Source organism: Myotis daubentonii, chromosome 4 (assembly GCF_963259705.1).
Source record: "Myotis daubentonii chromosome 4, mMyoDau2.1, whole genome shotgun sequence".
In the NCBI taxonomy this organism is placed as follows: Eukaryota; Metazoa; Chordata; class Mammalia; order Chiroptera; family Vespertilionidae; genus Myotis; species Myotis daubentonii.
The window spans coordinates 50,848,312-51,135,214 of NC_081843.1; the positions used below are offsets into that span (position 1 = coordinate 50,848,312).

At 40.7% G+C, this 286,903-nt stretch overlaps 4 protein-coding genes and 1 pseudogene across 5 annotated transcripts; 4 read left to right on the forward strand and 1 right to left on the reverse strand.

Moving 5' to 3' along the window:
- Positions 1-28,970: 28,970 nt before the first annotated feature.
- Positions 28,971-34,700, forward strand: LOC132233833 (uncharacterized). The gene is given in 1 exon segment (XM_059695083.1): positions 28,971-34,700. A coding segment is annotated over 1 exon segment (5,151 nt). The 5' UTR covers positions 28,971-29,549.
- Positions 34,701-47,517: 12,817 nt separating this feature from the next.
- On the forward strand, positions 47,518-66,917 carry STARD4 (StAR related lipid transfer domain containing 4). The gene is made up of 6 exons (XM_059693923.1): positions 47,518-47,648; positions 56,058-56,176; positions 57,104-57,153; positions 62,461-62,587; positions 63,629-63,743; positions 64,938-66,917. Exons 2-6 carry the CDS (start codon positions 56,072-56,074, stop codon positions 65,156-65,158), a joined length of 618 nt encoding a protein of 205 aa, XP_059549906.1. The 5' UTR covers positions 47,518-47,648; positions 56,058-56,071; the 3' UTR covers positions 65,159-66,917.
- A 13,853-nt stretch (positions 66,918-80,770) lies between these two features.
- On the reverse strand, positions 80,771-241,676 carry CAMK4 (calcium/calmodulin dependent protein kinase IV). Of its 2 annotated transcripts, XM_059693925.1 has the most exons (12): positions 241,159-241,676; positions 240,295-240,520; positions 163,703-163,781; positions 150,475-150,537; positions 147,978-148,060; positions 130,729-130,801; positions 108,303-108,393; positions 106,188-106,262; positions 94,855-94,930; positions 90,418-90,544; positions 84,503-84,655; positions 80,771-83,447 (listed from the first exon to the last, which is right to left on the reverse strand). In XM_059693925.1, exons 2-12 carry the CDS (start codon positions 240,438-240,440, stop codon positions 82,998-83,000), a joined length of 1,416 nt encoding a protein of 471 aa, XP_059549908.1. In that variant the 5' UTR covers positions 240,441-240,520; positions 241,159-241,676; the 3' UTR covers positions 80,771-82,997. The 2 variants fall into 2 exon arrangements, with proteins under 2 accessions (XP_059549908.1, XP_059549907.1); XM_059693924.1 differs by lacking the exon at positions 241,159-241,676 and having other exon boundaries at positions 240,295-240,783.
- On the forward strand, positions 92,609-92,751 carry LOC132233994 (small nucleolar RNA SNORA48; annotated as a pseudogene).
- On the forward strand, positions 119,714-120,368 carry LOC132232403 (replication protein A 14 kDa subunit-like). Its single transcript, XM_059691852.1, has one exon. It carries the CDS (start codon positions 119,719-119,721, stop codon positions 120,082-120,084), a length of 366 nt encoding a protein of 121 aa, XP_059547835.1. The 5' UTR covers positions 119,714-119,718; the 3' UTR covers positions 120,085-120,368.
- Positions 241,677-286,903: the final 45,227 nt, after the last annotated feature.

The following is a 286,903-nucleotide window of genomic DNA, read 5'->3' on the forward strand; positions in this document are numbered from 1 at the left end:
CTGCTCCACTGCATACACTCACTGCTCTTACAGTATAGTTCCAAAACCTTCGCATAAATCCTCCTCTGTTTTTGGAAACAGTCCCAAGGGGCCTGTTGAAGCTATAGTTTCTTTATTTACATACTTCCTTTTTCTTTCCCCATAGCCATGCCTGAGTGTTAGTCCTCTAGTGGATTCACCTAAAAATTGTGTGAAATAAAGGCTTAATCATAACTGGGAGCCACCAGGTACAGCTCAGAACATGTCTTTAGAGTATGCTTTCCTAATGCAAAGGTTTTAGGTGTACTCCCTGCAGGGTATTAATTTCTTTGTGACTGACTAGATTGTCTTCTAGAGTTCATATTAAGCACACCGCATGAATCATTGTTTGGTTATGAATGTTCACATGGTTCCTATCATGGCTATCTTTTCTGGTACCTGTCTTCAATATGGAGGTGGCATTGACCCCTTGGCAGGTGCCTCAGGGAATCAACCGGACAAACTTGTCTGTGACTTCAGTATCTCCTGAGGCTGCTGGTATACCTCCTTTGGATGTCAATTATTGATTGTTTATTGTCTCTTAGTTTGAAACCGAACAATTAGTAAAGGGACACCAAGGCTTTCTGAAGTCCAAGATACGTAAATATTTATGTGTTGGTTCGTATCTAATTTGACCATTCATTAGGTAGGAGAGGAAAATGTAATATGAAAGTGGTATATCACAGATTGGGCAAATCTAGCGGTGGAAATGTATCTAATTACAAATATACAATATCTAGAACAATAACAAAAATTTGTTGGTTGAAAGGAAATAGTGCGATATTGAGGGAACATATAGTGTTTTGGTCAAAGTTTATGAGAATCAGAAGTTCTCATAAACCTTAGACCCAACGACAGAGGTAAATAGGTAATTGTAGATTATCTGAATTTGTATTAAACAGAAATCAAATTCCTTATCTCTTACCTTATAAATAGGTAATACAAGATGATGAGACACCACGATGAATAAATCAAATCTGAACTGTTGCCATATGCTTTACTTAGCTTATTCCTAGCTAAATAAATTCAGTTAATTTTTTGTGCATAAAAGTTTTTTATTATTCATCCACTGATCAGTTTCTACCCACCCTACAAAGCTGACCATAACATTTCTACTCTCAAGCATCCATTGCTCCCCTTTTTAAGGTTCCATTTCCAGGAAACTTGTCTGCCACTCACAATGTAGGCCTTCAGGACACACTTCCTTGTGCTACTCAGTGTTCCTTTATACAAACCATTTTTATCTTCTCATCTCAGAGATAAGGTTCTTGAGATCAGAAGTTTTCGCCAAAGCAGTTAACTTAGCACAGTTGTATTGCAGGTACTCAAAAAATACTTGTTAATTGGTGGGTTTTTAAACATTGGAAGAGTGAGGAAAAGTGAACACCATGATACAATGAACATGAATGGTGTGAAAACCAATTTTATGGTGGCTGAGGTTTTTCAAAGAGCTTCAGTGCTTTCACCTCAAGAAGTTTCCAGGATGCCAGGCCTGCAGCCAGAGTTCCCAGGGAAAGAGTTCCCTGGCTGTTCCCTCCCCTGAGTTCTGAACTTCAGGATAAAGTCATACTCAAATGCCCACATTCGCTGTCCGGAAAGAAAAACCCAAGTCTGTACTGTTTGACAAGTTAGAAGAATGGCCCCAGCCTTCAACAGATGTGTTCAGTGACCGAGCATGGGTAGGACATTCTGTAGCTGTTCTTGGATCCCAGCACAAGGTCATGTAGGGTGAGTCACGTGGGGCCTGAGAAAAACCAGATGCTTGGGAAAAAAGTCACAGGCGATACTGGAAATACTGTATGGTCTAGACTGAATGCTTCAGTGGTCTTAAGATAAACAAAGTAGGCCAAGGGTGAAATGTGTGAGCTCAGTCAGCTTTCCCCAGGAGAGTTCCAGCTCCTATCTTCAGGAAACAGCGAAGGCCCGTTTATGTGACCACAGTCAAACTTGGCATGCACTTTCCTTGCTTTCTGATGGGTGTACTTGATTTTAGAGGACGTCACATTGCCATCATAAGCATTTCCCCAGATTCCAGGGCCTGATCTTAGGATGTATGGAGAGGAACTCTCCACAGGTGTTTCCTTCCTACAGAAGGTGGTAACTGAGGTAACAGCTGCGAGCTCTCCTCAAACATTACCGGGGCAGGTCGGTGCTGATGGTCAGCACATTCACCGTGGATAGATTTGCAAAGGTTGAGGGAGGACTGGCTGGGTGTAGGAGAGGCCTGACTTAGTGCTTTCGGTGTCTTGTCCAGATGGTGTCCGAGAGTGTTACCCTTCACACAGACATGAGCCGTCATCAGCACAAATCATTTGGCAGAGTAGGAAAAAACGCTCCAAAACTAGTGCTTGCAAAAGTGTCTCTCAATACTGTTCCCTTCCATCAAAGTATGAGGACCTGTCCATTCTTTGATATTGTCAGAACAAGGGCGCTGTCCAGCTGGGCTCACTGACCTGTGCGTAAGACATTGCCAGAGCATTGCCTCAGCATTCCCAGGGCAAGTTCCTGAGTTGGCTTTGTCTCCAATCATCCTGTTTCTGACCCTCACTTTGATCCTTTGGCTCCTGTTCAACTCAGCTCCTCCAGCCTGATGAACTTTTTGATTTATGATTCTTTTGGGTTGACTTAACTGGACTTTTAATTAACTTTCTTCCTCTGATAGTTCCATACAAGCCCTGTTGGCTTCCTTCCAGGATCCCCTCCCACACTTGCAGACTCTTCTCCAGGGCAGCCCTGATTGGAGATGAACTGACTCCACCATCCCACCCTCCACATGACTTTGCCTAGGAGGCTGCAGAAAGCAGTCTTAATACTTAAAAGACCCCAATTTTCTATCAATAGTTAGAGTATCATAATTTTAGTATATTAATTAAAATAATGTTGAAACCACCAAGCTCTTTAAGGTCCATAGGTGGCAAGTATCAATTAAGGCACCTACAATTGACCTCAATGAGAAAGTACACTTTTTTAAAAAAAATATTTTTATTGATTTCAGAGAGGAAGAGAGAGGGAGAGAGAGATAAAAACATCAATGATGAGAGAGAATTATTGATTGGCTGCTTCCTGCACAATCCCTACTGGGGGATTGAGCCCACAACCCCTGCCCAGGAATTGAACGGTTACCTGGTAGATTCTCAACCAATGAGCCACACCGACTGGGCAGGCAAGTACACTTTTAAATCCTTGGGGGAGGGGGGGGCGGGAATCTATGCTTGAGATCCCAGGCTTACAAGTGGAATTCAAAATTAAGCTGGTGATCTATTAACACAGAGGCAGCATGTAGAACTAATTTTTTAAAATGAAGAAATGCAAGTCTTCTGAAGAAAATCAGGGAAAAGTGTATCTGCATGAACATAATGTAAGTCAATGTTCTGAGCACTAAGCAATGCCTTTCAGATTGTCTGCTTCTTGGGCAGCCTTATTAAAATACCTGAATCTACTTTCCCAAGATAAATTGAATTTTTCATGCCTCTCAGGCCTCATATGGAAAATTAAGAACTGTAAGTAAGTAGTAATGTTTTTGTTTTGTTTTGTGTGTGTGTGTATTTATTTGTTTATTTGTCCAGCATTGCCTCTGTGAGGTTCCAGTTTGCTCAGTGAAGAATCAAGCATCTTACAATTTCTTCCCCTTGGACTTGTGGTTCCACTGTGCCTTCTGCCCAGAAAAATTCCCCCTTTCATCTGTTTTTCCAAATCCAACCAGGTTCTACCCTTTCCTTGAAGTTTTTTGTGACTGTACCAGCCATCTATATTTTGTTTTATCTTTTGAAGTCTTACATTGCTCATTGTTCTTCTAGCATTGCTTATTTGAATCAAATACAGTTTCATGAAAATTTACCTAGGGGTACTGATTAACATATAAACTCACCTAGTATTGCTTTCTACTAAAGTATAGGTCTTAAGTTAGTAATTTGGATTTGTTATTTGTATAATTTCTTAGTTCTAGGATTAAAAAATGGCCTCTTTTAGCCCTGGCCAGTGTTGCTCAGTTGTTAGAGTGACAGGTTCGATTCCTGGTCAAGGGCAAATACCTGGGTTGCAGGATCAATCCCCGCCCACCCCGTCAGAGCATGTGTGGGAGGCAACCAATTAAAATGTCTCTCTCACATCGATGTTTCTCTCTCTTTCCCTGCCATCCCTCCCTTCCACTCTCTCTAAAAAAAAGAAAAAAGAAAAAAAAAATCAATGGAAAAAATATCCTCAAGTGAGGATTAACACCAAACAAACAAAAATACTTCCTTTCAAAATGAGTTGTGAACTGCCAGTTTCTGGACCGTATTCAATGCAAGAAGTGGCTCCCCCCCCCCCCGCCCCCCCCCCCCGAGTTTTGGATTGCCCAATGTTTTAAAGTTAAACTATTATATATTCAATATTTTTAAATTGGGAGATTTCACCAACAATATATATATATATATATATATATATATATATATATATATATATATATATATATATATATATATATCTGTACCTTTTCTTCAACTATCCGAATATTTGGCAGCACTGGGGCCTCCCGATCACTTGTAGGAGCGTGCACTCAATCTAGACAGGCTCTGGTCCTTATGTCGCTCATGTTTCCATAGCACTCTGTGCCCGTTGCCTTCCATCATCTTCCAATCATTTCACTTCACTCATTTGCCTTGTCGGCCTCGCCTCCGTAGGATCTGAGCTAACAAAGTCCCTCCTCACCAAATTGTTTTCGACCAGTTTGGCTCTATTCAAATTTTAGTAGCAATTTTTAAACTTCCTCTTATCTTCACTTTAGGCATCAAAATTCTTCTACTTAGCTCCCTGGCTGCTGAGAGTCTTCAGAACTTCAAAGAAACTTAATTTCAAAAGCTCTTAAGTACGTACTTTGAAATAATCTGTCTTTTTAACTCTCTTAATTACTAAAACACTTCTAACACACTGTTCTCTATCTCTGTTTTGTGTGTGTGTGTGCGTGCGTGTGTGTGTGTGTGTGTATGTGTGTGTGTTTAAAATAGAAACTGACTTCTTATCCATATTGCCTGCTCTGTTTGGTTTGCCTACTCTGTTTGGTTTGGCCTAAGTTAGAAAGAGCAAGATGGTAGCATCGCCCCTACCCATGTCCCCAAACTGTAGAGTGCTGACTTTTCAATTAAAATTGAGACATTTTCCACAAATTTGACAGTCCCACTGGCATTCCACATTATAGGAAGTCAGCTCTAAAAACAAGACTAATACCTACATAGACCACACAGTTGTCATGATCTTCGCTCAGAATTGGGCCCAAGGAACCAATCTGGCACTCGTGGAACAGCCTGGAGACGGGCTGTGCAGCTCAGCACATTCTCTCCCCGATCCGGTCTGTAGATATGCAGTCAAATCTCCTGACACTCAGAGCTAATGGAGTTCCGCTACTAGAAGGTCTTTGGAGGGCAATCAGGTGCTATTAAAAATATGCTAATAGCAGCTTGTGATCTAGCAGCAGGACCCCAGGATTTGGGGTTGGCATGGCAACTGCCAGCAACTAGTTCTGGCAGAACAGGAACAACGGGAAGAATGAGAATGAGCTGCTTAAATGCAAGTGTTAAGGAAAAATGTGGAGCACAATTGAGGATCACAGAGAATGTTTGGTGCCCTCAGCAGTGAAAACAAACACACACACACACAACACAAAACCTGAAAGGGAAATTAATGCCTTTCATTTTGCTGTGGCAATAGAAGGAAAGCCAGGCACTAGGGAAAACGTAGTATTTAGCATGATGGTTTCATAGAGCAACCTATGACTCTGTTGAAATCTGTGTGTTTCAGATGTGGATGACAGAAGTGTCATATGTGTATGCCTCTCCTCGCCAAGGCTGAAAGGAGAGGTCTGACAGGGAACAGCTTTTAGCAATCTACTATATCAAAGGCGGTGCAGATGGCTGGTTTTGCTTTTAGCTTAACTGAATGTCAAAGGAAAAAATGGGCTCCCTCACGAGCACATATCCAACATGCAGAAAAAGAGTGAAACTGGGGCTTGTGCCCAGGTGCATATCAATTACCGAGCAAACCTACTGTATGTTTAAATGTGTACGCACACATATACATTCCTGTATTTTAGGTGTGCCCTACACTCTCTCCCCTCTTTGGCTGGAGCTGGAAGTTTCATAATAAGTCAGCCTCTGCCACCGTGGGCTTGAGACCACACAGAACAAGATTCTGTCCTGCTTTTTTCCATTGCAAAGAGTAAACACCGTTGGAAATGATTTCTTGTGGTGGGGATGGACCAAAAGCATGCTAAGTTCACTGTCTCCATGAGTCTTGCTAGCTGATGTGGCTGAGGGGGATGACAGAAAAAAATAATGTGAAAGGGAACCATCTGAGACAGGCTGTGATGGGAACGACTCCAGGAAAACAGAGGTAATATATCTGCAGCCAGCACAGCGACTCTCCCGTGCCGAAGATGAAAATAAAGTCAGCAATGCAGAAAGTTGGCACGCACATCTCTGGGGGTTGAGAAAAAAAGGAAACAGAGAGTCAGATGGACCATGAATTGAGTTTGGGAATGTCAAGAGGACCCTGGGAAAATCCGTGAAGGCGCAGAGAACAATCTGCATGCCTGCATGCCGAAGAGTAGGAGCAGACCAAAGAAGGAATTCAACCGCTCGAAGATGTATGTCTCAATCCGCAGTCCTTGGCCTCACCTGAAGCCCCTAATTTGGGAAAAAGTGTTTTGTCCTTTGAAAAATACACTTCTTAAATGCCTTAGGCATAACTTCCTTTTCTTAGTCACTTCCTTCCTTCTCTTTGGTACAATAGTCCCTTAAAGAAAAACCAGGGGGCGGGGAGAGCTGGTGGAAATGCGCACCATTGGAAACAATTGCTATTGTCCTGGACATGTCCAATCTAGCAGGGACTCACAGGTGTCCTGCTGCTGAGAGCGTGGGCCTATCTATGGCTTCATATAAATAACACCTGTGGAATCAAGGTATTGTGGGGACAGGCTGAAGTTTGTATAATTTGGGGAGTCCCATTAAAAAAAATACAAATAATTATAATACAAAATTGTTATGCCCCTCCAAGAGCCTCGGAAAGGGCATGGACAAGTGAGGGACTATATCGGGTAATACTCATTACCTGCTACATATTACTATGTCAACATCTGTGGGAGCAGGGGAGTGCCTTTCCAGCAGGGGTCCTTAGGCAAAGAAAAATCGGTTTATTTATTCTTTTTTATTTAAGCAGTCATAGCCTGGGCTTAAAACACCCGAATTGTTGTCTGCTCATTAGACTAAATTCTTTGCATCCTGTACTGCTGTTAGCACTTCCTAAGGAAATGGGCTGAAATTCCAAGATAATATCACTAAGAAGCCAGCTGTGACAGGCATATTCCTAGGGACAAATGACTGTAGTATTTCACGTAAAATTAGACACAGTCTCTTGGTCTTCCAACAGATCTGATGGTGATGCATGTCATTAAAAAATGATAGAAGTCAAAAAGTTCATCTTGAATCCTCCTAGGGTGCCGAAAGTAGGCAGCTCATTGCTTATATGGTAAGTACAAATTAAATTAGGACTAATCAGGAGCGTGGGGCTCCTAAAGAGTGATGACTGAGAAAGCAGAGCACTAAGGTTATAATAGGAGTGTTTTGTTTTGGAGTCACAGAAACAACTGTGATTAAGCTCCACAGGAATGTAAGTGGGCCAGTGTCCTTACTGTCATCATCAGGGATGTTTTCCTTCTGGGGCCCCTCTAGGGCCTTCCTTTCCTCTGCAGTTGCTGGTGTCCCGCATAAAGGATGTAAATGAATGACAAGGACTTTCTTCTGCAAGGGCACCCTCTTGTGGGAATCTCATTCATTATCTTGCAAGGGAAGGAGCCATATATAGTACAGTTCCTTTTTTTGGGGGGGGGTGGGGGGGTTGGGGGTTGAGGGGGAGAGAGGAGGTAACATTCCAAACCCCAGTGGGTGCCTGAAACTGTGGATAGTACCAAACCCTGAATGTACTATGATTTTTCCTATACATATGTACCTGTGACAAGTTTAATTTGTATGTTAGGAACAGTAAGAGAATAATAATCTATATTAATAAAAGGATAATATGCTAATTAGACCGGATAGACCGGATGTCATTCCGGATGTCCGTCCTGACAAAGCCGGGGGAGTGGCCTACCTGCAAACTGCCCGCGGCTCCTCACCCAGCTGGCCCTGACCCCAGCGGGGACCCCCCCACCTCAATCCAGGGCCCCCTTCAGGGCAGGCCAGCTGGCCCCCAACCGTGCACCAGGCTGGCAAGCGGGCAGGAACAGCCGATCTCTTGGTCCCTTCTCCCGGCTGTCAGGCACCAATCAGCTGATGGCGAACAGGGAACCAGGGGTGGGTGGTGGCGGGAGGGGGAGGGCGGGGGGGGGGGGGGGGAGTCCGGGCCACCTCAGGCAGCTGGAGAAGATGGCCCTGGTCGCAGGCCAGGCCTAGGGACTGTACCCATGCACGAATTTCATGCGCTGGGCCTCTAGTAACTAATAATAAAATAGAATAATAATAACAATATACTGTAATAAAAGTTGTAAATGTGGTCTCTCTCCCAAAATACCTTATTGTACTGTATTCACCCTTCTTCTTGTGATGATATGAGATAATACAGTGGCTACTAAATGACTAATGTGTGGGTAGCATGTACAGTGTGAATATGTTGGAGATTTCATCACAGTCCTCAGAATATTGTGCAATTTAAAACTTATAAATTGTTTATTTCTGGAACTTCACATTAAATATTTTTGGAACATGGTTATGCCTGGATAACTGAAATGACAGAAAGCGAAACCATGGAAAGGGGGGACTACTGTACCACCCTGTTGCCTTACACAGGAACAACTGTGAAAATTTATGTTTCCTATAAAGCCTTAAGCATCAGGTCTCATCCAGAAATGATCACCCCTCTCTCTTCTCACTGTGGTTAAACTGATGTACTTCTTGATTCTATTAGATCCGTTTCTCATCAAGCAAAGTGAGTGTCCTGAACACAAACTGCTTGCACCCAGCTTGGACATTCTGAACTCTCCCAAATGCACAAAATCAGTTTGTTGCTTACTTGCCTCTGTCCTTGCCTTCACCCTTCATTCCCTCAAAGTCTCTCAACTCAACTTTTGCCTCCAGGTACTCTCACAGGCTATTTTCTCCATCTGCACTGTGCTTCCTCTTAACCCTCTCCACATCTTCCTCAGGTCGCAGCCTCAAAGCCTGGGGAGGGCTGCTCTCTTCCAGCATGGAGATGGTGTGGCTCTCATACGTTCCTATTACAGCTCTTTTTGAACTCTGTTTTGATCCCCGAAGGCAGAAATTCTGTCTGTTTCTACCTATTTTGTTCCTGGTTGTGACGCCAGTGCCCAGCCTGTTGTCTGTCACTTAACAGATGGTAAGTAGGTATTGGTTGATGAATAAATGAGTGAGTGACACATAACCAGACACCATTCTGACACTACACACATACTTGTTAGCCACTAATGCATACACATTCAGCTCAATTTGTAAGCAGTATATGATTACCACTAATATATTTATAGAGTAAAAGTTACCCAGTATCAGCTATGTGTCAAACACAGAACTCAGCAGTGTAGAAGGAATTAGTGGAGAAAGAAAGGAGAAGCAGGATGAAAAGCAGGGAAGAATGGTGTCTTCAATGCCAAAGGAGAAGAGAGTTTCACCCAGGAGAGGACTGATCGGATAATGCTTAACCTGCTGACAGCAAAATGCTTAAAAGCTTGACTGGTTAGGTAGTCAAGGTTAGAAACATTCTTAGGAGCAATTCCAGTTAAGTGGTGAAAATGACTGGCTTGCAATGCTATTTTAATCACATTTCAAGGTTTCCATGAAGAGTAAGGAAGGAGTAGGCACTGTTATGTCTGTTGCAAGAAAGCTCCCCAAGCAGTTGTTAGTTTTTATTAAATCTTGGCCTTCATGTGGCCCTAGCGAAAGGTTCTGATTTGCCTGGTCCCCTGTTCAGGACCCTGGTGGAGCTTCATATCCCCCAAATGTCCCTGCCTCCTTTGAACACATCTCATCAAGCTTCTTTGGTTTCTCTTTGGGCTCAAGGAACAATCTAAAATTGTAAGAGTGCACTTTGGAGAAAGTAATTGCTGTGAATGACTAAAGAAGGTCTCCTAGCCTTAAAGTGCTGTGATCATGAGCTTTAAAACCTGCAAATCATATGATAATTATTCCTGAAGTGCCTTGGCAGCCCTTAAATATAATTATCATGTAATCTGCAAGGCATGTAATGTTTTCAAAACAAACAGGAATGAAAAAGAAAGCTAATAAGCCCCTCCCTTTTTTATTAGCACAGCCCTACTCTGAGGTCAAAGGGACCAACAGGGGCAGCAACAGGTCATGTCCAAGAGCGCCTCCTTCAGGTGGGAGGTCCGTCATTTAGTAATCCATCCTGACAGCCTTGTTTACCTGTTGGCTCAGAACCCTGATTCTATGCCTTTGTGCTTTGTTTCCTCTTTCAGACATTGCAGGTGACTCCTGCATTTCTTACACGAAATATTCAAGCCAGTCCTAAGGATTTAAAGATGAACTCAGCGCGAATTAACGTCGTCAGGCGTGGTGGACAGAGGCTCTTCAGTTTGCTCAGATTGCCGTCTGGAAAGGGGGAAATCAGGATTTGGAGGTTCCATGGCGCCTGCAGGTTCTGCTCCTCACTCAGGAGGAGGGTTTACCTGTCCTCCTGGCGAAGGCTATGGTGGTGACCCATCTCCTCTGGAACCATCAGTGCCCTGGTATGAACTGGGGCAACTATGTTTAAGAAACAAAGCACAACACAATTTTACAGCTCAGGGCAGGAGGCCAAGAAAGGCCAATCATGTGGCTATTTGGGGAGACATTCAGTGAAAGGTAATTTTGAAAACAGCAGCATGTTTCCATCCCGGAAGAGTTCATTTAGCTGCAGTCGTGGTTTGCCTGTGTCGATAGCAGATGAAATCATTAGATTGTGAGGGCCTCCAGGATAGAGGCTGTGCATTAGTCCGCTCCGTGTTACAGGGCACAGGTTCTGACACAGAGTGATCAAAAGTTTTAATTCAACTATCATGTATATTCACAAATATTTGTCTCGTTTTTCCATATTTTCTCTAGCTTTTCTTATTGTCTCAAAGTCACTGACAACCTCAGGGCAATAACACAGCTAGTAAATAAAGCAATCACAATTCTAAATTGACTGAGAAATAAATTTGTAAATATATTACCAACTTTTGGTATATTGCAATAATGGATCACATACATCGAAAAAATTGAAAAGGTAATAAGAAGACGATTACATATTTGTTAGTTTATAAACCGGCCCCTGTACACAGAGGGCAAGGAGAGACTGAAGGCAGAGGGGGACCACTCCAGACTGGCAGGCAGCAGGTTCAATAAGCAAGGAGCTTACGAGGCTTGGCTTGGGCAGCCTCAAGATAAATAGATCTATGCACCTGTTTGCCAGAATCCTAAAGTTTACATAGAGGCCTTAACGGGGTTCAGTCATGTATGCCATCCAGATGGTCTCAACAACACATTGCTCTCTCAAGGCTGCGTCCTTGACAACAGCCCCGGCTGTGGGAATGGTGGGCAAAGTGTACATTCCAAGGACAGGGAGAAGGGAAGGAGCCTCAGATAGCCGGGTCCAGCCCGAGGCTCCAGCAGCTGTCACATCCTCTCGAGGACCTCCTCCAACAATACCCAGTTTGAATTTGGGTCCGAAATCTCTTCTTTGACACTAGCAACCTAAAAAAGTTTAAAATAAGCTTTGTCATACTGTGGAATATTAAAAGTGCATTTTAGTTTTTCCAAAGGTATTTGATTTTATTCAAATAAGAGTTGAAATTATAGATTTTCAAAGCTGCAAGGAACTTTAAAGGTCCCTTATTACAGATGTAGAAATTGAGGGAGAAAGAGCCCACAGCTGCCTTGTGCAGAACTGGTGTCTGCTAGAAGTCAGTGACTCCCTTCTCTTTCCTCTGCTCTTGTGTGCTTCTCCTCCCCACCCCTCTAAAAGCATAGAAGTTTTCCTGACTGGTTGCAGGAACTTGGGATCCATCAAGATAGTCTTTTGATAACATACCTGAAAACAAATAGAACATATGCTTGCTAAATTTTCAGATTACTGTGTTTGGGGAAGCAAGTAAAATTATCCCATATGTGTCCATTTTACTCTTTATTGTGCATATTTAGAGCTAGAGAAAATCTCTAAGAGAATAGACAGGAATTGTTTTGTTGCCTGCTACCCTCTGGATATGCCTATATTATTACTTCAATATTTGGTTTGGGGAAGTATTAGGAAAATGTGTTAATTACCCAACTGCAAAAATTAACTCAGGGAAGCATTTCAGAGAGACAATTAGATTTATTGTAGGGAAAGAGGTTTTTCTGTGAGGTTGGGGTTTAGTGTTGAAAGACAACAATGATGATTGAGTTGTGCATATTGCAAACTTGACTGCAGTGGCTCATGAGTGGAATCTGCTTGTGTGCATGCCAACTGGCAACTGGCAATACATGTTCAATGAAAGAATAAATGATACTCTTACCCCATAAAATGTTGTCCATGTCTACAAAAATTTAAAGAAGTATTAAGATGATGTTTTAACTCAATATGGTGAGGAATTTTCTCAAATTAATTTTGTTTATTAGTAAAATGGAAGATAATTATTTTTTTAAAAGGGTTATCTGTCTTGTAGAATATTTATTCTCCTATTCTTTGTGCCAGAGAGGCCATAAAAATCATACTAAGGAATCTAGTAGAGGGCATAAATACAGGATGGGCAAAAGTAAGTTTATAGTTTTTTATGTCTGGAAAATAATGCAATAATTAATAAATAATAATACAGGAATAAACTCTGTGTTTTGCTTACTCACATCTGTAAACCAACTTTTGCCCTATCTTGTATACGTGCACGATTCCTTCTTACTCTAACATTCAATGATTCTGTGGTAAATATACACAAATTATTCAGTGTTATTCTCTTATTACATCTTTCTTCAATTTCTCTTTTTCTTAAATCAAAAAATTTTATCAAGCCCTAGCTGGTTTGGCTCAGTGGATAGAATGTTAGCCTTTGTATGGAAGGGTCCCAGGTTAGATTCCAGTCACAGACAGGCACATGCCCAGCTGCAGGCTCAATCCCCAGTAGGGGGCAGGCAGGAGGCAGCCAATCAATGTGTCTCTCTCATCATTGATGTTTCTATCTCTCTCTCCCTCTCCCTTCCTCTCTGAAATCAATAAAATATATTTTAAAATATTTTTTATTAAAAGATTGATGTAATTATGCTACATGAATACAATATGTATATATATATATTCAAGCTAGGACATGTATTCATATAGCTAGAATATATATTCATATATTTCTGCATATGAAATAATTTTTAAAATTCCAAGACTTTGTTTATGTAATTGATTTATTTGGGTATCAATTAATTTCTTTTATCTATCATGAAATTAATAAGCAATTGCCAAGGAGTGACATTTGGTAATTAAGATCAGCAAAATGCCCTAATCGACTATTTTTATTCCATTATTAGTGAAAGGGATTTGTTACTTAGTGACTCCATCTACAGCTTGGCAATACTTCTATACACCATTGACACTGATAAAAATATATAGTTATGAGCCTCAAGTGGAAGTTCATATATGAATTTTTTCCTCACATTTTATTTCTCAAGGAAATAATAACAGGATAAATATTCTTACAGAACTTATAGTTTTCAAAGAAATTTCAAATATTTATTAGAAATAGTGCTTTTTACACTTTATTGTAACCTCACAACAATCCTGCTGTTATTAGCAATTTATTGGTAAGAACACAGGTTAAGAGCAGTTGAGTGACTTGCCCAAAGTTGCCCAAATAGTAAGTGATTGAGTTGAGATTGAAAGCCCAGTTTTCCAAGTCCTTATTCTACATTCCTTTTCCACTGCACTAATAATTGATAAATGTTCTCAGCAGCTTCTTCAAAGAGGTAATCAAGTTAATAATGGGGTTCTTTGATTTCTATTTGAACGTTCCTCAGTGTAAGATGTAGAAATGTAATAAATATAAGTACTAGAAAATAGGCCCTACAGAAACAGATTGATTTATAGTTTTTCAAAGACCTTTAAAAATTAGGACAATGAATTTAACTTTATAATAAACATAATTAGGAAGCATTTAAATGCTCACAAGTTCTGCTACTATATAATGAAATTACAAATTAAACTGTGTTATAATCCCAAGTAGGTACATATCATGACTAGAACCATAGGAATTCAAAAATAACTGGTTTTATTTTTAAATTTTATTTTGTAGAGTCTAATTATTTAATTAATCTTTCCATTATTTGGTCATGTTTTTGACATAGCAGAGGTAAGGCCTCTGTCTAAGGAAGCATAAATACGCAAAGTAAAATTGAAGAATTCAGTCCAATGTATTTGAGTTTTTGCCGGGGTCCAGCCCCAGCAGGTCCAGGGGTCCCCAAAGGCGTGGACGGAGTCGGCGAAGAAGGAATGACATGGAGACAGGGTTCAGTTGATCAGCAGCCTAGCCAGGATCTCTAGCCCGGATCTCCAGAGAGGTTCTGCTTCGGATCTCCAGCGAGGTTCTGTAGCCATGTTCCCTCGCTAGGTTCTCCAGCCAGGTTCTGTCCAGGCTCTCCAGTCAGGTTCAGTGTCCAGGTTCCAGTCAGGTTCTCCTGCCAATCTCTGTAGTCAGGTTCAGTCCAGGATCCCTTGCCATGTTCTCCCGCTAGGCTCTGTCTCTAGGCTCCGAGGCCAGTTCCTCTCCAGGATCCTCCGGCATGCTCTCGCCAGCGAAGTTCTTCTGTCTCTAGAGAACGTTCTGTGTAGGTTCTGTGCCTAGGCTCTGTCTCTCTTGGTCCTGTCTTCCAAGCCCTGTGTTCTCAGTTCTGTGTTCTGAGTTCTGTCTGTTTCTGTCTTGTTACAACTGTATTTATACCAGTTGATTCAATCCTATCAATCTCTATTACAAAGGTTAGGGCGTTTCTTATCTCCATTCCAGGGAGAAAAGATTATGTAGTTTAAGCATGATTGTTCGTAGTTAAAGGGATTAATTACCCGCCTGGCACTTAGTTGAGGGGTTTTATTCCCTCCCTAACTTCAGGGGAAAATCCCTACCTGGGGATTCAACCTTTCTCGGAGAGGTGACCTTGGTTAAAACACAGCGCCAAGAAGGTGAGCAAACATATTAAGAACCATATGCCATATATGCCAGGTCCCTTGAAACAGCAAGGATGGACCGGCTCCCGGCAAGTTTTCTTAGATGAATCTTGCTAGCCCTTTTTTATATTTGACTTCAGGGTCTGCTCTTTGATCTTAAGCTGCTTGAGCACTGAAACTATATATAGATCATATTTTTCTCCAACATGCTGTAAGAACAAATGAGTGGTTTAATAAATGTGTATTGAATGGAATAAAACATCAAACAGATGAGCTTCCACAATATCCTACTCTTTGACCTCTGGTGATTTTCTATAGCTATTACAGTTTCTCAACAAAATTCGAGCCATTCCTTTCAACACGGATAACCACTGCTTCTTTCCTAAAATCATCTTATCCCATGGCTTGGGAGCACTTCCTCCTGGTTTCCAACTCTCTCTCTTGCTTGTCTTTCCCTTTAATGTGGTGCTTCCCAGGACCCTCTTCCCGACGTCCTCCTTTCCCTTTCTACATTATCCCGGGTATCTTCATATGCTAGTAATTCTCACATTTATATCTGCAGCTCATAACTTTTTTAAAAATATATTTTTATTCATTTCAGAGAAGAAGGGAAAGAGATAGAGAGATAGAAACATCAACGATGAGAGAGAATCATTGATCAACTGCCTCTTGCATGGCCCCTACTAGGGATCAAATCATGTGCCTCTTGCATGTGCCCTGACTGGGAGTTGAACCCTAACCTCCTGATTCATAGGTTGATGCTCAACCACTGAGCCACACTAGTGGGCTGCAGCTCATAACTTTTCATTGAGTTCTAGACCCATATCTAGCTGCCCATTGGATAGCTTCACATATTCACTTGAATATTACGCGAACATCTCAAACTGAATTTATTCTCATTCTCTACAACTGGTTCCTCTTATTATATCCACCGTTCACTTAGTCTTCCAAGCCAGAAACCCTAGAGTCCTGGACTTCTTCTGCTGCTATTTCCCACCTCCTAGGAGCCACCATGTCATGGTGAATCTGCCTCCTTAATATTTTCTTATATTGGTCTCTTTTCTCCATCCCATTGCACAGCTTCTATAGAAGTTCCTATTAATTTCTCTTAAATGATCTGGCCTCCCAATGCTATTGTCCTGAGTTCTTGTTATAAAATGAAACTATGATCAGGTTTCTCCTGGCTTAAATTGTAACTTATTGGCTCTCTCTTGACCTCCAGATAAAATCCAACTTCTCAGCAGGACCTTATAGGCCTTCCATGATTTGACCCTTTCTCCCTCCTTTAGCTTCCTCCCTTGCCCCTATGCTTCAATGCAAGCCATATTAATGTACACCCCCCCCAAAAAATATATGCTATTCCTTATGTTTACACGCCATTGCAGATGCCTCATACTGAAGGCCAGAAATGAAGAAAGGAGGTAAGGAGTTCATACCCTCACTCTAGCAAATGGAAGGAACGAGACATCCAGGGACAATATGGGTACTGACAGTTACCTAAAGGAGAGAAAAGCAGGCCAGGGCCTAGGGATCATAGAAAATGAGAGTGGGGTTTAGAAGTTGGAATACCCTCTGAGCTTCTGCAGGAAGAGGAAAGTCAAGGGAAGTGCCTGGGGAAGAAAGAGAAAATGCCATTACTCACAGCCAACTTGAGAACTAAGGAAACCATGAGTCCTACTTGATTTTCTGATTCCCACAGTTCTTCGGTAGGCATTGGATAATAACATCTCACTGATCTTTTCCTGCCCCTTTCTTCCCTAATTTATAACAAAATTAATATTAGCTAGTATTTACAATGAATTTAATAGGCACCAAACATTTATCTTGTTTTATATAATGTCTTATTTAATTCTCACATCCACCTTAAGAGACAGATGGTCTTATTCCCATTTTATAGATGAAGGCAGTGATGAACGTGGGCCAAATGACCTGAGATAACTTTCCAAGCTTGCACAGCTAGAAGGAGGAAGAATTTGATCATTTATCTGTCTAGAATCAGATTTAAAGAAAATTGACATCTCCTGGACAACCTAGCTCTGTTATCTGTGGGTAAAAACTTTGTTTTCATGGAACATGTTTTTATTATAAGACAATTATTTTAAGATTTATACTAAATTTATTCAATTTTGTTAGATTATATTAGTTAGATTATCAACTTTTCCTTTGCAGAAGAAACACAAGTTGAGAAATGGTTAATAGTGGCAGTTTGAACTATCTAAACTGCATTGAATTTAATGCAAAGCTAATTCAATCAATCAATTCAATGGCCTTGGAGAGACATAACCTTTTCCATGAGAGAACTAGATATAAAATTTATTAATGACTTTATTCCAAACCTCTATGTGTATAAGCAAAAGTCTTAACCATGAAGGACATCCAAAGATATGAGCCACTATGAACCAGACTTAGTAGAATGTATTAGTGGCCATGCCTTCCTGGCATCCGAGTTCAGTGTCACACCAAATTAATAATATGTCAGCTGCATAAGAGCAGAGGGTTTTTTTTTTTAGTATCTAAATGTGTACCCTTTTTTCTTTTCCCTATACCAAAGATGTTAAAACCAGTTTCAATAGCAAGCTTCTCACAAGCATGACATCAGAGCCTCAGACTTAAAAAGTACTGAAAAACCATCTTAGACACCACAAAAGACTGTCCATCTTCTCATATATATTTCTCATACAACTGATTTTCAACCTAGCATATGTACTACATCAATCTCCATGTGAACAAATCAGGTAATTATATTAAAAATAGACTGTAATTGAGAGAAATGAGGCAGTGGAGTAATAAAGGGACATGAGGGAGAGATATTTGCAAAACAGGGGCCCATATTTTAATAAATATGGTGTATTTCAAAAGACCCCACCCTCTTTGTATTTAGAAATAATTCTTATGTTTTAGCCAGAGCACAATAAATTTAGATACACATTATCATTAGGCTTGCACATAATGTTATTTCATTGTCATCTGGTGGTCTGGACATAATCAACTTTCTGAGTATTAGCAACTAAGAATTTTTAGAAACACATTAACTCTTTCATGTGAATGAGATCCATTTGGTAACCTACTGGTGCTGTGTACAAGATGCTACGTTATTGGTGAACAGAAACTGGTGGTTCACAGATCGCTTAAACTAAGTTCCAGGAGTAGAATAAAGCCTTTGGTTGATGTAACAACAACCATTTAATATTCCATTCTTTGTGTGTGTGAGCCAGTTGAAATCCAAGGTAAAGTAGCTGTGTCTGGCCCTAACCGGTTTGGCTCAGTGAATGGAGCCTCAGCCTGCAGACTCAAGGGTCTCAGGTTCGATTCCAGTCAAGGGCATGTACCTTGATTGCGGGCACATCCCCAGTGGGGAGTGTGCAGGAGGCAGCTGATCGATGTTTCTCTCTCATCGATGTTTCTAATTCTCTATCCCTCTCCCTTCTTCTCTGTAAAAAAACCAATAAAATACATTTAAAAAAATAAATAATAGCTGTGTCTGATAAATAACCCTGTAAAAAAAGAGCATTTTCAATCATTTGGATGGCTAAGAGCTGCCTAGAAATTGTCTGGTGGTTTTAATCAAACCAGACACTAGTTCTGGATAATTCAGATCAAAAGAATGATGTTTCTTCTTAGAAAGAGTCATTCGAAGAGGGAATTTAACACCAATGTAAACCAAGTCTTTATAGCTTCCCTTTACAGTGTAAGTCTCAGCTTACACAGAAACACTGATACAATGGGGCACATTTTTGGCTGATGGAAAGTTGGGAACCATTTTGTTACTCAAATTCCTTTTCCAGGAGTCACCATTAAAGCGCCCATGAAGCCCAGCCAGTGTAGCTCAGTGGTTGAGTATCTACCTATGAACCAGGAGGTCAGGGTTTGATTCCCAGTCAGGGCACATGCCAGGGTTTTGGGCTTGATCCCCAGTGTGGGGCATGCAGAAGGCAGCCTATCAATGATTCTCTCTCATCATTGATGTTTTTAATCTCTCTTCTCCCCTCACTTCCTCTCTGAAATCAGTAAAAATATATTAAAAAAATAAAAGCACCCATGAAGGTTCTTCCTTGGTTTTACCATGCATGAGTGTCGCCAATAGAGAAAGTGGAAAACTTACTGCTAAAATTTACAAGTTGGCTAAAAATTATCCAGTCTTTGAACTGGACTCAAACTGACTGGTAGTGTGTCACATTAGAATTCTAGTCACTTAACCCAAGGAGCCATGAAAAATATTCAAGTTAACAAAAAATAAAACACATGAACAAATAAAGCAAGTTGTATGTGGTGAATGGATGGGGCAAAAATAAGTGCACTGATTGATAGGCAGTTTAATAGAAAGGTCAAGTCAATGAAAATAGTCAGAATACCTGTGTGAGTTGGTAAGATTTAGTTCAGTTTAACAAATGTTTATCCTGCAGTCCAAACCGTGTAATCATCATTGTACTAATTGATAGAATGAGACACCAGGGATACCTTGGAGACATGGAGGGCTCAGTTCCACTGCAATAAAGTGAATATCACAACAAAGTGAGTCACATGAATTTTTTGGCTTCCTAAAGCATATAAAAGTTATGTTAATACTGTACTGTAATATAGAGATAGACTACACAGACCACTTAATATGCCCTTGTCTCCTAGTCTCTGTAGGTGGCTAGAATCTTATTTCCATGGTGCCAGTTAGAAAACACAGGTGGCCCAATCATAGAGAAAAGCATTTACAAACTCAGGAATCACTCAACATGCTGATACATCCCACAGATTAACCTCCTCCTGATGTCCTCCAGTACTTTATCACTAGCTCACCTCCGTCTTAAAAACCCTCCTACTCTTTGTTTTAGTGGATTTGAGTTGAGACTCAGTTCTGGTTTCTCTCCCCTATTGCAATAGCCTTGAATAAAGTTTTCCATGACTGTTTAACTTTGTCTGATATAATTTTGCTCTGACAATAGAAAGTTAACAAGTAAACAGAAGGGAAGACCTTTCCAGGCAGACAACACAGCACCGGCAAAGACCTGGAAACACCATATTCTACTATGTATTGAGGGATATGTAGCTATATTTGCTACGTATGTGAGGCTACAGTCCTCTCTGTCTACACTCCTTCTTGAATGCCCTGTGTCAGAGAATTTTCTACCTCCACCCCACCACCAGTGCCAACTAGCAATTAGGTACACTTCTGAGAATCCCAACCATTGTCTTCCACTCTCTCCCTCCCAGCCTGGAGGAATCTTATAGAGGACCTACATCCTCAAACCTCTCTCACTACCATTTCCTTCTGTTTCCTCCATACAATAGCCTATGTGACTAGGTTTGAATACAAACAACCCTGCCATAGTCATCACCAAGAGTAAGGAGGTACAGTTGGCTATGTGAATAGAGCATACGGAAAATAGAAAATATAAGTTAATAACTCAAGAAAATTTAGTGGACCAAGTCTAACCTCCTCTGTGAAGCAGTCCTTTAGTCCCAAACCAGATTTCCAAACCTCACTTCTGCAATCCCAAAGCCCCGCCCACCTCTGTTCTGGGGCACGGGCACAATGAGTCCAAAAGAGCGGAATTCTCTTCAGTCTCTTTCTCCTTCAGATCTGTGACTCGAATTCTCCAGTGTCCACTAAAGTCTGTTTTATCTTCCTGATGAAAAATCCTAAGAGGTCTTCTAGTGTATGTCTGCCATTTTTACGGAAGGAAACTAGGTCCTAGCAATCTGTAAGCACGAACCTAAATGCATGAAGCTGGTCAGTTACACACATGGCCAGTGGCAGTCATCTTGGGGAGCCTGTATTCCAGAACTTTCAATATAGTGGATAACCCTGTATTTTAGTTCTGAATATTTAGGACCCACAGATATAGAGACTAAGAATATTTTATATCTGCAAATTAGAGCACTGACCCCTAGGTACTTAAGCCTTCCCTTGAACTTGCACAGGCTGCTCAGATGAGTATCTGGTGTAAGTGTAAAAAAATACTCAAACCTGTAAAGAAGTTTTGTGAGTTTATTTGAGCCAAACTGTCCACACTTGCCAGGAAGCAGAATCTCAACGTATTGGGATAATGCTCTGGAGAATGGCAGTTTTTCACCTTGTTTTATACATTACAATCAAAGTTGGAGATGTAAGTGGGTTACATGAACTCCACTGGTGATAGATTAGGGAGGCAGGAGAAAGCAAAGTGGAGGGGGGAGAGGGAGATCTCTGGGATTGGATAAAAAGTAAAACGAAGATACAAATTTCTCTGATTTAGGTGGGTACAAGATGGTTAACAGTCAACAATTAACATGATAACAATAACAATGAAGTAATTTATGATCTCTGTCCTGGCACCCTGGTGCATTTTGTTGTGCCCTGAGGAGTCTGGAAAAAGGGAAGTTACAAGTTACCCTGACATTTCACAGTTATCTTATCTTTTTAGATGCAAAAAGACAATAGGCTCAGGAAAGATTGAAGTTGATCTTTGTCAAGGAAGATACTGGCCTAGGACAAGGCTACCCATTATAAATTGTTTTTTAATTAAAGGTTTTTAATTTCAGACTGTCCTTTGTGGTTACTTTAGGTCCCTTGAGTTTGCAAGGCTGCCAAGCAGGCCTTCCCTGAGTTAGTTAGGTTAACACGTAGCCCTTTTTTCATCTATGCTGGGAACTTCTCCAGCAGTGCACAGGTTAGACATGCAGTGCCCCTTACAAAACACGACCTTTGCCAGCTTCTTGTCTGGGTGTGCAGCCAAGCTAAGGGGGGCCCCAAACTCTCCTCTGACCATGGACCAATGAACTCTAAGAGGAAGAGTTCGGACTCTTGATTCCCTTTCTCCCCTTCTTCCCCATTGGAGGATGGAGAAATTAGAAATTACTCAAGTAAATGTGAAATATGAAACATTGCTTAAAATTAAGAGTTTCTTCAAGATGATAAAATCATAACTAGTGTTTTATGGCCACCTAGTGGTTTAAATTGGGCTTTGCAATTGGAAATTTAATTTTCTCTTAAATATTAGCTCTAACTTTGCTGTCTAAATACTCTTAGAGTCAGATAATATATGAGAAATCTTAGATTTACTTAAGAGATTAAATATGAAAAAGTCAAATATTGGGGTCACTTTAATTTCCAGTTGTTTGTTGCTAGTATATTGATCTTACATCTTTCAATCTTGTTAAACTTATTTATTAAGTCTAATAACTACATAGATATATAGATTCCATAGTTTTCTATACAGATAATCATGTCACCTGTGAATAAAGACAATTTTACTTGTTCATTTCTAATCTTGGTATCTTTTATTTCTTTTTCTGGTCTGGTTGGACTAGCTAAAACCTCTAGTATGTTAACATAAAAAATATCATTGAAACCTGTAAAGAATTTTTGTGAGTTTATTTGAGCCAAACTGTTGAGATAATGCTCCCGAAAATGGCGGGTTACATTTGTATTTATACATTTGCAATCAAAGATGGCCATAGGTGGATTACATGAAATTCATTGGTGATAGATTATGGAGGTGGGATAAAGCAAAGCAGGGGAAACCCCTGGGATTGGATAAAAAGTAAAATGGTGGACACATACTTAGGTGGGTGCAGGAACAATTAACATGATAATGAAGGAATCTGTGGTATCTGTCCTGGCGCCCAGCACATTTGGTTGTGCCCCAGGGGCTCCAGAAAAAGGGAAGTTACAAGTTACCCAGACATTTCAAGAGTATGTTATCGTAGATGCAACAAGACAGATAGTCTCAGTTAAGGTAAAGGTTGGCCTTGTCAGTGAAGATACTGCCCTAGGGCGTAACTGCCCACTATACCTGCTTTAGTTAAAGTTTAATTTCAGACCATCCTTTGTGGTTACTTTAGATCTCTGAGTTTGCAAGACTGCCATGCAGGTCTCCCCTGAGCTGGTCAGGTCAGCCTGTGGCCCCTTCCGTCCACAAGCACAATGTTGACTAGAAGTGGTGGGAGTAGACATCCTCGCCTGTTTCCTCATAGTAGGGGAAATAATTTTGTTTTTCATCATTAACTGTAATGTTAGTGGTACCGTTTTTATACTGGCCCTTTTTCTATTCCTAGTTTGCTGAGTGTTGTGTTGTTTTTTAATCAGGATCAGATACTGAGTATTTGTCAAATGTTTTTTCTTTCTTTATTAAGATAATCATATTGTTTTTCATTTTTAGTCTGTTAACATGGTGAGTTACATTTCAAATCTTAAACTAACTTTACATTCCTGAGATAAACCCCACTTGGTCATGATGTATTGTCATTTTAATATAGTGTTAGATTTGATTTGTTAAAATGTGGTAATTGTTTCTATATTCATGAGGGATGCCATTATGTACTTTCCTTATAGTATCTTTTTCTGATTTTAATATCATAGTAATGCTGGCTCATAGAATAAGCTGGAAAGTTTTTCATTTTCTGAAAAAGTTTGCTGAAATGATATTATTTTTTCTTAAATGTGTTATGCCCAGAATTCAAGATCCCCAAGATACCACGCCAGGGAGCCAGTCCGATGCAAAAGCAGAAGGTCCTTTATTGAGTTAGCTAACCCGACCCGGGCCTCCAGTCGACGCAGCGACCGGAAAACCGAGTGATATCCATGAGAAAATCAGGGCTTTAATAGTGAGGGGAGGGGGCTAGCTGTGGGCCCTTCGGATTGGCCAGGCACCAAGTCGGGTCTTGTTGCACAGGATGTGGTCATCTCTATGGCGCGAACATCCCTTGCTTGTCATTAGAAATCCCGGGCGTGGCCAGCAGGGGCCTGGGCTTCCGGGAAGAAGGCACTCTTCTGAGCACATGGCCTCTGCCCCAACATGGAGGATCCAGGGTAGGATGGAGGGCATAGCCCTCGCCCTTTCATTCCCCCCTTGTCTTGGAACTTCCGTCTCAATCATGAGACGGACTGCACTTTTATTTCACCGTTGCTAGGGGCCCATAGTGAGCACACAGAACTATCAACTGAACTATTTTATACACTTAACAAATGGTCCGGTGGAAGGGAAAGAAACCATTTTAGCTTTAACGACTTCTATTGAAATAGGATTTTTCTTCTTAAAATTCCTCCATGGCTATTAAAAAGCCAAATCAAGATAAATTTATTTACTGTCCTGATGTTTGCATAAACACAACAAGAATGGTAACTGACTATCTTTGCTGGAATTTCATGGTTGAACCTTAATGTGCCCCGTAGGGCCAGGAAGCCAAGCCATCCAGCTGCCATCAGGCCTGCCTGCAGTATCTGCTGAGTTAGGTGAATCCCTCACCTGTAGCAACTCCACCTGAGCCCACGCTCCAGGCTTTAAGGCCCATCTCAGTAGCCCTCCTACTCGTTGCGGCCCAGAGTGTGTGGGGGTTCTGCAGGGATGCAGAGGCATCTTTACTGCTCCCCTTCTACTCTTACCAACCGCCAGTGATGGTAGGGCATGGGCCTGACGCTCCAGCGCCAGCCATCTTCAGGGCTCCCAGGCAGGACACCAGGCTTTCTTCGTGGCATTCTTAGTGGCTTCAAGTCTTTAGAGCTCAGATAGGGCTCTTCAAAACATGATACTCCAGTCAAAGTTTTCCGTTAATAAAACCACTATTAGGAACCAGTCTTACTGAATCTATGCAAAGAAACGTACTTACTTAGCATTGCCAGATTTCGGAGGAATTACATAAGGAGAAAAACATATTGATCTACTCTAAGATTTTCTGACTTTTCTTGCTAATTCCTTTTCATGGATTTAAAACAAAACAGTAATTGTTGGTATAAAACCTTCTTTCTATGCATAACCATGCCTCAGACTTTCTAGTCTAAACAGGCTTTTTCCAGCTTTACTACCCCTGACATGGGCATGGTCACGCAGGTCTGCAAGACAGTATTACAGGCTGTCAACTGTTAGCTGTCTCTCAATAGAGACCAAAATCTGATGGGCACCCTTCCCTGCCCAGTTGGGCACCTGCCCCCTTGGCAGCTAGGCACCCTTTACTTTTGGGGGTCACCCCACACAGCTCCCTTCCAGGACAGCCAACATACATTCAAACCTGCAAAGGAATCAAAGGTTAATATAACATATCAATACAATGAAACATAATATTGGCATCATGGCCGCTTCAGGTAGCCAAATATTCTACTAAACATGTGATTCTATAAATGGTCCTTGTCTTTTTGGAGCCATGTCCATGAAGATGCAGGCATTATCTAAGTGTATTACACAGTATTGTGGGGGCTCCTGGTGACAGGAGCGATCGCAAGTCATGTTACCGGAATCAGGCAGGTCAAGCACTCCGTAGCTTGAGCTTGAGCAGGTTGGGTTGATCTCTATCGATCGATGCTCCATTTGGTGATGAAGTCTTTCCGGATGGACCCAGGTTGTGATGCCGTCTACCTTGAGAGCGGTGGGGGTCGTCAGCCCCATAATGTAGGGATCCTTCCAACGTGCCTCTAGGGTCTCCCGGCGGTGCCTTCTGATGTAGACCCAATCTCCTGGTCTGTGCTGATGAGGAGTTGGGGTTGGGCTGGTCTCATAGATGGCGCGGAGGCGTGGCCAAATGTCCTCGTGCGCCCTCTGGAGCCCTCTCAAGGAAAGAGATAGTTAAAGAAAAGCGACCCAGTCCTCGCCAGTCTCTGAGTCAGATTCCTCCTCTCTTGGAGAACTTCAAAGTCCTGATGGCTTCTAGGTAACCCTGTTTATCAGTTACAGCGCTCTGCTTTCTTGCCTTTCTACCAGTTCCCTTTGTGGCAGAGCAGCAACCAGGCCTCTTTGAAGGGAGTGCGCTAGAAGGGGTACCAGCCCCTCCTTTGCTAGCAGCAACAGGTACCAAACCCTTTCAGTACATTTGACCAGCTTCATTCCTGCCCACCTTTACAGATTCTAAGGCCCATTGTTTTCCTTTAACCAGCAAGCTAAATGACACTGCCCTGTATTATTTAATTCAGCACAGGCAGGGGGAAGGGCCCATGGAATCTCTGCCCTGAGGAACTGTGAGCCTCACCTTTAAATGTCCCAATCAGACTAGAAAAGCCGTAAATACCTTTTAAATCTACCCTAGAATTCCAAAATTCCAACCTAGCGCAGAATATACTTCCACACTTACATGAACAAATAATTATACCCAAGTAGACATATAAACACCAAATAAACATCCATACTTACATCCTTTCAGTGAACAAATACTTTTACAGTCTTGGGATCTTGAGCAGACAGGAACAGATGTGGAGGCCTCCCTTTCTCACATCCTAGGACAGGACTTTTGACCTATGTCTCATCCAGATAGAAACGGTCCACATTTATATCACAAAATACCAACAAATCTGTTTCAGTTGTGTAGCCAGTCTGAGTTTTGACTTCTCTCTGGAAGTCTCAGCGATGGTGAATACCATCTAGAAGCTATTAATCCATTCACACAGTCCCCCAAAAGTTAAAGAGGAAGGAAAGAATCATTCAATGTCACTCAAGAGGATTTCGGCGAAACAACAAAATTGACAGATTAAACACATTAGAAAACCAAGGCCAGAAGTACCCTCTGACGTTTCAGGGGTACCAAGGAAGGAGAAGTTAGGCCACAACCAGCCCTTCTTACAATCCATCATTAGTGACCAGTCCCAGCTCACTGGTCTACCATCCATTTAATATTTCTTTTTTCCTTCTATCACACCAAGGCCATGCTTTCCAGGTAGCTAGAACTTTTAGCCTTAATTTTTAGATGATTAGCACTAGTTAAACAATTTTAAACAACAAAGATACATATTTAAGTAAACATATTATCTAGAACCTAGGTTAAACTTAGGCATATCCTGGGTCTCCCAAATACTGAGTTGGCAAGGTAACTGGAGCCCTTTAAGATCAGTATGAAACCACAGTTTCTACCTGAAAGACTTTGACATAACCTTTAATTGTCCTTAGTTTAAGGAAAGCAGTGTTTTCTAGTTTTATTTCTCAATACTTAACCAACAGATTTAATTCTGTCTTCTAGATTTTTCATGAGGCAAATTACTTTTTACTTTCAAGCGGCTCTGGAGAACCACATTCGAGCCTTGCAAGACAGGTTTTTGGCCTCCCTGGTCTTTTCAGATGTAAATTGACCACATTCTTTAAGATTTTGCTGCAGGCAGGAGGCAACTATCTCCTCCCTCCATTAAGAAAAGCTTTCTTAATTAACAAAGGACCAGTTTTTTGTTTTTTTTCCCCTTTGGAAAAACTGTTCTTTATTATGGATTAGTCTTGGGATTTATCCTGCACTTTTGAAAGGAGACGCTAGCTTAAAACCCTATCCAAAATCGGACGGTGTGCACATTAGTTTTAAACCAGCTTTTCTCCCTACACGTGCACAGAAATCCCAGACGCATTTACCTGGGGAGGGGGTGACCTGTTTCCACAGACCCTCACTCAGGCAGCCTCCGACTGCCACACAAAGGAGGGGTGAGAGCAGTCCCCCCTCCCTCCACATTTATACACTTTCATCAGACATTCATTCAGAGTTTAAACAATCCATTCAACTCCTAACAACTTCCCCATTCCTGAGGGAGCTCTAAAGCCTCCCCCAATCTCCTTGAAATTATTAATCCAGCAAGTCCACAAAATAAAACGGAAACACAAACAACTAAAGGGCCCAAAGAAATACAGCCTTCCAACTCCATGGAAGCAAAAAACAAAGACAAAAAACAAAACAAACCCAAAGCCAGACTTTGGCTGCGCGCCAACCAGCAGGAGCGACCCGCCTTTTCTCAGATTGAGGGGTTCCTACAGAACTTCCAACTCCGCGGAAGCAAAATTTCCCCTCTTCAGATGGAGGATCGGGGCGCCCCCCGACTCCTCCTGCCTGTCTCAGATTAAGGGGCTTCCTACAGACCTTCCGACTCCGCGGAAGCAAAGCTATACCCCTTCAGACGGAGGATCGAGGCGTCCCTCGGCTCCTCCCACCTGTTGATCCCGTGCATCCGCGGGATCATTATTACAGGCATTTACAGGCATTTACAGATTTCAGAAGTGAGCTCACACCAAAACACACGACACACACAAAACACGACCTACCTACCGCGGTCAGTCAGGCCCTCCGGACTGGGAGTCCCATCGATGGTGTTGGGGATCCCGGCGAGCCCCCAAAATGTTATGCCCAGAATTCAAGATCCCCAAGATACCACGCCAGGGAGCCAGTCCGATGCAAAAGCAGAAGGTCCTTTATTGAGTTAGCTAACCCGACCCGGGCCTCCAGTCGACGCAGCGACCGGAAAACCGAGTGATATCCATGAGAAAATCAGGGCTTTAATAGTGAGGGGAGGGGGCTAGCTGTGGGCCCTTCGGATTGGCCAGGCACCAAGTCGGGTCTTGTTGCACAGGATGTGGTCATCTCTATGGCGCGAACATCCCTTGCTTGTCATTAGAAATCCCGGGCGTGGCCAGCAGGTGAAAGGACCAAGGCCGCTGAAACCTCCACTCCAAGGCCGCTGAGACCTCCACTCCCCCTCCTTAACTAAATCTCTCAGCAAATACAAGGTTGAGAGGAAAGCCTCCCCCTCCTCCTGTGTTCCAGCTGACCTTCTCCGTAGACCCTGGTGCTTAGGTTTAGTCACAGCAAAGTTATGTTATCTCCTCCCGGGACCGGTTAATGTAAGACAGACCACCGGAGCCCCCAGGGAAGGGAGTCAGCTACGAAAACAAGCCTGTCCGTGTAAGAGATAAGTTATGGGTTAACTGATAACCTGGATTCCTGCTGTCCTTGGGAAATGAGTCGACTACAGACACAGGCTGTCCTTGTGAGAAATGAATTATGAGTTGGTTGTTAGACCAAATTCCTGCTTTCCAGGCCACCTGCGTGTGGTTTTTGCCTTTATAAGCTCATGCTTTGCCCTTGCTCGGGGCTCCAGTCGGCCAGCACTTCCCGCACTTCCCTCGGGTTGCTGCCTGTCTGACTGCGAGTCCCTGCGCCGCGCTTGTAATAAACGAAACCTCTTGCTTTTGCATCAAGTTCTGGTCTCCGCGCTTGACTTGGGGCTGTCGCCTCTTCCGTCGGATACACCGGGGGTCCTGGGACCCTACATTTGGGGGCTCGTCCGGGATTTGGCGACCCCCCTCAAGCGCTAGGATCGGTCTTGGAGGTAAGCAGACTCCGGAGTCGTTTGGTGTTTGTTTTGTCTTTTGTTCGTCCTTAGTTTCGGTTTTCATTTTGAAGAGGCAGGTTGCCGGCTCCGTAAGGAGTCGGCTCCTCTGGTTGAAGGGTCTTCGACCAGAAAAACTGCCACCCTGGGGGACGCCCCAGGAACGGGTGGTGACCAAGAGGTCTTGGTCACTTCTGGCGGTCCGGCGACGGGCACTCGTGTGTCCGGCCGGACCAGCATCAGGGAGGGGTATCACCCCTCAGCGGCCGTTTTGTGTCTGTTCAGATTCGTGTGGTTTCGGTGTCTCGTCGTGTCACTTTTTGTTCTTTGTGCTTGTCTTCTGCTTTTTCTCTCTGATCTAGGAAACATGGGCCAAGGAAGCAGCACCCCTCTGTCTCTTACAGTGGCGCATTGGAAAGATGTCCAGAATCGGGGATTCAACCTCTCCGTCAGCGTCAAGAAGGGTCCTTGGCAGACTTTCTGCTCATCTGACTGGCCAGCCCTAGGTGTAGGGTGGCCGGCGGATGGGACATTTGACCTATCTCTTATTTTTGCAGTAAAGAATAAAGTGTTTCAGTCGGGATCGGCGGGCCACCCGGACCAGCAGCCGTATATCGTTGTATGGCAGGACCTAGTCCAAAACCCTCCCCTTTGGTTAAAACCCTGGCTGGCGCCCGGTACCTCCCGGGTTCTCGTGGCCCGGACCCCTCCCACGAGCCAGGCAAAACCCCCTCTGGTTGACTCTCAAGCTGATCTTCTCCTCTTGGACTCCCCACCCCCTTACCCTTCTCCTCTCCAGCCGGAATCGCCGGAGAGACCAGAGCCCTTAGCACTCCCTGCTCCCCGTGCAGAGGGACCGGCCCAGGGAACTCGGAGCCAAAGGAGACGTCCCACATCCCCAGATTCAACTGATTCAATTGTGGCCTGTCCGCTTCGGCCGTACGGGCCCCCGCCCCCTCGCGGGGACGATGATGAGACGGCCCTGCTCCAGCCGCTCCAATACTGGCCCTTCTCCTCAGCGGACCTCTATAACTGGAAAACTAACCATCCTCCCTTTTCAGAAGACCCACAACGCTTAACAGGATTAGTCGAGTCCCTTATGTTCTCTCACCAGCCCACCTGGGATGACTGTCAGCAGCTACTTCAGACTCTCTTCACTACAGAAGAGAGGGAGCGGATTCTTCTGGAGGCTCGAAAGAACGCTCCCGGCCCCGACGGCCGGCCAACCCAGCTCCCCCATCTGATGGATGCAGCCTTTCCCTTGACCAGACCGGACTGGGATTTTAACACGGCAGAAGGTAGGGAGCACCTGAAGGTCTACCGCCAGACCCTAGTGGCCGGCCTCAGAGGGGCAGCACGGCGCCCCACAAATCTGGCTAAGGTAAGAGAGGTCGTCCAGGGGCCCACTGAACCGCCCTCCGTTTTTCTTGAGCGGCTGATGGAGGCGTTCAGGCGGTACACCCCCTTTGACCCCACCTCGGAGGAACAAAAAGCCTCGGTAGCCATGGCTTTCATAGGGCAGTCAGCTTTAGACATCAAAAAGAAGCTGCAGAGGCTTGAGGGGCTGCAAGACTTTACCCTCCGGGACCTAGTTAAGGAGGCAGAGAAAGTGTATCATAAGAGAGAGACTGAGGAAGAAAAGGAGCAGCGAAAAGAGAAGGAGAGGGAGGAAAGGGAAGAGAAGAGGGAGAAAAGGGAAGAGAAAAGACTAACTCGTATCTTGGCCGCAGCGATAGGAGAAAATAAGCCGCAGGAGAAAGAGAAGGGAAGGCGGGCAGGTAACCTGGGCAACAGGCCGCCGTTAGGCAAAAACCAATGTGCCTACTGCAAGGAGGAAGGGCATTGGAAGCGGGAGTGCCCGAAGAGACTAGCGAAAAAGGCGCTGGCACTTCAGGGAGATAGTGACTGAAGAGGTCGGGGCTCGGATCCCCTCCCCGAGCCTAGGGTAACTCTTAAGGTGGAGGGGAAGCCTGTTAACTTCCTGGTGGACACGGGAGCCCAGTATTCAGTTCTCAAGAAACCGCTAGGGCCGGTCTCCCAGAAGACCTCCTGGGTAATAGGGGCAACAGGAAATAAACAATACCCCTGGACCACCACCCGGACGGTGGATTTAGGCGCGGGAAGGGTGACTCATTCCTTCCTCGTAATACCAGAGTGCCCAGCCCCCCTTCTGGGGAGAGACATGTTAACTAAAATGGGGGCCCAGATCACCTTCACTCCACGAGGGCCGACCCTGACCCAACATGGGGAACCAATTACCCTCTTAACACTTCAACTCGAAGATGAACACCGGTTGTTTGAGGGCAAAGTCCAAGAGGATGGGAGGATAGCGGAATGGTTACAGCAATACCCTGAAGCTTGGGCTGAAACTGCGGGGATGGGCTTAGCTGCCGAACGGCCCCCTGTAGTAGTAGAACTTAAGTCTACCGCAACCCCGATTGCGGTGCGACAGTACCCCATGGCAAAAGAAGCCTGGAGGGGAATCAAGGTCCACATCCAACGTCTCCTACATCTAGGGGTCCTGGTCAAATGCCAATCTCCGTGGAACACTCCACTCCTCCCCGTAAAGAAACCGGGAACTGACGACTACCGGCCGGTGCAGGATCTGAGGGAGGTTAATAAGAGGGTACAGGACATACACCCCACGGTTCCCAACCCTTACAATCTCTTGAGTGCCATCCCTCCGTCTCACGTGTGGTATTCAGTTTTAGACTTAAAGGATGCCTTTTTCTGCCTACGGCTGCACCCTGCCAGTCAGAATATCTTCGCCTTCGAGTGGAGAGACCCTGACTCGGGGATGACAGGACAGCTGACCTGGACTCGGCTTCCCCAAGGATTCAAGAACTCCCCCACTATCTTCGACGAGGCCCTTCACCAAGACTTGGCTGCCTTCCGCACGGACCACCCACGCGTCACTCTTCTCCAATACGTGGACGACCTCCTCCTCGCCGGAGCCACGAAAGAGGACTGTGAGGCAGGTACCAGAGCTTTGCTCTTAGAGCTTTCTCGTTTGGGGTACAGGGCCTCAGCCAAGAAGGCGCAGATATGTCGGCGGAAGGTAACCTATTTAGGATACGCCCTAGAAGGAGGGAAGAGATGGCTCACTGAGGCCCGGAAGAGTACAGTCACCCAGATTCCTAGGCCACAGACCCCCCGACAGGTACGCGAGTTCCTGGGGACGGCCGGATTCTGCCGCCTCTGGATTCCGGGTTTTGCAACCCTGGCGGAGCCCCTCTACCCGCTGACAAAGCAAGGGAGTCCCTTCGAATGGGGGGAGGCCCATCAAAAGGCTTTTGACAATATTAAGGAGGCCCTCCTCTCTGCTCCGGCATTGGCGTTACCAGATGTAGCCAAGCCTTTCACCCTGTTTATAGACGAAAGAAAGGGGGTAGCCAGAGGGGTCCTAACTCAGACCTTAGGCCCCTGGAAGAGGCCGGTGGCCTACTTATCCAAGAGACTAGATCCTGTGGCTAGGGGGTGGCCGGGCTGTTTAAGAGCAATTGCAGCCACTGCCCTGCTTGTAAAAGATGCAGACAAGCTCACCTTAGGGCAGAAACTGACTGTAGTGGCTCCGCATGCCCTCGAGAGCATTATCCGGCAACCACCGGACCGGTGGATGTCCAATGCCCGGATGACTCACTACCAGAGCCTCCTGCTAAACGAAGATCGAGTCCACTTCGGGGCTCCGGTGGTCCTCAACCCGGCTACATTATTGCCGGAGGTGAATCCCGAGGGTAAGGAAGTTCTACACTCATGTCACGACATCCTGGCAGAAGAGACGGGACCAAGGAGAGACCTTAAGGATTCTCCCCTGGCAGGGCCTCAGCTTACCTGGTTCACAGATGGCAGTAGCTACCTCCATGAAGGTAAGAGGGTAGCGGGTGCAGCTGTAGTCGATCGAGACCGAACTATCTGGGCTAGCAGCTTGCCCGAAGGAACTTCAGCTCAGAAAGCTGAGTTGATTGCCTTAACTCAGGCCCTCAGGCTTGCAGAGGGCCGCCGAGCCAATATTTTCACTGACAGCCGTTATGCCTTTGCTACTGCTCATGTGCACGGGGCCATATACCATCAGAGAGGCCTTCTCACATCGGCGGGGAAAGAGATTAAGAATAAACAAGAGATCCTTGACCTCCTAGAGGCCGTCCATGCCCCACGGGAAGTAGCCATTATTCACTGTCCCGGCCATCAGAAAGGGACCTCAGAGACAGCCGTGGGAAACAGGAAGGCGGATGCTGAGGCAAGGCAGGCCGCCCTCGGGCCCCGGATATTCGCCCTTGCTGCTGGCCCCACGGCATTACAGTCAGGAGCCCCCCACTACACCCCAGAAGAAGAAGAAGATCTGCTTAAAAGACCAGAGAAATACCATAGGGACAAATTCGGGGTTTGGAGGACCACGGGGGAAAAAATGGTGGTACCAAGGGAAGCGGCCACCGCCTACCTCCGCCAACTACATCGCCTCACCCACCTGGGGGTCAAACACCTCTGTTCCACCAGCCGGGCAACTGGACATTATGTCAGGGGACTCAATCGCCTCGCAGAGGAAGTAGCCAAGCAATGCAAGGCGTGCCAACTGGTGAATATACACCCGTCCCAAGTCGGGGCGGGACAGAGACTGAGGGGAGACCGACCAGGAAGTTACTGGGAGGTAGATTTCACCGAGGTGAAACCTGCCCGATACGGTTACAAATATCTCCTAGTATTTGTAGATACTTTCTCAGGTTGGGTAGAAGCCTTTCCTACCAAGAGGGAGACTGCAACCGTGGTCGCCAAGAAGATCTTAGAAGACATCTTCCCCCGGTTTGGAATTCCAAAGGTAATTGGATCAGACAACGGTCCGGCCTTCGTTGCCCAGGTAAGTAAGGGAATGGCCAAGATACTAGGGGCGGATTGGAAGTTACATTGTGCTTACAGGCCCCAGAGTTCAGGCCAGGTAGAAAGGATGAACAGAACATTAAAAGAGGCTATGACTAAATTATCCTTAGAGACTGGCGTGGCAGACTGGACGGTGCTCCTTCCCTTTGCCCTTTTCCGCGCGCGAAATACTCCCGGCCCCCTAGGAGTGACCCCCTTCGAGGTCCTGTTTGGGGCCCCTCCGCCCCTGGCCACTGACCCATGGTCAATGCCCACAGATACTCACACCCCTCAATCCCTGCTCGCCAGGCTGAAGGCCCTCGAGACCGTCCAGAAGGAGGTGTGGACTCCCCTGGCTGCCCTCTACCAACCAGGAGAGCTGCAGGTCCCCCACCAGTTCCAGGTCGGAGACTTCGTCTACGTAAGACAACATCGAGCTGCTAATCTCGAGCCAAGGTGGAAAGGACCCCATTTGGTGCTACTGACAACCCCGACGGCAGTCAAGGTAGACGGCGTAGCCGCTTGGATCCACGCCTCCCACGTTAAGCGAGCACCTCCTCCAGAGGATGATGGCCACGGATGGACTGTGGAGAACACCGACAACCCTCTCAAGCTGCGGATTCGCCGCCGCCCTCATCCTCTTGCTGAGCCTGCCACTGATAAGTAGCAACCCTCATGCCCCAAAGAGACTAACCTGGAAAGTACTGTCCCCCCATACCGGGCAGACAGTTTGGTCAACCTCCAGCGTAGCCCCGCCAGGGACCTGGTGGCCAGATCTAACACCAGATCTCTGTGCTATGGCTGCCGGGAATCCTGACTGGGATATTCCCCGTGAAACTGTAGTCACTTCCCAGCGGGGACCTGAGACTCATTTCTATGATGACCCACCCTCCTGGGCTCCGGGCTGCAGCGGTACTAGAAACCGCCAAAGCCTCTCCAGAACCTCGTTCTACGTGTGCCCCAAGGATAGACAAGGGCATGATGGTAACTGTGGGTCAGAGCGAGAGTTTTTCTGTGCAACTTGGGGATGTGAGACAACTGGAACTGTACACTGGGTCCAACCGCCCCCTGAGTGGGAGCTCATCCAGGTCCAGAGGAATAAGAGCCAATCTTCTGGACATAGGGGGTGGATTAATGCGTTAAGTATCTCCTTCACCCCGATGGGGCGATCCTATGAGCTGAACAAATGGCGCTGGGGATTAACGTGGGGGCTCCGGCTATATAAAGAGCACTATGATGATGGTCTCCTTTTTAAAGTAGTCCTAGATGTACAGGAGTACAGGCCACCAGTTGCAGTAGGGCCAAATCCCGTCCTGTCTAGCCGGCAGATCCCTGAGAAAGGGGAGCCCCACGTCACAACCCCAGCACCCACAGGGACCAGCCCAGTCTCCAGAGAAAAATTGGCAGACCCCATGGACCCGGAGGCTGGCACTGGCCAGAGACTGTTAGGTCTAGTAGAGGGGGCCTATAGTTTTCTGAACATGTCCAAATCTGACCTAACTGAGTCCTGCTGGCTTTGTCTGAATACAGGGCCACCCTACTATGAGGGAATAGCCTTCCGGGGAAACTATACCAACATCACCAGTCACGATCATTGTTCATGGGGGCAGCAGGGGAAGCTGACCCTCACTGAGGTCTCAGGACAAGGCACATGTATAGGGCAAGTGCCGAGACACCGCCAGCATCTCTGCAGCGAGAGCCTAGCCCCCCCTTCCCTCCTAAACTATTACTTAGTACCCCCAACGGGGGGATGGTGGGCCTGCAGTACGGGGCTCACCCCCTGTCTGGCAGCTCAGGTCTTCAACCGCTCCCGAGATTATTGTATTCTTGTCCAGTTAGTTCCTAAGATTATGTACTACCAAGCTAATGCCTTTGAGGAAGAGTTCGACCCCTACCCTCTTTCCCATCGAGGTAAACGGGAACTCGTCTCCCTGACCTTAGCCGCTATCGTAGGCCTGGGGGTCGCGGCAGGAGTAGGGACGGGAGCAACAGCCCTCATTAAAGGCCCTACCTACACCGAGGAACTTAGGATTGCCATAGATGAGGACCTCAAACATATAGAACACTCTATTACTAAGCTTGAGGAGTCTCTAACGTCCCTGTCTGAAGTAGTCCTACAAAATAGGAGAGGACTTGATCTTCTGTTCTTAAAAGAGGGAGGGCTGTGTGCAGCTCTCAAGGAGCAATGCTGTTTCTATGCTGATCATTCAGGAGTAATAAAGGATTCCATGTCGAAACTCAGGGAAAGGTTAGAAGCTCGCAGAAGAGAGCGAGAAACCAAACAGGGCTGGTTTGAAGGATGGTTTAACAGCTCACCTTGGTTCACAACCTTAATCTCTTCCCTGATGGGGCCTATAATTATTCTTCTCCTCCTTCTAACGTTTGGGCCATGCATATTGAACCGTCTAGTCACCTTCATTCGGGACCGGATCAGTGCGGTTCAGGTAATGGTCCTCCAACAACAGTACCAGCCTGTGTCCTTAGAGGAGAATCTGTAGTTCCATGATTGAAACTCCCCACAAGAAAAGGGGGGAATGAAAGGACCAAGGCCGCTGAAACCTCCACTCCAAGGCCGCTGAGACCTCCACTCCCCCTCCTTAACTAAATCTCTCAGCAAATACAAGGTTGAGAGGAAAGCCTCCCCCTCCTCCTGTGTTCCAGCTGACCTTCTCCGTAGACCCTGGTGCTTAGGTTTAGTCACAGCAAAGTTATGTTATCTCCTCCCGGGACCGGTTAATGTAAGACAGACCACCGGAGCCCCCAGGGAAGGGAGTCAGCTACGAAAACAAGCCTGTCCGTGTAAGAGATAAGTTATGGGTTAACTGATAACCTGGATTCCTGCTGTCCTTGGGAAATGAGTCGACTACAGACACAGGCTGTCCTTGTGAGAAATGAATTATGAGTTGGTTGTTAGACCAAATTCCTGCTTTCCAGGCCACCTGCGTGTGGTTTTTGCCTTTATAAGCTCATGCTTTGCCCTTGCTCGGGGCTCCAGTCGGCCAGCACTTCCCGCACTTCCCTCGGGTTGCTGCCTGTCTGACTGCGAGTCCCTGCGCCGCGCTTGTAATAAACGAAACCTCTTGCTTTTGCATCAAGTTCTGGTCTCCGCGCTTGACTTGGGGCTGTCGCCTCTTCCGTCGGATACACCGGGGGTCCTGGGACCCTACACAGGGGCCTGGGCTTCCGGGAAGAAGGCACTCTTCTGAGCACATGGCCTCTGCCCCAACATGGAGGATCCAGGGTAGGATGGAGGGCATAGCCCTCGCCCTTTCAAAATGTTTGATAGGATTTGCCAGTGAAGGAATCTGCAGGTAGAATTTTCTTTGTGGGAAGGTTTAAAACTCCAAATTAAATGTCTTTAATAGATACAGGGCTCTTCAGGTTATCTATTTTTTCTTGAGCAAGCCTGGTAGGTTTGACTCTTTTAAGGAACATGAAAGTTTTCTTCTTTTTTAAGGTAGAAGCTGATTTCATTGACTTGAGATCTTTTTTTGTGTGTGTATGTGTTTTTTAATAGATTTCATAGCAAAAATACTCCCTGTAATTACTGCTTTAGCAGTAATTCTATCAATTTTCATAGTCTATATTTTCATTGTTATTCAGTTAAAAATTTTCCTAATTTCCCTTTGACTTCTTTTTTGACCCATGGGTTACATAAACATATGTAATTTAATTTCCAAATATTTGGGGTTTGTCCAGATAACTTCCTGTTATTGATTCCTAATTTAATTCCATTGTGGTTAGAGAACATACTGTGTAGGTCTTTTGTTACTTTATCTTGATTGTGAACAGAAATTCAAGCCCATATTTTTGGACTTGTAGCTTGTTTTTAATTTTTGTGCTATGAAAAACAATTCTTGGGTGAAGATGAATTTGGAATCTTTGCACCAATTCTTTGGTATTTTCTTAAATAAATTCCCAGAAGCAAAATTTTGAGTCAAAGAATATTTACTTCCTTTTATAGAATTTGTACATACTTCTAATCTAGGTGGCTTATTTTATGCTTTCTTTATGTTCAACAATGTGCAAATATTCCCTTCAGATCAATAATTTTTTTTCTATCACATGTTCTTAATGACTGCATATTATTTTATTAAAACACCAAATTATATTTAACAATCCTCTATTGTTGGACATTTCCACTCTTTCTAATTTGGGATGAATTTCCATAGTGCTTTAAGAAGTGATATTGTGGACCATTAATATGTGGAAGCGGATTGGCCTCATAAAAGCAGTGATTTAGGAAAATTAATCAGGAAGTGGTGCAGAGGGTAGATTTGGGTTGAGAAGGACTGAAAGTAAGAAATCTGTTCCATACTAGGATTTTAATCTAATACCACAAACATGAGGCTGTGGTGGAGACAGAGGAATGGAGATGAGTCAGGATGAGTGGAAGAAATATTAAAGCAAAGGAATCAATCACACTTAATGACTGACTCAGTGGCAATTAAAATCAGTTTCTATCTTTATTTTTTTTCAATTTCTATCTTTAAAGTGGTAGCATTTTTAGACAAAAGTGTTTCTCCATATTTATCTTTAAAATATCTATTGTCTTAACATTTGTTCTCACTTGTTAAGCAGTAATGTTTCTAATTACTCAAGAAGCATTTCTTCATAGACTATGGAAAAAAATGGGAAGATGCTTTTAAAGCAATTATATCTAAGCTATATATATAATTATGTCAATTATATATATAACACCTAAGTTATATATATAATAACTTATAAATAAACTTATAGTTTCAAACTTATAGTTTCAAAATGTTTTACCCCTTTGAATTATATCCTTACCATATAAAGAAATAGTAAATTTGAGACCTATTTCTAATTTTATTACACATTTATTGTTATCTTGCAATGTTTAAAAGCAAAACCTATTTGATCATTGACCTAGAGAAATGGGAAGTACACTATTTCATTATTGCTCACTTAATGTAAAAAAGCAATACTGTGGTAACCAAAATGTGCCTGAAGAAAGTCCAGTTTCCATTCACTTTGTGGTCTTCAGGAATTGTCTAGGTCTGTTGTATAGCTACCTTAACCACAAACTCACACAGGAGCCAGGAAGCACCAACTTTACATTTATCAATTTATGAATAATTTCTCTTACACGTTAAGTCCCATCTGCAACTTTGATGGTCTTAAGCTGTTTAAACCCTTTTATGTCTATGTGTATAGTATTGGTCATGACTACCTATTCAAATTCAAACTAAAGATATAAAAATACTATCAATTTCTCCACTACTTTCTCAATGCTCATTAACTAAGTTTCTGAAGTGAAGACATTGATGGCATTTATACTACATGTTGTAAATTTCTGTTTAGTGTTGTGTTGGCAGTCAAAAACTCTCTGATAAAATATAATGGTCTTTCAGGCAAAATAAAAATCATTCTATTTTCAATTTTTTATTAAATACTTACTATCTTGGTACCTTGGGAAAGTTACTTTCTCTAAGCAGTGAACGGTATGCTGAAGTAGAAGCCAGCTTGTGAAAGCCAGTCATAAAATGTACAGGTTTGCCTACAAGTTGCAAAACCTTTGGAGACTAATTCAGACGTGGTGGGAGTAGTTACCACAATAATGATAAATGTTACAAATAGGGCACTTTTTTTTTTTCCTCAGAGAGAACTGGTTTACCGGCTCACTGCTATCTCTAAGGCTTAGTTTCTTCATCTATAAAATAAGAAAAATAATTCCAACTTGTACTGGACACCTTTAGTTTCAGTAAACAGAACCTCTCTGCTAGTTTAACTAGAAAAGGAATTTGCTAGACCGTCTTAAATGCCCTACAGAATTGTAGGGGAGATTGATAAAAATAGGTTATAGTTTGAGCTCTCAACAAATTTGAGAGTCACATCACAAAACCGGGCCACTGAAGGCACTACTGTCTCTTCTGTGTTCAGGAAGCTATCTTTTCACTTGGGAAGCTGCAATGGTTGCCTGTCCATGCCTCTACCGTGATCAGGAAAGCTACTGCAGGCAAACCAGAGACCTCCACACTACCTCTACCCCCCTCTTGCTTTCTGGATATTTCAAAAAAGTACGATATCTAATTGGCAGAAACTAATTCATAACCAGAACTATAGATGCATAAGCGGCTCAGACATGTAATGTTTATTTGGAGTGGTCTTTTGTCCAGATAAAAAATCAGGGATTCCATTGCCATAGATATTTTTGTAAGGGGTGAGAACAGCTATTGGAAAACTAGCAGTCTGCTATAGACCATCCATTTCCATTCCTGAGATCTGTGATTTCCCAAGCAGAGAACAATTCACACCCTACCTAAGAGGTATGATCTCAAAGTTCCATCCAGATATTAACCCAACTAAAAGACCAAATATCTGAGTGACTACCTGTGTTCAGGTACTTCAGGAAGTGACAGGTAAGTTATTCCTCCCTGCCCAGCACACACACACACACACACACACACACACACACACACACACACATCACTAATGGAGTAGAAACAGGCTGTACTCTGTGCAGCCTCTTTTCAACCTAACAGTGGTGTTTATTAGTTGTATTATATCCACTCATAAAAAACATGTTTGATTCTTAACCCCTGGTACCTCAGAATGTGATCTTTGCAGACAGGATCTTTACAGAGGTAATTAAGTTAAAATGAGGTCATTAGAATGAACCCTAATCCAATGGGACTAGTACCCTTATGAGGACAGGAGATTAGAACATAGTTATGCACACAGGGAGATTGTCATGTGCAGATGAAGGCAGAGATCAAAGTGATGCATCCACAAGCCAAGTAATGTAAAGGCTGCCAATGAACCACCAGATTCTCCCTCTCAAAAGAAACCAAACCTGCCAACACCTTAATCTCAGACTTTTAGCCTCTACAACTGTAAGACAATAAAGTTCTGTTGTTTAAACCACCCGGTTTGTGGTACTTTGTTACAGCAGCTATACCGTCCCTTAAAATAAGGGTCTTGAATGGTAGGGCAACACCCTTAATCTGACCTATGCAGTTGGCTTGATTCTTGTTGTCTAGTCCAGAATGCTTGGAGATAGTTAGGGCCACCAAGGTCCTTCAGAGCAAATTCTTAGCATTACTTCAGTGTGGAGGTACAGACCCATTGAATTTTTCAACACTGTAAGGCACAAAATTATTAGGCTCACAAATATTTTAGATTCTCTGCAACAGTTGAAATTCTCTGCTACCATTTTAGATTTTCTGTTATTTCCTTGGCAGAGATAATATTCCTTTCATTTCTCTTTGTAGACAGACTAGATCTAGATTTAGTTTATCTTTTTCTTGTAAAGCTTTACTGAACGTTGCAGAAGCAGCCAACCTACCCCATTATGAACTTTTTCAATGATTTAACAGGCTTGATCAAAATGTAATCTCTCTTCTAAAGGCAATCATTTCTCAACTGATTTGCCACTGAATATAAGGGTTTCCAGTTTTCCACACTACTATATCTATCCTTATTATCTGCAGTTTGAACTGTTAAGTCAAGGAAACATACATGAATATCCTTTACACAGTGACCCACTTTTAAATGTTTTTATTGGTCAGAGTTCACTTGCAGAGAACAGAATCCATTTTAGCTAGTTTAATCAGAAAGGGATTTAGTACAGGTTTTGTTATGGTTTAGAGAGCCATTTGGAGTACTGGGAAATAATCAAGGAATCCTTTGAGAATAGTTCAACAGAGTGGGGCCACCAATGCTGACACTCCTATAGCTACTGGGAAACCACCAAGGCCATAGCAATCTTGAGCTAGGGTCAGGGACTGGGAAACAAACCTGTGGTAGAATTACAGAAGCAGCAAAAGCATGACTTATACCTTGCAAATCTCTTACAAGTACATCTGATTAAGAGGATCCAAGTCAATTCAGAGCTCTAGCTATCAGTGTGTGGGAAATGTCTGTTTTTCTGAACTATGACGTGCCCAGCTAAAAATTAGGGGTTCTATTTCTGTGAGAGAAAAAGGGGGAAGGAGATAAAGAACAGCAAGTAGTTACATTGTGAAGGTAAATGTATTAGGATTATTTCTGACATAGAGCAGGCCCTTAAAAATTGACACATTTATAGAAACATAATACAAGTTCCCTCTTTAAGAGAGAAAATGTGAAATCAGAAATATAGGATCGGTTTCATACAAGGCAAACTATACCACAATCACTTTGCGCTTTTGCTTATTCAAGTGCAATACACTGTTCTCTGAGCTGGAATAATTATAAGTGTAACCTTCTGGTTAACAAAGTTCATTCTCTGGAGGAGTAATTGACCTTAAAAATGAAAGGTCCTGATCTAATTGAATCCTCTTGTATTTTATTCTTATTCAAGTGATTTTACGTCCCCATGTCCTCTGATACCCATGCTCCAAGGAAGTAAGGGCTCTCAGATGTGCATCAAGTCTGATTTTATCTCGTTAAACATTTCAGTCTTAAATCTAGATTTGTAAAATATGCTTTAGAGGAGAGGTCAGCATTGTGGGTCACACAGTGTTTGTGCAGTTTCTCAATCATGACGTTGTAGTGTGACAGTCCGTAGAGTAATCAGTGCTCTTCTGTTGCAACAAAACTTTATTTACAGAAAAGGTTAGGGGCCTAATTTGGAGTGTGAGTTGTCATTTGCTGATGCTTGTTTTAAATAATTGCATGAAATGAAAAATAAAACAAATCCTTCATCAGAAGTACCTTGCTGACCTCTGAAGATATGAACTCTAGTTGGCCCATTCTCTTTCCCTTGCACATGTAGAGTCCTTTCTTTCGCACATACACTCAACCTAACTTCCAGGGTTTGAGACACTTTACGGTCATATAATGTTGTTCTTCTGAACACTTATGGCTCTAAACACATTACATTTCTTTAACTTCAATAACTGTCTTCAGAAGGAGACAGCGAGTTACTACCAACTGTGCTCCGCCACACGTGAAGTAACCTATATGTTCTTCTGGGGGCTGGATTCACCTACAAATTCCTGATATCTTTCACATACCATGGGTACCATGACTAGCATGACTTCCCACACAGGACAGAAAGTCTGTTGCCCCTGACAGGACATTAGCTTTATGAAAGGTAGAATAGCATAGTGACCAAGAGCACAGGGTTCATATCTGACCATTGCCATTCATTAGGCATGTGACCTTAGGATAACTACCTAACCTTTCTATACTTTAGTTTCCTAATATGCAGGATAGGGGATCATGGTAATACCTACTTAGAGCAGTGCCTGGACTATTCCATAGGTGCTATCTACAACAGAGCATTTGGCCTCCATTTTCATCTGAATATTTTGATATATGAACAATAGGTAAAAGTTGAGTTTTGTAGCAGGCACTGGGGGAAGGGGGTCCCTCAGCCCAGCCTGTGCCCTCTCGCAGTCCGGGAGCCCTAAGGGATGTCCGACTGAAGGCTTAGGCCAGCCATGGGCAAACTACGGCCCGCGGGCCGGATCCGGCCTGTTTGAAATGAATAAAACTAAAAATGCAGTTTGGCCTTAAGGAAACTCATTTAAACACAGCCTTGGGTGTTTGTGATATTTGTAACAACAAAAGACCGTACCCTTTTATGTAATGATGTTTACTTTGAATTTATATTAGTTCACACAAACACTCCGTCCATGCTTTTGTTCCGGCCCTCCGGTCCAGTTTAAGAATCCATTGTGGCCCTTGAGTCAAAAAGTTTGCCCACCCCTGTCTTAGGCAGTCGGACATCCTTAGCACTGCCGCGGTGGCAGAAGAGGCTCCTGCCACTGCCACTGTGCTCACCAGGGCTTCTGGCTGAGCGGTGCTCCCCCTGTGGGAGCGCACTGACCACCAGGAGACAGCTCCTGTTTTTAGCATCTGCCCCCTGGTGGTCAGTGCGCATCATAGCGGCAGCTCATTCTGCCTTTCAGTTGATTTTGCATATTAGCCTTTTATAATATAGGATTCTGACATATGTATAAATGGCCTCACCCAGAAAGTTGCTCAGGCTAGGTGCAGAAGCTGCCCAGGAATGCAGGAATTCCCGTTGTCTCCACATTGCCAAAGCTGAAAATTTTCAGGTCCTCCTTCCTTAGAACTGAGTCTAGGACATCCTGTCCCAACACCCCCACCCTTTCCCTGGCTGCAGGCCCATTGCTGGATAAAACAAAGGGAGAAAGTGTGGCAAGGGAAAAGGAGCCCTCTATTTCCCAAAGGCTCTTTCATCCTAAACGAGAGAAAAATCAACTCAAATTGACTTGAAAAACAACAACAACATTTATTTGGTTATATAAATAAAAGGTTCAGAATTAAATTCAGCTTTGGAATTGGCTGGGGCCACTTTATAAACTGCCCCAGTTTCAGCAGGTTTCCTACAGCAGGTATTTCATCCGTATTTGCTGAATTGAATTAAAGCTATGAATTTTTCTGAGTCAAATGCTCTGTGTTAAATTTGTCATAGTCCCTGGTTTTGATTATAGAGATTTTATTTTAAATTTATTTTTATTAATGGTAATATTTATTGATATTTTAAATATTTTATTAATATTTTCAGTATGCAATAATTAGTTTTCTTTTTGATCAGAATTTGGGGACAAATTTTTTTATTTTTATTTTTTTTAGTTTTTAAGTATTTGGGGATATTTGTGCATGTGTGTTTTTGTTTCTAGATTTATTATCTCTTGGTCAGAAATTATGGATATATTATTTCTGTGTTTTGAATTTTTTTCCTGCTTTTCTTCTTGGAAACTCTTTAGATTTGTTAATATATTTAGTCTGATTAGAGTCAGAACTTGTCAGAGAAGCTAAATGAGTTTTGTCTCTTTAGGGTGATTTTTCCATACAGTTGGTCAAATACATTACAAATCTCTTTTGTAGTTAAACTCTGGATGAAAAGTTTATTTCTCCATATTAACATTATTTGGAGGGGGGACCTGTCTGTTGTCCTCTATGCTATAGTTACACTGTGATTATAATAATAATAACGCATCCTTATGGAGTTGTTATCAGGATTAAATGAATCAATATGTGTAAAATGCTTAGCACAGTGCTTGGTCCATAGTAAGTCCTCATCAAAAGCTCTAGAGGACATATATTTTTTTCTGAACCTGCACTTTTGCTTTTAGTAGCATTCCAGTTTGATGGACATAGGGTAGTTTTTAATTACCCTAACTTGTAACCACCAAAAACAAGACAACTGATGAAGAACAAAAGGCAAAGAAATAGAAACCACCCTACTGGCCATAAGTGTGTTGTAATGACCTTATGCAGCAACCCCTTACACAAAAAGAAAAGCCATTAATTTTGTCTTAAATATGTTCTACTGGGTTCTGTGAGAGAATATGCAAAACTGCTGAGCAACGTACCCACATCTGAATGCTAATAATAAGAGATACTAATTTTCTACTTTTCTGAAAAGGGTATGAGAACCTGTTCTTCTCCTCCATTAAATGGTGTAAACCTCTGGGTAGGTATTAGGCCTTCTATTTCTGTTCCCCACTGCTGTGCACATATACTTGACAGAGAGCTATGAAACCCATTGGTTTTTGTGGGAGTTAAGAGTTTCCAGCAGACTTGGACCAAATTCCAGTCCAGCTACTCAGAAACTAATCTGTCTTAAGGTAATTTGCTAATTATTTCTTGGCCAATTATTGTCCTTGTTTGCATATAAATGGGTAATACTTTGAGATAGTTGTAGGAAAGTGTTTTGTATAAAGTTTTACACACTTTATATTTCATTGAATCCACTTAGCCCCAAGGTAGGTGTGTTTTATTTGTGAGATGATAATGGAAAAGGAATCACCATACAAATTATCATTCCTTTTATTTATTTTTTAAAATATATTTTTATTGATTTTTAGAGAGGAAGAGAGAGGGATAGAGAGATAGAAACATCAATGATGAGAGAATCATTGATTGGCTGCCTCCTGCACGCCCCCTACTGGGCTTTGAGCCCAAAACCCAGACATGTGACCTTGGCCAGAATCGAACCTGGGACCCTTCAGTCCACAGGCCAACGCTCTATCCATTGAGCCAAACCAGCTAGAGCTATCCTTCCTTTTATAGATAAACATTGAGGTAAGATTTTTAAAAAAGCTAATAATAGCAATTGGTGTGTGGTGATTCTTTCGGTGATGCTAATTTTAAAATTTATAAAGTATTATTTATTCTCATTGCAAGTCTATCAATAGTGACTAATGGAGTAGCAGTGCATTCTTTCTTATTCCTGGTTTTTAAACTATATATATTAGTAAATATAATTTGCCAACACCTGATTTTTAGAAGGCAGATTTGCCAAGTATCCTATCAGATGGGTGACTTCACAGCCACTGGATAAAAAGTTACCTTCACTCCTGATTGGAGTGAACCTTTCAGGACCAGAAAGACTGCAGAAGCCCCTGTGTCTCTGTCAGGTGACCCAGGCAGAAGGAACCCCCTTGAAAAGATGTTTCTCCATGTGTGTCTTGCTGCTTTCATCTGATCTGCTGCCCACCTCCACAACTTTTAAGTGGAAATCAAGTCCCTACTTCATACCTCGTGGCACATCTTGCAGTTTTATTGGTCCTATCCACCCAGCAACCAGCTGCAGCACAGGGATCCTTCTTTGGGAGTTTCTAACCAGAACTGCTTTGGTTCTGCAAGAGAAATCCAGAATTCTTGGGGTCATAACTCAGCTCTGCCATCAAATCTGCAACTCAGGGAATATGTCCTTTCTTGGGGCTTTACATTATCTGTCTGTAATTGATACACACACACACACACACACACACACACACACATATGACCATTTGGGCCACTATGATCATTTAAAATTTCTTTCTGGATCAGATTCTACATATTAAAAGTAAACTTGCTTAAAAATAAATAAATAAAATGACTTGAAATTAAAAAAAAAAATGTTACCTCCAAAGCGATGAAAACCAGAACACTGCATGAGGCTGCTAAAGCCACCTGCCACACCTCTTCTCTAAGGTCCAGGTTGTTTGCCCTCTAAATGCCCTTATCTGAGAACACAGATCCGCCCTGTGGCAATGACTTTGTTTATGTGCGTCCTCAACTCTAAGTCAGGAGAAGAGGGGGCAGAGGGGCGCGTCACCCTCAGCCCAGGCGCCTTCTCTGCTTTGACTTCGGTCCTGGGGGGTAGTGCAGCTGCGTGGTACGACATCTGAATAGTCGAGGAGATTAAGCCAGCCTAACCCCTTACTGTCACCATGCACTCCCTCTGTGTGTGTGCTTCTCCCAGCGGGAATCGGCCCTGGGACACCCAGCCCGAGACAAACCCAGAGGAAACTTCGTAACCAAGGAACCCTGGCCGGTTCCCGCCACCTCCCACCCACGCGGAATCATTCCATCTCCTGGGGACCAATCAGCACTCCGCACGCCGCCACGCCAGCCAATCCAAGCAAACACACGTTGCTCGGGCCAACTTCAGCGACTAGCCCTCGGGGCACCGGGTTCGAGCCGCGGGCGTGGCTAGAGGTTCGGCCCGCCTTCCCCTGTGCAGCTTGGTGCCTTCTCATTGGCTGAGACCTGCAGTGGCTTGACGCCCATTGGCTTCCCTCGCCCGCTGCCCCGATGGGCGGGGAAGCTTGGGGAGCTGAACGCGTCGGTGTTCCGGAGAGCGGTGAGTCTGTTCCTGGCCTGGCGCTTCCCAGCGGCGTGTCCCTCGCTCCTCGCTTCTGCTCAGGTAGCCTTGGTGGATGCGCGGGGGCGCGGGGCCCTGAGGCGGCTCCGAGGGAGGCAGGGACGGCGACCGGCGGGCGTCCTGGGCGCCCAGCCCGGTGCCTTTTCCCGGAGCTTTTGCGTGGAGTGGGGTGGGGGAGGCGGCCGTGGAGGGCGGAGATGGCGCATCCCGGCCTCCCGGAGGGTGTAGATCTCACAGGTGAGAAAGAACTCTGAGTCCCAGGGAGGGGCGAGGCCGATCCAGAAGTAGCCCAGGGCTTGCCCCCTGTCTCTCCACACTACTCGCCGGCTTCAGGGTTTGGGCACCGATGCGGCCTCCGTTTCTTCATTTGTTCAGTGGGGAAGGGGCGGTAGTAACCTCGCTTCTCGGGCCGCGGTGAAGATTCCCGAGGTCACGTTCTGTGCGGGGCACCGTGCTGCCTAGTTTTTGGTAGAAGCACAGACAACCCAGGATCCATCCTCTCACAATAAGCATTGACTAAGATGATGAGGATAAAAGACCGCCTTTTCCAGTGCTTCCTGGAGGTGCCTTCCAAGTTCGGTGCTAAGCGGATACGCTCATGTAGCTCCTCAATAAATTCGCCTTATTACTGTTACCCTTAATTCGCCATTAGGAAGGATCACCTGAGCCCTAGCTGGTTTGGCCCAGTGGCTAGCTAGACAGTGTCGGCCTGCTGACTGAAGGGTCTCTGGTTCTACTCTGGTCAAGGGTACATGCCCGGGTTGGTGGCTCCATTCCCAGTGGGGGGCGTGCAGGAGGCAGCCGATCCAGGAATCTCTCTCATTGAGGTTTCTGTCTCTCTCTTCCTCTCTGAAATCAATAAAAAGATATTTAAAGAAAAAGGATTACCTGAGCTATTTTGGGTTCAGAAACTAGAACAAAATATGACAAATTCAATATGATGTCATATATATATAAAGAGTCATTCTTAAATATATATATATATACATATATATATATATATATTTAAGAATGATCCTTTATTGTTGAAAGTATGACACATGTCCTCCTTTTCCCCCCATTGACCACCCTCCAACCCGCCCCCCCAGGCCCTCACCACCCCAGTGTCTGTGGCTATGGGCCATGCATATATGCATACAGGGTTCTTGGTTGATTACTTCCCACCCTCCCCCGCCTTCCCTCAGATTCTGCACTCTGTTCCATGCTTCCATGTCTCTGGATCCACTAAGTTCATCAGTTTGTTACTTAGGTTCCACATATGAGTGAGATCATGTGATACTTGTCTCTCGCTGACTGACTTATTTCCCTTAGCTTGATACTCTCCAGGTCCCTCCATGCTGTCTCAATGGATAAGAGATTCTTTTTTACTACTGCATAGTCATATTTCTAATGTAAAGTCTCTTCTCATCAGTGATCAGCTTTCAGCGTTTTACAGAATAGATCTTTAGCCTCTGAAGGCAGAAGCCCTGGGTTGGAATTCTGGCTCCATCGCTTACTAGCTCTCTGGTCTTGGCCAAGTGACCTGATTTCCCTATTGCTCTCTGTTCCCTTTCTGTAAATTAGGAATAATTATAGGGTTGGCTCTTAAGGTTCTTTATGAAGAGTAAATGAAAAAATACGATTTAAAGTGGCCCAAAAGTTGATCACACAATAAATGATTTTAAAATGTTAGCTTTATTATTTTAAATAAAGGATTAGAGCATTAGGAGCTTGAACATTATTAACTTGGACATAAACTTAAAGTTGTGATATTAGAATTATTGCCTTAAGCGTTGTAAAAAGTCTCAACATTGTTGTAAAGCTTGTGATAAAATCAGTCAAAGTGAGCACTAAAACAGGAACATTAGTCACATTGCAGAATAGGCTTCCTGTTGCAAATGCTACAGCCAACTCTCAAAAATGAGAAACTCCATAGTTGACTGAATTAGAAAAGCTAAATTGCCAATTCAGGATTGATTGGAAATCATGCATGTGCTGAAATTTTTATGTTAGGTAAATACAATTTAATTTACAAGGTGTTGGTTTGCACGGCATCTTAGGGGAAAAATCTATGGTATGTTAAATTGAAGCTATTCACATAAAAGAAACTCATATCTATTGGTTAATGGAAGGTCGATTTCTATATGAGCTTCTTTAAAAAATGAATTGTGACTTAATTTTACTATATAAATAGAAACAGATTTTTATGGCATTCACTTTTTATTAGGGTTTTATTATGTTCTATAAAATACAACCTGTGGCCCTAGCTGGTTTGGCTCACTGGATAGGGCGTTGGCCTGGGGACTTGGGGGGGGGGTCCCGGGTTCGATTCCGGTCGGGGGCGTGTGCCTTGGTTGCGGGCACATCCCCAGTGGGGAGTGTGCAGGAGGCGGCTGATAGATGCTTCTCTCTCATCGATGTTTCTAGCTCTCTGTCCCTCTCCCTTCCTCTCTGTAGAAAATCAGTGAAGTATGTTTAAAAAAAAAAAATACAACCTGTGGCCATTTCTCTGGACATACATTTGACAAAAATTGGGGTTGTATTTTATCAATGACTATGGTGCTTATAGAAAAATTTTAACTGGGGAAAGCTGCCCACTCTATGATGACACCCACTATCTACACCAGTGATCACTTCAAAAATATGGACATAGGAAACATGAGCAAAAAGGTTAAAGTAAATAAAACATGAAAATAGACATTACCCAGCACTGTGTAATAAAACTGTCAAGAGCATATAATCTTATATATGGAGTTCTTAGATTCTGATAAAGTTAACTGGTACCTGTTCTCTCTGAAATGTAAGTGGTAGAGTTGGAGAGTTTCTTGATAAAAGGTCAAGAAAGGGAATAAAAGAATTAATAAGAGGTAGTTCAAAATAGTATTTAAAACATTTCCTGACATTCTCCACAGGTGGAGATTGCAGGAGGGCATATGGTATGCTTTCCATTAAATTAGCATGAATACCCTGTTATATCAGGACCTTGGTCGGCAAACTGTGGCTTGCGAGCCACATGCGGCTCTTTGGCCCCTTGAGTGTGGCTTCCTAAGCCTTAGGAGTACCCCAGTTAAGTTAATAACAATGTTAAATTAAGTTAAACTTATTTAGTTTAAGTTTAAAAAATTTGGCTCTCAAAAGAAATTTCAATCGTTGTACTGTTGATATTTGGCTCTGATGACTAATGAGTTTGCTGACCACTGTATTAGGAGAATGCCAAGACTTTGGTAACCCCAATACTGCCCCTTTTTGGTCTTGGAATATATTTCTAGAGATCCTCTGTCATGCCTGCCCACCCATGGATGGTTCCAGCAGTTCTCAACCTATGGGCCCCTTTGGTGGTCGAATGACCCTTTCACAGAGGTCGCCTAAGACCATCCTGCATATCAGATATTTACATTACGATTCATAACAGTAGCAACATTACAGTTATGAAGTAGCAATGACAATAATTTTATGGTTGGGTCACAACATGAGGAACTGTATTTAAAGGGTCAGAAGGTTGAGAACCACTGGTTTAGACAGTAACTGTTATTCCCTTTAGGACTTAATCTTGATGAACAAAAATTCATGCAAGAGTTAACTGCCGGGTTAAATAGTTCATTGGCTAAAAGAGAGCTTTCCAACTTTATGTAGTTTGTTCTCTTCCCTTCCTATCTCCTACTCCACTACCCTTAAAGTAACTCATTAATGATCTTTAATGTTTTAGTTTTTGTTATCATTGCAGTTTAAAAAAAAAAGTTTACTTGAAGGGTGGAATAAATCAATTTTGAAAGCAAAAACTAGATTATATCCATCTCTGTCATTCTAAGACCTGGTATACACTAGATGCTTGGTAAATAAAATAGTAGGCCTCTTTGAGAAATTGTTGTTTCATTACATTAATGGATGTTTTAGTCCCTCAGAAGCTCAAGGATGATTAGTGTAAATGGACCTGCCTTAGATATCTTGAGGTTTTCCATAAGTCAGGCTAGTAGGTCACCATTTTTTTTTTTCTGTTTTATTCACTGTGTCCCTACAGCATGCTAGACTTCACATTTCCTGCCCCGAGATGGGAGAAGATGATAAGCGAATAATTACATTACAGAGTTGCTATGAGAAAACTTGGGAGGGGGAACTACCTTAATTTTCAGGAGAATCCAGGAAAGAAGAGTAGAAATTATGTAGTCAAGGTTGGCCAGTGCATGAAGGAGCCCATAAGCCAATATTAAGGAGTTTGGACTTCATACAGATCAGCAGTAGGAGTGAATGATTTCTAAAGATTCTCATCTTTATAGGTAGTTTTTATTGCTTACATTTTGTGTGCTGGATTTGCACAGAGATAACGTTGTTTACAATAATAGCTTTTCATTTCATCTTTGATTTCTATCAAATATTTTTTAAAAATTATCTGCCAACCACAGGAACCTGCCAGGTGACTTTGGGTTTAAATAACATTGTTTTAATTATAATGATCCTTGTAATAGATAAATGAAATTTCTTTTGCAAGTCTTCTCTAAGAACTTATGCTTGTTTATAACATAAATGATCTTGAATAAGATCATTGTACTAGCTAACAAGTTGGCAGTCTCTTGAGTGGAAATGGGATATATTCCTGACTGGCAGACTTTTTGAATGAGCTCATTCACTTTTAGTCTGCGGGTAGGACCTGCACTTGTTATATATTTGGCATCACTTACATAGATCCTAAATTTTCTATTTTTGAATTTTCTCTATATACTTTCCCATGTTTCTGTGATATGCCACCCCAAAATATACCACTTGGGATAAGGATTATTTTGAGCTGAAGGCAATTAATCAGCAGCAAATGAAAAAAGAGCTCTTTTTCCTCCCACTAGCTGCCTAAAAGTAGGACATACATTTCCCTTTGTGAGGGTTTTCTCTGTCCCCTCTCCCTCATCACTGGAGACAGAAAGTTGGCTTCGAGATGGTCTGCACAAACTTTCCTAAAATAACCCTATCTTCTATTGTTTTCTTCCATATAATTACTTCCCATAATTTATCACCCCTAGAAGCCCAATCCCTTTTCCTCATCTTGTCACTTCTCCAAAATTTAACACCCTTTATTAAAATGCTGTATAAGCCCTGGTCTTACTGCTACTTTGGGTCTTCACTTTTTTTCTTCTTGCTGTATTGATTAAACTTTGGGGTAAATAAAATATTTTAGTGATTGCCTCATGTGATTGGTTTTTCTAAAGTGTTAGGATACTTTTAAAAAACTCATTATTAAATTTTTATTTTTAGTTAGAAATTATTTCAAACTTACAGAAAAGTTGCCGGAATAGTGCAAAGAAGTCTTGCTTATCTTTCTACCAGATTTACTGTTAACCTTTTGCAGTATTGCTTTCTCTAATCTATACTTTTTTATTTCAAATCTTGCTACTTGTCCCAATAATGTCCTTCATAACAATTTCATTCTGGTCAAAGATCCCAAACAAGATCATGCATTGCATTGTTTCATGTCTTTCTCTTTTTTTTTTTATTGTTCACAGTATTACAAATGTTCCTTCCTTACCCCCCTCCACCTAGCCCTTGCCCCCCTCCCCAGTCTTCACTACACTTCTTTTTTATGAAGGCCTCTGAGCCTAAAATTAAAAGTTAACATCAAATAAGATTTGTGTACCTTTTCTCCTGTTAACCTGTCTTTTGTCAGTTTAATTCTCACATTCCGAGACAGAACCTTAAGAGGGTAGAGAAAAAGTTTTTCCCTCCTCTACTGCTCTATATCATTTTAGTGTTTATCGTTTTTAATGGCTTGTATGCTCTGTGTTGCACTCTTTAAATATTGACTGCAACGTTGATTTAACTCTCACCTTTAGTTTTTCCATCAGTGGTTTTCAGTCCTGGCTGGATAACAGAATGATCAGTGAGGCTTTTTAAAGGACCTGGATTTCTGGAGCCTATCCCCGAACAGACCCACTGAATCACACTGCCTAGCAGTGGGCCCTGAAAGCTAACCTTTAAAACCAGTGTCAAAACTCGAGGGAGGCAGAAGCTAAAGTGGTAAAAGCAAATCTTATTTAAGAACTATTGCAATGGGAAAAAAGAAACCCCAGTAAAGAACTGCACTTCCTTCTGAATGCAACAAGGATAAGTGGGAGTTTATAGCCAAGGAACAGGGAAGATACCGCCAGAGGGAAAATTACTAAGGGGAAACGTTAGGGGTGAGAGGGATTCTGGCTAAATCAACTTGATAGGCCTCTTGCTGAAGGCAGGCCGGAGTGGTTGAATGAGGGTGGAATGAGGAATTTTTGAGGGTGGGGAATTTTCACTAAACTGATTTAGCAGGATATTTGCTAAAACAATCAAGGGGGCTAAGGACAAGCTCAAGAGCTATGCCTCGTCAGACATCGGACTCAGAGAACTAAGGAGAGAGTCTTCGTCAATAGCAGCAACTACTACAAAATACAACAAAGGCGATTCTAATGCAGTGATGGCGAACCTTTTGAGCTCGGCGTGTCAGCATTTTGAAAAACCCTAACTTAACTCTGGTGCCGTGTCACATATAGAAATTTTTTGATATTTGCAACCACAGTAAAACAAAGTCTTATATTTTTGATATTTATTTTATATATTTAAATGCCATTTAACAAAGAAAAATCAACCAAAAAAATGAGTTCATGTGTCACCTCTGACATGCGTGTCATAGGTTCGCCATCACTGTTCTAATGCATGCATCTGTAGTTGAGAATTGAAGCCTTATTTCCATAGAGGCTTGATATTTCGTTTAAATCTTCTCTTGGCTTGATGGGTCTGTAAATGGGCAGCTTTTCCCCCAAAACCTTTTCTCCGTTAGGCTTTTCCTGGAGAGTTCCACGGAACCAGAAGGAGACAAAACTAAGACCAAATAATTCTTGTTTTGAAGCGAACACACTTAGGTGCCTGATGTGTTCCAGGCAGTGTTCTCATTAGTGGGGATATGGTGGTGAATAAGGCAGAAAAGGGCCCCTGCTCTTAGTTGGGGATGTCATGGCCAAAGAGTAGAAAACAGTATGCCAATAAGTGAACAATTTAGTTTCAGATCATGATAAACACTATGAAGAAAATAAAAGAAGACTATAGTAGTGACTTAATAGAAGACTGTATTAAGGACAGAGGTTCACATTGAAAAATTGTCATTATAGGTTGTTTTTGGTCATGCTCAAATTTGGGATCTAGCAATCCAGGCAGAGAAATAGCAAGTCCAAAGCCCAAAGTCCGTGACAAGCTTGGCCTATTTGAGAAACAGACAGCTGGTAGGGCAAGAACCTTGTAGGTAAATGGGATGAAGGGTGTGGATAGGACTCTCATGTGGTTTCAAGGTTTTGGACTTTGCACAGCTGGCTCAATTATCCTTTTATAGCAAATGCTAAGATGGGAAGGCTAAGGCAGTTTGAGGGAAGCAAGAGATGCCCATTAGGCATTAAGCTTCTGGATCTGGGAATGGTGGGTGTCTCTCTCCCTCTTCCTCTGGCTTTCCACATGTCAGCTGCAGGATAGCCAGATTTTTTGCATGCTTGCTTGTTGCTCAAAGGCTCCCAAAGCTATCATCCTAAAAGAAACCTGCAGAACCTGCATGGACTTTCCTAAGAGAGCCTGGGAGTCCTAGACTCCATCTTTTCATGGGAGGTGTGTCAAAGAATTTGCAGTAGTGTTTTAAAACCATCACATTACGGAATTCCTTATATTAAGTTTGTTATCTTTTAATATTAGTAATAATTTCCTTTTTAAAATAATGGTGAATAGTACCTTGTCTTTGGGATTATTAATGATATAGTACTTTTTCTATTTTATATAGTTAAAATTGTTTCCTTAAAATTATGAACCATTTGTTGATGCTGTACTTACTAGTGGTTCTAAGTCTTCATAGGACCTTCTCCTTACACTGTCAACTAATTGAATCCTGTAACACTTCAACAAATGCAATACAGTATTAAAAACAGTGGAGCATTTAAAAAAGGTGAAATTGTTTGGAGTTCTGTAGCCCTGTCTTTAGAAGAGGTTTCCAGTTCTGGTTCTCATTTGTTTGCTAGAATGAGTCCTAAATCTGTTGGATAGTAAAATTAAAAAATGTTCAGTGGCTAAAATCTAACAAAGTTTTTAAAGAGCTATGACTTGTGTATTATTTTTGTATTTTGGAAATAGCAATTTTTTTCTTTGTCATCTGGAATTTTAGAATTTTATTCCTTTTCATTGGATTCTATTAGGAAAGAAAAATAGGATTGTATTTTATTTTTTATATGAGTTTTTAATAACTTAAAATTATTCTCATCCCTAACTATGTGTTACTCACTTTAGAAATGTTTAGGAAAAAAACCTATATGCCCAGGTCCTACTCTCAGAGATTCTGAGTAGTTGATTTGGGGTAGGGTCCAGGTATAGGTCTTTTTTATAGCTCCCCAGGAGATATTCTATTATGGCGCCACACTTGAAACCCCCTGCCCTGCTGCATCAAATTGCGGTGTTTGCTGATGCTGATTTTGGTCTTTGTAACAGGGAAAAAATAAAAAATGGAAGTCCTGCCCGATGCTGCTGCTTTTGCAACTAAACTTAAAAACACTCTCATCCAGTACCATAGCACTGAAGATGATAAGTGGCGTGTTGCAAAGAAAACGGTAAATTTGTTTAGTTGGGGCGTATCTTCTGTCGAACGAATTGGTTAATATCTTTCAGAATAGTATGGGAAAATGTGGACCATACTGCAAATGGATGTGCAAGATAGATAATTTTCCGAATAAAGTGGGTGGTTTAGCAGGTCATAAAGGGACAAACATAGTAATCCTGTACCGCTTTCAGTAATTCTTTAGATATTGGACATGAGAATAGACTTGGGGAACAAGAGCCTAAAGAATGGCCTCTTAACTCAACAAAAAATGTATCATTGTCAATTTAAGGAAGTATAGTAATTGGTAGTTTGGAATAGTTTCAGATATTTCAACAAGCCTGTGGGAGTAGCCAGTTAGTATTTTTAGTAACATGACTTGCCCAAATTATCATATGGCTGAGTGTTCACAGAGCCAATCCTAGAATCCAGGACTCTTCCAGTTAAGTGCTTTAGCTATTCTGATATTCAGAATTTCTTGGGTAATTACCAGTAAAAAATTGTAGGGATTAATTCAAGGTAGCACTGTCAGAACAGATGTGAATTGTTTAATATTTTAAAAGATATGAGTGAGTTCAGAATGAAATACTTAGCATTCTTAATGTCTTAGTCTAAATGTGTCAGTAGACAAGATTGGAATAGGAAAATAAATGGCCAGTGAGATAGTGCCATCGCTGAATCTTTACAGTATTTGGGTCACATTAAGCTACTGAAAAATCTTTCTTGGAGGTCTATAATTTAAATAAAATGTGAAGGATTTTAGGATAGAGAAAAAATTCAAATGTGGATCATTTGATGGTATAAATTACTTTTATGCATCTCTGAATATTTGCTTAAGTTTTAATGCAAAGACTAATGCTTTAGACATATAAAATTGTCAGTTTTATATCCAAGGTTCCACTTATATAATTATCACCATTTACTATTTTTATATTTCTAGAGAGATGTCACGATTTGGAGAAAACCTTCAGAAGAATTTAATGGATATCTGTACGTAAATTCGAGTAGTTTTATGTAGCTCTTAAGACATTGCTGAATGTTTTATACATACACACACAGAAACATTAATGATCACTAAATGACCATTGCCAATAAAATTAGGCCTCTGCTTCTAAGATTTAAACTTTCTGAGAAGCAAGTTACCTTATGAAGTCAAAGCCTATTTCCATAACCCTTCTGTACTGAGTTGATGGTGAGGGGATCATAAATAATGTTGTGAAATGACTGATAAGATCTTAATTTCTTAGCATCCTATATAATAAAAGGCTAACATAAATTGAACGAACGGCGGAACAACTGATCGCTATGACATGCCCTGACCACTGGGGGCAGATGCTCAATGCAGGAGATGTCCCCTGTTGGTCAGTGCACTCCCACAGGGGGAGCACTGCTCAGCCAGAAGCCCAGAAACATCTCCCGCCTCCACAGGAGCACTGAGGGGAGCGGGCCTAAGCTGTCAGTCGGACATCCCCTGAGGGCGCCTGGACTGTGAGAGGGCGCAGGCTGGGCTTAGGGACCCCCGGAGTGCACAAAATTTTGTGCACTGGGCCTCTAGTGTCTCTCTCTCTCTCTCTCTCTCTCTCTCTCTCTCTCTCTCTCTCTATATATATATATATATATATATAATACATATTCTATCTAATAATAGACAAACATGGTAATTAACTGTACCTTCGCTACGCCTCCCATGGGCTAATCAGCGAGATATGCAAATTAACCCAACCAAGATGGCGGCCAGCAGCCACACAGCTGAAGCGAGCAGGAGGTTTGCTTGTCCCAGTGATGGAGGAAGCCAAGGTTCCCCGCCTGCCGTGGCCTGGCTCTAAGCTCCGAAAGCAACAAAGTTTCAATTATAGAAGCTAAACAAACCCCAGATACCTGCTTTCAGCAGGCCGTGGCCTCAGAGCTGGAGCGAGTAGGAGCCAGCTCTCAGCTCCAGTGATGGCAACAAAGTTTCAATTATAGAAGGTAAATAAATCCCAGAATTAAAAAAAAAAAAAGAAAAAAAGGAGAGGCTGGGAGTTTCAGTTGCCGGCCAGCCTGAAAACAGCCATCAGCCCCTCACCCAGGCTGGCCAGGCACCCCAGCGGGACCCCCACCCTGATCTGGGACACCCTTCAGGGCAAACCAGCCGGCCCCCACCCATGCACCAGGCCTCTATCCTATCTAGTAAAAGGGTAATATGCAAACTGACCCTTACAGCAGAAAGACTGGAAATGACTGGTTACTATGACACACACTGACCACCAAGGGGAAGATGCTCAATGCAGGAGCTGCCCCCTGGTGGTCAGTGCGTTCCCACATGGGGGAGCTCTGCTCAGCCACAAGCCAGGCTGATGGCTGCCAGTACAGCAGTGGTGGTGGGAGCCTCTCCTGCCTCCTCAGCAGTGCTAAGGATGTCAGACTGTAGCTTAGGTCTGCTCCTCACTGGCAAGTGGACATCCCCCGAGGGCTGCCGGGCTGCCAGAGGGATGTCTGATTGCCAGCTTAGGCCCAATCCCCCGGGGAGTAGGCCTAAGCCAGCAGGTGGTCATCCCCCGAGGGGTCCCAGACTGTGAGAGGGCACAGGCCGGGCTTAGAGGGACCCCCCCCCCCCCCAGTGACAAATTTTTGTGCACTGGGCCTCTAGTATGTATATATATACGTACACACTGAGTGGCCAGATTATTATGACTACCTGACGTTTGTAGGCAAATTAGCCATAATTTTGCACTGAAGTTGCTAGAGAGCCAGACCATTATAAATAGGGAAGCAGGTTGTTTACCACGACAGTAGAAGTGATTTTTTTTCTGAAGATTGGGTAAACAACGTGATTTAACGTTAGCCTTTGAACGTGGGATATATTTGAATGTGAGTGGCCAGATTATTATGACCACCTTACGTTTGTAGGCAAATTAGCCGTACACTACATCGAATGGGATATGGAAGCCAAAGGCCTGTTTGAACACCTTTGCTGTCTGCAGTTACCAAGATAAAACGTCTCCAATTCGCACAGGAACACAACGATTAGACAGTCGAGCATTGGAAAAAAGTCATGTGGTCCGATGAATCACGTTTCCAGTTGCATCATGCCGATGACAGAGTGAAAATTTGGCGGAAACAGCATGAAAGCATGCACCCCACATGCTTGAGTACAACCCTTTAAGCTGCTGGGGGCAGTGTTATGGTTTGGGGCATGTTTTCCTGGCATGATTTGGGCCCTTTAATTCGTGTGGAACAACGTCTGAATAGCACAACATACCTAAGTATCGTTGCTGATCAAGTTCATCCTATCATGTTGATGGTGTATCCCAACAGAGATGGCTTCTTCCAACAAGACAGTGCGCCATGCCATGGTGCTCGTATTGTGTAGGACTGGTTTCAAGAACGTGAGGGAGACTTGACCTTGCTTAGGTGGCCTCCACAATCACCAGATCTCAATCCAATTGAGCACTGTGGGACGAAGTTAAAAGAACCATCGGGCAGCTGGTTCCACAACCATGGATTCTCACAGAACTGGACAGTTGCTATTCATCAGGCATGTTGTCAGATTCCTCGCATCACCTTTCAGCATCTCGTGGAGTCAATGCCAAGAAGAATCACTGCAGTATTGAAGGCAAAAGGTGGCCCAACGAAGTACTGATGGGGTGGTCATAATAATCTGGCTACTCACGTTCAAATATATGCCATGTTCAAAGTCTGTTAAATTGCTTTGTTTACCCATATCTTCAGAAAAAAATCACTTCTACTATAGTGGTAAAAAACCCACTTCCCTGTTTATAATGGTCTGGCCCTCTAGCAACTTCAGTGCAAAATTATAGCTAATTTGCCTACAAACATCAGGGGGTCGTCATAATCTGGCCACTCAGTGTATATATACCACAATGTGTTTATCTGTTTTCAGATTTCCTACTTAAAATTTTACTAGAGGCCTGGTTCACGGATTCATGCACCGGTGGGGTCTCTCAGCCTGGCCTGTGCCCTCTCACAATCCAGGACCCCTCGGGGGATGACGGACTGCTGGTTTAAGCCTGATCCCTGCAGGCCAGGCCGGGGATTGGGCTGAAACTGGTAGTCCAGCATCCCCTGAGGGATATAGCAGTGCATGAAGCAGCAGGCAGCCAGGGAGGAGTGCTCCTGCTCATCCTGGTCCCGCTGCGCCTGCCGCCAATGGGGCAGGAGAGGCTCATGCTGCTGCAGCTGCGCTAGCCAGTCACGAGCCTGGCTTATGGCTGAGTTCTTGCATTGAGCGTCTGCCCCCGGTGGTCAGTGTGCATCATTGAGACCGGTTGACCAGTTATTCGGTCACTATAGGCTTTTATATATATAGACTAGAGGCCTGGTGCGTGGATTCGTGCACCAGTAGGGTCCCTCAGCCTGGCCTGAGGGGATCAGTGGACCTCCATGCCATCGCAGCCCAGCCTTACCCGCCAGCTCATCGGGCTCCAGCCCGTCCTTTGCCATTGCTTACTGCCTCAACCACTGTCAGTCTCACACAGTATGAAGTAGTGTGCGAAGTGGCAGGTGGCTGGGGAGGAGCCTGCGCAGTTCCCTTTCATCCCAGCCCCGCTGCACCTGCTGCTGCCGCTGCGGCTAGGTAGGCTTGCGGCCGCTCTGCTGTGGTCTCCACATGCCTGCCCTAGGGCGATACTGGCACACCCATGACCACACAGCTGCCACTCATCATCACATCCTCACTCCTCGTGTGGCGCCGGAGAAGTGGCGCGGGCTCACATCTGGTCAGTCTCAATCCCGATCCCAGTCTGGATGGGGAAGGAGCATGCAGGGGGAGTATCTGCGGGAGAGACTCGCTCCACCACAGCTGCACTTGCCAGCCATTAGCCCTGTGTCTGGCGCCTGTTGATCAGCTGAGCGTACTGACCAGCTGGAGGCAGCTCCTGCGTTGAGCGTCTGCCCCTTCTGGTCAGTGTGTGTCATAGCTACCAGCTGGTCATCTGGTCGTCTGTTCACGTAAGCTTTTATATATGGGTAGGTTGTTGTCAATTCTTCCCTGTAAGTACAGTGCTACAGTAAACTTCTTAGTATGTCTCCTACACATGTGTGATTTTCTTAGGGGTATGTACCTGGGTCTTAGGGATGTGCATCATTCAACTTCACTAACCATTGTCAAATTGCTCTCTAAAGTGGTGATAACAGTTTGAGAGTTCTCATTCCCTTCCACTCAATTCTTAATACTTGTTATTAAGTTTATAATTTCTGCCAATCTGAGGCACTTGAGATGGTATCTTACTAGTATTTAGTTGACTATGAGTGAAGTTGAACATCTTTTCTAAATTTATTGACATTTCAGGTCAATTTTATCATGTCCTTTGCCCATCTTTTCTTTGGACTGTCTGTCTTTTTTTTTTATTGACTTATAGGAACTAATTATATATCCTGTATAATAATTACACCTCTGTTCATATGTGTTGCATATATATTCTTCCAGTGTATAAAAATATGTTTATACTGCCGAAACCGGTTTGGCTCAGTGGATAGAACGTCGGCCTGTGGACTGAAGGGTCCCAGGTTCGATTCCGGTCAAGGGCATGTGCCTGGGTTGCGGGCACATCCCCAGTGGGAGATGTGCAGGAGGCAGCTGATCGATGTTTCTCTCTCATCGATGTTTCTGACTATCTATCTCTCTCCCTTTCTCTCTGTAAAAAATCAATAAAATATATAAAAAAAAATAAGTTTATACTAATAACATGTCAGAGTATAACTGAGAAAAGAATAGTATGCAAAATAAATGGGAACATTACAGTGTTCTGCAGACTTTTTGGCAACGGCATAACATGACGGTACTTTACCAGTACTGTGTTCGTGATAACATATAATATAGCCTTCAGATTTCTTATTAGATTTGAGGACAAAGAGTACATTCTGATAAAATAATTGATAGAACTTAATTTATCAGAAAAGTTGTTGGGATTTACTCCCTTTAATAAATATTCATTGCCCTAGCTGGTTTGCTCAGTGGATAGAGCATTGGCCTGCGGACCAAAGGGTCTCGGGTTCAGTTCCAGTCAAGGGCACGTATCTTGGTGGCAGGCTCTTCCTTGGCCCAGGCCCTGGTCAGGGCGCATCCAGGAGGCAACCAATCGATGTATTTCTATCACATCGATGTTTCTCTCTGTCTTTCCCTCTCTTTCTCTCCAAAAGATCAATGTAAAAATACCCTCGGGTGAGGATTAACAAAAAAAAAATGAATCAATCAATTAATCTTCATTGATGTTTGCTCTAGTTAGTTCCGAACTACGTAGGAGGGCATGCTGAAATTTTCATTCCAGTAGTATTTGCCTTTTTTTTTCTTTCCAGTTTCAAAGCCCAAGGTATTATAGATGGTGTTGTTAATGATATAATGGACCATATACGCCCAGGTCCCTGTCGCTTGGATTGGGACAGCTTAATGACTTCATTGGACATTTTGGAGAACTTTGAAGAGGTATTTGTTTAGAAACATTACTTCAGATTGTGTGTGTGTGTAAGAGGGAGAGAAGAGAGTGTGTGTGTGTGTGTGGGGGGGGGGCGAGTACCCATGTGGGTGTGAGCATGTGTACACACTTACATTCATTGCTTTGAGAATAAGTAGTCATGGCAGAGGTCTCACAGGGGAATCCTTGCTGCTTTTTAAAAAGCTTGAGTTTTCTCATATTACCTAAGGAGTCTTATTTTCTGAAATCTAAGATTTCAGAAGTTTATTTATCTAACATTTCAGAAGTTCAGAAGAACTGAGTGTATTTTCTGAAATCTAAGATTCTGAAAACACCACTATTATATTCAGGTTTCCAGGTAAATTGTATGTAAGTTTTCTGTTGAAGTCAAAATCAAAGACCAAAGATGTCACTCTAAACAAAGTGGCTTCCTGTCTTTTTCTATTTTTATTAATTTAGTTCTTACCATGTTTGAATTTATTCTAAAATACATTTTTATTGATTTTAGAAAGGAAGAGAGAGGGAGAAAGAAATAGAAACATCAGTGATGAGAGAGAATCACTGATCAGTTACCTCCTTGCATGCCCCATACTGGGGATCGAGCCTGCAACCAGGGCATGTGCCTTGACCAGGAATTGAACCATGACCTCCTGATTCATAGGTTGATGCTCAACCACTGAGCCATGCCAGTTGGGCTGAACGTCTTTATTGAATTATGTGGTGTTTTAGTGAATGTATTTGTGTATTTTATCTTAAACACCTAAGGGTTACACCACCTACTTCCATGTTGAATATTATACAGGATACAAAGTGACTATTGAATTGGAGATTTGGATATATTTTTATTATATATCTTCTTCATGTGTATATAGCAGCAGTGAGATTTAGAATAGAAATCTAAACCTGTCAGAATCACTGTAAGAATTATTGCTACTAATTATAAGACATTTTAGATGAGTATTAGTTTTTTACTAAGGATGAACTTATGATATATGATTCTATGTATGTGTCCTTAGAGTAGGAAGTAACACCTGTTACCTTTTGTCCTTCAGAATTGCTGTGTGATGCGTTACACTACTGCTGGTCAGCTTTGGAATATCATTTCCCCAAGAGAGTTTGTTGATTTCTCCTACACTGTGGACTATAATGGAGGGCTTTTATCTTGTGGTAATGATCTCAGAACTGTATACTGTCTTTCAATTTATTTTAAATATTTGAGTTTTCTAGGCTGGATTTTTTTTCTATGCAAGATATGTTTTCATAATTATTTTATAATCCTAAGCTTTATAAATACTGAACCCTAGAGATTAAAATAACAATATCAAGAAGGGTTCTGAAATTCAAGTTTTTGTTTCCAGTTACATGCTATCCTCCAGATCAGTGGTCGCCAACCGGTGGTCCACAGACCACTGGTGGTCTGTGAGTTCCGAAAGGTTGGCAGCCGCTGCTCCAGATCACAGCTAACAAACATGGATAACGTGACTGCCTCTAAGAAAGAGATCCAGTAAATGAAACATAGCTTCTTAGTCACACACACACACACACACACACACACACACACACACACACACACACAAATAGACTTGGTATGTGTTAGGGTGTTCTCCTTTTCTGAGTTGTGTACAATTTTACTTTTGAAACTAAAAATAGTGCTATTAGAAGATTCCTGCTTCCTAAGATATACCTATAGGTAAGTTAATATGTTTTCTGTATATACTTGAGTTGCCAGTTGTAGTTAAACATCTATTTATTTATTTTTGACCAGCTACTACCAAAGTTGGATACGGAGTGCCTGTGGAGACTGGTGGTACCATAGGTTTTTTTAAAAAATATATATTTTTATTGATTTTAGAGAGGAAGGGAGAGGAAGAGAGAGATAGAAACATCAATTATGAGAGAGGATCATTGATAGGCTGCTTCCTGCATACCCACTACTGGAGATCAAGCCTGCAACCCCAGGCATGTGCCTTGACTGGGAATCGAACCGTGACCTTCTGGTTGATAGGTCGACGCTCTACCACTGAGCCATACTGTCTGGGTCCATAAGTTTGTTATTGGCACCTTGAGGCCTGGATGCTACATCCAAGATTCTTAGTTTCCAAGGAGTTCCCAAGATGACATGATACCATCCATTCTGAAGGGATTAGAGTTTTCTGCATTACCTGTCTTAGCTCCCTGTCAGAAATCTACTTGGTAATTATTCTTTTTCATTCTTCCATGGTCCCTCTTGGGGCTGAATTTTCATCTACAGGGATAACAAGACAAATACTGAAACAAGAAATCTAATATTTTAAATATCCAGAGTTTTAGACTTATGTCAGTCACTCCTATTAATAGTGTTATTTTCAAATTGCCTTGTAGGGATCAGCATTGACTGGAGTGAGAAGAGAGCAGAATTTGTTCGTGGATATAACCATCCCTGCGGTTGGTTTTGTGTTCCACTTAAAGACAATACAAACCAGAGTCTTTTGACAGGCTATATTCAGACGGATCTGCGTGGGATGATTCCTCAGTCTGCAGTAGATACAGCCATGGCAAGCACTTTAATCAACTTCTATGGTGATTTACAAAAAGCCTTATGAAAGGCATAAGACGTTTAAACTTGTAGTACTATGACCCTCTGAATCAACTCCTTCTTTCAGTTCCATGGCCTGTAAAAATCATCACCCTTTTCTCTCCTCTGTATAGCTTGTAGAAAAATTTGAGATATTTTTGTGTTATTTTATTCCTAAAGTAAATAACTGTCTAAGAGAGGGCATTGTAGTTTTTTTAAATAGTTATTTGCACCTTGTTTGGTATGGCAGTCTGTGTGTCTATGAATGGAGAGCATGACAGAAATCCACCTTCAAGTAGATAACAATTCTTTGACTCAAACTCTTAAAAAAATGAATAGTGCCTCAGTATGAATTTTTTGGCTGCTTTGAATTTAGAGAGAGCACAAGCTTCATGCCGTTAGGTTAAAATAATCTGTTTTAAAGCTTTATGAACATTTTGTAAAAGTTCTAATTTTTTTTAAAGTTAAATATTAGTGCTTTAGTTTTGGTATGCTCTATGAGTTTGCCAATATCTTGGACTAAAGAAAATGCTCTTTATATTTTATAAATATGAACTTCATTATCAACTGACTTGCACTGCTTTAAGTATTGAAAAGATCAGAAATAAATGGGTAGATATTATAGTAACTATAGAATCAAATCAAAAGCATTTCAATTTTGATACCTAGATAGCATTATTTTGTGATTATCTTTAAAAATATGATTGTTTTTTATGTGCATTTATTTTGGGAGTCTTAAAACATTTATGCATGAAACAGTACAAAAACTGCCATCTATGTGATGGGATACACCATTGATTAAACAGTAGTCTGAGTTTTGTGAAGTGGCTGGTGGTATCCTGTATTTAGCAACAGGGAATCATCTAGGTCAAATTCAGTGAATGTTCTGTACATGTTCCACTCAACTCATAAAATATTACTACTTCATAAACATTCATAATTGTGATGAAACTTTTGTCTGGAACTATAACAAATGCATTCAGAGAGTCATTTTGTAACTAGAATGGACAATAATAATTGGTCCCTTGATTCTATGGCTGCCTTAAAATCTACATGATTTTAATATCCCAAATGGCTCTGGCTTTTGAACTGTCCACCTAGTTTACTTCTAAAATAAGAACTTCAGGCATCTCAATGTGTCCAGGCAATTCTTTTTGTGTGTGTGTGGTTAATACAGGCAAATTTTTGCGTGTATCTGTTTGTGTACATGCGCACATCTTGAAATCCATTTCAGTGTTCAGTGTGAGTTCTTTCTGCATTATTATCATTTTATTTCCTTTTTGTGTGTGTGGTTAATATGGGGTAAAGTGAACTCTGGAAATTCATGCCAGATAGACTACAAAAAGCACAAGAGCATATGGTGGTTCCGGTGCATGAAGGTTTGATCTGTGTTTTACTTTACTGTGTTTACCTGAGTGTAAAGAAAGCCTAGATCCTCAGACCCATTTTGATAAAGTGAAAAAAGTTGAGCTGGTTTTTGTCTTTATTTTTTTGCTATTAGCAATGATGTTAAAAAAATAAATAGATAAAAGGTTGTAGTACTACATTATCCATGGTGAATATCTCACAAGTTTTAGATTGAAAATAATTTGTTTCAAGAACTGACAGAAATGATGTGTAAATGATCCTATTTTCTTAACTTGAAATTTATTAATATTTTTTTTCTAAATTGGAACTTTGAGTTGCTGGATTTTTCTCCCACTTTTTTTTTTTCTTCTTGTAAAGGGAAAAAAACATCAGTAGTTTAATTTTTAGCTCCCCACGGAAATTTATTAAATGTTAGTTTTGACTTTTTGTATTTTTTTATTTGGTTTTATTAGTGTAGAGTAGGAAGTTTCTTATATTTAAGTATTCTGTCTAAGATGGAGAAATACCAACAGATAATCAGTTATAAGGTGCCCAGACTGGGTAAAGGATTTGCAACAATATTGTATATAAGGGCTGTGATTGCCTGATCTGGGAACCCCTAAACACAAATGAACTGTCCATTCCCAGTTACTCTAATGTTCCCTTTGTCCTATTCCACTTATACCTCTGGTGAGTGATTACATAATCCACTGTTTACTGTGGACCAACTGCAAGTAACAGGATACTCATAGAAAAATTCTCATTGCAATATTGAGTCATAGGGATTGAAAATTTATATTCGAATTACCTAAAATTTATATGCAGTTTCTAAATGGCACTTCAGATCTACTGGGCTCTAGCTGTATACTTAAAAACAAACAGCTTTATTGAATTTACATGCTATACAATTTGCCAGTTGTAGGTATACAGTCCAGTGATTGTTTAGTACATTTACAGTTGTGCAGCCATCATCACAATCATTTTAGAACATTTTCATCTCCCACAAAGACTACTTTGCCTGTTTGCAGACTCATAACTAACCAAAGTTTAGCACAGTTGCCTACAGAAGATGAAAAAGATTATAAAATAGGATTTGTTTTGTTTTTAAGAGTAGAGTTGTATTTGAATCTAAGCTCAGGAACCTTGTGTTAATATATTGAAATATGTTATCTCAAGTACCATAATGATAAGAATTTAAGGATGTGGGTTGGGATTAAAGAGTCTGCTGTTTCTATAGCATTGCTGTAGAATAGAAAAATAATGTGAAGCCATATGTCAGGGGTCCTCAAACTACGGCCTGCGGGCCACATGAATATACAAATATTGTATTTGTTCCTGTTTTGTTTTTTTACTTCAAAATAAGGTATGTGCAGTGTGCATAGGAATTTGTTCATAGTTTTTTTTTTAAACTATAGTCCGGCCCTCCAACGGTCTGAGGGACAGTGAACTGGCCCCCTGTTTAAAAAGTTTGAGGACCCCTGCCATATGTCATTTTAAATTTTCTAGCAGCAATATTAAAAAAATAAACAGCTGGGGTTAATTTTAATAATATAGTTCATTTAATTCAATAGATCCCAAATATTATCATTTCAACATGCAATCAACATTAAAAATCATTTAGCTATTTTATATTCTTTTATATGAATGCCTGGTGTGTATTTTCTAATGTGGACTTGCCACATTTAAGTGCTCATTATCCACATGAGGCCAGTGGCCTGTACTGAATAGCACAGTTCTATAGTGCATGTATTAATTTGTAATTCTATAATATGAAGTAGAGAATTTCATGGAATTACTCTTAAATACAAAATCTTTTCTGATTACCAGAGCTTTCAGTGTTTACTAAATTGGGACTGCTAAACATTAGAAATAAATCACTTAGTAGTTGTCAATAAAATAAAAATGATAGCCCTCCCAAATTTCCTTTAAAGATAACTTTTCATAGGACAGTTAATGAAAGCATATAATCTGCCTTGTTATTATGTGGTAGATTATTTTCTCTTGCTTATAGCTAGTTTGTATTAGAAACATGTATACAGGAATACTACTTGGCATAGCACTGTTTTTAGTACATGGTACTTATTTTCTTTAAGGAAATTAATTTCGTACTAGAAAAGGTAATTTATCTAAGTGATACTTTTGCATGAAATCTAGTTTTATTGATAACTCTTGATTGGTTAACTCTTGATGTTTGACATAATAATCAGCAAAAATAATTATGAGAATTTAGTGTTCCGCAGTTATGTATAATAGAAACTTCTACAGTATTACAGGGGTTGTAAATGTTACAAAAATCTCTTCATTTTACTGTTCATTGAGATTGGGTATATTTGAAATTGTAGATTTCTATGTCTGAAATCGTCTCCCAGTAAAAAAAGCTTTTATGTCTGAGTAATTCCCTTTGTTATAGATAAAAGTTTTACCTGTTTCCTTAAGAACACACTAGCATCCTTAAAATACGTTGTTAAAATCCAGTGTCTTTTTTATTCAGTAGGTGCTGTAGCTATCCCAACCCAATGGGTAAATGAACAGAGCCCAGGGAAGGTTGGGGAATGGGCCAGACTTCCATTAGAACCTGTATTGTGTAACTAATTACCTATCTGATGTATCTGCCTTGCCTTTTATTTACTTATTTTTTACTTTTATCCCTTGCCTTATTCAGCTTCTTGAGGTAGGGGATGGTGGGATCTGAGTATGAAAGAAACATTAAATTAATCCCAGAACACAGGAAATTGGACTTATGATGTCTTCATTATTTTGTTGTTTCCAAAGATTTTTACATGTATAATTAAATAAAAATTCATCTCTTGCAATTCAATAAAAGCTATATTATATATAGATTTTATTTTTAAGATATTTTATAATTCTTTTATGAGCCAGTCTGTAAAACTAGAGCCTTTATTATATTAAAAGTATGTGTTAATATAAATAAAATGTATATTTTAAAAATCAGAATAAAATTTCTAGACTCATATATAATTTATCACTGATATTATCTGTACAAGTTGCTTTAATCTTAAATATTAACAAATAGTTTCATATATCTAAACTTAAAGTGTATAATTTAACTTTCTGAATTCTTCCAAAAGGATACATATAAACTGGAAAATAAAGATTAGTAACACCGATGGTAACTCCCTCCAGTATCTCATGTAATATTAGATATAATACTTCTGAATCTTGATGTGCCGTTATATAGCCAGGATGTTGATGAATTATTGTGTGCCTTTATTACAGTAACATATGGATACATGTACTGTAATATTTATTGTACATATGTTTAAATAATTGTGTTAATTTGATTAGGAATTATGGTGATTATTTTATTTGGAGTTTAAAAAAGCTGGAAGAGATTATAAAGAAGTGCTTGATCTGTGCTATGAATACCGTGGATAGTGTGCATTAGAAAATATGACTATTAAATGGTTGAAACAAATAGTTATTTTTCTCATTAAAAAAGCTGGATATAGGTAATTGTTAGTATTTATTTATCAGCCAAGAATTCAGGGCTTTTTGACTCAGTTCCTCCTCATTTTTAACTCACGGTGTTGAGGTGACTGACCAGCCGTGGACATTACATGTGTACTCCAGTCAGGAAGTAGGGGAAGGCATGACACCAGTCATCTGTGTCTTTTATCCAGAAAGCAAAAGCTTTCCCAGAAGCCTCCAGTAGTTTTTCTTTCCAGTAGTCTGGGTAGCATGACTACTAGCTGTAACTGTGGCTGGAAAGGCAAGCATAAAGATTTCCAGCCTTTTGGAGAGATGGCATGATTCTGGATAGCCAGCCATAGCATCAGTGGATCAGCTCTGGGAAGAGTGTATAAGTTTCCTTCAGTTGTCAATAGGAGAGTGACAGACTCCCAAAATAGAAGTGACAATAGCAGAGTAGTCATTCACTTCTTCATGAAACATTTACACCTTAATTGAGGTAGTGAGGTGATGGAGCATCCTCTGTAGGTTAATGGCTAGTGTCACATGACATCCAACATGAATGATTTATGTTTGTATTACATCATGTTCCTATTCCTCAGGAGCTAAGGGCCCACTATAGATGAAGGCTCCTATAGCCGGAGGTAACAGCAAATGGATGGAAAATGTGAACTGCACATGTATCCCAGGAGAGAGGGTACATCCACACTGTGTTATCAATTGCACAGGTGGTTTAGTGGAGTGTAGTATTCTTTTTTCTTTTTTTTAATTATAAGAGAACATTTTAGGACGTTGTGGAGGTAGTAGAAGTGATCCAGTTGGGCTGTGTAGCCTCAGGAAACAAATTACAGAGGCAGAAGGGCTCTTGGAGCTTAGAGAGAAAGACAAAGGTGATGCACCTCGGTGGGAAGGGGAAGGGAGAGGTGCTTTCCGAGGGAACCACGGGTTTTGTATTCTCACAAAATAATGGAGCAAGTGTAGTGTGCAAGCACCAAAATAGGCTTTTCACTCATTTGCATGGTATTTTTCAGGAGCTTTACTTTCCTACTTAGGCTTTGCTTTAGTGACATCCCTGAAGTGACAGCTGATTTTTTTTGTTAAATAGTCCAGGGATTGTGGAAAACGAGGTTGAAATAACATGTTTCATATAGTCAAAATGGACTTGCGGTTGGAAGAAGTTTTTGTTTTTCTCAAGCACTTGCCTCAATTAAAATGTCATTTATTAGGCTACATGTGTCTTTGCAACAAAGTGAGGATTTGGTATTCAATGGTAGTAGCAAGCTGCGATTCTGAGGGTAAGTCTGCTGTCATATGTGACTCTCAAATCTTTCACACAAATGATTGCTAATTGAGTGGCTGAGCTTAAGAAGGACTTTCAGATCTTTACAACTCATGTGGCTAACCACCGGCTTCGTAAGAGTGCGGTTTTGTCCCTCTAGTTCTCAGGTCCTGTAAATTCTAAAGCGTCATCATGAAGTGACCACTGAATAGCACTTGGTCTAAATAATACTAATTGCACATTAGGAGTATGTCCTTAGAATAGGTTTCCCCAAACACAAAAGGGGATTTGTGTAGTGTTACTGAGAAAAAACCCACAATGGAGACTGCATTATTATGCAGCTATCATAAATGGGGAGATTCTGCCAAAAAGGTGCTATAGTGCTAGGTTGATACCAAAAAATCCTATATAATAAAAGCCTAGGTGGCATCGTGCGATGTCACAAGATGGCCACTGCAATGTCATCACAAGATGGCCGGCAGGGGAGGGCAGTAGTAAGCCATTAGGCCAGAGGGGAGGGCAGTTGGGGACGATCAGGCTGGCAGGGGAGCAGTTAGGTGGCGATCAGCCTGGCAGGCAGAAGTGGTTAGGGACAATCAGGTAGGCAGGTGAGAGCTTAGGAGCCAGCAGTCCCGGATTGTGAGAGGGTGTAGGCCAGATTTGAGAGGCTGTAGGCCGGCTGAGGAATCCCCCCCCACTTCCCACCCCCCCCCACCCCCCACCCCCCGTGCACGAATTTTATGCATTGGGCCTCTAGTTACAGTATAATTACAAGTCTGGAAGAAAAAATAAACAGGAAAAGAATGATTCCCTTTGGAAGACGTTATGATGTTAATTTTCTGTATTTTCAAATCTTTACAATGAAAAATCAGTTTTTATATGAATTGTTGCATTTACCTTGTGCCCTGTGAACTGACTTTCCAGTAGTGAGAGCACTAGGTTGGCTAGGACTGGTCAGCAAACTGCGGCTTGTGAGCCACATGCAGCTCTTTGGCCCCTTGAGTGTGACCCTTCCATAAAATACCAACTTCTGCACAGGAGCCACGAAGTTCCAATCACACTGTACGTGCGCGCCCGCACGTGGTATTTTGTGGAAGAGCCACACTCAAGGGGCCAAAGAGCCGCATGTGGCTCGCGAGCCGCAGTTTGCCGACCACAGGGCTAGGAGATGGGCAGCCCAGGTCTCTTCTTAGCCACTAACTGTGACCTCAGATAAGGCATGTCCTTTCTGGGTGTCATATCTCTTTAACAAAATGACTGTTGGGTTAAATGATTACCGAGTTCCCCCTTTAACATTAATGGTGTTATGATTTTAATGACATCACTGTATAGTGTTTATAAATGCTATGAAATGAAATGTATAATTTCATCCAAGAGAATGGGAAAACACTCAAGGAATAATTCAACTCCAGATGTAAGGAAAACGTCCATTGTGTTACTCTTGTGGTAACATTTCAAAGCACAGAATGCACAGTTTTGGTGGGCTCCTAGATGATTTATTATCATCCTGTACATGCAGATTGCTTTACAGATTTCCCAGCAGTAAGATAATATGCTTCTTTTGGCATGTTTTTTGACACATCTAGGTGACTTACGCAAAGTAACACTGGCCCTGGATAAGTTTAGTTTCAACAGTTTGCCAATGTCCGTTTTGCCTCATGTTGCATATTATTCCTTTATGTTTCTGGGAAACACCCAAAAATGAGCCTATTTAGTCATTTACCCAGGTTATTCAACTTAAGTCCAAGAAGAAGCTACAGTTGTGTGTGGCTCTCATGTTGCCTGCCCCAGCTCTGGGCAGCTGAGAGAGCCAATGAGTGTGCTGTGTCCTCTCTGAGAACCCAGGACCCCCTGCAAGTCCCACCATTGAAGAATATGGTATCTCTCTCAAAAGCTAATGGACATGATTTTGATGAACTCTACACAAATGTTTTCTGTTTTTACATTTATGGCCAGGTTAGACTTACATGTTAACCTAGAAAAAAAAAGAAAGAAATTCAATATATCTTTGTATTTAAGGAGTCGATAGCACCATTTTGACAAGCTTTAAAAATGAAATGTTCACAGCTCCTTTTTCAGTACTTTTCTATCAGAAGTTGGGAATATAGCATATAATCGTGATAGCATATATCTGATATAGATATTTGTTTACACAGCCAAGATTATACATATATTCCTCCAAATTCTACATGCACTTGTTTTTGGCTAATCACTTGCAATCTAAACTACTGGAAATGTAGGTTTCCTCTATATAATGGTATCCAGTCATTTAAACCTTCATACTTATGTCCCTCTAGTTCAGTAAACTTTTCACAACCCAGGAATACAAATTTCTCTACGAAAAACTAGAAAGACGTACCAGATAATGCCACATAAGCCTGAAGAAACCTTGTAGGTACTCCTTTCTTAATGCCTGCTAAGCTTTCTGATCCCTCCCTATATCTATGTCTTAGTTTCCCTTTCATCACTCATATGATAGTCAATCTTTATACTTTCATTTCATTTGCCCTGAAGAATAATGCAGCCATTCACAATCGCAGACATGATCTGAAACAAGCTAAGTGGCAATACAACTAATGTATATATGCCGTAATCTGATCCTATTTGGTGTGTATTAAAAATGTTTTGAAGATGGGTATCAAACACTGCCTGCAAAGAATGATATAAAAAGGGATTTATAGAAAGGATTTATACAGGGGCAAAAGAGGGATGAAGGAGAAAGGACTTGACAGGACCAGCTTGATGTTTGAGGAAAGCAGTTGAGAACATTTTTAAATTTCATTGAGACTTAGCTTTTTTTGTACAGGTTATCTTTTGAAGTGTAAATGTGCAGATATAATTCTATCTGAACTGCAGGGATTGCGTCTTCAGAGTAGATCATTATTAAAGGGTTAAAATAACTGTAGCAGAAGTAACATTGATGCAGGCCTCCAATGGCAAAGCTTTAGCAAGTCATTAGGTGATTCCTAGAGTCACAGAGAGTTATTCAGATATTGGAGTTCTGCAAAACGTACTCAGACAACCACTATCATTATTTCCTCTGCTTTGTCAGTGGAGACCTAGCCAATGCAGCCTTTGCATCAACTGATGAAGTGCAAAAATGTCTTTGATGTCTTGGGTGATTTTTATTCTGCTTAGGGATGCCCCAAATTAGTAAAGTACATAGGAGATCACAGAGGGCTATGTCCTCTGAGGAAATGCTGCACATGTTTCTTCCAAGAATAAGAAAGGAGCAAGGAGGTCTCTGACTCAACTTTGCACAAGATCCAAGACTTTTGTGCAGTCTTAGCAACACTTCCCTTAGGTTTCAGCCTTTCAACCCCAAGTTGTTCCTTCACCACCTTGCCTTGCATTTCTTCACTCTAAATTTTCCTGCCAGATGCATCCCCTTCCTCCCCGCTTCCTGCAAAGACTCTCCCATCCTTCAAATCCAGCCAGTGTTCCCAGGAAGCATTCCTTGATCATTCCAGGCAGAAAGGAGCTATTCTTCTTTCCATCCCTGGGGGCTTACTGTGGGCCTAGATGTAGCATGGGCAACACAAGGAAACTTGTTTCTCTAACTACAAAGCTCACTCCTAGAGTAGCTGAATTCACCTCTGATCCCTTCATTGTGTATAATTGTTTCTCAGTGAAAGTTTACAGAGACAATGGGTTCCTGGAATGGGCTACTCCTGGAAGCCTCAAAATATAGCAAATCATTTCCTTAAAGTGTGCTTGTGATGTAGGTCTAATTTCCCCTAAACTCCACTGTTTATAATGGTTCTAAGAGGAAAATTAGTTCTTGACTTTGGTCTATTCATTTCCAAGGGAAGCAGGCAGCCCAGATGTTGAGGGAAATGCAGAAATGCTTTTAAGTCCACTCACAACTGCCTTCAAACTGAGCAATTAGGGAAAATAGGCAGGTAGGACTGTGGAATCCTAATGTAGAGTTTATCTTTTCCCTCTTCCATTCTAATTGTCTCCCTCCTGCATACATCAACCAGAGGACCTGGCAGACAATTCATCTCCTTTTCCCTGAACTCTACACTGTGTCTCAGTGGTTACATCATATTATTAATTGCTGTAACAGTTTCAAGAAAACAATACCTTATTTAACTACAGTCATAATTTTAGGTATTCCTAATAATAAGCTGATAATGGGTTTTCTACTTAATACCTCATTTGTAATCTTTGGCCACAGGTGTTGAAAGTCAAACACAAAGGCCATGCATGCCTACATTTCTCAATTATCTGGATGTCCTGCTTCCCCTAAGGCAGCTACTATGGAATGAGTAATTTCTCTGTGACAGAAATAGTCTAAAAAAGGGCCCTTCTTGGATTTCTAAGTATATAAGAACAGTAAAGGCAAGCATTTACTCAAGGCCCCCTCTTTTCAAATTAATTATATAACACTCAGAAAAACATGGAGATTGAAAAGAAGCTTTCTTGCATGAAAGAATTGGCCATCTGCCTGCTCCCTGAGCTATTGATGAGCAAGTCATTGTCATGGAATGTCATAATAAAGCACATTTCCTAAAAATGACTAAATGAAGATTCAATTGATATGAACTACTTCAGAATATTTGGAATTACTCAGAACCAAAGGACTCTCTTATTTCTTAGCTTACTAAGTAACAGCTCTGAATTGACTTAACTGTGAAATAGCACTGTAAGATATCATTACATGATTTTTAATATAAGGGTCCAATTTCTAAAACCTGCTCAGAGTGGTAGAAAGCTTTTTAATTCCCCTCTCACCCAAGTCAGTTCATACTCTAAATTTCTTTTTTCAGGAATGTTGCAATTTTGAATTTTGAATTCTGTAGTGAAATTTTACTGTTAAGTTGTGCTTTCAGAACAGTTATTGTGGTAAGATCATTTGCAACAGAAATAAAGCTCTCCCAACTTCCTAAGAAGCAAATGAAAACAAGAACCTTAAGCTGAGGAGAAGAAATCTAGAGTATAGGAATCTGTATTCTTTGATGTCACCAAAAGATATCGGATGCCATGAAAAACCAGGGTTTGTGGTGGTCTTTGTTCATTAATTTTTATTTTCTGTAAAGGGCCAGTTAAACATTTTAGGCTTTTCTGGGCCATATGGTCTCTGTTGAAACTACTCTGTACTGGTAGCATGACAGCAACCACAGACAATATATAAATAAATGAGAATGATCATGTTCTAATAAAACTTTATTTTTATTAAGAAAGCAGGCCTCTGGTAGATTTGGTCTGTGAACCATAGTTTGCCTAACTCCTAAAAACTGTTCTTGGGAGATTTAAATTTATTTCCTTAGGGAATTATGTGAAAATTACTTTTAAAAAAATGCCCATGTTTTATATGTATATCACAAAGACCATAGATAAAAGAATGATTGGCATTCAAATAAGAAAGAGTATAAACATCAGCCCCTAACTCTTTTAGTAATGATCACTTTTCACTGGGCATAATGAATCTCACTTAAAACCTTGTCTGCTGTTCCTACTCAGTGAACTCATAGGAAATGTTAAAATTTCAAGGGAAACACAGCAACATCTGTCAGACATGGAATGCTATCATATTGTTTGGACCTAACTACTTAATAAAGTGGACATATTAGGTAATTCTTTTGGCTTTAGGGAAGCCATGAAAATACTGCTGAGACAGGGTATGTGAACAGAAATACCTTTAGAACTTATGGCATGAATAATAACCTTGACGATAACAGTGTAAACAAAATTGTCACTCATGAATATGCTATCTGTATCCTGTGTTGCTGCATATTAGCTACATGATAGCTATAAAACAGGTCAGGTTAGAGGAGGCAGTCGTGAGATAAGTTTTCAATTTATAGTCATATTTGTATCCTTTACAAACCAGATTAGCTACCATACATGTACCAAGGAAAAGACAAAGGACAAACCTAGTACATTTTTATCACCCACAACTGACTCAGAGTGAGAGTGCTTAGGGAAAACAACAATTCTCAAAAATTTAATGTGAATCCTATTGCATTGAGTAGCTTGAAATGATCTTTTAAATGGATAAGAAAGATTATTTAATCTGACTGAAATGAAGTATTTGTCATTTTGAATACAATGAATCACAGCAAAGATCTCATGGGTATAAATATCCCATATCCATGGATTTCCAGGTCAAGATGTCCACATCAAAATTTCTTCAAAATGTGCTGAAAAGGACTCTTAAGAACTCAGTGTAATTTTGCAGTCTTAGCACTGCCATTTAGTTTTAGAGTAAATTCTGGGCTACCAAAGGCCCCACATTTCTGCAGCCAGTGTGGGATCTTACACTCCTAACAGGCAGCCTGATGGCCAGAGACATGGAACAAGTGGTAGCAAACCAAGACACTGGAAAGAGCAAGTGACTGGTGGAATCCCATTTTCCATCACTGAGGAACAGCAGGCAATACACCAAATACTCAAACCGCATCACTTTCAATCAGAGCTTGGGAAGAGGTTTTCTTCCATTTGGCTCATGTGAGCTCAACCAGGTCAGATGCCTGGAGTCTTCTCTAGAGCAATGCCTGATTCCTGTGAAGGAGTCGATGGTCCCGTCATGGAAAGAGTTGCATCCTGCCCTAGGTAGACCTCTGGGCCAGGCGACAGAGGAAAAGCTGTGTTGAAAATCAAGCACATCCTCAAGTACATCACAAGCATTTATGAAAACCAGAATTTTAAACAAGGAAGCATACATTAGTCAAGTTTGTTATTGCTCTCCAAGATTGAGTATATAAATGGTTGGACGTTATAAGCTGAGGTGATCTGATCTCAGGTGATATCTGAAAGGCGTAATAATGACAAAAACTGGTACTTAATAAATCAAAATATAGAAAGAGGAAATGCTGAACTTGGTTACTACGGGTGGATAGCTGTTTTCTCGCCAGTGGTCTTTTATTTTCTCTATTTGCCGAGGGACCAGAAAATTCCCCTGAGTTGTGCCAGGGGAAGAAAAGGATGTTGAAAAAATTATAGAAAATGACTGGGTACATTTCTGCTTATCATATGGTTATGAATATCATAATACCAACATTGAGATTACATGTGCATAAATGTTAAAAAAAAAAACACTGAAGACACATACATACATAGTGTAACCATTACTTAGTACTTAACCAGGAAGTGTGCAGATGTTAGCCATGACCCTGATCAGGAACACATCAGTGATGAGCATTAAAGAAATTGGAATATGACCTAATACACAGCAATTACAAGGATATTACAAATGCTATTATGTAGGTAAATGTCTGGAAACGTTGCACCATCTAAAATAGTATACTGAATACTCTGCAATGACAAGTAAATTACATAATGGCATTGTAATTATGTTAATTATACTAGTATATGAAATTAACCCTCATCAAGAAAAACCTAGTGCTGATTCACTTTGTTGACTTTTTCTTTTTGCATTTGCTTTGCAAGAATAATCCTAAAACAGAATAAATGGTTTACTAATTTCACTCTTTGCCTTTTCTGGCATTTACTTTTTTTTACCCTAATTTGGAATGCAACCAGATGCTTCTGTAAAAAATAACAACAACAACAACAACAACAACAACAACAACACACACACACACACACACACACACACACACACACAGAATTATGAAACAAAATGGCTCTCTCTAAATCTTCAGTTTGTGGGCAACCCAGGCAGTTACCTTGCATGTGAAACTGGAAATAGGGATTGCTAGACATTCTAAATTACAAAATATGTTTAAAATGCTATGTCATTGAGGTCACAGTATAAGGCAAACTGTTCTTTCTTTTTAAGTCTGCCACTAAAAATGGCTATAGAACATTGAGGATTATTCTAAAATAGCAGTATGTAAGAAGTATCTAAAAGTCTTTTGAATCCATGTGTAATGGCAGTGTTGATTAAACCCTTCTAAGAAAATGTAAAAAAAAAAAAAAAAAAAAGGCCAGCTGATGGTCATATCCACACTTGGGGGCTTATTGTCTCAGATTTGGTATGTGTTAGTAGATTTCTAGAAATAACTCTTGCCTGCAACACATGGATGGTGCCAGCCTAGTCCAGGCCGGCAAAATCCTATTAAGATTCTCTGTGCAGTCCTTCCTGGGGGACACATGGTTCACCCACAGTAAATATGGGTCCACAAGAATACTACGAGGTTCATGGCAGTACTCAGGAGAGACTAGCCTATAGTCAAGATTCCCGGGCCCAGAGGGATCAGAGGGACTGTGGCCAGCTGAACAATGCCCAGCAAAGTATTGTTCTCTACGAGTCATGCTGGGAAACACTCCTCTGAAGCACGTGACTAAGCAGAAGTTTTTACTTATTTCAGGGTATGACATGTCTGAAATATTTTCCTTTTGGCTTCCTACCAGCTCATCAGTGTGGAAAATGGAAGCAGCTCAAATCTAATATCTAGCATAGAAATTCAGGTGTCATTTTGTTTAGAAAATACTCTAGAACAGTGCTGTTCCAATACCGTAGCCATTAGTCGCATGTGGCTATTGAGCGCTTGATTTACTAAAGGTGTAACATATACTCCTGGTTTTGAATACAGTATAAAAACAAACATTTAAAATATTAATTATTCATATTGATATGCTAGAATAATAGTTTGGCTATGTTGGATTAAAATATACAGTTAATTTTGCCTAATACTTTGTTTTGTTTTTTAAGTGGCTAAGAGAAAATATTTAATTACGTATGTGGCTTGCATCATATTTATATTAGAGAGCACTTGTTCTAGATGATTACTTCTTCAACCATATTATCCTAACTTCTACCTTATTCATGTATTCATGGAATGAATGAGCTTTACAGTTTGAGAAAAATCACTGGAATTCCAATTAGGTTTTTTAAATAGTGGCGATCAAGATTGTCCTTTCTGGGAAAATAACCTAGGTTATGCTATGCATCTGGACTTATCTGATAACAAAAATCAATAATGTAATATAACTGTCAGCTCTAAAATGCAAAACATAATTTATTGCTCTTTGCTGAAATTCCCTTAATTCTTTTGCTTTAAATATAATTTGACTAGGGGTAACATTATGAAGTAGTTTATCAAAATAAAGCTCTATCTGCTATTATTTAGCTAAGTAATCTTTGAGAGAGATGATCTATCCCATTTCATCAGGTAATATCAATGTTTGTAGTACTTTCAAAATGTTAACCCAATAATTTGAACCTATGTTGTATTTCTTCTGACTAAATTAGCCGCTATTTAGGCATTATTAAAACTTAATCTTTAACATACAAGTCAAGATTCAAAACTTCCAGTGATTTTTAAAGAGTGCAATTTATAGATTAAAAATAAATTACCCTTACACCCTCTAGAACTCATCAAGGAATAGGCATGTTACTCATTTAAATGGGTAAAACGCTCACATACACACTGGCCCTGGCATTCACAGTGCTGTTTCTAAAGTCCACAGGGCCAACCACTGAAGTCAGACCTGGATGCTGGAGGAGAGAACTGCCCTGGGAACAAAATAGGGCTGGGAGGGACCCTATGATCTGATCTTCCAACTAATTGCCATTCTATAATAATATCCTTTTTCCCTCTCTTCTTTCCATTTGAAATATATGGAACTTTTACTGTACATACCTGTTAGATCTCACTGGGAAAAGTACACCAGGCAATTTATCATTTTTAATGGAAATCTTAATGCTTAGTAAAAAAAGGCATTCTTAGAGGTTAAAAATAGTGAGCCCTTTATAATAGCTGTAATGGAAATTTTGATAGAGAATAAAGATGGAAAGAAACAGAGCAGAAGAGGATAAGTACTCTCTACTAGTTAATAAAAATAAAATAAAACAAAAATCGTCTTTTTCTGAGCCCAGGTGATGTGCCTCACTTAAGGGCTATTTCCTCCAAGTCAGCGACCTGTCAGGCCCCTCAACTACGGAAGATGAGAAGTCCTACCTTGTTTTCTTCTCAGGAGAATGGCAGTAAAGGAAGATATGTGCTTGGAAAGCAGAATGTCTGCCAAGGTCCAATCACTCCAGAAACCAGAGATTTTATTTCATTGTCCAATATAATAGCTTTGAGAAAGTACCCAAATAATTTTTTAAGATCTCTTTTTTGGAATAGTATTTTTATGTGATAGTCATTTTTTATTATAATTTTGTACATTGTAATTCTTTTTTGAAATTATGAAAATGTACTAAAATGTGATACATAATTTCATAAAAATGTTCATCTTATTTCAAATGAAATAAATCTGAGGTACTTGTAATTTAAATGTGATCTGTATTAGGGAAAAGCGTTTATATGAAAATCAAAGAAATATCTTTTGGAAAAAAATCATAGTAAAGTATAAAATCTAATGTTACAGCTTCTCAAGTCTGACTTAAAATCTGTTTTTTCATCCTTTCTTTTGTTTTTGTTGTTTAAGGTAAATAAAAAGATGCACTGTCCTAAATTGACATGAACACTTATGAACACTTTCAAAGCTACATTGCAAAATGTGGGCACTTCATTCCAAGTATGAGAAAAAGATATACTAGCTTTTCAAAAATATCTCTAGTTTATAAGCAGTATATCTAAATAACCATCAATTGAAAGGGAAAAAAGACTTTATAAACAAAAATGTTTCCTTATGCTAGTAAATCAATAATGAATGATCTTTTAATGAAATACTATTCCCAGTCTATTCAGACATTTTGGCATTAGCCTGTGGGATAGATTTTCCTAAATATTTGAAACTTGGTAATTGTAAAGTTTAATCCATAACAATGCTCCTATCTTTAAAGGTGTACACGCTCATTAATAAATCCAATTTTACCTGGAAAATGATGAGTCAATATATGTTATTCTAAGTCCTAGTCTTATCCTGTCCTTATCTTTTTATCTTAGCTAAAATTATTTTTTTAAAATAATTTTTATTGATTTCAGAGAGAAGGGAGAGAGAGATAGAAACATCAATGATGAGAGAGAATCATTGATTGGCTGCCTCCTGCACACCCCCTATCCAGGACCCAGCCTGCAACCCAGGCATGCGCCTTTGACCGGAATCAAACCTGGGACCAATTGAACCTGGGACCCTTCAGTCCGTAGGCTGATGCTCCATCTACCGAGCCAAACTGGCTAGGGCTTCCCTAAAATTTTTTACTCCTCCCTAAGTGTTGTCCATCAGAAGGACATCTCATTAGATAGCAATGAAGGATGAATTGGTAAAATACTTTCTCTAGGATTGTAAAATGGAACAACTGTAAGATAGAATATTTTTGGTTATTAGTAATATAGAATATACAGCTAAGGATAAAATAAAAGAAGCATTCTCTACACAAGCTTTGGAGCATATGGTTTCATGGCCCTTAAAGTATGCTTCAGTTTCTTACCGTTGTGGATTTTTTTGCACATGCCATACAACTATAAAGCATAACCATCTCCTTGTAAACACTTGAAACACACTGATGATAAGTAAAATGTGAATGTCATAGAAATACATCTTAGAGCACTACCTACTACTGGCTGAGGAACAGTCCAAAGGGAGGATTGCCTTGTGAAGAAATCCAAAGGGTACCAATGGTTAGGTTTTTCAAAGCAAAAACCATTGGTTAATATTTACTTCAAATGTGTGCTCCTGGTCCCTGAAAATGCAGGTTTTTAAATGTCTTTACTTATAGTTTCAAATTTAACTCTCATCGGTATTAAGCATCCACTGCATACCATAGAAGACATTATTTTTCATAAAGCAGTCACATGCATTGAAGTTAGGATTACCAACTGATATATATGTATTTTTTTGCACCTCAAAAACAGAATCACTATGGCGCCTGCCGTGCTTCCACACCTTCCTTGCCGAAGGACGCAATGTATAAAGTACCGGGAGCTGGCTTCCAGATCGGAAGGAAGCCGGCTTAGTGCTCCGGCAGGACCACATCGTTCTGCTCAGCTCCAAATCCCAGGGCAGGCTCTTCAGGCTCCTCTTGCTCTGCTTCAGGGCTTGCTTCTTCCTTCACAATGTTCAGCTGCTCCTCTGCTGGGCCCTCCTCTACTTCTGGGCCAGCCACCTCCAGCCCATCCTCTAGGGCCCCGGGCACCATCAAGTTGGCCTCGGCATCATTTGTATCAGCATTTTGACTTTCTCCTTCAGCCCAGCTCTTCCTCAGCTCAGCCTCTGCCATCTCAGCTGCCACTTGGGCCCCATCTTTTTTAACCTTCTCTTTCGGAACAGCTTCAGCAACAGCTTCACTGCCGTCGCGGGTTGGAGATGGCTCCCGGCTGGCCTTCTGGTTCTCCTGGATGCTGCCGTGGCTACTGCTGGCGCTGCCCAGCCGGGAGGAGGCCACCACGGCCTTCACTGCTGCCTGATTGGAAACAGAGGGTCGGGTGTCACCTCCACTGAAAATCCCAAACTAGAGCCCAATCTCAACTTTGCATTTAGGAAGTTTGCTTTTTATGTTAGTGTTCAATCTTTCAAAATATTATTATACCAAGATTGTTATATGAAAACTCGTTTGGAGAAATAACAGAAAAATCTCTTTAATCCTAAACCGGTCTGTGTATTCAATTATCTGGACAATTGAAAGTCCGAGTAAATGTGTTTGTCCATGGATTACCAGTTTTCAAAAATTTTAGAGTGTGTTTCCCAAAGTATTCGTTTCATGAAACATTGGTTCCATAGATGTATTATAATAGAGGTTATAAGGATAAAAGAGTTCCATGGTCAGATTTATTTGAGAAAGCCCAAGTTGAGTTAAGGTTATTTAATCCAGAGTATTTTAAATTAGTTTAACCATGAAACCCTTCAGGTTTATTTAGTATCGGCCTATAAGTGATGTCTGAGTAGAGTACCATTTTTTGCTCCCAGCTATTCTCTAAAATCCTTGTGTATATATAGCTGGTCCTAAACACCAATATATAAGAGAAAAGCTATTTTCTCTATTCCACATATGTCTTATAAAAATAGATACATTTCTCTGGATAATTTTCTGTCATTTGAATTTAAATTTTTACCAAGTATGCTAATTATTTATCTATATTATAAAACATAGTTTTTAAAGATTGTTTCCCAATATTCATATATTCATGAAGAAGACAACTTTCTGAATAAATATCAGTTTCCTAAACAATGCCATTGAAGCAGGTCAGCTTTAAGTAAATGAGAAGCAGTGATAATATATTTGGTGAGTAAATCTCGATATACAACGTATTTCCCTTTGTTAACAATCAATTACTATCACGGATAATTTAAGACTGTAAGCGGTTTTATGCCAGCATGGTTGGGATCTCAAAGCAGGATTTTCCTGTTACCACAGGAGATGAATAATAGTATTAGATGAAGAATGGTGGAATTGTCTTTGGTAGTTCAAGATAAGGGAGACATCTTCAAAACAAACAAACAAGTCAAATACCATCTTACCTTAAGCTTGCGTCGGGCATTGAATTCTTGGAGCTTCTTTTGAGCAGTATCCATGTGTACAAAATTGGCTGCTTTGCCTGTGACCCATGGGTGCTGGAGAGCTTGGAAGGTAGTCAGCCGTTTCTTAGGATCCAAAACAATTAATTTCCTGACCTGAAGTGACAAAGAGCCAAAGGAGATTTTTATGGTGACTTGGGCTTGTCCCTCAGCTTGTAAAGTTCTAGGTCTGATTCTGTTTCCCTAGCATTACCACTGAATATACTTAAAAAACATTTTTTTAAAGCTATCAGAGACCACCATAGGTAAGAATGGCTTCAGGCAGTCGTAGCTGAGGGAGTGAAAAGACAGTGGTGTATGCCACCTGAGAGCCCAAACTGTGAGAAGACTTTCCAACAGAGGTCAAAGAAACAGGTCCTGGCTGGCCTGTGGAGTGTAAGCTCTTTCAAGGAGAACCAGCATCTGAATAATACTAGGCTGCACTTCACATCACTTAGAATTCAGAGCTTTAAACACGTCTCAGTGAAGATGGAATCATTTGCTCATCATCATTCATTCTGTGGGGATTAAGTGACAAAAATGGGATAGTATCATAGCCTTTATGGTTATGCCACAATGCATACATTTATGGTTCTCTCTAATCCTTTGGGGATACTTGAAGAAATAAACAGAGTGTAGGGGTAAAAACCTATTTAGAATCAAAGTAAGGTGGTAGTGGCTTGGGGACATGATTTGTTTTAAGAACTGAATCCAGCCATGGCAGCCCATTCTGGGAGGTTTACCCTTACTTCTGAGAAAGAGCAGACAATAAATTGCCAGGAAGATCAACAACCCAAATAAGGCTAACAAGGGAGGTATCTGGAGTGAGTCAGAGACTATTTGAAGTCAGAAGGCATGTTTCAGGCCCTACTTATGTCTCTAACTGTTGTGACCCTAGACAAAGACCTACTGTGAATTGAGTGCTGATGGACACTCTCCTAGGCCCTTTTGTTATATGATCTCATTTCCTTTGTAAATCCATTCATCCTATATAATAAAAAAAAATGCCAGGCTCATGGCTGGTGAGCACAGCAGCAGTAGTGGGAGCCTCTCCTGCCTCCACAGCAGCACTAAGGATGTTCGACTGATGGCTTAGGCCCACTCTCCCATAGGGAGTGGACCTAAGCCGACAGTCAGACATCCCCTAAGGGCTCCCAGACTGCAAGAGGGCACAGGATGGGCTGAGGGACTGCCCCCCCCGCCCCCCTGAGTGCATGAATTTTCATGCACCGGGCCTCTAGTGTGTGTGTGTGTGAAAATCACAGCTATCATCTGTTGAATTCAGATATATATATATATAAATTTTAAAAAACACATATAATCCTTTGCATAACCTTATTAATTCATAAAGGAGGGATGGAAGGAAGCTCAGAAAGATTTAGTGACTTGTCTAAGGTCAACCTGTAATTAATGGAAAATGTATTCAAACTCAGGTCTGTGCTACCTCAGAGTTCATCTTGTGGTCACTACACAGTAGTGCCTCCCAGGCAGTCAACTTCTCCGACCTTTGGTCTACTAGGGTGTAAAATGAGGAACTTTGAATGATTTAAGGTCTGAGGTCTTTTCTAACTCTAATAATCTAAGAACTGAACACAGGCTAACAAAATCATACAGCATGTCAAATGAAGTATAAATATCCACTTCACCTTTTGCTTTTCTGTAAAATATGCAAAGAAATATGTATTTGGGGTAAAAACCCTGAATTTGTAAAGGGCAAAGACATGAGATTGCTTAGGCTTAAAATCTGGGAGGAGGTGGAGGGAGCTACAGATGATTAAGAAAATGAATGCACAGCAATAAATAAAAATCTGATAGTAGTCATAGCTATCATCTGTTGAACAGGTGAACTAATACTTTTTATGTAAATGATGCCTAGTCTTTAACAATCCTTGACAATTAGATATTTTCCTCCCATTTTCCAATCATCCTTTTCTTCTTCCTCATGATTACCATTCTCCTCCTCATGAAAATACAAAGAATTTATTGAAAGACAATAGGTACCAAAAATTTACATATACCAGCATTAATCTTTACATTTGAAGATACTGAAGCACTGAATTATTAAGAAACTTGCAGAAGGTCAGAGAGATCCAGGTTTCAAACCCAAACCTTACAAATATCCGACAGTCCCCTAACAACCTGACTCCCCCCTCATTGGCACTGTTGCCTCTGTTGAATACAGAACAGATGTGGGTTCTGCTAGTAAGTACAGATTCAGGATTCCTGTAGTTCTGAAGCTTTATAAATTTATTGACTAACAGAATTTAGTTAACTGAAGAAACATCGCTACTAACTAATGCTCTTATCCATTTAATTTTGGAAGGGATAAAAAAATATGAAAGAAGGGCTAAATAAAGGAACTATTATTGAGTTGGTGGTTGTTACTTAGCATGTATTATATCCTTTAAGTCTCCCAACAATCTAGAGATAGGTATCAGTGTCATCCCAGATAAGAAAACTAAATCATAAACAGGTTATATAACAAGCCCAAGGCTATACCTTTAGGTTGCGAGGAAGGGGGCACTTGAATCTAGCTGTGTCCAATTTTTAAAAATCCATGGTCTCTGCCCTGATTCATTGTTTCATTCAGTAAACATTTATAGTCTGTATTACATGTCCACATGGCACTAAGATCTGGGCACATATGTTTGATCCTCTTCCAAAGCTTAAGGAAGGCTTTTGCACAAGTAACTATAAGTGGGGGCTAGCATGAAAGAGGAAGTCTAGGGGCAAAAGAATAATTTAAATGGAGGAGGAGGGACTGCCAAAGCGGGGCAGACTAAGCCTCCCCGAGGATGTCAAATGACAGCTAAGGCTTGAAGATAAGAGTTACCCCTGCAAGAGGTGTGTGTGTGTGTGTGTGTGTGTGTGTGTGAGAGAGAGAGAGAGAGAGAGAGAGAGAGAGAGAGGCACGGTGAGGAGGAAGAGGGGGGAAGAATGGAGGAAAGAACATTACAAGGCAGAAGAGAGAACAATGACCTGAATCCAGAGCTGCAAGGACTGGAACCCTGGCGCACTGGAGTGCAGAGACCAAAGGAAAGTGACAGGAAATGAGTGGCATGAGAGGGTGACAGGCTCCAGACCAGGCGATGTGAGTAGATCTTGTTATGGAGCTTGGATTTAGCCTAAGAGACTTGACATGATGCGATTTACTTACAAGATTATACCTGTGGATCCTGTGTAGCGAAGGTCATGAGAAGAGGCAGGAAGATCAGACAGGAGGTTGTGACAGTGGTCCAGTGGGAGAGATTGGAGCATGGGTTGGACAGTGGTGGTGGCAGTAAAGAGAAGTGGATGGATTCAAGAGATGTTTAGGAGTGTGGGGCCTGACTTGAGGGCAAAGTTGGGATGACACATCCACACGTCACACATACTCCCTCGCCGCCTAGGCACACTGGAAAAGTCACGGCCTATAGGGGATCTGCCTCATGAAAGAATGTGGATGGTAAAGAGAAAATGTTTGGAGGGAAAAAAAAGCTTTGGATGAGGGGTCTGGAAACCTGTTTCTTTAGTTCCTGACAATGACTTTTTGCTAGAAAGCTATATGACCTTGGACAGTCATTTCATTTCTCTGGGCTTTAACACATTCATCTTAAAAATGAGGGAAGCACCTGGCCCATGTGGCTCAGTGGTCTATGAACCAGGAGGTATGGTTCGATTCCCATTCAGGGCATATGCCCAAGTTGTGGGGCTTGATCCCCAGTGTGGGGCATGCAGGAGGCAGCCAATCAATGATTCTCTCTCATCATTGATGTTTTTATCTCTCCCTCCCTCTTCCTTCCTCTTTGAAATCAATAAAAAAAATATATATTTTTTTAAATGAAGGGAAGTCATCTTAGATCCCTTGGAGATCTAATTTCTGTGATTTAAAAGTCAGCTTTTAGTAATTTCTGAATAATTTTTTTCTAGAGGATTGATGGTAAATGTTTAATTATATGCTAGTATCCTCTTTATTTTAGAACTGGTGGGCCAGTTTGTTGAATACAAACAAACTTCAATATAAGCCTAAGTGACAAGCAAAGTAAATAAATCAAGCCAACAACAACAAAAAGCAAACAAAATGCACTGTTAGTACAGTGTAACTTATTTACAATGCCAATAATGCATGTTGGGACTTGTGTTAGTATCAGGATATTTTAATAAGTTTAAACATTTTAAGAAAAGAATATTGTTTTAGTTTAAATACAACCAAATCTAGGTAATAGCCAGCCATGTTAAAACAGAATTCTTCTGTGTAAATTATGTTTAGATTCACCTAGCACATCTGTCTTCATAAGCAAGGCTCTGCACTGACTAAGTGGAAAAAATTATTAATACTGTAGTAATTTGTAATCTGTGATAACTCAGCTAATGATGAGTCAAACATACCTATTTTTCATTATGTATAACAAAAATTTATTAGCTTGCATTGTTTTATTAAAAATACAATTATAAAGAAACTAGGGGCCCGGTGCACGAAATTCGTGCACTGGGTGTGTGGGGGGGGGGCGGGAGTGTCCCTCAGCCCAGCCTGCCCCCTCTCACATACTGGGAAGCCCTCAGGCGTTGACCCCCATCACCCTCCAATCGCAGGATTGGCCCCTTGCCCAGGCCTGACGCCTCTGACAGAGGCGTCAGGCCTGGGCAGGGGACCCTCATTTCCCCCCATCACTGGTTCTGCCCCCAGCCCAGGCCTGATGCCTCTGCCAGAGGTGTCAGGCTTGGACAGGGGACCCCCATCTCCCCCCGATCACTGGCTCTGGCCCCCGCCCAGGCCTGAGGCCTCTGGCCCAGGAATCATGCCTGGGCAGGGGACCCCCATCTCCCTCTGATTGCTTGCTCCACCCCCCGCCCAAGCCTGACGCCTCTGACCCAGGCTTCAGGCCTGGGCAAGGGGACCATCATATCCCCCCAATCCCCGGCTCAGCCCCCGCCCAGGCCTGAGGCCTCTGGCCCAGGAACATGCCTGGGCAGGGGACCCCCATCTCCCTCTGATCGCTTGCTCCACCCCCCGCCCAAGCCTGATGCCTCTGACCCAGGCTTCAGGCCTGGGCAAGGGGACCATCATATCCCCCCAATCCCCGGCTCAGCCCCCCGCCCAGGCCTGAAGCCTCGGCCAGAGGAGTTGACCCTCATCACCCTCCGATCACCAATCACCGGATGGGCCCCTTGACCAGGCCTGAGGCCTCCGGCAGAGGTGTCAGGCCTGGGCAGGGGACCCCCAGCTCCCCGCAGTTGCAGGCTCCGCCCCTGCCCAGGCCTAACGCCTCTGGCTGAGGCGTCTGGCTCGGGCAGCGGGGACCCGCAGCTGCAGCGGCCCCGCGATCGTGGGCTCCGCTTTAGTCCCAGGCAAGGGACCCCTAGCTCCTGGGACTGCCAGCTTCGACCGTGCCCAGCTCCCATCGCTGGCTCCACCCCTACTTCCTGCTATCACTGGCCAGGGCGGCAAAGGCGCCTGATTCTCTGATCATGGCTGGGGGGCAGGGCAAAGGCGGCCCCAGGGCCGCCTTTGCCCTGCCCCCCAGCTCTTAGCTCCTCCCTGGGTTTCCGATCACTGTCAGTGGCAGGGGGCTTCTTCCTGCTTTCCCTTTCGCCTCCCTGCATTGTGCCTACATATGCAAATTAACTGCCATCTTGTTGGCAGTTAACTGCCAATCTTAGTTGGCAATTAACTGCCAATCTTAGTTGGCAGTTAACTGCCAATCATAGTTGGCAGTTAATTTGCATATAGCCCTGATTAGCCAATGAAAAGGGTATCGTCGTACTCCAATTACCATTTTTCTCTTTTATTAGTGTAGATAAGATATTAAGAGGAGCAAATTGTACAAATGACACTGCCCACTAGTAAGCTAAAAATGAATGTGAGGGATTTTATTTTGTTTTGTTTTGATCACACTTACCAAGTCCTTGGCATTTAGAGATACTTCATCCCACCAGGGGGAGATAAAGTAATATTCACAATTCAGAATTCTCCTGAACATGAACTGGTCACCTCTTTCATCATAGAATGGTTCAAATCCACAAAGTCTAGAGGGACAAAAGATAGAGAATACAATGTCTTTCAAAACTTAAGTATCTTTCACCAATATTTTTGCAGAAATGTCAAGAAAGTTCTTTCTCACAGCTTCCTGTTATGAATGCAAGTCTTCTCAGCACAGGTATGAAATAGCCTCGTTACAATTTGTCTTTGAGTGTGTAAACACACAATCATGTTATCAGGAAGTAGGAATAGATACAAAACCAACTTTAGATTTCTAAGAACAGTTACACCAATATTAATAATTATGACACAAAACACCCATGACAATAGCTAACATTATTATAAGCACCATGCTCATGACTCTCCATGAATTTTTTCTCCAGGAATCGAGAAGATAGTGATTGATTAGAGTTCCAGTTTATTACGAGGTGGAAGAATTAGGATTTAGAGAATAGAGATTTAAAGGTGGGAAGAAAAGATTTTTCAGTCATTTTTATTCAGACCTATCCACTGAATTCCTACATATACATAAGCATTATATTTCCATTGCATTCCAGTTTGGATATCAGAGTGAACAAAGACAGGAGTTAAAACTACTGTTGGAGAATGGCCTTTTGAAACTTCATACAGTGAACAGATAGATGCAACCAACAGAGATGAGCAGCCTAGAGTCTCTTCCACCTTGTATGAGAACCTCGCTGTTGTACATTTTACAGACATTTCACTATGTTCCCACTCATTTTCCACAGCAGGGCCAGGAAAAAAAAAGAATGGAGGAAGTGGGAGAAAAGAAATGGAGAACCATCTGTGGCATCCCAAAGAGAGAGAGGAAAAGTGAGCTCCAGGTCCAGGATCGCGAAGCCTCCACTGTTTCTAGATGGTGAAGGTTCTGAAATCACTAGGCACCAAAAGGAAACTATAAAAAAAAAAAATCCCTGCCAGGGCATGTGTTGCATTTGACAGAGAATGGGGCAAGGAAGAGGGGAAGAATGAATAAGTTAAAAAACATTTCACCAAATTCTTCCTGGCTAGATTGGTGCAGAGCATGAAATGTTTTGCATCCCAACATAATGGGTTTCTAAGAAGAAACAATTCCGCACGACCCTTTGCTCTGGGAACATCCCTTTGGGAGAGTCTTTGTCTTTTTCAAACATTCAGGAGCAGCCAGGCAAAGGCAAGGCCAGAGGTGCTGTGGCCCAGGCCATGCACCCCCCTCTCCCACTGCAGTGCCCCCACAGAGGATCCGACTCCAGCTTAAGGAGAGAGGGGAGCGCATGTCCACACCTTGACAAGGAGGCAGCCCAGCCTTACCTGGCCCTCCATAACCCTAGAAAAATAGCCTGTTGGTTAGTCATGGAGAAATTAGCCAACTTTCCAGGTTTAGTTTAGCTTGTGTTTCCTGGAAATCTAGAGAGAAAAATGACAGTTCAGAAGGTACAGTACTCAAATGCCTTTCTTTCATTTCAGTCATGTCAGCAATTTTGTGCATTGGTGACAGAGGTAAAAAGTTTATGTCATGTCAGCCTGAAGGGCCAAAAGTGAAAGAAATGTGACACACAGCAGAGTGCGCGCGCGCGCACGCGCGCGCGCGTGTGCGCGCACACACACACACACACACACACACACACACACACACGTCAAAAACGCTTTAGAAATGGGAAAATGAGACTGCTGACAAGGACCACTTAGGAGGGTGCTACGATTACACTGGCCTGATGTGTGAATGTATAGTACAATGGCTCCAAGACATTGGGCAGAAGTGCCTTGTTGAAAGCTGAAGGAGAGTTTGAATCTCTCTCGTTAACCTGATTCTGACTCTGACCTCAGCATTGCAGTAGTTGTTTTTGTCTGTGGGGACAAGAGTTTAGTTGTAAAGGTAGAGGGACCAGAATTCCTGTGAGAAACAACAACATGGCCTTCATTTCTAGCCTACTGTCATCCTTGGAAATAGCGAGGTCATAACACAAAATGGTCTGGCAGAACTTTCAATGATAATAAAGGAGATGCATAGGTCCAAGGGCACAGTTCCCTGGAGAAAAATGTTCCAGTGAACCTCCCCAGGTAGACTTCACCAATTATTAATGAGCTACAGATGCATGAAAAGTCCCCAGACCCCCTGGCAATGGGCAAGGAGACACCTGATGGGTGGTGCTGCTCTTATATCAGTCAGGGGCCAAGCAGATGTACAGTCCTGGGTTCATCCTAGCTGATGCCTGTGTGGGTGGCCAGAGCGGTTCATGCCTGGGGCACATAAAAAATAAAGGCCCCCAGGCTAACAGGAGTTAGACCAAAATTAAGGGATGTTTGTTGTAAGCAGCAATCTTATTTTCATTCTGGGGGTTCCTGCTGCTACTTTCAACCAACACCTATTAATTAATGACCTTAAGTAACTAGGGGAAAGGACAATTAAAATTATTTTCAAGGCTATAATAAGATGTGTCTCAAATGATCACAGATTTTTCTCTTCATTTCTCCTTGTCAGTGACCATACCATGGAGTTAGAGTCATTCCATATTTCATTTTTTCAGGGTGACTGTGACTTAATTTCCTACTTCCATCTCTCTGAGTTCTTATACATCCTTAATGCTTTAACCCCTCCCATAACATTTCAACATGAAATTGTAACTGGGTGGGCATAGTTACATTTTAGGGGCAAATATGAATCATTATTTGTGTAGTTCAGTTTTTCTCTTAATGTCACTAAATATGATATGTCACCTCCATAATTCAGGAGACAATATTCTTTCAGTATAAAAGTGATCCCAAATATAAGCTGAAGGAATTTAGGAGTTCTATCATGTGGTCAGGAATTCATGTTAATGAATTAAGAACGTAGTGTGGCAAACAGAAATTTCCTAACATTTTTCACTTTCATAAGAAAAAACATGGTCTCTACCTCTCCAAATCTTCTGAAGCTTCAATACATTCAGAAAATATCTTTGGACATCACATAGTCGCCTCTGGCTACTTATATCTGCTTGTTGACCCTTTAGTCTTGGCTACTGACCAATGTCTATGCTCAGAGTTTACTAACTTGGTTGGGGGTCTGACCACAGTCACCCCATGCCTAGACATATTACCTAGACACTGCAATTTCTAAGATCACTATCAAATTCAAAACAAAACAAAACAAAGCCCTCTTTCTTCCATGAACTGAATTGTGTCCCCTTTCCAATTCATGTATTAAAGCCTTAACCAATGTGATGGGATTTGGAGATGAGGCTTTTGGTAGGAAATCAGGGTTAGAGGAGATCATGAGGGTGGGACCTCATGATGGAATAAGTACCATGTTAAGAAGAGGCACCAGAGAGCTAGCTTCCTCTCTCTGCTATGAGAGGACACAGTGAGAAGGTGTTTGTCTACATGTCAGGAAGAAAACTCACACCAGAACTCGACCTACTGGCACCTTAACCTTGGACTTCCAGCCTCTAGAACTGTGAGAATAAATGTCTGTGTTTAAGCCACCCAGTCTGTGGTATTTTATTATGGCAGGCTGACCTGACAATATACTTTCTTCTACATTCTCTAAAATCCCTTTACAGAATTGAATATTATAGGTTCCAACAATTAACCTTGCAGTATCCTTTAAATGGCAACCAAATCTGCTTGTTTTGAATTAAATTCTGGAACTCATTGATATCTTGCTTTTTTGCTGTTGTAGGCATATTCTTCACTCTTTTATCATTCTTTCTTATTTCCCCTGTATTCATCTGCAATTCCATCATCTCTTTGGCAAGTTTCCCCAAACCCATTGTTTATTGATAGAAGGAGCTCAAGAATGAAATTGGGGATACCAGAGAGTGAGAGATTTAGTCCATTTTTTGCCCTACCTAATGTTTCTCGAAGTTTACGGTATTAAACTCAGGGGCCTTGAGAACCTAACAGAGAAAGGAAATAAAACTGATAGCTAAAATGCATTTAAGACATTTCTGATGGGAAATGTCCCAGTTTGGGGTTGCTTAAGAGATTAAATATCTATTTTCCCTTTAAAAAGGACTAATACCCTAATTATTTTGACAAGATGCAAATAGGTAAAATAACAGCATTTAAAATAAATGAACATGAGTTTCACATATATTATTATCACCAAATAATGAATTGTTCTCCAAATCTGCTCTGCATTGCATAGCAGAATGAGACACAGAAAGCCCTGGACAGGAGTACTGGCCCCAAGAAAATTACAAAATAAATAGCAATGCTCAATTTCAGAGAATTATATCACTAAGTATTTTTAGTATGTTGTAGAAAATCACAAAAAGTCAAAAAGTAATCTTGCTTTTTATGAGGCCCGTGAGTACCTAGCGAATATTACAGTAAAGGCAGACAGTTTGCATGAAGATTGCTTTTCTTCACTTACAGGATGTAGGTGATTATCCCCACAGACCACATGTCCACCTCAGGTCCGTAGGCGCAGCCTCTAAGAATTTCAGGTGCTGCAGGAAGAGCAAAAATTGTGTTAAATTGAAGTTTAAATTCAACACTTACATTTTAATAACAATCAATGGGGAAGAAATGAATTCATCAACATAAACTTCAGAAGAGTTTTATAACCAATCTTCTTTCCCCAAACCAAAGTAGAAGGCTACAATTCTTACGTCTATATTCATGGGAGAACTTATTGTCTCTCTGTGTTTAGAGTGCATAAAGAGAAAGCTGTTAGCTTTAATATTCCACATTATGCAGAGCTCTGTCTCTGCTACAACAGATCCCTTACTTCAAAGGGAGCTTTGTACACAGTAAGGAAAGAAAAAAAAGTTTGGCATAGTAAGGGAACAGGCACAATTATGCTACCTTGAGAACTCGGTCTGTTTGGAGCACGGGTGTTCATGAGTGTTTGTGTTTGACAGAGGCCGGGTAAACAGTGGGAAGGACTGAAAAGTCCCTAGTGCCGAAAGGCTGGAACAGGAGCTGGGAGGGCCTGGCATATGCCCCCGGGTGATGTTGAGAACTACAGAGAGCAGCTGTCCCCAGTGAGTTCGGGGCTATGAACTGAGAAAGGAGGACTTCTCTGTGTAGAATGGGGCTACTCCTGTTAGCCCGGCCCACACTGTGAAAGAGGAAGGCGTTCTCAACCACAAAACAGCCCTTAGTACAGAACTGTGAAGAGTTCTTTTATGTTTTATTACCTTGGAGCCATGAAAATGGAGAGTTAACTGAATCCAAGCCTTATGGATTGCAGGTGGTGTTGGTTTGCCTTACTAACAAAGGAAGAAAAGATGCCAGAAGTCTACTGTCTATGCAGAAATAAGGCTCAGAACTACAGCCCAGAGTGGGCTTTTTTTATTTTAAACAAAAATGCTGTAGGTGTCAGTGGGGTCCCCAAAGAAGGAGCTGACTGATGGATGCTGAGGGCTCCCTGAGGGAGGCCATGGGGATGGGGGGGCACCACATTCCTCCTCGTGGCTGGGGACAGAAGAGCAAGTGAACGGGACCCCCGTCCCTGCAGGCTGGAAATACCATACTGCCACAGTGAGCTGTCCACATGGGCCTCTGGATTTAACTTTCAGGAAGAAACACAGCGGCTATTCCACTGACATATTCCCACACTACCCCCCTCTCCCCATCCTTCCCCAATCAGGATCTTCTCATGCCTGTAGAACTTGTGTTCCAGGCGACATAGAAGATGAAGAGTCTGTGCGGTGAAATGGTGTGCATTACAGCACGCTTAGCAGCAAGTCAGCAAGATGCACCCTTTAAGGAATCATATCTGGGGCCAAGTAGTTCTCATGCATAGGCAAATTATTCCTAGAAAACTTCCCTTTTAAGATTCAATTAACATAATTAAGGAAAATGCATGCTGCATGCCAACACCATTCACTCTGTCAGGTTAGCTTTCATTTCCCAGAGCAATCTGTACCCCACAGACGGTTCCTTTGGGCCCCAGCAGCCCCAACACTGAATTCCCACTCACAAATGCTTTGCTCATCATAATGCATAGGAAACTCAAGTTAGGCTGTCACTCTCACGAGGGCTCCTACGTCTGTCTGTGCATCTGAGAGCTGTTCAGTCTGGGAACTGAAATGCATGCACAGGTCTTCACAGCCGTGAAGGGCTACCAAGCCCCACACTGCATTTAAACAGAAATACAGAAATAGGGTGGGCAGAGTCTTTTACAGTTTCTGGGTCTTGGATTCAACCTCTAAAATCTGAGTGAACTGGACTGGCTATTTCCAAGTTTAAGTTTTAGCCTGCAAGCCACTGCGATGCTGGTAAAGGGAGAGTCACTGACAGTTCAAGCAAGACGAGAGGACAGTACTCTACCCACGGAACCTGCTACACTCCCTCCCTCCTGCCAGAGCGCCTTCTGTGTGTGCTGCTCCATGGGCACTTCTCTTATTGGCTCCAGTGAAATCAGCCCTCCCATCCTGTGCTGTTTAGAGGGCAGGACGCTGTCGCAAAGGTGAGATGCTTTTGCTGGCCATTATTCACAGCTCCCAGGCCAACAGCCTCCAATAAAGTGAATACCGTGGAACAAAATTCTCTTCGAATCCACTTTATAGGGCATCTAGCATTCTTAACTGCCATGGCAATATCTCCCTTCATAGCACTGGGTACAACCTCACTTTCCAGAGGCAATTCATCTCCTTGTAAGGCATTATGTTGCAATGCACGTGAACTTGTGGTATGACAAGCTGAACTTTCCATCAGGAGGCTCATAGACAAAAGAAATATAGAATGTGTTTGTCCTCCATAATACATTTCTCTTAATATTTTTTAAAAAAGAAATTAATAATATGTATTAATCATAATATAAAATTTGGGTAAAACACACTCTAAACACCTAGACACAGTTAGATACCATTCATACTATCCTTTAAATGTTTGCAATTACTAATTAATGTGACCTTGACTTCAGAGCCACCAGAACATACTCTTGTAATCAATCTATCCGAAGCCTTTCCATGAGCCAAAAGTTTTTCTAGAATGAAGTTCAGGTTCTGGCACACCAGGGCTTCAAGTCTCCCAGGGATCAAATGTCCTTTCAGGGAATTCTACTTACCTGTGATTTTCTTAGAGTGAGAAATAGCTGACAACCTCCAACTGAGTTCAAGAAAAGGCATCAGATAGCCCACCTTTAATACTATAAGCACACCTGGATGTCCTTCCTATATTTTCTCAACTCATTGCCAAAACAAACAAACCAACAAAGTGGAGGGGGAAGAAAATTTCAGGTGTGATACAGTTTTTAGAATTAATTTAAAATAATTACAGAGGCAGAGCTGCCTCAAACAGATTGTCAAACTGCAGCGGGAAGGCCGGGGAGGGTTGGGGGGCAGGAGGTAGGGGGGGTAAGAGATCAACTAAAGGACTTGTATGCATGCATATAAGCATAACCAATGGACATAAGACACTGGGGGATAGGGGAGGCTAGGGGACTGTCTAGGGCGGGGGGATAAAATGGATACATATGTAATACCCTTTGTAATACTTTAAGCAATAAAAAAAAATAATAAATAAATAAATAAATAAAAAATAATAAAATAATTTAGAGTCATCTTTTCTGAAATAGTCAGTAATCATTTATTGATTTTCCTGGCTATCTTTTAAGTTTCCTTTTCTGCCTGACCCAAGTTCCCTGCCACTTCCTAAAATTACCTTATCGGTCATGCTATTGTCCATTGAACACTAACTACGACAGAGGTCCTAGGAGAAAACATACCCCAATCTCCAATGAAGAATAATTTTGGTAGATGGTTTTGAAATTGCCAAGATATCAGACATACCTTTTAAAGAAGCAATTTTAGCTGAATATAAAAATTATATCAAAAATTCCAACTCGAATTATAATACTTATTCCCCAGTATACCACTTAGACCTCACAGTGCTGATTTTTTTTATAAGACCATGGTACCATTAAAATATCTAGAGATTGAGGATCTCTCTAGAGATAGGAGTGATTGTCAATTCATTAAATAAACTCACTCTACCAAATTCTGGAAATGGTCTTAAATAAAAAGCATCAGGTGTGGAGTATGACACCCAGGGACCATTCGTGCAAGGTTTTCCCTCTTTTCCTAAAGCCCGACTCTAGGGCCTAGAGAAAAATTAAGGTTGACTTTGGTCCTTGATTGTACCTTCATTGTGCCAATGCCCTAGGGCAGTGGTCGGCAAACTGCGGCTCACAAGCCACATGCGGCTCTTTGGCCCCTTGAGTGTGGCTCTTCCACAAAATACCGACTTCTGCGCATGGGCCACGAAGTTTCAATCGCACTGTACGTGCGCGCCCGCACGTGGTATTCTGTGGAAGAGCCACACTCAAGGGGCCAAAGAGCTGCATGTGGCTCGCCAGTCGCAGTTTGCCGACCACGGTGCTAGGGGAAGAGGAGTGAGGTGTTAGAGTTCAAGCCTGCCATCATGGAGCTTATAGTTTGGAGGGGGAAGGTGAGGTTGATCAAGAAAACCATGTGAAGAAACGCAAAGTGGTGATTGGACATGCTTGTAGGGAGTGCGTCTCTGATAGAGGGTTGACTTGGTCAGAATGAGAAAGCAGTTTTACCTGAGATGTAAAGGATCCAGAGCAGTTAACTAGGCAAAGTGGGAGAGGGCAGTGGTTGGGGAAAGAGAGAAGAGGGTGCGGGCGGAGAAAGCGCATATGAAGAGACCTTGTGGCACAAAGGAGCAAGGGGCACCCAAGGAACTGGGGGAAGTCAGTGTGGCTGGAGCACTTAGCAGGCAGGTCAAAGCCAGGCTACAGATTCTAGTAGGTCAGGGTTGCTGTTTGTTTATGAATTCTCTCCTATGCTTTCATTTTAGTGATGCAAAACATACGTGTGTGTGTGTGTGTGTGTGTGTGTGTGTGTGTGTGTGTCTTTTTTTCATCTTAAAGCCTGAATCTATCTTTACTTCTATGCTACAGCATAGGAAATTTTCACTGTAGAGGCTTTTCTTAAATTCAGAGTTTCTTGGGGCCACAAAAATCTATGTTTTAGGCTTTAACTCAGCCTTTCCATTTTCCTGGACTCTCTTGGTCTTTTAATACTATAAATATTGGTCAATCCACCTCTCACTTAATATTTTTTCATTTAAGCTGTTAAAAAGTCTTCTTTGCCACATGAACTGTGTGATATTTCTCGATATCTTTTTTTAAGATAATAGCACAGAGGCCACACCTCTTTTTTAAAATTTATCTTTACTGTTGAACATATTACAGATGTCCCTCTTTTTCCCCTATTAACCCCCCCCCCAACTATTGTTGTATGAAGAAAGTTAGCCTGTTTCTTTTTCTTACCTTTCCATTTTTGTGGGATGAGGTGGGGTATAAAAAAATAAACCGAATTAATAAATAAACCCAACTCATCCTAATATGAACACTATTTAAGAATCTCTTTTGTATATGGAGATGCAAATATAAAGTCATGGACTTAGGATTCAAACTCTGACCAGTGTTTAGTATGGCAAGTATTGCGCTTTTTTTTCCTAAAGGTGCTATAAATCTTACTGATAACTATCACTGATTCTTTTGAAACTTTTTATTTCATGCATGTCTTTTCTGCAGCAACATTCTAAAATGGAACATTTTGCAGGTGTTTAGGGCCCAAATAACATATTTTAAGTTAAGTCTTCTACCCACTTGCCATCAATCACCTCTTCCTTCTGATCTCTTTCCCACACATCATTCCACCCTCACGTATGATAACAGAGCTGAGTCTCACAGCCCTGTGCATTCGTGCGAACGGCTGGTTCTGTTCCTAAGTAGTCACAGTTACAAAGAAGTAGGTGCAGAAAATGACATAGATGGAGAGACAGAAGTTAAGGAATACCAGGACCTTAAAAGATGGTCTCTAAACCAAAGAGAACAGGAGAAATGAGGATATGATGTTGGTGAGAACCTCTTTTTTTTTTTTTAAATATATTTTATTGATTTTTTACAGAGAGGAAGGGAGAGAGATAGAGAGTTAGAAACATCGATGATCGACCAGCCACCTCCTGCACATCTCCTACTGGGGATATGCCCGCAACCCAGGTACATGCCCTCGACCGGAATCGAACCTGGGACCTTTCAGTCCGCAGGCCGACGCTCTATCCACTGAGCCAAACCGGTTTTGGCGGTGAGAACCTCTTTAGACTCCATTTGATCAGCCATCTCAGGCCAAATTATATGTGGTTAACTTTGACTTAACTAGGTGGTTGCCATACTCCTCAAGTTGACTACGCAGTTACATGCAGCTGTAGTGGTAATATTTAAAAACCATATATCTTCTGGGTAATACCAAAATCAGCGGGATTCTTCCTCCCTCCCCTTGTTGATAACCCCGAATCCTGAGAAATAAGTCAATCAGCTTTTGTGACCATTTCCCAACCCAGGGAGGCAGCCTCTTCTACTGCTGACAGCTTTAGATGTTAAAAGAGTGTTTTATATATCGAAGCCCAAATCTGTGCCTTTCAGCATTCATTCACAATTCCTAATTCTGTCCTGTGGCGCTTCCTCTACTATTTGATATCTATGAATGATAAATGTGGTTCTTTCTCCTCTTGCTCAGGGATCAATCTGGGTCATTTCCTTTTCTGCCTGGAGAGTCTCATGACTTTAAATAGCACCTATAAGCTGATAATGCCACATCTGTATCAACCACCATGTCCTTGCTCCTGAACTTCAAACATATACACCCTTCTGCCCACATGTCATCTCTCCAGGATGTCTAACAGGCATCTCAAAATCAACAAGGCCTAACCTGTTGTTCCAAAAGTCTCCCTCATGTAAGTAAATGTTAACTCTATCCTTCCAGTTGGAGCTTTCGGATCCCTTTCTCCTACCATTTCCCGCCTTGTCCCTGCACTACAACCAACCAGCCTCCTTCCTGGACCTTAAAGACACCCAGGCGTGTTCCTGCCACAGAACTGGTGTCTCTGTCCCCTCTACCTGGGATGTTATTCCCTAGACATCACATGTTTGCTCTCTCCCTCACCTCATTCAAGTCTTTGCTCGTATGTTCCCTGTAAGTGAAGCCTTCCCTGATCACCCTGTTTAAATTGCAGCCCAGGCCCCTAGCACTTCCTATTCTCTTTCCTAATCCCATATCCTTCCATGGAAATTGTCATTTCTTTTCATCTAACGTACACACTCATTTTGTTTATTACTTGTCTTCTTCCACTAAAATGTACCATCCTTAAAGAGAAGAGTGTTTTGTTTTTCACTTTTATACCTCTAACACCTGGACACTGCCTGGTGTGTAATAGGAGTTCAGTAAATATTTATTAAGCAAAAAAGGAGCAAACGTCTACAAAATTGAAGTTCCACAGGATACACATTGTTTAGGTCAGTACCAGACCAATGCAGAGACCTCAAGAGATTCATTTCCTGTAGATGTAAAACTCCCAAGACAGCTTACAATAAGCCCACATTCAACCTGCAGAGTTCTGTCCTCTGCAAGGTCAAGAACAAAGGAGCTATGGCCTTTCCTCACCACTTTTCTTTACCTGGCACTTGTTCATTTGGATCAGGCAACACAAGCATGCCTCTGGGACAGTCATATGACGCTTGGGGACACAGTCTATCTCAGGGACAAAGAAGGGCTGTGGTCAGGAACAGAAGCTGGATCTGGGCACCCTCTACCCACCTGCTTAACATTTTCTTTCTTCCCCTCACCTTCCCTGCTCCCTTCCTATTGTCAACAAGCCCCACGGGAACCCTCGGGTACACACACCATCTATCAAGCAGAATGTTACAGAAAGTGCAGTTGACATTTCACTGTGTATTTAATTCTTCTAGTTTTTAAAAAGTTCATAGTAAGAAGAAAGTCATCACTGGGGGTATTTAATTAATTCTCAGGTGAGATCATTTCTTACATGTTTCGGTTACCTCTAAAGTACTCTTCTTATTTCACTTTAGCTATTTAGTCGTCTAGAAAAGAACAAAACCACATCCTTTATGAAAGTATTTTGAAAGCTTGTATTTTACGTTTACTTCTTTTCATTTATATTTTTCTACATTTTTCTTATTAGTGTGTGTTCTTGTGGCAGAAACCTCTCTGACTGTAGGTTGTTGAAAAATTGTTTTTAATTTTGGTATAGTGAACATAATAGCTTATTTCTAACGAGACCCTGGGAAATGCCAAGAGATAATAAATTCTTAACAGCTATGGACCCTGGAAATAGAATTTGAATAAATAGACAAGTAGAAATATGAAATATAAAATACACAGTTTAATTAAACTTACAAATGAATTAGATAATTGGTATTAGGGATATTTTTATCTCACCCATCACCATATTAGTTTCTTTCCTACTCTACCAGCTTATAGAGTCGGCCCTTGAACAGCATGAGCATAAACTGCACAAGTCTACTTACACACAGATCTTTTTCAATCAATACATACAGTAAATGTATTTCCTTTTCCTTGTGGTTTTCTTAATAACATTTATTTTCTCTAGCTTACTTTACTGTAAGAATACAGTACATAATAAATACATAACATACTGGTATGTGCTAATCGACTGTTCATGTGATCGGTAAGGTCTCACATCAACAGTAGATTATTGATAGTTAAGTGTTGGGGGAGTCTAAAGACATACATGGATTTTTGACTGCAAGGGGTTGGCACCCCTAACCCTTGAGTTATTCAAGGGTCAACTATCCTTCTTTTCTGTGATTGCTATGGGTAGGTTTTAGCTAGTTAAGTCTTAAATAGCTAAAGCAGTTAAGACATTTTGGTAGTAATATTGCATAGTGACATTGTAGCACGTTTATCAGAAGTCATGGACCAATGGATTTTTTTTTGAAACCTATTTCTTTTCCCAAGAACAAGATGCCAAGAATTTATTTAATGTTGAACTATTCATGGATTAATTCAGAGAACTAGTCATTGATTTCATCTAGCTGGGTCACAAATTTTAATTTTCTGGTCTGGAGTTTTGTTTCAACGGGGCATATTTCCCAGGAAATAATATTTGCTTAAACACAAGTATCTGACTTTATTTTGAAATTTACTTACAAGAGAACCCTCTGGGGTAAAGGATTTCTGAATGGCTTTTCCTTTTTGTATTTCTTGACAAATGACAAATGGTATAACATAAACACCCACTTTCCAGTATACATAGAAATAATTGATCTAGAATGCAAGGAAACAAGCTCACATCTTCCCTCTCCATCAATTATATGGCCCTCAGACACTTTGAGTTAAATGTAAAGTCCCTGTATAAAGGAGCACACTAGTCTTGTACTTGGGTCTCATTTTCAACTCATTCTATAAATGAACAGTTTCCTTTCCACCTAAGTATCTCAGAAGGACACACACCAAACTGATGTCAGTGCTTATATGTGGTAAGGAGAGAAGGGGCTAGAACTGAGGGTGAACCTCACAGGGAACTTTAGCCTGGTTCATAAATGGTGTAATTGTTTGTAAGACAGATAAACAGTAATTATTATATTAAATTTTTAAAAATTCAGAACTCTGCATCTTTCCTCGGCTCCGGGCCATCTACTTCCTTTGCCCTGATGTTACTGTGACTTCTGTTTTCTCCTAACTCAGCTTTTCCAGTTTTTCTGTGTTACTATGCACAGGTGTATTTTTAAAATCCTGCCCCCTCAACTACTCCCACTTTGAAGCAGTATTTTATAACATACTGAAGTAATATTTTCGTGAACTTCCTTAGGTCAAGAGAATGTATAAATAACTGTTTATTTATACATAATTTAGACCGTGCTCTTGTAATTAAATATATGGAACTTACTTGTTTTTGACTTCCAAGCCTGCCTCAGCCTAGAAAAGTAATTCCATGTGTATGTTTAGTACATGAGTCCACAAAAGCATTTTAATTTTCATCTCAATTCTCTCTCTCCCCCCACCCCAGTTTTCTTGCTTCTTTCTCCTCCTTTTCTTATAATTTAGCATATGACTGCTTCCTGGTGAGCGTCTACCTATATAGCAGAGTGGAAGGATTATCTCGATCATATTCAACCACTCAATTCCCTCTTTCCCAATTCACAGCCCTAGGGTGATCTGGATGTCTACAGAGGAAAAAATAGTAAATGGAAAATAGGCCTTCATCATAAGGTGGCATTACCTGTAAGACAGGCTTGTTTATGGCAAGGACAAGCATCTGATATAGTAGTTTTACCATCGCTTTATATCTAATAAATAAATGATTGAACTTAGGAGTAGGTCAGACACATTATCTGCTGAGAAGCTGTTTATGAAGCGACAATAAACTATGTGTAGATTTCTGACTTGAGAAGGCCAAGAAGGAGCATTTACAATAGCTTTCTCATTTGCCTTCTTCTGACCGCTTTTCTCCTAAAATTCATCTGTCATAACGTCATTGTCAGGATATTTATAAAATACTGATTTGAGTTTAAAATATGATGGTTCTGATTAAGAACCTTCGATAAATTACTATTATCTACCAAAGCAAGTCTGAATTGTTTAGATGATGTACAAATTCTTTAAAAATATGGTCCATATGACCTTTCCAAGTCCATCTGTATCCTCTGTTCCAAGGAGTCTATGTTCCAGTCATGCAAAGCGATGAAGTAACAAACAGTCCCAGAACTTGCCAGATGCTAGTGCTCCTCTGTGACTTTCCCTGCTGGCGAAGAATGCTTGGTGGCCACCTCTTCACTTGTTAAACTCCTACACATCCGTCAGTGTCCAGCTCAAATGTTCCTCCCTGTACTCTTGAGCCTTTGGCTCAGATAAATGTAAAATGGATCATAATAGACTTTGATTTATTGTGTACAGTTCTTTCTTTTATAGCCCATGAAATCCTTGGAGGGCAAGGCCATACTGTTCTTGCTCTTGTAATCTCAGTGTCTAAAATGGAGCCCATTCGATAGCTAATGTTCATTTTATCAATGAATGAATCATTCATTCACAGAATGACCATTCTGGTATGCTGCAAAAAAGAACTGCTCTTATCACTATTATTAAAGCCCTTGGAAGGTTGCTGTTCTCTCTTAGTCACAGAAGGGACTCTGAGAGATCATTAATGTAATTGCATACTGGTCTTCCCAAGCTTTAGGCTGTTGGCAGATGAATTTAGCCACCGAGGGGAAAAAAAGGGTGAGTTTCTTGCTGGCATAGGTTAACAGCTATTGTTCTGTCTCTGGATTGTGCAGTGTGTGGGGGGTGCCTTCAGGCCATCCTGGGAGATTGTGCAAGAGGATGTGAGGGCTGTTGCACTGTCCATCTCCAGAGACTGGGGAGCTCTGGCGGGAAAGGCCTGAAGCCCTTCTGTTAATGAGGCTAGGCCAGTGCCATCAGTGAGAGCTAGGTACTGCCCCATTCTGTCTGTTGTCCTATATACCATCTGAATTAATGACACACCCTTCCTCGCACACCCTCCCAAATAAAAGCAAATAAGGAAAGTGACAAAGAGCTCATGGCTTTAATTCCAAAAACAAACAAAGCTGTTTTCCTGTCTTCTTCACCAGTGATGGTCTTTCTGCTACTGAGTGGGTCCAGGAGTAGCTACGGCCCAAAAGGCAGATGCAGAGCCCCCCAGTCCTCCCCACGGGGGCCCCCTCCATCCCTGCTGTTCTAACAGGGGTGCCCTAAAACTGACATTATAGAGCCCCTTATAAGGAAGAAGAGGTGGTCGGAGTATCATTGACATATGCCTTCCTTGTGGAGACTCGCATTAAATTGTAAGCATTTTAAATAGAGATATTAGGAGTTTAGAAAATCAGAACATTAAATAAAATATATTTCAAATAACAGTGAAACTATAAAATGTCAGTACTAAAGAGCGTACCGCAATACCCTGGGGTTCCACACACCGTCTTCATGAGCACTTGATGGTCCACAATTTTGGAGAGTCCAAAATCAGCTAACAACACAAGAAAAAAAAAAGCAAGTTTTTTTCTCAGCTTATATAAGATGACAGAATACCTTTGTTATTCAAAATAAAACATTTGTTTTTGTATTTGATGAGTGGATGTAGATGGAGACCAGTCACCAGGGAGAGAAAAATTAAAAAGCGTAGCAATAATATTTTAAATCTTGCTTTAAATTGGAGGAAAATATGATTCCTAAATACATTTTATACTTTTTTTTCTATAATTCCCAGCTTTGAGCATTTAAGCTATTTCTTCTTGAAGTAATAGTTACAAGAGACATATTTTGTTAAATATTAATTCTAAGATTTATGAGACTAACTCTGAAGGACCATATAGAATTAGTGATGTAATTCAAGGCTTTTAATCCACTGGAATGAATTAAAATGAAAAATGAGACATTCATAAATATTGAAAAAATGAACAGAAACATCAAAAGGTTTATTCTACTTCAAAACAATGTCATTCCCTAGTGTATTTGACGGAGAAGAATTTACTCTCAGATGAGAATAATGACCTTTTTTTGGGCAAAAATCCTTTTTATTTATTCCATAGACTATTACCTAGATAAAACATTATCAAAGGCTGCTATCATTATGGTCTACTTGCTGGGCTACATCTGCCTCACTCAGGAAACACCAGGAGCACTTTGAGGCCATTCTTCATGAGAGGCAGGTGCAGAATGGATGCCATTTTAGACTTCAGAGATAAACCCACTTTTCCACGGAGAAGCCAGATCCTTATCAGAGGAAGCAGCAGGAAGTCCTTCAGAAAGAAAGGCGCTCCTGCCTAAATTAGAATCTATCCATCCATTTAAAGACATTTCTCTAAGGATAAAATCTTTGAAAGTGATGTCAAAGGAAATGGGAGCCTGCCTGCCGTCCGTCCGCTGCCGTCAGGAGTGATTATGAGAACACGCTGCTGCCCCGCAGGGCGTCAGCCTCTTTTCTTTAGGGTCTTGCATTCATAAAGCACATTCTGTGGTCCGAGCGCTTCCATGATATGTATGACTTAATCTTCAAAGGTGTTAGCACTTGCAAATGCAGTGAATTCATCAGATTAGCATGATAAAGGAGAGCACCAAGAGAGAAATGTCCTTCAGAGGATTTAATTTAAAAAATGTGAAACCCTACACAGGCAGGACAAAACAGATTCTGCTAGGGAGAATTCATCTAAAATAAATTCTACTTTTTTGCAAATGAAGATTTACTTTGGAAGGCACATGGAAAGTAATATTTAATATGGTTGTTTTTTCTAAAATGCTGATTGAAAGATCTCTTTGGGTAGATCCCAAAGTTCATCTTTGTAGTTCCTTAAAAAATCTTATTGAAAAAACAAACAAACAAACAAGGTTTCCAGAGTCAGACTAGCTGTCAGTGTACACATTAGCATGTTAAAAGTTTGGGGATAAGTCCTGAAGAAATAAAAATCTTGTTGAAGTTGGCATTTTCTAACTTATTCTAACTCAGGACCGCCACAAACCACTTCCCCTCCTACAAAGGGACTGATGGGCCTTGTACCTGGGCCAAGGAAACAGCATTCTATGAGGTGCACTTTGGGAAGCAGAGCTCAGTTTATCTCTGTTCATATAAACAAGTGACTCAGAGCCTAAATTCACTGATAGGTACCAAACATTTGGTGTCAGAGTTCTTGATTATTTAAAATTAAGCTCCATCTAATTTGTGGAATGAAAGTTAATAACCAAGAAAGAAGTATTACGTTTTCTGTGATTTTTTTCCTATATAAACATATTTACAAAATACAATTTCACCTCCTGAAGTTCCTGTTATTTCTAAGAGTTGTGATTCCTTTGTGTGCCCCGCATTGCAACACTAACTTTAGGCACTAATTCAGGTTAACATTCCAGGAAAGCGCACAGGCTTCCAACACTGTGCCTTATTCCTTTACAGACAACAAATATCCTAGAAAATTAAGTGGAGGTGACATTGAGTGGAGCCATATTTAAAAATTCCACAGAATACATTTCTTCTGTTCTGGAAAAGGGGTCAGCAGAGGTCAGGCTATGTCCTCACCAATTTTGAGTGGTGCATCTGGGGCTGGAGTTGCATAGAGGAGATTCTCTGGCTTGAGATCACGATGGACAATCCCATTTTCATGGAGGTACTAATAGGGAATATAATGAGGTAACATTCATGTAATTATATTTATGGTCCCAACATTTTTATTTACTATTTTCAGAACTTTAATAATCTTTACTAAATTATGTGATTCAACAACACACACATATAATTTCAAAATAAACACCATAAAGAAAAACTATACATTGTTCTAGAAGAGCTTATATATAGTTACCTAAAAGTGAAATGCAATTTAAATAATATAAAACCCAATAAATAAATACATACAGAAATAAATAAAATAGAACCAATTGCCAGGAATAAAATATTTACCCCTCAGAGAATATTAGTTGCAGTTCTCTTTATGCATATCAGCTCAAATTGGCTAATTATTATTATAATAAAGTCAAGGTGCTGTGCCTTGAAATTTGGTTTATTATCGAGAAAGCATAATTGTATGTGTCATCTTATAAATTCCAAACCAGGGCGAAGACTTCAAATTATCATTTGAACAGACATTTGGATGAAAGTAATTATTATAGAGAACTCATGCAATCCTGGACCCTGTGCAGGTCTCTCTCCTCACTGCCTCAGGTGTCCGCCCCTGCCCCACTCCCATCCCTACTACTGCTCTTGCCTTCAGCAGGCCACATGGCCAGCTCCTCTCCAGACCATGCTCCATACTGTCACAGGGTCATATGAGGAAGGGAGGGGGAAAGAGAGGAAGGGAGAGGGAGAGAAACATCAATAATGAGAGAGAATCATTGACTGGCTGCCTCCTGCATGTCCCCCACTGGGGATCAAGCCCACAACCCGGGCATGTGCCCTTGGCCGGAATCGAACCCGGAACCCTTCAGTCTACAGGCCGATGCTCTATCCACTGAGCCAAACTGGTTAGGGCCCACAGGGTCATTTTTGTGAAGTGCAGATCTAGTCAGGTCACTCCCTGCTTTCGCTGGCTTTTGGTGTTGAGTGGCCACAGCAATGCAGCCTTTGCTTTTGTATCTCCAGCAGGGGTTGAAAACTCTCCAGGGGCATGCAGTCGTGTAAAAGAATGAAGCGAGTTGGACGCATGTGAAATAAGAGGGAGACACTGGGAAGTCCTAGGGTCTGCAGCTGTCCCTGGAGGGAGTATGACCCTGAGGAGGACAAGGTGACTCAGAGTCAGCAAGATGCTGTCAGGCGGGAATGCAGGCCCCAGGTTGCTAGCTCTTCTGACTTTTCAAGGTAAGATGAAAATTCATTATTTTTAATGTAAAATATTCCAAATTTTAAATGTTGGCAATGAATTTTAAACCCTGTACAGGTCAGACAAAACACTCTGCAATCTTTGATTATTGCTTTGGAATTTAAAACAATCCTTGGCACTCAATAGAAAATTGTTAAGTACATGAATACAATATCTTTCCCGACTGCTTCTTAAATTAAATCCTTATTGAGGCAGTGCTGCTAGGCTTCTCTTTTGCTGTAAACTCACCTTGAGTGTTTGTGTACTCCTTCCCTTCAGCTCCTTGTTATAGCCCCCAAAAGTACATGTGTGTAAAACAAATGTGTGGTGGAATCTGATTGATTTTAATTTTTTATTATGTAAAATTTAACTATAGCCGAAACCGGTTTGGCTCGGTGGATAGAGCGTCGGCCTGCGGACCGAAAGGTCCCAGGTTCGATTCCGATCAAGGGCATGTACCTGGGTTGCAGGCACATCCCCAGTGGGAGATGTGCAGGAGGCAGCTGATGGATGTTTCTCTCTCATCGATGTTTCTGACTATCTATCTCTCTCCCTTCCTCTCTGTAAAAAAATCAATAAAATATATTTAAAAAAAAAACAAAAAAAACCCCAAAAAACTTTATTAAAAAAAATTTAACTATAAAATTATATATTGGGTGATATGTTTTTTAAAATCTTTATTGTTAAGATTATTACAGATGTCTCCCCCCCCCATTGCTCCCTCCACCGGAATCCCACCCTCCTCCATGCCTTCAGCACCCTACTGTCTGTGTCCATGGGTAATGCATGTATGTATGTAAGTTCTTTGCATATAATCTCTCTCCACCCCCTCACCACCTTCCCTCTGAGATTTGTCAGTCTGTTCCATGTTTCTATGCCTCTGGTTCTATATTACCAGTTTATTTTGTTCATTAGATTGTTTATTTTGATTATTACAGTCAATTGTTGATAAATATGTATTTATTATTCATAAGACCCTTTAACATTTCATGTAATACTGGTTTGGTGGTGATGAACTCCTTTAGCTTTTTCCTATCTGGGTGATATATATATTGAGTGGTCAGATTATTATGGCCACCCCATCAGTACAATGAAGTGAATTAGTTATGCAAATAATAATAATAAAAAAACCTTGAGAGTATTTGCTTAAGCAGTTTTCAATATTCAGTATTTTTGGAAGTGTCAATGAAGTACTAATGGGGTGGTCATAATAATCTGGCCAATCATAATAATCTGGCCACTCAGTGTATATTTAAATACTTTTATTGACTTCAGAGAGGAAGGGAGAGGGAGAGATAGAAACATCAATGATGAGAGAGAATCACCTGCACACCCCCTATTGGGGATCAAGCCCGCAACCCTGGCATGTGCCCTTGACCGGAATCAAACCCGGGACCTTCAGTCTGCAGGCCTACACTCTATCCACTGAGCAAAACCACTAGGGCTGGGTGATACATTTTTAAAAATAAATTTTATATAACTGGCAGGCCTTTCATGTTTGCTTATCCTGAACACCATCCATCTGCTACAAATGATGTGCTCTGAATATGAATAAATACATTCAGTTGGTAACTATGTCTGGTCTGAAATTAACTGAACAAACTATGTAATTACATTGCTAGCAGTTTACAAATGTTCTAGTTCAAACCTGTTCCTTAAGCTCCAGCACGATTTTTCCACCTGCCTCTGTCTCATTCCCAGCTGGCTGCTTCCCAGGTACCTTCGGCTCTACATGTCCAAGATGGAACTCTTGACCTTCCCCAGCCCCGTTCTTCCAGCTGCTCCCACCGCAGAATGTGGTCTCTCGGTCAACTCAAGTGTTCAAGCCAGAAACGGATTCTCTTCCCCACCCTGCTGCCTCCATCCAATTCTCAACCGAGTGCTGTCGATTCTAATTCCAAAATGTCTCCCGAACCGCCCACCTCCCTGCATGTCATTGACATGATCTTGGCTGGACCATCACAGCAGTCCTTTAACTACTCCTTTGCTTCCCAGGGTTCCCCCTTCAATCAAGTCTCCACTCAGCAGCACAGAGAGCTGGGCATTACTCCTCCTTGGGAAACTACCCAGAGGTTTCCCAATACTTTATCCCGGCTTTCCAGGCCTTGGTCATCTGGCTCCTGCCTCCCTCTCCAGTCTCATATTCTGCCACTTCCCCCTCTATTGCTCTGTTCTGCCCATACTGACTTCCTTTCAGTTCCTCCAACGCCCTCATCTCCTTCCTACCAGCTGCCCTCTCTTATCAGGATGCTTTTTTTACCCCTTTCACCTGGCCAGCCCTCCTCATCCTCAGGACACAACCATAGTGTCAGTTTCTCAGGGAGGCTGCACCTGTCCTTCCAAAGTAACATATGTATGTGCCCACTCTCCTGTGTTCTCACTGATTCCTTTTTTTTTTTTTTTACAGCATGTCTGATTCCTTGCAAGCTTTACGTTCAGGATGTCTCCTTCACTAGACTGAAAACTCTGTGAAGACATGGAAATTTGCATCTGTTTTCTCAGGTTCTCAATGCCTGGCATTGAGTATGCACTCAATAAACACTTTGAATGATTAATAAATACTTCAGTTTTCCTATTGAGAAACTGGAATGCCTATGGGCATAATCTGCATTTTGTATCCATTTGCCATTATTAATTTGCAATAGAAGTTAACGTTTTTGTGCTTCCTTTGCAACAGTAAGTTCCAAAGCAACGTTTTGATATGTTTAGTTGTAATAAGGCTCAACATCTGTGAGCTTATGAAACATACGAGGCTTATTGTTTACTGATACTCAGTCTCCTCAGAGATGCTCACTGAGTATCAGTTAGATGAATTAGATTTACAGCATCATTTTGAGAAAAGCCAAAACCCAATAAGAACATTTTAACTGAAGGCAAAAAGATTTCACCTTTGAAATGACATTTTGAATAATTACATAATCCATGTTTGTTCTTCTATATTAGCATTAAGTTGATAGTTATGGCTGAACTAATTTCTTCACATCCTTTGAAGTTGATCTGAACATCATATGCCTCAGGGGAGTTTGGGCAATGACAGTTGAAAATTCATCTGTTAGTTTTCTCTCCCGTTTCCTTTATGATTGAAACATCCGTAAATTGCACTTGCCAGCGTAATAAAATGGAACTGGGAAGTGATTCGCCAATGATAACATGTCAGGGAGCAGTGGGCAAGCCGAAAGACCTCTGTTAGTGAAGGAAGGAGGCCTGCTGAGCCCCAGTGGGGAGCTTAAAGGTGACCAGGCCTGCTGGGGTCCCTGCAGTGAGGGCCACAGGTGTGCACTATGCTTTGGGGTTTGGGTGTGGCCTACAAGTGTCTGGATAAAGCAAAGCTTTGCTGAAAAATGCTCGTTGGTGTAGCTGTATCATGGGGGAAGTGAGCAGGATGCTAACAGAGAGAATAACTGTGATGCCACTAGGTGGGGAAACCTGGGGTTTCACGTTGGCGAAGTTGGTGGGGGAGAGGTCCCGGAGATTAGAGACTCAGTTCTTGTTTCTGATTTTGCATCACTTGGTGCAACAAGTTAGAATGGGAAAACATGGAGAGTCTCAACAGGTTGAAAATTCATTTTCCTGTCTATTTATATATGTACATGTTAGAAAACTATATAAAGTACATGTTTCCAAGGATGGTCTCTATAGTGCTGGTGGAAAATATCATTTACCTGTACTATTTTCCTTAGGTTAAACTCAAAACCTAAAACATTCACTCAACTAAGACTTCGGTGCAACACTTATTGCTTTCAATAGCAATTATTAAGTGAGTGATTATTATTTTAAATTAGGCATTATGCAAAAAATTAATGGAGAAAAGCAATGTGCCTTGATTTAAACATGTACATCTCATGCTGGGACAATACAAAAATATAAAGAAAACTTAAGAAATGTGCATTGCCGGGAGCCGGTCCATCCTTGCTGTTTCAAGGGACCTGGGATATATGGCATATGGTTCTTAATATGTTTGCTCACCTTCTTGGCGCTGTGTTTTAACCAAGGTCACCTCTCCGAGAAAGGTTGAATCCCCAGGTAGGGATTTTCCCCTGAAGTTAGGGAGGGAATAAAACCCCTCAACTAAGTGCCAGGCGGGTAATTAATCCCTTTAACTATGAACAATCATGCTTAAACTACATAATCTTTTCTCCCTGGAATGGAGATAAGAAATGCCCTAACCTTTGTAATAGAGATTGATAGGATTGAATCAACTGGTATAAATACAGTTGTAACAAGACAGAAACACTCAGAACTTAGAACACAGAATTCAGAAGACAGAACACAGAACTCAGAACTTAGAACAGAATCAAGAAGACAGAACCTACACGGAGCCTAGAGACAGAAGAACTTTGCTGGAGAGAGCATGCCGGAGGATCCTGGAGAGGGACTGGCCTCGGAGCCTAGAGACAGAGCCTAGCGGGAGAACATGGCAAGGGATCCTGGACTGAACCTGACTACAGAGATTGGCAGGAGAACCTGACTGGAACCTGGACACTGAACCTGACTGGAGAGCCTGGACAGAACCTGGCTGGAGAACCTAGCGAGGGAACATGGCTGCAGAGCCTCGCTGGAGATCCGAAGCAGAACCTCTCTGGAGATCCAGACCAGAACTTGGCTGGAGATCCTGGCTAGAGATCCTGGCTAGGCTGCTGATCAACTGAACGCTATCTCCGTGCCCTTCCTTCTTCGCCGACTCCGTCCACACCTTTGGGGACCCCTGGACCCGCTGGGGCTGGACCCCGGCAGTGCATGTAATCTACAAATGAATTAATATGTAAGATGTATTTGTATATAAGATCAGAGCAAGTGTATGTTGTGAGGCAACTGTCCAAGGGGCTGTTGAGAATGTTTAGAGAGGATAAGCACGTGATAAATCCATTCTCTTATGTCCAATGCATGTGTCCAGATTTGAGAAAAGATGAGATTTTAGGACTGGAGACTATGAAAAGTTTCTGCCAATTAAATGGAGGCAGTAACCAGGAGATAATGCATAGCTTGAAATAAGGTCCAAAAATAATCTGCTGTAACAGAGAAAGACGCAGAAAACACATTTTTATAATGAGACTGAAGAAATCAGGCTGCAGAACAAGAAAATTAAAGTGAGATCCTGAATCTGCATGCTGGGGTCAGGCAGTCGGTAGTCAACAGAGAGGCTTGCCTCTGTTCTGCTGGAGAAGCTGATTGGGCAGGACACAGGATGAAGGTAGAAAGCACCTTATCCTCAGGCAAAAAGACGAGCTTCTCCATAATGAAGAAGCTGGAAGAAACATTATGAAAGATTAATGTGCTTCAGACCGCTCCATGCTTTATACATTAATAAGTTAAGAATGGATATTTGGGGTGGATTAGAGAAAGTTTTGGGATACAAGTGAAAATTATATCAAATAGGAAAGAGTGAAAATCTGTACATTTTTCTTTAAATCCACAGATGTGTAAATGGTTCTTAAGTATTAAAATAGAATGTAGGATTTAAACAAATGACCCAAACATATCTTACCATTTGGTCTTTCAAAAATATGCAATCACTCAAAGCTTAAACTCTCTTTTAAGCAGATGAAGATAATACTGATTCTCTGAATTCAGGAATCTAGACGTGTAATTAAACTCTCTCTATGGTCCTAACAAAAACTGTGTCATTGTGTAATGAAAGCTGCTGCATAGCAATTTAGTTTAATTACAGCTATGCTGTGGTCGATGGGCTGTGTGTGGTTAATTGATAATGTCTCAGGAGTTAGTAAGGGGAAGTTGGAATCTCTTTAAAAATCTAACAGGACAAAGAACCAGTCATTAAAAAAAAAAAAAGTAAACAGTGTTCTGACTATAGTTCTATTGGGATGGAAAAATTAAACTGCATGCATTAGCTCTTCTCTATTCAGAAAATTTAGAACCAATATAGATCAATTTAAGTAAGAACTTCATAGTGGAACATTCCACTTTTGGTTGTGTCTTCTTTGAAGATCTGCCTCTACCTTTGTCTTTACCCTTGAACTCTATATTTTTGACCTCACAAAACAGGCATAAAAAGGCAACTGCTTGTGAAGAAATACAATAATTGAACAGAAGTTGAATTTGGCTACAAAGAACTGAATAAATCTTCTGTCCAATGTCTTGCTATTGTACCACATCAGGCATGTTGAACTTTTAAAAGAATTGATATTATTTCTTTTTTATCTTTATTGTTGAGAGTATTACAGGTGCTCCCCTCTTTCCCGCTCTTGTCCCCCAACACCCAGTTCCTGCTCTACCCCAGGCCCCTACCACCCTATTGTCTGTGTTCATGGGCAACGCATATAACACATCAGGCATGTTGGACTTGGGGTCCCACCATTAGTCTGGTTACTAACAAAGTTACAGAGCTGCTTGCACCTGGAAAAGTCACACCCATGGAGCTATAATTATTCCCACCTACTCTTGTTCTAAAAAGGGTGGAATATGCATTTGCACATATTCTTAAATTTATTTGAGACAGATTTTTAAGTCTAGCATGTAATGAGGCTCTCTTTCATTATGTCAAAATAAGTAGTTTTCAAGAACTGAAGCCAAGAGTAAAAAAAGCAGAGGGAAATATAAACAGGCACACCTACTGCAATACATCTGTGTCTTTAAAAAATATATCACTCTTTTCCTGCTATGTGACTTTAAAATGGATGTATCTCACTTGTCTTGTTTCAGTGTTAGCCCTCGAATTCCTGTGGTTGGTGCCTAGGTCTGCTCACCTGTGTCTCTGGCTTTGGGCCCGACATAGTCCATAGCAGGGTATAGTAGCGGGAGGCAGACAGCCGTGGGATTAAGAGCATAAACTCTGCAGTCATTTTGTATTTTGCATTCTAATCCTGATTTGCCCTGGACCAGCTGCATGACCTTGAAAAAGTTGCCTCATCTTTCTGAGTCTCAGTTTCCTCATTTGTGAAATGAAGATAAGGAGACCCATCGTCTTACAGGTGTGAAGAGCAAGTGACATAATGTACATGAAGGTGTTAGCCAAAGCCTTGTCCACATTAAGTGCTTAACGACATACATGGTAGTGATGGCTGGCACTATTGTAATTACTGAGAGAGTTATTATTAGGTCGTAGCCACATTCAGTCCAATTGTATATTCCTTTTAAGGCTGTATCTTCTTTCAGTTTTCTAGCAAAATAGAGCATAGGCATTTAGCTGCTTTGCTAAATGGCCCCTTATATGGATAAACAGAAGGGATGGCCATTGTGAATCAGTGTGGAACAAGGCTCTTCCTCAGTGATATGAACTTAGAATAAGGTGGCATTTCTAGGATTCTGAGGGTCCAAAGCCAATAAAGCCTTCAGTGTGGCTAAGTTCTGTAACAGTAATTTCACAGGTAAAAGTCAAGAAGATAATTTAAAAGTTAGATACTGTGGTTTTGGATCAGTTGCAACATTCAAGGGAACATTTCAAAGGATAAATTACACATTATTCATAAGTGTAAGTGATTCAAGGTTAAATTTTGAGAAGTAGAAACCATGATTGCAATGTAAAATATATGTGTGAGAAATTACATTTTTCAATGTGGATTTTCCCCTGTATCTATCATTATGTCAAGGTCTATGAAATTAGACATCTTTCCCCAAACATAGAGAAATATGCCCTGCATATTTACTTAGATATTTTAACCATATGTTCCTTGAAAAATGTTTTCCTGCAGAGCTGGGTTACCATTACCATTAAAGTAATGTGATTTTTTAAAGTTATGTGATTTAACAATTTTTTGAATTATTAAATGTATTTGAAGTCCTATTGTCTTGCAGACACCATGAATATAAAGCCAGTTCCAAAATATTCCTAGGAAGGCAGGGTTGGGTAGGTAGGTAGGAAGAAATGAACCAAAGAACTTGTATGCATATATGCAAAACCATGGACACAGACAATAGTGTGGTGAAGGCCTGGGGCTGGGAAGTGGGGAGAGGAGGAATGGGTGTGGGCTAGGAGGAGTCAATGGGGGGGGGGGGAGGGAGGGGACATGTTGCTGTTTGAAAGTTTTATGTTGTAATACTTTCAACAATAAAGATTTAAAAAATAATGAAATGCTGGGATCCTAAACAAAATTTGTAAATAACTGGATCAAGTCAATAAGTATATATTGCACCTGCTATGTGCTATAAATACAAAATGTATATGGAGTGTGTGTGGGGGGGGCGGGGGGGGGGGCGGGGAAGGGTAGATGGCAGATGAGAATAATGACAGGAATAAATTATTATTCCTAGTCTAGAGATAATCTGCCTACTTCAGGAGACAGGCTCTTGTACAACTAACCATACACACCAGTGGTAGAAATTCTGAACTTATATCTCTCAGGAATAGAAAAATATAAAAATGCAGTTAGCTTCAGAATTTATTACAGATGAATGAAAAAGCAGGTAGAACCTTAGATTAAGGTTCAGAAGTTCTCTAAGAAATGGGACAGGGAGTCATTGAAACTAAAATAGACCAAAATTTTCATCTGCTTTGATTTAAAGAGAGAGTGAGGAAAATTATCAAAATCCTACAAGCCTGCTTAAATTAATGGATTTTGTACAAACTGACACAGAATCCCAAAGGCTAATAAGGAAGACTTTTACAGATGCCTGGCAATGTTGTCAAGTCTAGACTGGGAGTTTTAACAGCTTTGGTTCTGCTATTAGTACAATCCCCGAGACTGTGAAAATGCTATTTAATAAGGCAAAGGGCTTTGCAGATGTAGTTAGGGTTCCTAATCACTTTGGCCTTAAATTACAGAGATTACCCTGGTTATCCAGATGGGTCCAATGTAAATGTATAAGCCTTTCAAAGCAGAAGAGGAAGGCAGAAGAGTCAGTGAAAGAAATTCAAAGCATACAAAGGATTGGGTGAGCCATTGAAGGTTTGAAGGTGGAAGAGCCAAGTGTCAAGGCAACAGAAAGGGACTGGATTCCGCCAAGAAAAGGCATGAGCTTGAAAGCAGATTCTTCCCAAAAGCTGACACCTTGATTTTGAAATTGCCAGACTCTAGTCGATTATGCCATGACTCACTTCTCACTCTGACCTACAGAACTGGGAGGGGATAAATGGGTGAGGTTTAAGCTTGTGGTAATTTGTTATGCAACAATAAAAACTAAACACATAAATGGAAGGACTACCAAGGCATATTGTTAAGGGAAAAAATGTCAGAGAGCAACATGAAAAAACAAATGTATGTAAGTATATTGCATTCATATATATATATATATATATATATATATATATATATATATATATATATATATATATATATATTGTGCCAAGAGGCCACAGCCGTCATTCCTGCTTTGTGATCATGGACTTGTGTGTGACCTTCCTATCTAACATATGGCAAATAGGTTTGAAAACATTTAAAAATACTCTGGTTAATGCTGTAAATTAACAGAATTGATTTCCTAACATGTAAAAAAGGAGGGAAAACAAGGGGGTGGGGAACAATAGGAAAAAGGCATGAGCACACAAAATAACTGCTACACATTAAAAAACACAAGCAAACAAACTAAAACACTTGTGAGTGAATCAATCTCTGAAAGGTCTGAAAACAGATGACATTCAAGTTTATCCTGTGTCTAGGTGTTTGGGGTTGATTAGATTAAATACATTATGTTGGGAAACTAATGCATCAAACCCTTATTATAGAGAGTAGGTTGGTCTGCGTGTAACAGGCAGAGCTCTGAGAATGACCCCTCCATGAAATTTGCCTTCATATTAAATGCTTTGCCCCTTTGGGAGTGGATAGTATCTATGAAGACAATGAAGTAACATTCCAATGACTACATTAAATGACAAAAAGGAGATTATTCAGGTAGGCTTAATCCAGTAACATGTGCCCTTGAAAAGCAGAGAGTTTTCTTGGGCTGGCAGCAGAAAAAGAAGTCAGGAATTGGAAGCACTTTAGCTGACTTCGACATGGAGGAAGGCACGTGCCAAGGAATGCAGACAGCCTTCTGGAGCTGAGAGCAGCCCCTGCTGACAAGCAGTGAGGAAACAGGGGCCGCGGTCATGCAACCGCATGGAAATGAATTTGTCCGACAACCTGAATGCATAATGAATTGGATTCTCCAGAGCCCCCATTAGGAGTCCAGCGGAACACCTGGGTTTCCACCTTGCAAGACTCTAAGGGATTAGTGTCCTTATAAGAAGAGGAAGAGGCTCCGTCCGAAATGAGGGTGGAGGTGATGGAGTTGCCCAAGTCTCGTATCAACGCCAGCATGCTAGCCCAGTCCATCGACCGGCCCGTCTGCTTCGTAGGGAGGCTGGAAAAGATTCATCCCACTGAAAAAATGTTTATTCTTTCAGATGGAGAAGGGAAAAGTGCAACCATTGAGTTGATGGAGCCTCTTGAAGAAATCTCTGGAATCGTGGAAGTAGTTGGAAGAGTAACATCCAAGGCAACCATTATGTGCTCATCTTATGTCCAGTTTAAAGAAGATAACCATCCTTTTGATCTTGGACTTTACAATGAAGCTGTGAAAATTATCCATGAGTTCCCTCAGTTTTTTCCTTTGGAGGTTATGCAATATGATTGATCTTAATTGCAAATGAGCTGCATTGAAGACTGTTAAAGGAGATCCCTGATATTTGAGGGATAGATTCTTGCTACTTTTAATATTTAATTTGTTCTCTTTGTAATTTCATTTACCTAACTTTATTAGATATTCCAGTATGCCATTTTTAATGGAACTGGTATATTGACAGTTCTTTCCTACCTCCTCATAAAGAATCACTTATCTGGCATATGGTCAGATCAAAGAGTAACAAAGCAGTTGTCTGACGTTTGTTTTCTGTTTTATTAATAAAAATTTAAATGGTACTTAAAAAAAAAAGAAGAAGAGGAAGAGATCAGAGGTGATGTCTCTCTTATGTGAGGACATAGCAAGAAGGCAGCAGTCTGTAAACCAGAAACAGAGCCCTCACCATACTGATCTGGGACTTTCAGCTTCTAGAACTGTGATGAAGAAATGTTTATTGTTTAAACCACCCAGTCTGTGGTATTCTGTTATAGCAGCCTGAAGAGGTTAGATAGCCATGGATGCTATGTAGCTACAAAGAACTGCCCTGCCCAAATGAAACTAGCATTTCCATTGTCCGCACATAAAACTCTTTGTCTTAGTAAAGTGAGTACACTAGACTTTTGTGAACATTCTTTATTCAGGAGCTACACACTCGAGGTGGGACTGAAAACAGTGACTAGAGCAAGCAAAATGAGTTAACCTTCTGTTTCTAAGAAGGGCACAATGTACACAGGCCACGGCCCAGGCTCATGGCTATTTATTAATTTGACACCTCCATTAAAATATATACTTTTATTAGGCAGGCAAAATATTTTTTAAATGTTTGCAGAATTTTTTACCAAATTATCTAATAATAAAATCAAAATTCCATGTTTGAAGAGTGAAGATAACAGAATATTATTAGAATACTTCCTGAAAGCTCTTTTTCTGACCCAGAAAAAAAAATTCTACCTGACTACTGAGAAAATTGGGCATTTTTTTAAACACTATTTTTGAGTTAGCCATTCCCAAAATAAAAATTCATTTTTTAATGGGTCAAAGACATCATAAGTACTAGGTTCATGTTGCTCCAAATAATAAAATATAGGATTTTATTCCCTCAAGATAGGAAATATGTCAGCTTTGGGGCAGACAACTATTACCAGAAAGCAAGGAAATACATTTCCTGGTCCTACCCCCATCCTCCAATAGATAATTAATGAAAGAACAACATGGAAGTAGTTAACGAGAGTCTAACCTTAGTCACTCCATCATCTTTGGAGAGAGGCAGACATACAAAGGAAGGATCACTGTTCACCTTCTAACCATAATACTTTCATAATTTCCACACAATAGTTCTTTTTTATATAACTGATCTCAGAGAGAGGAAGGGAGAGGGAGAGAGAGGCAGAAACATCAATGAGAGAGAATTATCAATCAGCTGCCTTCTACACACCCTTCACTGGGGATTGATCCCACAACCTGAGCATATACTCTGACCGGGTATCGGACTGTGACCTCCTGGTTCATGGGTTAATGCTCAACCACTGAGCCACACTGGCTGGGCCAATTGTTCTTTCTTAAAAGAGGATCATCGTCAAAGGAATCCTTCCAGCGGAGAGCCCTTCCCTTGTGCTGGATAGGTAGAGGCTGTCACACAAAAACCACATCAGTATAAAACTAGAGCCCATTGTGGGTGGTAAAATTCTTTGCTCAGCTTTTTCTGAATTTTAGCTTTTCAGAACATTGGATGTCAGAGGAACAGAATATACATATCCAATATAATAAAAACCTAATATGCAATTGTCCCTTCAACCGGGAGTTTGACCAGGAGTTTGACCAGGGGGCGGGGCTGGCTGGCCAACCGTTCGTGGTCCCTCCCCCCACTGACCCCACCCACCCACAAGCAGCGGGGGGAAGGGAGGCCCTGCCAGCACCTAGCAGCCGCTAGGGACCCTACTGTGCATGAATTTCATGCACTGGGCCTCTAATATATATATATATATACATATATATATATGCATTTCCTTTCAGAAAGATAATTTAGATGTTAGTTTTCTAGCCTCTTTTTCTTGTTAAATCCTAGCTGGTAGGGCCTCTTCCCAGGCGCTACAGTGTGTGTACATAGTGAACACACTCATCCTGGTCTGGTTGGTCTCTTAAGATGTTTGTCATTTTGGTTGTTGTCATTTTATTCACCATTAGTTCTCAGATAGAGGAGAGGGAAAGGAGAGCATAGAAAGAAAAATGTAGGCGAAAGAAGCAGGAAATGGAGAAAAAGAGGTAATTAGAGGAACTGTGAGACTGGCTGAAGGAGAAGGGACTAAAACTTCAGAGAGCAAGTGGGCAGAGAGGTGAGGAGAAGAGAATATCTTGTTGAGTGTTAATAAAGGTGAGAAAGTTGGATGAGAAGTTCTTATCAATTGTCTAAATCCTCTATCTGCATGTTCCCTGCTCTAGATAATTTTTCATAATCTCTAAGTCTTTGCACATGTACATTCATAAGTACTGGCAGGGAAGTTCCACGTGGGAAGTATGGGTTTAATTAATTAGCGTTTTTCATTTCTAGAATCACAAACCGTGTCTCTTCAGATGCTTTTCATCTTTTGATTGGACATTTTCATATCCTCTTTTATTTTTTCCAAGTAAAATTATTTTTCTTTCACACTAAACATGTTCAGGGGCTGGTGGACATCAGGGGCTGGTGTCGGCTCCACAGCTGTGGAAGCTGGGTCCCTCCAGCTCTCTGTTAGTCCCTAGGGTTGACCAGTATCCTCATGGCCCCACAATGGCTGCTTGAGCTCAGCTATCGCCTCCATGTTCCAGAGCATAAAAGGCATCCCTGGAAGTCCCACAGCACACTTCTACTTACGTTTTGTGATCCAGAACTTAGACACATGACTGCATCTAGCTGCAAGGGAGGCTGGGTAATGGAGGCAGCTGGGACCTCCATCCTAGAGAATAGGTGGGGTTGCTCTTTGGCCTGTCTAAAAAGGGAGACCTGGCTAGAGGTTGCCGATTCACAGCCCAGCACGGGCCTCTACCTCCACCTTACCCCTCCAACTGGGGCTCCCTGAATACAGGACCCTGTTGCCTCACAGACTTCACCGTTAGAATAGTCCTCTCACTTTGAATGAGGTCTGGGTGTCTGCCCTACCTCCCCCTTGTAAGCCCCTATTCAGGGCAGGGGCTGCAGGGGGCCCTGTCTGGGGTGCTGGCCTTAGGATGACCACCCGCTACTCAGATGGGTAGCAGTTCCCAAGGTCAGGGTCCACAGGGGAGCCCTGGGGTCAGTGTGTGTGTCCTGGGAAGTGAATGGGGAATGAGGGTTCCCAGGTCCCTTCCCTTTCTTCCTGGACCCTCTGCCCCAGTCTGGCCTTGGGGTCATCGCCAGGACACCGGGCAGCCTCTGCTCTCTGGCTGGGTCGCTGGTCGCCTGCCCATTTTCTTTGTTAACACGTGTGCCCATCCTCATCTTCCAGGATAACACCAGGGTGTTGCTCAAGTGGCTCTTCACACTCTCCCGACATATGGCAGTGTCGGACGTATTGACTTCACGAGCCTGGGGGTGTAAACGGTGCCCAAATGAGGCCGACTGTAAAGGACCTGAGCGCGTGTCTGTCTGCCAGTCCTGCGGGCCGCCTCACTGGCCTCGCTGCTTTGGGACTTCATGCAGCCATCAGGGTAAAGGTCCTACAGCAAACGTCGCTCTGGGTCTCCTCTTCAGAATCACGTGAACCTCTCTCACTAGGCATGTAGCCCTCAGGACAGGTCCCTGCCTCTCTCAAGCCCCCGTTCTCGCCAGGTGTGCTTCACTATCCGTATCTGTGCCTTTGTACCTTTAGTCTATTATGTTTCCTAAAAATGTGTGGGAGAAAGGGAGTCTTCCTAGGATTCCTTTTCTTTCATATTGGCTGCCTATCAAACAATTTTTATTTCAAAACACAACTCAGATATAACTTCCTTTGGCAAGGTTTTTCTGACATACTAAATATCGTTCACCCTCTCTAATACCTTTGAATCTGCAAAATGTATTAATTGGTTCACATATGTGATCTCAAAGCCATGTGCTCATATATGTCTATCTGCCCTAAAATCTGGTGAACTACTTCATCTCTGTATCCAAGATTCTGGTGCATACCAGAGAATCAGTTAATGGTTGAACTGAGGGTTACAAAACCCTAAAGCAACGAAAGCCATTTAGAATGTAATAATTGACATATTTTTTGTATAGCAATTGGAAACTTCTGACATATGCTCAAGAATTTATTGTGGTTCTTCTGGGAATCAAAAAAAGAGAATGCAACTTAGACAAAATTTCACTTGATTGTAGCCAAAAGGCCGAGAAGTGATAGAATTTGATAAACTTTTGATATCATTACTCTTGCCAATAATGATGTACAGAAACACTTAATGAGAAAGATACCCTTTCCTAAGAATTTAGACCTCCAATTTTTTAAAATTAAGTTATAATTTTCAGCATGTATATCTTCTTTGTTCCAGATTCTTTTTTTTTTCTGATAAAATATCTGTTTGGAATGAGCCACTTGTCTACTTTATTTTGTTTGAATATGAAAATATTACAACATTAACAGAACTGTTTGTTATTGCTTCTCTGATAACTGTGATCTCTCAACTCTTAATGAGAATAAATAAGCAATACTTTCTGTTGGTTAAAGTATCCTTATAATGTTCGAATGCTTTGAGCTTTGCATTACTCTCCGTCTTCCAGAGATCCATGTTCAGATGTGAGTAACAAGAGACAGAATCCTCCCAGAAAGAAATGCAAATACCATAGTAACTGAAAAAGTTAAAACAAAGAACAAAACCCCCACATTTTATATTCTAGTCTCTTATTACTTAATTGAACTCTCAGATTCTTTTTATTGACAATAAGTGGAGCCAAGCAGGAACAATATTCACAATAACAAAGCACAGGTGTCAGAAGCAAGCTTATTGCTAATAACCTTCGACCTCATTGTGCCTTCAAATCACACTTAATCCTGACTTTCCAGTGTGTGGGTGTGCATTTGCTAGTCGGTAAAATTCAGTTTTTAGAAATTTGTGGTACCAGAATCTTTTTATCTATGAGTGTGACCATGTTATGGCTCGATGGAAAGAAAATTACACACATGCTCTGACCACAGAATCATTACTAGTATACACTCAAAAGTTCATTCAAGAACAAGTTCAGTATCTTATTGCTTTAAGTAACAGGATTTACAATTTAAAGTGGCAGAAATATTAAGAAATTTATCATCTTCTGTGAGATATAAAGTAGGAGGAGAATTCCAATCGTGTCTATTTTTTCTCTGCCTTATTTAACACAGTTATGCTTCTCTTCATAATTAGAATACAACCAAAGCAGTTTCTGGCATCAAATGCAGATGCAACAATGCCCGTGAAAAAGGGAAATGGTCTTTCCTCGCCTGGGTCTCCTTTTATTAAGGGGGCAAACTTTTCCCACAACTCATAAGCAGACTGCCCATTAGAACTCATCTGTGAGGACCAGGTCATGTGCCCCTGCCCAGCTGCAAGGAAGGCTGGGGAAAGTCCTGGTATTTTCCATTTTTATAAAGGTAGATTGGTTCTGCCAGCAAGAAATGAGAGGTCAAATGGAAGATGACTTAAATGTATCAAGTAATGTAAAGTTCAATAATGTGTGTGTGTGTGTATTAAACCCATAAATGTTATCAAGCTTAGTGCTCAGTACTAAATATAGATAGTAACTTATTTTAATGTTGCCATACTTGTTTTGATTTCATTTCAGCATGTATATCTTCTTTGTTCCAGAACCATTTCATGCACATTAGTTAAGATTGTGAACATGTTAGAAAACTCTTTAAGTAGAAACAGAAACTTTGAGATTTTTGTTTTCAAATAACTTCCTGTGCCATTTATTAAAGTACTGTCTCTACACTTTAAACTCACCATTCTATAATGTACTTTGTGAAACTGGCACTGGAATTACAAGCCACACTTCCTGTTGGCCCCCTGTTTGGCGCTGCCATGGGAGGGGACCAGGGAGAGAGCAGGAGGCTGGGAGAGCATGGAGAGGCTTGCTCCATCCCATTTGCTTCCTGAATCTGTCTTTCTGCTTGTTCTCCCCGTGCACCCTAGAAACCATTTTTCATGCTGCAGTAGCACATCATTCTGTAGCAGATGTTGATGCCAGTTTTTAGTTATTCCAATGCTCATAGAACCAATCCCAGTGTCCCTCCTCAGCAACATTCGCATGGCTGGCTAGGACACCATTTTCAAAGGTTTGAGCGGCAGCTCCGTGGGCAAATTCCTCTGAGCTCAGAATGAGATACTAGCACCAGACAAGCAGCGAGTCTATAGAGCACTTCCCTTAGTCTGACAGGTTTTAATCATCTCAGCGTCTTCCCCATTTCCCCAGCCCAAGGGGAGACTGCCTCCTGAAGCCCCACAATACCTTATTTCAGTGTCCCCCTTCTCCTTTCCAGGTCTTTAATACCTAGTCATTGATTCTTTATCAATGATCCTCTAATAGGTTAAGTCTGTTCTTTTTTTTCTGAGGGGGTGGTTACAGGTTTTTAAATTTTTCACCAAAAGCAGCCTGTACTATTTCATCCGTTTTCTGCATCCCCGTAATCTTGTTCATTTACCATGTTTCTTCATTGTTCAGATACCATATGGGTTTCCCTAACTTTAAAGGACTAGATGGTTTTGTTTGCAATTCTTCACCCACATCATTACAATTTTTAAAAACAATTCTAACCAAAAATATCTGTGCTGGCATAGCAGACATATTTAATCATTTTCAACCATTTCCTTGTATTTTATTAAATTCAGGGTATACTCTCTGTGTACAAATTCCTCTAGGCTCTTAAGTCCTGGCTTTGAAGTTAAAACACACCCAAGACAAACATAGCTAGGAAAAGAGGGAAGGTGGCAGTGGGGGTGGGAAAAAGAGGGACAGTGATTTTTTTTGGAAATAGAGAAACAGTAGGCTACCAGTGGTGATAAGGAAAGGACTGGCTGTGTGGTAACAGTAGGAGACGTCAGAGGAGATGGAATATTCCCTGGTTATCTTTATAAGTACATGGAAAAGGAGGGCGTAAAGGTGTGCATTGCCCTTTATGACCCACGAGGACACAATGACCCTTCCAGAATGCTTGCATTGGCCTAGACTCGTGGTCGGCAAACTGCAGCTCGCAAGCCACATGCAGCTCTTTGGCCCCTTGAATGTGGCTCTTCCTAAACCTTAGGAGTACCCTAATTAAGTTAATAACAATGTACCTACCTATATAATTTAAGGTTAAAAAATTTGGCTCTCAAAAGAAATTTCAATCGTTGTATTGTTGATATTTAGCTCTGTTGACTAATGAGTTTGCCGACCATTGGCCTAGACACTTTAACTTGGGACCACCTGGAATTCATTTCAGGAAGATAGAACACTCAAGAAGGATTAAGGACCTTTACCTCAAAGACTAACTGAATGAATTAGTTAGGGGGAAATATCTTCCAAATTTACTTCAAAAAGTTTCAAAAATGCTATTTAAAGCTAAAAAGCCAAAGAAGCAAGAACACAGTCAATTAATACTGTGAAATATTTGGGGTAAGAATTGGGATGAAGTAGGAAGGAAGAAAAGGACTGCAAGACTTGTTACCTAAGGGATATAATTATGCCTGCAACATATTTCCCAGGGATATTTCAATCTTTAAGTTTTCAGCTTCTGTGCTTTCAAAAACCGGCCTTAAAAGTGTGTAATCCAGAGGCAATGTGAGACATATCACTGATTACTTTGAGTTCCCAGCTGTCCTATTTTTTATAGCTATCTATAGCTATGTAGTTGACAATAAACTATTTTATAAATGTCAGCCACTTCTCACAAGTTTAAATTGCTTGCTTTCTACCTGTGAAACACTTAGAGAAATGACTTTAAATTTTTCTCTAACTTAACCCTTAGTTGCAGCAATCAGAGAAAATTTGATTTTGTATAAGACTTCTTTCAATGAATGCTCTACTTGAATGTGGTAACTACTTCTTAAACTGGAGCTTGGTGCAGTTTTGTGAGTAGGAAAAATTACAATTTTTGTTTTAAATTTATAAATAACAGTCTATCTTTGCAGACCTGGAATAGATTTCTAGGAACTCTAGTCCCTCTGTTCTATGTAGGACACCCCTCTGGGGCATCCCAGTTGGGGGACCTTTTATTTATTAATTGGTAACTCCAATAGGTGGAAAATGTTGATGCTCAAAGCATCCATTTCTCATTCATTGAATGAGAAGAATGTTCTCCCAGTCAGCTACTCAAGGTATAACTAGATTGAAGCATGCCCATTCGGATAAGCAAGAAGAATCCAGAGCTGATCTGAATGGGTGGAGGAAGCCAGAAAGAACATATTGAAAAAGGTGAGTTTAGAATGGCAGGAAGATAATTAATTGATGGTAAGGGAGCAGAAAATAATCTGATGAATGGAAGCAAATTATTTAACTTTGTTTCATATGAGATGAGTAGAAAAATGATAGTAAGGATGTTTCAGTAAATGTGCCATCCTCTAGAGAGATAAAATATAGGATCATGCCTATTTCTATTTTGAACTGTTTTCATTTATTTGTTCAGTAAATATTTACTGAGCACATTGTTTTTTTGTGTGTGTGTGTTTTAGTACTTAGCTGGAAAGTAGGTATGTATATACAGAATAACAACATTTAATACATCTTTAGATGAATGTACTGACTCTGAAGTGGCCTATTTTCTTTTCCCTCTCTTTTGAACATTGCTATGGCTTCCATACCTACCTCATCAGTCTTTTCCACAACCCTGGTAGGTGGAATGCTATGCCTATTTTACATGACGGAACTGAGCACAGAGGTGTTTAGTGAGGGGCCCAAGCTCGCATCTAGAAACTGAACCATCTCTATTTGACTCCCAAACTACTCTTAACTGACACCCCAGCTGCCGGCCAGAGTTTGGCAAAGTGACAGTGTACCGCTGCCAGCAAGTTTACTTGAACAGATAATCTATAGTATATAGCAATGAAAAATGAAGTTTTAAAATTAGTATTTAATGAAAGCATAAGACTGTCATTATCGAATTCAGAAGTGACAAAGTAACAACAATGCAAAAGAGGATTCTAGACTTCTTTAATTAAAGAACTGGAAGGAAGTAGAAGTGATTTTTTTGTTTGTTTGTTTTTGAAAAGGCATGCCAGTAATAGTCATAGCATGATATGAGGCAAGATTAGGTTTATGGACAATTTGAAGGAAAATTCATCCGAAGCTGGGAAGGTGAAGGTGAGGTGCTAAGGTAATGGAAGAGTTAAAAATCATTCTTTAGTTGGCAAGCTTAGGAAACCAGGGGTGGTAAGTATACTATGACTGATAAAAAAATGGAATGAAGTGATTCTTTTGGGTATGGTGAAAAGGTGAATCTGATATTCAATATTCACATAATCAGGAGCTGCATTGTATATTTAGAGAGTACAATTCTATGGCATCCTCTCCAGCTTTTATCCACCCCCAATTCAAACTTTTTATCTCCCACCAGAGCAAAAGACCAAAACACTTTTATAGGAAGCGATAATTTGGAAAGACTGGGCTATAAAGCCGGTTGAACTTGGTGTTGATAACTCAGTAATGGATTTGGTTAGACCAGAGATCCCCTCTTTCTAGGAGCCCTATGCAAAGACAGTGAAGGCTGTTTTTGCCTTTTGTCATTGGTATAGAAGTTACTTAGGTTCCAGGGTCTTTCTGTCCTTCCTCTCTGCCTTTCCTGCCCCCTCCTTCCCATTTTGGTTGTAGGTGAAATTCACAAGATGTGTGCTTGAGTCACTGCAGCTGATTTCTCAAGATACTGAATAATGATTTTAATTGGAGAACTGACTGAAAAACAGAAAAGATCTTAATTTGGGGTATATTTCATATAGATCTGTCTCTAACTGATCTTGATCAATATCTCCCCTTGAGCCCCATCCTGTTTGTTCAGAGAAGAATTTGTTCTTACTTTATATTCAATAAATGAGTCACCAAAGTGTCTTAGTTAGCATGTATTAGATACCATTTAACATATGGGAAATTTTCCTTACCAGTGGAGTTAGTTTTATCTCAAATATTTCCTTATTAATTCAATCCAAACAAGCTTTTCAAAAATCTATATTTTGTAAATGTGTGTGCATGTTTCCATCATTAACTTATAAAACTTTATTCCACTTTAAAATATTAACTTCTATTTCTCACTTCAACAAAATTGTCAGTATTTTTCCTTCTAATTCACTCATTCTTTGTCTTGAAAGAAAAATCAATAATCTCTATGCTCCAAGGTCTATATTTATCACATTCAACCTTCTTCCCCTTTCCTAACAAACAACAAAAACAATAAAGGAACAAACTCAAGAAACAAAAAATAAATTGAAAAGAGAGAGAGAAAGAAAATAACAACTATAGGCACCAAAGTCTGATGTGATTTCATAATAATAGAATAGAAAATATTTCAACAAACATATGGCATTACATGGATGGGCTGCATCTTTAAGAGTCTGAGTAATCAATAGAAAATATAAATTTATTGAACATATTTTCTCACAAATACTTCACATGGTTTTGCTGTAAATTTTATGGCTTGTCACAGATACATACCTCTTCAGTAAGATTCTAGAAAAGGAAGGAAGATATTACCAGGAGTTGCACTACAGCTGTCACTTCATACTTACAGCAACGGCCTCCAGGATTTGTTTAACAGCATCTGCAGCATCTCGTTCACTGTAATATCCCTTTTCCACAATCCTAAAAAACACACATGCGCTCAGTTGAGTGGATGCTAAAAGAAGTTAGTTATATTACTGTTAAAGAGGATGCATCCAAATAATTACAACAGGCTACCCTAACACCAGGAAAAAAACTTCCATAAATTGGCACTTTAGAAACCTTTGGGTTTATTTAAGAAAATAAAAGATATTCATTTTCTATTAACATTATAAAAATAAAGAGGACAAATTTTTATTTTTATTTTTAAACTTTGTATTGTGAATCATTATAAGCATATACCAAGTTGACAATATGACATCAAACATTTCTGTACTTTCAGGAATGTTTTAAATTTATTTTCTTCCATTACTTTGGTTTTCTTCATTGGGTTGTGCATTTATACACATATAAATGTTTTTCAACTTTTGATTTACATGATTCTTCTATAATTTTCTTAATTTTAGTTTATTTTGCAATATTGAGCTAGAGTTTTAGCCATACCATGGGCACATCCTCCTGGCATGCTTTCACTGCCTAAAGGAAACTTTTTCTGCTTATTTTCTGTGCTCTTATAATCATTTTATATTAGAATTTTAAGTGAGACACCTCTCTCTTGCTGTTTATGTTTAAGCCAAATTGATTTGCTTTTTAAAAATTGTAGTTAACAAACAATATTTTATTAGTTTCAGGTGTACAACATAGTGATTTGACGTTTATATTCCTTACAATGTGATCACCACAAGTCTGGGACCATCTGTCACTGTGCAAAGTTAATACGATGGTATCGACGATTGTCCCCACACTGTACACTACATCCCCATGACTTGTTTTATTTTTTACAACTGGAGGTTTGTGTCTCCTTTCCCCCTTCACCCTTCTGACAGAGAGGTGGGCCAGGCTATTTTTTCTAGCTTCATGGCTTTTGACCTTCTGTGTTTTGTGTTTTGTTTTTGTTTTTTCATGAAGCATTAAAAGTATGATCTCATACTTTCTGAGATCTCCTCTATCTGGAACTTCATTCCCTTGCCTCTACCATCTCTACTCTGATTATTGGAGTTTCTCCCTAGCAGTTTCTCCTAAATATTGGGCTTTTTCTTAAGTGGTGTCAGTTATTAATTTCAGGAGTTCACAGGACCTTTGAATGCATTAGTCACTTCAGACCTTATGTGGATCCAGTCTTTACACTTCTCAGAAATTCGAATGGCAAAATGGATTTCAGCTGCTTTCCTTGTATTGGCCCATCCTGCTTCCCAATAATTTGGAGATTTTAGAAATTTGAGGGTTCTGCCACTCTTAGGTCACATGACCTCTTGTTAACCTTGGCTTCCTCTGACGTAGATGCTAAAACCAAGGGGCTCTTGGGCTTGTCATTTTTTCCTCACTCACTTGTACGTTAGGCTTCATGGGGATACCTCGTCACCAGGTTTGGTTATGTTGTCTGTGAGTTTTTGTTTTTTCTGTCCTAGTGTCTCTGTCTATTCTTAAATTACTTTTTATCTTACCAAAATTTCAAGAGAAAACACATTTTGGAGATGGCATTGTAGATTAGCAACTTGCATAAGATGTTATTAGCTAATAAAAAGTTAGTAGTAAAGACATGAAAAAGATCAACTCAAAACATAAAGAGACAAAACAACCAATTTTCATAATTTTGGACTGAAATTTGTTTTAGATCATTGATTCCTCAAATAGTATAGTTATTTTTCAGAAACTATCTTCCTTTTTGAAAAAGAAATTAGCAAGAAGTTGTGGAGAAACTAAGATGGCGTCATAAACACCGGGAAATCGCTGCCTCCCACAACAACTTCAAAAAAAACAACATAAAGACAAAATGAAGAACCAAGATGGCGGCCATATAGGCAGACGTGTCCCAGGTCGTGTCCCGGAGCAAATGGAGCGAGCAGCTGTAGCTAGTAACACTCACACCGAATTGGCGAAATTGCTCAGCTGGTGAGAGGGTTTACAGCCGGGAAGAGCAGAACTCCCCTGGTAAGGTAAAAAAAACCAGGGATTTGGGCAGGAAAGTTTGCCAGACCTCTGAGCCCAGAGAGTCGGAGGGAGACCGCGTGGCAGACAGCCGAGTCCCCTGGGACAGGCACAGCCCCTGACGGGGGGAAAGGAGAACCGCGGGATTCCTGGCACCGCCAGGGAAATTGAGAGCTGGGTTCTGTGATCACGGAGGACTGAGCCTAAAGGGGGCAGCCTGAAGAGCTGACCTGACCATACAGTCCCGGTAAGAGAAGAAGCTTACAGAAACCAAGCCTTCCCCGTTTCCGCGGCCGGCCGGTGTTTGTTTGTTTGTTTGTTTTCACTGAATCCTGTTCATGGGACATCTCGGATACAGACACTCACCTGTGCTGAAGAGAGGGAGAGTGTGCTGAGGAGTGGAATCTGGGGAGAGACTGGGGAAAGAGGGGGAGCCGGGAGAGGTGGTAGTGAATTGAGTGCTGAGACACCCCAGAGCCAGGGGCTGGGGCAGCCACCCGCTCGTGAGAGGGAGTCTCCTCCCCCCAGCCCCCAGGCAAGGAGCACAGCCACACCCAGATTCCACCCGGTACGAGATCAAGGATTAAGATAACCTGATCAGTCCCTGGGAGTTAACAGGGTCTGGCCTATAGGGGGATTTTCAATCCCAGCAACAACATAGCGCCGGTAACTAACTACTACGCAGTCAGCTCTGGGCAGTGAACTTCCACTGGACAGAGAGGCCCTATAGCCTCAGAGGCCAACCCCAGAACACTGCCACCCAGATGCTGAACCAATAACTGACTCTTTGCTAAAAACAAAATAAGGCAGTCTGGGAAATAAATGCGGCATGCTTTAAAATAAGGACTGTGGTTTACAACACAGAGGAACATTATATCGCAGGGAAACTCAACACTCTCCTGAATACCTGGAAGGTCTAAGGCGAGCCACACTGAAGAATAGAAGAAACGAAGGACCTTCACTACTGCAATTTTTTTTTCTTTTTTCACTTTTAAACTAAGAAACCAATTTTTTTTTTCATTCATTTTTTTTCTGTTCTTTTTTTTTTCTTTTTTTCTTTCTTTTCTTCTTTTTCCATCACCTGATTTTACCCTTTTAATTACTACCTTCTTATTTTTAACCAATATTATTACTGCTACCATTTTACCATTTTTTAAAGTGCCATTTTATTTTTTTCTTTATTTTATTTTGGGATTAGTGTTCACCATTCTATTTTCATCGTTATATTATTGGTTGTTTCTAGTTTGCATTCATATCCAGGGATCTGTTGCTGGAATTTGTTGGGATTAATGGCTGTTCTATAGGAGTATTCTCCTCATATAAAAAGTCTCTTCCCTCTTCCACTTCATTCTCTCTTTTCGCTCTTTTTTTTTTTTTTTCTTTTTTTCGTTTCTCGCTTTTATTTTCCCCCTTCCTTTTTCCCAATTTCATTTTTGCACTCCCTTTTTTTTTGGTCCCTACTTTTCTTTTCCTTTTTCTCTTTTATCTTTTTCTCTTCCTTCTTCCTTATCCCCTAATTCTCTTAATTCAGGTGGTCACCTTTAATTGGGGTTATTAATATCATGAATATATTTGTGTATAGTGCCTGGTACGTGGTGCCTTGTTGTGTTGTATTTTGTGCCTTTAAATCAACGCAGCAGATCCAAGCAACAGCAACCTCCTGAGCACCTCATCCTCTGCTGAGGAACAGCAGCTATACGTGAAACCTCGCCCCACCAGCCGGAAGAGCCACCACAGCTGTGAACAGCACCCACCAGAGGAGCTGCTGACAACTGAAGAGCAGCTGCTACCGCAACCGCCCGAAGAGCAACCACAGACCAAGGAGTCACTGCCACCAAGGGAGCAACCACTGAACAACTCAACGTCTAGATATGTCAGTGAGATCAAACATGGGTAGACAAAGAAACCCCCAAAGGAAAGAGAAGGAGGACTCTCCAGAAAAGCAGCTAAGTAATACAGAGGCATGCAACATGACAGATAAAGAATTCAGAATAAGGATCCTAGAGTGCATAAACCGGATGGAGGAAAAAATCGACAACCTCTGCAAGAAGCAAGAAGAAACAGATGAAAAAATCGATAACATATGGAAGAAGCTAGAAGAAACAGATGAAAAAATCGATAACATATGGAAGAAGCTAGAAGAAACAGATGAAAAAATCAACAACCTAAGTAAGACCCAAGAAGAAATGAAGAGTGATATAGCTGCAATGAAAAACTCCATTGAAAGTATCAACAGTAGACTAGGAGAAGCGGAGGACCGAATAAGTGAATTAGAAGACAAGGAAGCAAAACACACCCAAAATGTACTGCAATTGGAGAAAAAAATTAAAAGACAGGAGGAGAGCCTAAGGGAGCTTTGGGACAACATGAAACGAAACAACATACGAATAATAGGAGTACCAGAACAACAGAAGGATGAACAAGGATTAGAAAACCTACTCGAAGAAATAATATCAGAAAACTTTCCTGAGGTGGGGAAGAAAAAAGTCACACAAGCCCAGAGAGTCCCAAACAAGGTGAACCCGAAAAGACCCACACCAAGACACATCATAATCACCATGGCAAATGTTCAGGACAAAGAGAGAATCTTACAGGCTGCAAGAGAGAGACGGAAAGTTACATACAAGGGATCTCCCATTAGATTGTCAAATGACTTCTCAACAGAAACACATCAGGCCAGAAAAGAATGGACTGAAATTTACAAAGTGATGCAAAGCAAAGGACTGAATCCAAGAATACTCTATCCAGCAAGGCTATCATTCAAACTTGAAGGGGAAATAAGAAGCTTCACAGACAAAAAAAGACTAAGGGAGTTTGTCACCACCAAGCCAGCAATGCAAGGAATGCTAAAGGGACTGGTATAAAAAGAAGAAATAAAAAGCTCAGAAAGAAAACAGCCACACAAAAAAAGAAATGGCTACAAACAAGTACCTTTCAATAATAACTTTAAACGTAAACGGACTAAATGCTCCAACCAAAAGACATCGAGTGGCTGAATGGATAAAAAAACATGACCCATACATCTGCTGTCTACAAGAAACCCACCTCATTAGAAGGGACTCACACAGACTGAAAGTGAAAGGATGGAAAAATATCTTTCAGGCAAATGGAAAGGAAAAGAAAGCTGGGGTAGCAATACTTATATCGGACAAAATAGACCTCAAAGTGAAGGCCTTAACAAGAGATAAGGAAGGCCACTTCATAATACTAAAGGGATCAATACAACAAGAAGATATAACCCTGGTAAACATATACGCACCCAATGTAGGAGCACCCAAATTCATAAAAAAACTCCTGGAAAATATCAAAGGAGAGATCGACAACAATACAATCATAGTAGGGGACTTTAATACACCATTGACAGCACTGGATAAGTCCTATAGACAAACAATCAGCAAAGATACAGCAATCCTAAATGACTCACTAGATCAGATGGACTTAATAGACATCTTCAGAACACTTCACCCCAAAGCCAGAGAATATACGTTCTTCTCAGGTGCTCATGGGACATATTCAAAAATAGACCACATATTGGGTCACAAGCAAAATATCCCCAAATTCAAGAAGATTGAAATCATAAAAAGCATCTTCGCAGACCACGATGGCATAATATTAGAAATAAACTACAATAAAAACAACCCAAAATACTCAAACACCTGGAAGCTGAATAGCATGCTATTAAATATTGATTGGGTTACCAATGAGATCAAAGAAGAAATTAAAAACATCCTGGAAACTAATGACAATGAAAACACAACAATCCAAAACCTATGGGACACATTGAAAGCAGTCCTGAGAGGGAAGTTTATAGCTCTACAGGCCTATCTCAAAAAACAAGAAAAAATGGTAGTAAATCATCTAACTCTACAACTCAAAGAATTAGAAAGAGAGCAACAAGAAAACCCCAGAGTGAGCAGAAGGAAGGAGATAATAAAGATTAGAGCAGAAATAAATGACATAGAGACCAAAAAAACAATACAGAAAATCAATGAAACCAAGAGCTGGTTCTTTGAAAGGATAAACAAGATTGATAAACCTCTAGCCAGACTCACCAAGAAGCAGAGAGAGAGGACCCAAATAAATAAAATCAGAAACGATAGAGGCGAAATAACAACAGACCCCACAGAAATACAAATGATTGTTAAAAAATACTATGGACAGCTTTACTCCAACAAACTAGACAACCTGGAGGAAATGGACAAATTCCTAGAAAAATACAGCATTCCAAAACTCAATCAGGAAGAATCTAAAAATCTCAACAGGCCAATAACTATGGAAGAAATTGAAGCAGTCATCAAAAAGCTTCCATCAAACAAAAGCCCAGGACCAGACGGCTTCACAGGGGAGTTTTACCAAACATTCAAGGAAGAACTAAAACCTATCCTCCTCAGACTACTACAAGAAATTCAAGAGGAAGGAACACTTCCAAGCTCATTCTACGAAGCCAGCATCACCCTAATACCAAAACCAGGTAAAGACAACACAATGAAAGAGAATTACAGGCCAATATCCCTCATGAACATAGATGCCAAAATCCTCAACAAAATCTTAGCAAATCGGATCCAGCAGTACATCAGAAAGATCATACACCATGACCAAGTAGGATTTATCCCAGGGATGCAAGGATGGTACAATATCCGCAAATCAATAAACGTGATACATCACATAAACAAATTGAAAGAAAAAAACCACATGGTCATATCAATTGATGCAGAAAAAGCATTTGACAAAATTCAACACCCATTTTTGATAAAAACTCTCAGCAAGGTGGGAGTAGAAGGATCATGCCTCAACATAATAAAAGCCATATATGATAGGCCCACAGCCAACATCATACTCAACGGACAAAAACTAACACCATTTCCCCTAAGAACAGGAACAAGACAGGGATGCCCCCTCTCACCACTCCTGTTCAACATAGTACTGGAAGTGTTAGCCATTGCAATTCGGCAAGAAGAAGAAATAAAAGGCATCCAAATTGGAAAAGAGGAAGTAAAACTGTCCTTATTTGCAGACGACATGATATTATACATACAAAACCCTAGAGATTCCATCAAAAAGCTACTAGACTTAATACATGAATTTGGCAATGTAGCAGGATACAAAATTAACCCCAAGAAATCTGAGGCATTTCTATACACCAATAGTGAACTTTCAGAAAGAGAGATTATAAAAACAATCCCGTTTACCATTGCACCGAAAAAACTAAGCTACCTAGGAATAAACTTAACTAAAGAGGTAAAAGACCTCTACTCAGAAAACTACAGGACGTTGAAAAAAGACATAGAGGAAGACATAAACAGATGGAAGAACATACCGTGTTCATGGATTGGTAGAATCAACATCATTAAAATGTCCATACTACCCAAAGCAATCTATAAATTCAACGCACTTCCCATTAAAGTACCAACAGCATACTTCAGAGATCTAGAACGAACTTTCCAAAAATTCATCTGGAATAAAAAAAGACCCCGAATAGCTGCAGCAATCCTGAAAAAGAACAAAGTAGGTGGGATCTCAATACCAGATATCAAGTTGTATTACAAAGCCACTGTTCTCAAAACTGCCTGGTACTGGCACAAGAATAGGCATATAGATCAATGGAATAGAATAGAGAGCCCAGAAATCGGCCCGAACCAATATGCTCAATTAATATTCGACAAAGGAGGCAAGAACATACAATGGAGCCAAGATAGTCTCTTCAATAAATGGTGTTGGGAAAATTGGACAGATATATGCAAGAAAATGAAACTAGACCACCAACTTACACCATACACAAAAATAAACTCAAAATGGATAAAGGACTTAAATGTACGACAGGAAACCATAAAAATTCTAGAAGAATCCAAAGGCAAGAAAATCTCAGACATATGCCGAAGCAATTTCTTCACTGATACAGCTCCTAGGGCACTTGAAACTAAAGAAAAAATGAACAAATGGGACTACATCAAAATAAAAAGCTTCTGCACAGCAAAAGAAACCATCAACAAAACAACGAGAAAACCCACTGTGTGGGAAAACATATTTGCCAATGACATATCTGATAAGGGCCTAATCTCCAAAATTTATAGGGAACTCATACAACTTAACAAAAGGAAGATAAACAATCCAATCAAAAAATGGGCAAAGGACCTAAATAGACACCTTTCAAAAGAGGACATTCAGAAAGCCAAGAGACATATGAAAACATGCTCAAAGTCACTAATCATCCGAGAGATGCAAATCAAAACAGCAATGAGGTACCATCTCACACCTGTCAGACTGGCTATCATCAACAAATCAACAAACGACAAGTGCTGGAGAGGATGTGGAGAAAAAGGAACACTTGTGCACTGCTGGTGGGAATGCAGACTGGTGCAGCCACTATGGAAGACAGTATGGAGTTTCCTTAAAAAACTGAAAATGGAACTCCCATTTGACCCTGTGATCCCACTTCTAGGAATATATCCCAAGAAACCAGAAACACCAATCAGAAAGGATATATGCACCCCTATGTTCATAGCAGCACAATTCACCATAGCTAAGATCTGGAAACAGCCTAAGTGCCCATCAGTAGATGAATGGATTAGAAAACTGTGGTACATCTACACGATGGAATACTATGCTGCTGTAAAAAGGAAGGAACTCTTACCATTTGCAACGTCATGGATGGAACTGGAGAGCATTATGCTAAGTGAAATAAGCCAGTCAATAAAGGAAAAATACCACATGATCTCACTCATTCATGGACAATAGAGACCATTATAAACTTTTGAACAATAATAGATACAGAGGCAGAGCTGCCTCAAACAGATTGTCAAACTGCAGTGGGAAGGCCAGGGAGGGTTGGGGGGCAGGAGGTAGGGGGGTAAGAGATCAACTAAAGGACTTTTATGCATGCATATAAGCATAACCAATGGACATAAGACACAGGGTGATAGGGGAGGCTAGGGGACTGTCTAGGGCGGGGGGATAAAATGGATACATATGTAATACCCTTTGTAATACTTTAAGCAATAAAAAAAAAAAAAAAAAAGACAAAATGAAGAGCATCCAGAACTACAGGAAAGCTGGCTGAGTGGAAATTCCACAACTAGAAGGAAAGAAAACCACACTGAGAGCCAGAGGAGCTGCAGAAGTAAAGTGCAGAGATACGGAGGCTCGCACGCACGGAAAGGGGCTGGTACCTGAGGACGCAGCTGTCTTTTTAAATCGAGAGGGAGTCACAAGCTCCTGACTGCTCTGAACTCCAGTTCCGGGAACCCAGGACTCATACGGGGAGAAACTGGACTGTCTGGCAGCGGGCAGAACTCGGAATTTGAGGTCGGCTTTCCCTCAGAGGTGCTTGCAGCAATTACCGGGACACTGAGATGCGCGGCCCCTTAGGGCAGGGCTAAGGATCCGCCATAGCTGCTTGCTCCGTCCTTTGATTCCCTGAGACCCCGCCCCACCCAGGCTGCGTCCTTTGATTCCCTGAGACACCGCCCCACCCAGGCTGCGGCAGAGGCTTTTGCATATGAATGCCCCGGCCCTTTGCAACCTGAAAATTACCTAACAAACTGCAGCGGGGCCACAGACCCAGAACTTCCAAGAGAAGGCCCAAGGCCCCACAGCAGGTTGCATTGCTTCACAGCTGGGCCTCATCAGGGTACCTCCAAACTCCAAAAAAGGAAGGGGAATCTGCAGTTCTCTTCGTAGCTCCTGCTGTGTAACCTCAGGCAGAGGCTAAATTAGCACCTCCTTAGATCCAAGAGCCAGTGTACCCAGTGGTCAGAGGGGGACCATCCAGATTACAACTCCTCAGATCCATAAGGGACACACTCAGGGTGCAGACTCAGTGAGCACCAAATCTCCACTGAAGCAAGTCTTGCCCCAGAAGGGTGTCTTCAGCACAGAAGTTCTCCCACTGCAGACACAGCTGATTCTCACTGCCAATTGGCCTGGAGGTCAATTCCTCCCAGTGATCCTACAACAATCAAGGCATAACTACAATAAGACTGTGAACACAGCCCACAAGGGGGTGCACCAAGAGTGTCCACCTCAGGTAACTGGGGAGGCTGAGCCACTGAGCCCTACAGGACACCTAGCACACAAAACCACTCTACCAACACAGGGAAGCATAAAAAATGCGGACGCAAAGAAACAGGTCACAAATGACAGAAATGGAGGAAAGCAAACGACTGGATATAGAGTTCAAGGCCACGTTTATAAGGTTTTTCAAGAATTTTATGGAAACCGCCGATAAATTTAGTGAGGCCCTCGATAAATCTAGTGAGATTCTCGAGGATATGAAAAAGGACCAACTAGAAATTAAGCATACACTGACTGAAATAAGAATAATATACAGAGATCCAACAGCAAACAAGAGGATCCCAAGAATCAAGTCAAAGATTTGAAATACGAAGAAATAAAAAAGACCCAACCGAAAAAGAAAAAAGAAAAAAGATTCCAAAAATATGAAGATAGTGTAAGGAGCCTCTGGGACAACTTCAAACGTACCAACATCAGAATTATAGGGGTACCAGAAGAAGAGAGAGGGCAAGATATTGAAAACCTATTTGAAGAAATAATGACAGAAAACTTCCCCTACCTGGTGAAAGAAATAGACTTATAAGTCCAGGAAGCACAGAGAACCCCAAACAAAAGGAACCCAAAGAGGACCACACCAAGACACATCATAAGAAGTTGTAAGTTCTCGAAATAGCTGGTGTTAAAAGTTGAATTTAAAATCTATAAAATGTTTTCACAATAGGGGATTAAGGGTGAGAAATGCAGAACCCAACATGATGACAAAAATTAAAGATTTCCCAATGATCATAATTGTCAAGATTCAGAAAAACTATATTGATACAGAAAATCCAATTATTTTATTTTCTCCATTCAATTATTTAGAATATTGTCAAGAAACACAAACTCATCTTTTCAAAGGAGAGAAGATAGAATATTTTTCTCCCTTTTTTGTTTCTTAGATAACTGCTATGCAACAGGATCAAATAAAATGTGAAAATACATTATAATATTTGGGGGACTATTATTAATTGGTTCTTGAGAATCAATTTTCATCTGATATTTCCTTCCAAGAATACACGTTTTTCTTGAATTCATGTTTGAGTTCATAGTCTACCTACTAAAAATGTAATTGAAATAATTTCTTGAACTATACTTTCTGAACATTTTAAAATTAAGTACAAGAGAAGGAGAAAAGGACTGTTGCATCAGAGGAAGTTGAAAACTTTGGCTACCATTATATTAACCACTGCATTTTGCTCTAAATATGGATTTTGTGGGACAACCACCACCCAACACAAATGTAATTAGTGTCCCTTCTGTGTACTGCACCTGCAAGCCTCAGATGAGACCTCACATAGTGGAGAACTTATTAACAAAAACATTATTATAGATGCAATTCATGCTATATTACGGTTTGTATGGATGAAGGGTTTATTAATTCTGTTGTCAAAAATGTCTCTAGAGTAACATGTGGGGCAGGAGCACAAAATGCAGGCACCTTCCCTGCCTCATCTCAGTGTGAATTCTGCACACCATAGCTTGGCCCTACCATCAGAATGCGACTGTTTCTCTTCCAGGCTCCTTCTCCTAAAAGGAACTTTGTTCCCAAGTTGATTTTTCTTCAGAGTGTCACAGAGTTAGGTTCCTGGAACTCAGATATTCAATTTTAAATATTTTATAAGTTGCGCTACCACCAAGGCCTTCCATGACTGACTAGGAAAATCAATAGCATGAACTTTTCAAGTTGCAAATGCAGGTTTATCACTCAGAACGAAGATGATAAGTGAAGATACTAGTGACCAAGCAAAGGAAAATGGAGTTCTGCAATCTTTATCTTTCCATTTAGGTAGCATGACTACAGTAGATGTTTTGAGCCAGTGCCTTCTACAGGTATGGTGGCAAACTTCTTAGTTTCTCACTAGATTGTTGCTTTGATCACCCAGAGAGCCTAGCTCCAAGACTTACTCATAGAAGGTAATCAATAAATGTTCATGGAGTCAATATTAATTACCAAGTAAATGATGCCAGAAAAATTTCAGACTGTGGACATTTGGACAACTTCTTTGCCTATGTTCCTTATCATAGGGAACAAAAGCACTGAACTGGGAAGTACACGGGCCATGGATTCAGGGGAGAACAATCATATAGATGCTTCCCAAACCCATAGGTGGAAGGGTTATACTGGCCTTAGGAGGAAAGTCAGAGTCACATAGTTTCTAGATATCACTGTAATACATAAACCTTTTTAGAATCGTATTTTGAGCAAAATCAAAATGATTCAAATTCATTAAAATAGAGTAATTTTGTTCCATGAAGTAACACAAATTCCTACCTAAAATTTAGCTGGAAAAATTTTTTTTTAGTTTCCCATGAATTGAACATGCATATACAGTAAAGAGTTTGTAGCTTTACATAGAAAATACCAGGCCTTCAATTTTTAGAAGCAATAAAATGTTCAATCATGATAGCGTTTTTAGAGCTGTAAATATAGGAGGATAATTATGGTTATTTTTGTTTTTATATTTAAACATACTTATTGCTGTATTTCTCTTCATATTTAATAAACTAAGTTCCTTTTCATGCTTTGTAAAATAATAAGAAGGCAGTTACAATGCCACCAGCATCTTAAGATCATTTTTAAAGACCCAGGGCTATGTAGTTCATTGCTACGCCACACAATTTCCCATAGTTCCATGTGGTCTTGGTTAGAAGACTCAGTGCTAAAAGCAAAATCTTTCCTATGATTTTAATAACAAACCTGACCCAAAAGGCTGCTTTGGGATCCTAGTTCTTTCAGGTCCCTGAGTCGCTAACTCGTCTAGCCGACATCTGGAGATCTGGGAAGGCAGCACATCAAGGTGTGTTTCCCTGGGCTCCAGGCTGTGACTCTGTGGCTCCAACAGGCCTTCTACTCCAGGCTGTGCCTTTTCTTGCCACAGTTTGCTGTGTTAGCTCATACGCTACTCTTCCCCACAACGGGGTTGTTTTCCTTCTCATCATTTTAAAATTGTAGGAGAAAACACAGGCAATGCCTCGTTCTCTCCATGGATCTGCTTTAAAATACGACTTCTGTGCATTTGTTCTGTCACCTTAATTGCTGCAAATTGAATTGAGCACATCTCCAGCTGGGCAGTTAGCACAGGCAGTGCAGCTGAAGAGCTCTAATCTGATCATATCCAGAGGCCTCAGGCTTCCTGGCACGTACATTGGGAGCCTACTGCCTTCTCCACCAATGGCAGCTTTTTTTCAAATGGCGATATTATGATTAGATGACTGTAGGTTAATGTGAGAAAGACATCGCTCTTATGAAAATGTGTACTAAAAGACTGAATGACAAAGGGTAAAATCCCCAAATAATATGAGTTTTAGGAACCAAGTCTTAAAGACTGCTAGTACATCATTATGCTGTTACATACAAAAAAAAATTACACTAAAATGAATTCTACTGTTTCCAATAAAACCTACCACTCCTTTATAAGCTTCATTCACTGCTTTTCCTCATTTCATCGATGGCCCATTGGTCTGTATTGATGCTTTTTCTAAGAACTTTCCCAAAGAGTATTAAATTCATATATTTAAAAAATAATTTCAAAGGTATTATTACCACCTGTTAAATTTGAAAGGTAGGGAGAGAGTGAGGAGACTGTGGGTCAATGTGGGTGCTGGCCGGGAGCTGACAGTGCAGGAGAAAGGGAAGGCCAGATCAAATTGTAGATCTGGGAACAGAGACCAGGGATTTCTAGTTCAATTCTCTCCTACTATACAATAAAAGTCTGACCCAAAGACGTTATATAAAGTGCCCAAGAGTCCACTGTTTATTGAATCACTCATTTGACAAATATCCAGCAACTTCTTGCTTCCTGTCTCAAACAGCTTCTAAAATGGAGACGAAGGTTCCCTACCTATCCCCCACTAGTGCAACCTGCTTTGGGACATCACTTTGTCCTTCCCTCTTCCCTTTGCCTGCTGATTTATGATTTCTCACTTAAGATTCAGCTCAAAGACTCTATTCCTCCCTGAAGCCATTTCTGATTTAGAAGACTCCCATATTTTATATCCCATGTACTGTTTATTTCTCAATCACAGCATTTATCATGTGAATCCTTATAGCCAAACCTGTGGCCAACCTCTAGCAAATACAAAGCATCATATTACATGTCTTTTCTGTGCCAGTTCTTATCTGTATATACTGTTAGCCCCTTCTCATTTATTTATTATTTTATTTTATTAATTGATTAATTAATTTATTTATAATGTTCAATAAATTTCTAAGAGTAGTGACTAGCCCAAGCAGGATGGAAGACCAAAACCTCTGAAACTTTCTTTTTCACATTATATCATAATTTTGTAGAAGTCTTTTTGGGGGCCAGATTTTCTTGGACGTACACACGAAATCACTGATTTTATTCCAAAAATGTTAATCAATATTCCTATGCAATTTACTGCTTATAGTCTACATGAAATGGAAAATTTCACTTGGACTTTTACTAAGTTTAGTTTTTTAGAAGCACCATAAAATAAATCTTTTATTGCTAATAAAATACAACCATTTTGCCCATAATGTACTAACATGATTATCTTTTCATCAATTGCTCCATTAGTGCATTCATTAGATACAATTAAGGCCATTATTAGACCAGGGATGAATTTTTATCATCACAATTAAATAAATTTGGTTTTTGACCTAAGGAAAAAGAAAGTATATTATGATTTTAACTCTCAGAAAGAAAACAATGCATAGATAATAATAAATGATATATTTTCAGCTTGATACAATTTTAAAGATAACTGCAGAATTAAGTAATATAATGGAGAAACCAAGTTCATCTCAGATATGGCAACAGACATGTAGACAACAATATTAACGGGGAAAGACAGTCTACTGTCTAAGACCACTGAGAGTTTATAGAGTAGTTGAGTGCTTTACTGGCTGTCTGCCATTCTTTAGATGTATTCTGTTAATTCTGAATATTTCATCAATTTTCTCTGTAAATGAAATTTATCACCAGCATTCAGTTTTTTTCGTTTTTGTTTAAAGCTGAATTAACTCTATCCCATCAAAATCAACTAGACTACAAGATGAGAGAACCAGAATTCTTTCATGAAAAAAAGGTTGGGACATAAGGAAGGAAAGAAACTCATGATTCCAAAATAACTTGTACAAAGAGAGGTAGGTAGGTAAATAATATGCACTGTTGGTAGACAATAGCTTCAGTGTGACATCCCTGTCCTGCAATTATTTACAATTAAAGAACATGAGACTTCTCTCTGAGTTCTCCTTCAAGAGACCTCATGGCCACAAAGCCAGCAGGATTTAACTATACATAGACTCTAAATGTACCTAAAGAAGGAATATGTTCATGAAAGAGTCAGCTAAAGAGGTATTAAAAAAGGAGCTGCTATTGGCAAATTTTGGCAACATTCAAATAAGCTAGTCCAGATGAGTCTTGACTAAGCGTGGGAACATGGTGGTTTTAGAACAGGACTTTCCTGATATAATCAGAGTGATCAGACTGTGTCAGATCCGAGAACTGAGTGGAACAGAGTGTCTCAGTTTCCTTAGCATCAGAGAACTGCATCAAATTTGTTCTGAGGTTCGGAGAAGTTAAGCAAATCAGGTTAGTTAGTTATTTGTCCCTTAAGTATAGCTACTAGCCAACTGCCACAAGACGTATATATTTAAAAACTGATGCCCACTTCCCTCAGTTGATTCATTTATTGGTAATGAATGAATATACTGAAAATGTTACAACTCCCAAAGTCTGCTCATTCATAGCACTTATTTTAAGGAAACTTCAACATATGTAATGAACAAGTTATGCACCTGTTAAAGATACACAGGTAGCTCCAATCAAGCTGCGCCATTTTGCTCCTTCCTACTTGATGACCCAACCTTCACTGGATAACATTTACAACAGAACCTTTGAAAACCAATATAATTACTTTTAGAAGCTCGAGAGAAGTGCTTCCTCGCCCAACACAATCTAAACTTATCCCCTTTATTTTTTAAAAATATTTTTTTATTGATTTCAGAGAGGAAGGAGAGGGAGAGAGAGCGAGAGAAACATCAATGATGAAAATCATTGATCTGCTTCTCTTGCATGCCCCCTACTGGGGACCAAGACCAAAACCCGGGCATGTGCCCTGGCTAGAATCGAACCTGGAACTTCCAGTCCGCAGGCTGATGCTCTATCCACTGAGCCAAACCATCTAACGCCAAACCTATCCCCTTTAAGTACCTTCCTTCTCAGAGTCCACTCATCTTAATGGTTGTTCATTCGTTCATTCATTCATTTAGCAAATATTTATTGAGAATTTGCTGTGCTTTAGGCACCTGGATACATCAGCAGATATATCAATCTCTTTTCTGTCTTCTGTCTATAGCCCACATCTTCTTAAACCAATTTTATAAATCAACAGGACCTTTACATCTGTGCATAACTTCTTACCATTTCTAATATATACCTACTCAGTCCTTTGACTTCTTCCAATTTCATTATTTTTTTATTATGCCAATGAACACAGCAAAGGGGTCCCAAGAGATAATCAGGGTAAACAGGGAATTCTCCTGAGAAGACGAGGAAGGTGGGAAAGCCATGGAGACTTGAAGCTTGTGTCTCTTAGACAAACAGTTTGTCTATATTATTATGCTCTACCAGTTTTCTAGGCACACTCCCAGCCATCCTCAAACCTCTGTCTTGAGTGATGAACATATGAACAGACCACTAAAATTGGTTATTATTGAAGAACATGTTGTACTCTGCAACTTGGAACTCTTTACAGAGCCTAATAGAGAAAGTAAGCCTCAAAATAGTCATTTGAAGAGTATTGATTTTTAAGAGCTTTTGGATCATAATAAAGAATACAATTATAACACATCTAACTTTCTATACTTTTTATCTAATGTTTTCTTACAAAATATTGTCATAAATCTTACTGTTTAGTATAGATTTATTATGACTTTAGAAATTCTGTGTTTATTGGGGAAGTAAATTTTTGCAAAAGTAAATAGATATGCTTCCCTTTTTATTCACTAAACATCCCAACTTTTCATCCACTTACATCTTATCAGGTTTGACTCTCCTTTTGTTCTACACGCCTCTTAATATTTATTTTAGTAGAATTTATTAACTGGTATGATGTGTCCTTATAAAAAATTACAAGAGAAATTTCCCTTTAATTCTTTTTTGGTGACTAGAAGCAAAGCCTTTCTGTGGTTGGGTTTCCAGAACCAACTCACCTGTCAAATAGCTCTCCTCCTGTGACAAGTTCCAGGACCAGACTGATTTCTGTAGGGGTTTCAAATATCTCTTTGAGTTTTATCTGGAGAAAGATATAAAAATGATCACACATTCCTTATTTTCACCTTTCTAAGAAATAGCTAAAGCTATGGCTAAAACAAAACTCTAATAGTAATGTGTTGGATCATTGTCAGTGAAAGATCCATATGCCAGTATCAGGGAGCCTTTTTTCACTCTCTGGTTGTTATTATCAGTGACCTCATTTCTTCAAGGGTTCTTTTGAGTTTTGATATTATTCCTTTTGACAGATGAAAGATACCTGCCTTAGAAACACTTTCTAATTTTTATCAAAATATCTCGGTTTCTGGATTGCTGCAGAATCTATACACATAAAAGCCTAAGCGACCAAACAACCAAATGACCAGTTGACTGGTCGCTATGGTGTGCACTGACCACCAAGGGGCAGATGCTCAATGCAGGACTTACCCCCTGGTGGCTAGTGCGCTCCCACAGCCAACCTCCCGTGGTCCCTCCCCATGGCTGGCCAACCTCCTGCAGCCCCTCCCTCCAGTGGGCCAACCTCCCATGGCCCCGATTGGACCCAATCACCGGCCAGGAGAAGGGACCCCACCCATGTACAAATTAGTGCACTGGGCCTCTAGTTTAAAAATAAAAGCAAACAAACAAAACTTCTTAAGCCATTGGAAAGCATCATGGTTGCTGGAAATGCAAATTCATCTTCTTCCAAGAAGGAACTTGGTTGGAATCTGGGTCTGAGAACAGAGTAGGACCAGGGGAAAGTATGTCTTTGTGGAAAGTAGGAACCTCAACTGCTAAAAAGTCACTGATAGATGAAGGAATCCTCAGAAATGTAGAGGAGCAATGATTTGATTGACCATAACAGGGATTCCAACACATTCAGATAATCCATCTAATTTTGGATATTTTCCTGAATACATTTGAGAATCTAGTGACAGGACTGATCTACATTTGAGGACAATTCTACATTGACTTCTCTTTGAAAGAAAAAAGATGGACAGTGAAAAGTTGATGATTGTATGTGGCACATTTCATTGATTTCCTACGCAAAGCCCTTCTCCCCCTACATTATTGCAAACAGAACTTTGAATGAATTTGTTTAGGGAAGAACAGTGCCTGGCCTCCAAATATGGATGGTAATTGGTCTGAGCCACTTATGATAACCCTGCTCCCCATTTTCCCAGGCTCTATGAAGTTAATGCTGCTCCTGTGACCAGCTCTGACCAATAAAATCTGAAGAGAATTTTATTGTAACTGGAAATTCTGGAAAAACTTTTACTCTTCTCATAGGACTCTGCTTTGGGGACTTACCACTTCATTCTGTCTTGAATACAGACCTGAAGGCGTGAGAAGTATATGGAACAGACATTTGAAGACCATGAGGGAAAAGCATGAAAGCAAAGGCACTGAGGGTGGCAGAACCAATGGGTAGTAGGCATCTGGGTTTTGTATGACATCACTGAGGGGCTGAACCAATGCTAGGAATGGCCTGCCTTCTGATCTCTTATAACTTAAGGAAAACATCTCCGGCAGTTCTCAACCTGTGGGTCACGACCCCTTTGGCGGTCGAACGACCCTTTCACAGGGGACGCCTAAGACCATCCTGTATATCAGATATTTACATTACGATTCATAACAATAGCAACATTACAGTTATGAAGTAGCAACAAAAATAATTTTATGGTTGGGTTACAACAAGAGGAACTGTATTTAAAGGGCTACTGGTTTAGACCAATATATTCAAGTTTTCTGTTATTTATAGCTTGAATGCTATAAATAACACTGCTAACTCATTGCAAGCCACCCTCCTGGATGCAACTTTCCCAGAGAAATGAGTAAAATACTTTCTTTAAGTAGTTGGCTCAACTCATAAAAACAAGTGATGGCCTGGAAACTGACTTTGTTCTTTTCACGTCACTGGCTGGAGAAAGCTTTTCTCCAGACCTTGCCCTCAGTGCCTTTGGACACAGCCTAAAGCACAGCTTCGAAACCCTTTTGTTTTCCCCATTCAAGCACAGCATTTATCTGAGCCTTCACATTGTTTCTGAAGCAGACACTCCCTCTGAGGAGGCTGAAATGACTTTTGAAAGCAATGCATTTTTTTACAGGCTTTTTCAGTAATGGTGTATTAATAAGATGGACACACAGAAGGAAAAAGACATGGCTTTACTAGCACGAGACAAAGCTATCCAAATTTTAGCTATCCTTTAATGCAGAAAAATAAAGAGGGTATATATTGCTGACCTGTCCATTTTTAAACTCTTTTGAAAAGGCACTATATTTAGGATTCATTCGGCTAAAGAATTGAAAGTTGTGGTCAGATGAGGACAAGAATCTGTGGCTGTTTATGGGTGGTGGGTGAATCTCTTTTCCATGATCAGCGTGGACAGTAAAAAACAAAAATCCCATTCTATTACTTTAGAGACAATTTGAAATAGTAGTTAAAAAATCACTTACAATGTTTGGATGTGAGAGGCGAAGAAGAACTCCTATCTCAGTTCTTACGATTTTTTTGTCCACCTAAAAGGCAAAATGAAAGAGAGAAACTGAAAGAAACTCCCACTTTAGAAATGTCTTAATTATAGCAGAAATCAGAAACAGCAATCACTCACTACCTTGGTGAATCAGGTAATTGGCAGAGGCGCATTCCCAAGCTTTTTTCTTGTGTCTCCTTCACTCCCACCCTCCTTGTCTTTCCCCATGTCTTTCCTCTCTGCTCTATACATAAAGTAGAACTAGTTACAAATACGGGACACAATTTACCAGACCCCTTGCCCGCCCCGTTTCCTATCAAAAGTCATTGCTATCACCATTAAGGCAAAAGTTCATGTCAACCTATTCCTTCTCTTTCTCTCCCTTTCTTTTATGAATCCCTGTCCCAAACCCACTGGAGCTGCCAATCACTTCACCTGCCTTTTTCACTCAGCAGTGGCCACATAAAGCAGCCTGACCAATCAGAGTACTGTTTCCTGGCCATAGTGATTGGGTCATGGATATCCACCAGACCCAAGTCATCCCAATCAGGGTCTTCCCTAGAAATTTTGCTCAAATAATAAAAAAAATAGGTATTTTCTTTTTCTCTGAAATTGTGAGATCAGAAAAAAAATAGAATATGCCACTACCAGTGTCCAATTTTGATACCATCTGGGAACTACTTAACTGAAAATAGAGCCAAAATAGAAAAACAAATTTTTTTTCTGAGGGGTGAAGAATGAGTACTGGTGACACAATGTAATCCACTGGATTCAGTTATGCATAAACTAGTTTGGCCTTTGAGATTTCTTACTATATGAGCCACTAAATTTCCTTTTCTATTAAGTTATCCAGAGTTAGTTTTCTGTTGCTTGCCATTAAGGAATCCTAGCTGGGCACCACTTGATCTCTATATTTAAAAGAGTAGCCATTTACTTTAGGATATTAAAAAATTAGGAGTATTCCCCTTTCTAGGTCAATGATTGACACTTTTAACCACAGTGAACTGAAGTTTTAGAAGTCATATACTAGAAAGAAAGGTCTTAGTGTCTGCCTCTCCCAAATAGCTACACACACTACCATACTGGAGATTAAAACAGATTTTTAAGAAGTATTTTAATAACTTAGCCTGGCCGGTGTGGTTCAGTGGTTGAGCATTGACCCATGAACCAAGAGGTCATGGTTTGATTCCCAGTCAGGGCACATGCCTAGGTTTCAGGCTCAATCTCCAGTGGGGGCGTGCAGGAGGCAGCCAATCGATGATTCTCTCTCATCACTGATGTTTCTATATCTCTCTCCCTCTCCCTTCCTCTCTGAAATCAACAAAAATATGTTAAAGAGAAAAAATGTATTTTAATAACTTAAAATAGAACAATAAGAAACTTGTTATATTTTAGCATAAGTAATATTATCTTTAAAAATAACTACATTTTCCAAAATTAAAAAATACATATACTCCTGTGCTGAGAGCTGAGAAGGTTGGGGGAGAGAAGGGAGAAAAGAGTGAAAAATATGTGAAGAAGAAAGTAATGAAGACTAAATTGGAGGTTTGAGTGAGAAAGTGTAAAATGTTCTCTTGTAGAGTGAGAGAGCCTTATAAATTAAAATGGGGCCAATGAATATGATTGTGTGTTTTCTTTCAACCACTGGGATAAGAGCTGTACTACTTTGGTTAAGCTTCAGGGAGGTTAAAAGACCACTTCTTATGTTTGTTAATTACTGTTGACCACCATGGTCACACCTGAGTTACAGACCTGGGCATCAGCCATGCCCTGCGGACATTCAGGTTCTAATAGAAACGTGAAAACAGGCACCATTTCTTTGTAGTGCCATTAGTAATTTTTACATGGTTAAGACAGTACTTTTCCCAAAATGCTTTTTAAATTACCAAGAAGGCATGAAAATAAGAAAATTTACTCTTTTATAAAAAATATATATTTTATTGATTTTTTACAGAGAGGAAGGGAGAAGGATAGAGAGTTAGAAACATCGATCAGCTGCCTCCTGCACATTCCCTACTGGGGATGTGCCCGCAACCAAGGTACATGCCCTTGACCGGAATCGAACCTGGGACCCTTGAGTCCACAGGCCGACGCTCTATCCACTGAGCCAAACCAGTTAGGGCTACTCTTAATTTTACATTTCTTTCAGTTGGGCAGCAAGTACTCAGTTGCATAATTCCCAACCATCTGAAATGAGAGGCAGAACAATGTATACTCTCAGAGGCCCTGAGATACCCCTTCGATCTTAAAATGAAGTGATTATTTCTTAGTTATAAAACTGAGTAATTAGGGATCCAAGAAGCTTATGACTTTGTAATTTGTAAATTAACAAATACAAAAATTACTCCTGGAAGAATTGCATCTTAAGGCCCATCAGTTGCATCTTGGGTTGAATCTTATACTGATGGTAGCTTTGACTAGGGGAAAGCCCAGACATGCTTAGAACCTTGCCTATTGTTTTCCTGAGATAATTAAGACCTTCAAATACCCTAGTTAACATTACTTAAGGATGCTAAAAACTTCCTAAAAAAAACCAGCTATAGGGGGAAAATGTTTTTAAATGACTTCAAAAGTAGAATAATCATGCTGTGGGGCTGGAATCGGAAAGAAAGAGATCTTAAAGATTTAAGGTTTGAAACAATGCCATTACTGATTTTGCTGCCCAGCAGTATTCTTCCCTCCACGTGGACGCGTGGATTTGACTCCCTTCCTGAGGAAGCATCCTAACATGAGTGAACCCCAGAGCTCTACTTTGCTCCAAGGTCTTTCCAGAATTAGCAACTAAAGTTTCAGCTCAGTCCTTTTCAACATCTTTTTCTTTATAGGAATGTGCACATCCTCAATGCACTCCCATCAGCATGGCCTTAAGCCTCTTTTCGGTGAAAGGACTCATAGTTTAAAAGCTCCCCCTATGCATAATTGGGTAGATAAGTGCACATTCCTGCTCATGTCCCAGCATTGCTCCCTCTCCAATACTTGCCAGGACTATTTTAAATGAAAAGAGACTCATACTGGAAAAATAAACCCTAAAATATCTTTGACTAAAATGTTAAGTGTTTTTACTCCCAGATATCCAGTGGTGCTTGTCTTATGAGAAATTTCAATTGTGATAAGAAACAGAGAATTGTGATAAGAAACTTTAAAATAAATTTTCAAATGTAACTATGGTAGGTAAATCTTGACACCCACATTCCCCTTCATAAAAATACATTGGAATTTAAAAGGTGAAGATGATAATCTTGGATCTGCTTTGATTTATCAATAAAAGAAATCATTTGCAGCTTATAGTGCTCTAGTATGTATGTCACACCTTGAAACTCATCACAGCACCTACATGTGTCTTGATGCCTTGCTGGAGAAACAGTTCTAGACTATTCTGATCTCAAATCTCAAAGAAAAATCCTCCCAGTGACAGCTGGATATGTTGTAGGAGGAAAAAAAACCATTGTAGATATAATCATCCCTTCGATATAGCTTTCAAACTTCTGGGGTAGAGATAAATATGAGCAGCTTGAACTGAATTTACCCTGTGATACTGACACTTGCAGCAGAAAGGAAATTGGAGCTCGACATACACAACTGCACCTGGACCATCACTGCATCGCCTCTACCATTAAGACAAAGAGCAGGAAGAGCCACGCAAGCGGTGCCTCTATTTTGTATATTGTACACCTCCAGTTGTTCTGTCATTTGTTAGTGGCTGTTGTATGTAGATGTCCTTAAGCAAAGGTTTTAACAGCACTGGAAAAGAGATATGCTGCTTGTATTCCCTGCACATAGGGAATATTATGTAACCTTGTTTCCCAGTGTGACTTAGAACTGCACTCAGCTTCTCTGTGTCTGTGTGTAAATGAGGGCTTTGTCATCTTTTATACGCTTAGCAACCCCCATCATCTAGTTTTGGTCCTAAATATGGGCCATGAACACTCCTGACCTCTTATTTGTCTTTTTCAGAACCTAGTTGGTATAAGTGGGAAGGGCCTGGATTGGGGACTGAAAAACCCTGGGTTCAAATTCTACAGGCTATTATGTACTTTGGACATGTCACTTCTCTAAAACTCCTATAAGTAATGCACCCCCCTGGGGCACTCGGGTGAACATGTGACAGGGGCTACCACATAGTGTTTAAGGATGAAATACAGGCCCCATTCTCATTAGCATTATGCTCCTTTCCTGTTAAAAACTACTGAAGTGGCAAATGCTGATTCGAGTGCTTACTTTAAAAAAAGGGGGGGGGAGATAGCTGAAAGCTAATTCAATCCTGAAAATTATTTGGACCTCTTCTAATTAATATCCTCTGCACATAGTCATTGCTTCCTCTCTCTTAACAAAGGAAAGGTTTTGGAGTTCCATGATTTGGCCTTTTGTAAGCCTTGTTTCTCTCCTCTCTTCTTCCCGCTTTGGATGGATGGATGCAGCTTTGATCACCATTCAACTTTGTGCCATGAAGAAATACAAAAATAAAAACGGATTAAAAATGATTTCCCTGTTAACACGAAGATTCTAGATTTTCTCCTTCTCACAAGGTATGAGTCCTACGTTTGCTTTGAGGCTGACAGGCTCTGTTTCTCAGGCTCTCTCAGCTCTCCTGGTTGTGGTCCTCTGGGTACCAGTGCCCCAGCCCCAGGCTCCTGACCTTGGGCCCCTGTCAACTTTCTGCTGCCCAGTACCTCTCCTTTGGTTACAAGACCTTTCTCATACAGCTCTCTGAGAAATGTCTAGTCTTTCTCTTCTACTTGGGTACAGTAACGTAAGTTCTCCCTCTAAGATTTCCTCTATTTTGGCTAGTTATACATCTCCTTTTTCTGCTCCATAGACTCCATATGAAGGGTAAAGAACACTTTAACTCCAACAACCTACTACTTAGAAAAAGTACTAGCAGGTTACATGTGATAACTTGAGTGGATGGTGTAACTGTAAAGTTTGTTTTGTTTTAGGCAACAGAAAACAGGCATATGCCTATATTCTCATATTCATTCTCATTCTTTCTCTCTCTCTCTCTCTCTCTCTCTCTCTCTCTCTCTCTCTCTCTCTCTCTCCCCTTGTCCTGTCCATTCTTTCAGCTTGCCTCTGAATTATGGTGTTTAATTTAAACAAAATATCTATAAGAGTTTAATATAATGGCATGATGGATAAGCAAGCTGAACTTTGTCACATTCTAGCAATATTTCTATCAAAAAAGAAAACAAATCAAACTCTAACAACGAATTCTCTAGAAGAATGTTCAGACTTCCAAGTGGCTCTTTGACTGGTGAGGCATACCAATCAGGCCAAGCTTTTAACATTCCACCCCGCTACCTTTCTTCTCTTGTAGACATATAATTGTCACAAACTGAACAGAAATATCCCCGTTCCTATTCCAGGAAACCTGGTTTAATAGTCCCTATGAAAATCAATAGGTTCCAACTGACAGAATGCTTGAGACGTTTCGCTTCACTTGATGCGGCTTGTTATCTGCAAACTACTTTCCTTAATATGTTCTGAGACCTCAGTTGGGCCAAAAAAGTCCATTTCAGTCAGTGATTTCTTATTCTCCTCCCCATCACTGACCAAAGGTGACCTTTCCTGCACATCTCGAGCATACCCATGAACCGTCAAAAGTGGCTAGAGTGGTGTAAAAATGCATATCTTTAACCCAAATTGACCCAGCCCTCTCTCTTATGTACATCATAGCAACTGAAAAATGAATGACCCATGGTTAGTTTTCTATGTTCTCACAGGTTAGATAAAAAGAGAAAAGATCAGGTTTTCCTCAGTTTACCCAGTGGTATAAATGGTACTATTTCTGCTTTGGAACTAAGGAACCTGAAAACCTCCTCTAATGGAGATGTCCCAGAGATCCACCTATAAAAGTTGCAAGGAGGCCTGTGTACATTCTATGGTTTAATCTAGAGCAACCTTTCAAATTCTCCTGCAGCATCATAGTTATATATACTCAAATGATAACTCATAAGAATATAAGGAAAAGTGACTAGAAGTTAAAAACTAACTCAGAGGATGATCAGCAAGTCACAATGCATGGTTCTTCATCTAACTGAGAAGAGCATAAAAGGCCAAACTAGCACTTATGAAAAATTTTATATAAGTTATGGGCATTTACTAGGTGAATGTCAATTAAATTATTCAGGAAAAACATTTCCAGAAATTTATAGGTAACTTTATATTATGATAACTAAAAAATGACAAAAATCAGACTTGGAGCAGCTTCTACACTGTGGTCTAGTCACACTGTTCCAGTGGTAAGAATCATAAGTGGTAAGAGCTACAGAGTTCAAAGTGTTCCAAATGTAGGAATTCCAGGCACTCAAGATTTGTTTAAGTGTGAGGCAATATGATCAGAAATCTTTATTAAGTGCCACATTAAATTTATGGATATACTATATATCCCCATTTTTAGCAGAAATTTTAAAGGTATTCCAAAAACAATGTAATTAATTTTGTTCATACAGAAATGTACAGTATGTCTGGTGCTGCTAACTGTGCAGTTTGAAAATGATTTCAGATAGAGGAAGGGAGAGGGAGAGAGGGATAGAAACATCAATGATGAGAGAGAATAATTGATAGGCTGCCTCCTGCATACCCACTACCAGGGATCAAGTATGAAACCTGGGCATGTGCCCTGACTGGGAATCAAACCATGACTTCCTAGTTCATTAGTGTACACTCAATCACTAAGCCACACCAGCCAGGATAACTGTACAGTTTTAAATCAAGCTAATGAGAGCATTAGAATTGCATAGACTAAACTGGTACTATTATAAAATATCTGTCTGATCCCATTATAATTAATAATAAGAATAATGTTCACCTTTATTATATGCTTTCAGGGTGATGAGAAATAAGTTACATACATTATCTCATTATTATCTTTGATAGAACACCATGAGCTAGATATTCTTAAACCCATTTTACAGATGAAGGAAGTGAGACTGAGAGATTTACATAATTCGTTGTACAGTCACACAGGGGGTAGTGGCAGAAGTGATCCAGAACCCAATGTGTCTGGATCCAGAGCCCACAACTGCATAGCCATTTATCAGGAGAGTCAGAATACCTATACATTATGAATTTACACACTGAGATTAATTCTTAGATTCAATACTGGGTATTTCAAGAAAGGGCAAAGGTTCTGCAGTAAACTGAATGCAACCTTTTCCAAGAATTAAGCCACATAGTTCGAAATTTCATCTGAATTCCAGAATTCAAATATTTGTCTCCAAAATTCCAGGGACACTATAAGTTATTGGTGAGCATAATTTTCTTACATCTCAATCAGTTCTTTAAAATGAGCGTTACTGATAGCACCAAAGTGTGTGATTATTTAAATATTCCCTGAGGTGTGTATTCCTAAAGATGGTAAAGCAAATAAATCATCCCTGAAATAGTGGCTCCTTATCACCATGTCAATCTCCAAAAATTGAGATTCCATTTTACTCAGCAAAATTTGATCCAGGCTGAAGGTTCCAGGTGCTTAATGTCTTCAATTTCAGCACACACACTCCCTTTTGTGCAGTTTTTAAGATCAGCATATTCAGTCTTGCAGCATCAGTTAAAAGGTTCCATCTTGTAAATCACTGGTTGTCCTACTAGCTGTGTCTGTCAGATTCCTTTAATACCCCGAAGTCATTAACCTGAAGAAGTAGCTTAGTAAATCTTTCAACTCTAACTCAATTTCTTCTAAATATCACATCAAATGGGATGACAAAGGGCTCATGCATAAAGGGAAAAAATCACCTTCTTTCCTTCATACTTGATTCTTGTTTTACAAAGTCATAGTAAGTTCCACCCCGCCTGCAAACCAATTCGTTCTTATGTGCAAACTAGAGGTCTGGTGCACAAAATTTGTGCACTGGGGTTGGGGGGGTGTCCCTCAGGCCAGCCTGCACCCTTTCCAATCTGGGACCCCTCGGGGATGTCTGGATACCCGTTTAGACCGATTCCTGTGGACATCCCTCTCACAATCCGGGACTGCTGGCTCCCAACCGCTTGCCTGCCTGCCTGCCTGATCAACGCCTAACTGCTCCCCTGCTGGTCTGATTGCCCCTAACTGCCCTCCCCTGCAGGCCTGGCCCCGCCCCCCCAACTGCTCTCCCTCCCCTACTGGCCTGATCGCCCACAACTGCCCTCCCCTGCCAGCCATCTTGTGGTGGCCACCTTTGACCACATGGGGGCGGCCATCTTGTGTGAGGGTGTGATGTTCAATTTGCATATCACCTCTTTATTATATAGGATGAGGTATTCAGGAGTAAATGGCACTGCCTGTGAGCCTGTAACTATTTCAAAATAAAAGGTACAAAATAGGCCATTTTTGCCAAAGAGGAGAGAGTATCGATGCCACTCCTAGTGATTTGACTTCTTCAGTACAAGAATCACTAATCCAAAGTGGAAAAAAGTTATAAATACCCACCTAAAACAGCCACTCAATTAGTTTTTCTCTCTCTAACCCTTATCCTCATTAAAGATGCAATGAGACAAGATAACATTTTTTCTGAACACATCCAGGTTTTTTCAGTACAGAAAAAGCTGGGTCAACTATCGTTTTCTATTTTCTGGCACTAAAATACACCTATAATAGAGAATCACCAATATTTACCATAACATTCAGAAGCTGCAAGATTTGGAAATGCTTTCCGAATGTTGAAAGTAATGTTAAAAATTATATAGAACAGGATCTCAATGTTGAAGCTATGTCTTTCTCAAACTTTCTGTTATGAGAATTTTCATATATGCTGCAATATTGAAATACCATCATGGATACTAACATACTGTCCTAAATTCAATAATGGTTTTTGTTACATTTTCTGTCTTTCTCTATCTCTACCCCCCTCCCATATTGTCTCTGTCTGTCTGTCTGTCTGTCTCTCTTTTGGTTGTTATGTTTTTCAATATAGTCAAATTCTCTGAATTATAGTTTTCCTAATATATGGTATTATATCCATTTATAAAATATATGGTAATAAAAATATCTGTATTATAATTACATGTTAATTTCCCACAGGGATACTTTATTAGCTAAAATGCCCAATGGTCTGAACATGATAAGTCATGCTCATTATCAGTATTAACTATGTCCTGTACCTGACCAACAATGGGATATAAATTTCTCCATAAAAGCTGGTGCTTTAGTCTGTCTTCCTAGGGATAAATTAGAGTATTTGTCTACCGCACAAATATATAAGTGCCTAATGTATTCTCAATGATGATCAGGGTGTTTATAGGGAAATAAGTCTCTTATTGCCAATGTAAACTGAATTCTTTATAAAATATTAAGCTATGAGAAAGGTTCCTAATGCTACCACAAAATAAAATGTGGGTAAACTGTCCTGAAAAAGTACTTAAATAAATCCTGGGAAAGAGGATTATTGTTGTTATCAAATAATTAACTGTAAAAGAGATAGGAAACTTTCATTGCACTTCTTAGATAGTATTATGGGAGGAATTGTGCCCAAAATGATTTGTTGAAGTCCTAACCCCCTAGTACTTCAGAATGTGACCTTATTTTGAAATTGGGTTGTTGTAGATATAAGTAGTCAATTTAAGATGAGGTCATACTAGAGTAGGGTGGGCCCTTAATCCAGTAGGACTGGTGTCCTTATAAAGAAGGATATTTGGACACAGACTTGCACAGGGGAAAGATGATGTGCAGACGTGCAGGGAGAAGATGGCCATGTGACAAGGAGGCAGCAAGTAGAGTGATGCATCTACAACAAGGAACGCCAAGCAATAGCTGGCTGTCACTAGGAGCAAGGAGAGAGGCATGGGACAGATTCTCCCTCAGAGCTCTAGCAGAAACCAGCCATGCTGACACTTTGATTTTAGACTTCTAGCCTTTGGAGCTGTAGGAGAATAAATTTCTGTTGTTTTAAGTCAGTTGTGGTAACTTAGTACGGCAGCCTTAAGAAACCCTCACAGATAGGTGATAGATAGATAGACAGATAGATAGATAGATAGACAGACAGACAGACAATCTTTCAGGTTTCTTAAGTTTAGTTCTAGTCATAAAATGACAACCTAACAAACTATCCAGTGAAATAGTTTAGTGGTCCCAAAGTTGTTGAATTAAACAATATGTATCTACTAGATTGAGCCGCATAAAATTGCCATTTTGTAGGAAAAAAATAATTTAATAGAGGTAATTTTATGTGGCTCCTATAATAGATTGCATAAATAATTCAAGTGTTTTGAAACCCCCTTTTCTCCTCAAGAGCAGATCCTTGGCTGGATTTGCTAGGAAAATACTGTTTTCCCTGCATCACTTTCCCTCTATAGATTCTTCAGCTTCATTCACTTCACTCAGATAAGGGAGTTACCATCTCCATGACCTATGTGGAATAAAACACTGGGGGCAATTGCCCTTTGAGATTTTTTTCCCTCCCCCCCGTCCCCTCCCGTGCTCCTCTCCTCCTCTTTGAAGTTTTGCCTGCTATTTCTCTGTCCTCTTCATGCATGTTTTATTCTAGAAATCAATGCCGGGGATTCTATCTAATTCACGTTCAAAGCTGGGTTTCTCCAGGGGATTTTCTCTCCTTCCATTTGGCATAGCAGTGACTGTGTTTGACAACGTCTGCCTTGCAGCATCGCTCTGCAGCTCCATCTGACTCTTGGTTCCCGTCCACGTTCTCTTCCTGCCTGCCTTCTGAGGAAGATGTTTCCACAACAGAGGTGGAGAAGAGAATACAGTGAGGGCAAACAAGAGCTTTACTTTCCAATGAGAATGAGTCAGGAGCTTACCAAATGTCTCATCCAAAGTTTTTGACTTAAACCAGCACTCACTTGAGCATTCACAAGTCATTTCTGAATGTTTATTTTTCTATATTTTCATATATCTAGTCCCTTTAAAGGTTTCCTCAAATATGAGACAAAAAATAACCACTCACAAATTTTAATGACAATGCTTTTAACCTGCATGCCGGGGTCCAACCCCAGCAGGTCCAGGGGTCCCCAAAGGCATGGACGGAATCGGCGAAGAAGGAATGACACAGAGGCAGCGTTCAGGTGATCATCATAGCCAGGATCTCCAGCCAGGATCTCCAGCCAAGTTCTGGTCTGGATCTCCAGAGAGGTTCTGCTTAGGATCTCCAGCGAAGTTCTGGTTCGGATCTCCAGCCAGGTTCTGTGTCCATGTTCTCTTGCTAGGTTCTCCAGGTTCTCCAGCCAGGTTCTGTAGCCATGTTCCCTCGCTAGGTTCTCCAGCCAGGTTCTGTCCAGGTTCTCCAGCAAGGTTCAGTCACCAAGTTCTAGTCAGGTTCTCTTGCCAATTTCTGTAGTCAGGTTCAGTCCAGGATCTTTTGCCATATTCTCTCCAGCGAAGTTCTTCTGTCTCTAGAGAACGTTCTGTGTAGGTTCTGTGCCTAGGTTCTGTCTCTCTAAGTTCTGTCTTCTAAGCTCTGTATCTTGCTGTCTTGTTACATCTGTATTTATACCAGTTGATTCAATCCTATCAATCTCTATTACAAAGGTTAGGGCGTTTCTTATCTCCATTCCAGGGAGTAAAGATTATGTAGCTTAAGCATGATTGTTCGTAGTTAAAGTGATTAATTACCCGCCTGGCACTTAGTTGAGGGGTTTTATTCCCTCCCTAACTTCAGAGGAAAATCCCTACCTGGGGAAACAACCTTTCTCAGAGACCTTGGTTAAAACACATAGTGCCAAGAAGGTGAGCAAACATATTAAGAACAGTATGCCATATATGCCAGGTCCCTTGAAACAGCAAGCATGGACCGGCTCCCGGCACCTGCAGGAAAGGATACAACCAAGTCCAAAAACGTCTCATGTGTGATTCTGGATAAAGCATGCCAAACTTAGTGAGATAAGAAGTAGATATTTAACAGAAAATTCTATTTCATAAAAAATTTAATATTCCTTAGTTCAAATAAATTTTATGATTATAAGAAATTGATTTAAGAGAAGATTCCAAACCTTGCTAATCAAAAGATTCCTCCACATTCTGGAATAACTTAAATCACTGCCTACACCAAACAGGAAATCCAGAATAGAGAGTTGATTAGTAGCAATTGCCATTAAATTACCAACTTCAGCCCTGACCAGTTTGGCTCAGTGGATAGAGTGTATGCCTGCGGACTAAAGGGTCCCGGGTTTGATTCTGATCGGAGGCACATACCTGGGTTGCGAGCTTGGTCCAACATGCAGGAGGCAGCCAATCAATGATTCCCCCTCATCACTGATGTTTCTATCTCTCTCTTCCTCTCCCTTCCTCTCTGAAATCTATAAAAATATTTTTAAAAATATTACCAACTTCAATTAAGCTGTCATTGTTAGTTTGCTATGGCTTTAAATTCTCAGAGATTGTTTCCCAATATCATGCTACTTTTACACGACTGAAAACCCTGTGCTATTATTCTCATCTTCATTATATGAGATTCTAAAATTTCCCTGTGCCAGACGATGCATAAACAGCTGGTGATACTAAGCTGTCTTTAGAGAGAAAAAAAAGTCCATTGCTCTAAAGCTGGCATTATTTGACTTCAAATTTATGATACATCTCAGTATACTTTATAACTGGGTTTCCAAAGTATATATATTTCACATATTTGTTGACATAAAATTTGAGAAAAGAAGAATGTGCTATAAAAGGAAATGTTGTCTTTTTGTGGTTTTATAAGGAGAAACAACCTAAGGACAGAAAATGTATGTGGGGCATTAGAATGACAAATGCCCTCTGGGGCACACGGTGTAGTAGTTACATCCTACTGGCATTTGTATTTTGAACTTTCACCTGCATTTCTCACTCACTGGAGATGAGCCTAAGTAACTTTTGCCTCCTCAGCTCTCCTACAGGTATAGAGCAAAAAGAAGAAACCCCCAAACAAACGTTCTTAGATGAACCAGTTCAGTCCCAGAGACATTAGCCTTTGTCCAGGTGTAACTCACTGAAGCAAACCCAACATTTGAAATCTTGGCCTATATGTATATCTAAAATCATGACTGATACACAGAGCAAGGTTCCCCTGCCAGCTCCACATGCTTTTCCTTTCCACCCTTCTCCTCCCCACATCCAATCTGAGATCCAGCTGCTTTCAGAGTCACAAGCAGCATCAGACAACAACATTCATCTGGTTGCACCCTCATAATTGAAATTCAAATGAGTTAACTGCAACAAAGTGGCTCTTTGCCCTTGGAATCAGGGCATTTGGCTTCTTCAGGTAACAGATCCCTTAGTGATGCTAGTATATACAACGAAATAAACTTACTGTTTTCTTTAACACTTTGAGAGCATAAGGCTTCTGAGTCCCCTTCTGTTTGCATCTGTACACAATGGATGTAGCACCCCTTGAGGGGGAAAGAGACAAAAAGAAAACGTTATGCTCTGGACATGCAATAAAGGGGAAACCTTGAAAATACAAATCTCTTGCAGTTACCCTCATAGTTGACAACTGTTTATAAGTTCTACTATAGAACCCGCCCAACTGTTGAGCATATTTTTTTTCTCTTGCAACTGAATATAGTTGGCTCCAAAAAAGTCCGAGGTTTTTCCGGTCTGCTCTTTTCCTTTGCCCCATCCCTACACAAGTAACAACATGTTTACAGCTGTTGCAGTCAGTGGCTCTGGAATAAACTAGGCCTTCAGGTGAGAATGGCTTGTTGGGTGCATATCCACTCAACTTGAGAACCCCTGAGCTTTCCCAAAAGTATGAGTCTGGAGTAAAGGAAGGCATGGTGGCTTCAGAGAGAGGATTTAAGTTCAGCCCTTGGCTCTCAGGGTCACTACTTGGCAAGGGAGCTGGGGATCTCTGAGAATTTACACCACTTGGTGCCCTGGCATTCTCCTAGAGCCAGTGTTAGTCCTACAGAGATCCTGGCTCCTTTGTGTTGGTAAATACTGCTACTACTCATTTCACATGCCCTAACAAAAAGAGTTCTGTGAAATGTTCAAGAGAAAATACTATTTAAAACGGTGAAAGATATATGGGGGGGGGGGGGGGGGGAAGCTTGAAGGAGCCCAGCTGGTGTGGCTCAGTGGTTGAGCGTCAACCTAAGAACCAAGAGGTCACTGTTTGATACCCAGTCAGGGCACATGCCCGGGTTGCTGGCTCAGTCCCCAGTGGGGGTGTCCAGGAAACAGCTGATCAATTATTCTCTCTCATCATTGATGTTTCTATCTCTCTCTCCCTCTCCCTTCCTCTCTGAAATCAATAAAAAATATATTTTTTTAAAAAGGTTTAAGGAGTACAGAATGTTTTTTTTGGGTTTTTTTGTTGTTGTTGTTTTACCTATAAAAGAAAATGGTAAGAAGGGGCTCAATACCTAACTTCATGTATGGGCCAGGTTATTGACAGAACACTGAAAAGCAGGACAGTGTGACCCCGATGCTCCCTCTCCACACAGGAGAGCAAGAGAACAAGACAGATACAAAGGGACTCACTGACAAGCAGGTTTAAATCTCAACTTAGGAAGGAGAACTTCAGATAAATCTTAAAATAAGGTCAGTTGAAGTAAATCTGTCAGACTTTGAAGATTAAGCTGAAGGACCTCTTATGATATACACAGTCCTACGGTTTTGAAATTTTAAGCAGAACAGAAGTATACAAGTCAAACAGATGCCTACACACTACACATTTTAAATAGAGTCAGGAGGAGTCAGGAATTGGTATTGTAAATGCTAACAGATTTAAAAATTTCAACATTTAAGATATAACATATACATAAAGAAATAAAATTTTCTAGAAATGGAATAAATGAGGGTAAATATATAATTCATTGTATTTTTAATTGCTCTAGAAGACAACTATCTAAAGCCAAAATATTGACAATGCAGTGTGTTTACAGCATATGTAATAGTAAAATGCATGACAACAATAGCATAACGAATGGGGGAAAGATAAAAAAAATAAAATAAAATAAAAAATAAAGAATGGGGGAAAGAAATAGGAGAGCAAGAGAACAAGACAGATACAAGTATTGTCCTTATACTATATTTTAAGTAGTATAATATTATTTCAGTAGCATGATATTATTTAGTTTTAATTAAGAGATTAAAAATAAGCTAATAATGTGGTGGATTTTAATTAACTCATACTAATAATTACATTAAGTTTAAATCTTATGAACACATCAATTAAAAAATTGTACCCCCTGCTTTTTTTTTCATTTCTATTTGAAAAGAAAAAAAAAATGGCTAGATTAGATTGAAAAATCAGACCAAACTATAGGCTGTGTATAGGAAACCATGTGGAATCTAATGAACAAAATAAACTGATGAACAAAATAGAACCAGAGTCCTGGATACATGGAACAGACTGACAGCTGTCAGAGGGGAGGAATGGGGGAGACTGGATGAAAGAAGGTGAAGGGATTAGCCAAAGAACATATATGCATAACCCATGGACACAGAAAACAGTGAGGTGATGGCCAGAGGGAAGTGGGGAACAGGAGAGATGGGGACATCTGTAATAGTGTCAACAATAAAAATAAAGTTTAAATAAAGAAATAAATAGAAAGGCACAAACAGGTTAAAAATAAAATGATGGGAAAGAGATACCATGCAAACACTATGAAAATAAGTCAGGAATAGCCATACTAATATTAGGTTAACTAGACTTCAGAACAGAGATAGAGGTATTACTTAATTATCCAAGATGGCATAACAACTATAATTGTATATACACCCAACAATAGCACTTCAAACTTCATGAAGCAAACACTGATAGAACCAAAAGGAGAAATAAAATAATCCACTAATATAGTTGGAGACTTCAAAGCACACTGTTAACAATCAATACAAAGAAAAAAGTAGACAAATTGTCACTAACGATGCAGAAGACACGAATAGCACTTTCAACTAAATTAATCTAATTGGCAATTTGAGAGAATTCCACATAAAAACAGCAGAATACACATTCTGTTCAAAGTTAGAGGATTCACATACTGGATTCCCAGATTTACCATAAAGCTACAGTAATCAAAGGAGTGGTATTGAAGGAATAATAAACATGGAGACAAATGGAACAGAAAGGAAGAATACAGAAATCATCTTACACATATATATGACCCATTTGTTTCTGACAAAGGTGGAAAGGTAATTTAGTGAAGAAAGGACAGTCCTTCCAACTATTAATAATGCTGGAACAACTAGACATATACCCATATGCAAAAAAAAAATCTTTACATTCACCTCATACTATACAAAAAGTACTTAAAACGGATCACAAATCTAAATGTAAAACCTAGAACTCTGAGACTTTTTTTAAAAACAAAGAAGAAAATTGTGCAGCCTTAAATATGTAATGCTGTCTTATAAAGAACAAAAGTACAGTGCATGAAAGAATAAATAGGACTTTATTTAAAATAAGAATACTTTTATTTGAAAGTCACAGGCAGGGAGAAAAATATGTACAAATCACATGCCTAACAAAGGACTTGTATTTAGAATTATAAAAATCCTTGAAGCCCGAGGAGAACCAAGATGGCGGCATAGGTTAACGCCGGAGTTTGCTGCTTTGAACAACTACTTCAAAAGTGAAACCAAAAAACGGAAGGGACATCACCCAGAACCACAGGAACGCTGGCTGAGTGGAAGTCCTACAACTAGGAGGAAAGAGAAATGCATACGGACACTCAGAGGAGGCGCAGTGCTGAAGTCAAATTCTGAGGTGCGGAGTGCGCGGAGCGGGCTGGCGGCGGAGGGCGCGGTTGTTGTTTTCAATCGGGAGGGAGTCGCAGACTCTGAGCACCAGATCCGGGCGAGTCTTTAGGGACCCAGACTCAAACGGGAGAAGCGGGACTGTCTGGCTTCGGTCAGAGCGAGTGCAGCTTTCTCTCCGAGCTTTGCAGCGGGTGCTGGGACTCAGAGAGGCAGAGCCCCTTGGGACAGGACTAAGAGCCGCCATAACTGCTCTCTCCGGCCCACCCTGTTGATCCTGTGCGACCCGCCCCGCCCAAGCCCAGCGCAGAACCATTTGCCGGATAGCCTCAGGCAAAGGCTAGATTAGCACCTCCCTAGAGGACAGAAGTTCTCTCACTGCTGACACAGCTGATTCTCATAGCCACTTGGCCTGGAGGTCAAACCCTCCCTGGAATTAGCTACAACAATCAAGATTTATCTATAAGACTGTGAACAAAGACCACTAGGGGGTGCACCAAGGAAGCATAACAAAATGCGGAGACAAAGAAACAGGACAAAATTGTTAATGGAAGAAATAGAGTTCAGAACCACACTTTTAAGGTCTCTCAAGAACTGTTTAGAAGCTGCCGATAAACTTAATGAGATCTACACGAAAACTAATAAGACCCTCGATCTTATATTGGGGAACCAACTAGAAATTAAGCACACACAGACTGAAATAACGAATATTATACAGACGCCCGACAGCAGACCAGAGGAGCGCAAGAATCAAGTCAATGATTTGAAATGCGAGGAAGCAAAAAACATCCAACCGGAAAAGCAAAATGAAAAAAGAATCCAAAAATGCGAGGATAGTGTAAGGAGCCTCTGGGACAGCTTCAAGCGTACCAACATCAGAATTATAGGGGTGCCAGAAGATGAGAGAGAGCAAGATATTGAAAACCTATTTGAAGAAATAATGACAGAAAACTTCCCCCACCTGGTGAAAGAAATGGACTTACAGGTCCAAGAAGCGCGGAGAACACCAAACAAAAGGAATCCAAAGAGGACCACACCAAGACACATCATAATTAAAATGCCAAGAGCAAAAGATAAAGAGAGAATCTTAAAAACAGCAAGAGAAAGAAACCGAGTTACCTACAAGGGAATACCCATACGACTGTCAGCTGATTTCTCAACAGAAACTTTGCAGGCCAGAAGGGAATGGCAAGAAATATTCAAAGTGATGAATACCAAGAACCTACAACCAAGATTACTTTATCCAGCAAAGCTATCATTCAGAATTGAAGGTCAGATAAAGAGCTTCACAGATAAGGAAAAGCTAAAGGAGTTCATCACCACCAAACCAGGATTATATGAAATGCTGAAAGATATCCTTTAAGAAGAGGAAGAGGAAGAAAAAGGTAAAGATACAAATTATGAACAACAAATATGCATCTATCAACAAGTGAATCTAAGAATCAAGTGAATAAATAATCTGATGATCAGAATGAACTGTTGATTATAATAGAATCAGGGACATAGAAAGGGAATGGACTGACTATTCCTGGGGGGGAAAGGGGTGTGGGAGATGTGGGAAGAGACTGGACAAAAATCGTGCACCTATGGATGAGGACAGTGGGTGGGGAGTGAGGGCGGAGGGTGGGGCGGGAACTGGGAGGAGGGGAGTTATGGGGGGGGAAAAAAAAGGAACAAATGTAATAATCTGAACAATAAAGATTTAATTAAAAAAAAATCCTTGAAGCCCAATAATAAGAAAACAAACAATGCATTTAAAATATGGGCAAACTACTTAAACATACACTTCACCAAAGAAAATATCTGGATGAAAAATAAGCACAAGGAAAGATGCTCAGGATCATTAGTCACGAGGGAGATGCAAATTAAAACCATTATAAGATACAACTATACTATACTTATTTGACACCTTATAAAAAGAGAGACAATATCATGGGCTGGCAAGGATGCAGAAACAATGAAACTCTCATACATGGCTGGTGGAAGTGCAAAATGATAGGGCCACTTTGGAAAATAGCTTGGCAGTTTTTGGAGGTGGGTGGGAAGAGATCAACCAATGACCTTGTATGCATATATGCATAACCTGTGGACACAGACAATGGGGTGGTGAGGGTGGGTGAGGGGGGAATGGGAGCAGGCTGGAAAAGGCTAATGGGGGAAGAATGAGGACCTATGTAAAACTTTCAACAATAAAGATGAAAAAAAAAAGAATATTATATGATCTATCCATCTCACTCCCAGGTATTTACCCAAGTGAGATGAAAGCCATGTTCACTCACAAACTTGAACATGAATCTTTATAGCAGCTTATTAGTAATCACCCATAACTGCAAACAACTCTAATATCCCTCAACTGAGAAATAGATGGACAATCTGTGATACATCTATATAGTGAAAAACTACCCAGAAATAAAAAGAAATGAATGAGGGTACACATAACAGCTTGGGTGATTCTCTAAATTAATACCCTACGTGAAAGAAGCTATGTTCAAAAGGCTATAGGCTGTATGACTCTTCACATTAACTTATCAGTAATTTCAGTATACAAGCTATCTTAGCAAAGCTTTAAGAAAACTTTTTCAACAAAATATACCCTTGATTCATCAACCTCAGGACACAAGTATGTTAGAATTAACTTTTTATTTTTTGTACATGAGGAATCTATTAAGAAAGTCCTATTTTATTTTGCTGAGTAATGGACTTATTAATGTTACAGACCTTTTAATTTTTTCCAACTTTATCTCTAATAATAAAAGCATAATATGCTAATTAGACCAGACAGCTGAACAACCTTCCGGACATCATTCTGGACGTCCTTCGGATAAAGCCACAGTGGCAGGGGCCGAGGCAGGGGCAGTTAGGGGCGATTAGGCAGGCAGGCAAGTGGTTAGTGGTGATCAGGCAGGCAGAGGCAGTTAGGGGCGATCAGGTAGGCAGGCGAGCAGTTAGGGGTGATTAGGCAGGCAAATGAGCAGTTAGGGGTGATCAAGCAGGCAGTCATAGTTATTAGGGGTGATCAGACAGGTAGGCAGAGTGGTTAGGGGTGATCAGGCAGGCAGGAAAAGTGGTGAGGGGTGATCAAGCAGGCAGGTGAGTGGTTAGGGGAGGGCAGGCAGGCAGGCCAGCGGTTAGGAGCCAGTGGTCCTGGATTGCGAGAGGGATGTCCAACTGCTGGTTTAGGCCTGATCCCGCAGCAGTCAGACATCCCCTGAGGGGTCCCAGATTGCGAGAGACACCCCCACTCCTCCGTGCACAATTTTGTGCACTGGGCCTCTAGTTGCAATATAATTAACATATAACATTGTGAAAGTTTAAGGTATACAAGGTAATGACTTGATATATGAATACTGTAAAATGATTACCACAATAGTAATAATGCTAATTAACATCTATCACCTCACATAGTTAAAATTTTAGAAATAACTTTTTAAAGGGTGGAAGTATTAAGTTAAAAGAATCGGATAGCCTAGCCAGTTTGGATCAGTGGACAGAGTGTTGGCCTGCAGACCAAAGGATCCCAGGTTTGACTCGGATTAAAAGCACGTACCTTGGTTGCAGACTCCTCCCCGGCTGGGCCTGAGCCCTGATAAGGATGCATGCAGGAGGCAACCAATTGATTTCTCTCACATTGATGTTTCTCTCTGTCTTTCCCTCTCTTCTACTCTCCCTAAAAATCAATGGAAAAATATCCTCGGGTGAGGATTAACAACAACCAAAAGAATAGAACAGCTCATATAAATTTATGTAAAATAATATTTCAGTAATTTTTCCAAAATATAGTTTATAGTCTTTGCTAAAATTAAATGATTACCCTAATGTGTATAAATGTATTTTCAGAAATATATAAATTTTATATAAATTTAGTATGTTTATACAAAAACTAGAGGCCCAATGCACAAATTCGTGCACAGGTGGGGTCTTTCAGTCTGGCCAGCAATCGGGGCCGTCTCACCCAGTCCCAGTCTCACCCAGTCCCAATCAGGCAGAGGGAACCACAGGAGGTTGGCCGGCTGAAGGAGGTTGGCCAGCTGGAGGAGGTTGGCTAGCTGTGGGAGGTTGGCTGTGGGAGTGCACTGACCACCCGGCCGGCCGGGAGAGGGCCAGCAGGAGGTTGGCCAGCTGGAGGAGATTGGCTGGCTGTGGGAGGTTGGCTGTGGGAGTGCACTGACCACCCAGCCAGCCGGGAGAGGGACAGCAGGAGGTTGGCCAGCTTGGGGCAGCTCCTGCGTTGAGTGTCTGCCCCCAGTGGTCTGTGTGTGTCATAGCTACTGTCTGGTCACCTGGCTGTCCAGTCGTCTGCTCGTAATGGTCACTTAGGCTTTTATAGAGAGAGATAAAAATTATTATGCACAGTAACAGTTCATTTTTAACAGAAATAATATTTTGTTATAATGCTGTATTCTTGCTTCAAAATAGATAATATAAAGAGAGAATAAACAAAATTTCCTGAGATCCAAAGGAAGAAAGGAGATCAGAGATTAGAGGATATTATAGTCAGAGTTATTCAACTGAAAAAAATATGCTTCACTACTCATGTCTCTTCATTTTTAACATACTCTTTAACAAAAAGGCCAAGAAATATAGAAAGTAGAAATTTTTCTGCTATCATTTGATGAGAAAGAAAATCAATACTCCTTGGGAATCAGAACCTGACTTCTACTTTCAAATTGTTTTGTTTAACAGAAATCTTGGAAAAATCATTTTTTAGCTCTAGTCTTGTCTAGTATGGTTATTTTTTAAAAAGTTAAAGGCAAAAGGCTCTAAATGTTTCATGTCAGAGAATGAAGAAAAAGTAGTCAAACCTACTTTATCATGTGTACATGATAACCGTAATGTGATGTATATGCTATTTTATATGTGTAGTAAAGGCCCAGTGCACGAAATTCATGCATGGGTAGGGTCCCTAACGGCTGCTGGCTGCCAGATGGGGTCTCCCTTCGCACGGTTGGCCAGTTGGCCCCACCCCCTGGTCGATCTCCCGGTCAAGGGGACAATCTGCATATTAGGCTTTTATTATATAGGATATTATATGCACACGCATTATAGCCCCTGTTAAGCTATTAGGAAGCACTTGATGTTGATACCTGGCCAAACTTATGGATGTATGGAAAAAGCGCCATATATATTTATTTGCCTAGAGGCATTTCAAGTATAGAGTCCTTTGCTACCATTTAGGACTACTTGGTACAAAAAAAGCGGGGGGGGGGGGGGTTTAACCTACCGTTTATCTTTACATGTTCCTCCCACTCAACATTTAAAGAACAACTATAAAAATTTGCTTCGCCGAAACCGGTTTGGCTCAGAGGATAGAGCGTCGGCCTGCGGACTGAAGGGTCCCAGGTTCGATTCCGGTCAAGGGCATGTACCTAGGTTGCAGGCACATCCCCAGTACGGGGTGTGCAGGAGGCGGCTGATTGATGTTTCTCTCTCATCAATGTTTCTGACTATCTCTCTCCCTTCCTCTCTGTAAAAAAGCAATAAAATATATTTAAAAAAAAATTTGCTTCATCTCTTTTATAAAATATGTTTTTTCTTTTCTTTTTTCATAATCTCACTCCTTTATTCTCCCCTTTGCTCTCCTTCTTTGTCTTAAGGAGAGATTGGTTCAATTTTATTTTTTCTTGCAAAAGAAATCCAAGCACATTAACCTATAACTGTCTACCCACCAGCTGAGAGATAGATATCTGAATGCATTCAAAGGGCCAGGTAGAGATCAATTCTGATTTGAAATGGAAGCACATAGCTGTTTTAGGGAATCAGAATGAGATTGCACAATGTGAAGACAATTTAGCATCATGGGCATTCTCCCAGTAAGGGAGATTATAAATCAGAGAATGATTTTATTGGGAGAGCAAACCAAATGGGACATTGGTGATTGTTTAGGCTGAAGCAATAGAGGCTTGGATTCCCTTCCCATCAAACCTACAACTTGCTCTTTGGAAATGCAAGAGAACTTCAGATACAGAATCTCTTAAAAGACTGAAGTCTTGGAGGCACTGCTGACTACTGTTTCTTTGCTCCCTCTGTATTTCTGCGACGATATGCTTCCTAGCCATGTAAAACTGTCTTTGCTGAGGCTATCAAGGCAGTATGTTATTGAAGAGTTTCACTCTTTTTTTAATGGGAGGGGTCTTGAACCCAAAGAATCCTGTCATTTTCTAATGTTGTAGGTGCTTGGTTAAAGAATATAGTTACTATATATAAAAATATTAATCATTTTTAAACATTATAATGCAATTTTTTTGTTTGTTTTTGCATTTGATGTTTAATGTTCTTATTTTCAATGTGTGTATGTGCTTGCAGGAAAGAGCCTCCTAATGCTCATTATGAAAAGGTTTAAAAGCAAAGCTGTGATTTATAAGAACTGTCAGTCATCTGTTGAAAAGATAATGTGTGCAATTCTACATATCATTATATTGCTTCTACATGATTGACTTGCTATTGTTTAACAAGCCTACTCTTTTCATTGATTTTTTAATTAGATGAATTATTAAAGAAGACTGGTTATAACCTCACAGTTGTTTCTTCTTGGGGGTGAAAGTGAAGTCATATTCAGGAACAGGAGCCTGAACAAGTCAGTCTCTAAGTGTTTAATGTCAGCACACACGTTGCCCCATTCCAATGACAGGTTTCCATTGTTTCATCCTCCAGCTCTGTCAGCCGGTAACTCCTCAATGTTCTTCAATACTTGTTTCAAAATGTTCTTTGGTCACCAAAGACAAAAGAAATTGGAACCGTAAGCCAATAAAGAACTGGAGGAAAACTGCTGAGATGACTTAATTGCTGATTTGGCATTTTCAATCTACAACTTGAAGAATGAATGGCTAACCTTTAGAATTTAAAAAGTTGTTATTAGACCTGGAGGTTTTCCAAGGAAGTTCAATATTACAGTCTTAAAGTAAATCTCAAAAATATCATGTTGAGGAATGATACTGAACTCCAGATTTTAAGAAGCATTCCAGCCCAAGGTTTTAATAAGTTTGGGTTCAGACTCTGTCCATAACTACCCTCTCCTTCTCTGGGTCATTTATTTGCCCACATGGGTGCGGGCAAGCACCCTATTTCAGTATCAGGAATATATATATATATATATATATATATCATATCCTCCTACTTGGAGTTGTTTCATTTATTTTAAAAATGTCTTTATTTGTTTGGCCAGTGTGGTTCAGTGGTTGAGCATTGACCCATGACCCAGGAAGTCACAGTTCAATCCCTGGTCAGGGCACATGCCTGGACTGCAGGCTCAATCCTCAGTGGAGGGATGTGCAGGAGGCAGTTGATCCATGGTTCTCTCTCATCACTGATGTTTCTATCTCTCTCTCCCACTCCCTTCCTCTCTGAAATCAATAAAAATGAATATATTTTTTAATGTCTTTATTTTACACTCAGTTTTGAGACATATTTTTACTAGACATAGAATTCTGGCTTACAGTTTTTTTGCATAACTTTAAAGGTATTATTCTAGTGTGCCTGGCCTCCATTTTTTTCTGATGAGGTATTAGTTATTCATATCATTGTATCCTGTATATCTCATGTCTTATTCGGTTGCTTTAAAGATGTTTTCTTTCTCTTCAGTTTCTGTCTTTTGACTACATACTGATGTTTTGTTTTCTTTAAATTATTATGATTGCTGCTCAATGAGCTTCTTGGATCTGCAATATTCTTTACCAAATTTTGGAAATGTTTGCCTATTATCTCTTTAAAAATTTTTTTTTGGTTTAGTTCTTTCTTTCCTCTCCCTCTGGAACACACATTATATGTAGAGTAGCCTACTTGGTATTTTCCCACAAGTTTTTGAGGTTTTGTTCATTTTTACCAGTTTTTGTCTCTCTATTCTTCAAGTTAGGTAATTTCTATTGATTTATCTTCAAGTTCACTGACCTTTTCTTCTGCAGCCTCCAATCCAGTCTTAAGCTTATGAATTTTTAATTTCATGTAAGTACTTTTCAGTTCTAAAATTTCCATTAGGTTCTTTTTTATAGTTTCTATTTCTGTGCTGAGATGCCCCATATGTTTACTCACTATGGCCATATTTTGCTTCATGTTCTTGAATAAATTTACCATATTTGTTTCACACTCTTCATCTGTTCATTCCAACATCTGGGTTATCTCCAAGTCAATTTTATTGACTGTTGTTTTTTTCTCCTTTGATTAAGGGTCCAATTTCCTGCTTCTTTGAATGTCTGGTACCTTTTTTTTTATTGTGTGATCAAAATTGTAAAATGATACACACTAGGGAGTTTGGATTATATTATCTTCTTTCAAAGAGAGTTGACCTTTAGTGGCAGGCAGTTAAATTGTTGACCAATCTATTTGATCCTGTTCAGTTTGGTTTTATTTGTTGTTACAGCAGATCTAACTGAGTTATGTTCTTGGTCCTATGTCATGGTCCTTCTCTAAGGTATGATCTTCACTCTTAAGTGATCTTTTTGACATCTCAACTAAATATCTGAGATGCTCAGTGAAGTCTCTCAATCCTTGGCCATAGATCCAGGGTCTTCCAAAGATATGCCTATCTCCCCTCTGATATATTTGTTAGCTCACAGCTCCTTCCCAGCTGCTCCTGCCTAGCTTCATAAAGCCCCATATCTGTCCCAGTTAGAAAGCCAAGGTGAATGTGGTACTGACCTTGTGTTTCCCTTCTCTCAGGAATCACAGCCCCATACTGCCAATTATTCAGTTACAAAAGACAGCTGCCTCATGCAGTATGTCCAAGTCATGTACGGAAGAAGGTCAAGTACAGTACCTGCCATTCCATCATTGGCAGAGCAGCACTCCTCCCTTACAGTCTTAGTTTTCATCACCTTATTGAGTTTGAATCAGACATTAATCTTGCAAAAGAGAAAAACAATGTTTATGTTTTACGCTTTTATCAATAGTACATTACAAATGTTGAAAATATTTGTGATTGCAGGGGATTAGCAAATGATAAATCTACAAGAGCTGAATTAAGAAATCCCCCTTTGGCATTCCAGGCCGCTTTAAAAACACCAACAGCTTTTGTTATTGTTTCTGGAGAAGAAAGGAATTTTGAGGCGAGAGATATAATTTTATTATTTTAAAAGACTATGCCCAAGAATTTTTCCTGTTGAATAGATGATCAGACAGACATATTTTAGAACAAAATAACTAACTCATTTTAGATCACAGGCCTTGAGACTACCCCCACAGCTGTTTCTAAAGGATTCATGTGGCTGAGAGCTGTACCAGATGGCTGATACAGTCAAGGAGGAGATTTCATCTTCCCAGATGAGATGTAGTCTTATCACTGGCATTCAGCGACATTTAGCATTTAATATTATGAAACTGAAAGGATTAGAAATCAGTATGATCACTCCTTCAACAAGAGGCTTAGCAGAGACTAGGCTGGTAGCTTACAGAGCACACAGATATGTTTTGTTTGGCCTGCACAAGGTTATTTAAAATGTTGGATGTGCTGCCAACATTTAAATATTGAGACATTTTATTAAAAATTTCATATTTCCATCATCTCTTGAATCTGGCAACACTAATTTTTAATTCGCGTCCAGCAGCAGTTGGCACAACACAAATAGCAACTGTCTTTTAGAGAGGGCCTGTGGTCCCTTCCCAGCTCTACCCATTCACACACCTCCCATCTCCTGCGGCATACACAGGTGCCTCCCCTGCTCTAATGGGTGCTTAGGAAGTGGGGACAGCTGCTCACCAAAGCAGAGAAATGTCTTAAAGGCTCCCTTCCAGAGAGGTAGGTGGGATTATCACTTGTAGAAATTCTTCCACTTCTCTGCTTTTAAATTCAGTTTAGTGGTTAAAAGAGCATGATTATTATTCCATTTCACTGTATCAAAGATGCCATCAATTTGAAGAGGCATCATTATGCTATGATCCCTGAAAGAAAGAAAACCTGCCCCCATTTAACAACCACATCCCATGAACTGAAGGATGCATTCTGATTGCAGAGATGTTAAAAATGTGGAAGATTTTGCATTTTAGTATCAATTAAAATATAAATAGTACCACACATTAATAGGATGCTTTGTCAGTTACAAATCAATTTAAATATCTTCCTAATTCCCATCCCTACTGCCACAGTCTCTTAAATAGGCCTAATCTCACTTCCCTTCAGTCCTCCTCCATTCTACTAGTAGAACCATATTTCTAGAGTAGAAATCTGACCATGTGTCTCCCCTATGGTCACTATCCCCAGGAGAGTGAATGGGTTCAGATCCCTTAGCTTTTCATGTGAGACCGTTTACCATTTTGCGCCCCCCCCCCTTTTTTTGCCTCACCTCCTTAGGCCCTCCCTCTTATACATAGCAACACCAAATTCATTCAGTCTTTGAGCATCCTGCCCTTTTTGTTTAAATCACCTCCTCCAATTTTCTGGTTAACAAGATTTTAGTCATTCTTTAAATTCAGCTTGGTCATCACATCTTATTGGCTACCTCCCATGGCACACATACCACATCCTTTTCATTCCATCCTGGAGTTATTTGAAGCTAACTTGGTCCACATCTGTACCTAATACCTGCTTTGTGGTTTATTCACATGCATGCCTGTTTAGACCAGAGCTAATGCCATTGAGATTATGGCATCTCGTAAGTTGATTTTACCCTTTACAGGTGCATTTTGCCTACAAAATGTCTAGACAATTTTTGTAATTAGATGTCAACATTAAAAACAGAGACACCTCACATTTTAAGGAACACTAAAGCTAGAAACATTGGATTAGCATTCCTGGATACCACAACCAGCTAAGTCTATGGCAAAGGCTGCCCCATCAAGATATGATGTATTTTCTACAGTGTGTCAGAAAACCCATCAGTCCCCTTGGTCTTTAATGTCTTTTCACTCACTTATACTGCAGGCATGGCCTCTGTAAGCATCAGAGTCTGCAGATTTTTAGACAGACTGTGGACTCCTTGAATTAAGATCCTATTGATCTATGTCCCCTGGTGCCTAGCACAGAGCCTGGCATATATAGTTGGAGTTCAAGAAATATGTTATAATTGAATAATCTGATATGATAATCACAACAGTCCAGCAAAGAGGCAAGGTACATTATATGATTCATCATTGATAATCTATAGTTTGGGAGGTAATGTCTTGTTCAAAAAGATAACTCATAAGAGGCAGAGCTGAGATGGAAATCTCTGTTCCATGTTTTAGGATTTCTCATTAAGACACATAGTCTTTCATCGCTGTTTATCTGGAAACATCATGAAACCTTAATACTTTCTCAACTGATGAATTAATCTTCTAGATCCCCACCATTACAGAACTCATCACACACTGCTTTGTATTATATCATTACATGTATGTGTCTTCCTAATGTGACTTAATAATGAAAACCTGTGATCAGCTAGTGCTCTTCATATAATAGACCTGCAATATCAATTTAAAGAATTTTTAAAAATTGAATGAATAACTTTCTATTCTTTATTATTTCTATCATAATAATGCCTTAAATCCTGTATGAAAGAATGGAAGAAAAAAAGGGATGAAGGAAAAAATGGAGAGGCAGAGGCAGAGGAAAGGAAGGGAGGAAGGATGCAAGGAAAGAAGGAAGAAAAAGGAAAATATTGTGATAAAAGAAGAAAAATAAAAATGCAGGTACTTCCACCTAGTTACTATTTTCCATCCTTATCAACAGTATCTGTCATGATAAAACCGATAAATTCAAACTGTTTCTAATTCATTTAGGATTTCAAGTGTGACCTATATTATTGTCATACTAGAGGCCTGGTGCATGAAATTTGTGCACTTGGGGGGGGGGTGTCCCTCAGCCCAGCCTGTGGCCTCTTGCAGTCTGGGAGCCCTTGGGGGATGTCTGACTGACAGCCTAGGCCCATCAGTTGGACATCCTTAGCACCGCTGCTGCGCTCACCAGCCATAAGCCCAGCTTCTGGCTGAGTGGCGCTCTTCCTGTGGGAACGCACTGACCACCAGGGGCCAGCTCCTGTGTTGAGCATCTGCCTCCTGGTGGTCAGTGCACATCATAGCTACTGGTCGTTCCACCGCTTGGATCTGCATATTAGCCTTTTATTATATAGGATTTATTTTCAGATATTTGTATTTGTTTCCACTAACACCACAGCCACTTCTCTCTTTAATAGTACCATATGTTTCTTTCATTAATGCCAGATTGTTTGAGTCAATCTTATCATTAGAAGTGATGCTGCTCTTCTGGACAGTGATGTCTGAATTAAATTTTTTTCTGACTGATAGCAGAACTTGGCATTTCCAGTTTGTTGGTCCTGCCCCCAAAACATAATAATGTCTTCTTCCCGTTTCCCCTTAGATAATCAAGTTCAGGTGGAAATAAAATAACTGTTATTCACAGTTATTTAAGGCAATCAACCCAATAGAGTCTTATACTCCGTACACAGTATTCAATAAACCTCGCTTACTCATCCCACAGAACAGGAACCATATTTGGGGTTTTGCTATCTGACAACTTCTAGGCCTAGCACAGGGATACTGGCCAGCAATGTTGGTGATAGGAGTTATGAACTCACTCCTGACCACAGGCAAATCATTTGATCTCCTTGACCCTCAAAGTGCCTATGCCTCTCATGCTCATTGTAAGGATCACATAAGTTCAAATGCTTTATAGACTCCAAATCACTCAGAAATATATAAGTTTGTGTTATAAAACTTATTGGTTAATGCACCGATTTTTTAAAAGTTTAATTAATAAATATTGTAAAACACCTCCTAAAGACCAAGCCTGAAACAATGAATACTGCTTATTTCCCTATGAAGACCCAAATTCTTTCTTAAAACAATAGGCTTTACCATGCATGATTTCACACTAACTGTGGACTTTGGAGAGTTAGCAATAATAAAGCCCTTGAAAGAAGAGCCCATTAAATAGATCTGCCTGAGCACACCGGATGACTTGAAACTACCTTGAACTGCTTCGTCTCACTCTGCAATGTAACTCTTAAGTGTTATGTCCATTTTCTGGCATGTCCACATCCCTGCATCAGTCTGCCTCCAGTTTCACAGGCCTCCCTAGCTTCTGGGTAGAAATTCTCCCAGCATATTAGCTTATCAAATGCATTAATAGGTACTTATTCCTGGTTGCTGATCTCAGAGTTTATAAAGAGGGAAGCCTGAGGTTTCCTCACTTCTGAGTTCTTGTATCATTTTGGCAGAATTTCCTATCCTGTGGTGAGTAGTTGTTGTTTTTTTCTTTTTAAATGTCTCATCAGCAATTTCCTTACATTCTGCTTTTGAGTCAAAGGCAAAGGAAACAAACTTAAACCAGTTAAAAATTTCAAAATACATTCCTGAATATTCTTGATTCTCAAACCACAAAACATGTCAGGATGCAATTACAAAAACAATTCCATTTTTACTGTGTAGGAAAAATGTCTCCACTTTTTGTTCTAATCTTTGTTCTCACTCAGCCTTCCAAGGAACATTTAAATACCTATGAAACATTAGAATAATCCTATTCCTATCCCTGAAAATGTAATATCAATTAAAATTATAGATTCCCCTTTCCCATGATTTATCAATGCCAGTAAAGGATCAAGATACACTACAGGCTCCAAACTCTTTTTTCTTGTAATAATATAACTATAATGTAGTCCTAAGGAAACTGCCTTTTAAAATAAGTAATTTAAACAAAGAATAAAGCTCTCCAGTTGAACATGGCACCATATATGACTGTCTAAGAGCCTTCTCTGTGCATCTTCATTCTCCTAACTCAGCATCCACGTAGAGCTAAGGGTCCAGCCCTCAGAGCTGGAGGAAGACCAATCACTCAACTTCTATCAGAGGCTCTGAGTTCAAAGAAAAAGCCAAATCGGTGTCCTAATCTTCAAAGGAAAAGTGAAGGGGAAGGAGGTTACAACTCAATGTGTGTTTCCAAATGTCAGGTTGGGTCCCCTGCGGAAATGTCTGTGGGGTGGGGCTAAATGGTTGAGGTCATTAAGTGGGACAGTGGTGATCACAAAGAACCCCGACCTGAAACTGTAAAAGGCTGGTCACGGAAAAGAAACTGAGCGGATGCTTTATCTTCCCTAGGGAGCTGGTCATATCTCCGGCCTCATCCCTATGAAGTGGGAATGGCCAAGGGAGGTTGGGAAAAGGGTTCAGAGTATTGGGCCACACACCAGGGTGTTGGTGTGATTAGAAATCACTGGAGGTCCCTTGGGAGAACGCCACACTTCTCCTTATTATTGGTAATGTTTGATTAGGACCATGAAATAATTTGAGTTAGCCTAAAATGCAATCTTTAATGGCTAAAATGTAGTGGTCTATTCTGCTGCCTACATTAATTAGAAATGACATCTAATTATTGCCTAATGAGCCAAACAAAATGGTAAGCTTTTTGGAGCCCTCTCTAACTTTAAACCCAGGAGAAAGCAGTAAAGCATGTGTAACTTGCTTACGTAGACAAAAAGGATTCTGGCTATGGCATTGCAGCCCTTTGCAGTCATTCAGGTGGCAATCCAAATTATTTAGCAGAAGAGGCTGCCACTGGCTGCAGACTGGAAAAAACTGAGAATGAGCCTTTTCAACAAAGTATACTAGAATTTGTCTACACATTGCCAAACAGAAAATCATTTTTTTTCAAGCTAATATTTATTTAGATCTTCCTCTGTACTTGGGGGCAAAGAATTAGTGAGTTTGAGAATTACAGGAAAAGAGACAAAAATGAGGTTTAGACTTTCTTTATATGTCAAAAATGGAGATCACCATCCTCAAAAACAGACGTTTTCATGAGGATTACGTGAGGTATCTTCTGAGAAAGGCCCAGCACAATGCCAAGCACAGAAATAGAGCTAAATTAATTTTAATTTCCTTCTTTTCCCCCTTACTGTAACTGATAACAGAATCCCTACTGAAGACTAACCTAGTCAGATAGAAAAACACTCTTTAGTACATGGGTGTCTCTGTTCTGTTCACCACCCACAATGTTAATATTTCAAATTAATCTGAACAAATCAATAGTCATTAAATTGCACAAGGCAAGTAGTATGTTAAATTAAAGTAGCTCACTATTTCTCTCCCTAATCAACTGAAAAGCTAATGCTAGCAAAAGTTTCTGATTATATGTGCAAGCAGTGACCTTTCCCTTCCTTACCAATTTTAAGGAGGAAATAAAACCTTTCAATTAACAGGGGGTTTTTTTTCTTAAAGAACTCTGTCCAAAAGGTCACCCAAATACATATTCATTTCAAATAAAGTATGGAATAATTTCCCAGCAGATCCAGCAATAAACAAGATAAAATGTTTATCAGGAAACAAAGGGTCTTAAACAGAAATCGCCGTATGGAGCTACGTATGTTATCCATTTGTCATATCATTCAGTACTGTCTTTTCGTATTTTTGACATAAATATCTTTTTTATATCAAATTCATTTCAGAAATGACACTTTGTCATCTAAATTGATATTACCTCATCAAACTATCAAGATTGAGAAACCTCACTCAGTTGTGTGTAGTTGTTTCTGGTTCATTGTAAACACTGATATATCACAGATTAGTAAATGTCAACTTTCCTCATCTTATATTGTTAATTCTGAAGACAGAAATACTAATTTAAGCATATTATCAAGGTACTTAGTGGACTATTTTAATGGTTTTCAATCATAGAACAGAAATGAAACAAAGTTATATTAGAATATATCATTATAGTATTCATAAGAACTAATTAATTAATCCATTAGCTTCTGTAAATTTTTATCTACAGCTTTGAAAGTTATCAAAATATAAAACCTTCTGAAAAATGATGAGATGTTTATCCCTTTTCTGAATTAAAAGCACTATTAAATTTATTGGTCAATAATAAAGCAATTTTTTGAAATGTAAAATGTGTATTATGGGGCAAATGAGCAATAATATATATTTACCAGAAGAATGTAAAGCGATTTACATTCTTGTAATTATACTGAAGGAGGGCAACAGTTTCTAATTATTAATAGGCTTCACCATTATAAAATTGGATTATTGTATACTATTTTCTAATAAATAGATTTGTAGATTCATGATTAAAAAAGTGTTGAAATCATATTAAAAGAAGACTTTCCATTATATGGATCAAATATTAACTGTTTTTGGGACAAAGATTGTGAAGGTGAGTCTTCATGAGTAGTCAGGACAGGGGGGTAGGGGACTCTCCATGGAGAGTACATGGGGAGAGAGCCAGGCATAGGGGACCATGGAGGGTCTCTGTTTCCCTACCCTGTCCCCTCACTCACAGGCCTCTGAGGGGCCTGTGCTCCGGTCTCATCTTCATCTCTCCTGCCTCTGTGCTGTGTGCCCACTCTCTGCCCCTGAAGCACATTTCCCACCCTCTTCATCTGTCTAAACCCTGCCTGGGCTCTCAAGACACATCTCGAGCCGTATGAAAAGGTGAAATACTGCCATTTGCAAAAACACAGATGGACCTTGAGAACATTATGCTAAGCCAAATAAGTCAATCAGAAAAAGCGAAGAACAATATGAGTTCACTCATATGTGGGACATAAAACTGAAACTCACAGACAATGGTTAGTGAGCTTGGCCTGTGTATGCCGATGGCCCACCAATCCTCCCAGTTCCGATGGTAAATGTGGAGATACTGTGACCAAATCCACACTCCTGAGACACAATCAGGGCATAGCACCCTGCTCTAAAGTCTTATGAGCTTCACCTAACTTGTCCAGTCTTATGAGCTTCACTTAACTTGTCCAACATGCTGACAATTAAAGGGAGAGATTCTGTGCCAGTTGTCACTGGGGGGAGGGGACAGGTCTCCATAAGGAATTATCCCAAGAGTCCCCCCAGACGCCTCACCTTCCAGGACCTGTGGGACGACAACACTGTTCAGCGCCCAATTCTACTCTTGGCTAGGATGTGGGAACTAAGGCCTGTGCTTTCATATGGTCCCTTTTCAGGGCTTACTCCCAGTCACCCTACTGCGTGTTGTGATTTGCTCTATAGGCCACCTCACATGCCTGGAGGTAGGCAGGAATAAAAAGAGACAGACAGAGAAATGGGGAGGTCTCTGCCTTCTCCAGAAGCTCAAGAATTTGCTGAGGGAGAAACTAGAACTTCCTGCCAGTTTCCACTGTATTTGAGGCATTTATAGAGTATGGCATATTTAACCAGCTCACCAAAGCCTTCAACTCCTCTGAGGTTTGCTTGCCTCAGCTCCCCCTCAGATCAGAAACAGACTCACAGATACAGAGAACATTTTGATGGCTGCCAGATGGGAAGGGAATTGGGGGGATGGGTAAAAAAGGTGAGGGGGTACAAATTGGTTGTTACAGAATAGTCATGGGGATGTGAAATACAGCAGAGGGAACATAGTATTCTAATAACTATGTATGGTGTCAGATGGGTACAAGATTAATCGGATGACCACTTAGTAAGTTATATAATGTTTACTCACCGGGGTGTACAGATGAAACTAATGTAATATTGTATGTCAACTGTAATTGAAAAAAAGATGGAAAAAACAACAACAAACAAAGGTATTAAGCACACACTTGTATTTTAAATGCCAGATAAAGTAATCACGTATGAACTTGATCATACATTTTTCTATCAGAGGCGTCCAGTAATATAAACCGAACAGTCCTGTATTTGCTTTGTCCCTTGACTCTGACGCAATGAAGAAAACATGCAATAAAACTGAACTTCATTGCCCTAATTCCAGGAAATTTCTTGTCAATTTTAGATAAGAGCTCTTTGGGAGAAGCAGCCATTCTTTCATCTTCGATCTTAATGCATGTAAGTTGTAAACATGCCTTTAAGCACTTAAGCGCTTCACTTCTCAAAGTGTTTTATCCTTATCTCTTTTGATAACTTTCTCATTTTTTAAAATGGTTTCTCTGAGTTATTTAATGAACTAGGGGCCCGGTGCACAGATTCATACACATTGTAAGGAAATTAATTAGAAGGTGGCTGGTGGGGCAGGACTGGGTTAGATGGGCTGGACACGCCCTAGAGCCAAACTCCCGTGGTCCCTCCCGGCTGGCCACACCTGGGGCAGTGCCACAGCTCAAAGGGCATCTGCAGTCACAGCAGCTCGGCAGTAAACCAGATTCGGGGCTGATGGTGCCCCAGCAACAACATAACCCACGGCTGAAGGTGGAATCATGCGGCCCACAAGGAATCAGGCTCCCTCCTCTCTGGTTCCGGGGTGTGTCACCCGAGAACCACCGCTGCCAAGTCACCGCAGCTCGGCAGCTCCTGCATTGAGCGTCTGTCCCCTGGTGGTTAGTGCTCGTCATATTTACCAGCCAGTGGACGGTTGGATGGTGGATAGTCAGACAGTTGCTTAGCTATATATATATAAGCTTAGCCCCTTTCTCCTAAAATGTTATTCTCTTCTTCCTTCAAGAGAATGATGAATGAGGTAAAGATGTGTACTTTGCAAGTCAGCATGGAAACAGAACTCATTAAAGACTCAAGCACAGATTTGGGGGAGGGGAATGCAGCTGGAAAGAGCTGTATTTTATATATGTACTCTATCAATCAGGTCTGGGTTGCAGGCAAAAAAGCTAAGACAGAAAAGTAGGAGTCTACAAAATTATTGACAGGACTGGAGTAGCAGGCTTTAGGGTAGGCCACCAGAAAAGACCACAGGATTGTCCCCCATATCAGGAATTTTTAGATTTCCAGATCCATGAATCTAGAAGTCGCTCATGCCTCTGTCATAATAGTCTCCTGACATTTGCCAAACTAGCACCTTGGCCATAGAATGCTGTTATAAAAACACACAACAAAACAAAACTCTACAACTTTACTTGCCAACATTAACACCACAGCAGAGACATTGCCCACACATGACTTACTTCTTCTAGATTTTATTTGTGTGCAGACAAAAGGCAGGGCCAAATACATCCACAAAGTTAGTAAAATCTAAAGGAGATTCTAAAAACTCCTCAGCCCGCCCAACTATTGGTATCATAGCAACAATACAACCAATACTGATACTCCATTACTATTCTGAAGAGGTATATCCAAGCACCCTGAAATTTGTTCTGTGTTTTAATTAAAATGCTCCAAGGTTCACAGTGAGATCATGTTTCCTCTCTAGCTTGCTTCCTTTCTGGTTCTGGTCTCTGCCAATTTGCATGTAGAGCTCACTGTGTCACCGTTACCATCTGTTTAAATCACCCACATCGCAGAGATTCACATGGCTGCCCTTGTCTCAGCAAACCTTCCGTGTGAAGATCTAGGTCAGTCAGCCTGGATTTTTAACAGAATAGTTGGCTTTCCTATAGAAATAATTGTATTTACAATTTTGGAGAGCTCATTTTCTCTGCCAAATTCTTGATCATCTGCATGCATTTTAATTATAATAAGACAGCACGATGGAGGGAAAGAAACATGGGTGCTACAGACAGGGCCTTTGGTGGGTTGTCTTAAAGCCTGATGTATAACTAGGTTATGCAACTGCCAGATTTATTTTTGGTTTCTAAAAAACAGTAAAGGGATTTGAACTATTGAATTCTTTTCTGCCTTTTCAGGTACAATAATGCTTGTCTAGTGGCTTCTGAATGTTTCTTCACATCAAGCTCATGATTTTGCTGGAGCTGATCACTATTACCAGATAAGCTACCAGAAAAAAAATCATTTAAAAGCCTGTTTTGTTTTAAAATGGGTACTCTTATTGTGAGGTTTGGGAAGTGTTCTTATTCCATTAGCAAACCACAATCAGATTTATGAAAACACACATTTTGAGAGATGTTCTTGTATTCTTTATGAACAGTGCCTCCTAGTGTTATTGTTTACAAGTTGCACACATAAAATTGACAATTTTCTTTAAATACTGTCTGACCTCAATGCTTCTCTGAATACTTGCTCTGTAACACTTCCTCTTCTGTATGACCACTCCAGTCCACTCGCCAATGAAACTTAGTCAGGAGTGGCTCTATTGTTCACGAAACTTAGCCATTCCTAATTACATTCAACAATTTAAATAGTATTGATGCAGGGCCTAAGTAAATGCTAGATGTGTGGTAGATACAAAGGACACAAGGATAATACCACATAATTCTCATCCTCAGAGCACTCAAAATCTATTAGAGAACAGATACACAACATGCAGTGCACATACACATGTGCACATTGCATGTGCACTACAAACAAACACATCATAGTAATGAGTGCCATTCTTACAATATAATAATGTTCTTCGGGAGCTCTTACAGCAAGCAATTAATAAGCAATGGAAGTCAGGGTTTGCTGAACTTACTGTGCTTTCACAAAAAGTAGAATAGTTGTATTCTATAAACATTGATTATTTCTATCAATAAAAAAAAAATCACCTTCAGAAAAAATTTTAATCCCCCCTTCCTCTTGCTCATCTACGCTTGGTTTGTGCATCCTTCAGTATGTAGCATCTGGCTTTATCGTGAATTCGATGGCTCAGGGCTGGAGCTGATTGGCAGACACAGCTAAGATCTGCAGAAGTGGTCCCTAGTGTTGCTATGGTGACAGAGCTCATGCTTCCAAGTGGCTGAATCAGGGTGTGTAGTACTGAACTGCAGTCACTGGGCCAAGAACCCAGGTCCCCCTGACCCTAGCCTGGCTTCACTCATTTTTCCCGGTAGTATCCATTATTCTACCAGGACTTCTCAGGTGAATATACATAATCATTTCAAACCTACAACCGAATGTGCCTCAGACAAAGGGAATTTAGGATGCAAACTGGACTCATTTCATCTCTCTGAGAAAGCCCATGTGATGTAAAACTCTAAGGGGTGCCATTCATACTGAACTAAGGTGGTGTTCCAGGGGGCACCATTCAGGCTATGCTGAGATACCCTACTGCCAAGGGTCTTAAGGCACTTGACAATTTTTTCTAGAACTTTCTAAGGTCACTTCTTTTCTATGAAAAAAGAATATATATATATATATATGTATGTATGTGTGTGTTTATTTCCTGTAATCACTTTGAAACCATCCTTTTCCCCTTGCTCTCATTTTTTTGTAAAGGAAGAACCGAGTGGTTTTTTGCAGGAGGCAGAGACCCAGTTTAAAATGCATGGCAAGCCTTGCTAAGAAAATAAACCATAAGTACTTAGACAATAAATATTTGTACATTAGTTTTCTTAACTATTCATTTACATAGACATAGCAGGATCTCTGTTTATGATATTATAATGTAATTTGATATATAATATGTATCTGTATTTGAATGTTACAAAAGCACTTTTAAACTTTTCGTTCAGTTAAAGGTTTTAGTAACTGTGAATGGCCTTTCCCAAATTATTCTGAACTACTTAAGCTTTACTGTGAAAAAAGAAAAGCTCAATTCTCCAAATTTCATATTGAAACTCGTTATTCCGTAAATCTGGGAACTGCATCAATTAATGGGTTTCAGTCGCTATCCTTTCCCACACAAAGGTTGGCATCCCGAGTGTCGAGGGCTGTGCAAGTGACTCCAAAGCTCCCAAGCCTCCTTTGTAGTGAACAGAGAGTACAGCACTGTAATTATTCATACAGAGGGGAAGCAAAACTCCTGCCCGCATGGGCAGTGCCACCTCAGTCAGGAGAAACAAAGCATACAGAGGAATGAACATACTATTACAGCCACTGACAAACAAAGTAACAGAGTAAGTTGATTTTCAAGTTCCAAGACGCAGAGTTTCACTGCATATTAGCTTTTCCTCTTTCTCTGAGTTATCCTAACCTTATTAAGTAATTATTATCCATAATGATCAAACATTATCTTGGACATATTGGATTAAAAAATTTTCCAGGTTCACAGTTTTATATATATATACACACTTGTCATCATAACACATTCTAAGTTCTCACCACTAAGAAGCAGTTAATAGTCATTTGATCTCCTAACCAATGGTTCTCAAACTTCCTAATGCCATGACCCTTTAATACAGTTCCTCATGTTGTGGTGACCCCCAACCATAAAATTATTTTCGTTGCTACTTCATAACTGTAATTTTGCTACTGTTATGAATAGTAATGTAAATATCTGATATGCTATATGTGTTTTCCGACGGTCACGACCCACAGGTTGAGAACCGCTGCAAGCATTGATAAAAGGAGTTAGCAACATTATAAAATATATGAAATGGTACATGCAGTGTAAAAGCTAGAGTTGACACAAAAAGCTGTGTAAATAAATCTAGAGAAGAATAATGTGTCTGGGTTTCATGAACAGTGTTTAAAAATTCATTTGTGGTTTTATTTAAACATCTAAAAAGTATATTGATTTCAAGTTAATGCCAATTCTTCACCCTTTTTGAGCTGCTGAAATTTATGATACTGTACCAAAAGTCAAGTCATTGTAAACCTTATTACAGGAAACTTTGACAGAGAGGTAAAAAGGAAAACAAAAAATAAAATGGCTTCAAGTTTGTTGAAATTGCAACAAGCAACTGGCTAAGTGAAACATTCATTGCCTTTCATCTCGGGGAGTCTCTGTGATGTATGATGCTCCTAATGCTTTATGACACAGCATACCCACATGCCACTGTTTAAGTCAATGGTTATTTTTCAGCGAGTTTCTACAAGAACAAGCCAAGGACTTATTCCAACTTCTACTAGATTCCAGTTTAAGTGGATGAAAGCTTGTTGTCTCCAAAACCACAGCCAGCATCTCTAGGATTCAAATACCTCATTATTTACGAAGCTTCCTGTATTATATTTATAAACCCAGTTTCTCAAAGTTTATCATCCATGTGTTAAAACCTTAATTAAAATTAAATAGATCAGAGATAACTTCCCAATAGTATATTTTGGGCTATGTGAACCTAACTCCTGGGAAATGAAAATTCAGTCAAGTGAAGACTTTCATTTAAACAACTAATTTCAATCTAGCAAAAAAAGTGTCTATAGCAAAGAAACAGAAATATGCATGCTTAGTTTTAAGATCTAATTGCTTATAGCCTTGGAAAGTTAAAAGGAGCCAAACGCTTCTGATTGGAAAGGGCAAGTAAATGATAACCGAAATATGGCCAAGAATCATGTTTTTTAGAAATTTCCGTAAGGACTCTTCAGTCTTAACAGCTCTAATGTTTTTATTTATGACAGGGAAGTTACTACTATAATCTAACTCATGAAGGAAGAGATGGGAGCAAGATGGCAGAATAACTCATTAAGGCCTCTGTCCCATTCCAAATTTAGGCAAATGACAGAAACAGATTTGAAAAACAAAAAATTCACAAAGCTGGTAGAAAATAAGGTGTGACCTAAGTGAAGGAGAAATATTTCAATTACATATTCAGATTGCTAAAAAAATAAAATAAAATAAAATAAAATAAAATAAAATAAAATAAAATAAAGATGGAGGCCAGCTCCAAGTGGCTCAGGGGCTAAAGGGGGTCAGTCATCTGCATCAGCAGTCATGTGCCTCCCCATTACCAAGCCAGCCTCTCCGTCACCCCAGGCCTCACTTGTGCAGGAGGAGGAAGCAGGGAAGCAATGGTGTCCGACTCCAGGGTGACATGAGCAGGTGTGGCCAGGCAGAGTCCCCAGAGCAGGCCTCTAGCAATCCAGGAATGAGAATGTCTCATTCCCAAGTGTCTCCTGTTGCTTTCTCACAATCACAGACAGAAAAGCAGCAGTTGCTGTAAACAGGTCTAACACTCACAGAAAAGGGTGTAAACACCACATGAAATTACCGTAAGAAAGAGAGGCCCAACTAGAACACACAGAAGTAGCCCAATACACAGAAAATGAAACAAAACGAAGTAACACATTTCATAGAACAAATCACCCACCAAGGTCAACAAGAAATCTTAAAAATAAAAACTAGAAAAGTTAAATATCATATGATCTTACTCATTTGTGGAATATAATGAACAACATAAACTGATGAACAAAAATAGAGATAGAAGCATCGAACAGACTGTCAAATCTCAGAAGAAAGAAAGGAGGGATGGGGTAAGAGATCAACCAAAGGACTTGTATGCATGCATATGAGCATAACCAATGGACACAGACAATAGGGGGTGAGGGCCTGTTGCTGGGGGATGGGAGTGGCCTGGGAGAGGTCAATTGGGGAAAAAGAAGACATATGTAATGCTTTCAACAATAAAGAAAAATAATAATAATGAAAAATAATAATAGAATAATAAAAGTCTGAATTGAAATAAACACACCCATGATTCTACCACTGAAGCAAAGCTATTATACATACATATATAAATAAAATTATGTTCTGACTTTTTAAGCTTAAAGTTATATTAAGTTTCCCCCTTTGTAATTAAAAATGTTTTGAGGAAAAGAAAGAAAGAAAGAAAGAAAGAAAGAAAGAAAGAAAGAAAGAAAGAAAGAAAGAAAGAAAGGAAGGAAGGGGGAGGGAGGGAGGGAGGGAGAGAGGGAGGGAGGAAGGAAGGAAGGAAGGAAGGAAGGAAGGAAGGAAGGAAGGGAGGAAGGAAGGAAGGAAGGGAGGAAGGAAAGAGATATAACTGAAGAGTGAATTCATTCCAAGGGAAAGAAGTGCATATGTCTATAAAATACTTATACAAGAATGTTTATAGTAGCTTCTTTCTTGATAATCTAAGTGTCCATCAACAAAAGTCTGGATAAAGACATCAAAATATATTCATATGATGACATACTTCTCAGAAAGAAACAAACTATTGAGACAGCACCAGGGGAAAAAAATCTCACAGACATACTGAGTGGAAAAAAGAAAACAGGCCGAAACCGGTTTGGCTCGGTGGATAGAGCGTTAGCTTGCGGACTGAAAGGTCCCAGGTTCGATTCTGGTCAAGGGCATGTACCTTGGTTGCGGGCACATCCCCAGTAGGAGATGTGCAGGAGGCAGCTGATCGATGTTCCTCTCTCATCGATGTTTCTAACTCTCTATCTCTCTCCCTTCCTCTCTGTAAAAAATCAATAAAATATATTTTTAAAAAAAGGGTATGGTGTTTAAAAAAGAAAAGAGAAAACAGACACAAAAGAGTATATGCTATATAATTTTATTTATATTAAAATAGTGATTGTCTCTGGTGGAGGGTGGGAATGCCTGGAAAGGGTCCCAAAAGGAATCATGCAACTGCTCTGAACCTGGATTGGAGTGTTAAGCACTTGGGTTGTATGCATTGTGTGTGTGTGTGTTAATTCTCAACCGAGGATCTTTATTTTCCCATTGATTTTTTAAGACAGATTGGAAGGGGGAGAGAGAGAGAGAGAGAGAGAGAGAGAGAGAGAGAGAGAGAGAGACATTGATGTGAGAGAAACACATTGATTAGTTGCCTCCTACACATGTCCCTGACTGGGGCCGGGGATACAGCCTGCATCCGAGGTATGTGCCCTTGACCGGAATCAAACCAGGGACCCTTCAGTCAGCCTGCTGACGCTCTATCGGATATCCACTGAGCAAAACTGGCTAGGGTGGATTGTATGCATTTTAAAGTAAGTAAATAACAACTCAATGAAAAAAGATTAAGTGAGCTGAAAATTGAGCAAAGAAGGTATACCAAAATGTATAAAAAACAAAAAAGAGCCCAGCTGGTGTGGCTCAATGGTTAAAGTGTCGACCCATGCGCTAAGAGGTCACTAGTTCAATTCCTGGTCAGGACAACTGCCCAGGGTTGCATGCTCAATCCCCAGTAGGGAGCATGCAGAAGGCAGCTGATCAATGTTGATTCTCTCCCATCAATGTTTCTATCTCTCCCTTCCCCTCCTCTAAAATCAATTTAAAAAAAAACATTAAAAAAGAAAGAAAATGCGAGCTTGAAAGAAAAATACAGAGAACTATTGGCTAGATATAAATCTTTAAACATTTATGTAATAGTAGCTTCTGAAACAGAGAATAGATACAGCTGAGTGGAGAAAATACTTCAATAAATTATATATAGAAATGCTTAACGAATAAGAATATTTATTAAACCTAAACAAACACATTAATCCTCACAAACAAAGGGATGAGAGAGTTCAGAGGAGGATAAGCAGACACAGATCACCAGCAGTTTGGGAAAACTAATAAAGAAAATGAATACTAAACTTCTAGTATAAACACTGAAGAAAACAAATTTAACATTAGGTTTAAACATAATTCTCAGTAATATTTGATACAAAAAGATAGTGAGACTATATCTTAAAAGCTATGAGATATATTACTTTGAACATAAAATTCCATACTCCTAAATTGGAATTCATATGTGAAAGTAAAATAAAGACATTTTCAGGTACGTGAAACAAAATTTATCACTCTCAGATGTTATCTGAAAAAATTACTACTGGAGATACCAGAGTAAAATGAAAAATAAATATGAGGAAAACTGAACACAATAAGTAGTGGTGAACAAAAAGAAAACAGTAAAATGGATGGTTAAGTGCAAATAAGTCTAAATTGTAAATTTTAAAAATCGCAGTAATAATTTAGAATTTAAATCTCACATGCTATCAATATAAGAAGAAAAGAAAGGGAGAAGAAAATTAAAGTGCTCTCAGATTCTTGTTTTACTCAGTGAAAAATGTAGCTACTGAATAAGTCATTAAAAGTGAAATATGAGTTTAAGTGTTTATAATAAATGAAGACATTCTACTAGGAAGATAGAAAGAGAAAATGTAATTTTCAATCATTATCAGTTCCAGTTTGACCAGTGCCAGTGTTTTGCCTGGCCAATTCAGTATATTTTTTTAAATGAAATTACTTGCCAACACTTAAAAATAGGAGTACTTACATAAAATCCAGATGGTTTGGCAAGTCCATTTTTAAAAAAGGTGGGAGAGAGAAACAAATAAGGAATAAAAAGAAGAAAATTAAAAATAGCAAGAGACTTATAAAATATAATAAATCACTGAGAAGCTTAACAATAAATTTAAAAATCTAGGCAAATAATTGCTTTAGGAAAGCATACAGGGTGAGGCAAAAGTGGGTTTACAGTTTCGTGTACACCAAACAGAGTTTATTCTTGTATTATTATTTATTAATTATTTCATTATTTTTCATACGGACAACTGTAAACTTACTTTTGCCCCACTTTCTATCAAAATTGGCACAAATAAATCAGAAAATTAAAGAGCTAAAAAAAAATAGAAGAGATGGAAAATATCTAACCCTCAAAAGTTAACTTTCACAATACTTTAATTAATGAATTTCTATTTCCTTTCAAGGAGATGATAATTCCCAGTTTATAGAAACTAAAAATGAAAACTATGGAAAATGCAAAAGCTATTTTAATCATTTATAATGCTAAAATAACTCCTATACCAAAGCCAGACAGGGCGATATGAAACCAAAAGTCAATCTTACTTACAAATATGTAGTAAAAATTCTAAACCAAAACAATAGCAAATCGATTCCATCATGACCAAATAGATCATTTATTCCAATAATGCAATAGTTTTTCAATACTAAACTGTGTATCAATGCAATTCACTACAGTATAAACAAGAGGAAGTGGGGAAGCCCATAGGAGGACCTCAAGCAATGAAATCCCAAAACCCCGGAGGGCATTTTGCTAAGCAAAATCAGCCAGCCAGAGAAAGGTAAGTATCACATGATCTCATTCATATGTGGAATTTAACGAACAAAATAGATCCAGAGACAGAGAAGCCTGGAATAGACTGATGAATCTCATAGGGAAGTGGGAGTGGGTGGACAGAGATTAACCAGAGAACTTATATGCATTATGCATAACTCATGGACACAGACAATAGTGGGGTGAAGGCCTGGGGGGGAGGGGCTGGTGTGGGGCGGCGGGGGTCAATGGGGGAATTAAAGGGAGACATCTGTAAGATTTTCAACAGTAAAGATAAATTTCAAAAAATTCAAAACAAAACTCATAGCAAACTAAGCAACATTCTTGACTCAATATGGAAGCTACAAGAAAGCAAGAGTAGCCCAGCTGGTGTAGCTCAGTGGTTGAGTGTCAACCCATGAACCTACTGGGGATCAATTCTCAGTCAGGGCTCATGCCCAGGTTGCGAGCTCAATTCCCAGTAGAGGATATGCAGGAGGCAGCCGATCAATGATTCTCTCTCATCAATGACATTTCTCTCTCTCTCTCTCTCTCTCTCTCTCTCTCTCTCTCTCTCTCTCTCTCTCTCTCCCTCCCTCCCTCCCTCCCTCCCTCCCTCCCTCTCCTTTCCTCTCTCTCTAAAATCAATAAAAACATATTTTTAAAAAAAGAAAGCAAAAGTAACATATTTATAGTGAAAACTATAGTCAGGAATTAAATAAAGGACATTTCTATCTCTTCTATTATTCAACAGTGTACCAAACTTTTTAATCAAGTTGGCTTATAAATGAAAAATAAAGGATTGATACAACATTTAAAAGACTGACTTTTTCTGGACAACTCTACAAGAAATAGATATGGTCCTTGTGTACCTTACTGCAAAGACAATCTTTTAGGTGGACACTGATGATGAAGTTGATGATTAAGTGGCCCCTAAATCATATCTGAGTATATGAGAGTGAGGAAAGGTGATGTACATAATCTAATGATTGAGTATGGATGGCACTAGCAAATTACTTTTCTTATTTGCCAACTATTTCATAAACATTGTACAGCAACAAAAATTATACAAACAAATGACAAAACCTTTTTAAAACCATGGCCTCTCTAACAGTTTTCTATAAACTCTGTGGAAATATCCAACTCCTTTCTAACAAAGCCACCTTTTCCATTTTTGGAAATGGAACTTACTTTGATTCCTTCAGCCTGGCACTCAGACATTTTGCAAACTTTGTTGAAACACTTGAATAATTGTATTTACAGCACTTTCAAGTCATTAATTATCCTAATTACAAAAAATCAAATATGAAACATTACCTAATGTCTAATTTGCAATCACTGGCATAGCACATAATGCAAATATTGTACTAACATCCAGGTAGGATGGGGAGCTCTGAAACACCAGAAGTCTGGTTGGTGGCACAGTCTACACATATTGTCCGAGGAAGTGGTTCACTTGCCCATGCCCAGCATGTACGGCATACAGCAGAGGCACAAGGAGAAGAAAGTGGTTCAATGGGTGAGCTGAGGTAGAGCTCCAAGCCTCCTAAACAGGGAATCCAGAGGTTTCCATATGCTCCAGGCAGCAGATAAAGAGGCACTAATAGGACTGGAGGTGGGACAAAATCAGCACAGCGCAGGGACTTGGTGAGCAATGGCAAACAGCTGAGACCAGGAAGCTCGGCTGTAAGTGCGTCCACGGCACCCATACGGCAGGTCCCGGTCAGACAGACTTCAGCAGCAGCAATCGGTCGCAAAAGCAACCAAACCAATCACTGCACAGCAAGGACCCAGGAAGGCCCAGAGGATGTGGACTGGTTGTGGGACCCCATTTGTCCTTCTCAGATCATATCAGCCCCACCCCCACAGAAGCAGATGCCACCTTGGAGAGGAAAAGGAGGAGAGGGATATAAAAAAATTGAAACTTAAGCCGAAACCGGTTTGGCTCAGTGGATAGAGCGTCGGCCTGCGGACTGAAAGGTCCCGGGTTCGATTCCGGTCAAGGGCATGTACCTGGGTTGTGGGCACATCCCCGGTGGGACATGTGCAGGAGGCAGCTGATCGATGTTTCTCTTTCATCGATGTTTCTAACTCTCTATCTCTCTCCCTTCCGCTCTGTAAAAAATCAATAAAATATATATATATAAAAATTGAAACTTAATATTCCCTGGGAAAAGAATTAGCTATCCAATATAGGTTACTTAAATCGAAAGATAATGTGATACAATGAAATTGTCAAGTTTAAGGTTTGCCTTCTCAATCCTCCCCAATCAAAGCCTTCACAAACCCCACTACTCAATGCAGATCCGCTTCCCAAGGGGGCATTACAGGTACTTCCGTTTTCTTGGCAGGTATGCATGCAGTGTGCACATTTACAGTCAATGTACACAAGCATAAAAAAGTATCTTCTCAAATTATCATTACTGGTTAGTATTAAAATACTTTTTGACTAAATTTCCCATACCTTAATTTCATTTTATTCCTTCTAGTCATATATCAGTACAGCATCAAATAAGTGTTCCCTACTTTTAGAATTTCTTCTTTGCTGCATTTCATTATTTGTAGGTTAAATCCTTTCTTATACTGATGTAGCTCAAGTTGTATGTATTAATCTTTCCTCTTAAATAAATACTCATGTTTTCTTAATTCCTTTTTTCCTGCTCTTCATGGCATTTCTTTATTTTACTACCTTTCAAGTGTACAAGTAGACAGAAATGCCTTATTCGTGATGTCTCATTAAAACAGAAGCATAAATTATCCTTGACATGCATATATGGGAAATCTCTGTACCTTCCTCTCACTCTTGCTTTAAACCTAAAGCTACTCTAAAAACTAAAATCTTAAAAAAAAAAATCTCAGTGGGGATCATTTGTGGGCTGGAAACTCAAGGGACACTGCCAGGTGTAAACTCCAGCCTGCTCATTATTCCCACTGAAATCTGTTTCAGCTTTGTTCTTCCTCCAAAACGATGAATAGGTACATGTGTTATTCCTAGATTACAAACACACCTCTATCCTTATTTGAAAAATAATTAAGATCCTCTCAAAGTGGTTTTCAAGGGATTAGCCATTAAGATATCTTAGCAGGAAACAGAAAATCAGTATTATATATTCATTGGAAGTAAAACATACAAAAGGAATATTGCTGATCCCGATGAATCCACTATTTTCATAAGTTTGGAAATTATTTTTATTGCACGAAAAGTAAAAATAATGAGGAGTAGAGGGCTTATTTCTAGACTCCTCCACCAGGCACCTCCTTGAAGTGACATACTACACTGAGCCTAATTATACTAACCTATGGGTTGAGTGTGGCATTCCCACTAGGCCTCTCTTGGAAGCCACTGACAACCTCAAGTATAGAGAAGGGAATACTGAGGAAAAGTTATTCCTACTAATCAGTACCATCTGCTACACAAATAAATAATACAGAGGTCTGTAACTTTCTAAATTGATTAGAACATGCACAGAACAAATTCATCAATATTCTCCCTGACATTTCCTGAACCAAAAGCAGTGTATAAATCATGCTGGTGGTGACAGTGTTAGAATTGTTATTCTGAGGCTGTTGGGTTTGCAATGTGGGATATTCTAATTCTATCACCCCCAAGAGTCTCAATGTGGAAGAAAGGAAACACAGACATAATACACAAGAGATGAAATTGGAACCACATAGCCTTAAATTTGAATTATAAGTATTAGTATTAATTTATGTATATATAACAAAAAAAGCCTAGAAATAATGGCAAATTCTATCACAGCAAGCAACTCTAGGCCCCAAATTATGGTCTTAAAATACCATTTCCTACTACAAGAAACCAGGCTTTCTTGGAGAAATCGCTGATCCCAGGTCTAGGGCAGAGCTGTATAAGGAAAGCCTAAAATATCTTAACAAACTAGATGACAAGAAAGCTATCAGAGATGAGCAGAATCATGTGAAAAAGATTCAGGAGCCAACTTGAAGAGGCTCCTACTGGCCAATGATGTGGGAATGGAGGTAACACCTGGGAGACATGCAGGATTAGAAGAGAAGAGGACTTAGTCTTTGGGAAACGTCAATATTGAATGGCCATATAGAGACTATTCCTGTAGGGGGAAAAAATAGACTACTAAGAGGCAAGGAGAAAAGAAAACAAAGGAATGCTATGTTATGGAAACCGATAGAAAACAATGTTTCAAGGACAGAGTGCTCAGCATCAGATATTCTAAGGATTCAAATAAGGTGAGGATTGAAGCACAGTGGATTTAGCACTTTGGAACCATTAGCTGGAGCTATGGCACATGATCAACCAAAATATAAGAATGAGAGATATAAACAAAATGTCCTAGGGTTAGACATGTGATTTGTATGGGAAAGCATCTCTGAAACAATTATGATTCAATCTGGTGTGTGTGTGTGTGTGTGTGTGTGTGTGTGTGTGTGTGTGCGCGCGCGCACATAGGTAGGTGTGACAGACTTACAGAGAAAACTAGTACATCTATGTTTATCTGTTGATAAAACCTAATAAATAGCAAAATAGTAATGCATAAAAATAAAGAGTATTGATGGCCAAACTCTAGTCTGGTTCTTTCAAGCATGCCAGAAATATGGAATATTTTGAGAACTCTAGAGATCTTAAACATACTTTTAAACACCTGAGAATAATAAAATAGACCCCAAACACTTATTCCAAAAAAGTAACGCACAGTCAGAGATAGTTCATGAGTGTGAAGGTAAAAAGACCTGGGTTTGAAGAACAGAGTAACACCAATTTATGATAAATGTAGTAAGAGAAAAGTTCCATGTAGGTGCATGATTCTCATTCTCTCTCTCTCTCTCTCTCTCTCTCTCTCTCTCTCTCTCTCTCTCTCTCATACATTTCTTTAGGAAAACTACTATCCTTCCATCAAACCCTATTCTGTCATCGCTGGATCATCTTACCACAAAAGATTGCTAGTCCATTGGTCTTCCTGCCTCCACTTGTCTTCACTCCAAATCATTCTGCCAAAAGAAGTCTAATTTACTCTTGCGAAGCACTGCTATGCTAGGCCTGCTAACAAATCTCCAGTGGCTTCACCCATCTACCAAAGACATTTCAAAGCCTTCCAGGAAGAGGTTCATTCCAAAACTTCATGCTGATGCTGATGCTCAATGGAAAAACTCCTATTCTTCCGTTGCCATTTCCTCCATCTGTCAAAATCTTAATGATCATTAAAACCCAACATGAAGCTAATTTATTAATAAAGCATTACCTGTTCATTTTCCCTCTGTGTGATCACTCCCTTTTCTAGATTCTTCCAGTAATTGTTCTGCCTTTTATGGCATTTACAAGATTTAGCTTATGTTTATTGGAATAGAGAGTTTATCTCTCCCTACTAAATTTCTTATTCCTTGAAGACAGGGTAAAGATCTTACCTTTATGTCTATACCTCATAATAAGCAGTAAAAAGCCTTGTGTCTGATCCCTGCTGGATAAAGACTATTAAAGTGAATATATAATGTGTATACAAGAAGCTAAAGTTTTAGTTTCCTTGGTGGTAGACATAGAATATACTTAGAGAACCAAATATATCTAACTATGTATGAATATTATCAATTCATCTTTACTCCCCAAAGTAAACCCTAAAAAATGTTTGGGAACCAAATGCCCAGATAAAGAAAACAGCCAGCCAGTAAGCTGAGAGAGGTATGGAACTATGCAATATTCATTTCTGATCTCCAAGGGAATGTTTCATTGGACCTGGAGGACAGTAGGACATTAATAAATGATATTTACCTAGTAAATGTAATTAGTTCACTCAAATATTTACTGAGTGTATCAATGTTCCAGGGTTGGTGGGGTTTTTTTTGTTTTGTTGTTTTTTTGTTTGTTAATCCTCACCCGAGGATATTTCTCCATAGATTTTTAGAGAGAGAGGGAGGGAGGGAGGGATAGCTATCTGCCCTGACCATTGTGGGCACCAAAGGGTTGCAGGTTCGATTCCTGGTGAGGGTGTGTGTGTGTGTGTGTGTGTGTGTGTGTGTGTGTGCGCGCGCACTTAGGTTACAGCAGTATGTATGATAGGCAAGATCCTTGTCTTCATGGGACTTACAGTCTCAAAGTAGTGAACAAGTAAAACAATACAAACAAGAAAATTTCAAGCAATTTTAAGTATTAAAATGTGGTAAGAAGTTAGGTGGATGAGGCAGAGTCTAGAGTCAGTTGGGTTTTGAGGACCACAGTTACGAGGTGGGAATTTATTTTTAGTATACTGGGAAGCAGTGGGAGAGTTTATAGGTATTAAGCAGAACGATTTGGTCCAGTTAATACTTCTTAAAGCTACTCTGAATAAAAATTTGACAATAAAAATTGAAGTATTGATAAAGGCAATAAAAATTGAAGTATTGATAAAGATACTGCAGTAGTTCAGCTGAGATGTGGGAAGCTGACTAGGAATAGGGTGGAGATAGAAATAGAGATGGCAATGTCATGGGGTTTGGAGAAACAGACTTATATGGGAGCCATGCAGCAGGAAAGAAGTGGAGCAGTGAAAAAATGTGGAGGAATAAACAATGGTATTTCCTAAAGAGCACAAGTTACTGATTGTCCTCAAAGAGCCTTTACTGACCACTCATTCAGTACCCGAACCCAGCTCCTATCTTTCCTCTTCTTCCTCATTTTCTGCAACTTTATCTAGAAGATCAGGCCATAACCAAACCTGTATGAATGTAACATAAGCCTTGGGATCACAGGCTGTATTTATTAAATTTATTTCATGTAGTAGGCATGGGGAAACTAAGTCAAACACCATTTCTACCAAGTTAAAAAAATAAAAATTTCGGATATAATTAAGATTCACCCTTGAAAGTGTAGCCTTTAGAAAGATGATAACATTGAACCATGATATTTTTTTTGTTTTCTTATTAACTGCTACCCTTTCTCTATAACTTACCCGCCTTCTGGTCTGGTATGAGTCACTTATAATAGAAACTGCCGAGTTAGGGCATTAAATCATTTTCTGTGTTGCAGAAAGACTTACACTAATGGGTACTTCTACAGTAAAGAGAAAGCAATAATACAAATCAATCAAACCACAAGTGTTTGCCGATGTGATAAATGCATTCACCTTTAATAAGCAGTGAGTCAGAAGGAAGAAAATAGTGATAATTGCAAAGCATTTATTTTGAAGTGTCTTTCATTTCTCCTCAAAAGGACATAACCTAAGAGGGAAATTACTCACAACTGTATCATATTATTGGGCTAAAGTACATATAAATTTCATTAATTATGGCACCTGCCCTATTGCACGACCCATATTATTGTTATTGATGAAATATGAAGAGCCACGTGACAGCAAGTTAAGTGGGTCATTTGTCTTTTAGTTTATGCTTAGTCACCTGACCAAGATGGACTCAAAATTGCTTGACTAAACTTTAAACAAGTTTCTTCCTGACTATACACCCTGACCTCCTTGTTCTTAGAGCATTTACTTTAGAAAACTTGCAATTATCAATTCTTTCTCTGCCCCTTTGAGATAAAACCTATAACACAGGAATGTCTTTCTACTGGATATGGGAGCTATCCTTTTGAAATGTAACCATCAAGAAAGATGGCATCCCTATCTCCCAGTCTCAGTGGGAGGTAGAGGCCTAACTTCCACAAGTGCTGGCTACACAGATGGTTTACTCACACTGACCATCCTCCCCATTAGCCCATCTCAGAACTTAGAGCTCTCTTGCCTTTTGTTTCAGTAGAGTTGAGTTCAAACTCTCTCTCTGATTACATGAGTATCACTCCCTTATTGAAATTGTCTTGAATAAAATATTCCTCGCTAATTTAACTGGTTTGGTGCAATTTTTCTTGCATCAAACTTGCAGGTGGAAGATTTAAGTTGGGTCTCCACAGCCCATGAAGATAAATTGGTGGAGTGAGTGCCCTGGGAATCCATGCAAGGTGCTAATGAATGAACCCCAGGATGACTCTGCAGATCTAGGATGCTTAAGCTGTTAAACTATCATGGATAGGGGCCTCTCTTTAATGCCCCAGGCTGTATACCACACAAAAAGGAGAAGACACACTATACAAGTTTTGCCTCTGGACAATGGTTAAGCATGGGAAGGGAAGAAATACTTTTCAGAAAAGCACAGTGCCAGTCACTCAACTTGGCACTCCAATGGAGCTTAAGCTGGTTCACAAGAGGGAGCATCTATAAGAAACAGTAAGTAAGGGATAGGGTATTATTCTTAAAGGGGCAAGAGGTTAATTCTGCTTGTGATCAGTGCATAAATTGGAAGAGAATGCAATAGACGTGGAGGCAGAGGGCATTCCCCCCAACGTTTGAACAGTAAATGTGAGTACCAAATAGAAAGAGTGACTATCTCACAAAATTGGAAGCACAAAAAAGACCTCACTCTGGTGACATGAAAGACAATTGTCAGAGGTAGAGCCTAAAATCCCAAGATGGCCCTAGCTGGTTTGGCTCAGTGAATAAAGGGTCTGCCTGAGGACTGAAGGGTCCCAGGTTCAATTCCGGTCAAGAACACATGCCAGGGTTGTAGGCTCAATCCCCAGTAGGGGGTGTGCAGGAGGCAGCCTATCAATGATTCTCTCTCATCATTGATGTTTCTCTCTCTCCCTCTACCTTTCTCTCTAAAATCAATAAAAATATATTTTTAAAAATAATAAATAATTAAATAAATAATTAAATAAAATCCCAAGGATGATAAGGTGAAGTAGATGAAGGCAACTACTATTGGATTGTTTGTAAAAAAAATAAAAAAAAAAAGTTGTAGACTTTGAAAGAATCAGGGAACACTTCACCATGTATGAAAACCAAACTCTATCACAGGAATGAACAGGAGTTCACCAGTTGGACAAAGGCTAAGACAGGGCATTCTAGGAAAAGTAACAACAGATTTTAGGATGAGGTGTTAAAAATTAAGTTGAGTATTGAAATTGCAGTCAACTTATGTATCTAGAAATGAAAGGACCGCTCAGATTGGAAAATGTCTTAAAAACTATAATTGAGATGATTAGATTTTCATTAGAGATATTTTTTTACGTGATGAAGAGCGTGGGTGTTAAATGAAAGGAATGAAGGATCAGGATACATATTAGGGAACCATTGAAATAATTCAAGTGATAAAGTTTGAGGGCTTCAATAGTGGCAGTAGAGATATAGAGAAGTTTCTGGATCTGAGGGATCTGTAGGGTTGCAATATGAGGGAGTGAACTGGGAAATAAGGAGTGAACAGCGCTAAAGAAAAGATGAAAACTACACACTTGGGAGCTTGGTAAGAACAGGTATATAGGGGAGAAACTGGCTTCTTGAAGACGATAAATTATCCATATTGGAAAATCAGGTATACAGCTCAGAAGAAAATTAGGTACTATAGATACATATGTGATCCAAGAATACTGTTATAACGAAAAATGTTGGCACTTATGAGATCACCCAGCAAGAGTGGTAGAGAAAGACAAAGAGGCTAGGAGTGGTGTCATGGGGGAAGCCCACACTTCAGGAGCAGACCAAGAAAGAAAAGCCAGTGAGGAGAGCAGGGAAGGCTAGTAAAAATATCAAAGGGATTTTACCAGAAGACAAAGTATAAGTGGAACCAAAGGAAAATGTTTCCAAATTTTTGTATGATTAAAGCCATCAGATGCCACAAAGAAGTCAATTAATGTAAGAACTAAAAATTTCTGTTGAATTTGTCTAGTAAAAAGAGACACTAGTGTTTCAGTTTTAGTGACCTGGTAGGACAGAATGAAGATTGACCTGGATAGAGAAGAGAAAAGGAGGCAAAGATGAGGAGCATGTAAATGGAACGATTTCTTCTGCAAGAATGTCAGTCACAAAGGGAAAAAGAGAGATACTTATTTTGTCTTTTAGAAATCTTTTCAACTATTATTTATGATAACATCTAAAGAATTTATAGACAGTGTACAAGTGTATATAACTGATATGATCTTGTAAAATTGCATATAAATTATTTTCTGCTTAATTCATCTAAAGGTTTCAGGAATACTTTATGTCACCTTTGATTGATCTTCAGCATCCACTGCTTCCTAGCACATCAATTTTATATTTTTCTACCCACAGAACCTGTCAGGTTGTTAATGATCTATAAAAATTCACTTTCACACCCTAAAGAAGTTCACTCTTAAATTAATCGCAGGAAATCCTTTGTTAATGTGAAGTCTTTTTGAAATAACTTTAATTAGTTTTGTACAGGGGACAATTTGTAAATCACATTCTCTTAATGCAAACCAGAACAATTAGGAGATCACACATATGGCTATGGTATTTTACAAAATATTACAACATGTTCTCATTACTTGGAACAATCAATGCATATATATGGGCCACTGCTATTACCTGGCGAAGATGTTACGGGGAAGGGGACCTGGCCCTTGGCGGGTCTACTAGGGCCAGCCGGCAGTGTGTGGGTTCTTAACTTCGTGCAGGAAAAATTGCACAGCGTGAGTCCAAGTGATTACAAGGGAACATTTATTAAAGCTGGGGACAGTAAAACGAGAAAAGGCTTAGTGTGGAAAAAGAAACAGGAAAGCTTAGGCTTGGGCTGCTCTAATTCTCTGGGAAGTCAGAGAAAAGGAGGCCTTGGGGTCAGGTTCAGAGGCTACCCTGGGATTAGCTGCCATTGCCCATAGCTCCCTTGGTTGCAAGTCTCCTGGGCTCCTTTGGGATTTAGGAGATGCATCCAGTGGGGGGAAAAAATGGGGGCAGAAGTGGGGGAAAAGAGGGGAAAGGGAATGGTGAGGGGAAGCTGCTCCCCAGAGGGAGAGCATGCAGAGTCCTTTGTCTTGAGCAGCGGTTCTCAACCTGTGGGTCGCGACCCCTTTGGGAGTTGAACAACCCTGTCACAGGGGTGGCCTAAGACCATCGGAAAACACATATATAATTACATATTGTTTTTGTGATTAATCACTATGCTTTAATTATGTTCAATTTGTAACAATGAAATTGGGGGTCACCACAACATGAGGAACTGTATTAAAGGGTCGCGGCATTAGGAAGGTTGAGAACCACTGGTCTTGAGGCTTCACCTCTTTCTCGCAGGCGGGAATCTTAGGGGAGGTCTCAGGGGAGGGTTCCAGCAGAATATTAACCAGTGTTTTAGGTGTGCTCCTCAAGGGCCTTGGTCTCGACCAACTGGTCAGTGTCAGGGCAGGGGGTCGTCTGTCATCATAGATGGTCCTGGTGTCGCCCACCCAGATCTGCTGCTTTCCTGAGTCTGGAGCTGAAACACTACTGAGGCCTAGATGTTATCTCTAGGGAGGTGACCTTCTGAACCTGCTGTAATTTGCTCTGTCAGTTTGTCCCAGCTCTCTGTCTCAGTTTTCCTAGTCCACTCGTCCTGCCTTACTGGCTTGTCTCAAAGAGAATTCAGAACAGTGTACGTCCCATCCTTTAGAGACAGCGGATCCCTGTCATTTACAATGAATTGTGAACACTCGCCCTTATCCCCTTCAATATTCTTCCCGTGAATATCGTGATTCAGTAAGAAAGTCCGTCAGGATACTTGGGTTAAAATCATTTTTCTTTCTTTTCTATACTTCAAATGAAATTATACTAAAAGAATCCATTAATTTTGTATCATTGCCATAACTTTCCCCTAGACTACACTCAGTTTCAAAAGAACAATTCAGTTCCCATTTATTTAAGAACAACTAAGTGTCAATAGTTAAATATTCAACTCTATGGCAGTTGCTGAGATACGGCAGTGAGAGACAGAGTTAATATAAAATGCATTGCCCTCCAAGAAGTATAGACTCTGTAAGTCTAAGGGAGGCGAGGAAGGCACACCCTTTTTGCCCCTTCCTGAGGGTTGTTCTATGATTTTTTTTCTTTTTTACTTCACTGGGGAAAGCAGAAAAGATTGGAAAGAGTGCATGCAGCCTATTCCCAGAATGACTTCAATTAGGAAAAGCATGAAAGTTGATATCCCTTCTCTTCCCTTCCCTAGGTTTAGGACTGCCAGTTTTACATAAAATTCCTACCATTTGTCGAGGTTTCTTTCCTCACGGGTTTCCCAGGTTCCCTTAGCCATAGCTTGAAATGCTTGCTTTGCTGAGCTAGCTTAAAGGCCTGAATGTGGAGCTTTTTTTAAAGCATTAAACAGAAAGTAAACAAATTCTACCACATTAACAAAATTTTACAACAAAAATGCTAGGATGGGCACATTATTCTGGCATTTGTGTGTGAATGTTGTATAAAGCCTTATTCCAGTTCGGAGAGTCAATTACTGCAACATCAGTAAGGAAATCCCTGTTTTACTTAAGGCTCCTTATATCTACTGGTTCATTTAAAAATATCTATTCTTAAAGAATTATAGATCCACAGGAAGTTGGAAAAATATTATGGAGAGGTCCTGCATCCCTTCGCCCAGTTTCCTCCCGTAGTTACATTTTACCTAATTATATTACAAAATCAAAACCAGAAAATGGACTGGCACAATGTGTGTTGTATGGTTCTATGCCATTTCATCACAGGTGTTGACCCAATGAATCATCACAATCAAGATAAAAAATTATCCCATCACCATAAAGATCTCACTCATGTTCTCCTTTGTAATCACAACCAACCCCACCTCCTCCCGACCCCATTGCAAACTCCTGGCAAATATTAATCTCTTCTCTCCCTGTGTAATGTTGTCATTTCAAAACTGCTACATAGATGGAGTCAAACAGTATATAACCTTTGAGATTGGCTCTTTTCACTTAGCATATGGCCGTTGGGGTCCTTCCAAGTAGTTTCATGCACCAATAGTCTGTTATTTTTATTGCTGAGTAATAGCCAGTGTATGGATGTAACACACTGGCTCATTTTTGTAAGACATATGGATAAATGTTGTGATCAATTAGTCAATGTAAAAATATATACAGCTATATATGGTGTGTGTGTGTGTGTGTGTGCGCGTGTGTGTGTGCTCTAAAGATAAGGATATATATCTTGGATAAATGTTTTTAATCTTTATATCATTAGTCAAAACTATTTATTTTCTGCAATAATGTTAATTTAACCCATTACCAACACATAAAACAACAACAACAACAAACTGGGTGAGGTTATTATTTTAGGCAGTGTAAAACAGTGTTATGGTAACTAGGAAGTTATAATTTAATTAGAATACCATCAAAGACTCCAAATTATCATAAAGCAATGACACAATGAATCTATAAATGCAAAGCTTCTGAGACTACACAGATAAATAATGTAGATTTTACACATACAGTTTGGGGCACAGGGGATGCAGACAAAACTCAGCTCTTGGTTCCATTTCCAGACTGAGCTAAGGTGCTGCAGACATTGTTATTCTAAAAGTTGGCAATACAAGAGACATATGAAAACATGCTCAAAGTCACTAATCATCTGAGAGATGCAAATCAAAACAACAATGAGGTACCATCTCACACCTGTCAGAATGGCTATCATCAACAAATCAACAAACGACAAGTGCTGGAGAGGATGTGGAGTAAAAGGAACACTCATGCACTGCTGGTGGGAATGCAGACTGGTGCAGCCACTATGGAAGACAGTATGGAGCTTCCTTAAAAAACTAAAAATGGAACCTCCATTTGACCCTGTGATCCCACTTCTAGGAATATATTCCAAGAAACCAGAAACACCAATCAGAAAGGATATATGCACCCATATGTTCATAGCAGCACAATTCTCCATAGCTAAGATCTGGAAACAGCCTAAGTGCCCATCAGTAGATGAATGGATTAGAAAACTGTGGTACATCTACACGATGGAATACTATGCTGCTGTAAAAAAGAAGGAACTCTTACCATTTGCAACGGCATGGATGGAACTGGAGAGCATTATGATAAGTGAAATAAGCCAGTCAATGAAGGAAAAATACCACATGATCTCACTCATTCATGGATAATAAAGACCATCATAAACTTATGAATAAAAATAGATACAGAGGCAGAGCTGCCTCAGACAGACTGTCAAACTGCAGCGGGAAGGCTGGGGAGGGTAGGGGGCAGAAGGGGGGGTAAGAGATCAACTGAAGGACTTATATGCATGCATATAAGCATAACCAATGGACATAAGACACTGGGGGGTAGGGGAGGCCAGGGGATTGTCAAGGGCGGGGGAAAAAAAGGACACATATGTAATACCCTTTGAAATACTTTAAGCAATAAAACTAAAATAAATAAATAAATAAACAAACAAACGTTGGCAATAAAAATCATAGGGAACTTTAGATAAAGGCTTTTTAAAGGCTCCATTGCATTTACGTGAACCCTGATCTCGCAGAAGTTGTCAGCAAAGATAAACAGTTTGGTAAACTCTACCAAGAAATATACAGAAAAATAGAAAATCAGCTGACTGCACACAGAAATTCTTGCTGGGCATGAGTCCAACAAAACCCACTCAGATTATGATAAAGACTGTTGCACATATTTTCTGTGTGTAAGGAGAAATATAATTGCTTGGTACTTGGAAAGAAGTTTTCCATGTATAGCTCACCAAAGTGAGCAGATCCAATGGGGATGACGACAAAATGAGGGGCAGACCAAGTTATTGGTAAAACACGGGCCATCACAACAGTGCAAATAATAGTCAACTCTGATATCAGCCCTTCAATAAAGCCAGTCAAAAATGTACTTTAATCAAATCAGAGAATTCCAGTAATCAGCCCCAGTTGAAGAGAAACATACAACCACTCTGGTGTCTTTTTAAAAGTTCTAAATAAAGATTGGACAAAGTTTGCTTCAAGAACATGGAGATTTTGTCGGATCATTTTTTTGCAGTCACTGGGCTCACTGCAATGTCATTGCCACAAGGTGCTTCATGTTTCCCCCTAGCACCTGATGGGAGCCCATCAAGGTCAACACAAGTAATCGCATGGGGTATAAAAACAGCCCCCAAGAACCACCACCACCACCAGAGAAAACAGGAATAGAGAGCCATGGGTGCCAACATGGATGCAGTCTCGTGGGATTAGCAAAGACAAACCCCTTGCCCTGTAGATGCCGGCAATCCTAGTGAAAAGTTGATGTGCTCAAGAATAGATGGGATGAGAAGACATATGTGGGAATCTTCAGAGAAAACGACCTATTAGTTCTTCACTTTCTCAATATGTTAATTTCTTCACATCTTACATGAACGTCACCTCTGCCACACTTTAAAAGTCTGTATTTTGGTATTAATGTCAGTTCATGTCATCATAGAGTGGGACAGAGTTACATGAGGTTACCAGGTCTGTTCCCTGTGTTTTATCCGGAGTCTAACTTTGCTCACAGTCTAGGAAAGGATTCATCTGGCAGCCCACACTGCAATGGCCACATTGCAGCAGCCTTGGCCAGCCTCCTAGACAGTCTACTCACAATTACCTCCCTTTGGGCCATACATGTCCCCCACTCTAGCCCCACTTCCTGTCAGTTTCTTTGTACCAAACTCATAGAATGAGTTAATATGAAGCAGCAACAAATGCAGTTATACTCCAGGAAGCAGAACTAAGCTCCTTGCCCTCAACTTCCAAAACAGATCTTGACTCTGTCTGAGAACAAAATTTGAGTCACTGCCATCTCCACATGCAGCTTAATCTAGAGGAAGATCATTTATTCCGGGCTTTTATTTTTCATAAGCCAGATTCAATGTTCAGATCTTAAAGGATGATAGTTTTACCAGAGTATATCTGAATATCATAAGGCTTCTGAAATGCTTTCTAACTGAAAAGAAAAAAAATTATATATAACATAACAAGCAATTTTTGTATTTAAATAACTGAAATTTATGTGGCAATTATTTAAACTACGAGTTGATCTGTCATTATGCAGCCAAATGGAGCTGATAATGACAAAAGTCTTATCTGAGATGAAGAAATATCAGTGTGCATATATACATATCAAATTAGAAAATTAAAATAGGAAATTTCTGGCACACTTATTTTTGAATAATGAAAAAACTACACATATAAAATCTATTCAATAGCTTCTCAGCTGCTAAGCATTTCTAATCTACTATAATATGGAATAAAATGATGATCACAGAATTTTAGTTAAGCATTTGAGTAAATGTGCCAGGTTCATTTCTGGGGTTGTTTTTTGTTGCTGTTGTTGTTTTTTTAATATGGTGCTTCACTCTTGGCAACATTAAAGCTGTTGGTTATTTTGATATGGCATTGTGTTCTCCTTTTCTGCTTCTTTTTAATGAAAAGTAAGTAACAGAATCTCAACCAGTATTAGAGTTCACCAGGTGACAGGACTGAGAAAGCCAAATGCTGACCATCTGCGGAGGCAGAACAGCATGACCCTGTCCGGAACTAACCTGTCTCTCCTCCCAGGCTCCAGGGCAAAGGGGCGGCCAGCACCTGCTGTTGGCTTGAGAGGTCTGCTTAGAAGAGTAGCATCAGCACATGGCTCTGAGGCTACACCATATGCAGCTGCCAAACTCTACGGTGCTTTTGGAGGAAGATGAAAGGCAGGGATGGTGGGGCGGGAAAGGCACCCTGAAGCATTACCTATGTCCTGTGCAGAAATCAGTATCCACCTCCACATCAGGGACTAAGACATTGCCAATGTGAATGTGTATGTGCATGTGTCTGCGTTATTCTAAACTGGCCATTTAATCAGCAGAGGCCAATGACCTAAAAGAAATAAATCTCTTTAGACAAGGAATCAGGATTGACAAAAATATATAAAGCTAATATAAAAGCAAATAAATTTTGCAGCTTGAATTTATGTATTATCCATGCAAAGCTGTCACCAGTACAAGTAGCACCACTTGCTATTGCTAAGTAACTGTCAGACTGGCAATGCTACATCAATAACTATCATTATGTTGGGGACAAACTCCTTATCTAGACCTTATTTTGAAAATCAGTAGAATCAGAGAATAAAAATATGTAGCAAGTCATAAAAATTTAGTCAAAGGCTTTCTAATAAGTTATTTTTGTTATCACATTACAATTAACTTAATATTGCAACATAATTATTTCTATACTAGAGGCCCCGTGCACAAAATTCGTGCGGGGGGGGAGGGGTCCCTTCAGCCTAGCCTGCACCCTCTCCAATCCGGGACCCCTCGGGGGATGTCTGACTGCCGGTTTAGGCCCAATCCCAGGGATCAGACCTAAACTGACAGTCGGACATCCCTCTCACAATCCTGGACCACTGGCTCCTAATCGCTCACCTACCTGCCTGCCTGGTCGCTCCTAACTGCCCCCCCCCCCGCTGGCCTGGTCACCCCGTATTGCCCTCCCCACCGGCCTGGTCACCCCTAACTGCCCCCCACCGCCAGCCTGGTCGCCCCCAACTGTGCCCCCTCCCCCCCCCCGCTGGCCTGGTCACCCCACACAGCCTGCTATTCAGTCATTTAGTTGTTCCTCACTAACCCCCCTGCTAGCCTGGTTGCCCCAGCAGCCTGCTGTTCAGTCACTTGGTCATCCCTCACTAACCCCTCTGCTGGCCTGCTCGTAGGCAACCATCTTGTGAGGGTGTGAGGGTCAATTTTCATATTACCTCTTTATTATATAGGATTAGTACCTGAATTGCTAAGATTGCCATTGTAAGTTTTTTAAGTTAAGTATTATGTATAGGTCTTAATTGAGACCTACAAATAAGGCTTACAGGATTTTGTTATACTAACTCCATCAGTAACCACTATTTCCCCAAAAGTGTTTTTCTATTTAAGTTGGTTAAATAGAGAGATACAGGGAAAATATATAAGAAAATGTTAGTCTTGAACATATCATGAAGGCCTGAATAAGAGAGCAGTCTTATTTGTGTTCGTCCACACTTCTCCACCCTAAACAAAAATATATAAGAAGGCATTTGCTCTTTGTTGGCTTACATACTCTTTATATGTCACACTATTTACAGCACAAGCCCCATATCTCTATGTACAGATTGCATTTCAGCAGCCAACTATTAGAGTCTCCACATAAATCAACTGAAGAAACTGAGACAAATGACTTTGACAAGATTTAAAATACATCTCCAAAAGGATCCATTCTTGGAAAGTGTATGACTCCAGACGTGGGGAGTAATTCCCAGAGTTGCCATAAATACGATGGTGCTTCGGCATTCTGTAATTATAACTATGACTTGGCATCCCATAACTCTGCCCTAGCCCAGATGTCTTCTGTTATGCTAACATGACTCAAGAAGTAATACAAGCAAAAAGGAAAAGAAAATGTACAAAAATGCAAAAGTTTGGACTCATAATTATTTCTTTCCCCCTCCCTTCAAATCTACCTGAATTCATTAGTGGCAAGGAGACATCAGCACTGGAGACCTGGGAAGGAACATGTTAGTGAATCCCAAACTCAACACCACTAAGTCACATCCTTCACATCACACAATGTGAACTGGAAAAGTACAAGCTTCCTCAATGTACTTGTGTACCAGGAAACTCCATTAGTGAATATATGTTTGGATTTCCCTTCCATCACAGCTATGTATCACATTCTTACTTATTTACATCTGATATTAGAAGCATTTAAAGGGAGGGAAGGGCTAGGCAGAAAGGAAAAAAAAGCAAGTAGAGAAATTTAAAGAAAATCATAGACACTAGAAAACATCACAGAGAGAAATAAAGTCCTCCAAGTTAAATTCACATCATTGTATTTTTTATTTTAAAAAGAAGTTAAATGAAGATAGGCTGTAATTAACCCAGTCCTGCCCTCCTTCCAGCTTTGTGATATAATAGGCACGGAAACACATTGAATGTGTCTTGTTCGATAGTTATCTTCTGATACAGTTGTGGCTTGTATTTACAAGATCAACTTGAACACCCAGGCAGACAAAACCTCTGCTAGAGTAAAAAAAACCCTGGAGAAAAAGTATTAAAAAAAGGCACCCATTCCTCTGCAATGAAGTGGCTTGGCCAATGGAGAATAAACTGCATGTCACTCATTCAGTCAAAAGCCTTTGGGCAGAACACAACAGATTATTGAAGAGTACAATAGAATCAGGTTATTCATAACACAAGAGCCTTTGCACATTATGAAAGTGCAGCTAACAGGAGTAGAATGAAAAAAGAGGCTACCCACATTATATTTCTTAAAGATACAAAAATGCCCTCCATTGACTGAAGCTTCGGGTCTGAGCATTTTTCTACAAATAAAGTCGGCACATTACGTGCCCATAGGCATTGACAATGGATGACAAAATATAGTATGTTATCAGCTAGCCCCAAAGCCTCTAATTTGGGTCCTCTAATACTATTTTGAGGCCATTATCAGACACAAATTTGATTTTTAAAAAAGTCTGTGGAGAAAACCTTCCTTTTTAAGGGAGTACATCATGCCTTCGATGAGGCGGGACCAGGCAAAGGACTCTGTTCCCTGATGGTGCAGTCCTGTCACTGCTCTGGAATGTGAAAGCTCTCTGAACGCTGCTGTCAAGTCCTAAATATCAAATTTGTATGCACGGCCAATTTGTTCATAATCTCATTCCACTGTATCATAGATATTTTCTCCAGGACCTAGTAAATTCGACATGAAATTCCCTTCATAGGGGGTAATATAATAATGTTAATTATATAACTCAAGGCCCGGTACACAAAAATTTGTGCACTGCAGGGAGGGTCCCTCAGCCCAGCCTGTGCCCTCTAGCAGTCTCGGACCCCTCAGGGGATAACCACCCACTGGCTTATCCACAGGATGCCCTGATGGCGGCAGGCGGGCAGCAGCTCCTGCTGTCCCGCCCCGCTGCCCTGGGTCGCAGATGGTAGGCTCGGATGGCAGCGGGGCGGGAGGCAGCTCGCACTGTCCCACCCCGCTGCCCCAGGTATCACACACGGGAGGCCCGGATGGTGGCTCGCGCTGTCCCACCCCACTTGCGGTATGCAAATTTAATGGCCATCTTTGTTGGGTTAATTTGCATACTCTTCTGATCGGCTGATGGGTGTAGCAAAGGTACAGTCAATTAGCATCTTTGTCTTTTATTAGTGTAGATTTATAGTCTTTGGAGTCAGACAGATAACCAGACAGTCCTGGGCCATGGCTCTTACTACCCGTATGACACAGACAGGCTATAGCTGTCTCCAGGACTGTGCTTCCTCAGGTTAATAATGTCTACCCAGCAGGTGATTAGGGGAATGGAGGACAACAAAGATAATATGCCAAGCTCATGGCACACCTGTTAAAGGTTAGTTGCCATTATTGAATGTGATTTTGTATACTCAATGAAAAAACACATTAAGTATGATTTAATACTTTAAATGAATCATATAAAAGCATTGAACAATAAACGTATTTCTAAATTTGTAAAACATTAATAAAGTAATTATTTGGGGAGATAAATAGGCAGAAACAATTACCTACATATATTTACAAATACAAAAAGAACTGAGAATAATGTGAAGTGGCCATTTCTGGGTGATGGGATGAAAAGTAATTTTTATTGTCTGCTTTTTGTTTATCTAACATTTCCAAAATTTCTACCTTTTCCGTTTTAAGGGTTTTTGTTTGTTTGTTTTTTATTGATTTCAGAGAGAAAGGGAGAGGGGTGAGAGAGAGAAACATCAATGATGAGAGAGAATCACTGATTGGCTATCTCCTGCAGGCCTCCTATTGGGAATCAAGCCCACAACCAGGACATGTGCCCTTGACCAGAATCAAACCTGGAACACTTCAGTCCACAGGCTGACGCTCTATCCACTGAGCCAAACCAGCTAGGGCACATTTTCAGTTTTCAGGCCATTATGTCAAGCACATCAGGTAATTTCAGGATCATTACTGTCTTTGGGAGGAAGAAACCTTTTCAGTTTTACAATGTCTTTTAAGTTTTATCCCAACTCCTTGACCAAGGGCCACTTTTAGACATATTTCCCTTTTGTACAAGAAGGAAAGGAATAGGAAACTAACATGTCCACTTCTTCATGCCTACACACAGAAATGGCTTTTAAGTAATCCAGTTGAATTCAATCAAACTAGGTATTTTAAAACAATAATCTCTTCATATTCAACTAGTACCTTTCTAATTAAATCAGACTTTAAATTTGGTTTTGTTTTCCAAAAGTATTTTTACTTGTTCACAACATCCATGCAGCCAGATCAGGGTGGCACCCATAGAGCAAGCAGCTCAGAGGATTTGGCAGGGATTCGTGCTACAGTCCACATGCTCAGGACATGCAGGTGACAATCAAACCTGTCTTTCATGCTCAACTCTCTTCCCAGAAGATGAGTCTGCCCACAACATTATTTGATTACCAGTTATAGTTTTTGGCCAAGACTTTAAGACACATCTAGACTCTAGACCACATGATAGGACCGATAGGTTACAGGTGAGCAAATCTCATATCTCATTTCTGTTTGATCTAATAACATGTCATCACAATAAAAAGAGATTTAATCAGATTAGGAGAAAATACTTTCTCTCCTAAGAGTTAGGCACAACATACACCAAGCATCGCTGAGAGTAAAGCAATGTGCTCGATGTTGTAAAAGGACAATAACAGGAAACATAGATGAGCTCATTTTAAGGACCTTAACCTGTCTTGTTCTTTTCTTTTATTCATTTTCTATGGATTTAAACAAGTTATAGCTTTTCACATTAAAAAGCAAAAGTGATGAGATGGGGTTTATAATGTAGAGAATATGGAACTTGCTCCATCTTATTGTCTGGTTTCCTACAGTGATAAAATCTCCAAAGGGCAGCAAACATTTCAAAGCTATTAAAATGTAATGTCTGCCAAGGATAAGTGATGGCTCTGAGAGAATATAAAAGATCAGCCAAAACCGGTTTGGCTCAGTGGATAGAGCGTCGGCCTGTGGACTGAAAGGTCCCAGGTTCGATTCCGGTCAAGGGCATGTACCTGGGTTGCGGGCACATCCCCAGTAGGAGATGTGCAGGAGGCGGCTGATCGATGTTTCTCTCTCATCGATGTTTCTAACTCTCTATCTCTCTCCCTTCCTCTCTGTAAAAAATCAATAAAATATAAAAAAATAAATAAATAAAAGATCATTAACCAAGACTTCATAACTATTCATTTATCTAAGAACATTTCTCAGTCAATATTATTGAATTTCCACTTTGTGAAGACACAAAGTATGATCCCAAAGGGAAACAAAAAAATTGTCCTTGATCAAGCAAGCTTGAGAAATAGTTAAAAACCACAATGTATGGGAGCACATTAAAGAATGGAAAGTCTTAGAGCAAAGTTTAATGTAACATTTCTCAACTTTATTCAGCCACAGATCCCTTCTTGCTCTTACATTTAACTTCTGTGATGGTGAGTTTTATGTGTCAACTTGGCTAGGCTATAGTAGCCTATTATTCAATTAAACACTAGTCTTGATTTGCTGTGAACATATTTTGTAGATCTCATTAACATTAATATTAAGTATAAGAAGATGTTGCAATGAACATTGGTATACACGTATCTGTTTGGGTTCCTATTTTCAATTCTTTTGGGTACGTACCTAAGAGTGAAATTGCTGGGTCACATGGTTAAAAAAAAAAAGAAAAAAAGAAAGAAAAATTGTATGTTAAGTATAAGAAGTTATCCTATATAATAAAGATGTAATATGCAAATAGTACACCATAAAGCATAACAACTGACTGCGTAACGACTGGATCATGGATCAGCAGGAGGGTGGGGCAGCGAGCTACAAGTGGGCAGCAGAGAGCTACAGGAGGGGGCAGGGCAGCAAGCTATGGGGGGAGGGGGAGCTACATGAGGGTGGGGCAGCAGGTGGAGAGCTACTGGAGGGTGGCAGCGAGCTGCTGGCAAGCTACTGTGCAGGGATTCATGCGCAGGGCTACTAGTCTTCAATAATGTGGTTGGGTTTCATCCAGTCCATGGAAAGGCTTTAAAGAAAAAAACTGAGGTTTCCCTGAGGAAGAAGAAATTCAACCTCAATATTATAGAATCAGCTCCTGTCCAAGAGTTTTCAGTCTCGGCAGATTTCAGGCTGGCCAGCCTCCAAGTCATGTAAACCAATTCCTTGGAATAAAGAAATAATCTCTCTCTCTCTCTCTCTCTCTCTCCCCCCCTCTTTTTCTCTCTCTTGCTCCCTCCCTCCTCCCCTCCCTCCCTCTGTGTGTGTGTGTGTGTGTACCAGTTCTGTTTCTCTGGTAGAACTCTGACTGACAAAACATCCCAAGAAACTAACATTTCACATAAATTTCTTTAGGGAACACAATAAGTTCCCATCTTCTACAGCAGTAAAGTTGATCTTACACAACATAACTATAATCAGATACCATGAGCTGTAGGCCAGAACCCTACTTAATTTAGGGATATAATAAATATTATTAGTTGCTGTTGAGCATCTTCCCTACCAGCACCCAACCCACACCCACCTACAAGTTGGAATTGCCTAAGTCCTGAAAGTAGATCCTGACTGGCATAAAAAAACATTGAACTCTCTTTCCCTCTGTTTCCCTGACTTGTTCAGGTGTGGTGGTGATATGGTAACATGGGTCTAAGTCAGTTAGTGTGCAGACATGCCTCTGGCCACACTGACTGGATCTGCTTTATGAAATGATAAGAGGAAAGTGAAGATCCCTCCTGGATGATGACTCTTGGTTGTCAACATCAGGACTCAAACTGCTGCATGTTTGTGACCATAAGGGAAGCTGGCATGAGGACAAAGCCAACACACCTAAGAGTACAAAGCTGAAAGAAATGCAGAGAAATACACCAGTAGTCCAAATCAAACCACACGTGAAACCTGAACAACCTCTGGACTTTAGTTACTTGAGCCAGTAAATCCATTCCATTGTTTAAGGCAACCTGAGTTGAGTTTCTTTTGTGTGATATATATTTATTGAATTGCACTTGGATGTAATAGCATCCTGACTGACAAAATGGAACACAGAAAAGGTAAAAACTGGGAACATAAGGATACAGAAAGCCCTGCTTGTGGGTTGATGGACTGGGCAGAGCAGCACAAGGGAAAAAAGAAGTTTGCCTAATGATTAGGTTATTCCAAGCTTTGTACTTTTCAATTGTTCTGTGCATATGTAAGAACATGAATGTGTGGACCCCTTAAACATTAGGGATCCTAAAACATCTTAGAAATTTTGATGAAACTATAATCACTTTCCTCAGGAAAAAAAACTGTTTAGACACATAAGAGTTAGCTTTCTATTTCAGGAGCTTCCTGTCGTTCTGAAACACAGGCATAGAGGTCTATGGACCAAAGTTAGGAACTCCTACTCCACAGATGGCAGGAAAAACTGTCGGTGTTGATGATTTTTATAAATACACTAGAGGCCCAATGCATGAAAATTCGTGCAAGAGTAGGCCTTCCTTCTCCAGGCTGCCGACACCAGCTTCCCTCTAGCACCCAGGACCCGGGCTTCCCTCCTCCTGCCACCCACAGGCACCCGGGATCCCAGTGGGCTTGCCCCAGGCCAGGACAGGCACCTGGGGCCCTGGCCGGCTTCCCCTGAGCCCTGGCTTTGTCAGGAACGACATCCGGAATGATGTCAGGAAGACATCTGGCCTAATTAGCATATTACCCTTTTATTAGTATAGGTATGAAAGAATAAAACCAAAAGCATGGTTTGGCTGAATAGTTATTTGTAATTCACAAATTACAGGTTTTTTGTGAAACCATTTACTCCTGGGGCTAAGTTGCTCTATGATTATGATGTGCACATCCATTATAGTTGTTTGGGATTTTTTAAAATATTTATTTATTTATTTCAAAGAGGAAGAAAGAGGGAGAGAGACAGAAACATTAATGATGAGAGGGAATCATTGATCGGCTGTCTCCTGCACGCCCCCCAACTGAGGATCGAGCCCACAATCCAGGCATATGCCCTGACCGGGAATCAAACCATGACCTCCTGGTTCATAGGTCGACGCTCAACCACTGAGCCACGCCAGCCAGGCAACCCAATAGAGTTTTGTGGTAAGTTTCATTTACATCAGTCAACTTTGCCCATGAATGCTTACCATTCATGGTACACAGAGCATGGTCATCTTATCACTTTAAAGTAGATAAGGGGAAATTTTTTATCAACTTATTCAGAGGCAGTGAAAAGGTTTAAAAAGTGAGGTCAGAGAATCAATTTGGAGGTGGAGGTCAAGTGGAACTCAGCTGTTCCTTTTTAATGGAACTATGAAGATAAAAACCAGATTGAAGGGACCAAAGGAGAAGTTTTTGGAGAGGAATAAAGAAATGACAGTGTTGCTTCATATCAGACAAGGTAGACTGAGAGAGGAAAAAAGACATCTCTCATTAACTGTTATTAGTATACTAGAGGCCCAATGCATGAAAATCATGCAAGAGTAGGTCTTCCTTCCCCTGGCTGCCGTCCAGAAGGACGTCTGACCTAGTTAGCATATTACACTTTTATTATTATAGATAGATTCTTCCACATGGGCTCAGATGTGAACAAAAGAAATAGGACATTGTTACAATTTTCCCATTATTGATAACAAAAACGTTTGCTATTTCTATCAATAATAAATTAAAAATGTTTTTTCTTATCAGTTAAAGGAATTTAAAACAGAAGTTGCCAACCCATCACTGTAATCAGCAAAATTGTTGTGTAAAGAAAATAAGAATATTTATTTAATGCAAATCAGGTGTTGGTTTCATTCATTAAAATTATGAATAAATATCCAGTATATTTCTCCTATACTAGTAAATAACTTTTGGAGTCAATAATGTTCCCAACTATGAGAAAACAGGCTTGGTCTGAGGATATGAGCCAGCACCATAAAAATACTTCCATATGATTTTTCCAGGTCTTAAGTTCTGCTAAGTATTGGAGTAATATAGTAAGCAATCCATCTGCTCAAACACTCAATTTTACTGGCATCAGGAAGAACAAACAAAAGTCAATTTATCCTGTTCTATTTTAATATAGGTATCCTGTTCTATTTTAACATAGGTAGCCTTTTAAAAGTTGGTGGGGCACTTGCATATTTGACAAGTTTCTTCAGTGAGTTGTATAGAATGAGAATCTCAGCCCCCAAATTACTCGAAAACAAAACCAGAGTGCACTCTGACATGTGTGCTATATTCCTAAATGTGAATTTAATACATTTAGGGACAAAGGGTTTTTACAAGATGAATGAACAATATCAAAGATGTGAAAGAAATCAAGTATAAATATTAGCCAATGTTTGATAGGCTTGTTGCATTTTAGTCTTTAAGACTACATCCTCTGCAAAAAAATAAATGGAAACAACATGCAAGGCAGAACATAGTGCAAATACAAAAATCACAGTCTTTCACAGCCTCTTGGAGATAAGAAATTTTGTATTCTGAAATAAGCTGGGAAAGCCCAGGTGTTTGCAAACAGCACTTATGAGAAAAGGAAGTGTGCCTCATAGTCAAAGTCCCGAAGACCAAGGTACTGGTCCCATGTCTACCACTGATGAGCTCTGGAGTGCTGGGACAGACATGTGCCCTCTCTGTCCTCTGGTTTCTTCACCTGTACAATGAAACACTGTACTGGTTGATTCCTAAGGTGCTATCCACTCTACATTCCTGAACATCTACATCAGGATCTTAAGAATGATGTAGATGTATGCACATTTTAGTCATGTAGATACAGGCACAAGACACAATCAAAATATATTCAGTGTTTTTACAATGTGAGGGTCGACATACAACCAGCACTGTCCCTTTTGGAACACAGGAGGGAACCATTAGCCGCATCTCTCCTCATCTCTAATGCACTCCATGTAAGCACACGATTCCTGCAACAGCTTCTTCTCCCAGTTTCAGAGTTTCCCATTGTCTATTACATTCCCCCTTGCATGATTTATTTATAGTGGCAGAACATTTTTACATGAATTGTGGGAAATGACTTATGATGTGAAATCATTTTATATACATATAAGAATTTACTAGTGATAAAATAATACCTCATAAATCTTCCTTACCGAAGAACTATAAATAATATATGTAAAAGACAAAGCTTAATCACCCTCTGTCCCAAGAGTAGTTAGACTTAGTGACCCAGTTCCAAAGTCTAGACAGAGTAGGGAGAGGGACATAGTAAGTGTGAAGTGGAGAAACTTGGCAAACACCACTGTGAACAAATGATGCAGGTTAACATCGCCCGTGAGATCATGTGGTAGCATGTGCCTCTAATTATATGATGGGATAAAAAGGGCACTTCATCTCCGTGGTATTCTTTACAAAACAAAACTTCAGTTAATCACGTGAAAAACCACAGACAAACCCATTCTACAGGGTATCTGGCCAGTACTCCTCAAGATTCTCAAGGTCATGAAAAACAAGGAAAGACTGAAAAAACTGTAACATGTCAGAGAAGGCAGGGAAAACATGACAACTAAATGCAGTATGGTTGCCCAGATTGGATCCTGGAAAAGAAAGATGACATTAATGGAACAGCTGATGGAATCCAAAGAAAGTCAGGAGTTAATAGAAAGAAAACCGTTGTTATTCAATAAAATCTCATGCAGTATGTGCACAGTTTCTTTTGCTTAATACAGCCACATAATTTACCTTTCTTAAATCTTTGCCATAATCCTGTGCAAAAGACACTAGCATTTTCATTTGACAGATGAGGAAAGTGAAGCTCATTACAATTTAAAAGATTCATTAACAAAGGACAGCTAATAGGTACCAGAGTTTGAATGTAGTTTTGTGCTACCATAGTTATCACTGGAGGTTCTATTAATATCTGTTAGTGTCATTGGTTCATTGTACATGGCCTGCAGCCCCTTTTTCATTCTCAGATCCTTGTTAATGAGACACCTCGGCAATTCTAGTTGGATCGTGGTGACATCTTGTGACTCCCAGTATCTGTCATAAGTGTCCATCAGGTTATGAACGATGAGAAACGTAAGACCAGAAATAATCACGAGACGTCTGCAGATTTTACTTGAATATCTTTTCTGAATTATTCTTTGCAACCAAGCCCAGTGATCAATTTGAGTAGGGGAGATCATGATGAGTGTCACCTGCAAAGGCTGGTATTAAATGTAGCTCTTTCAGAAAGAAACCAGCAAACACCCTTCAAGATGAAACAGCCAACACATTTCTAGAACCTTGGAATCAGAAGACATCTTGAAAGATTGTGCTATCCAATCAGTTGCAATGCCTCCTCCTTCACAGAAAGCCATTCCAGAATGAATGCCCCTTACCTGAATGACACTCAGGTGAGGCATGTCCTAAGTCATCTGGTCTCTATGCTTTCTTTTTTCCTAGCTATATCTATCTCATTAACACCTTCCTCAAAGTTTATTCATTTGTTTTCTTAAGTGCTGCCAAAAAAAAAAAAAGCCCTTCATCAGAAGAGAAACCAAGACAATTAATAGTAGCTACTAATGGAATGTATGATAGAACCAAAAGCCAAACTTTTACCATTTAAGTACCAGGTTAGAAAAATACCTTTTTAGGTATGATTAATAGTGACATCATTTAAATATAAGAAGTCTCTCCTAGGTCACATATTTCTATCAGTGTATACAGACTACAGACTGCTTTCAAATATGCAGTGCCATATGTGGGTTTTGTTTTTGTTTTCTTGGTTTTTGCATCTTTAAATGATTTCCAAAACTCTACTCTTTATTTCTGAATCACAATCAAGTTGCAGTAATTCTGGGTATGGTTATTTAACTTTCCAGTGAAGAATGCATTATCCTGAATAAAAAATGAATAAATCTAGGACAAAGCGTTAACTTAGCACAAATAAGATCTCAAACCTACAAAATGATTAATATTTTCTAATTTTAAAACCCTTCTTATAAGCAAAGCAAACTGTAAAAATTATACAGGAAGACCTACCTATAACAATTATTTTAACTACTTCAACTGTCCTTTTGTCTGCAGATATGGAAAACCTAGGTTTATACCACATACTCATTTTAGAAGGTGAAGTGTGGAGAACAGCAGTCTTTTTAGAATGTGAAATGTGATGAGCAGAGATCTTACACACATTAAGATCTCTTTTGTTGGGTCACCTCATGCTCATGTGAAGTCATGCAGCATGGATGCGTGTTAGCTATTCATTAACATGAGAAACATGAGCCTTATTCTTGAGAATCTGCCATTTAAGACATGAAACTGAGGCCAACTATTAGAGTAAGCAACCCAGTGCTAAAGAAACACTGAACAGGTTAATAAATTCAATAAGACCAAGTAGAGTCTCGGTCAATTAGGCCCTCAACTAATCATAAGCATCCCAGGTTTTCCGAGGCTGGAAACTGCATTTGGAATAAGCAGGTGAAAATACAGCCAGCAACCAGAACAATACGCGTTCTCAGTCCTGAGAGAGGTGCCCAAGTGATGGTGTGAGTTGTGCCAGAATGCAGATCCGAATTCTGATGGAAACATATGATACTCAAGATGGGCCAAGTTTTATTTTTTAATATCTCAGCTTCCAGTTGGCAACAAAACATTCCTGTGCCAGCTGCTGAGGAAATAATGTGCCTGGAGCTGGCAGGCACTGGTCCTTGGGAAGCCAGCAGGTACGGATGCACAGTAGATACCGAGGTGCTAGTGCCTAGAAGGCGGAGGAGTGGGAGGGGAGTGTGACCGCAGAATCATCCCAGCCTAGCACGCAGCAGGGCAGCACAGGTGCCTGAAGCTTTCTTGTAGTTAATTAGTTAGAAAGAATGCAGAGCAGCTCAGAGTCAGCTCCAGCCATCCTGGACAAAACAAGTGTACGGGCTATCCTCCCCATGAAGTGGGTCTCTGGACCTCATTCCCCAGCATCAGGTAGAAGAACAATGGTGGGCATCCGGGGAATTAAAAGCACAGCGCCGTCTTAAAACTCTGCTGGCCGAATTAGCATAGACGAGCTCAGGTTAGCGTTCGAAACATAATAAGTAGATTCCAAGGTTATGACCGAAGTCAGACAGATATCAAAGTGGAGAAGAAAGGCAAAAGGATGTCTTAGCTTGGGCTGCCATAACAAAATTTCATAGACTGGGTGGCTTGTACATTAAAAATCTATGTTCTCACAGTTCTAGACAGTGGCAGTTCAAGATTAGGGGCTAGCATGGCTGGGTTCTGGTGAAAGCTCTCTTTCTGGCTTGCAGACATCAGTCTTATTGCTTATTCCTCACAGGACAGAGAGAGAACAAGCCTTTTGCTGTCTATTCTTCGAGGGCATGGATCCTGTCCCGAGGGCCCTCCTTCATGACCTCATCCAACCCTAATTCGCTCCCAAAGGCCCATCTCCAAATACCATCACACTGTGGGGTAATAATAAGAATTTTGAGGGGACACAGACATCCATGCCATAACAAGGGGATATATAAGGAAAATGGGAGAGATCTTGGCTCTGGTGGGACAAGGAGAACAGGGGGAGATCAGGCAGGGAGAGAAGTGCTTGTAGGTTGAGGTTTAACTGGATTCAGAAAACAAGAAGTAGACTTGGGCCTTTCTTCTACCCTTCAGCCCTGTGTCTTCCCCTCCCCTTTTCTTCCTACACGCAGCTTTTCTTTCACCATGCTCCCCTGGGCTTTGTTGTCAAAATAGAGATGGGAACATGCAGATTTCCAGAATAATTATTTTGACATTGCATAGAAATTATGACCATAAAGTTAATGACCCTACTTGGAAGTTAAGTCAAGGAGTGATTTTTTTTTTATTTTGATCAAAGAATTAGACATCTCAGTGGATGGTGTTTAAATAACATCCCCAAATAAAGATAAACACAGCAGACCTTCTATGTTCTTATCTCCTTCATGACCCTCTGTTTAGCTCTTGCCCTCCTATGGTCAGGCAGGGCATGTGTTACAGGCTATGTTATAGGACACTGCTAATCGATTGCATGGTCACAAACAGGTCACAAGTCAACCTTTTTAAAAAGAATGGTCCTGCCCTACTAGTTTGGCTCAGTAGATAGAGCATTGGCCCCTAGACTGAAGGGTCCCCGGTTCAATTTCAGTCAAGGTCACATACTTCAGGAGGCAACTAATCAATGTATTCTCTCACATAGATGTTTCTCTGTCTCTCCCCTTCCCTTCCACTCTCCCAAAAATCATTGGAAAAATATTTTCAGGTGAGGATTAACAAAAAAAAAAAAAAAAAAGAATCATCCTTTTCAGAAACAAAAAGAGAAGACTGTGGAAAGCTAGGAAGCTTCCCTTCTTGCTAAATCCTGTCCTAGATATGCCAGCATGTATATGATCCACTAAAGCAGCGGTTATCAACCGCTTTCACAGGGGTCACCTAAGACCATTGGAAAACACATATATAATTACATATTGTTTTTGTGATTAATCACTATGCTTTCATTATGTTCAATTTGTAACAATGAAAATACATCCTGCATATCAGATATTTACATTACAATTCATAGCAGTAGCAAAATTACAGTTATGAAGTAGCAACGAAAATAATTTTATGGTTGGGGGTCACCACAACATGAAGAACTGTATGAAAGGGTCGCGGCATTAGGAAGGTTGAGAACCACTGCACTAAAGGAAATAAAAATGAGCAAATATGACAATGAGCACATGTTTCTAAAAAGAGGGAGGCATTTAAAAATAAGAATAAAAAATATTTTTAAAAATGAATAAAATTATTCCAGGATCTTTCCATACATTTACAAAGCCTTCAGAGCCTAGAGCACCACTTACTCCAAAAGCTGCTCTGACTCTTCAGCACCTACTAAAGAACTAAGATAATCATCCAGAGAATTCAATTGGAAGAAAACACAGATGCACAGATGCCTGTGGCTAGAAGGGACCTTAGAAGTGAGTAATTTAATCACAGAAGGTCATACCAAGACAGGGGCCTTTTAAGAGAGAGCAGACTGATGCAAGAGTCCCTTGGGCTCCAAAGGACTTTCAATTGCAGAAGCCCTGCTGGTGCAACTGACTCACTTACACAACAAATGCTTACGGAGTGCTGACTGCATAGCAGGCACTGCTCTAGGTGCTGGAGACAGAACAGTGAACAAGGGGACAGAGATTTGGCCCCTAACAGCTTACATTCCAAAGAGAGGGCCACGGGATTGAATAAGTAATTTCATGGAGTGCTGGTTTAGCAGAGAGTGGTGGAGGGAAAACACCATGAAGAAAGAGAGATTTAAGTCCGCCTCATTGTCCTGCAGCTGTTCACCTAATATTTACTCATTCAGTCGCTACTATACAAACATTTATTAAGCACTTATGGGGAGCAGGCAGTAGGCTGAAGAACAGACTCAGCAGTGGGGATAAAAGATGGATAAGACATGGGGATCCTCTGCCCAAGGAGCAGATGCCCTGGTGGTGAAAACAAAGCATTTGCCTGTCAGACAATAGATATATAAAGTGATGTGAGAGCAGGAAGGTGGGAGAAACCTTCTGCCTGGGGTGGGAGATGAGTACTCTGTAGGATTTAGGATAAGGGCATTTCAGGCCAAGAGAGTTTCAGACACAACACCACAGAGAAAAGAGGGTCCGTGAGGGGTGCTTGAGGCCAAAGCAGGTAGAGCGGAAAGAGAACAAAGCAGGACCTGAATCCCAGCGCTGCCCGCCTCCTCTGCAGTGTGAGCTTGGACAGGCTGCTTGGCCATTCTAGCCCTCAAGTTTCTTCTCTGAAAAATGGTGCTGGTGATGATCACCTTGTTATATTATTGAAATAATTTTCAATACACATATGACAGTAAAACCACTACGCCAAGCTCATAGTGATGGGGAATGGGCCTGGCAGGCAAGTTGGGTGAGACTGCTAAAAGGGCCATGTAAACTGGACTTGGTATTCCTTCTATTGCTACCCGATCTGGAATCATTATCCCCTACCTCCTACCTTGTATCCTGTGTGGGGAATGTTAAGTGTATGTGCCAGCTATGGAGCTAAGTGTTCTTACATACATAAGTGATCTCATCTCATGGTCATAGCAACCTTGGGGGAGGATCTAAACTAATAAAAGAGAAAAATGGTAATTGGCATATGACGATACCCTTTTCATTGGCTAATCAGGGCTATATGCAAATTAACTGCCAACTATGATTGGCAGTTAACTGCCAACTAAGATTGGCAGTTAACTGCCAACTAAGATTGGCAGTTAACTGCCAACAAGATGGCGGTTAATTTGCATATGTAGGCACAATGCAGGGAGGCGAAAGGGAAAGCAGGAAGAAGCCCCCTGCCACTGACAGTGATTGGAAACCCAGGGGGGAGCTAAGAGCTGGGGGGGCAGGGCAAAGGCGGCCCTGGGGCCGCCTTTGCCCTGCCCCCCAGCCATGATCGGAGAATCAGGTGCCTTTTCCGCCCTGGCCAGTGATAGCAGGAAGTAGGGGTGGAGCCAGCGATGGGAGCTGGACACAGTCGGAGCTGGCAGTCCCGGGAGTTAGGGGTCCCTTGCCTGGGCCTAAAGCAGAGCCCACGATCGCGGGGCCGCTGCAGCTGCAGGTCCCCGCTGCCCGAGCCGGACGCCTCAGGCCTGGTCAAGGGGCCGATCCGGTGACTGGTGATCGGAGGGTGATGAGGGACGCATCAGGCCTGGGCAGGGGGCTGAGCCGGGGATTGGGGGGATATGATGGTCCCCTTGCCCAGGCCTGAAGCCTGGGTCAGAGGCGTCAGGCTTGGGCGGGGGGTGGAGCAAGCAATCAGAGGGAGATGGGGGTCCCCTGCCCAGGCATGATTCCTGGGCCAGAGGCCTCAGGCCTGGGTGGGGGCCAGAGCCAGTGATCGGGGGGAGATGGGGGTCCCCGTCCAAGCCTGACACCTCTGGCGGAGGCGTCAGACCTGGGCAAGGGGCCGATCAGGCAATCGGAGGGTGATGGGGGGCTACGCCTCTGGCTGAGGCATCAGGCCTGGGCAAGGGGCAGAGCCAGCAATCGGAGGGGTCTGGGGGTCCCCTGCCCAGGCCTGATGCCTGGGCCAGAGGCATCAGGCCTGGGCTGGGGGCAGAACCAGTGATGGGGGGAAATGAGGGTCCCCTGCCCAGGCCTGACGCCTCTGTCAGAGGCGTCAGGCCTGGGCAAGGGGCCAATCCTGCGATTGGAGGGTGATGGGGGTAAACGCCTGAGGGCTCCCAGTATGTGAGAGGGGGCAGGCTGGGCTGAGGGACACTCCCCCCCCCCACACCCAGTGCACGAATATATACTATAATGATCTTCATTTTACATACAAATGAGGCTAAGTGAAGTTCAATGTTATGCTCAAAGGGACACAGTCATCAAGTAGCAATTTCATCCTGCCTATTTTGCTGCCCGCATCCTCTACCATCTCACTCAGTTCTTGTCTTAGCTCTGCGTTGCTCATCAGTCTTCTTTGACCCCACTGACTCAACTGTCCAGAATGGTCTGCTTGCTGCCCCAGCTTTAAAGCCATTCTGAGTAGCTAGCTGCCCGCCCACCTCTCTTTTTGAGCTGGGGCTACCTGAAGATCACTACCCTCCACCACCTGCCAGTTTAAGCCGGGACTGGTACTCTGCTGCCCCCTCCTGTCTAGGGCCAGAACCTCAACTGCTCCCCCGGGGCCTCAGTTTAATCCTACCATTCCATTTCCTCAGTATCTCAAGATAGAAAAGAACTGTACTGATTTGCTATGATTTCCATTTCACTAATGTGTCATACATACACATAAAAACTTCTGTTTATTATGTTTTTAGTTTGCTTCTAGTGACAGGTTACACCCAGGAGAGCTTTTCAAAAGTTTATCTCATTGAACATTTTTAGCAGCCTATGTGTTCTTATTGAGGGAGAAAAGAGAGGAAGAACCCAGAGTCCTATAGGAGTCACTCAAAATGTTTCCACTTACACAGGAAATCTTCAGAGGCCTACAATGACTGAACACTCCGGACAGGCTGATTTATTGAATTTAGTGATATTTAATAATAGTCTTGTCCTAACAGGGAGCTTTTAAAAAATATATAAAATACAATTGAAATAATATATAGCAGTATATTTATATCCTGTCAAAGATAAAATTTGGATTGACAAGTTGTCACAACTAAAGAACAATACTGTACAACTGTTAGGGTCCCAAATGCATGGTTGTCACATCCTAAATTAAAGTAGTCTCTACAAGTAAGTTAGGCCAAAATAAAAAGTGTAATGAAGGGTAAAAGAAAAGCAAAGATCCCTATTAAAGAGTTCATAAAGATTTAAAGTAGGAAGAAATCATATTCAAATGCAGCATTGTAGGTAACAGTAAATGTGTGAACATAATTACAGATCTGCTATTCCCAACTCTTCTTCTTATAGTTGTAATATTTGTCAAGTTCTGTCTATAATCATGACATAAATCAAAGAAAGTGCACTTTCAACAAGGAATGCTACTACAAACGGAGAGAGAAAATAGTTAATAACATGTCATGTCCATTGCCTTTTTAGCAGACCATTCCAATCAGCAGGTTATTCAAGTCTAGCCTTTTTTATTTTTTAAGAAATGTTTCTGTACCTGGCTAATTTTTCAACCATATCTCCCTGAAGCATAACTTAAGAAATAATTAAGTGATGACAATGCATTTGTTAACAGGGTTAATCTCAACATCCTGGCACTAATGCCCACAGCTCTTCAAGCTCTGCCCACCAAACACTTCAGGCAAAGGCAGTCATCTGCCTAAGACAGCAGTTGGCAACATTTACCATGAAGTAAATTAGACATATTAAAATCAAGGTTCTTGCAAAATAATATGAAATCTGGGTTCAACAACAAAGAAAAACAGATTTTATTTAACCCTCTGCTTGATGAGCAAGCTGTATTATTTTTCTCTTTTTCTGTTTTTGTTTGTGACTTTTTCGGTTACAACGGCAGTAAGTTCTTATCAAAATCTTTCATCAGGTAGTCTTCAAAGGCATAACAAGTGCACATACGTACCCACTTCCCCTTTCTGCACAAAAACACACCTTGCAATGTGATTCTTTTTTGTTTGCATTTTGATATATATATATATATCTGCAGTTCAATCATTTTCATACAGCAGAATATTATTTAAGTATAAGTAAAGAAGCTTATTCAGTGTCCTCTTATAACTACCATTTTCGATGTGATAATCATCCAACGAGATGTTTTAAGCACATGCTCTTCCCGTTACATATACTTATGTTCCTATTTAAATGTCATACATGTGCTACTGAGCCAATATGTACTGTGCTCTTTAAAACATCCAAAACCAAAAATTAAAAGCAAAAATTAGGAAAAAAGGATTCTTTAACTCTTTCCTGTAGCACCCCACTATGTTACACACACCCTGGAAGTGGACATCCCATGTTTAGAGACCTCTGCTTTAGTCAAAATATGTGACCAGTTTAGTACAAAAGTCTATTCAAAATAAAATAATAATAATGCTATTTTAAAAAATAAATTGTTTATTTAAACATAATCCCAATTTAAGGACTGTAACTAGTTCATCTGAGATATATACATGGCTTATAGAAGGATTACTCAAAATGCAGATAATATATTAATAAACAGATAAATTAATTAAACTTCACTAGAGACAAATCTTTTATCAATAGTTTATTTAGCATATCATTTTATAATGGACTCTTCAAATATAATAATGATCAACTTGAAACATATTTAATTATTATATATAAAATAAATTATCCTCCAATAAATAATCTTTGGATGTGAATGCTGATCATAGTATGGAAATCTAACTTACACACACTTCTTATAAAGTTTCACCATTTTCAAAAATATGAATGATGAATGGAAGTAGCTAACATGCTGCACAGGTAAGAACTGTGTTGAGGCTTCAATAGACGTAGGCAAAGGATGAGTAGGCAGGCATTTAAAGGTTGTGCCCACCTTAAAAATTATCAGGTTGACATTTTCAAAGCGTAATGGAGGTGCTGCATAAATGAAGTCTTGATGTTTTAACCTGAAATGCTCATGCAACTGGAGAGGAGTAGAATTTTAGCTTGATTGATCTTAGTCAGGGTTTGGCAAGCCATGGCCAAGGACTGCTTGTCTTTGTATAGTCTGCAACTTAAGAAGAGTTTTTACAGTTTAAAATGTATTTGAAAAATTGAAAGAATAGAAAAAAATATATAATATGTTGTGATGTAAAAAGTATTTGAAATTCTAATTTCGCTGTTATAAATAAAGTTTTATTGGAACACAATCATGTGCATTTATTTCTGTGTTGTCCGTGGCTGTTTTCACTCAACCATCACAGAGAGCATATGACCCACAAAGTCTAAAATGTTGTCTGTCACTTCACAGGCACTTTACCATGTCTAGATAACTGATGTTAGTCCTCTCAATCCCAAACTTCCCCTGTCTGTGAGGGGTGTTTCTTTTTCTTTTTAACAAACTTGATAAGTTCTCTCTTACCCATTCCCCTGGCTTATGGGTAAGTGGCAAACTCTGAGTCCCACAACTTAAACCTAAGGTGCCGCTGCTTTGATACAGTCACCTTTTGCTCTCATAATGGTTACTTTCTTTTGCTTTCAGTTGATACAGATAGTTTTTGTTTTGTTCTGTTTTTACATGCTATTATCTTTGGTCTAACATCAACTTATTCTCCCAACCTTATCTGCCATTGCAATGTCCAGTTTGCAAAATGGGCAGCCTGAATTTTTCTGTTTTTGCTCTTTTTTAAAAAAATCTTTATGGATTTCAGAGAGGAAGGGAGAGGGAGAGAGAGATAGAAACATCACTGATGAGACAGAATCATTAATCGGCCGCATCCTGCATGCCCCACACTGGGGATTGAGCCCACAGCACAGGCATGCGCCCTGACTGGGAATCGATGCTCCGGTGCATAGGTGGAAGCTCAACCACTGAGCCATGCTGGCTGGACTTGCCTTTTTCTTTTAACTTCCTTTGCACCTTGCATGCCCCTCACAAAAGCTCTACCTGTTAAAATTCTGCCAAATTTCAAGGTCCACCCCTCTCATAAAGACACCTCAATCCTCCCAGTCAGAATTATCACTGTGTTATAAAGTGGTTCTACTATTTTTTTTTATCTCATATTATTTTACCTGGTATTATTTATTTATCTCATGTTAAAATTATTGTTGATAAGTTTGGGGGCCAAATAGTGTTATACACATCATATCCACTCATACTCTAGCCCCTCACACGACCACACACATCCTACCAACATATATTGCCTAGTTCATAGTTATTCAAAAGGTCAAACCTATAAAAGGACTTTCAGGTGGCACAAAGACATGGAATTAAGTAATAAGAAATAAAAAAAAAACAAAACACCGAGAACTTCATTCTCTTTTCAATGGTTCTGATTACATCAAGAAGAAAATCTCAATTTGTGCTACTGTGGTTTTAACCCTGATAACTTTAATAATCTCCCTTTTTTAAAAAGAGAACAATCCTCAAATTTGGAGCCTTTTGTAGGCAAATATTTCTAGCTATCTATTTATATAAAAGGCTAATATGCAAAGTGTCCCCTTGGGAGTTCAACCAGGAGTTCAATCGCTCACTATGACGTGTGCTGACCACCAGGGGGTGACGTGGAACATGGCAGTGACCAGCGGCGGCAGTAGAGCACTGAGGGAGCAGGGGAAGGAGCAGGAGGGGAGGTGGGGAACCTGATCGGCCCTGGTCTCCAGCCAGGCCTAGGGACCCTACCTGTTCATGAATTTCATGCACTGGGCCTCTAGTCTAGATACATATAAAAGCCTAAGCAACTGGACAACTGGACGACTGGACGACCAAACGACTGGCCAGTAGCTATGATGCACACTGACCAGCAGGGGGCAGACGCTAAACGCAGGAGCTGCCCCCTGGTGGTCAGTGCACTCCCACAGAGGGAGCGCCACTCAGCTGACAGACACCAGGCCTACGGCTGGCGGGCGCAGCTGCAGCAGTGTGAGCCTCTCCCGAGGACACTCCCCCCTCCCCCTGAGCTCCTGAGGACACCCCGCTGCGTGCCTGAGCAGCAGCAGCAGCAGGCACAGTGGGGCCAGGGTGGGCTCCTCCCCGGCACCTGCTGATTCTGCACTACTTCGTGCTGTGCGGGATCAACACAGACAGCGGGCTGGAGCCCGATGAGCTGGCAGGTAAGGCTGGGCTGTGGTGGCACAGATGTCCACTGATCCCTGCAGGCCAGGCCGAGGGACCCCACTGGTGCACAAATCCATGCACCAGGCCTCTAATAATTTAATGAAAATGCTTTGTTTTTATTGAAATCTGTTCTTACAAATTGCTTCTATTTATGACATGAATACTAGTTTTCAATTTAATAAAAATAAGTATTCTTGATAAGTAAATTCAGGTTAACAAAAATGAGGTGGTTTAAGCAAAAATATTAAGCAAATTATAGTACCGGTGGTGTGCACATATAAGAAATCTTAATGGTATTACATAAAAATGGAAGAACCATTTGGTCAGAGCAGATACTCAATAAGGTCAAGTAATCTTAGTCCATCAACCTCCCTGTTGTTAAGCATCTACACAACGAAAAGAAAGTCATGTAAAAGCCTAACCTCAGGCTTCTGAGACAGCGGTTCTCAGCAGGAAGGGGGGATGGGTAGGAGACATTTGACAATGTCTGGAGACATTTTTAGTTGTCACACTTGGGGGTGGGGGAGGATCTAGTGGGTAGAGGCCAGGAGCACTGCTAAATATCTGGCCCAAACATCTACAGCACCAAGGATGAGAAGCCAAGCTCTAAGTCTAAGAGCAAAGAGAAAGCTCACCAGGACTACTCTTGGCCCAGCACTGCTCCAGTCCTCAGTTGATCTTTGCCACTGATAAGATTCCTGGGGAAAATCCCCCACCCAAACCTTTCACTGTTTGACATCCCCACACAACCACTGTGCTCCATTAAGATTAGAATTTTTTTAAATGGACTGTATTGAAAAGTCCATGTCCTTTATGTGCTAATACTATGCCATCAATATTTAAATCTAACTTCCTAATTAAAACACTGTAGTTATAAATTTTTAGGTGATCTCCCATTATCAAATAGGGAAAAAATAATTAACATAAGGATTAATATAATTTGAGTAAAACTTTTATTCTAGCTGCTATTGATTTTATGTAAAGCTATTCTTCAGCCTGAGTTATATGGTTCAGTGACTCAATTAAATATATTTTACATAATAAACCTGACTTTGAAATTTTAAAAATTTAATTTTTTATTAGATATGTTAGCTTTCCCAAAAGGGAGTCTAAAGAAAACTACTTTTTAAGCTAGCCCCCTCCCCCCGCCCCTGCTGCCCCAAATAATTAGCATAAAAAACCTAGTGGTTGAAAAAGTATGTTTGGCTATCACTCAGCACGCTATTCTCAAATGCATTAGTGCAAGCACATAATTCACACATATATATCTGAGGGTAAACTGTTTACAATCTTTGAAGCGATTTTGTGGTTAGTGCTTTCTCTTTCTCTTTCTCTCTTTTTCCAAGTAAAGTTCTTCATAACAGTTTAGAAGCAGATGGCACCTGTGTCTTTTTTTTTTCCCAAATTCAGAGTTATTTTTACCCTTGCAACAGTATTTAAATATGAAAAAGTAGATGTTCTTAAAGTAATAATTCTATCATAGTCTTCACTTAATATTGAGGCTCTTTACAATGTGTACATTTCCAAATTTAGAAGTTAATATGTATGAACTTCAATTGTTGGTATAGCTGAGAGGCATCTCATGCCTTTAGGTTCAACTTGAGCTAACTCCTAATTCCGACACGCCTGTGGTGAAATGATAGTGAAGGTGAAACTGAATCCCTTTCATTTCAGAGATACGAAGCCATCAGAAAGGGAGCACTATTTCCAACACCTGCAAGCTACGGAGGTGGTAGTTATTGGTACTCCCACTGTGAAGACGGGAAACCAATTGCTGAATGACATCCCGGTCATAGCCCCACACATTTTGGGAGAGAACAAACAGGTCAGAGGATTTCCCTTTCCCCTGAGTGCCTAGGACTGAAGTCATCACCTCAGGACCAACAGAGACCACATGTCAAAGAGCAAGGGAGCATGCCACTGTGTCTAGTCCGTTTCGCTATCACTCATCCACTCTCTGAAATTATTTGTTGGGGACCTACTGAGTACTAAGCGCTGTGCTAGGTGAGGAGCACACAACAGTGAACCAGCCAAATCCACCCACAGCCTTCTGGGAGCTTCCGGTCAGTGTTCCTGTAAAGAGCCCATGCAGTTGCAGTTTCTATTCTCTCATTGCAATCCCACCTTGCTCCGGACTCAACAGCCTGAGGAAAGACTTGGGTGGCCCTGGGCGGGTGGCTCAGTTGGTTGGAAAGTCATCCCGTGCACCAAAAGGTTGCAGGGCACATTCTATGGTTGCAGGTTCAATCCCCAGTTGGGGTGCATACAGAAGGCAATCAATTGATGTTCCTCTTGAAAATCAATGAACATATCCTTGGATGAGGATGAAAGAAAACAGACTGGCTGCACAGAGAACAAGAGAGGGACCACACAGTGATATTCGGTCAAGAGCACGGCGGGAAGTACTAGCTAAAGGAAAAGAGAGGGTCCCATTCCTCCCCAGCCAGGAACACCGTTGGAGCCCTTGTCAGAAAGTGCACGTTTTCATGTTTCCTGAGGGAAGCATCACTGGGGCCAGAGTTCTGTGTTACCAAGAGGAAGACACCACTGCTCAGGCCCCTGAATTCCTCCCCTCTACAGTGAAGTGTCCAGGCCCAGCCTCCTGCCCCCTCGGCCGTTCCAGAGTACAGTGCACCCAGCAGGCCTTGGGGAGACACCAGAGTTGGTAGAAGTGTTGGAAAAAGAAACCCAATAATAATTTGAAGGCAAAACTAGGAGACCTTTTCTCTACAGAGCTGTGCAAATGGAGACCACTCAATGTTGACAACTGGTTTGCAGGGCATTTTTCAAAAGGACTCTACCTCATAACTTTAATCTGCATACAATGAGTTAGGGCCTAAAACAACACTTTTCAAACTGTCACAATCCATGAGTGGGATGTGAAAGCACATGGATTCGCCTGATAAATTTTAATGAAACAATAAAATCACATAGTGTAAAATAGGAAATATTAGAATACACTGTTGGTAATAAGAATAGGCATCGTTTTATTAAACTAGTTTCCATTTTATACACACCTCTGTCTCACTATCTAAATCTATTTGGTTCCTAAGCAGTAACACATATAGCAAGGGATCCTATATGATTGTGCTTCAGTTGGGTGCCATATAAATGTATTTCTTTTCATTGTGGATCAGGTTGTGGTAGAGGTAGGAACTGAAAGTCACTAGCCTAAAGAAACTATAGCTGTAACCGGTTTGGCTCAGTGGATAGAGCGTCGGCCTGCGGACTGAAAGGTCCCAGGTTCGATTCTGGTCAAGGGCATGTACCTTGGTTGTGGGCACATCCCCAGTAGGGGTTGTGCAGGAGGCAGCTGATCGATGTTTCTCTCTCATCGATGTTCCTAACTCTCTATCCCTCTCCCTTCCTCTCAGTAAAAAATCAATAAAATATTTTTTTTAAAAAAAAGAAACTATAGGTAAGTGGAATGAAAAGTTTTTAAAAATATTGATTCCAAAATAATTTAACTCTCTTTTTGTCCTAATTATTTTTTTATTTGGTTTCCCTGAATTTCTGTGTGTGTGTGTGTGTGTGTGTGTACACATCTAGTTTTGTTATAAACATTTTTTTCAATTTCATACAACAGACAGGAACAAAAGGTGTGAAGTAACAGAACACAAGACGGGTTTAGTGCACAGGGCGAAATCCTCACCACAGACCAGGGCAGGCCAAATCCTACCGTCCTGGTGCCAAACCGCTAGACAGAGCTTGGACCAGACACAGGCTCCATTTTCCCTTGGCAAAGCCATTAAAACACCAATTTCTCAAATGACTGGGCAAAGGACCAACCTCTCTCTAAGATATTTTTAAGTAGAATTGAATTTGTTGGTGTATCATGATTTTTGTAAACTTTATGACAAGCTATACATGAAGCAGTATTTTCTTTTTTCTTTTTTTTTTTTTTGTGTCGAGGGCTGACTTTCAATAGATCGCAGCGAGGAAGCTGCTCTGCTACATACGAAACTCCCACGTGAAGCAGTATTTTCAAATGTGAGTTTTGAAAATATTAATCAGTTGCCCTGTTACTCTTTTCTTAAAACAGTTGACACTTTATGTATTTTTAAATATATTTTTATTGATTTTAGAGAGAGGAAGGGGGAGAGGGAGAGAGAGAGAGAGAGAGAGAGAGAGAGAGAGAGAGAGAGGGAGGGAGAGAGAGAAAAGTAAGAGAGAAACACCAATGTGAGAAACATCAATCCTTTACCTCATATCCCCGAGTGAGGATCAAACCCGCAACCTGGGCATATGCCCCAACCAAGAATCAAACCAGAGACCCTTTGGTGGATGGAACTATGCTCAACCAACTGAGCCATACTGGCCAGGGCCTTGATACTCTAAAATAATCTTCCTTATCCCTACCCCTACCCCTCACCTTCATCCTGAAATAAATAAATAAATAAATAAATAAATAAATAAATAAATAAATAAATAAATAAATAAATGCTATCACATTTGCTCTGGTCTAAATGGCTACATGTAGATCGTTGTCTCACCATCCAGGGGCTAGAAGTGGTTATAGCCTTGGGAATTTAGCTGCCTGGAATTTCCAAACACATCCTCAGGGTGTGTTCCCCTCCTAAAGTTACATGTCCAATCCTCTTGAATTCAGGAGCCCCTGACCTACAACAGATAAGTATAATAGAAGAAGGACTACTCACAAATTCACTTATCTAGTGGGGATTGTCTGTACCCTGGAGCCAACCACACTGGCAACCACATATCTGGAGCATAGTTCTCTTAGCATCTTAATGATGACTCTGCTACTAATGAACTAAATGTTTTGGCCTTAGAGTCAGGCAGCTTTGACCCAAGACAGAGTCAAGAAAGCAAAGACTTGAAACAGTTGTTTCAACTTCATCACTAATGCAGGAAGGAAGAGGACTTCTGTCACGCAGTCAGTATCTACTATTATAATTGTGTTGCAATTTCTGGTGTTATAGATTCTTAGTAATTATACCTGTAACACAAGTTGCTTTATGTTTTAGGCCTTTTTAAAAAATAACTTTGATTGTGAAGTGATAATATTTCTCAAAATCTCAACCAATTGGAGTAAAGCAGGCACCTCACCAATTCTGGCATTGACAGAACTGACCTAATACGCGTGACTGCTGAAAAACAGCAAAAGTAAAAAATTTTCGTTTTCTCAAAATATTGTAATCCTGTGATTGTCCAAGTACTGAAACAACTAGGTAGCAGACTGAGAGTCTTAGCAATATAGAACTGATTTAATCTGTCCTCCAAAATGTATTGCAAAATACCAGCTTACACAATAGCTTTAAATTCCCTAGGTTTTCCCTGTGAAATCTACCATCCCATATATGTGCACAACTTGCAGTTTATTTTCTTTCTAAACCATTTTCCCATTCCTCAAATTAAGTAAAATTTTAGTTTCCTGGTGGTGAAGCTTATTGATAAAGATTAACATGTGCTGATGATACACTGTTGCCAGTTAGAGGCATCTGGGGTAGAGGTTACTCAGAAAGCAATTAGATTTGGTGGTGGGACAGTCCCTGCAGCACCATCAGGCACTTCCTCTACTGGTGGCAGTTTCTAAAACACCAAGTAAACAATTTTAAGATGATCTCTTTCATCGGAAGTTTTACACTGCTCCCCTGCAGCTCATCATACAATTATAGAAGGCTTGGAGCCTAGGAAGGAGACATTTCATTTTCAACTTACTAGTGAATGCATGCAACAGCAGGTCTTCAGATGAACACTGAAAAACGTGGTCAAATCAGGATGTTAATGTAGACATTACTCAATGCTCAGATATTTGGAACATTTTTAAATAGTGACAAACTCCTAAATTTTCATTCAGTTCTGCCTTTCTTACACACCTTCTGTACTCCATGAGACCTTAACAGTAGTGACAAATTGGAGGAGGGGGTGACCCTTACACCTACCCACTAAGTACCAACATCCAGAATCCTGCACTGTGGTCTCTGATGGCATCAAAAGAAAGAGGCTGTTAGCTAAACTCGCTACAGCAAAAAGACAATGAAAATGAAATTGCAAAGAAGCACTAAGCGCAGAAGCTTCCACTTGTCAACAGTTGAAACTACGTCTTCAGATTCCCTATCACGAAGGGCCTGGATCTAAAATGTGGTGAAAACAGCTCTCCTTTGCTGTGGATAACAGACAGGGAAGAAGGGAAAAGAAAGGAAGGGAAAAACAATATTCAAAGGATAAAAGTATGAGAACATGTGGCATCATTCGTGTGGCAGAACTCCCACCTGTTCAGATCTTCACAGGAGGGAGGAGGGGCAATTCTGCAAACGGGGGGGGGGGGGGGGGGGGGTTGGCGTTTTCATACATCATTTAAATAAATCACTCCAGTACACGAAACTAGGAAGAGCAGCAGAACTCTCCTAATCGCCACTGCCTGGACCCCAGGTGCTGCTTTCTTCTTTAAAGCCACGCTAGTTCATTATGCTCCCATCCACTCTTTTGAATGATTCATTCCCCTCTTCACTCGGAACAGACTTTGCAGGGAAGCTAGTATTTGAGTTTCATTTCCAGAGTCACTTGCTTTGGAAATCTTGCTGAGGTGAAGGGGGAAGGATCCAATTTAATAATCCCGTTGTGATTTGCAGGGTTACCCTCCGCCCCCGCCCCCCAAGTAACTAGACAAACAGGACCCTCTGGTAAGCGATCATCCTGAGCAAAGACACCATTTGGGAAAGCGGGGCCCACGTGCGATGGGAGCTGTCACCCAAGGGAAGTGGCAGCCGGCGAGGAGGAAGGAGGGTGGAAGAGAGTCGGGCTGCCGCTCGCAGCTGCACCGGCCTGAGCGCTCGGGGAAGACCTGGCTCCCACTTGAACGGCGCTTCGCTCTCTCCTAGACGCTCGGCGGGAAGAAATCGGAGGGCAGGGAGGCCGCCTCCCACATCCGAGGCAGCTGCAGCTGCGAAAGGGACAACCCCAGCGCGCGCCGCGGGCTTCCCCAGAAGCCTGAGCCCGCACACAGGGCGCCGGGCTCCCCCAGGTCCAGGGCGCCCCCCCCCCCCCCCCCCAGTCTTACCGTCCCAGCTCCGACTCCACCTCGAAGAAATCGCTCAGAGCATCCCTTTTGGAGCCGTCGATCCAGTAATCCGGGACAAGGTTCCCGGCCGCCCGGTCCACACTGGCGGTCGAGCCGGAGCACGAGGGCACCGTGACTTTCAGCATCTTCGCGGCGGGACTCCGGAAGCCGCCACCGCCGCCGCCGCCGCCGCCGGAGCCAACAGCCACGCCGCTCCCGCCGGCGCCTGCGAACGCGGAGCGAGAGGCGGCGTCCTTCACCCGCACGCACACGCCCACCGCCGCCTCCCACGGCGGCTCGCCGCTCCGCTGCGGCTCCGGTTCCGCACGCTCCGGAGGAGGGCGGGCGGGTGGGCGGACGGAGAAGGGGCCGAGGAGCCGGGAGAAGGGTGCGGGGGCAGAGCCCGAGTGGCCGCCAGGCCAGCCGAGAGAGGAGAGGCGGGTGCGCGGTGCAGGAGAGAGGCTCCCTCCCCCTTCGCTCCTTTCCGTCCCACTTCCCCTCCGCCCTCCGCCCAGCCTTTCCAGCGCCCCCCCCCCACCCCCCTTTTCCCTTCTCCCTCTCCCGCAGTGCTCGCGGCGGTGCTGGCTAGGGCCGCTCCGAATGCAGGAACTCGGGGAAGCACAAGGACCAGAGCATCATCATCCTGCGGGCGCAGGAGCCTGGGAGGTCGGACCGCGCGCAGTGGGACGCTGGCTCCGGGAGTGGCGGGCGCCCGGCGCGCTCTAGGAGCACGTGGATCCGGGGGGCCCCGCAGGGTGGGGGGAAAGGGACCTGGCTGTGGGAGCAACTCCTCCCTCCTGGAGCGCATCTTGACGGCCAGCCCGTCCACCTACCCCTAGCTAACCAGCCATCCCTGGCGTGTACCTCTATCAAAGCCTGTGTTGGTGGTCTGGGTCCACGCCGACCGGCTCGCCTCTGAGCGAAGTCTTCTGTTGGAACAGATTCCGTGGTGCTGCTGCTGGCGCTGCCTCCTTGGGCACTGCTGAAGCTCTTGAAGAGGCAGGTATTGGCTGTGTCGCCTTCACTCCCAGGTTCTGAGGGCTAGCAGCAGAAGTGACCCAGAGAATTACAGACCTGGAAGGGCCCTGTGGAAGCCCACCGGTCCACCCTCTGCCCTCAGGCAAGAGCTGTCATCATTCCTGTCAGAGAAGATTGCTCCATTTTAAAGCTCTGTCCTCTTCCCAAGAGATATGTCCCATCACAAACATTCTGTCCGTCAACCTTCAGGATATTGTTTAAATATTGGTTAAATATATATCCTGCATATTTCTATCCCTGAACAGTTTCTTTTTAGATTTCAGCAGAGATGAACTGCAAACTAATTATATTTTGCAGTAAATCTTTATATATGAAAACAATTATTACATCCCATCTCATTTCTGGCTAATATACTCCAAGCTCTTTATTTAATGTTACTTCACAGATGTTAGTGTTAGTCTTTTTTTTTTTTCTGACTTTCCTCCAATATGCATTAAACTCTTCCCAGTATGGCCCCGTTCCCAGGAATACCAGTAAACAAGGTCCCATATTTTTCTCTCAGTTGTTGACTTATTGCTTACACTTAGAACTTTTCTGCTATGTTGGTGAATTACCAGCAAAAAAAAAAAAATTTAACCAACTAGTGGTAGAAATGTAATCCTTAGTTGATTGGAAATGAAAATCTGTTCCACACACGCAGTTTAGTGATGATGACCACGTGCTCAATTTACAAATAGCCTAACAAACAGCAAGTACACCTCAACTAAAAATGCTCAGGACTTTTTACTCTTCGGAGAAGGAATTCACTCATCTCCATGTTACAAGATCAAGTTCATAAACAAAGCAAGCTAATAAAACACTCTAAAGTGAATTCCAGTTCTCGGTAGGTAAGTTTCCCTTCACTTGCGCTGAACAGTGGAGGGGTGGGCATGAAGTGTGGCCAGGCCATTTTATTCACACATCTTTGAGGCTGGTCCTGAAGTGGCAGTTCTGCGTGTAGATACTTGTCTGTCGTGAGCAATTCCTTTACAATGTAAGTCCAAAGCAAGCATATCACATTGAAAGATAAGATAAGCCTTTTTTTCTCCTGGCATTTTAAGGAACAATGGCTAGAGAAACACCATTTCATGGCCCAAGGGTGACTGTAGAGTTGCTATTTACTTTTAACATTAGTCATTTTACACCTTTGCTTTATAAAAAGTACTATTAACTTAAGGTTAAAAGAGGGTATTTGGCTTAATGAATGCAGTTTTTCAATTTAAAAATACAAGATGAGGGGACCCTTTCCCCTCCCCACGTGGGAGTCTGTACTTGTTCTTCAGTAAATCTCCACCTCTGCTATACCACCTTCTGCCCCTGGATTCATTCTTCAACTCCGGTGGACAAAGAATCTGGGTTCCAGTCCAAAAATTCCGTATCACTAGGATTAAAACATAGGAAACCAGTGTCCAAAGTTTCCGGCCTGCAGTCCCAATGGCCATTGGCAAAGGCTTCTATTTCTGAAAGGAAGGAGCGACTCCTTCATCTCTGGTTATGGTTGGAATGAGGTCCGTGTGGTCATCCACACACTTGGTCACACAAATCTCCAGCTGCCTCCCTTGCGCTCTACTCCCGGCATCTATTGAACCCTTGGCTTTGTCGATGCTGCACAGTGCACCATGCACCAGGCCGGGAGGTCCTGCAGCTTCTCCAGCTCACCAGTCACCAGGGCCTGGGCTTGAGCTAGAAGCGGGCCAGGCAGCACTCAGTGCACTCACTGGTCTGTCCTCACAACAGCCGCTGCACCGGAACAGGGGCCCTGGGCCCTGCCGATGTCCTCTCCCTCCAGACTCTTCACAAGTCCACCCACCGCCTCCTGCACCAAAGCTGCTGCAGGTCTGCCACGGGGGCTCCAGGCTGTACCGCCTGGCGCTAGGGCCCACCTGTGGGAGGTTTTCGATTACTGCTTTGATTTCATTAGTTGTAATTGGTCTGTTCAGACTTTCTGTTTCTTCTTGATTCAGTTTTGGAAGATTGTGTGTTTTTAGGAATATATCCATTACTTCCAGATTGGCCAATTTGTTGGCATATCAATGTCCATAATATTTTCTTGTAATTCCTTGTATTTCTGTGATGTTGTGTTACTTTTCCTCTTTCGTTTCTGATTTTATTTTATTTTTTGTCTTTTTTGATGTGTCTAATTAAAGGTTTGTCAATCTTGCTTATCTTTATTAAGAACCAGCTCCTGGTTTCATTGATCTTTTGTATTTTTTAAGACTCTATTTTGTTTATTGTTGCTTTGATCTTTGATCTTTATTATTTCCTTCCTCCTACTCACTTTGGGCTTTGTATGTTGTCCTTTCTCTAGTTCCTTTAGGTGTAAGTTTAGATTGTTTGAGATTTTTCTTGTTTCTTGAGGTAGGCATGTACTGCTCTAACCATAGCCCATAGATTTTGTGTTTATTTTTATTTATCTCAAAGTAGCTTTTGATTTCTTCCTTGATCTCATTGTTAACCCATTTTTTTGTTTAGTAACAAGTTATTTTCCTTGATGTGTTTGTGTTTTCTTCAGGGTTTTTTTTCCCATTCATTTCTAGTGTCATACCATTGTGGTCAGAGAAGATGCTTGATATGATTTCAATATTTTATAATTTATTGACACTAATGTTTTGTGTCCTACCATGTGCACTTAAAAAGAATGCATATTCTGCTGCTTTGGGGGTAAAATGCTCTAAAAATATCAATAAAATCCATCTTCTCTACTGTGTCATTTAAGGCAAAAAATAAATAAAAATATAAGATGAAGGTAAGCATTATTTTAAAACAGGTGGAACAGGAATTAAGTCCATGCAATTTATCTTCACTCCTTACAAAATATCATCTAAACTGACCAGAAAAGGGAAAAAGCAGAAAGGAAGAATTCTTAGAATCTAGGAACAGATGAACTACTGACTTCTACTGACTTAGAAAACTGGGTAGACCTGAAACTCAGATTTGCACTGAGAGAAGACAATAAGAAATCTAATTCTTACCACAGAATTCCAGAAATGCTTGGGAATTAGAGTACCAGATCCTCTATCATGGAGCAGAGAGTAAGACATTGGTTGAATGTTTTTATAAGGAGCTCTTAGATCCCTACATTTCTTCTTTTACTATTCATAGCAACAAACAAAAACACTTTCTAAACTCTTGGAAAAGGGAGTATACTTAATCTCTGAAAATGTTGAACAAAAGTGATGTCTTAGATCACAAGGTACAGCTGAGATCATGTTGAAAATAGAGGGATTCATGAAACTCTAACAAACAATGAGACTTCCGGGTGCATTAGGTTCCTAGAATGCTGAAAAGTATGCTTATACCTATCACATGCCTGACCATACAGGGAACTGGAGGGTCAATCCTGAGAAAACCAAGCCACCCCAAAGGAGGAGGACCTATGGATACGATTAGAATAACCCCCAAAACATTCCAATTTTTGTCAACACGTTAAAGTGAAGCCCATCACTGAACAGGCTCAGGGACTCAGTTTCTACTGAGCTACTTTGTGTCTCACTTAAACATGAACGGACAAGCAAAGAAGAGATATCTGATTAAATATGGACATTGATGGAAAGTTATACGGTTAATATACATTAAAATGTAGGATAAAAATGATAAGAATAGGAAGTGTTTATAGCTTTCAAACAACAAGGAGGGGAGGGAAAAAGGACAAAGAAAGTTTAGTAGACAGAATGCAGAGGGATAAAAAAGAAACACCGCAGCATTATAAATATTTGAAATGGTAGTAGAGCGGATCTGTGATGCACTGTCAAGGATGTCTCACTCGGGGTTGGCCCCCTTCCTGAGAGAAGTTTGCATCCAATTACTCATCCCAGACTCCTTGACTCTGACGGTCCAGCCCATCTCCAGAGCTCTCTGTGGAACTGGCTGAGACCTCTGGGACAAATGTACCACCGTCCAACCTCTCCTTCTGCCCAATCCTTCCTTTACTCCCTGTTGCTCCTGATTGTTCCCCAGTAAACTTTGTGCATGCATATGTCTGTCCTCTCTAGCTCAATAAATGTTTCTAAGGGGACCTGACTTAGATAGTTGGTGCCAAGTGGTCCAAGGAAACAGATTTTAAAGATGGAATTTTGGAGCCAAATCACTCACCTGCTGCCTCAGAATGAAGATCCCACTATTGTTTGTGAATGAAGTATGGTAGCTCATGACACACTGTGGCAACATATTCTGATTACATGTTGTTTCCTAACAAATAATTCCAAAGCACTGTGGCTTAAAATAACTATTTATTGCTCATGATTCTGTGGGCTCAATTGAGCAGTTCTCCAGCGTCAATGAGGCCAAAGTTACAGTCATCTAGCGGTTTAATTGGGCTTGCTCACATGATTGGGAGCTGATACTGGCTTCAACTGTGAGATCACCTGGGACTGGTGACCGAGTGCCTATATGTGGGCTTTTCACAGCATGGCAGTTGGGATCCAAAGGGAATATCCCAAGAACAAGAGTTCCCAAGGAGAGGACACTGCATCAAGTAAGGGTTAGGCAAAGCGCATCACTTATACCATAATATTATATTGATCAAAGTGACCCCAAGCAAAGGCCAGATTCAAGGGGAGAGAAAATAGTATATGTGACTTATATGTACACATATATGGATGCAGTGAACTTGGGACCATATAAGGAGACTAGCTACTGAGCAGGATAATTGTTTAAAATTTCACTAGGGGTGAACAAAGATGGTAAGGAAAAGCACTAATGGGGACAATGTCTCAAACCTTCGAAAGGTTGAGGGAAAGTCATAATTATAAGGATAATAGAATCAGATACATTTTGTTGAGTGAAACCAAGCATTGGAAAAATAAACAAGGCAATTAAAATTTATTTTTTAAAAGACTTTAGCACCAGGTTATTTCATAGAAAAATTTTGTCAATCTTTAAATAGCAGATATTTTTCACATTATATATAAACAGTTCCAGAACAGAAAAAAAATAATATGAAAAGTTCGATAAGTGATTCCATGAAAATAGCAAAACTCTATTCTCAACAAAGGACAAAAGATATACAAAGAAAGAGAAATAGAATCCAACCTTTTCTCATGGGCATGAATGCCATAATCCTAAAGTAAATATTAGCATTACAAAACCCGGCAGAAAACTAAAGAATGAAACATAATCAAGTAGAAGTTGTCTCTGCTTTAGATACTAGAAAAAATCAGAGAAAACTTGCTTCTCAGATTTAAAAAAAAAAAAACTTTGATAAATATAGAGGCAGATATTTCAGTGCATTAGGAGATTTAGAAAATAGAGTATTGTTCAGCCAAAATGGCTCAATGGTTGAGCGTCCACCTATGAACCAGGCCAGCAGAGGTTTAGTGAGGGATGACCAGGCCAGCAGGGGGGTCAGTTGGGGGTAACCAGGCCAGTGGGGGAGGCAGTTAGGAGTGACCAGGCAGGCAGGGAGGGGGCAGTTGGGGGCGACCTGGCTGGCAGCGGGGGTCAGTTAGGGGTGACCAGGCCTGCAGAAGGGGTAGTTAGGGGCTAGCAGGCCGGCACACAGAGGCAGTGAGGGGCTATCAGGCCAGCAGGGGAGGGGAGGCACTTAGGAGCGACCAGGCAGGCAGGCAGGTGAGCAATTAGGAGCCAGCGGTCCAGAATTATGAGAGGGATGTCCGACCGCCAGTTTAGGCCCAATCCCTAAACTGGCAGTGGGACATTCCCCCAGGGGTCCTGTATTGGAGAGGATGCAGGCTGGGTGAGGGGACCCCCCCCCCCCCCCGCCCCATGCACGAATTTCATGCATCGGGCCTGTAGTATTACATACAACCCAAATATTGTCACACTGTTTTCAACCTTTTGCTTATGAGATTTGGTTTCTTTTTTTCATGTATCTGAATTAATATTGACCTCCTTCTCCCCACTTTAAGTGAGATAGATGGATCTCTGTCAAACCTCTTCTAGTACAGCCATAATTTGCAGTGATCCTACCCAGTTTTTATTCAATTGCTTTATTCACACTAGTTAAATGGTCAAATTTCTCTCTGTTCTTTAGTAGGAAAGAGAGAGGAATAATCTTGAAATGTACACTTATAAAAAAGATTCTTCTAATCAAGGGTTTCCCAGAATACCTGGTTAAATATTTGGAAATAAATGCATTTATTGTTATTAGCAGATTAAGGGGGGGAAATCCATTGATTATATTCAATTATATTTAATGATTCAAAAATTAGCAAGCAGAAAGAGAAACATCCTCAATCTAATAAAGGGTGCTTATGTGAAATCTAAAGAAAATCCCATAGTTCATGGCAAATTATAAGAAGCATTCTGACTAACGGCACAAGAAAAGGATAGCTACCGTGGCAATGTTCAGTGTAATGGAAGCAAAAGAGAATGAGGCATCAATCTGAGAAACGGAGAGATAAAGCTAGCACATTTCTTTATATGCAATATCTGATGAAAAACAGTTTTCATTAAAAATATAAAATACCTGGCAAATAAATCCAAAAGACTATACATATCTATTTATCTACCTATATAGCTAATCTACTCATTCATAGGAAAGAAAAGATGCCCCAGAAGAGCCAAAAAGATTTGACAAAGACGATCCGTGAGCAGGATGTCTAAATCGTTATGAAGAGCTGTTATGAGGTCTATACTAATTAAACTTGGAGAGCTTAGGAATCCTATATAATAAAGAGCTAATATGCAAATGGTCATCATGCCCTCACGCCATCATGCCATAACTGCTCAGACATTCAACACTGGGGAGAGAGGAATGGGGACCAGCCAGGCTGTGGCCCGGGAGAGGGACAAGCCACCCACTCCATGGTCCCAGGTGCCAACGGCTGGCTATTCCTGCGCCTGTGGCCCAGGAGAGGGACAAGCTGCCTGCCCCGTGGTCCCGGGCACCTGCGGCTATGGCCCAGGCAAAGCCACCCACCCATGGTCCCCAGCGGCTGCAGCTGGCCCGGGTGAAGCTGGCCCCAGTCCTGGGTGCCTGTGGCCAGCCAGAGGGAGGGAAGCCCAGGTCCCAGGTGCCTGCAACCAGCCAGAGGAGGGAATCCTGGGTCCCAGGTGCCGGGCGAGACAGAGATGGTTAGGGGTGATCAGGCTGGTAGGGGAGCAGTTAGGGGTGTTCAGGCAGGCAGGCAGAGAGATTGGGGGCAATCAGGCAGACAGACAGGCAAGCGGTTAGGAGCTAGCAGTCCTGGATTGCAAGAGGCAGTCGGACATCCCCCAAGGGGTCCCGGATTGGAGAGGATGCAGGCCGGGCTGATCCCATGCATGAATTTTGTGTACTGGGCCTCTAGTAGGAGAATAAGTTAATAAAATGGAATAGGGTATATAGGAAGACTCATGGGTATGTAAAAATTTAATTTATGATTAACTTGACCTTTTAACCAGTGGGGAAAGATTGTGTCTCATTACATTGTAGGAAAGTAGCTGTCATATGAAAAGTAAAGCAAAATGCTATCTATCCTTCTTATTATTTACTAAAACAAATTCCAGATGGTTTAAAGCATTAAACATTAAGCAAAAATATAAATATGTTAGTGCCAGGCTGGTATTGTTCAGTGGTTGAGCATCGGCCCATGAACCAGGAGGTCATGGTTCAATTCCTGGTCAGAGCACATGCCCAGGTTCTGGGCTTGATCTGCAGTGTGGGGCATGCAGGAGACAGCTGATCAATGTTTCTCTCTCATTGGCATTTCCATCTCTCTATTCCTCACCCTTCCTCTCTCTAACATCAATAATATATATATATGTATATATATGTATATATATATATTTAAAATAGAGAATATTTTTAAAGCCTTGGGTAGCAAAGATTCTCTCAAGTGAGACCCCCCCAACCTAGAAGCCATCAAGAGTGCATGACAAATTTTTCTTACAAAGCTTTAAAACTTTTGCATAAGGGGGGGATACAAAAAGGCTAATTTCTCACATGGCAGAGAGAAATTACTGCAACACATTTAGCAGACAAGGTATTAATAACCAGAATGTATAAAGACTGATATAAATAATTTAGGAAAAGGCAAACAGTTCAACACTGAAGTGAGTAAAGGATGCCAGATGGCAATTTTCAAGAAGAGAAACAACATGGATAGTCATTCTCACTGGCAATCGTGTGTGCATGTGTTTCTCACTGATAAGATGGCATAAATTGACAATAATAAGAGGAAACAGGCATATTCATATGCAGTAGCTAGAGGTCTTTATGAGGTGTTTGGAAAGGCAATTATACATTTTCAATCTTAAATTTCTTTGGGCTGGAAATTCTGCTTCTAGCAATACATTTTCAAGAAATATATTCTCAAATGTCCAACAACACACTCAAAGCTACTCATAACTTTATTGTATACTAGAGGCCTGGTGCATGAAATTCGTGCACGGGTAGCGTCCCTAGGCCTGGCCAGTGATCAGGGCCAATTGGGGCCTTCCAGCTGCTGACCGGGGCCTTCCTTTGTTCCACATCACCCCCGGTAGTCAGTGCATGTCATAGCAAAGTGATCGAACTCCCGGTCTCCCAGTCAAACTCCCGAGGGGACATTTTGCATATTAGACTTTTATATATATATATACTAGAGGCCCAATGCATGAAATTCATGCAAGGGGCTCAGCCTTAGCCCTGGCAGCCCCAGCTTCGTCTGGAAGGATGTCCAGTCTAAATAGCATATTAAGCTTTTATTATTATAGATAGATGTTAGTGTAAAACTGGAAACACTGAAATGCCCATAAATAGGAAAGTAGTGAATGGAATAAAGTGTATGGCATGTAAAAAGAATAACATACCCATATACCTACATGGAAAAATTTCCAACCATGTTATTTTTACTTGATACCCTTTGTGTTAAAAATTAGAAAGCAAATCTATATCTATATATATAAGAAAACATATACGAAGAGAGAGTGTGAGGGAGAGAAAGAGAGGGAGAGAAAAGAGACAGACAGAAGGACAGAGAGAGAGAGATTGAGGGAGAGAGAGAGAGAGAGGAAAGAGAGAGACACATATGTAAATTCATGGGCAGAGACAAGAATGGATATCAGACTCTTCACAGTGGTACCAACTGGGAAAGGAAAGTAAGAAGAAGCATACTGCAGGGGTCATTTCAGGTTTGTTCGTAATACTTCTGAATTTTAAAAATCTTTTACAATGAGAAAATATTGATGCATTAGTAGGATAATGAAAAAGACAAAACAATTACAGCAATGCAGTAGCAAAGAATTTTTGTTTTTGGTTCATTGCCACATCTGTTTGTAATGGAGAAACAGCACCCCAGCTTGGCCACTCCATTTATTTTGGTCATTTATTCATCATGCTTTGAGACAGGGCCAAATATTCAGTGAATACAGAGGAAAAGAAGCAGCATACTTCTCAAACAAATTGTTCAACAAAACAATCTCAAAAGCGTTCACTTTAGATACATATTTACCTACCTTCTGCACTTTCCTCTCCTGGAGTCTAGAATTTTCCTTCCTGAAAATTCTAGTTGCTAAGCAACATTTCCTTCTTCTCTGTGGAGCTTGGTTGCCATATTAACTTTTCATCAGCTTGATGTTTCTTTTTCCTCCTAATCATCACACACATACACACACAGTTTTCTACAGTTCTTTCATGCATATGGTGTTTATTCACTCATTTGCTCTGTAAGAAATAAAAGTCTTATCTTTTGTACTGTTGCATACTCATAACCAAAAGAATGAAGAGAGGATTCCTCTTGATTCTTCTAAGGGGGTAGCCATCAGAGAGAAAGCTTTCCAAAAACTAACAAGAGGACTGGTCTAGGGGTTTGAGTTTGGGGATGGAGTCCTAGGTCCTACTCATTACTTTAGGGTGATGGCTTTCAGATGGGTAAGGCCTATTATAATTTCATTCAGTAAATACTTATGGAGCTACTATTATGCTCCCTGTAATGTACTGGATATTGAGAATGCAGTGGTCAATAGAAACAGTTCCCACCCTCAAGCAGGTTATATTCAGAGATGGTAAAATATGAATGTTATGTCTGCCTCTAGTTTATTCAAACTCTGCTCCAGCTTCCAACTACACCCTAAGCTGGATGATGGTTGTCAAGGAGGAAGAATGTGTAGGAGGGTGTGTGCAAAGTCTTCTGCCCACCTGGGTTCTGAAGAGTGATGGGATACAGAACATTTTCCTGCTTTGGCCAACAGTCTACAAACTAGTTGTGGAAAGGCCTGGAGCAAAAATCTGAGGTCTGGAATTCCTTTTAAGATTTTGGCCTCTGGAGACCCTTGGTCCCTCTGGAGGAGCTACTGGCCTCCTAGGCCCTGGGGAGCTATTGGGAATACATACCTGGTAATGCTGCTATGGGCAGAGCAGCACATTCCCTTGCTATTGACAAAGACTGCCTGGGTTTAAGTTCTGGCTCCACTGCTTCCTAGTAGCGAAAGCCTGGGCAAGTTCTTAACTCCTCTTTCATAAAATGGCAATAAAAGTGCGTAGACCAAAGGGTCATGATAACAGGAATGTTTTAATTTTTATAAATTGCTTAGAACAGGACCTGAAACATAACATAGTCAGAAATATTGATTTTTCTATTTCTTCAGCCTGACACTAATTCTGTAGCTCAGCATGGAAAGAAAGGAGGCTTACTTGGGAAGGAGCCATGCATGTCTGTCATCAACTCACAAGAGTATACAGTGCCATCTCTCCCAGCCTTTAGTTGGTTCTGCTGTGTTTGTAGGACCCAGCTAGGTCAACCTGAGCCCTGAAGACAATAAAAGCCAGTTCTCAAAGGTGCCCATCACCTGATGGAGGAGGAGCAAGCAGAGCTTGTGGCTCCCAGTAAAAAGGTAGCTCCTGGGGATAAGAACTTCCGATGGAAACAGGCCCCACCTTTAATAGCGTCAACAACAACAAAATAAGAGCACTTAAGGACATTTAATCAAAGCAGTGAAATATACTTTCTGGAAATGAAAGGCATGGTTTTTAAATTTTTTTTTTAATGCAGTGCATTATATGAAGTGAATGAAAAGCAGAATGAGCAGTGCTGAGAACTGAATTATTGTCATGGAAAATCAAAGTATAGAAATGTGTCAAAGGTGTAGCAAAAAATGAAGAGGTAGACATACTGAAAGAAGAGAGGAGTGATTTGGAGAACACATGAGAGTCCAAATAAGCAAATGATAGATGATTCAGGAGAGAGAAAAATTAAATACCAGGGAAAAATTCCCTGACTTCAAGAAAGATTTGATTCTGCAGGTGTAAAGTACTTACTGAACTTGAGCAGGATTTATTTGTAAAAGACAACTATGCATCCTATATAATAAAAGGATAATATGCAAATTGACCCTAACACATTACGACTGGGAATGACCAGTTGCTATGACTCTCACTGACCACCAGGGGGCAGACACTCAATACAGGAGCTGCCCCCTGGTGGTCAGTGTGCTTCCACAGGGGAAGCACTGTGCACCCAGAAGCCGGCTCATAGCTGGCCAGTGCAGGGGAGTGAGCCTAAGCTGTTAGTCAGACATCCCCTGAGGGGTCCCAAACTGCGAGAGGGCACAGGCCAGGCTGAGGGACACTCCCTCCCCCGAGTGCATGAATTTTCATGCACCAGGCCTCCAGTTTTATGATAAAATGCTTGAATCCTGAAGATAAAAAATAAAACATTATAAGCTTCCAGGCAGAAATAATTAGTTATAAAGGAAAAGAGAACAGACTGACATCAGATTTCTTGTCTGTGATCCTAGAAGCCAGATGGCATTTAAATAACATCCACAGGCTAGTGAGACAGAAACTGTGAAGAAATAAACAAGAATTCACAGAAGCTATCAGCACACAACTCTTCTGAAGAGAATACTACAAAAAAATAATATTTAGTCAAATGAGTATTTCAGAATAGAAATCTTAACATAAGCAAAGGTAGAGAAGAAAAGAGTCATGAGAAATGAACTTTGCAATAAATGGGAAAGTGATTTGAAGTAGTTAAGTGCTTTGAAATATAACGGCATTCTCTAAAATGATAGTTTAGAACAGCAATTTTCAATTGGTGTGCCACAAGAATTTTTAAAATATGCATATCTGACTATTTAGTCAGGGGCACTGATATCTTTTCTCTTAGATTATCAAATTTAAAAATGACCATAGCCAACACAACAATAGCTGTTTGGTGTGAATAATTCAAAATTATACCAATTTTTTGGAGGGGTCAGATCAGCAAAAAAATATTTTTTTTGGTGCACTGCAGAATTTTAGTAACTACTTTATGTGTGCCATGAGATGGAAAAGTTTGAAAATCACTGGTTTAGAAATAATGCAGAAAATAATTTCACCAAACCTTTTGTGCTGAGAATGAGGAGAAAGGGAGAGAAGTAAAAGAATTCTAATCATAGCTTAGGGAGCATAAGGAATTAGGGTATTCATCCACCCATCTAATGTTAGGGGAATAGCTGGGGATTACATGTGGCTTGGTCAGGGCAACTATCTCAATTTGGACTGCAGGCAGCTACACAAAACAAGAAATCTAACTAAACAGGGCTGTGTTTCTCACACAGCCAAAGTCAGGAGCAGGCAGTACAGCAAGTCCACACTGCCAACAAGGTGCTAAAATAAATGTCCGAATTTTCTACTCAGTCCTCTTTCTTGCGGCTTTCTCATCATGATCACACGATGGCTAATCCACTTCTGGACATATCTGCATTTTAAGCAGGTAGAAGAAGGCAAAAGTCAAAAAGTACATGCTGAGTATATATATTATTGTTCTTTCTAAAATCCCACCCAATAAATTTCTTATTGTCTATTATTAGCCAGAGAGTTGTCCCCTGACAACTCCTAGTCAAAAGAGAGCATGGCATTTCTAGCTTGCAATACCCATGTCCCCCAAAGAAAACTACATTCTGATTGGTACAGAAGGGGAGAAGGCTATTAGCTAGATCACTAGCAGTGTCAGCAATGGAAACAGTTCATATTTTCCTTTTGTATCACAACTGAGAATTTTGTTTGAAATTGGAAATTAATCCTTAGTACAGTGGAAATATAAAGTTGAACTTTCAAATTAACATGAGGAAAAAAGAGAATAAAGTATAGTTTGATCATACCAAGGAAAACAAAGACAAGAAGGAAACAATGAAATAAAACAGTAAACATTAATATGACAGAAAGTATAGAGTTTTTATTTCAAACAGGAAAGGGCCAAATTGTTCCAACTTTGTTTAAAAAACAAAACTACCAGAAAAATGTAAATAGAAAGGATCAGAGTGAAATATGCATATTGACCAAGGTACAACTTAAAAACACAATCACTACTCAGCCCAAAGGGCCAAATATAATGAGAAAATTTCAAATTTTTAAAGATGATAGGCACATTCTTATATGCATTGAACAACACAGTAACTAAAACACATAGTGTGCCGAAACCGGTTTGGCTCAGTGGATAGAGCGTCGGCCTGCGGACTGAGGGGTCCCAGGTTCGATTCCGGTCAGGGGCCTGTACCTGGGTTGCAGGCACATCCCCAGTGGGGGATGTGCAGGAGGCGGCTGGTCGATGTTTCTCTCTCATCGATGTTTCTGACTCTCTATCTCTCTCCCTTCCTCTCTGTGAAAAGTCAATAAAATATATTTTTAAAAAAAACATAGTGATATAAACTGTTATAACTATAAAGCTGAAAAAAGTATAGAGGGAGATTTTAACATATAACTCAGAATTAGGCCAATCTAATAGAAAAGATTTCCTGGTAGAGTTATTGGGAATGATTATAATTGCAGGCAAGCAAGTATAACATAGGGAAACAACTGCTATGATAGAAGTGAGTGCAGTGTATCCCTAACCCAACTTCCTTTCTAGTAGATACTACATGCACAAAGTTGGTTAAACAAGGATGGTTTTTGCCTTCAAGGAGTTCATGATTAGGGCAGTAATTTCATTCTGTGATACAGTTTAAAGTCATCTTTTTGTTTCTAAATCTTTTCCTGATTTAAAGTGAAAAGTTAACAGGTATATCATCAAAATAACCTGCAATAGCACATGTGGCTTTACTAAATAGAAAATATTTTACCAAAAATTTTATTTCTTTTTTAGATCATTGGTATAATCCATTAAATAGTTTTAATGGAGCAAAAGTCTGAGAAAATACTCATCTAATTAATCTTTTTTTTCCTCATTTATAGTATACAAGAGGCCTGGTGCACAAAATTCATGCATGGGGTGGGGGTCCCTCAGCCTGGCTGCACCCTCTCCAATCCAGGACCCCTCGGGGAATGTCCGACTGCTGGCACCCTCTCACAATCCAGACTGCTGGCACCCTCTCACAATCCAGGACCACTGGTTCCTAACCGCTCACCTGCCTGCCTGCCTGACTGCCCCTAACCACTCTGCCTGCCTGTCTGATCACCCCTAACTGCCTCTGCCTGCTGGCCTGATTGCCCCTAATTGCTTCCCTGCCAGCCTGATTGCCCCTAACTGCACCCCTGCCAGCCTGATTGCCCCTAACCACCTCTGCCTGCCTGCCTGAGCTCACCACTAACTGCTTGCTCCCCTACTGGCCTGATCACCCCTAACCACCTCTGCCTTGCCCCTGCCACTGTGACTTCGTCCGGATGGACGTCAGACACCCAGAAGTCGTTTGGTCAATCCAGTCTAGTTAGCATATTACCCTTTTATTAGTATAGACTAGAGGCCCAGTGAACAAAAATTTGTGCACTTGGAGGGTCCCTCAGCCTGGCCTGTGCCCTCTTGCAGCCTGGGACCCCTTGGGGGATGACCACCTGCTGGCTTAGACCCGCTCCCTGGGGAATTGGGCCTAAGCTGGCAGTCAGACATCACTCTGGAAGCCCGTGAGCCCTCGGGAGATGTCCACTTCCCAGCGGGGAGCAGGCCTAAGCTGCAGTCAGACATCCTTAGCGCTGCTGAGGAGGCGGGAGAGGCCCCTACCACCACCACTGTACTGGCAGCTGTCAGCCTGGCTTGTGGCTGAGCAGAGCTCCCCCTGTGGGAGCGCACTGACCACCAGGGGGCAGCTCCTGCATTGAGCGTCTTCCCCCTGGTGGTCAGTGTGTGTCATAGTGACCAGTCATTTCCAGTCTTTCTGCTATTAGGGTCAGTTTGCATATTACCCTTTTATTATATAGGATGAGTGTAGGCCCTGGCTGGTAGCTCAGTTGGTTAGAGCATTGTCCTTATATGACACAGTTGAAAGTTCAATCCCTGGTCAGGGCACATACAAGAATCAACCAATGAATGCATAAATAAGTGGAACAGCAAATTGATGTTTCTTTCTTCTCTCTCTCTCTCTCTCTCTCTCTCTCTCTCTCTCTCTCTCTCCCCCTTTATCTCTTTCTAAAAAAAAATCAATAAAAATTTCCTATAGTATATGAGTGTATAGGGACAGGTGTTCACAGGTCTAAAACAATCACTGTTCCAAGACGAGAATGTTGATAAGTTCCATTTGCTGCTGTAATGATCTGTTCCACTGACAGGTCCTGTGGGCCTCCTGAGATTGTGAGTTCATCACTTAAGTCACCCACGGTTCCTTTATCCTCTCAAGACAGTTGACAACTTCCCTAACATACACTTCTAATGCTCCTTCTTCCTCCAAATTTAACTACTTTCAGTCTTTTTAACTTACTCTGATGTATAGTTCTGAAGTGTACTGAATCATAACTTGAATATGTAATTATTACTGGAGTATAGTCAGACCTTGAATTTTACAGAAAACAGTGAATTACATAATCCCCTTTTAAAAAAATCCAGTGCCTTGATAAAATGCCAACAAAGAAAAATGCTTATGAGAAATATACACAGAACTACTTACAAAAACCTGTAAATGCAGCAATTAGACACAAACTTTTAAAAATCTAATGTTCTGTTACGTAAGACTATTCATCTCTGAATTTTAGATCTTGCATTATTCCCTTCTGATTGCCCCCTTCTTGCAGCTTAGTGAATGCTGAGCATTAAAAATCACTTAGCCGTTTTTCAAACCATTGCTAGAAGTGTTCATTCTTTGAGTCTGACCCAGGCAAGCTTATAAGTGAGCTCCACCGAACTGATTTTCAGTGAAGTCTGTCCCACATGTAGGGAGAATTCGGCAGACCTGTGGGGCCACTTTGGTCATCACAGTGACTAGGGGGAGATGCTAGGGGGTTTGCAATGCCAGGACAGACACACACATTGAAGGGCTGCTTCACATGAGCACAACTTCCAATATCCTGTCAGATGATTATGTAGCTGAAAGACCAATTTGGCATTAGCTGAACGCAAAGTATTTGACATATAAACACATTTAAAACCTTTAAAATGTAATCACAAAGTGTCTTCTCATGGTTTTTTTTTCCCTAAAGTTACATTCATTTTTATTTTTTTACATTCACTTCTATTTCTTTTATTTATTTTTTCAATGTAAAAAGATTTAAATGAAATTGAGAAGGAAAAATAGTGTTTCATACACAAACATTTAGATTTCCTGAGAACATTTTTACTAAAACTTAGCTATAGTTTAAACTTCTGAAGGCTGTTTCCAAAATGGGGAATGGTCCTATTAATACCACTGTGGGAAGGTCGCATGGTTTAACGGAGAGAATGGATATTTCACAAAGGGAAGTGTTATTTGGACTAATGGGTAGGTGGAAACATCTCTTCTAGTTCTTTCTTTAGCAGACTGCGGTAACAAATTGTACTCAAATGCAGAGGCATCTGTTAGAGCAAGTTCTCTTTGCAGAATGTCGATAATTTTGTGTACTTCCAATTCCTCTCTGTCTTGAACTTCTGAGCCTCACAAAATTAAAATTACTCATTAGGAGAAAAATCAATTAAAATCAAACCCTAGGTCGTGTCCCACAAGTTTACAGTGGACCAGCCTGGGAGAGCCAGTGGCTGGGGAGCCTCAGGGACGGCCACTCCCGTGACAGCCTAAGCCTTGCAAAACCTACTCTGAGGTAGACAAATACAGATTCTGGAAGGTGAGGCATAATCACTACTAACAATCAAGAGGATTTTCCCAAAACTTTTAATAATGAACAAGGATAACTTGCCAAAAAGGATGAAAAGCAAACAGAAATTTTCAGTAACTAACCCTTTATGTCTTAAAGAAACCTCATACTAAAAAAAAATGTAATCACTTCATGTTTTAAATTGTTATTATGTATACACTATTGAAAATGAAAATATCCCTCCCGACCTTAGAAAATTAGAATTGCAACTCAAAAAAAATTTTTTTTTGCCTATTGGATATTTTATCGCCATCTACATTAATAAACTTACAAAATTTGCACACCTTTGTCTTGCCTTAGAAACATAATGAATGTAACAGTCAGGGTCCAGTTGTGAAAACAGAAACCACACAGTTATTTTACCAGAGTAAATTCAATGTGAGGAATTGATTGAAGAGTTATTGAATGATGGAAAGGTGAAAGGAAACGATATAAGAATTTTAGAAAGCGCTCCTATCTCTACGGCTGGAGGAACCAAGGTTGAGATTATCGAAACTGACCAGCTGGAGCTGGTATTCTAGGAGCTCAGAAGAAGGATCTCCATAGCTGGGACTCAGATGTTTGAGGAAAGGCCACAGAGGGGGCAGCTGCAAGCTGGTGTCGTTTTGTGAGGAGGCAAGTAAGATGGTTCTGCAAGCGCTGGAAATAAACTGCCACTACCAGGATGGAAAACCATTGCTGTGGTGACACTGATATGAGCAGGAGGTAGAACTAGAAGAGCAAGTCTCCTTTCCTGCCTCTTCTTTTGCCATCTGCCTCTTGTGCCCATTTTTAGCAGGGAGCCAGATGGCAATGAGGCAATGCAGTTTGCAAAATTCCAGCCCCAGGATCATAGAGAAGAGTAGAGAAGGGTTTGAAGCCAAGAGCTAAAAGCTAATAAACAGAGAGAATCAGGAATTATACTTTTACATTTTAATGGACATGCATATTGAGAAATTTAAGAACGAATTAACGTTTTAACTCTTCGTTATTCTTTCACTATACCAAATGAAATCCCCTGAAAATTAAAATTGCAATTAAATGTTTTCATTAATATGACATTAATGAACTCATAAATGTGATGCTTTTTCCTTGCCATGTAACAAATAATGAATTACTTATGCCATAATTTCATTCAAGTTGCCAGTGACATCCTAAACTATCTTAAATCTTGGTTTATAACAGTGTTAGAATTCTTTGATTAAATTTATCTTGCAATTTGTCTCTACATGTCAATCTGCAAGCTTTTTCTTCAAATATGATTTTCTTCAAATATTAGTACTATATATGAAAATAATATAAAAATTATAACATGCAATAACATAATTTTGGACCAATTAGGAAATGGTCTTCAAAAATAGAAATATGTAAGTTTTATTTCCAACTTTGACTCTAAAATATATCCTTTTTTCTGTCAAGTCTTACACTTTGGAATAAATAAAAATAACAATATTTATGGAATAGCTACTTTGTACCAAATGCTGCCATGATGAATACATAGATAATTTTCATTACAAATGTTTGAGGGAGATACTATATTACTATTTTATAAATAAAGGAACTGAGAATCTGAGAGCATAAATAATTTCATTAAGATTACATGATTAATTGTTAAAAGTAAGCTTTATTATAGTGCCAATATCAATGACTTATTAATTAAAAGAAAGATATCATTGCCAATTTGCCTCAAATTAGTGCATAGCATCAGTTCAGTTTCAATAAAATATTCAACAAGTTGTCTTTTTTGTTTCTGTTTTTCGCAAAAAAAAAAAAGCTAAATTTAAAACCCATATAGAATTACAAAGAGCTAAAAATAGTTATAGCAATTTTAAAGAAAAGCTGTAGAAATTACAAAAAGAGCTATCAATATGTATTAAAAGGTATAGTACTTTAAAATGTGTATCAGCACAAAGATAAGCAAATTGACCGGCAAAATATAATAGAGTGAAAAAATACTGCATTTCTCAAAAAGATGACACTGCTATCGTTTTGATAAATAAACCTTAGTCAATTAGATATCCATATGAAAAGTTATTGCAATACCACTTCAAGCTACAAGAAAACTGAAAGCAACTTGATATACCTTGACCCTACCTTACACCATACACAGAATCAATTTCAAATGGATTCCACACTAAAAAGTAAAAGACAACAAAACAAAGCATTTAGAGAACATAGGGAATGTCTTTAAGGCTGTGAAATAAGCAAATATTTCTTAAAGTGAGGAAAAAGGCCCCCCAATTGACACATTGGACTATATTAAAAATATATGACTTCTTGATGATACTATCAAGAGACTAAACAGACAAACTATAGGATAGAGACAGCATATATAGTCAACAACTCATATCTAGGGACATAAATAACTCCTACAAATCAATAATAAATATATGGTCCATCAACTAAAATATGAACAAAAGACAGACAGACAGTCCCCAAAAGAGGATATCAAAATGGCCAATAGGCATATAAAAATGGGCTCAACTTCATCAATAGCCAGAGGAATACAAATTAAAATTTAAAGCACAATGCAGCACCACTGAACACCCAACAGACTGACTAAAATTAAAAAGGCAGAGGGTAGCAAATGTCTGTGAGAACGTGGGAAATCAGATCACTCGTCATTGCTGGTGAAAAATGGCACTTCTGTGTTGTAAAACTGTTTAGTTGTATCTCGAAACATATGCATATTCTACGTAGCCTACAATTTCAACCTCAGATTAATATGAAACGGAAATGCATATGTATCTTCACCAAATAAAAGAAGCATGTTTATAGAAGCATTCATTCAAGTCCAAAACTACCCAAATGTCAGAAATAGCTAAAGGAAAAGTCAATAAACAAAGTGTGGTACTTTATCAAAATTGAAAATGTATGCAATAAGAATAAATTATTTACAATCTCATGCAGCAACATAAATAAGTCTCACAAACATAATGTTGAGCAGCAAAGTCAGACACAAAAGAACACACACTACATGTCTTACTTATACAAAGCACACAAGGTACAGTTAAGTACCTATGTGGTTAGAAATGAAGCTGGTGGCTCTAGCCAGTTTGGCTCAGTGGATAGAGCGTCGGCCTGCAAACTAAAGGGTCCCAGGTTTGATGCCTGTCAAGAGCACATGCTAGGGTTGTGGGCTCGATCCCCAGTAGCAGCTGTGCAGGAGGCAGTCAGTCAATGATTCTCTCTAATCATTGATATTTCCATCTCTCTTTCCCTCTCCCTTCCTCTCTGAAATCAATCCTATATAATAAAAGCCTACTATGCTAAGTGTCCGGTCGTCCATTTAACGAACCAAAGTGCAATATGCTAATGACATGCTAAGACCACTTAACTATTCACTATGACATGCACTGACCCCCAGGGGGCAGACGCTCTGACCGGTAGGTTAGCTTACTGCTGGGGTTTGGCCAATTAGGACTGAGCGAGTCAGGCCCCTCCCCGGCTGGCCAACCTTCTTTGTCTCTCCCCAGCCCTGATCGTCACTGGTGGGGTACCTCGGCCTGGCCTGCACCCTCTCACAATCCGGGACCCCTCGAAGGATGTCAGAGAGCCAGTTTTGGCCCGATCCCTCAGGCCAGGCCAAGGGACCCCACTAGTGCATGAATTTGTGCACCGGGCCTCTAGTACTATATAATAAAATGGTAATATGCAAATTCACCCTAAAGGTGGAACAACCAGGAATGACCAGTTGCTATGATGTGCACTGACCACCAGGGGGCAGATGTTCAATGCAGGAGCTGCCCCCTGGTGATCAGTGCACTCCCACAGGGGGAACTCTGCTTAGCCATAAGCCAGGTTGATGGCTGCAAGTGCAGCAGTGGTGGTGGAAGCCTCTCCCACCTCCTCGGCAGCACTAAGGATGTCCAACTGCAGCTTAGGCCCGATCACCCTGGGAGCAGGCCTAAGCTGGCAGGTGGACATCTCCCAAGGGCTCCCGGGCTGCCAGAGGGTGGAGGCTGGGTTGAGGGACCCCCAGACTTCATGAATTTTCATGCACTGGGCCTCTAGTAAAAATATTTTTTTTTTTAAAAAAGAAATGGGAGAACCAAGATGGCGGCATAGGTTAACGCCGGAGTTTGCTGCTTTGAACAACTACTCCAAAAGTGAAACCAAAAAACGGAAGGGACATCACCCAGAACCACAGGAACGCTGGCTGAGTGGAAGTCCTACAACTAGGAGGAAAGAGAAATGCATACGGACACTCAGAGGAGGCGCAGTGCTGAAGTCAAATTCTGAGGTGTGGAGTGCGCGGAGCGGGCTGGCGGTGGAGGGCGCGGTTGTTGTTTTCAATCGGGAGGGAGTCGCAGACTCTGAGCTCCAGACCCGGGCGAGTCTCTAGGGACCCAGACTCAAACGGGAGAAGCGGGACTGTCTGGCTTCGGTCAGAGCGAGGGCAGCTTTCTCTCCCAGCTTTGCAGCGGTTGCTGGGACTCAGAGAGGCAGAGCCCCTGGGGACAGGACTGAGAGCCGCCATAACTGCTCTCTCCGGCCCACCCTGTTGATCCTGTGCGACCCGCCCCGCCCAAGCCCTGCACGGAGGCATTTGCCGGATAGCCTCAGGCAAAGGCTAGATTAGCACCTCCCTAGAGGACAGAAGTTCTCTCACTGCTGACACAGCTGATTCTCATAGCCACTTGGCCTGGAGGTCAAACCCTCCCTGGAATTAGCTACAACAATCAAGATTTATCTATAAGACTGCGAACAAAGACCACTAGGGGGTGCACCAAGGAAGCATAACAAAATGCGGAGACAAAGAAACAGGACAAAATTGTCAATGGAAGAAATAGAGTTCAGAACCACACTTTTAAGGTCTCTCAAGAACTGTTTAGAAGCTGCCGATAAACTTAATGAGATCTACACGAAAACTAATAAGACCCTCGATCTTATATTGGGGAACCAACTAGAAATTAAGCACACACGGACTGAAATAACGAATATTATACAGACGCCCAACAGCAGACCAGAGGAGCGCAAGAATCAAGTCAATGATTTGAAATGCGAGGAAGCAAAAAACATCCAACCGGAAAAGCAAAATGAAAAAAGAATCCAAAAATGCGAGGATAGTGTAAGGAGCCTCTGGGACAGCTTCAAGTGTAACAACATCAGAATTATAGGGGTGCCAGAAGATGAGAGAGAGCAAGATATTGAAAACCTATTTGAAGAAATAATGACAGAAAACTTCCCCCACCTCGTGAAAGAAATGGACTTACAGGTCCAAGAAGCGCGGAGAACCCCAGACAAAAGGAATCCAAAGAGGACCACACCAAGACACATCATAATTAAAATGCCAAGAGCAAAAGATAAAGAGAGAATCTTAAAAACAGCAAGAGAAAGTAACTCAGTTACCTACAAGGGAATACCCATACGACTGTCAGCTGATTTCTCAACAGAAACTTTGCAGGCCAGAAGGGAGTGGCAAGAAATATTCAAAGTGATGAATACCAAGAACCTACAACCAAGATTACTTTATCCAGCAAAGCTATCATTCAGAATTGAAGGTCAGATAAAGAGCTTCACAGATAAGGAAAAGCTAAAGGAGTTCATCACCACCAAACCAGGATTATATGAAATGCTGAAAGGTATCCTTTAAGAAGAGGAAGAGGAAGAAAAAGGTAAAGATACACATTATGAACAACAAATATGCATCTATCAACAAGTGAATCTAAGAATCAAGTGAATAAATAATCTGATGAACAGAATGAACTGGTGATTATAATAGAATCAGGGACATAGAAAGGGAATGGACTGACTATTCTTGGGGGGGAAAGGGGTGTGGGAGATGTGGGAAGAGACTGGACAAAAATCATGCACCTATGGATGAGGACAGTGGGTGGGGAGTGAGGACGGAGGGTGGGGCGGGAACTGAGAGGAGGGGAGTTATGGGAGGGGAAAAAAAAGGAACAAATGTAATAATCTGAACAATAAAGATTTAATTTAAAAAAAAGAATAAAGTTCAATAATGAATGTGTAAAAAAAAAATAAAATAAAAATAAAATAAAATAAAAATAAAATAAAAAAAGAAATGAAGCAGGTGGCTTTCCTTGTGGGAGTTGTGACTGGAATGGATCATAAGAGGAGTTTCTGGGGTGCTAGTCAACTTCTATTCTTTGGATTTAACACCATTACACCGGTGTATAAAATTCGTGAAAATTCAATGACCTGTACACTTACAATGTTTTCATGATATAGTTGTATTTTATAAACATTTGAAATGCCCATACCCTCAGACCTAACAACTCCTTTAATCCCATAGAAATTAAATGACTAGTAAGTAAGGGTTATGTACAAAATTTTTATTGTAATATCAAGCTTCAAGAAAATTGGAAATAGCTTGAATTTTAATTAATAGATGAATGATTAAATGTGGTGTGCTTCATTCACACCACGGAGTAATATGGCAATTAAAAAGATTATTGGATTTCTACCAGCTGACTCAGAAGCGTCTGCAGTGTGTGTCATTGAGAAAATCCACAGAGCAGTATATAAGTGATGCTTTCATATTTATAAAATGATCTCTGTGTGTGTTAGTGTGCATGCGAGTATGTGTTAATAATATTGGTTACTTAGGGTGGGTGGGTGCCAGAGTGGAGTAGAGAAGAGGAGAGGAGTGTCTCATACACACATACACATATTCATAAAACTACATTTGGAAAAAGTGGATCATTATTAAAGAAGAAAAAAGTCATACATATTCTGCCCTCATGCATATGCAGATGGACATATTCATAAAGAGATAAAGAAAAGAGGGGTGTTTTAAATGTTAATTGGTTTCTCTTAGGCTTGTGGGATTTCATATATATTTTTAAATTTCATTTGTCAGAGAGAGAACCAAGATGGCGGCATAGGTTAACGCCGGAGTTTGCTGCTTTGAACAACTACTCAAAAAGTGAAACCAAAAAACGGAACGGACATCACCCAGAACCACAGGAACGCTGGCTGAGTGGAAGTCCTACAACTAGGAGGAAAGAGAAATGCATACGGACACTCAGAGGAGGCGCAGTGCTGAAGTCAAATTCTGAGGTGCCGAGTGCGCGGAGCAGGCTGGCGGTGGAGGGCGCGGTTGTTGTTTTCAATCGGGAGGGAGTCGCAGACTCTGAGCACCAGATCCGGGCGAGTCTTTAGGGACCCAGACTCAAACGGGAGAAGCGGGACTGTCTGGCTTCGGTCAGAGCGAGGGCAGCTTTCTCTCCGAGCTTTGCAGCGGTTGCTGGGACTCAGAGAGGCAGAGCCCCTGGGGACAGGACTGAGAGCCGCCATAACTGCTCTCTCCGGCCCACCCTGTTGATCCTGTGCGACCCGCCCCGCCCAAGCCCTGCACGGAGGCATTTGCCGGATAGCCTCAGGCAAAGGCTAGATTAGCACCTCCCTAGAGGACAGAAGTTCTCTCACTGCTGACACAGCTGATTCTCATAGCCACTTGGCCTGGAGGTCAAACCCTCCCTGGAATTAGCTACAACAATCAAGATTTATCTATAAGACTGCGAACAAAGACCACTAGGGGGTGCACCAAGGAAGCATAACAAAATGCGGAGACAAAGAAACAGGACAAAATTGTCAATGGAAGAAATAGAGTTCAGAACCACACTTTTAAGGTCTCTCAAGAACTGTTTAGAAGCTGCCGATAAACTTAATGAGATCTACACGAAAACTAATAAGACCCTCGATCTTATATTGGGGAACCAACTAGAAATTAAGCACACACGGACTGAAATAACGAATATTATACAGACGCCCGACAGCAGACCAGAGGAGCGCAAGAATCAAGTCAATGATTTGAAATGCGAGGAAGCAAAAAACATCCAACCGGAAAAGCAAAATGAAAAAAGAATCCAAAAATGCGAGGATAGTGTAAGGAGCCTCTGGGACAGCTTCAAGTGTAACAACATCAGAATTATAGGGGTGCCAGAAGATGAGAGAGAGCAAGATATTGAAAACCTATTTGAAGAAATAATGACAGAAAACTTCCCCCACCTGGTGAAAGAAATGGACTTACAGGTCCAAGAAGCGCAGAGAACCCCAAACAAAAGGAATCCAAAGAGGACCACACCAAGACACATCATAATTAAAATGCCAAGAGCAAAAGATAAAGAGAGAATCTTAAAAACAGCAAGAGAAAGAAACTCAGTTACCTACAAGGGAATACCCATACGACTGTCAGCTGATTTCTCAACAGAAACTTTGCAGGCCAGAAGGGAATGGCAAGAAATATTCAAAGTGATGAATACCAAGAACCTACAACCAAGATTACTTTATCCAGCAAAGCTATCATTCAGAATTGAAGGTCAGATAAAGAGCTTCACAGATAAGGAAAAGCTAAAGGAGTTCATCACCACCAAACCAGGATTATATGAAATGCTGAAAGGTATCCTTTAAGAAGAGGAAGAGGAAGAAAAAGGTAAAGATACAAATTATGAACAACAAATATGCATCTATCAACAAGTGAATCTAAGAATCAAGTGAATAAATAATCTGATGAACAGAATGAACTGGTGATTATAATAGAATCAGGGACATAGAAAGGGAATGGACTGACTATTCTTGGGGGGGAAAGGGGTGTGGGAGATGTGGGAAGAGACTGGACAAAAATCGTGCACCTATGGATGAGGACAGTGGGTGGGGAGTGAGGGCGGAGGGTGGGGCGGGAATTGGGAGGAGGGGAGTTATGGGGGGGGGGGAAAGGAACAAATGTAATAATCTGAACAATAAAGATTTAATTAAAAAAAATAAAGCATAGTGATTAATCACAAAAAAAAATTTCATTTGTCATACTTATATGCATTGTTTGAATTTTTACAATGTGTATGTATAATTACATGACCAAATATACAATAAGCTTTTTTTCATTATAAAAATAAATTTGTGATAGGTGAAGAAATTGGTATTTATGAGAAATGTAAAACAACCATTGATTAAAAGGCTACTGAGTAATTTGAGAAGATATTTTTTAAAAGATGTTACTAAAATGCAGGAGCACAGAAATATGGAGGTAATGATTAGACTTAAAATGATTTGTATTGTTAAAAAAGAAGGTTCAAAAACTATGTATGATATTCAAACATGGGAGAGAAATTTACAATTTAATGACTGTGTATATGCACTGGTAGGGGATAGAACACATTTGGAATGATTAACAATACATTGTCTGAGCCCCAGTGGTTGCCTATGGGAAGAGGAACAAGATGGACATAGACTTCCTTTGACTGTATAGCTTTGTGCTTTTTAAAAAAAAAAAAAAAAAAAAAAAACAAACACAACTTTATAGTAAGTATTATCCCTTTAAAGGAGTAAGGGAGGGGGGAAAAAAGAAGGAGACAGAGAGAGGGAAGAGATGTTAACTTCAGTGGTTTATCAAGAGTCAACATTAAGATTTGTTTTCTTTCTCTGACAATATCATTGCTCACAATAGCACATCTGAGTGGTAAAATAAAAATATGATTAGCTCTTTAAAAATATCCTTATTGATTTTAGAGAGAAAGGGAGGGGGGAAAGAGAGATAGAAACATCAATGATGAGAATCATGGATAGCTGCCTCCTGCACACCCGCTTCTGGGGACTGAGCCTGCAACCCAGGCATGGGCTCTTGACCAGAATCAAACCTGGGATCCTTCAGTGCCAGGCAACGCTCTATCCACTGAGCCAAACCGGCCAAGGCAGCTCTTCTTTTTTTTTTTTTTAAGTCAAATGAGACTGTCTCCTGTGAGTCAATAAATATAAGTGTAAATGTATATAAGAATGCTCCATTTATGATCAACTTGGTTGTCTTGTTTTCTGTATTGAATAGAGGTCAATGTACAGTCCGATGCAATGAGTGGACAAAGGACTTCTATATAGAAAGTGCATCAATCCAATGATTTTGAGGAAAGGACAGGCTAACCATTTCATGAACAACTTTTTGTGAGTAGAAAGTAGTTCTTGGAATGAGCTGTTTACTTTTTTTCTGGAAAAATAGGCAGTGGGAGTGCTGGGAATTTATTATCGTGTGCCACATATTATCATGAAATGAGATTTATTTTCCTTGACATAAAATGACTGCAATCTTTTCTGTTGTCATATTCTGGTTGTTGTTTTTTTTCTGTATAAGATTCAATCTTATTTCAAATTCCAGCAAGTTGCTTATATTGAGAATAAATGGATTAAAATAGATAATGAGAACTAAGTAGAAAAACTTGCACCTCCTGTCAGATCAGAACAATTCTACTGAGCACAGCACAGTCTGATGGAAGATTTTCTGTCAGTGCAGCCTTAAGAGAGTTCCTTCTCTAAGTTGCGGCCATGTTTTTGCAACATACAAATTAATTAAAAGAATAATGATCTAACCATCTGTGATGGTTTATCATGGGCTGGAGGCCTGACTATACAAAAATAAATAACGAGTAATCTCTTCATGGATATTCAAATTAGCCAAAGAGATAGATGAATAAAATCATAATTACAATACTATAGAAAGGTTTCTAGTTAAAGAAAGTGTCATAATATGTACATTTATCTTCACTCCTAATTGAAACCCAATTAAAATGACAGCAAAGGACAAAATTAAATTTAAAGGCATAAACCTACATGGAAAAATAGAATAGAAGAAATTATGACCATAGAATTTATAAGGATGAAATCCAGATGGATGAGTAACAAATAACTTCACAAACCTGAAATATCATCAACTTACAATGACTCCAAAGTTCCCATATTGTTCAACAGCGTCAGACTGCCCTGGTCAATCTATCAGGTCTACAGTGCCAAAACCTTACAAGACACAGGCAACTCACAGTCCTCATTACAGGCATTTCTTTTAACGTGTAGCTTGAGCTTTTTTTCAAGTGAGAAGTATTAATCTTATTAAAATAATTTAATGACTGTATATACCTTTTCAGGATGGGTAGGTACATATTTACGTGCAGACTAGCACAATCATTGGCAGCAAGAGACATTTACATAACTTAAGTGCTACCCCTGCCTATTTGAATCAGAACTCTAAAAATTCAACAATACCTTATCTCCCAACAGCACTCTGAACCAGTGAGGAAATAGGTCAAAATAGAATTGTGAGAAATGAACTCACCAAGATTTGTGCAGAAACCAGACATACTACCCATGGCTCATGTGAGTAAAATTGTCTTCCTCACAAAATGTTCAGAGTAGACCCATGAGATTTCTGGTTATATAAAATGATGGGCCTGGGTGGAATTAGCACATGACATGAATAAATGGACAGAAAATGTTACAGAGAAGTAAAAGTTCCCACATCCCAAGCCTGCCTGTTCTTTACCCGTCTTATCTGTAAATAGTAATCACCAAATTGGTTTAAAGGAGCTGCAATCATTCAATCAATCAGTGCTTCAGGTCAGTACCCCCACTCTGAAAGTCAGCCAATCCCTAAACTCCAGGATTAACATCAGCCAGTTTATACAACAAGAAAACATCTATAAGATAGAAATTATTTAGAAACATTGTCATGCAATATCAGCTAATCAGAACAACACAACATCTAACATAAAAGAGTGGAATAAAAACATTTTCAGACTTTCAAAATCTCACATGTTTATCTCCATACTCACTCTTTTTAACAAGTTTCTCAAGGAGATGCTTCATTATCTACACTAATAAAAGACAAAGATGCTAATTGACCATACCTTCACTACACCCAAGCCATGCCCACCAGCCAATCATAGTGACTATATGCAAATTAACCCAACCAAGATGGTGGCCAGCAGCCACGGAGCTGGAGCAAGCAGGAGGCTTGGTTGCCCTGGGGATGGAGGAAGCCAAGCTTCCCACCTGCTCTGGCCGGCTGTGGCCTCTGCAAAAGGCAACAAAGTTTCAATTATAGAGCTAAATAAATCCCAGATACCTGCTTCCAGCCAGCCTCCACTGGGAGCTTGGGTGGCTGGGGGCTGTGGCCAGCCTGCAAACAGCCATCAGCCTCTCACCCAGGATGGCCACACCCCCAAGGGGTGAGGGTCCCTGCTGGGGGACTTGGCCAGCCTGCAAACAGCCATCAGCCCCTCACCCAGGTTGGCCAGCCACCCCAGCAGGAACCCCCACCCTGAAGGGGGTGTGGCCAGTCTGAAAACGGCCCTCAACCCCTCACCCAGGCTGGCCAGGCACCCCAGTGGCACCCTCACCCTGATCCGGGACACCCTTCAATGCAAACCAGCCAGCCCCCACCCATGCACCAGGCCTCTATCCTATATAATAAAAGGGTAATATGCAAATTGACCCTAAGAGCAGAGTGACTGGGAATCACTGGTCACTATGACACACACTGACCACCAGGGGGCAGATGCTCAATGCAGGAGCTGCCCCCTGGTGGTCAGTGTACTCCCACAGGGGGAGCTCTGCTCAGCCACAAGCCAGGCTGATGGCTTCGAGTACAGCGGTGGTGGTGGGAGTCTCTCCCACCTCCTCAGCAGTGCTAAGGATGTCTGACTGCAGCTTAGGCCTGCTCCCGCTGGCAAGTGGACATCCCCCAGCGCTCCTGGGCTGCCAGAGTGATGTCTGACTGCCAGCTTAGGCCCACTCCCCAGGGGATTGGGCCTAAGCCAGCAGGTGGTCATCCCACGAGGGGTCCCAAACTACGAGGGGGCACAGGCCGGGCTGAGGGACCCTCCCGAGTGCACAAATTTTTGTGCACTAGGCCTCTAGTAAGAAAATAAACTAAGAAAGCAGAAAACATAAGGTACACAACACAGAAAATCCAATACCATGAGAGGCAATGGGAATTCACAGAATGATGGTGAACCCCAAATGATAGCTGAACTACTGGCCCAGAGAGAAATAATTTCAGATTTTGGCAAGAACATAGTGGGGTCCAGGAGAAGGTAAAAAAAAGATTAAGTTCATAGAAATATTTATTAGTTTGAATTGTTGACAGAAATTTTCATTTAAGGTAAAGAGTGCACATGTGGAGATAAATCTAGTGTTAGCTACATAGAAACCTTAAGGAGACAAGGAAATAAGATTTATTCTCTTTGAGAAACACTAAAAGCTATGCAAAAACAAAACAAACAGAAATGTGATCATAATATATTTGTATTAGAGGCCTGATGCATGAAATTCATGTAAGAGTAGTCCTTCCTTCCCCCAGCCGCTGGCACCGGCTTCCCTCTGGCACCTGGGACTTGGGCTTCCTTCCAGCCACTGGCTTTGTCTGGAAGTTCCTCTGGAGGAGGTCCACTTTTTTTTTTTTACGCTTTTATTATTATAGATTGCTCAGCTGTGAGCCCGATGGTACCATTGTGTATATCTACATTACAAAGATTGTGGAAGGGTGTGTGTGTGTGTGACTGTCTTTATTTTGTGGGTTGTGGAGGGAGTGAAAAAACACACACATTAAATTCTTGTTTTTCCACCAAGAGAAGACTAAAACATTAAGAAACCACAGGATAAGCAGTAGAAGCTTGCCATTTAGCGATAAGGAGTTAGAACTAAAAGAGGTCACCAATATAGTTGAACTTGGACAATAGGACATTTTTTATAATAAAACTTATAAAACTTTAAATTATATAAAATTAAAAATTTTTAAAGAATGAATAAATAGTTTGTGAGATGTTCCATAAAAATGAAATGAAGACAGTATTCTTTAGGAGCATAGTATCTCAGTTGGGGTATAGTTTAAGGAAGTCTTCTCAGAGAAAATTATTCTTTACCATAAAGATAAATTGAAGTTAATCACAAGGTTGAGGGACAAAAAGTTATCATGGGCAGAAAAAACAGCCTGAACGAGAGCTAAGTAGCATTCATGAATATGCTTCATTGGCGGATCCCAAGTGGTGTTTTGCGGTCGGAGCATGGAATGTGGGCAGAGGAGACTGCTGAGGAATGGGGTTGGCTGGGTCTGACGGTGCTCAAGTCATGCAGGACCTTGTGTGCTCAGAATGTGACTGACAGAACAGATTTGCATTCTGAGATAAAAATGATCTTTCAAATGAGAGATGTATCGAAAAGTGAACGTACTGGGACAAGCAGATCATTTAGGAGGCTGGTGAAGTAAATTAGGCAAGAAGTGCAAGCAGTAAAAATGGAGAGTGAACACCTAACATATTTTAAAGAGGTAGGATCAACAGCTAGGACCTGGGGGAAATGAGGAAGGTAGAGAAGTCACAGGTGATTTTCATGTTTCTGTTTTCACTGCTGGAAGAATTCAGTGGGAAAGAAAATAAAAGAAGGGACATATTTTCATAGGAAGTGTTATGGACTAAATGTCTGTGTCCCCTCAAAGTTCATATGTTGAAACCTTAGACTCCAATGTAATTGTATGAGGAGGAAGGGCCTTCACAGGTAATGAGGATTAAATGAGGTCCAGAGAGCAGAGTGCCCTTAAATGGAACTAGTGTCCCAAGAAAACTTGCTTCTCTATGCTCTTTGTCATGTGAGGATACAAGGGCCAGACAGTCATCTACAAGTCAGAAAGTGGGGTCTTGCCAGACCTGCTAGCACCTTGATCAAGGTCTTGCCAGCTTCTAGAGCTAAGAAATAAATATTTGCTGTAAAGCCTTCGAATCTATAATAATTAGCAGCCTGAATTATAACAATGGGTATGAGTTCAGCTCCTGGGCATACTGGTAAGCCCAGCTCTACTATTAAGCATTACATCCTAAAAATAATATTCTCATTTCCACATAAGACAAGCTGTGATTGGGTAATTTCAGCCCAGAAATTCATAGACACAGGATAATAATAGTTGGAATTAAAGATTTGTTGTTTAGTTCTCCCTAGATAGGGAAGAATACCTAGTTGGACCTCATCCACATGTCATCGTTTGTTAATTTACTCCCTCCTTCCATCATTCATTCATTCATTCATTCACCACCAAAACTTGTTAAGGACCCCTACCTTCACAGCTGACTGTCTATTAGAGCAAATAAAGCATATACATACCCTCCCCAAATAATTCTATTTTTTAAGTAAAAAATGAAGAGGATCATTGGATAAGTTAGAAAGGACCAGCGATGGGAATGAGAAATAGAGCAATCACTGTCCATTTAGGAAGTTCTTGGTAAAAGGAGGATAAAAAAGAAAGAGAATTGGAAGAAGGTAAGGAATGGGAAGCATAAAAATAAAAATTTTTAAATCATAATGCCACAATAGTGCTGTAAGACTTCTGGTTTTGACGGAATAATCAACTATCTCCTATCTCTATTTAAATCTGTGTCTTGAGAGAACCAAGATGGCGGCATAGGTTAACGCCGGAGTTTGCTGCTTTGAACAACTACTTCAAAAGTAAAACTAAAAGACGGAAGGGACATCACCCAGAACCACAGGAACGCTGGCTGAGTGGAAGTCCTACAACTAGGAGGAAAGAGAAACACATACGGACACTCAGAGGAGGCGCAGTCCTGAAGTCAAATTCTGAGGTGTGGAGTGCGCGGAGCGGGCTGGCGGCGGAGGGCGCGGTTGTTGTTTTCAATCGGGAGGGAGTCTCAGGCTCTGAGCTCCAGATACAGGCGAGTCTTTAGGGACCCAGACTCAAACGGGAGAAGCGGGACTGTCTGGCTTCGGTCAGAGCGAGTGCAGCTTTCTCTCCCAGCTTTGCAGCGGGTGCTGGGACTCAGAGAGGCAGAGCCCCTGGGGACAGGACTGAGAGCCACCATAACTGCTCTCTCCGGCCCACCCTGTTGATCCTGTGCGACCCGCCCTACCCAAGCCCTGCACAGAGGCATTTGCCGGATAGCCTCAGGCAAAGGCTAGATTAGCACCTCCCTAGAGGACAGAAGTTCTCTCACTGCTGACACAGCTGATTCTCATAGCCACTTGGCCTGGAGGTCAAACCCTCCCTGGGATTAGCTACAACAATCAAGGTTTAACTATAAGACTGCGAACAAAGACCACTAGGGGGTGCACCAAGGAAGCATAACAAAATGCGGAGACAAAGAAACAGGACAAAATTGTCAAAGGAAGATATAGAGTTCAGAACCACACTTTTAAGGTCTCTCAAGAACTGTTTAGAAGCCGCCGATAAACTTAATGAGATCTACAAGAAAACTAATGAGACCCTCGATGTTATATTGGGGAACCAACTAGAAATTAAGCATACACGGACTGAAATAATGAATATTATACAGACTCCCGACAGCAGACCAGAGGAGCGCAAGAATCAAGTCAATGATTTGAAATGCGAGGAAGCAAAAAACACCCAACGGGAAAAGCAAAATGAAAAAAGAATCCAAAAATGCGAGGATAGTGTAAGGAGCCTCTGGGACAGCTTCAAGCGTACCAACATCAGAATTATAGGGGTGCCAGAAGATGAGAGAGAGCAAGATATTGAAAACCTATTTGAAGAAATAATGACAGAAAACTTCCCCCACCTCGTGAAAGAAATGGACTTACAGGTCCAAGAAGCGCGGAGAACCCCAAACAAAAGGAATCCAAAGAGGACCACACCAAGACACATCATAATTAAAATGCCAAGAGCAAAAGACAAAGAGAGAATCTTAAAAGCAGCAAGAGAAAGAAACCGAGTTACCTACAAGGGAATACCCATACGACTGTCAGCTGATTTCTCAACAGAAACTTTGTAGGCCAGAAGGGAGTGGCAAGAAATATTCAAAGTGATGAATACCAAGAACCTACAACCAAGATTGCTTTATCCAGCAAAGCTATCATTCAGAATTGAAGGTCAGATAAAGAGCTTCACAGATAAGGAAAAGCTAAAGGAGTTCATCACCACCAAACCAGGATTATATGAAATGCTGAAAGGTATCCTTTAAGAAGAGGAAGAGGAAGAAAAAGGTAAAGATACAAATTATGAACAACAAATATGCATCTATCAACAAGTGAATCTAAGAATCAAGTGAATAAATAATCTGATGAACAGAATGAACTGGTGATTATAATAGAATCAGGGACATAGAAAGGGAATGGACTGACTATTCTTGGGGGGGAAAGGGGTGTGGGAGATGTGGGAAGAGACTGGACAAAAATCGTGCACCTATGGATGAGGACAGTGGGTGGGGAGTGAGGGCGGAGGGTGGGGCGGGAACTGGGAGGAGGGGAGTTATGGGGGGGAAAAAAGAGGAACAAATGTAATAATCTGAACAATAAAGATTTAATAATAAAAAAAATCTGTCTTACTAATCATAAAAAGTGTTTATCATATCAGCAAAGTCCAGAGATGAATAAAGAAATACTAAATCTGAAATTATGAAACATATTACTTATTCCCATGGGACTAGGTTAATTTATGGACCATCAACTGACCCAAAAAATAAATTTTAAATCATGTTTGGAATTTACATCTTTAGTAAATTTCCTTCTTTAGCAGCATGAACATTTCCTCTGCATTTCTCATTATTTAATCACTGCTGAAAGTACACGCCTAGCTTCTGTCGTGATCTAAATTATTGTTCGTGCATTTTTATGAAACCACCAGCCTTGTTTGACTGAAAACAAAACCTAGACATTTTCTAAGTCATGCTTTCTGGGTTTGCCTGCCTGAACATGGTAAAGGTTTTTGTAACCAACCACAACCTACATCTCATGACCTACATTATGCACATGCATATTTTTCTGGAGAAATTTAGATGCCCCAAAATTTTCTGGAAAAAAAAATCCTTCCCTTCTTAGATAATATTCTAAAACATATTCATGAACTTGACTTTTAAAAGGGGCAGAACAACCCATAAATTTGCATTTTTAGAAAAACTGTATGGTCCCAGCTCTTAATAGGAAGCAAAACAGATCATGTTTTTTAGGGGAGGGGGAGGAATTGTTATAATGATATTAATTGATCTAAGAATACAGGAGCCCGGCTGGCATGGCTCAGTGGTTGAGCATAGACCAATGAACTAAGAATATCAGAGAAGATGGAGAAGGAGGCTCATAGGCTATGCAGATAGGAGCAATACTTAAACCAGCAGAAGCAGCCAGCTTAAAACACCAAAACCACTATTACTGTCACAAGGACCACGTACTTCAGCTTGGACAGCCAACAGCACCCGCACTGGATCCTGGACACTGCCCTAGCACGACTGCATGGCTGCCCTGGGCACTCCATCCCACTACAGCCACAGCTACCAGAGGGTCCTCCACAGCTCCCCACGCTCTGCCTTGCAACTTACAGATTGGTTGGATGCATATGACTGGCAGAGCTAAGTCACATGCTCATACTCTTGATACAAGGAAGGCTGGGAAAGTAAGACCTGGTATCTTCAACCTCTATATTTGGAGGTGGTTTTCCTCCTACCCAAATTCACCAGGTGAGAAATTCCCCAAACGTAGGAAGAAGGCTTAGATGATGGGGAGGCTAAAAAAAAGGAGAAATGTTGACTCAAAAGATATGGATGTATTTGTATACTGTGTCAGTTCTTCTGGATCTCCTTCATGGGCTCCTCTTCCAAATGTTGGCGTCTCCTTTGTATTCTTTTCTCACCTGCACACTTCTCTGGAGATCTCATCCATCCTCACAGTTTAATGGCTCAAAAATATACATCTTTAGCCACCTTCACATCCTTACTCTGGCGGAGGCTGCTCACAGTCTACCAAAGTCTGTTACCCTTTTCTTCCATAGAAATCACATTTTAGTTTGGCATGGAACTTCCAGGATATACACAATTTCTTTCTTGAAGTTAGTTGTGACTACACTGCTAACTTGCCTTCAAAGGAAGGTGAACAAATATGATGTGTGCCACTTCCAGCTCTGAGACTTAGGACATCCAGCTCTGTTTCCTCCATATTTCACGTTCTTTCCCCTTTGCCACAGCCGCAACCTGCAGCCATTCACCTCAACCATGCAGATGCTGACAAGGCTTTGGGGAATGGAGAACCCACCAACCTGAAATGCTGAACTTGGACTAATATGGGAGAGGGAAATAAAGGTCTATTTTTCGTAAGCCATGAAATTATTGTTGGATGTCTTTTTGAAAGCTTCTTAGCCATACGCTAACTTACACACACACACACACACACACACACACACACACACACACACTCACACAGGCACACGCGCACACACACACACACAAGTTTACCAGTTCTAATAAAATCAATATCTATTCAAATGCCAATGTTGGAAATCTTGGGGTTGGCTAGACTCTTCCTTCTCTCTTATTCCCCAAATTAAACCGATAACTAAATCCTGTTATTTATACTTTATTTATCTATCTCATTCTCTAACACTAAAGATACCACTTCAGTCTGGGCTCTCAGTTTATTTCTCCTGATGTGGGTTCATTGTTATATTAGTCAGCCCAGGCTGCCATAATGAAATTCCACAAACTGGGTGGCTTAAACAACAAAAATGTATTTTCTCACAGTTATGGAGGCTAAAAATCCCACTTGCTCATTCCCATCACTTTGTTACTTAAACCTCTTCAACTAAAGACCACACAAGTTTCTGTAAAAACCATCATTTTAAAAAACAGAACAACCTCATTTCCTTGCATACTGAAGTCAGTCCCCCGAGAACTACTGATGGGAAAGATAATTACAGAATCCTAAAGCATTAGGTCTCCTGTCCTGATTGCAGCATAAAAATTCGTGGGCTTTCCATGAGACAGCCTCTCCTGGAAATGATCCTGTAATTGGGGTAAAAAGCAAGAGGAAAATGAATTTCAGACCAATTCCCTGGTGTTCCCATATTTTAAATTTGTCACATGTGCAGATGAAGTAAGACTTCAGTGTGATATTCTAAGATTCACCGCTTCCTTCCTTTTCGTATGCAAGTTTGAAAGCCCCGACATAGCACACTGAAACAATACCAAGTTCTCACACCATGCTTTCTGTGAGGTAGAATCCTCCTACATAAATACTGAGTAACACAGCTCCCAGGGGATCGACTGACTTCTGTGATCTTGAAGGATCATTACCATTCATCATGATGGTTATCAAATTAAATAATGACATGATCCCACTTACACTTTTGCCCCTTTCACACAAAGAATGTTCATTGAAAACAGCTAACAAAATTGATTAAAGAAAATAATAATTCCTTATTCAGCACCTCAAACTTAGGGACTTCTAGTCAGGAATCTTCATGTGTTAGATGCTGTTGTCATCTACTGGCAAAATGTGATATTGCATCTATGCAACTCGGCCTTGTATCTGGAGGAGACGCACGCTCTTCCACAGGGAGCTAGTGCAGAGGGGGGAGACCTCCTCCCGGGAAGGGCTTGTGATTTACTTAAGGGAAGACATGTTTTCTCTGGGTCTAGTACATAGATTCAGCCATCCTCCAAATTCTTTTAAGTAGAGACTAGTACTAGCAACTAAAATCTGATGCTGGGCCTCAATATGAATGTTGGTGGTAGATCAAACTGTGTTTAATACAGAAAAAAATGTTCATAGAGAAGAATACAGAAAAAAGTATTTAGACGAAAACTTTAGCATTTGTATGTGGATTAGACCAAAACATCAACCAATTATAGATCCAGAGTATACTATATTAGGAGCCCCTCCTGATTTTTTTTTTACTGAGTTATGCTTTTTGTTATTATCAACCTGTGTGGAGGGACATTATAACAAACACTGAGAGTTGCCTTTCCCATCATCATTCACCCCTTCTTCCTCACTAACAGAGCTCCAATGTTGTTCTAAGAGAAATGATCGCAAGCTGTAAAAGTCTATGTCTAGCACTCCACCCCCTCAGTGAGGGCCTCCATATGACACAGTTCCTGCCAGTGAGATGTAAGGAACAGTCTGCTGGGAACTTCCGGAGAAAACAACATTGCTTCCTGATAACACATGACCCTTCTTTTGCATCTTTTCTGCCACCAAGGGGAGCTGTGACCATTGGAACAGAAGCCACATGCTAAGGACAACAAGGAAGGGAAACAGATAGAGCCTAAGACAGCAGTGGCATCATGCAGCTGCTACACCAATCCTGGGTTTCCTTCCTCCAGAATTTTATATTTAAAAAAGGAACCTAGTTATGGACTGAATTGTGACTCCCCCACCCCACCCCCGCAAAAAATTTGTATGTTGAAATCCTAATCCCCGATGTGACTGTATTTGGAGATGGTGCCTTGAGGAGACAATTAAGATTAAATGAATTTGTGTGCATATATGCATAACTCGTGGACACAGACAATGGGGTGGTGAGGGCCTGGGGGTGGGGTGGGGAGGGAGAGCCACTGAGTCAGCTGGAAGAGGTTAAGGCAGGGGTGGGCAAACTTTTTGACTCGAGGGCCACAATGGGTTCTTAAACTGGACCGGAGGGCCCGAACAAAAGCATGGATGGAGTGTTTGTGTGAACTAATATAAATTCAAAGTAAACATCATTACATAAAAGGGTACGGTCCTTTTTTTTTTTTTTTTTAGTTTTATTCATTTCGGGTACGGTCTTTTTTATTTTTAGTTTTATTCATTTCAAACGGGCCAGATCCGGCCCGCGGGCCGTAGTTTGCCCATGCTGGAAGGGGAGGAGCGGGGAGAGCAGGACCTATGTAATACTTTCAGCAATAAAGATTTTTTAAAAAGATTATATGAGGTAATAAGAGTGGGACCCTAGTCAGATAGGATTGGCCACCTTTTAAAAAGAGGAAGCGAGGTCTTTTTCTCTGTGTGAAATCAAATGTTTAATTGAATTTACAGAAAGAAAGATATCTCTCTGTCTTCCTTCCCTCCCTCTATCACTACCCCTTCCTTGTAAGGACACAGGAGAAGACAATCATCTACAAACCAGTCAGAGAACTCAACCAGAAAACATGTCAGACTTCTAGTCTCAAGAACTATGAGAAATAAATTTCTGTTGTTTAGCCGCCTCGTCCGTGGTATTTTTGTTAAGGAAGTCTGAGCAAACTAATAGAAATCTCTATTTAATTAAGCCAGTGCAATAAGTTTTCTAGTACTTGAATATGCATTCTTCGCAGATACAAAATGCAGTGTTATATTGGAATTCAGTGAGTCAAACAGGAGACGCCACAGTCAGAGGGTTGAATTTGAAGTATTTATTTCAAAAGCTGGCGGCCGAGAAGGGCTTATGCCTCTTCGAACCTTGCGGCCTCAAAATGAAATTAAGGGTAAGCTTATAAAGGCAAAAAGAGAAAAAACCCCTCTGTGGTGGGTGCAGGAAGACCACATCTCAAGGCCTGGCCTGGCACCAGCCCTGATAATTCCGTCTGGGATTGTATTGTTCATGGTTATGGCCTTCCTAAAATGGGAGTCGTGTTTAAGTAAACAGGTCTTGCAAGAAGGACGATTAAGAGGGAGCAGTGACTAGAGCAGTGAAGGCGAACCTTTTGAGCTCGGCGTGTCAGCATTTTGAAAAACCCTAACTTAACTCTGGTGCCGTGTCACATATAGAATTTTTTTATATTTGCAACCATAGTAAAACAAAGACTTATATTTTTGATATTTATTTTATATTTTTAAATGCCATTTAACAAAGAAAAATCAACCAAAAAAATGAGTTCGCGTGTCATAGGCTCGCCATCACTGGACTAGACTATAAGCCGATAAGGATGTACATTAGATTACCATCACAGACTCAGATTGCCAGCCTCCCCCCGCATCCCCCCGCCCCCAACCCCTTTTCCAAAAATTTTCCCATTATTCAAGCAAACGTGCTTACAGCAGTTAGAAATAGCATAGTTACTTATCTGGTTTAGTTACATCCTGGAATTAACAAAACAAAGGACCATCTGTGCTCATAGGAAAACTTTAGAAGGCTGCTCTTACAAAATTTATGGGAATGAGATGGAGAGCCTATGGTTCAGACAGAGGGCAGGGGACACGATGGAGTCAGTCCTTTCAAGGCCCATTTTTCAACAGCACCTATAAGTGTAATGTTTCATGTAAAAGAACCAAAAATGTGAATTTCCCAGGTAAAGAAGGTTGAGAGACAGGAAACTACGTCCCACTATTTCAAGCTGGAAATCTGATCTTTTGTTTTTATATGGTGATTACACATTTAATTTCACGCGCAGACTTGGAGTTTCAAAATATGTGGGGTGCTTACTGCTGATTTTTGCAAAGTCCTACCTGAGAGAGATGAACTTGGGCAAGAGCGGTCGGTCTGACAGCTAAGATAGCAGGTCTCTGCCTGCAGCCTGCAGTCTCAGTGGTCTGGGAAGCCTATGCCACGAGTCTTCCTGCTCCGGGAGGGAAGCAGACTGCTTTCCTCCCCCAAACAGAAGCCTGTCTCACCAGCGCAGCGGCAGTGGCTTTACCTGGGGTTGGTATTATTGGGTTTCCAGTTCGTTCTTCATGTTCTCTGCAAGACAGAGGCGGTAAACCTGCTGGTAAAGAAGGCTAGAAGATGTTTCTTTTCCTTCAAACTTACGATTCCACATTGCCAATAACAATTAAGTAAAAGTGAGGGGAGGGTGTATGGAATATGAAAACCTGTTGCTAGGAAACAGTATTTCCCAGGTGTTCGCATTATAACTCCATAAGATCTCTGGGTGTGGTTGTTCAGATGTAGAATTGACTGGAAGAGACTGAGAGCCTACTGAATTTAAGAGGGAACCATATTTCTAAAGAAATACTAAACATTACATGATTGATCAACTTATACAAGAATTCCAGAGGCGCCCCCCCCCACATTACACCCATAGGAAATGAGCTGTGTCAGCTGTCTAGCCCCCAAAAGGATGTCCTCTCCAAGCCTTCCTTGAACGTTGCCATGGAGAGTGATAAACAAGAGGACCCTCCGGAGTTGGGCTACCCAAGGAATTCAGTTCGCTACTAGAGTAACGAGTGCTCATTATTCTCACCCAACAAGAACTGATTTGTGCGATGTAGACCAGTGCCTGAGTTTCTCATTCTCCCTTTTTCCAAATGGGGGCTTCTAACTTCTGTTCAAGCTTATTGATCCAGACTATAAGGGGCCACCTCAGTACCCGAAGAAACGGACAGCACATCACACAGAAATCGGGTCTTTACACTGAATGAAATAACTGATAGGATGTTGGTGTGGTAGTACTTGGGAAGAGTCTGGGAAGGAATTATATTTATAGGAGGAAAGGTGTGCAGGAAAGGTACAGTGCCAGGTGGTAGGAACTGCTAGTTTTCTACCAGACAACCTTTTATTCCTTACTAACAGAACATTAATTTTGTTCAGAACAGCAATGTGTCTAAGAGTTGGGAACACAGTGAATGACCAGTTTCCCCTTTTCACACTAACTTCTAGAAGTCTTGGAGCCAAGACTTTTCTCTTGTGGCTCAAGAAAAGCTCTGTGGTGTGCAGTATTATAATAGCCTCTTTTCTAGCATTATCACAGATCTCCAGCAAGATTTAAAATTTTCTTTTTCACCTATTTTCATAAATAGTATTTTGCTGCACTTACTTGTCTCATAAAACCACCTTAAAACGTTCCAAAAACAAACCATGTGTAAGAAGCAGCTGGGACAGTCACAGGAAATAGAGAAAGGGGAGGAGAGAGGAAAATAGAAGAAAGGGAGGGAGGGACAGTTAGAGGGAGGGATACAAGGGAGAAAGGGAAGAAGGGAAAAAATGAAAGAAGAAGGGACAGAAAGAGGGAGGGAAGGGAACATAAAACATAATCAGGAGAAAGGGAACTTTGCAGGTCCAAATCTATGCAGGAACAATAAATGCTATTACTGCCAATGACTCATTATAAGAATGAAACAACATGATCCATAGAGAAAAACTGACAAAAGATGGGAGAGCCTGGCAGGTGTAGCTCAGTAGTTGAGCATCGACCTAGGAACCAGGAGGTCACCATTGATTCCCGGTCAGGGAACATGCCAGTGTTTGTGCTTGATCCCACTAGGGGGTGTGCAGGAGGGAGCCAATCAATGTCTTTCTCTCACAGATGTTTCTATCTCTCTATCCCTCTCCCTTCCTCTCTCTCTCTCTCTCTCTCTCTCTCTCTCTCTCGTCAATAAAAACATATAAAAAATTTTAAAGATGGGAGAAACTCTAAAGGTATACAAACGCAAAACTAATTTCCTGAGGTATATGATTTTTGTTCCAAGCTTTTGAAATACACTTTCTCTCAATGCCTGGTGTTGTATAGGAAATCACATTGATGCAATAGTTGCCTATATGTTTATTACCAGGCCAGCTGTTCTAGGGGCAAGTGCCTGTGGTCACAAAATAGCTCTCCAATTAGCCCAATGAGCTGCTATGGTTTTTAATATGGCAGAGCATCAGTCACTAATGGAGACTGATTGAAGATCTCACAAATAGTGAGTGTTCATCTATAGTTAGTATATTATAAAAACTTAGTGTCTACTTGTTCCTTCCACCACTTTCTGCATTCACACACATGTGCTCTACTTGTCTAACATAACTAGTGCCTTCCCAACTTATTCATCTCTTCTTAACAAATATAAGGTTTTTCCCATCTATTTGTTTTTGATTTCACTGTCTATGGCAACCGTTAATATCCTCCAATAAAAAGAAAAACTCACATCACACCTGGCATCTTTCACTTTAGCAATGCTTCTTTCTTTCTTTCTATACTCTTGCATAAGCAGAGGAAAATATTGAGCTTTTATTTTAGCTTAAGGCACCTCACTAAAATATATAAAACAATTTTAACGAAAGCCTAGACATAGAATATATACTAATATCTATTTATACCTTAGCTTGGCTTCCCAGACATATTTCACTAATCCTCCTATTTTCAAAGGGCAACACTGAATTTCCTTAGGTATTTCCTGATAACTCTATGTCAGTTTTATACACCATATGCTGTAGTCCAACTTCTTCAATTGAATATTCTCATAGGGTACAAGACCTTGGATGAAATATTATATTATTGAGCTATTACAACTTAATAAATTATTATGAATTACTTTCTTCACTGTTTTGAATAATAATACAATTCCTGATTGAATTCCTGCTATCAAGTCCTGATACCATAAAAGGAAACAATTGAAGAGCCAAACTAATATTTAAACAGATACCAGGCTATTATTGCTCTCTCAGAATCTTTTTCCTAAAAGTAATTGTGACTCTCAGTTATGAGGAATAGCCAGGTGGTGGAACAACTTCCATTACAAAGTGGCATAAAGCAGTTTTGTGCCCTAGTTCCAATTATCTTTAGTTAAAATGACTATGTGTGCCTTTTAGATGAATGAGTGCCATGTTTTCCAGCCAAAGATAAAAGATAAACAAATGCTCTGTTCTATGTTTATGGCACAGAAACCAAGTGTGGTAACAAGAAGAAATGGAAACTTGTGGTCAACTGTTGTTGGAAGAGCTAAATATTAATGATTCACCACAATAAATCATGGTTTATATTAGATACTCCTTAGTATTCATAAGGCAATAAAAGTAGAGCCTGAGGCCTACATAAACACACCCAGTAAATAACTCCATTAAACACGTCAATTAATTTAGCAATCTGAAGGCATGTTTTTCAACTTACTTATATGAAAGGTAAATATTTATATCCTAAATCAATCATTATACAGATGTTGTCTTAGTCAATTCTGGCTGCTATAACTGAATACCACAGACTGGAAGGCTCAACTGCAGACATTTATTTCTCATGATTCTGGGGACTGGGAAGTCGAAGGTGAAAGTGCCAGCAGATCTGGTATCTGGTGAAGGCCTTCTTACTGTTATGTAGATGGCTGTCTTATTCCATCCTCACATGGCAGAAAGAGCAGGAAGAGAGCCAGCTCGCTATGTCTCATCTTATTTAAGGACACTAATTGCATCATGAGGGTTCTACTCCCATGAACTAATTATCTCCCAAAGACTCTATTTTCTAATTCTATCACATTGGGGGGTTAGGATCTGAGCATATGAATTTGGGGAAACACAAACATTCAGTCCAGTCCCTAACAGATGCTGTAAGTATGGATTCGTTTTAGAAATATTGTTTGTGTTGCCCTGACCAGTTTGGCTCAGTGGCTAGAGCGTCGGCCTGTGGACTGAAGAGTCCCAGGTTCGATTCCGGTCAAGGGCATGTACCTTGGTTGCAGGCACATCCCCAGTGGGGGGTGTGCGGGAGGCAGCTGATCCATGTTTCTCTCTCATAGATGTTTCTAACTCTCTATCTCTCTCCCTTCCTCTCTGTAAAAAATCAATATATATTCTAATATATATTATAATATATTTTTTTAAAAAAAGAAATATTGTTTGTGGTGGTTAAGGTGACCATTAGTGACAACTGCCTTCTGTTGGCCATATTCCAAGCTGGGGTGTTATCTTGTATCCTTTATTGAATGAGTGCTTATCTTTTAGAATTTTTGGTATCCTGATAAAGAAAAACTGCTAAGAAAAGGTATCTAGACTTGAAAATAAAGCAAATATATTATTACTTCATGCCTTTCAGACGCCATACTAGAGCATTGTCTAAGAAGTGTCCAACAAGAGTCATCTGATGATGTAGGGGAAGGTGCCTTTACTTACCATTTACTCTTAATTAAGGCCCTGTTTCTGTAAAGTTATGTGTGTACTTAGAAAATATTGATAACTTGCAAATTTGGTTTTTCCAGTATGGATGCAAGTAATTTCTTTTTGGAAGAAAAGATATCCCAGCGTTGGAAGTTTATTTCTCCATAGAATATTAAGTATTTTTATATCCAGCTTAGGAATTGATTTTAGCAGTTTTTTCTTTTCACCTTTTTTCAGCCTCTTGTTTCTTCTTTGAACCAGATTTACTTTCCTGATATTTTTATCATTAAAGACTGAAATATATCTGTCACATGTGCTCATTATATATTTGCATAAGAGCTATATTTTCAAATTTTTAACGTTATATTTTATTACACTCCTCTTTCCACCCTAGTGTAAATTAAATTAGGAAATAGGTAGAAGTGTAGGAAAGATGATATACTTAAAGATAATATACTCAAAATATCTACTTTATTAGAACATTTGACTGGAGGACATGGAATTAGAGCTGGAGCCAAGTAGTCTAGACAATACTTCACTCTTGAATTCAACTCACTTGCTCACCCAGCTCTTGGCAGATCAGTTCAGCCTACACACTGTACAGAGATAAGCCACTTCTCCTATGTGGCAGAGTGTAGACACAACATTCACCAAAGGCAGAGAAAGGAAAAGGAGTTTAACTGACTTGCACAATTCCCTCTCCCCAGTGCATCAATTGGGTTAGTCATGCCCTTCCTGGGGGCTGGGAGGAGTTCGTGAGCAACAGGAGAGAGCCGAGGAGTGAAAATTAAATATTAGGACATGGTGCCAGCATGACTGAATATCCTACCTCATGTGCAAATGGCATGACCCTCCAGTCTAGAGAAAAGTACAAGCCAGGACTTTGCCATAATAAATGTAAAGTCTCCTGCCTACATTGTTTGACACCGTAAATACATATCTAGCAATAACAAGGAATACTTTTATATTGGGACCTTGCCAGAGGCTTCAATCTGTTCATATGTCAAAATAAGTAACTTTTCAAAATTCAACTTTAACCTTTAATACAGCTCAGAGTTGGCACTCCAGCTTACGCTAAATGAATCAATGGCTGAGTGAACACACGAATGAGGAATAAGATGTGATTTCTGCATATTAGGGGAAATTGAAGCTTTTCTGTGAGCAAAGTGGGAGTCAAGACAGCATAGCATATCTCTACTACTACAGCTAATAAAGTGGTTTCTTGAAAGAACGATGGCTTAGGACTGAAAATAACATATGAAATAAATATGGAGACATTACATTTATTATGGCAAAGTCCTGGCTTGTACTTTTCTCTAGACCGGAGGGTCATGCCATTTGCACATGAGGTAAGATATTCAGTCGTGCTGGCACCATGTCCTAATATTTCATCTTCACTCCTCAGCTCTCTCCTGTTGCTCATGAACTCCTTCCTTCTGCCTTTGAATTTCATCCAGATCATCCCA

Excerpts from the sequence above, each read along its gene's own strand:
- CAMK4 (XM_059693925.1), bottom strand. The coding sequence starts at position 240,440 with ATGCTGAAAGTCACGGTGCCCTCGTGCTCCGGCTCGACCGCCAGTGTG. Across the intron at positions 108,394-130,728 it reads AAATCCTGGAGGCCGTTGCT|TACCTCCATGAAAATGGGAT; the intron begins GTAAGTATGAAG and ends ATTCCCTATTAG. Across the intron at positions 94,931-106,187 it reads TGGAACCCCAGGGTATTGCG|CACCTGAAATTCTTAGAGGC; the intron begins GTACGCTCTTTA and ends CTCTTCCTGCAG.
- LOC132232403 (XM_059691852.1), top strand. The coding sequence starts at position 119,719 with ATGAGGGTGGAGGTGATGGAGTTGCCCAAGTCTCGTATCAACGCCAGC.
- STARD4 (XM_059693923.1), top strand. The coding sequence starts at position 56,072 with ATGGAAGTCCTGCCCGATGCTGCTGCTTTTGCAACTAAACTTAAAAAC. Across the intron at positions 56,177-57,103 it reads GGCGTGTTGCAAAGAAAACG|AGAGATGTCACGATTTGGAG; the intron begins GTAAATTTGTTT and ends TTATATTTCTAG. Across the intron at positions 57,154-62,460 it reads GAAGAATTTAATGGATATCT|TTTCAAAGCCCAAGGTATTA; the intron begins GTACGTAAATTC and ends TTTTCTTTCCAG.